General features: G+C 37.8%; 3 protein-coding genes across 6 annotated transcripts in view; 2 read left to right on the top strand and 1 right to left on the bottom strand.

Annotated features, from left to right (window-relative positions):
* Positions 1-1,654, top strand: part of LOC100930999 (homeobox protein CDX-4) — a 16,479-nt gene extending 14,825 nt beyond the window's left edge. The window contains exon 3 of the mRNA XM_003774753.1: positions 1,445-1,654. Within this exon, the coding sequence (XP_003774801.1) occupies positions 1,445-1,654 (210 nt within the window). The remainder of the gene's footprint in view (positions 1-1,444) is intronic.
* Positions 1,655-34,334: 32,680 nt separating this feature from the next.
* CHIC1 (cysteine rich hydrophobic domain 1) lies at positions 34,335-88,763 on the top strand. 4 transcript variants are annotated; one of them, XM_031944737.1, is made up of 7 exons: positions 34,521-34,849; positions 51,776-51,830; positions 61,286-61,441; positions 69,369-69,425; positions 79,457-79,516; positions 87,574-87,656; positions 88,139-88,763. In XM_031944737.1, exons 1-6 carry the CDS (start codon positions 34,587-34,589, stop codon positions 87,628-87,630), a joined length of 648 nt encoding a protein of 215 aa, XP_031800597.1. In that variant the 5' UTR covers positions 34,521-34,586; the 3' UTR covers positions 87,631-87,656; positions 88,139-88,763. The 4 variants fall into 4 exon arrangements, with proteins under 4 accessions (XP_023362677.2, XP_031800597.1, XP_031800598.1 ...); XM_031944738.1 differs by lacking the exon at positions 79,457-79,516; XM_003774752.3 differs by lacking the exons at positions 87,574-87,656; positions 88,139-88,763 and adding an exon at positions 81,128-86,901.
* Positions 88,764-105,577: 16,814 nt separating this feature from the next.
* Positions 105,578-201,410, bottom strand: LOC116420307. The gene is made up of 5 exons (XM_031944743.1): positions 201,385-201,410; positions 196,214-196,511; positions 122,981-123,153; positions 110,107-110,173; positions 105,578-106,079 (listed from the first exon to the last, which is right to left on the bottom strand). Exons 1-5 carry the CDS (start codon positions 201,408-201,410, stop codon positions 106,038-106,040), a joined length of 606 nt encoding a protein of 201 aa, XP_031800603.1. The 3' UTR covers positions 105,578-106,037.
* Positions 201,411-288,358: the final 86,948 nt, after the last annotated feature.

Below are 288,358 nucleotides of genomic sequence, written 5' to 3' on the forward strand. Positions count from 1 at the left end.
CTGGGCAAGTGGCGTGTTTTAAGGCCCCTTCCAGTTGTGATGTTCTCTGTTCTAAAGGTCCTCCCGGCTCTGAGATGCCCTCCCTGGGGCCCTTCTAATTCTAAATCCTAGGTTCTTTGAAATCATGCCAACGATGGATGCTTCTATCACAACTGAGTTTTCAAATTAGTTATACATTCACTCAATATGCAATTATTAAGCCCCTATTCTCCTTAATGCAATACAGTAGAGAGAACATTAGACACACCATCGGGAAGGTCTAAGTTCAAATCTTGCTGGAACACAAGATATTTATTTAATCTCCTTGAGCCTCAGTTTCCTCCAACGTAAGTAAGGGAGTGGACATCCTTTCTAGCTCTTAAATGTATGATCCTATTACGTGCCAGACACTAGGGATAAAAACCTCTAAGTCCATCCTCAATCCTAGGATTATAGAACAGAAGAGTAATTTTTAAGGTCATTCATTCCAGTCCCCTGCCTTTAAGCTGGTGTCCTGAAGGCCCTGTGATCAAACAGAGATCTGCAATGAACACAATCCTATTAGCGCTTACCTGGTTCACTGCTCCAGCCTGCCTTTGGCTATCTGGGCACTCTTTCAAATCCCGGCTTAAAGCCTGCCCGTTTTCTTGCCGTTAAAGTCCCTTCGCTCTAGTCTGCTCGCTAGGGTACATCTTCTAAAAAGCCCATTAGACTGACAACACCTGAAGAGACTGAGCTTCAAAGACTGAAGAATTTACCTGGCGTGAGATAGCTCTAAATAGTGGTGAGGGAACCCAGCTGTCCTTGCCTCCAAGTCCACCACTTGCTAACTACTGGGCCAGAGGTCTTCACCTGGTTTTGATGATTCATTTCTATTCAGAAACTTTTTTTTTTTTTCTCACTGGGGGAGGGAAAAAAAAAAACACCCAGCTGCTGCTTTGGGTGGTTCGTCCTCAGGAGGGGCCAATTCCTGTCTAAGAATGGAGAAAGTTGAGGGCCAAGGGGGGTGGGGGAGAACTTGGGGAATGTTGAGCTCTAATGGGTGAAGAGTGGTGTGAAAACGTTGAAGTCAGGTTCCATAGTTGGCAGGCAGGGGTGTGTTGGGGGCAGGGATGAGACCTAGTTTCCTACTCTCCACTTGGTTTATCACATGGTACCATGTTTGCAAATATACCCAGAGGCCACTTGGGCAATAAGGCCTAGTGCAAGTGGTCTCCAAAACGAGGGCCAAGGTGTGAACCCAAGTAGTGATATGGCCAACTGTCTTTGCAAAGGTAGCCCTGGGGTTTGAGCCCTTCTGGTAACATCTGAGTGACTTTCAGGTAAGATGCATCATCTTGCTAGGTTCTAGTTTCATCTTCTGTAAAATGGGAGGGATTGGGTGCACGTGAATGAAATGGTGCTCGAGATACTCCTGTAGCTGGTTCCTTATCCACTCTAAATCCAGAACCATTGTATGTTGCAGGTGAAAATCTGGTTTCAGAATCGCCGGGCCAAGGAGAGGAAGCTACTGAAGAAGAAAATCTCCGAGTCCCAGGCCGGTGCAAGCAGCACAGCCCACAGTGACTCCAGCTCTGTGAGCCCAGGGGAGCCACCAAAGTTGTACTTCCCCCCTCCTCCACCTATAGGGGAATTCCAGCCAATTGATATTCACCAGATCCTGGTCTCCGAATAAGAGGGGGATCTGGGGCAAGTGGCCTAGCTTCTCAGCCCAGGCCTATCTATATGCCAGAAGTTATGATGTTTGCAGGGGACAGAGTGAGGTTTCATTGTATGATAGTATTCAAAACAAACTGATGGGGTGATGGAAGAAAGCTGCTAGTATTCCCCACCCCCACCCCCACCCCCACCTCCCCATCTCCTGCTCAATTGCATGGTGTCAATTACCAAAGGAGTTAATTACCAGCCGGAAGTCAGAGTCATCCTGAGCCTGTTCCTAACAGACATGTGACAGAACTCTATGACAAGGAGGGGGTGAGGGGGATGGGGAGTGGGGTGGGGAAGCTAGAGAGATGGTGTTCACATGCTTCTCTCATGTTACCCGGTTTTCTCGGGTTATTGTGAAGAGTGGAGAGTTTCTTGAGGAATCCTCAGGGAAACATTAGCGATCGGTACGTTCCCCAGAGTTCGAGTTTCTAAATTTCATTCTGATGCTTAAAGTTCACCCAGGGCTTGTCCAAACTGTCTCAGTGAATTTAGTATCGGAGGCAAGAGAAGGGTGGAGAGGGGTTATCGCCCCACTTACAAATGCAAAAACTGAGGGTGTGTATATTTGTGATATGTGTATATGTTCGTGGGGCGGGGTATGGAGGGAAAGTAATTGCCACAAGATCACACAGAAAATGGCAAAAGAAGAGGGTGGGGCAGAGCTCAGGAATTGTTTTTGGTCTTCAGGTTCTTCATTCTAGGCATCACGGCGGGCTCGCACCCTAGAGAACACCTTGAAAACCCTACTCAAATATTATAGTGAATGTTTCGTTGTTTCAAAGAAGAAAAAAGCAAAAGAAATAACAATAAAGACAATATCTTTGTTCATTTATCCTCGTCCCGTGTCCATTTTCTGGGCACCATTAAACAACCAATCTGCATTGCCATTCATGGCTCGAACCAGCAAAGGAACTCAAGGAGAAAAGGCCATTCTCCATTGGGATCAACCCTGCAGAAAAACAGAGCAGGCGGCACAAGCCGAGGAGACCTTCCTTTGGCCATTGTTCCCAAGAAACCAGAGTCACAGCCCCTCGGGCTGCATCAGCTCCCCGGGCATCAAGCCTCTCCATTTCTAATGGTCCTCACTTTGTTACCACTCCTCTCCTTACTGTTTCTAGGCTGCAGCTGCAAAGCTGGCCTTGTACATGAACCACGAGAATCTTCTGGGCTTGGACCCAGTTTGCTATTGGCATGCAATTGAAGCCCCTTCTTTCTCGTCTGCTCACCATGGCACATTTTTTCCCCTCGATATTATTTGATTTTTCCAAATACGTGTAAAGAAAATTTTCAACATTGATTTTTGTAAGCCTTACGTGCCCCAATTTTTCCCTCCCTCCTTTCCCTCTCCCCTCTCCAAGACAGCAAGTAATCTAACATAAGTTAAATACGTGCACTCCTTTTAAACATATTTCCATATTTGTCATGTTGTGCAAGAAAAATCACACCAAAAGGGGAAAAAACATGAGAAGGAAAAAGTGAACAAATAAACAAAAAAAGGTGAAAATACTATGCTTCGATCCACATTCAGTCTCTGTAGTTCTCTCTCTAGATGCGGATGGTATTTTCCATCCCAAGTCTACCGGATTGCCTTAAATCACTACACTGCTGAGAAAAGCTAAGTCCATCACAGTTGATCATCACACAATGTTGTTACTATGTACAATGTTCTCTTGGTTTTGCTTACCTCACTTAGCATCAGTTCATGTAAGTCCAAGCTTCTGTGAAATCAGTCTGCTCAGCATTGCTTATAGGACAATAATATTACATTACAATTATATATATATATGTGTGTGTGTGCGAGTTATATATATTATATATGTATATATGTATTATATATATACATGTATATATACATATATATAACTCGCACACACATATGTATATAATTGTAATGTAATATTATATACTATATATTATTATATACTATATATATACACATATATATATATATATATATAGTATATCTTATAAAAAGACCATTAGAGTGACATCTGAAGAAACCGAGGTTTAGGGTAATTGAATGATTTATTTAGGGTGAAAGGTAAGAACCCAGATGTTCCTGCCTCCGAATTCATTGTTTGTTATCTACTGGGCCAGTGGTTTCCATATAGTTTTGATCACTCATCTCTTTCATAAACTTTTCCTGGTGAGGGCAGGGGGAAGGTGAAATAGTTGGGGGAAGAGGTACTAGATCCTCTTAGTAGTGAAAAGAAAAAGTTGATTAAGTTGAAAAATAATAATTTCTACATGGCTTTGACTCTTACAAAGCTCTTCCTCCTACTAATCCTAAATCAGTAGCTGAGGCACTGGTATTTCCATTTGACAATTAAACAGGCCCACAGAAAGGAGATTATCAGCCCTTGATCACGCTGCTCCTGTCAGTCAAGACCTGTATGATACGAGCATGATAGTTGAGCTCAAAATCTGGGTTCTTTATTATTTCAGGCTCCTTGGAGGTGGACCATTATAGTATGAAAAAAAGACAGGGATCTAGCTCAAGAGCTGGAAGAAACATTAAAAGAAAACTAACTAGTCCAAATGCTTCAGTTTATTGATAAAGGAGAGTCCCATGATTATTACTTGGCTGGTCAAAGGTCAGCCATGTAAGAGGCAGGATTAGACCCTAGACCCAGACCTTAGGAATTCTGGGATCACTCTAGGGCACTGTCTCCTCAGGGGGAGAAACAGGCCAAAACCCAAAAAATCCTTTGCATTGTAAAGAATTAGAAGGGCCCTGGGAAGTATCATGAAAATTCTTCAATGAGAATCCAAGTCAAGTGGACATCTGATCTTGCTAGGAGAACAAAGTATTGTCTGTTGAATCACTGGTCACACACACCCAATATTCCCATTTCTGCACCCTCTTTTCAGTCTGATACGTATGTACAGTAGTACAGTAGTACAGAGCTTTGTAAGAGTCAAACTATTGAAAAGATAATTTGAGCAAGTTTATCAAATTGAACTGACGCATCAAGAAAAGCTGATGATACTATCCCACACCGATAGTCCCCCACCTCTGCAAAGAGGGTGGACCTCAAAAAAAATTTCCATAAAGAATCATGTTCCCATCCCAGAGTCTATTCCTATTTCTCTCCAAACCACCTGGAGCTGCATTTTGCAACCCTCCCAGCCCTGGAAGATGTCCTTGCAACACACTCAACTGTTCCAACCTGCTAGGACCTCAGGGCCCCTAGACCCTGCGTGGCTGGGAAAATTATTTCTGGGAAGTCACTGGGAATGGGCCTTGGGAGGGGCCCTTGCTTGTGCCCTCCTTTATTTTTCGGGGAAGAAGGGAGGAGAGAAGCCAGAGGGACTTTTTGTCCCCAAAGTGGGAGCAGTTAAACTCTTTCTCCCGTTGCTAAAGCAAAGCAGAGGGTGGAGCAGCCACCTGGTAGATGGGGCTAGTCATATAGGCAGGCCTTCCAAAGCTTCACTTACCTCTCCATTTGTGGTTTGGGGGGGCCAGATTACTGATTTGCTCTGTTGGGATTCTTGGACCTAGAGTTCCCAGAAAGGACCTTAGAAATCAGCTTGTCCATTTTCTTGAGAGGAAAACTGAAGCCCAGAGAAATTAAGAGACACAATTTACGAGGAATGGGATTTGAACTTGGGTCTTCTTGACTTCAAATCTAGAATTCTCATGTACATAAAGCTTGAAGTTTCCAATCCCATTATCTCATTTACTCCTTACAACAACTCTGGGAGATCACCAGGGCAAGCATTGAGGGACCTTAGGGGTGATCTAGTCCAAACTCTCTTATAGAGAAAAAAACTGAGGTGCAGAAAGGATTAACTTCATAAATTTGGGGCTGAAAGAGAACTCGGCACCCATTCCCTTATCTCACTAAAGAGGAAACTGAGGTATGGAGCAATGGAGGCCCTTGTTCCTATCACACAACCAGTAAGCAGTCATGTAGCCAGTCTTTCCCCTGTCCTGTGCTGCCCCCTAGAAGTGACTTGCCCTATGTTACAAGGTCACACAGTAAGTGGGATAGGCAGCTTGAGGAATCAAGCCATAGGGACCTAGATCCATAGATTTAAAAGCTAGAAGAGGCCTGGGAGCTTACTAGTCCAAGGGGCCACAGCTGAGTGAAGACAAAGATGCAGTTTTCCCCATCTAAGTTCACCAGCCTCCAGAAACCTGCTTGTGGACCTCAGGTTCTTTATTTCAGGCATTTAAAAATATTACCCTGAGGAGTTCATAGGCTTCACCAGCCTCCCAAATGGGTCCATAATACAAGAAAGGTTTGGAAACCCTGCTCTAATCAAGCCTCCTCATTTTACAGAGGGGGAAACTGAGGCCCAGAGTGGAGAAGGGACCGATCCAAGGTTACATATCTAGAGCTAGAAGGAACTTCAAAGGCCAGATGGTCCAGCTTTTTATACAAGGGGAAACTGAGGAAAGGAACTTATCTAAGGCGTATAATAGATGGTAGTGCCAAGATTAGAACTTAAGTCTAAATCCCATGATTTAGTTGATCAGACAACTGCGTCATAATTCAGTCTGTATCAGGACAGCTTAATAAAATAACCAACCTAGCCCTGTTTCAAGGGCAGCAGTAGATAGAGCACCAGGCCTGGAGCCAGGAAGACCTGAATTCCCATTTGGCCTGACACTCACCAAAAGTATGACCCTGGACAAGTCATGCCATCCTGTCTGCCTCAATTTCCTCATCTGTGAAATGAGCTAGAGAAGAAAATAGCAAACTGTTTTAAGTATTTCTATTAAGAAAACCTCAAAATGGGGTCACAAAGAATCAGACATTACTGAAATAATTGAACAACAAAGCCTCATTTATACTATTACTTTCACCTATCCTCCTCTCCATCTATACCCCTAAATCTAGTATGCATTCTCTCTTCACCTCCAGTTCTAAGAGTCCTTAGATTCTTTCAAAACTCAGCTCCTGCATGAAGTCTTCCCTGATCTCCCCCATGCTAATACTTCCTCCCAATCGTTTTGCATCAATGTATGTATGTATATGAGTGCATATTTCATATGTATAAATGCAGACATATACTTACAGAGGTCACATTGTGACCCTTGAAAGCGTATAAACTTCTTGAGGACAGGGAGTGTTTCATTTTTGTCTTTTTCTCTCCCATGCTTGGCAGGACCCGAACATTCAACAAATGCTTGTTGACTGTTTCTCCTTAGCCAAGGTCACTCAAGAGGCAGCATAGTATAGTACAGAACACAGAGTACCCTTCTGGCAAGGTTGTTGTGGGGATCAAAGGAGATAATATTACATAAAGCACTTAGCATGGAAGATAGGAGGTGCTTAATAAATGCTTATTCCCTTCCCTTCCCCTCCTCTCCTCTCCCTAGTGTAGTGCAATGGCTGAGGAATAACTGAATGTAATAGAGAGGCCCGGGTTTGAATTCTGGCATAAACAAGCTCCCTGGGCCTCAGTTTTCTCCTCTGCACATTGAGGAAGTTGGATCTGATGGCCTCTGAGGGCCTTCCACATGGAAATCTGTTATCTTCAACAAAGGCCCTGTTGTCAAGGAGCTTTCTTATCACAGAGTTGGAGATTTTGGTTCCCCTCGGCACTGGATACACAGGTCTTGCTCTAGTGCAAATACAAGACATCTGGGTGATCAAGCAGGAGCTCTTAAGGCCACTACCAGCTTGAGAGACCTGGGAGCAAGTCAGTTCAGTGTTCTGGAATCTGGAATCCTCTCTCTGTATAAAACAAAGGAATCAATCTAGGTGATTCCTAAGGTTCTTTCAAGCTCAGACATTCTCTAACTACTTCATCCTCTGGTGTGAAGGTGACTCTCTAAGTCTGTGCCAACAGAGTACAAAATGGGATGGGTCCTGCCAAATTAGAAAGGCTTTGAATGGCTGCCCGGAAGGGGAAAGTGTTGTCTGAGCCAGCTGAGCTCAAGGCCGGGGCCCATAAGTAATCTAGCTTGAGAAGCCTGTTTACCAAGGGACCAAAGGGCAAAGGGAAGAGAGAAAGAGAGGGGGAGGGAGGGAGGAGACAGAGACAGAGACAGAAACACAGAGACAGAGACAGAGAGACAGAGGAATAGAGAGACAGAAACAGAGAGAGACAGAGAAAAGTAGAGAGACGGAGAAATAGACAAAAATAGAGAGACAGAAACAGAGACAGAAAGAGACAGAGAGAGGCAGAGAAATAGAGAGAGACAGAGACCCGACAAAGAGCATGAGAAGATGACCTTGGGCTGTCAGTTGAAGAAAGAAGATGGGGAGCTATTCAGGAAAAACTTTATGAGGGACATGGGATTGCTCAAAGTTGGGCCTTAAGGGAAAAATGGATTTGTAAAGAGGGAGACAAAGAAGTGACTCTTTGCAGACTTGAGGCATGGCCCACATAAGCAGCCCACAAAGAGGTAAGGGATGGCAGGACAATAGCAGGGCACAGCTGAGGGGACCTGTTATGGGCCAGAACTCTGAACTTGAAACAAGGATGCTTACAAGGTACTAAGTGGAATCGAGGAGACAATGGTTATCTAGTTTAGCATGGTGCTTAATAGTTCTCTAAGTTCAGTATGATGGATTTAATCCTATAACAAATAATGGTTTCCTAGTGATAGAATGATTGGTTTATACTCAGTATAGAGCATATAAGCCAGGAGCCTCAGCCAGGATTGATTCAGAGAGCTAGAGATTCAGAGGCAGAGAAGACAAGTGCACAAGAAGCTCTCAGAACCAAGGGGAGAAATTCAATTCAATCTTTGATCTTCCTGGGGGCTGGCCTGGCCTCCTGCACTTCTCCCGCTAAGACCAAGGCCAGACTGAAAGACTTTCCAGAAAGCTGCCCAGCATCAGGCAAAGAGATAATAAAGGATTTGGACTTTAACCCCTGGCTACTCTTCTGGTGATGACTGAACTGAAACGAAAGCTGCTCCCAGAGACCTCCAAGAAAACCGAAACAAGAGAACACTACAGGGACCATTTTGACATGAACATAAAATACAAAAAGAGAAGTGAAGCAAAACAGAGTTGAAAAGATAGAGTGAAGTCAGATCATCGTTCAGTTATTTTTCAGTCATGTCCAACTCTCCATGATCCCAATTGGGGTTTCCTCGGTAGAGACCATGGAGTGGTTTGCTATTTCCTTCTCCCGCTCATTTTATAGGAAACTGAGGGAAACAGGATGAAGTGACTTGCCCAGAGTTACTTATTTAGGAAGTGTCAGAGCCTGGATTTGAACTCGGGAAGAAGAGTCTTCCTCACCCCAATCTTAGTGCTCTATATGCTTTGCTGCCAGGCCAAGGACTTCATACTTTAGCCTGAAGTCAATAGAAAGCTATTGATGATTTCTGAGCAGGAGAGTCTCATGATCAGAGCAGCACCTTAATGAAGTGATTTTTGGGTCTCGGTGTGAAATATGAATTGGAGAGGGGGAAAGAAATTAGGAAACTGTTATGATTCAGGAAAGAGATGATGTATGCCTGGAATTGGACAGCAACTGATAAAAATGTGGATGTGAGTGACTGTGAAAGTCAAATGACTGAGACTTGTCCATTAATTTTATAACAAATAGACCCATGTTTTAAGGTGACGCTGTTCATGAAGCAAAATAAAGTCAAGTAAAAGAAAGCAGATGCTGTGATATGCCACCACCACCAACCTGAGCTGAACAGCTTCAAGTTAAAGATGAAAACGATGGTGGCTTAAAAAAGATGGTGGCCCAAGGGCTTCTTTGCCTGGGTCTGTCATTAAGCCCCTTACTCTTGTTTCACAAGTTTTGTACTGGCCATTGTGAGTCCATGGCAGAAGAAAGGCCTCCAAGCAGCACCAGGTCCTGAGTCTGTGCTCTGTGACACAGTGAAACAAGGCCTGAATCAAGAGTTTCTGAGGTTTCATCATCCAGTTTGTGTAGCTTGTTTATTCAGTCTCAGGAGGAACTAAGCAAGCCCAGTGATACAATCCTTACAGCTCATGGAGCTCAGTTCTTTTCTTTCTTATCTCAGCCACCTCAAGATTCATCCAGATGTGCACATAGACAAAACCCCAATCCTCATCTCTGTCCTGAGAGCTATGATCCCACATCTTCTCTTGGGTGTCTTTTAGGAGGTTCACACTAAACAGGCCTAAAGCCAAGTGCATTCTCTTCCCTACCTTCACCCCCAGCACCCCTTCTTCTGCTAATTCCCTTCTTTCTGTAGAGGGTGCACCATATTGCCATTCATCCAAGCCCCAGCCTGGATGCTTCCCTCTCCCTTGATTGTCAGATCTTGTCAATTTCACCTTCTTAACATTGCTCACATCCCATATTATCCTTTTTTTCTATTCATATCACAGTCCCCTTGGTGCAGGCCCTCATTGCAGAGCCAACTGCAGCAGACTCCTAATTAGACTCTGCAGTCCCCCTGTCCAATTCATCTTCTAAACTATTGCCAAATTTTTATTACTAAATTACTAAAGTGCTGCTCTGTGGTGAAATCACAAATGAAGACATTTTAAAAAAAATGATCAGAACTATGCTAGCATAAACCAAGACGTTGAAAAAAAAGAGATGATTACCTACCAAAATATAAAATATTTAGAACAACAGAATATGAAAGATACCATAAACTCCCCAAGTTTGGAAAATAAAACTGAGAATCTATTGGTGGATTCTATCAAATGTTAAAGAGTAATTAATACTAATGTTATGGATGTTATTCTCAAAAGTTGAGAAAGAAAACACACTTTATCATATAAGATAAAGCTTCTTAAACTGTTGGTTGCGACCCCATATGGGATCCCATAACAATGTGGGAATCATGAAATTATTATTTATTATCAGTAAATGTTTGATTTGTATATCTATTTTATATATACCTATATAAATAGGTATATACCTATGCACCTAGGGTCTTGTCAAAATTTCTCCGGCAAAAAGGATTCACTAGTGGAAAAAGCTTAAGAAGCCCTGAGATAAAAAAGATCCCTCTATACTTACACTTTATGGCATTTTTAGGGTATGTGACTGTATACTTTGTCAATACCTTTTATTAATCGATTGATACAATAATATGATTGTGGGTATTTTTAAAAATAATTTTAACTCTTTATTGCCAGAACCCATGCCAGGGTAATTTTTTACAACATTATCCCTTGCACTCACTTCTGTTCCGATTTTTCCCCTCCCTCCCTCCACCCCCTCCCCCAGATGGCAAGCAGTCCTATACATGTTAAATATGGCACAGTATATCCTAGGTACAATATATGTGTGCAGAACCGAACAGTTCTCTTGTTGCACAGAAAGAATTGGACTCAGAAGGTAAAAATAATCCGGGAAGAAAAACAAAAATGCAAACAGTTTACATTCACTTCCCTGTGTTCTTTCTTTGGGTGTAGCTGCTTCTGTCCATCATTGATCAATTGAAACTGAGTTAGAGCTTCTCTTTGTTGAAGAAATCCACTTCCTTCAGAATACATCGTATCGTATCGTTGTTGAAGTATATAATGATCTCCTAGTTCTGTCATTTCACTAAGCATCAGTTCATGTCAGTCTCTCCCAGGCTCTCTGTATTCATCCTGCTGGTCATTTCTTATGGAACAATAATATTCCATAACATTCACATACCACAATTTACCCAGCCATTCTCCAATTGATGGGCATTCATTCATTTTCCAGTTTCTAGTCACTGCAAACAGGGCTGCCACAAACATTTTGGCACATACAGGTCCCTTTCCCTTCTTTAATATCTCTTTGGGGTATAAGCCCAGTTGTAGCACTGCTGGATCAAAGGGTATGCACAGTTTGATAACTTTTGGGGTATAATTCCAGATTGCTCTCCAGAATGGTTGGATTTGTCCACAACTCCACCAACAATGCATCAGTGTCCCAGTTTTCCTGCATCCCCTTCAACATTCATCATTCTTTTTTCCTGTCATCTTACCCAATCTGACAGGTGTGTAGTGGTATCTCAGAGTTGTCTTAATTTGCATTTCTCTGATCAATAGTGATTTGGAACACTCTTTCATATGAGTGGAAATAGTTTCAATTTCATCATCTGAAAATTGTCTGTTCATATCCTTTGACCATTTATCAATTGGAGAATGGCTTGATTTCTTATAAATTAGAGTCAACTCTCTATATATTTTGGAAATGAGGCCTTTATCAGAACCTTTAACTGTGAAAATGTTTTCCCAGTTTGTTGCTTCCCTTCTAATCTTGTTTTCATTAGTTTTGTTTGTACAAAGGCTTTTTAATTGGATGTAATCAAAATGATCTATTTTATGATCAACAATGATCTCTAGTTCTTCTTTGGTCACAAATTCCTTCCTCCTCCACAAGTCTGAGAGGTAAACTATCCTATGTTCCTCTGATTTATTTATAATCTCATTCTTTATGTCTAAATCATGGACCTATTTTGACTTTCTCTTTGTGTATGGTGTTAAGTGTGGGTCCATGCCTAATTTCTGCCATACTAATTTCCAGTTTTCCCAGCAGTTTTTGTCACATAATGAATTCTTATGCCAAAAGTTGGTATCTTGGGGTTTGTCAAATACTAGATTGCTATAGTTATTGACTATTTTGTCTTGTGAACCTAACCTGTTCCACTGATCAACTAGTCTATTTCTTAGCCAATACCAAATGGTTTTGGTGACTGCTGCTTTATAATATAGTTTTAGATCAAGTACAGCTAGGCCACCTTCATTTGATTTTTTTTCATTAATTCCCTTGAAACTCTCGACCTTTTGTTCTTCCATATGAATTTTGTTGTTATTTTTTCTAGGTCATTAAAATAGTTTCTTGGGAGTCTGATTGGTATAGCACTAAATAAATAGATTAGTTTAGGGAATATTGTCATCTCTTTTATATTCACTCGCCTATCCAAGAGCATGTAATATTTTTCCAATTACTTAAATCTGACTATTTGTGTGGAAAGTGTTTTGTAATTTTGCTCATATAATTCCCGACTTTCCTTTGGTAGATAGATTCCCAAATATTTTATGCTATCGACAGTTATTTTGAATGGAATTTCTTTTTGTATCTCTTGCTATTGGATTTTGTTGGTGATGCATAAAATTGCTGAGGATTTATGTGGATTTCTTTTGTATCCTGCAACTTTGCTAAAGTTGTGGATTATTTCTTTTTTTTTTTATTTAATAGCCTTTTATTTACAGGTTATATGCATGGGTAACTTTACAGCATTAACAATTGCCAAACCTCTGTTCCAATTTTTCACCTCTTACCCCCCACCCCCTCCCCTAGATGGCAGGATGACCAGTAGATGTTAAATATATTAAAATATAAATTAGATACACAATAAGTATACATGACCAAAACGTTATTTTGCTGTACAAAAAGAATCAGACTCTGAAATATTGTACAATTAGCTTGTGAAGGAAATCAAAAATGCAGGTGTGCATAAATATAGGGATTGGGAATTCAATGTAATGGTTTTTAGTCATCTCCCAGAGTTCTTTTTCTGGGCATAGCTGGTTCAGTTCATTACTGTTCCATTGGAAATGATTTGGTTGATCTCGTTGCTGAGGATGGCCTGGTCCATCAGAACTGGTCATCATAGAGTATTGTTGTTGAAGTATATAATGATCTCCTGGTCTTGCTCATTTCACTCAGCATCAGTTCGTGTAAGTCTCTCCAGGCCTTTCTGAAATCATCCTGTTGGTCATTTCTTACAGACCAATAATACTCCATAACATTCATATACCACAATTTATTCAGCCATTCTCCAACTGATGGGCATCCATTCAGTTTCCAGTTTCTAGCCACTACAAAAAGGGCTGCCACAAACATTCGTGCACATACAGGTCCCTTTCCCTTCTTTATAATCTCTTTGGGATATAAGCCCAGTAGTAACGCTGCTGGATCAAAGGGCATACACAGTTTGATAACTTTTTGAGCATAGTTCCAAACTACTCTCCAGAATGGTTGGATTCGTTCACAACTTGTGGATTATTTCTAATAGCTTTTTAGTAGAATATCTGGGGTTCTCTAAGTATACCATCATATCATCTGCAAAAAGTGATAGTTTAGTTTCCTCATTACCTACTCTAATTCCTTTAATCTCTTTCTCAACTCTTATTGCTGAGGCTAGTGTTTCTAATACAATATTGAATAATAATGGTGATAATGGGCAATCTTGTTTCACTCCCACTCCTATGGTGGGAGAAGTTTCACCATAAATTGAATATGTGTAAAATTTTTCTCTTAAAGCCAATTCTGATGGCAGTAAGATACCCACTATATTCATCCCCCTCCATTCTTTCTCTCAGATATAATAGGTTTCCTTTGCCTCTTCGTGAGATGTAGTACCCCCACTTTATCCTTTTTCTGGTACAATGTCCTTTCCACCTCTAGTTTCTAGAACAAGGTATACATGTGTTCTTTATACATCTTTACAGCAGAAATATCGTTCCCAAGATTTCTTTTTACCTTTTTAGGTTTCTCTTGAGTTCTATATTTGTAGAACAAACTTTTTGTTAATCTAACTGGGAAAGGTTACAGTTTCTCCCCATTGCATATGATGCTTATTGATGGTTTTAAATAGATGCTCCTGACTATTTTAAGGAAAAGGCCATTTATTCCTATCCTCTGAAGTATTTTTATTAGGAATGGATGTTGGATTTTATTAGATGCTTTTTCTGCATCTATTGAGATGATCATATGATTTTTGTTAATTTGGTTATTGATATAGTCAATTATGCTAATAGTTTTCCTAATATTGAACCAGCCCTGCATTCCTGGTATAAAACCTACTTGTTCATAGTGTATTATCCTGGGGGTGATTTTCTGTAATCTTTTTGCTAATATTTTATTTAAGATTTTTGCATCAATATTCATTAGGGAGATTGGTCTATAATTTTCTTTCTCTGTTTTTAACCTACTTGGTTTAGGTATCAGTACCATATCTGTGTCATAAAAGGAATTTTGTAGGACTCCTTCCATCCCTATTTTTTCAAATAGTTTATATATATAGCATTGGAGCTAATTGTTCTTTAAATGTTTGGTAGAATTCACATGGAAATCCATCTGGTCATGGGGATTTTTTCTTAGGGAGTTGATTCTATTTCTTTTTTTTTTAAATGGGACTGTTTAACCAATTTACTTCTTCCTCTGTTAATCTGGGCAAGCTATTTTTTTGAAGGTATTCTTCCATTTCATTTAAGTTGTCGAATGTATTGCCATAAAGTTGGGCAAAGTAATTCCTAATTATTGCTCTAATTTCCTCTTCATTCCTGGAAAGTTCTCCCTTTTCATTTTTAAGACTAACAATTTGATTTTCCTCATTCCTTTTTAAAATCAGATTTACTAAGGGTTTGTCTATTTTGTTGGTTTTTTCATAGAACCAACTCTTAGTTTTATTAATTAATTCAATATTTCAAGTTTAGTGTTTGACTGAGGGCTTTTAATTTGTTCCTTTTCTAGCATTTTTAGTTGTAAGCCCAATTCATTGACCTTCTCTTTCTCCATTTTATGCAAGTAGGCTTCTAGAGATATGAAATTTCCCCTTATTACCGCTTTGGCTGCATCCCACACATTTTGGTAGATGTCTCATTATTGTTATTTTCTTGGTTGAAGTTATTAATTATGTCTATGATTTGCTGTTTGACCCAATCATTGTTTAGGATGAAATTATTTAGTTTCCAATTATTTTTTGGTCTATTTTCCCCTGGCTTTTTATTGAATGTAATTTTTATTGCATCGTGGTCTGAAAAGGATGCATTTACTATTTCTGTCTTACTGCATTTGAGTTTGAGGTTTTTATGTCCTAATATGTGGTCAATTTTTGTATAGGTTCCATGAATTGCTGAGAAGAAAGTGTACTCCTTTCTGTCTCCATTCAGTTTTCTCCAAAGATCTATCATATCTAACTTTTCTAATATTCTATTTACCTGTTTGATTTCTTTCTTATTTGTTTTGTGGTTTGATTTATCTAATTCTGAGAGTGCAAGGTTGAGATCTTGCACTATTATAGTTTTGCTGTTTATTTCTTCTTGCAGCTCTCTTAATTCCTCTTTTAAGAATTTAGATGCTACACCACTTGATGCATATGTGTTCAAAATTGATATTGCTTCATTATCTATGCTACCCGTTAGCAAGATATAGTGCCCTTCCTTATCTCTTTTAATTAGATCAATTTTTGCTTTTGCTTGATCTGAGATCAGGATGGCTACCCCTGCTTTTTTGACTTCACCTGAAGCATAGGAGATTTTGCTCCAACCTTTTACCTTTTCTCTGCATGTATCTCCCTGCTTCAGGTGTGTTTCCTGTAAACAACATATTGTAGGATCCATTCTGCTAACTGGTTCCTCTTTATGGGGGAGTTTACCCCATTCACATTTATGGTTAAAATTACCAATTCTGTATTACTTGCCATCTTGTTAACCTGTTTATGCTTTTCTCCCTTCCTTTCCCCTTACCTCCCTCCCCAGTATTAAACTTGTGAGCACCACTTGCTTCTCACAGCCCTCCCTTTTTAGTATCCCTTCCTTAGAGTTCCTCCACCTATCTTACTCCTTTTCCTCACAGTTTCCGTATTCCCTTCTGCTTAGCTTATTCCTTCCCTTTTCACTTTTCCCTTCTCACTTTTCAATGAGGTGGGAGAAGTTTCACCATAAATTGAATATGTCTAAAATTTTTCTCTTAAAGCCAATTCTGATGGCAGTAAGATACCCACTATATTCATCCCCCTCCATTCTTTCTCTCAGATATAATAGGTTTCCTTTGCCTCTTCGTGAGATGTAGTATCCCAACTTTATCCTTTTTCGGGTACAATGTACTTTCCACCTCTAATTTCTAGAACAAGGTATACATGTGTTCTTTATACATCTTTACAGTAGAAATATAGTTCCCAAGATTTCTTTTTACCTTTTTAGGTTTCTCTTGAGTTCTATATTTGTAGATCAAACTTTTTGTTAAGTTCTGGTTTTTTCATCAAAAATAGATGAAATTCACTTATTTCATTGAATATCGATGGACATCTTCTTCCCTGGAAAAAGATGCTCATTTTGGCTGGGTAAGTTATTTTTGACTGCATACCGAGTTCCTTAGCCTTTCAGAATATCATATTCCAGACCCTTTGAGCCTTTACTGTGGATGCTGCTAGATCATGAGTAACCTTTATTGTGGCTCTTCTATATTTGAATTGATTTTTTCCTAGCAGCTTGCAGTATTTTTTCCTTCGTCTGATAGTTCTGGACTTTGGCCACTACATTTCTTGGTGTTTTGATTTTAGGATCCCTTTCAGTAGGTAATCGATGAATTCTTTCAATTTCTATTTTACTCTCTGTTTCTATAACTTCTGGGCAGTTCTCTTTGATAATTTCCTGGAAAATAGTGTCAAGGCTTTTTTTTTTTCATCATATTTTTCAGGGAGTCCAATAATTCTCAGATTGTCTCTCCTAGATCTATTTTCCAGGTCTGTTGTTTTCCCAAGAAGGTATTTGACATTTTTTTTTTTTACCATTGTTTCATTTTTTTTTGGTTTTGCTTGACTGATTCTTGATGTCTCCTTGAGTCATTCAGTTCCATTTGTTCGATTCTGGTTTTCAATGAAGTATTTTCTTCACTCACTTTTTTATATCTTTTTCCAACTGTCCAAGTGAGTTGTTTTTTTCTATGGAATTTTTTTCCATTTCGCCAATTTTATTTTTTAGAGAGCTATTTTCTGTTTCCAGTTCACTATTTCTGTTTTTCAAGGGTTTTATTTCTTTATCCACTCTATCTTTAAGTAAGTGGGATGACTTATCCAGACTCTCTTGCCAAGCTTCCCTTTCCTTTTCCCATTTTTCTTCTAGATCTCTTGTGAGAGCCTTTTTAATTTCTTCTATGAGCGTTTTTTTTTTGCATTGAGGACCAGATGATATCCTCCTTTGGGGATTCATCTGGAGACAGTCTGTTTTTAGTCTCCTCAGGTTTTAAAGCCTGCTCTCTATCCATGTAGAAGCTATCAATGGTTAAGGTCCATTTAAATTTTTTGGTTATTTTGTCAGAGAAGAATCAAAGAAGACAAACTAGCCAAAAAACCCAAATAAACAAACGCAATCTGCTTGTTTTTTGAGCTGGATGGTGTTACTGAGCTTCCTCTACAGACTGCTGGGGGGGGGGGGACAGCAGGGAGGCGCTAGCAGGACAGCAATGGCTGTGCTGCATCTGTGCTCTGAAACTCTGAGAGTGTGCTGAGACACTGTGGGTGAGTGTGATAAGGTCCCAAGAGATGCTGACTTTTCGGGGTTATAGTCTTTACCCCCGGTGTTTTTAGCTTCTCTGCTTATCTACTGGCTTGCTGCCAAGGCAAAGTATCCAATACTGTGGTAAAGCTCTCTCCACAGAAATGGCTGAGATCACACCCCACACCTCTGCGGTCTGCTTAGCTGTGAGCTGCCTGCTCTCAGCCTGCCCCTGATCTAAAACCATCCCCGCCCTTGAGCAAAAAGAGACCTTTTCTGGCGAATTTCAAAGATGTTTTCTCTTGGTAATTATTTGTGGGGTTTTTTTTCAGTCAAGCATTAATTCTGAGGCTTGTCATGAAATAAATTCTGAGAGAAAACGTGGAGCTTAAGTAAATGTGTGCCTCCTCTCCGCCATCTTGGCCAGAAGTCTATTTTTGTTTTTTAATGTGATTATATTACTTCCCAAATGTTGAACCATCCTTGTATCCTTGGCATAAATCCAACTTGGCCATTCTGAGTATTTTTTTTTCTTTTTTGCTGTAGGCTTCTTGCTAAAGCTTACCATTTATTTAACATTTTCCCCATCAATAATCATTAGTGATATTAGCGTGTTATTGCTTCATTTTTCCTTGGTTTGCGTATTAGGAATCTATTTGTGTCAAAGAAGGGATATGAGAGAAGAGACAAATATAAGGATTTCAGGGAAGACTTATATGATCTGATGCCAGGTGAAGTTATCAGAATGGGGAAACAATATTTACAATGACCATAATGAAGTAAAAGAAAACATGTTTGAACAGAGTGGTTCAAGTGATTCTCAGGGGGTGCCTGGTATATCAGACACACAGTCACAGAGTCATAAAGGAAATGGTTTCATTTTGTTTTTATATATAGCTCTATTGTTAACATTTTTTTTTCTTTGCAAAGAGTAAAACACTATACATAGTGTTCAAGTATGTTGCTTTGATCCAGTGGGACTTAGGCTCCATTGTGCCTCTGTCACATGATGAGGGTTCAGTTGAAAAATAATATGTAGAGGGGTAAGCTAGTGGGGAGGGACCCAGCACTGACCTAACTGGGTTGGTTGATTGAGCTTGGAATACTCTGCCACAGGTCAGACACATTTGGGGTGGATTATCTAACTATACATCTTGCCTTTCCTCTGAGCTACTTAAATTCTGTTCATGGGGCGTGGCACCTTCTGTGCTGGGTGGTCCTGTGCTGGTGTTTCCCATGTCATACAATCAATTCTAAAGTTCTTAAGAGAGACTTTAAGAGTGTCCATGTATCACTTTTTCTGACCACCTTGTGAGCACTAAGGGGGTAAATTCACACTAACTCCCCCTTACACAGTTAATGTAGTAACCTAGAGAGAAGCAGAGCTGGAGCATATTAGGTTGCCTACTGTCCGAGAACCATCAAAGCACTTGGAACTTTGGCATTTCTACTCTGGATAGAAGGCTAGAGGCACTAGGGGACTTATCCAACTTCTGGTCCTTCCTATTGAATAGGAAGAATCAGGTTGGTGGCTAGCAGTGCCATTTCATGATGAAACCTGGATATAACAAGGAAGTTTTCCCTTAGAAGAAATGACTATAGAGTTTGAGCCTGAGTGGATGGTAGTGTCATAAGCAGGAAAAAAGGAAGTTAAGTTTCTGATCCCGCCTAGAGTTGCCCAGAGATAAATTGTAGTGGCTGAACTTACTTGCAATCTCTAGTCCCCAAAGATTTCTTGGCAGAGGGCATTGGATCTAACATTTGAAGAAGTCATGCTCTATTTCTATGGAAAGACTATGAATATGAGTGAGTGAGTAAATGAATTAATGGAACATTTAACAAGAGCTTACTATGTGAAAAGTGCAGAAGGTACAAATAAAAACATGATCCAGTCCCTACTCTTGTGGAGTTTACATTCTAATGGGGGAAATAGTACACATAGAAGTTTTTTTAGCTTCAAGTCAATTGGAAAGGTCTCATGGTTTTTGGGGTGAATCAACAACTCCCTTAAAATGACATTTCTACTGACAAAATCATATCAGTTGCTGATATTGAACCCTTCAACAATGTCAAGAATTTTGACGACAAGAACTTTTTATTTTCTGGTTCTTCAGTAACTGTAACTAGAGGCTGCATCTTCCTATGAACTGCTTCCCAGGATGTTGTCTGTTGGTCCTGGGCTGGAAGCTCTGCTGTTCCCAGGACTCTAGGGCTCAGGATCTGGGACTGTTATCAATTATGACATCAGAGGCTCATTATTAAGAATTCCAGCAAACCAGGCCACAGATTCATGTTTAGAGAGCATGGGATCATGCTCTCTATTGCCTGCCTGCTCCAATCTACCTAGAGTCTATACTCAATGTATGTATGCAGGGGAAACTTCTCTTGCCTGGCCCCTTGCTTTATTTTGGCTATAGACAGGATGCCTCCGAGAATAAGAGCTTCTCTCTCCCCAGATCTGAGAGGGGGCATTGATAGCAGAACCATACCTCAAAACAGTTAATATAGCCAGCTTTCAAGGGAGCCATTGTTCATAGGGAAAAGAAGTAAGTGGGGAGGAGTCTGCTGTGCAGCTTTTGATCTTTCTTTTCCTACATGCACATATTCCTAAATGATGCCTTTTCTTCCTTTTCACTTTCCTCCCTTTCTTCCCCACAGCTTGCTGATTGGTGAATTGAATTCAAATCCAGCTTTAGATACTTCCTATATGCATTCCAGTGAAGGGGTCTGAAACTACGGTACAGTTGAGGCAGCACCAGATTGGAAGACAGAAGAGTGAATGTTGCTTTTGCTTCTTGCCCTTTTTGTCATCCAAAGCAAGTCTCCTGCCTGATCTGGGCTGTGGGAGTCAGACACAAGCATTTTCTTGGCACTAGAAATCATCAAGCAAATGTCTTAGTGAAAGTTCATTAGACTTAGCTTAGGTTTGAATGCTGTGTGACCTTGAGCAAATGACTTGCTATCTCTAGAACAGTTTCTTTGAAATAAAGAAGTGGGACCGGAGGATTTTTGAAACTCCTTCCAGCCCTATATCCTGTGATCTTAAATGGTCAAGGTCCCTGTGAGGCCCCAGACTTTCGTGGGATATCCAGGAACCCACCCCTGCCACACAGATAGATGTGTGGGCAATGAATGCCCTGAAATGCTTTAACATCAGTGAGATTGAAGCAGCTGGAACTCTGGGGATGCTTAGGCTGTCCTCCTGAATTCCGCCTTTCCACTCTATGGCCCTCCATGAAAGTCTGCAGTCTGTACAGTGGCTCCTTTCTCCTCTACCAGCACTGGTCTGGAAATTCTTTGCTTGTCTGCGAAAGGAAATACATCATCCACACTAAAATGCCTTAGTATGTCAGTGCTGTAATGGCCAGACAGCATCTTGGCCAGAGGCCATGGACTTTCTAGCACACTGTGGACAACTCAGGGGCAATTATTCTTAATATCAGTGAGCATAATAAGAATGCCAGCAACACCACAATTCTATCATCCCTCCCTCCTTCCCCTCCTCCTGCCCTCTCCTGCCCTCTCCTTCTTTGCCCTCCCCTTCCCTCTTTTTCCCTTTCCCTTTCCTCCCTTTCCTCCCTACAGCTAGCTGATTGGTGAATTGAATTCAAATCCAGCCTTAGACACTTCCTATATGTGTGAGCCCAAACAAGTTCCCTAACCCCTATTTGCCTGTTTTCTCATCTATAAAATAGGGATAATAATAGCACCTTCTTCACAGGGTCATTACGAGGATCAAATGAGATCATATTTATAAAGTGCTTATAGATGTTTAATAAATACTCTTTTTTCCCTTTCTTCCAGTGGACATTTGAGCTGATGTTAGATAGGATGTCTATAGATAAAAATAGGAGGGATGAAGTAGTATTCTAGGGATGGGAAACAGTATAACTGGGTGGAAAGTGGGAAATACGTTCAATTCCGAACTAGGAAACATACACAACTCAATAGTTTCTGTGGACAGTGGATAAAGGATGGGGGCCCCTCAAATGATAGGGAACTCTAATAGTAGATAACTAATCTTGATTATTTCAATTCATAGCAGGATCCTTAGGGATCATGGAACATCTCCTCCTAATTGCTTCATTTTTTTAAACCAAAAAAGAAATTGAGGCTGAAGAGGTTATGAGATTTTCCCACAATTCATGAGGGAATTCAAACCCAGCTTCTCTGACATCTTGGATTGAGAGTTGGAGGACCAGTCTGGCCATTTACTGCCTGTGTGAATTCGAAGCTTTGAAGCTTTCTAGGTTTCCATTTCCTCATCTATAAGTGAGGGATTGGCCCAAATGATTTTTGAGGCTCTAAATCTACAATCTTATGACTTTTTTATTTTTTAATCATACCACACTGAAGAGGTAGCCTAGAATGGGAGATGGAAATCAGGCTAGAACAGGTTGGTAGAAAGATATAAATAGCCTTTAAAACCATCTAACGCCCCTTATTCAAACTAAGCAATTTTCTTTTTTGTAATGTTGGTTTCTTGAGTGGATGTACCTAGTAGGGAAATGGTATGCTTCATACATAACAAGAATGGATGTTTATATGATGTATTAAGTAGTTCTTCACATGCATTATTTTATTTGAGCCCTTAGATGAGGAAATGGAACTCAGGGTCAGAGAATTAGTAAGTATCAGAGGCAGAATATGAATCCAGGTCTTCCTGACTCCCAGTGAAGTACCTTTCCATGGGAGATCATATTGCTTCTCTATGACCAGCCCCTTCCCCAGGTGAAGCTTTGATCGACATTGAGTTGTGAATGTTCTCTCTGATGTGAATGGCAATTTCCAAGTCTATTGGAATCATCTTGAATCACCTCAGCACTTTTTTTTTTTTAAGATTTTGAGTTCTAAAATTTTCTCATTTCCTCTCTTCTCTCCCTCTTCCCCAAGACAGCAAGCCATCTGATATAGATTGTACACATACAATCATTTTTAACATATTTCCATATTAGTACTGTTGTGAAAAAAGAAACCAGATTAAAAAAACTACAAAAAACAAAAAAAGTGGAAATAGTATTCTGGTTATTATTACTATTGTCCCTTTCCCCTTGAAAGGCAACAAACTGGCATTCTGATTTATCAAACCAATCTCTGGTAAGCTTGCTAGTGAGAAGAGAGTAGGGTAGAAAAGGGAACAAGCATTTATTAAGTGCCTACTATGTGACATATATGGTACAAAACAGTTTTTTTTTAATTTAATAGTTTTTATTTTTTCAAATTGTATATAAAGGCAATTTTCAGCATTCATTTTTTCATTTTTTCTCAATAATACTTTATTTTTCCAAATACATGTAAAGATAGTTTTCAGCATTTATTTTTGTAAGCCTTTATGCTCCAAATTTTTCTCCTTCCCTCCCTTTCTTGCCTCCCCTCTTCCCAAGAAAACAAGCAATCAGATATAGGTTAAATATATGCAGTCCATTTCAACATATTTCCATATTTGTCATGTTGTGCAAGAAAAATCAGACCAGCAAAATGGGTACAGGATTTGGGCATAAAGAGTGATATCATAAGCAAATTAGAAGAGCAAGATACCTATCAGATCTTTGGAGAAGGGAAGAATTCTCATGACCAAAGAAAAATTAGAGAATATTATGAAAGTCAAAATGGACAACTTTGATTACGTCGAATTAAAAAGGTTTTACACAAACAAGATTAAAAGGAAAGTGCAAAGCTGGGGAAAATTTTTATAATCAGTATTTCTGATAAAGATTTTATTTTTAAAGAACTGTGTCAAATTTGTAAAATACAAGTCATTCTCCAATTGATAAATGGTCAAAGGATATGAACAATTTTCAAATGATGAAATTAAAGCCATTCATAGTCATATGAAAAACTTTTTTTCTCTCTCTTGCGGTTTTTGCCTTTTGTTCTGATTTTTCTCTCTCAACATGCTTCATAAAGAAATGTGTATTAATGTACATATATAACCAGAAAAAATAAAACAATTTTAAAAAATTTTTATAAGAACAATTAGAGCAGAAGAGACCGAAAAACAAAAAAGGTGAAAATACTATGCTTTGATCCACATTCAGTCTCCGTAGTTCTCTCTTTGGATGCCAATGGCATCTTTCATCCCAGGTCTATTGGAATAGTCTCGCGTCACCTCAGCATTCATTTTTTTAAAAAAATAATTATAACTTTTTATTGACAGAACCCATGTCAGGGTAATTTTTTTTACAACATTATCCCTTGCACTCACTTCTGTTCCGACTTTTCCCCTCCCCCCCTCCACCCCCTCCCCCAGATGGCAAGCAGTCCTATACATGTTAAATAGGTTACAGTCTATCCTAGGTACAATATATGTGTGCAGAACCCCGGGAAGAAAAACAAAAATGCCCAGTTTACATTCATTTCCCAGTGTTCTTTCTTTGGATGTAGCTGCTTCTGTCCATTGAAACTGAGTTAGATCTTCTCTTTGTCAAAAAAAAATCCACTTCCATCAGAATACATCCTTGTGCAGTATTGTTGTTGATGTATATAACATCATGTATTGTTGTTGCATGTATTCTTACAGAATGTCACAGAACATAACATTCATATACCACAATTTACCCAACCATTCTCCAATTGATGGGCATCCATTCATTTTCCAGCTTCTGGCCACTACAAAGAGGGCTGCCACAAACATTTTGGCACACACAGGCCCCTTTCCCTTCTTTAGTATCTCTTTGGGGTAGTAGCACTTCAGCATTCATTTTTTGAAGATTTTGAGTTGTAAATTTTTCTCCTTTTCTCTCTGTCCTCCCCCCTTCCCAAGACAGCAAACAATCTGATAGTTATACATATGTAATCATTTTAAATATATTTCCGTATTAGTCATGTTGTGAAAAAAGAAACAGAATAAGAGAAAAAAACTACCTTCCTCCCCCCCCCCCCAAATGGAAATATATGCTTCAATCTGCATTCAGTCTCTTTGGATGTGGATGGCATTTTCCATCATGAGTCTTTTGGAATTGTCTTGGATCGTTGTATTACTGAGAGGAGCTAAGTCTATCATAGTTAATCATTACACAATGTTGCTGTTTCTGTGTACAATCTTCTCCTGATTCTGCTCACTTCACTCAACATCAGTTCATGTATGTATTTCCAGGTTTTTCTGAAACCCACCTGCTCATCATTTCTTATATGTGCAAAACATTTTACCACAATTATTTCATTTGATATTCACCACAACACTAGAAAAGTCCTTGTTATGTTATCTTATATTGGATTCTGTTATAAGCCCCATTTTGCAGTTGAGAAAACCGAGGCAGACAGAAGTTAAGTGACTTATCCAAGGTTATACAGCCAGGAAGTGTCTGAGGCTGGATTTGAACTCAGATTTTCCTAATTCCAGCCCCAGAGTTAGTGTGAACTGATCAAAATGGAATTTATCAATCTGCAAAGATGAGGACCAGGCCTTTGACCAGAGTAAGGTTACTAAGTTGTAAGTCACTTCCCTACCAATTCCACAGTTCATTCGTAAAATTCCTCTCTTTTTAAATTGTCCTCTGAGGCATTTTTGAGCCTTTTCCCATAGAACTGCATTTCACTCTTATGTGTTTTGAGAGTCCCACGAACTTAGTAGCATCTTGAATTTTGACACTAGTTTGCCTAAGCAGATGACTGCCAAGGAAATGGCAAGTTACTCCAGTATCTTTGCCAAGAAAACCCCAAATGGGGTCCCAAGATTGAACATGACTGAACTACTGAGTAACAGTTCTTTACTCTAAGGGTATGGTAGAAGCAGCTTAGATCAGCTTATAAGAACTCATTGTTAAGTTTTTAGTATGAGCATTTTTATACCTCAGAAATCAGCAAATGTTACTAATCAGGGCTTGATTTATTATTTTTTTGATTGCCTCTAGACTTCAGAAAGTTTCATAATGCAGATTTAATTCCTGATATACATTTTCTGAGAGCCGGTTGTTAAAAATATAGCAGTATACCACTGTCCTACTCTAACAGCAAAGCTATCCCCACATTATCCCCACTCTTATCACATTGCCTCTTAGTAAAATTCTATTAGACTATTTGCTCCATGAGTGCAGGGACTATCTCCTATTATTTAAATTGAATTTCTGCTGGACTGAACAGTGCCATGCCCAATGTTATTACCAACAACAAGTTCTTTTTGCATTCTCATTTTCCTCTCCTTGTGTCCTTGAGAATCTTTACCATGTGCCAGGCACTGTGCTGTGGGCTTTTTTGGGAGGTAATTGGGGTTAAGTGACTTACCCAGGATCTCACAGTTAGGACCGGTTAAGTGTCTGAGGCTGATTTTGAACTCAGGTTCTCCTGATTTAAGGGCCAGTACTCTGATTTACTGTGCCATGTATCTGGCCCAGGTACTAAAGGATTTTTGAAATTGTTAACTTCATTTGATTCTCACAATAACTCTGTGAAGTATGTGGTATTTTAGGGCTCAAATCCAGTACAGAGAGATACGAGGGGGCCTGGCTGGTAAAGATACAGATCACAAGGTGTTGTCCCCTTGGTGCAGTATCTTAAGATCTGAGTTCAAACTCTGCTGAGCTGTGTGACCCTAGGCAAGTCATTGTTCAATCTGTGTTCCTTAGTTTTCTCCTCTCTAAAATGGGGATAACATTTCTTATCTCCCAGCACTGTCATAGAGTCCCAAAGAAATAGTGTTTGAAAAGTATTTTTAAATGCTCTTACAACAATGATTTATTTTTATTCCAGGATGAGAACTGAAACAGTTCCTGACCTCAGGGGGCTTCCAGTATACTCTGATGGGTGACTTTGACTTGCGGTCCCAGTTTTCCATTCTGCTTCTGACATCGCCCATATGCCAGTACCTAAGAACCCAAGGAGACTATGCAGCCACCAAGAACAAAAAGTAGGTGGTATTTAAAAAAAAATTAATAATAGTTTATTTATCAAAATAGAAGCAAAGGTGGTTTTCTTTTTTTTCTTTTTTTATTATAGCTTTTTATTTACAAGATATATGCATGGGCAATTTCTCAGCATTGACATTTGCAAAATCTTTTGTTCCAATTTTTCTCCTCCTTCCTCCCGCCCCCTCCCCCAGATGGCAGGTTGACCAATACATGTTAAATATGTTAAAGTATATGTTAAATACAATACATGTATACATGTCCATACAGGTATGCAAAGATAGTTTTCAACATTCATCTTTGAAAAACTTTGTGTTTCAAATTTTTCTCCCTCACCCCCCACTCCCCAGGACAGCAAGCAAGCCGATCTAAGTTAAACATGTGCAATTCTCCTAAACATAACTCCATATTCATCATGCGGTGCAGGAAAAATCAGATTAAAAGGGGAAAAATGAGAAAAAACAAACAACAACAACAACAAAAAGGTGAAAATACTATACTTTGATCCACAGTCAGTCCCCATAATCCTCTCTTTGGATGTAGATGGCTCTCTCTATCCCAGGACTATTGGAATTGCCCCGACTCACCTCATTGTTGAAAAGAGCCACATCCATCACAGTTGATCATCACATAGTCTTGTTGTTACTCTTGCTTCTGCTCACTCCACTCAAGCATCAGTTCATGTAAGTCTTTCCAGGCTTTTCTGAAATGAACAGTAGGTGGTCGTTTTTGATCACCATTTTAGTTAGACCAGCTTCCTTGATTCACTCACACCATAGATTATTGTGGAGTTGATTTTGTAGTTTTCATCCCTAATGATTAAAAGGGGCTGACATACAATTAAAAGCATACATTTAGAAAGTTTCATTTACATTTCTTTAAATTGAAAAGCTGTATGACCTGAAAAGGCAGTATGGTACAATGCAAAGAATGTCAGGTTCCGACTTGGAGGTTGTTATTCAATTATTCAGTTATATCTGACTCTTTGTGACTGTCCATGGGATTTTCTTGGCAAAGATACTAGAGTGATTTGCCATTTCCTTCTTTAGTGTGTCCCCATTTTATGGTTGAGAAACTGAGGCAAATAGGGGTTAAATGACTTACCCAGGGTCACACAGCCAGTAAGCGTCTGAGGTCATATCTGGATTCAGATTTTTCTGACTCTAGGCTGTATTGCCACCTAACTAACCCTAGGATTGGGAGTTTTATGACCCTCTGTTTGACTTTGGGAAAGTCACATAACCTCTCTGGGCCTCAATTTCCTAGCTGTAAGTTGAGGAGGCTGGTCCAGATGACCTCTAAGGCCTCTTCTAGCTCCAAGTCTATGCTATCATTAGTTCTATGATATATTAAGTTCTTTCTCTTTCTTGGATTCATTTTTTTCTCATTTGCAAGGGGTATAATGGAACAGGTGTTAGATTTGGAGCAAGAGGATCTTGATTTAATCTTCTACTTATATGATATATAAGTTTCTGAGAGGGTTGGATTTGTTGAGCCCCCAAAGTCCCATCAGCTGATGGCTCTGTAGTTCTAAGTCAGGTACTTAGAGGAAGTTCACCCAATTCTAAGATTCTGGCCATTACCTCTTAGGAGGTACGCTGCCAAGTTAGTGGGGCTCTGAGGAAAGCAAGAAGCACAGTGAGAGGGAGGCCAGTGGTATGTCAAGCTAAGATCAGTAGAAGGAATGGGACACAGTTTCAAGGTGAAGATTCTGATAACACTTTTCAAATATAAAAAAGATCTATATTTGAAAGAGGGAGTAGGCTTCTTTTATTTTGTCTCAGAGGGCAGAACTAGAATTATTGGATACTGCAAAGGCAGAATTCAGTGGGATATAAGGAAAGGGGGAGAGGAGATAGAATTTCCTTCCTCATCCCAATGAAATAAGAGGTCCTATCAAATAGAGCTGTTCAAATGTAGAACAGGGTCCACGGTATCTTTCTGCAACAGCTTCACTTTATAAAAATGTATCTCTTTTTTAGGTTCAGCAAGTTCAGCTAGCTATACACAAGGTCATGGCAAAGCATTTTGGTATCTTCTGGGGAAGGACACTGTGTGGGATGTGATGAAGTGAATCTTGCCAGTATATACGAGAAGTATTTAATCTTGTATATTTTTTCTTTTTTTAAAAAAATCTTACTTAATATTTGATTTTTACCAATTACATATAAAAACAATTTTAACACTTTTTCAAATTTTGAGTTCCAAAATTTTCTCTCATCCCATTGAGAAGGCACGTAATTTGACATAGGAAATGCATGTGTAGTTATGCCAAACACATTTCCATAGAAGTCATCCTATGAAAGAAAACACAGACAAAAACTCCAAGAAAAATACAGCAAGTAAAGAAAAAATATTTTTGATCTGTATTTAGGCTCTACCAGTTCTCTCTCTGGTGGTAGATAGAACCTTTTACCATAAGTTCTACCGAATTGTGTTATATTGCTGAGAATAGCTAAGTTATTCACAGAAGATCATAATACATTTTTAAAATCCAGCAGTTTAATTATAGATTCAGTCAAAATGGTTTGTAACTCTGCACATAAAACTTTTAACCAATTGCCTGCTCAACCCTTCTGCCACTTAGAAACTTTTTAAATAGTACTTAATTTTTTCAAATATAGAAAGATAATTTTCAACAGTTACCTTTGCTGTACAATATTCTTCTGCTTCTGCTCATTTCATTTGTCTTGCACAGTTCTTTTGCACTCAGTTTAATTTCATCTGATTTTGATCTAGGAGTATCAAGTACCACAGTTGTCAATCCCTGCAGGTTTTCTTCATGCTGATCAGGGCTTTTAGTGGGCAGGCCTTTTCAATTAGATAGGAGCTGTCCCAGTGGTGTCTTTAGAGACCCTACGTTAAAGGCCTCCCAGTCCTTTCTTTTTGCTCCTGCAGAGTCTCCTGAAGTCAATTCAATGGTCATAGAAAGACAGACCATTCTTTTTTTTCTTCATTTATTCATGTAAATTTTCCCAGGTACTTGTAAAAATTTTTTAACATTTGTTTGAGGCTTCGTTCAGTCTATCTCTGAAGATCACTCCAGGAAGGAGTTTCCTATGGGAAGCTCAACCTGAATTACCTAGCCAGCCTTACCCATTCCTGGTCCTTTGCAGATTGCTGAATTAGACATTAATTGTGAGCCCTACATTGACTTTCAGCTCACCCACAGAGTCTCTTATTGTCTTACTGGTACCATATCCCATCCACCCAACAGGTGAACAATGCCCTTCTGTGCTTAGCTCAATTTTGGGGGGAAATGATTAGGACCCCCCCTTTCCCTCTGCTGGTTGTTTGTGCTCTATGTCTTCCACGGGGATTGTTTAGATACCGGGGTATTTCACTTTGTTGGAGAAGATGAGGCAATGGTTGCCTAATACCAGATGTTTCCATGGTTCAGAAAAACAAGTTACCTTTGGAACCAAACAAGCTATTTTAGTACAATGTATATGCATAGAGACAGGTGTGCAGATTTGCCTGTGCATATAGGGCTCTCCAGCTTCTAAATATGCCTGGTGCCCTTTAGCATCTATGTGATCCTTGTTCCCCTTTCTCAAACAACTTTGGGCTCAGGAAACCCTAAAAGCATCCCTGGGATGCTGGGATAGCAGTGATGGTCTTATCATTCCTAATTTACAGAGATAAATGATGCTTCTGAGGGATAAGCTCACATAGCCTCAAGAAGCTAGGAGGAGGCATCATTCAAACTCGGGTCTCCAGAGGCAGTAGGGGACACTGGAAAAAAGAATAGGATCCGGGTGTTTGAGGGTTCAAATGGCCCTTCTGTTGCTGTCTGTGTGATCTTGGGCCAATCACTTAATTGATGTGAGCCCCAGTTTCTCTGGTACTTAGAATGAGGGTGTGAGAGGAATGATTTTCAAAGTTCTTTACAACTTGAAATCTATGGGCTGCCAACTATAAGCCTAGCCTTAACTCCCCACACCATCCTGTCTCTGCATATGTTATTTGATCTGTATCACCCCATGGTTGCCTATGAGCGCCCTATGCTGGCTAGCATAGATATCAATGTTCCCACTTTAGAGAGGAGGAAACTGAAAGAGTGATTTCCATAATCACCCAGCTGGAAAGAGTCATAAGTGGAATTAAAATCCATTTTCTGAATCACAGGATTTAGAGGTATCAAGTCCAGTCCCTTCCTTTTACAGAGGAGGAAACGAGGTCCACAGGGCAAAGGAAGGGACTTGTCCTATAGATAATGAAAGACAAAAGTCAGTCTCTGGGCCAAGGCCCCTGAAACAGATGTTCTTACCAAGATATTCGCCTACTCCTCCTCTCCTTATTAAGAGGCCAACTGCTGGCCTACTTATTGAAATTGACCTCTGCAGTATCTGTACCCACAGTGTGGACACGTGACAATTTCTCCTCATCTTTCCCTCTCCTCCACCCCAAGCCTTTGGAAAATCCTCTTGGATCTTAATTTTTCCAAGTCACCTCCTTCCCCCAGCCCGTGGTGCCAACCCTGCCTTGATATCCCTGTTCTCTAGGCCTGGGAGAATTTTCAGGATCTCCCTCACAAACTTGGAGCAGGTATGGTGCATGCAGGACACTGGCCCCAGCCCCAAACAAGGACTTTGGAGCAACAGGGGAAGTAAAGAGCAGAGAAAGGATGAGTAAATGTGCAGGAGGCAAGGCTAGAGCTGCCAAATCTGTCTTCTCTTTCCAGTCTGCACTCCTGGCCTTGGCTTGGCACCATTTTCCAGGACATCCACACAGTCTATGTCCTCAGGATACCCCATGATCACTGGGGAGTCGGGACTGGGGACTGAACGACTGCTCCAGACATTCTGGGCAACTGAGCAATCAATCAATCAATCGACCTATTGACAAGCATTTTTTTTTTTTAACTCTGCCGGGCCCTGTACTGGGTCCTAGAGATACAAGGACAAAGAAAGAAACAATCCCTTCCCTCAAGGAGTTCATATTTGAATGGGGGAGATGACAAGGACATATATAAATATACATATGGTGTAACTGTAAGGAGAATAAATACAAATGAATACTAAGTAGGTGAATACAAGGTAGTTGGGAAGGGAAAGCATTAACAAGGACATCCTGGGAATTTATGAGTGCCAGCCACTGTCCCTGGTGTCACTAGCAAAGAATATTAGTTTAAAAATGGGCAGTGTGGTACAGGGGAAAGAACATCGCTTTGGAGTCAATTTGGTTGGAATCCCACTTCTGCTCTATGCGATGTGACCTTGGGGGGAAGAGAAACCTCAGTTTCTCCCTCCTTAAATTGAGGAGGTTTGAGTACATGATTTTTAGGTGTCTGAATCTCTGACCACCCATATACTCTGAGTTCTCTCCCAGCTCTAACCCTATAGGTAGATGATAGACAGATGGATAGATAAGAGGGATGGTAGGCAGTAGATATAGAATAGATGGAAAGATGAAAGACATATAAGGTAGATAAACATGGATGGATAATGATAGATAATATAGACAGATGAATGATATTGTTAGACAGATAGATGATATTGTTATAGACAGATGGATAGATGATACATATAGAGACTAGGTGATTTCTAAGAGCTCTCTTACGTCTGAATCCTCTGATATTTATATGCTGCCTGAGATTTTCTTTTTTTTTTCTTTTTTTTATTTAATAGCCTTTTATTTACAAGTTATATGCATGGGTAACTTTATAGCGTTAACAATTGCCAAACCTCTTGTTCCAATTTTTCACCTCTTACCCCCCACCCCCTCCCCCAGATGGCAGGATGACCAGTTGATGTTAAATACATTAAAATATAAATTAGATACACAATAAGTATAGATGACCAAACTGTTATTTTGCTGTACAAAAAGAATCAGACTCTGAAATATTGTACAATTAGCTTGTGAAGGAAATCAAAAATGCAGCTGCCTGAGATTTTCAAGGCACTTTCCCTACAACAAGCCTGTGTGGAAGGTAGTCTGCATAGATCTCTTTTAGGGAGGTAATAGAAACTGGGAGAAGGCAGTGATTTATTCAATGTCACATAGTGAGGGTTACATCTGGGTCACAAACCCGGGTTTCTTGACTACACTGCTTGGCTTCCTTGGTTCCATCAGAGCCCCAAACCCAGGCCTTTGGTTCTGAGCAGATCTTGGGGAGGAAAATGCTAAGCCATGAACAGAAACAGATCTTGTCAGTTATATGGAGCCACCAATCAGAGTATCCTGGTGTGGTAAATGTTGGATTTAAATCAAGCCACCTAGGTTCAAGACTTGTTTAATAACTCTTTACTTATCTTGGACTAAATTTCTTCCATTGTAAAGTGTTAGACTAGATGATTTCTAAGGTCTATGGATTCTATGACCCAGTGCAATGTAAGCTGTTCATAGGTAGGGATTAGAGCTGGGAATGCTCAGGGATAAGGCCTATATGTAGCTAGCTCCTGATTAGAACAAAAGGCAAATCCCCTGAATTGGTTCCACATTTGACTTTGTGCTATTTGAAGTTATAATTACACGAAACATAGACAATGGTTCCAGTCCAATAGAAATAGGCAGTAGGAATTGAAGTAATGTGATCACATCAGTGCATTCATTAGTTGCACTGAGGTGTGGGTGAATTTGGTTTATGTTTCTCTGTTCCCAGTGCCTCCTCTGCAACGGTTTATTGGAGAGGGAGAACAGTACCATAGAGTCAAAGGGCTTGGGTTCAGATTTCACCAATATTCCCACTAGTAGGATTTTGGAATGTCAGTGATATTCTCTGGGTCTGTTCCCTCATATGTAGAATTTGAGGGCTTATCTCGAATCTTAGGATTCTTAGAGTTACCTTTTAACCCTGAACATATCTATGAAACTATATTCATGGTTCAGACTTCAGCTTTGTCACTTACTCCCCTCTGGAACTTTGGGTTCATTGCCCTCCCGAGCCGATTTCTCCCTGAATCAGAGCATTGATCTGGATGATCTTGAACACTATGATAAGTCAGGACTTAAAGAAAAGTCACATCATTCTGGTTTGAGTCCTGCCTCTCAGAATTACTATTTGTGGGGGCTCTGTTGAAAGTCGTTGGAGTTCTCTGGACCTCAGTTTCCCCATCTGCACAGTGACTCCTCTGAGCTTCTCCCTTTAGCTGCAAAGTGAGAGTTTTGGCTCAGTTGGGTTCTGGAGATCCTCTGATCTGGGCTTCAAGTTTACTGTTACAACCATTGTGCTTTTGGGCAACTTTGCTCCCTTTTTTTGAGCTTCAATTTCCCCATCTGTGAAATGGGAGTCTTGGGGGTAGTGTTGGATTTGATGCCCTCCGGAAAGTGCCTCCCCCATCGTCCTAAGGAGCTGAATCGAATATTAAATCCTTTCTCTTCTCTGGGCCTCCGTTTCTCCGCCTGTGAAATGGAAGTATGGGGAGTGGATTAGATGCCCTCTGAAATTGAATTTTAAATCCCTTCCCCTCTTTGGGTTTCAATTCCTCCGGGGGCGGGGGCGGGGGCGGGACCCTTCTTCCAGCCACCGCGGCAGGTGGTTTGAAGCTCTTCCCCCCAGACGCGCAAGGGAAAAGTTGAGGTGGGGGAGGGGCGGCGGCCGGGCGGGCACGAGCCCTAACCGCTAGCAGGTATCTTTGTCTCTGCCCCTCCCTCTACAGCTCTAAACTCCAGGGCAGCGCAGGCGTACAACGGAACCGCTCCTCTGCGCCCCTTCTCTCCAACCCCCCCCCCCACGTGCTGCCCCCGCCCCCGGCAGAGCGCGCAGGCGCGCTTCTGCCGGCCCTTTGGCCGGGGCCCCAAGGCCGCGTCCCTTCAGTCCGAGCTCTGGGACCTGGTGGTGCGGACGCTCCGCTTCTGTTTTTCCGCTCGGTCCCCGCCCCCCATCCCCCCCCACCTCTCCCGCCCGCTTGTTCTCTGGGTTTCGAACTGCTTCTCTCTTTCTCCCTCATTCCAGAGGGGCGGCTGCTGCTGCTTCTGCGGCGGCGGCGGCGCGAGCCGCGGTCACGTGATGAGCATCCTGCTGCCCAACATGGCGGAGTTCGACACCATCTCCGAACTGGAGGAGGACGACGACGACGCGGCCGCCGTGTCTTCGGGCCTCGACGACGACTTCGACGATGACTTGGATGATGACGAGGACGAGAGGAACGAGGACAGCAACGACCTGGAACTGCAGCAGCCGTTGCCGCCAGGCCGGGTGATAAGCGAGGAGTACCTGCGGCGGTTGGCGCCGGACCCGGTGACTGTGCGCGGCACGGGTCACATCACGGTGTAAGCCGGGAGTGGAGGCTGCGGAGGTCAAGTCTCTGATGGTTCGGGATGCTGCAGTCCTAGGGGGTGGAGAGGACCGAGAAGGGATGGGGGGTAGGGATTGGGTCAGTGAGGTCCAGGATAGTTCCTCAATTGAGGGGAAGCTGACGGGACGGAATACTGCAGTCCGAGGACGGGGCGGGGGTGGCGGCGGGACGGAAAGGACCTAGAAGGGATGGGGGGGGTTGAACCAAGGGGGTCCCGGAACTCTGACAGGGAATCCCCTTCAATTGGGGGAAGCTGACAGGACGAGAGAGGGGACTGTAATCCCCAAAACAGGACCAAGGGGAGTATGACAGTCAAGAGGACCAGCATGCAGGGTGAGGGGCAGCTTGAGTGGACCAGAGGGGTCCAAAAGAGTGATAAACTAACCCTGATAAGAGAGTGAGGTTGGTGTTTGGAGGGGATGGTAAGCTGAGAGGACTAAGAGTTTGAGTAAGTAAACCGGGGGGGGGGGGTGTCTAAAAGAAGGGCCTTTTCCCTATGAAAGGGAACCAGGTTGGGGGCTAGAGCTGAGAAATCGGAAAGATACAGGACTTGAAGTAATTAAAGGTATTAAAGTTGGGGCTAAGGATTGAGGGAGTTTAAACTTGAAAAGGCCTGCGGTTCTAAACAAGGGGGCTGCTTACTCTGTTAGGAAGCCAGGTTGGAGGGATGGAGCTCAGAGAAGTGGGGGACTAAGTTGGAATCTGAAAAAAGGTTGGGGAGCCAAGTTTTTAGGGAGACTCCAAGAATTGATTAGAAGTCAAATTGAAAAGGGAGCAAAGGATTGGGGAGGTCTACAAAAGGAGTTACTTCCTTTGAAAGGAAAGGAAAATTGGGAAGGGGAGCCAAATTTGGGGGTGTGGAGAATTGCGGAGAATCAGGTTTAGGGGAGTTAAGAGAAAAGAGGGTGGTCCCAAAAGGACCTGCTTCTTTTGAAAGGGATCTAGGGTGGGGGTGGAGCTGAGAGAATGGAGGGGAGCCAAGGTGGAGGGGACTGAGGGAATAGGGAATAGAACAGACTCAAACAGGGGATGGGGACTGGGGAAGTCTTAAAAAGAGGGGGAGGGAACTGTTACAAGAGTGAAATTCAAAGAGCTGCAGGGAATTGGGAGCTTGAGAGAACTGGAGTGCAGAGGGAGCTGCAGACAGGGGGACACTGAGGACTGAAGATAGCCAAGTTTGGGGGGGGGCTTAAAGAACAGCAGTCCCTGAAAAAGGACTAAGGGGAATTGGTTTGGGGAGTGAGCTTGAGAGAACTCAGGGCAGCCCCTTTTGGCAGGGTTAAACTCCAGGCCAGTGGCCCCTGGGAAGAGAGATGGGATATGATCAAGCTGAAAGCATTGAGGGGAGCCAGGTGGGAGGAGACTGCAACCCTAAAACATGGTCCAGTCGTGGAGGGAGGTGGGACTGTGTTGGGGTAGCCAAGCAGGCTGGGAGAATATTGGGGGGACATAAGTGAAGGGGAGTGAGAGGTTGAGAACTCAGTGGGAGAGAGTGTAGATGAGGCAGAGTGATGCTTCAAGCCAAGTCCTCTGACTCCTGGAGGCAGAGCTTTGTCCGTTGAACCAAGCACACTGGCCCTTTGGTGGTGCTGCCAATTTCATATAACAGCCTCTAAACTGCAGAATGGATTTGAGAGGGCATCCCTCCTAGGATTGCCAATGGTAGCTGCAAACACTTAGGTGAACCCCTCTAAACCCCGTTATAAAAGAATTTGATGTATAAGTGATGGATCTGTGAAGAAAATGACCCTCTCCCTGCCTCAGCCTTTTCCACTATGATGTTCCTTTCCATTAGAGGTCAGGTGTATATGTTTTATAAGCATTGGTTTCACCTAGATTCCAAGAACACATGTCAATGTAGATAAATGAGTAAATTACCCCTCTGGGAGCAAGGAAAACTTAGCCAAACTTAAACGAGGTAGTTTGTTCTTTGGTAAAACTCTTGAGTCATCCCTGGAAAATTAAACAGTCCACCAAGCAAAGGTTAAAAAAAAATCCTCCCAGCATAGTGGCTGCAGAGGAATTTTTCCAGGGGTCACAAGAGCTTTTGAAAGCTACTTGTTCACTGTTGTGTTTCTGGACTGTAGGTACTTGGAACTTTACATACTGCATCATGTTTTCATGATATATTCACTCTTTTACTACATTTTCAGGAACAAATCAACTTTTTTTCTGTCAAGTTATCATGTCTCCATTTTCTGTGATACCCTCAGAGCTGTTGACTTCACATACTTACCCTTCTCCATTAGCAACTTTTTATGGTCCTGTATTTTGTTCTCTTTCAATGAAAGATTTAAGAACAAAGCTCGTGGAATTGGGTGGGATAGGAGAGAGAGTTTATTGTTTTATTCTTGGGCAAATTGAAAAAGCAATTTGAATTCCCAATTTTTGGGTCCAGGAATGTTGCATAGCAGCAAGTCAGAGGGAACCAGTAAATGTAGAGAATGAGCTTACTGTGTCATTTTATTTTCATTCATTTTTTTTTAACCACTAGTGAAAGAATTTATTCTGAAAACTGATTCTATTTCCTTTGGAATCTACCAATTGCCATCATGTAGACAAATGCCCAGGACTGAGAAAACCCTAGAATCTTAGCTTCAGAGCCAAAAGGGCCTTGAAGGTCATTTAGTTCTGTCATTTTTGAGCTGAGGAAACTGAGGCCCAAAGGGCCATGTAATGACTTGCTCAGGATCCTAGTGGTAGTCAGTGGCAGATCAGGCATTGCCAGCTAGCTCCCCTGGTTCCAAATCTAGAGTGATTTCCACTTTGCCCTGCTGACATTGGCAAAGGCTCACCAGCACTTCTTTTGGTAAATTCAGACAGTAAGGAGTAAGGAGGCAGAGTTTGTTTCCTGGACCTTGTCTTAACCCCATACATGGCTAACCAGTCAACCTTTCCATTTCTCTGTCATTGAAAGGGAATAGAACTAATTTTTTTTCCTCAAATTTGGACTCTTCTTCAGTGATAGGTGCAAGGCTCCTTGTGGCTCTCCAGTCCTGTCATGCTAAAGGGCAGTGGGGGAGGTGATGAGCTGCCTTATAGGATGAAGGCCAAAACCTGAAACTCAAGAGCCTGGGCATTTTGGAGAGTTATTTAGTATCTTGTCTCAGCTGGGCTGGATCTTGGATTGAAAATTTTGATCAGCACATTAAATGATTAGAATGAAATTTCAGTAATTGTGAGGAAATGGGATAGCATTCTTGTGAGCTTTCCTCACGCCTAGTTTTAGGAAATGTTTAATCTCATGTTGATGTCTTCACATAAACTGTTTAAGGATGTGTGTGTGTGTCTGTGTGTGCACGCGTGCACGTGTGCAGGCCATTTAAACATTTCTTTTTGATTGCCAAGATTTGTATCTTTTCCATTGTCTGTATTTTTTTTAAATCCCAAAAAGGACTTTGTTTCTTTTTACAGTTTTAAATTTGAATTAAAATCCCCAAGTAGGACCTTTTTTAGAAAGCTGTGTTGACACCGTAAGAAAAGTTATTTTTTTGAATATTTGATGACAACTAAAGCACTAAAGAGAGGACAGTTCCTGCCCTGTAAGCATGGACTCTCCTTTCTCTATCCCCAGGCCATAGCTAGTATTGTATATCCCTTTCATATTTTTCTTAACTTTTGGGTTTGGGAAGCATTTGTGGATGGCACATTGGTTCTAAGGATGCTGTCACTGATTGCAGCTCCGGCAGCACACTGCATGGTGTTGTGTTATAGGAGGGCAGAATCCAGAATTCAGAATTGAGAAGCTATCAAACACCTCTGTGACCTTGGGCAAGTTAGTTCCTGGGCCTCATGTGGCCCGCTCATCTGTAAAATGGGGTGGGGTGATTGGATTAGGTCTGTGGAGGCCCAAAGAACCATGTTTCAATACAGCTGTTAACTCCCCATGGCTTCCCTTCCCTGGCACTTGAGGAAAGGCTTAGCGGGCCTAAAGCATCTCCAAGGCCCCTTGGTGCTCCAAACCCTATGCTCCAGTTTGGGTTTCCTCCTTTTTTTTTTTTTTTTTTTTTTTAAGAAAGATATGGAAAACAGTCCAAATGTTGGGCAAGAATAAAAACAGAAACATTTAATGACACAATTGTTTTTGAATTAAGAAGCCAGTGACCAGATGAGATAGTCTCTCCATTTGGCATTCCAGTTCCTGAGTGGGATGTTTCTAGAGTGGAGGAACAGAAAAAGCTGCCAACAATGAGAAGCTTCTGGGTCTCATTGACAGAAGTAACACTTGTTTTTGTGCTCCTTTCTTATAGGAGTTGCACCCAAAACATTTTGTTTCCTTGATGCTTATTGCAATTTCTGGTATTTTAAAGCTTAATTTGGATTTTGCTAATTGGGATCATCCACATATAGGTTGTTATTGCTAATCAGAGCTTTTTGTAGCACTTTGAGGTTTAGAAAAGTCTCATAAAAGACCTTCAACTGCCTGGTATAAAGAAAATCCCATGTCTCAGATTTGAAAAGGATCCCAGAACACTCGGATCTGGCCTGGCCCTGGCTTCTGCAGCTTTGTATAAAGCAGAGATTTTGGGCCCAAAGCCTGCCTCTGTTGAGGGAGGAAGGCCATCTCTCTGTACTCCCTTAAGTAATTTAACTTTCTGAGTTTCCTCTACCAGTTGAGAAGGTTGTGCTTAATGCCTTCCGGGGTCTCTGCCAGTTTGAGATGGTGGATTGATCTCCTCAGGCAGTCTTTGCTTAAGAATCTTTAGTGAGAAGGGAGCCTATTCCCTCAGAAGCTTCTCTTTAAACCAACCTTCCCCTCCCCGGCATTTTTCCTAGTTCTGTCTTCTGGAGCCAAGCAGGACAAATCTCTCTTTCTATATGCCAGCTCTTCACATACTTGGGGATAGCTCTCATACTCTTCCCTGTATCTTTTCTTCTGCCTCAACTCCTCCCCAAGTTTCTCATACAGCCTGATCTTGGGGCCTTTTACCATCTACTTTGGCCTCTTTTGGACACCCCAGCTTATCATTTACACTTCTCCCAGGTTTTGTTTTGGCTAGTGAGATGCTCTTCTACCCCTGAAGCAGCCTGGAAGATTGCTTTTGCTATCTTGGTTGCCATATCACATTGTGGACTTACTGGAGCCTGTGGGCCATTGAGGATCCCAGACTGTTTTCAGATGAACTTTTAATTCCTATTCTCCCTAGTAGCAATTGGCGAATAGCAAAATGCTTCATTTTACAAGGAAATATTTGGGTAATATTGCTTGGGTCACATAGCTGAGGTCACCAAGGGTCAGAGATGGGAAGTGACTTGCCCAGGACCACACAGCAAAGCCCTTGGGTGCCTAGGACTTCCCCCCTGGACCCCAGGTGCTCAATGTAGTGCTGAATTCAGTGTATCTGCCTACTTTGTATAAAGGATTTCCTAAGCAAACGAATGGAGTTTTAGAAAATTATTTTGGGGGAAACATCTAACATTTCTTAAGAAGAAACTTGACAGATTTTGACTGACTTTGCCTCCACATAATCCCAAATGGTTGGGCTTTTGCTGTAGTTATGATAACTGCCAGATATCCTTAGAAAGAAAAAGAAATTCAAAGTTTGGAGGAGTTGATACAGACCCGTTTATCATCATTAATCAAGAGTGAATATTTATTGATGATCTTCTATGTGGAAGTCTAGATTAGCCTCCAAACAAGGTGCTTTGCCATGCCTCTCCTAAGCATTCAGTAAAGCCTATGAGCAAACTCAGGTTTTTGTTGAATACTTGCTGTGTGTCAAGGACTGTGCTCAAGTATAAAGCAAACGACTCAGAAATGCTGAAATCTTTTCTTCACCTAACTTCATGAAATCTGCCTTGCCCAAATCTGGTCATTTACTAACATTTATTGAGTATTGCACCATCCCCTCCTACTCAGCATGGCCCGGGCCAGATTCCTCATTGTTCCTGCCCTCTGCCAGCAACCCTTCCAGATGAGTTCATGGTGGCATCATTCTATTAGGTTCCCAGGCACCAAACCTTGGAGCCATTTGCATTATTGCCTCACAATCAGTTCCTATTTGAATTTGGTTCCCAAGTCCATAATCCATTAGAACTGACTCCAATCTAATACCCCACCCTGAGAGATGGTCTCTCCGGCTGTTCACTTTCTGTCCACACTCACTTTTCTCACAGTCCAGCTCCCTGGGATTGTCTGTGTTCCCCCTAATGCGCCCTTGTTATCCTACCTGCCTCTAGTTTCTTCATTAATCTGCTCTCACTAGGGCTGGCAGAATTAACAAAATAACCCTGTGATTGTGTTTAAGAGCTTGTTCTGACTGCCTGTTAACTTGGGCAGAGCAGCTGTGAGCCTGCTTCCCAGCTATCCTGGCCCTTCATGATACCAGCCCTGCTCTGCCATCAGGTCTGATTCCTGGCTTCCCCTTAGCACTTACCTTCTATTTCATTGAGGCCCATCCTACTGTCTTGCCCACATACCATGCTCTTTTCTGCCTCTCTGCTTTTTGCTCATGCTGTTCCTCCTGCCTAGAGTGCCCGTCCTCCTCTCTGCCTATCCATATCCACTTCAAGGCCCAGCTCAAGTACTGCCTCCTCATGAAGCCTAATCTGCCTACTCTGGAGTCAGAAGACCTGGGTTCGAATTGTGGCTCTGCTCCTTACTCCCTGTGTGGCCTTGGGTAAGTTCTTTAGCCTGTCTGGGCCTTGGTTTGCTCCTCTTCAGGATGAGAGTGTTAAGCTAGCTGGCCTCTTTCCACTCTAGCTCTGGTCACCATGCTAGAGCTCAGCAGGGTTCCCGAGCTCCAGGTCTAGGCAGTCAGTGCCACCAATGCTGTGGCCCCTGTGGCTCCCATGGTCCCCAGGCTTGTTCATTGCTTGTTTCCTGATGGCATTCTTGTCTCTCAGCTATTTTGAGGCTTTGATGAGAGCAGGTGACCCTGATGGGCTCCTCTGGGCCCAGTGCCTGATAGTTTGGTTTTCAGATTGCATAGAGAACAAAAAAATCTGTTCTTCTTTGGGAATAGACAATCTAGATCTAGGGTTCTTAACTTCTGGGGTCTTTAACAAAGCCAGGGTTGGGGTGGAGAGGGAGAGTAACTGCATTTCAATAAAGTTGACTTCCTTTATAATCCTCTCTATTTTATTTGATGCATTGAAAAAGCATGGTTCTGAGAAGGGGCTTGGACATGGGCTTTCTCAGACTGCCCAGGGGATCCAGGACACAAAAAAGGTTAAGAACCTCTGCTGTGCAGTTGAAAGACTAAGGTTCAAACTCATGAGTACGAGATAGTGTAAAAGGGAGTGCGATCACACAAAGTGGGGCTTGGGCGGCAAGTGTGGAAGTTGTAGCAGCAGACCTCTTGGAAGGGGGCCACTCAAGCTGGCCTTGCAACCTGGGTCTTCACCCAGTAGATAGACTTCACTTGAGTAGATGCAGGAGTAGGAGTAAGGGAATGGGATAATTCAAGGAAAAAAAAGTTCTTTTCCCCAGTGATTATGAGTATGTTAGGGCACCTTATGAAAACAATCTAAGGTCTACAGCCCTGATTTCTTGTGAACTACTTTAGCTCCGCAGCATTGCTGAACTCCAATTACATTCATAGGCAACACTGTCTGGTGCTGCTGTGAATAAATAGGTCCCGTCCAGGATCTCTCACAGTGCTGAACACATAATTGGCACTCAATTAATACTTATTGGCTGGTCGAGTCACTGTGCCAACTTCTTGTATCACAAGCAGTTTATGCACAGGAAATAACAGTATCAGCACCTCCAGGAATGGAGCTAAGGCCATACCGACACCAGTCTTATTAAGCTGGCAGCTATGTGTGAGGGGATCTTTAAACTCTAGAAGAACCAGACAAAAATGCTCAGTGAGATTCTGGGGAAAGGTACTTTGCTTGCTAGCAGGGAGATCAGGAAGGCTTCCTGGAGGAGGTAGTGTTTGAGCTAAGCTTTAGAGGATAGTTTGGAATTCAGCAGAGGAAAAGTGAGCCTCATGTTCCATGAGTAGTGAACCAAGTCACAGAAGTGGGAGGTGGGAGGACCCCAGAATATGTTTTCAAGGACTGAGAGGAGCATGTGAATGAAACTAGTTTAGCAGTTGGATCGCACCACGTTATGGAGGCTTCGAATGCCAGGCAAGAGCCCTTGAACTTTGGGAAATAGGCAGTTGGCCACTGAGGATTTTTGAGCGTAGCAGAGATGGGAGTCATTGGTGTTCTGCTTCATAATAGAGCTATTGTGAATATGTATCGTATTGATTTCTTCGCAGACTGTGATGTGAGCTCCTTGTCTTGTTGATGTTTGTATCTTTCTCAGAGCCTGGCACACTGCCTTGCTCATAGTAGGTGCTCAATCAATGTTTGTTGAATCAAAATACTCTTAAGTTGCTTTTTTGCATCTCTAATTTTTCATCTTTAAAAAATGGATGTTACCTCAAATGGATAGTATTACATACTATCCATATTGAAAGAGCATAGCATTTCCACAATGAATATAACCTGAGATATAATGATGACTATGTGTATAACATAGCACCTTCCTCAGAGGCTTCTTGATGAATCCAGGCAGGGAGGAGGTCCTGGTTTCTCAGAGGTTCTGCTGATACAGTATGAGCAATAGGAGCTCTCGTGGTGCCGCAAAAGTCCAGAGTACATGTCTGGCAAGAGAAGTATGCTCTATCCTGAGAGAAGTCTAGTGAAACAGCTCCTCTTTGTAGAACCCTTGCCAATTAGGAGAGAATTTTGATTTATCAGAGTGCTGTGGGAGAGGTGATCCTTAGATTAGGAGCAGTGTAGTAAGTGGAAGACATGGGGAAACCCTGAGTCTACTCCCCCTCCCTCCCTTAACCAAAAGTCACAACTGAGCAGGGCCTTTTCCACACACTGAATAAATTGTGTAAAATGGAGCCCTTCCACATAGTGAGTGTTGTGGAATTATCAAATACTCTCATTCCGTGCTTGTGATCACAAAATTTTAATTTGAAGGCAGGGCAAATAAAAGCTAGTCCAGAAACTTCGAGTCTTACCAGTGATAAGCAGCAGGGACAAGTTTCAGGAAGAACTGCTACTGAAAGAAGAAAGTTTCTAGCAACTAGAACGGCCAGAAGTTAGGGAGGGGGGCTGCCTGGAAAGGCAATGAGCTTCCCTCATTGAGCAGTGCTTGAGTAGTGGCATTGATGCCTATTTGTCACAGGTATTGTAATTCTGATTCTTAAGTAAAAGCAGGTTGGACTTTTAAAACGACCCCTTTGACTATGAATCTGTATATGGGATTAAAAGAAAGGTCTTTGAATTAGGTTACTCCCGGCTTTGTAGTCTTTTAGCTCAGTATTTAGTAATGTTTATTTGCAAATTATCTTTTAGCATTACTTTATGCTTTCATAGATTTATGTCATTAATACTCTTTTACAATGAATTGGAATCAGTTCTTGGGGGAAAAGATAAAACAGGAACATGGAAATTTAGTTAAGTGAGGCCATTTAATAGAATAAAGAATGATTACTGAATTGGCCTAAATTTTGCATTTCAGCACTGATCATTACACTGAGCATTACAGCAATATCCCAGCAAGGGATGTTTCTAGAAGGTGGAGATTTTGTAAGGTTCCTGAGAATCGAATTCCTGAGAATGTTGGATCTGCAGGGCCCTGCCATCTACAGTTGGGTGAAACAGTTGCCTATATGTCTATGGGGAAGAGGAAATGGTCTTAAAGAACAGAACCAGAGCAAACTTCACTGATTTCCCCATTATACTATTGGAACACTAGTGTAGACTGGTTCCAAGGAGTTGAGTGTGACATGTGGGACTTCAGTAGAAGTTCTCCACCTGTGGCTGACCTATCTCTATCGGCTATCTAATCTCTAGGTAGAGTAAACATCCTTCATGAGCAAACGGGAATTGGTGACATTTCTTTTATTCCAGTTTTTTTTTTTTTTTTTTAAATAACTTGGGCTTAACTGTTTTCAAAATGACTGGATGAGGGAAAACTGTACTTTCAATTGCTTTATTTCACATACATTTTCTTTCTATTATACATGAGTCTCTTGACGTGGATAATATTTTTGAGAACCACTGGCTTTAGGTTCAAGATGCTCTGAGATTGTTTTGGATAAATAAAATGGAGTAATAACAGATTGTCTTGGTACATATGCCTCGAACTCTCTGGTCTGCCTAGTGATGTTGGGATCCATTGGAGAGATCAGCAGACTTTGCTACCCCTTTTGTGATGAGGCAGTTTTCCCCAGGACTTATGAGCAGGTCTATCTGAGGCTGTTTGTTAAACCTGGCAAAGTGATTCTTTGCTTTGGCCCCGAAGGCCAGTTCTGTTTAACACTGTTTTGGTAGCTACTAATCTTTAATGAAGACCATTAACATAAATATTACAGCCCTGACTGTTAATTCACTAATCATTACTGGATAGTAACTATACTTTTAATTGCTTAAGGATTAGTGACCCTTTTGTGGAATCATAGGACTCTAGTATCTGATTAAGAGTTGAAATGGTTCTCCAGGCAAATTTCTTCTGGTCCTTTAAAGTCCAACTTAAATAGGGTCTTTTCTGGGAAGCCTTTCCTAATCACAACTGTCCATAATGGCTTTGCCCTTTGAGCCTTACTTAACACTTTGTTTTATAATTCTCAATTTCACTTATTATGTAATGTGGATTATAGCTGTGTGATCTTTCCCATTAGAACAGAAATCTGTGAGGTCAGAGTGTTAGCTAACTCTCAGATTTCCTCTTCCTTAAAGTAACACAGGTCTGAGTTATTCTCTTGCTCAGGAGATTTCAGGGATTTTCTCTTGCTTCCGAGATCCAAGACAAACTCATCTCTCTAGTATTTAAATGCCCCTCCTAGTCTGGTTCTTGGCTACCTTTTCAGCCTCAGCACACATCAGTCTCCCTCACCTACCTGAGGGTCCACCAAATTGGCCTTGTTTGCTATTCTCCACACAATGCTTCTGTACCTTTGCATTGCTTTGCTGGGCCTAAAATGCTTTCTAGTCTCCCTTGCTGAGAACCCTCTATTGACTGAGATGCCACTGTATAGCATACCTTTCCCGAGGACATTATCCCCAAAGGACATTTTCCATATTTTATTTAATTGAATTTGTTGATGTTGTTTTCCTGTAAGCACATGCTCCTTAAAACCAGGGTGCTCCATTTATTGTATCTAGGATATACTATAACATATTTAACATGTATAAGACTGTTTGCCATCTAGGGGTGGGGGTGGAGGGAAGGAAGGGAAAAGTCGGAACAGAAGTGAGTGCAAGGGATAATGTTCTAAAAAATTACCCATGCATATGTACTGTCAATAAAAAGTTATAATTAAAAAAAAAACAGGGTGCTCAGACTGGATTGTTCCCTCCCACTGGCCTAAACTTTCCATTTCTGCATTTGGGGTTTCCCCTTCTCATATATGTTGATCTGATCTCATTTACAGGACTTAGATAATGGACTTTTTAATAGCCAGAGAACTGCAAATGAGCCATAGAGTCCCATCTGATGTAGAGAAAGATCAGAGCAGGGAGCAGCTTCACAGCCCTGAGGCTTTAGCAGTTATCAACTTCAGAGATGTCTGACTCCCTTTGACCTGTTTTTATCTCTATCCTGCTTTAGCACTCCATCTCTCCAAAGTCAGTCCTGGCTCTTTCTTCATTCCACCATGCTCTGGCTGCTGCCTTTCCCCATCAGAAACCTTTTCTGTCCCTGCTACATGGCAGTAAAGGCCTCCCAGAACTAACTAAGGAGTTGACCTCTCTCCTCTAAGTCAAATGGAGGGGACTTGGATGGAATGGCCAAGGCTGGGCTTGGTCAGCTCCATGATACTATGAAAATGGATGAGGATTCTGACACAGTTTTGAGAGCACCAAAGACTGAACTTTGGATAACACCCATAATTAGGTCTGGGAGGAGACAAAGAAAAAGAAAAAAAAAAGTAAGAAATCCAAGCAAAAACCCAAAAGCTGTCAAAGAAGGGGTGCTATCATAGAACCTAGTTTTAAGGGGGAGGTTGTCAGTGTGCCTTTGGTAGAAAAGGTCCTTGAAATTGTCAATAAAGGAAGTCACTGGTGATGTGCTTGGGTAGTTTTAGTGAAATGAAAAAAATACAGGGAGGAGAGAAGCAGCAGTTAGTGGCAACTTCTTCGAGAAGTTTGTCAGTAAAAGGCAAGAGAGAATTAAGATGGTAGCACAAAGGGGTGCCAGAAATAAGAGAAAGTTCTTATCAAGAAGGGAAATGAACTATGCTTATTTGAAAACTGGAAGAAAGTGAAACTCCTGGAGAGAATAGAATGAGTGTGGCCAAATCTTAAAGTATTAAGGACTGGGAGATTAAGGTTGTGTGTAACGTGGTCTTTGAAGAGGGAATTTTTCAGGTTCTCTAAGACAATGAAGAAAAAGGAACATCTAGACAAGCCTCCCCAACTTTGGAAGTGAATTTCAGACATGACCCCTCATTGGTGGGAAATCAAAATAAGCAACTTAAGAAATCATTTTGCAAAAGGAACCTACTATGATGATTTACAATATGTATATAATGCTTTAAAACTTAAAATATCAACAAGCATTTGTTTGGCATTCACGGTGTGCTAAGCATTGTGCTAGGTAAGGCCTTCTGCCTTCAGGGAGCTTACATTCTCCTGGAAGATGCATCATGTTTATAGAGAAGTATAGGGAGAAGGGAAAAAGACTGGGCCTGTCATTTCAGTGGCATAGGCTACGCTGTAATTCAAGACTATTTTAAACCATGGAGATTATACTCTTTTAGAGAGCTTGTGAGAGATCTGAGAAGTGGTTTACCTTGGGTCTCACAGTCAGTTAGAGGCAGGACTGGAACTTGTGTTTTCCTGGCTTGAAGATTGCAATGTGCCTTTCCTGTATATTGGAAAGAATATATGCCCTCAAAGTGCTGGGTTTTGGAAGGGGGTGCAGATTATTGTGGAGATTGCATTCCAGTGATGGAATACAGGCTGTGAAAAGGCACTGGTCTGTACAGGGAGCTATAAACAATGTAACGAAGTGGGGAAGTAATGGGTAATCAACCTAAAAAGGCTGGCTGGAGCCACATCATGCCAGGCTTGAAATGCCCAAATATCTCCACTGCAAAGCAATGGCGACATCCTTGTTTGATAATGGTTTGTGAGGTTCTCCTCTAACCTTGTTAACAAAAAATTAATGAGGTTTAGAAATAGATCACAATATATCTTATTAGAAGGAATAAATAGGAAGGAATAATACATAGATGAGTATCTATCTATTATTTAGAAAGATGAACCAAACCTCATTTCCATTGGGAGTTGGTGTTTATAGTCAGTGCAGAGCACTCACTAACCATTCCAGTGATGCTGTTTTTCATTCTTTAGCTGTAAATTATTTGCCTCCAGAGAGAAGATGTTTGTTAATCAAAGTCCAGGCAATGTTGGGTTTTGTAGCCTACTGAATTCTTGAGCATTGTCTGAAAGCAATTTGAGCTCATGAAGACCAAGGAATTTAGTTTCATGTAAAAGGAGGATGAAGGACTAAATAGTCCCCAAGGTTCCTTCTGGGCTCTAAAATGCATGAACCCATTTTACTAAAATCTTACCTTTGGATATGTTTAGTACGCAAGAAGAATTTAAAATATACCATTGCTTCAATTAAATATGTAATGTCAGCCTTCTCAAAATGGAGCTCAGGGCTAATTCTGAGGTCGAGTCACAATAAAAAAGCTTCTTTGTGGAAAAGTAGATTAATTGCAGCCTTCTTGATTAATGCTTTAAAGTATTTGCATCCTAACAACTGAAGGGCCTGCTCTTATTCTGTGAAATAAAGTTTAAAAATACCTCAAAGCAAACCCCAGACCTTGGATTTTTTGACCCCTATACCATGGGCCACAAGGGTCACCTTGGACTAGTCACTTAGCTCTGGGAGCTACTTCCTGTTTCTTTGAAATGGAGAGCATGCTTGGCCTAACTACCTTGAAGGGAGATTGTGCTGAAAGTCCTTTGTAAACCTGAATATACTATAGTGATGTGAGAACTGTGAACCCCCTCAGATACTAGCTGTGTGACTCTAGACAAGTCACTTTACCTCTGCCCGCCTCAAAAGGTGACTGTGATGATCTAATGAGATGTCTGTAAAGCCCTCTGCAAACCTTAAAAGTACTGTGCAAGGGCTAGCTATGATCATTTCGGATTCTCAGTAGTAGTAATGTCTGTCTTACCCTCCAGTAGACACTAAATTTTACAGTCCTTGGGAATATGGGCTGGTTTCTTGACATTGTACAGCGTCCAGAACGATGGAGCTTTTTTCTGTCACACACAAAAAATTAGGTCCTGGGATTTGGAGGTAAATTTTATCGTAATTTTGGTCCTGATTTTTAAATGCAGCTTTTGTTTCGATTTCAAGTACAACTTCAAATTTTGTTCATCGCCTACACAACATTTTCACAGGACTAACAGTTTTATGTTTTTAGTTGTTGTTTTTAGCTAATCAGAATTGTTCATTGAACTTGGCTAAACTGTAGCTACAAATGATTACCAGTTATATTTTGCCTTTACTCCGAGTCTAGCAGCAGCAACCTGCAGGAGGTCCTGGCCTATTCCAGCCCTGTGGTGGTACTTGCCCCCAGTATTGTTCTTAGCTTTGCCATTGTGGACGTTTTTCAGTGGAAGCATTCCTTAGATTTATCAATGATTGTACTGTATTTTCCAAGAAGTAAAGATGTGAACCTAAGAAATGGCTCTTTGGTAGCATGTTCCATCCCATCACTTTATGGGTTTTGACAACCTCATGGGCAGCTTCTTGGACATTTTCTAGGACATTTTCTATTTTGTAGTTTCTCCAAAAGTTCTTTGGTCCCTTTTTGACCTGATTTTTCTGCAACTCTTTCAGCTATTCACAATGTTCAACTTCTGTCACTTTCCTCATTTGAATAAATACAAAATGTTCCTTCTGTGATTTGGAAATCAATTTTTTTTTGCTGTGCTGTGGTGGTGAGAAAGTTTGGCTGGACAGACACCTGTTTGACTGGTTTCACATCTTTTTCTTTGGAGGCTGGAATGCTTTCTTCTCCCTTAGCTGCTGCTCTATTTACAAGAAACAAATATTATGTTTGTTATGCTAATTGACTTCAGTTGTAATTTTTGGAAGACCAATCCCTTAGATCCCAACTAAGCCTTTGTCTCATTGTTTTTAATGCTTATGTTTTGGATTGCATTTGGGAACCCTCTAACAGGGGAGAGAGCCTATTCTTTTAGTGGATGTGTTCAGGTGATGAGTGGGTTGGCTTGAGTCATTAAAGGAAGGCTATTTGGACTTCATCTAGCAAGCCCAAACTACATTCAGGGCCTGTGGTAATGGATACTGTACAATGTCAAGAAACCAGCCCATGTTCCCAAGGACTGTACAATTTAATGTCTACTGGAGGGTAAGGCACACATTACTACTACTGAGAATCCAAAATGATCATACCCTTGCACAGTACTTTTAAGGTTTGCAGAGGGCTTTACAGACATCTCAGTAGATCATCACAGCCACCTTTTGAGGCAGGCAGAGATGAAGTGACTTGTCCAGAGCCACACAGCTAGTATCTGAGGGAGAATTTGCACTCAAGTCTCCCTGATTGCAGGGCTACCTCTCTGCTCTGGCACCTAGAATAGTACAGAAATACATAAGGGAGATAGGTGCAAACAAGGTTCTATGTGAGGCCCAAGAGTGGTGGTGGGGAGCACATTGGTACTCCCTTGGAGGCTGGGGGAATCAGGAAAAGCTTCTTGGAGGAGGTGGTATTTGAATTGTACTTTAAGGGATGGGAAAGGCTTCAGGAGGCACAGAGGCAAGAAGGTTTTGTTGTTGGAAGTAGAATCTCATTTTTTTTTCTTCCTTAGAATTACTAATTTAATGGGGGTTATGTTCTAGCCCATAACAGTGTCCTGATGGCCATTTAAAAAATAGAAGTGACCCATATTTAATCTACTATAAGTAAGATACTACTATACTATCTAAAGCATAAGGTTAATTAAAGGGAGGCAATACTGTTGTTATTTATTCAACAAGTATTTTTCTATTATTCTTTTTTATAATTAATTTTCCCCAATTACATGTAAAAACGATTTTTAACATTTGTTTGTATCAAATATTGATTGGATGTCTCACATGTCCATAAGACCCTGTGGGGGATATTATGGTGGTCACAGGAAATAGAAACGTACACCTATCCTTGAATTTACAATTTAGCACAATGTGTTATTGGTTGTAATCCAGTCATTTGTGCTGTAGAATTTGGTCCAGTTTGGTAGAATATAATGCAGAGTTCTTAACTTCTTCATGATTCTGGATTTTTCATTACTGATCAGAACATGAAGGTGCAGCCTTGGGGTCAGGGAATTCATAAGGTTTTCTTTGGGAAAATTTGACAAGTTTTTGGAGAAGTGGTTGGGATACTTGCCTTTAGAATGGTGTATGTAGGCTGGTGAAAGACACTCCTATATTTGTGGCATAAACTGGGTGGTTCTGTGCTATCTTCCCTTCCATATCCCCAAAATGACTGACTGTCAGTCCGTGAACTGAAGGTGTTGAAGGAAAAGTATTTTATTCTGATGTTTTGAAGTTGTTAGATATATATCACCATTTCTTTCATTCACTCATACAAAGTAGACTTTAGTTAGAATCTGACTTTATTCCTTGTTGTCATGCTAATGTGCTTAATTAGGATTAACATTCCAGGATTTGAGTTCATAATGTATAATTTTAAAAACTTCCCAGATTAATTTTTTGAATTATATATGATCTCAATTCATTTGCAAAATTGTAGTCAATGGATATATTCAGAAAAATAGAAACCAAGGCTTTTGTGTGTGTGTGTGTGTGTGTATGTTTTAAACACAAGACCAGCCTATTAAAGAAACATGATTTTAAAAGTAAAGTTAAACAAGTTGAATAGAATATATCTTTTTTTTTCTCTTTATTTTCAAGGTTTGGCTTGAGCAACAAGTTTGATACTGAATTTCCCTCAGTTCTAACAGGGAAGGTAAGTAACAGTTTGTACTGAATTGTTGTGAACAAAGCATAACCAGGAGAGCAATATACACAATGACTAAAATAATTTAAGTGAAAACAGCATTAAAAGGCAGTTTGAACCTGTAATTGTAATAATCTGTCACAGTTTCAAGGAACAGATGATGAAATTGACCGCCCACCATACTCTGGATGTGGAATGTGGCATTGTTGGACCTTTGGGTTGTACTGAAATGGTTTTCTTTGTTTATTTTCAAGGGAGAGTTCAATTAAGTATGTGAGTATGGGTAGGGGGTGTGTGTGTGTATGTGTGTGTGTGTGTGTGTATAGAGTTGGGGGTGGGAGTGTGGGAGAAGGATGGGAGATTGAGTATTGGGGGGAGTGGATGTGTGTGTATATATATATATATATATATATATATATATATATATATATATATGAGAGAGAATATATGAAAGGAAAAATACTTAAAGGAGAAATGAGTTATGATATAAAATTTAAAAGTATTAACAAAATATTTTAATGTCAAGGACAATCAAACTAAAGTGAAAAGGTAAGATGGCCATTTCAGAAGCATCTTGGCTCACTGCTCATAAACTCAGACTTAAATATATTGAACAAACACACTGACCAGTTATTGGGCCTAAATCTTGTCCCCTTCCCCAGCCATGATTTTTTTTTTATTCATAGACCTTTATCATGTGACCAGATTCCACCACCATCCTGTCCTTTCCCTCACACAGATCTATATTCTGAACTGGTTTGCTTCTTTGTGTAGTAGTGGATATATGCAATAGTTGTGCTGGACCTGTAATGAAAAGAAATGTGTGTTTGAATCCTGCCTTGGATCTGTACCAGCCATGTGACCGTGGGCAAGTCCCTTAATTTAGCTGAGCCTCAGTTTCCTCATCTGTCAAATGGAAGTGATAGAGGCACCTATGTCATTTATAAGGTTGTTGGAAGATTCAAATGACATGATGTCTAGAAAGTGCTTCGCAAACCTTTAGATCACCATCTAAGTATTGGTTATTTTTGCACTTATGGAGTAGAAAGAGCATTGGACTGTTGGGATTCAGAAAAATTACTCTCAAATCCTAGTGCTAATACTGTGAAAGCAAGGAACAATTTATCTGAGCTTCAGTTTTCTCATCTGTTAAATGCTTGTTGAATCCAGTGGGGATCACTAGTCTGCTTCCATGATTGAGAGGAACTCTTGCAGGGTTGCATGTGTGCACAAAGTGCTGTGTAAACCTGAAAGGTGTACAGAAACATTGGCCTTGTACTGTTCTTTCTTTCTCCTGAAAGTGTTTTCTAATAGATTATATTTATACTATACATGAATGTGAATTAAAACATTATTTTAAGAGTGTTGCAATAGTTCCTCAGAGATAATTGTAGCCAGTCTGACATATAGAGAAGGCAAGATTGGAGCCACTGCTTTATGTCATGCTTTTCCCTTTTCATTTTCAGTTCCTTCTGACTTAGTAGTACATGGAGCTTCCAGTGTGCCAGACTGCATTCTGGGGAATGTTTGGAGCCCACAGGAGAGCCACTGATCTATAACCTCAGGGCTGTGTGTGAGTGTGTGCGTGTTTATGTATGTCATTAGGGAAGGGGGGAAAACATACTGAGTCATGGAATCATCAGTATCTCCTTCAGAGTATAAATCAGTATATCATTTTGAGGTGGCTGAAAGTACAAAGACTTTTTGGATTTAGAAGCCTAAAGAGTTTGTCTTTTTTAGTTATATTCTGTTTTATATTTGTACAGGAGTAGTTATAGCTATTTGTAACTGTGATTCTGCTGTTTTAAAGTGTTTGTCATCCTGGCTCATTCATAATAAATTCTTAGCATGGGATCCAGTTTGTCTACTGATAATAGTGGCTTCTTCTTCCTATGATATCATGCTGTACTATCCAGATCCATATCCCTGCCTCATTCCCACTCCTAAACCCAAATTGTTTTTTTCAAAGAAGGTTCAGTCTGAGAGCTTAAATTCATCAAATTCAGAGCTTGCAAGGAGCCTTAGAGGGCATTGAGTCCATCTTCTTCATCTTACAGGTGGGCAAACAAATGCCTTGAGAGACAGTGACCTCTTTATGGGCATATATGTAGGAAGCAAGAGAACAAGAATTTAAACCTCAGCCCCCAACATAGTTTCAACAGTCTGTTTCTTGAGAATCTAGCCAAGTAGACTCAGGAAGAGTGTTTTGAGGTTAATTCATTTATTTTACTCTTTCATTTTTTCACTTAAAACAAAAAAAAACACATTTAGATTAGCAAAGTTTTCTCTTTTGTTATATCTTTGTAGGAATCTTGCATCATTTTGGCATCTGCTTGGGACACACATGATTGGAGGAGAGCCTGGCTTTCAGGTAGCTTTGTTGTGCTGAACGAAGAATTTTCTTAGAGCCAGCAAACAATAAACACCATGGGTACTACATCTTTTAATCAATTGTGTAATGGTAAAGATTGTTTGCTGCATATTATGCTTAGCAGAAACCTGGCTGATTCTTTCCAGTTTCCTCATCAAAGGTGCATTTAAATGTGGAGATTATTCTTATGAAAATTTTATGTGGATTGGAAATAGGTACTTGGGTCAGCAATTAGTAATGTTTTCTTAGTTGCCTTTAAAGAATATGTGAGATGTTTTTCTATGCATTTGGCATCTTTTCTGCCTTCAAATATTTTGAGAATTGATTTCTCCATACCCTCACAGTTGGGTTTTCATTTCATTCATTCAGCAAGCATTTATTAGGCACTTATTGTGGGCCAGACTGGGAATTCAAAAACAAAAAATGAGTCCGGATCTTCAAGGAACTCATATTCTTCTGCAGGGATAACAGATCTTCGCAGATTAACTGAGAAAGAGATACCTTCATCTCTGTCTGTAGCTTTCTCTATTGAGAGAGAGAAATTTCCATGGGAAAAGGCTACATCTGAAACGTTTTGGTATGTTCTTATTGTCATTTTCTTTGATAAAATTATTTATTGTTTCTATAATTTGTCCTTTACCTCACTCATTCTGAAGGATTATATTATTTAGCCTCCATTTAAGTCTGCATCGTTTCTCCAGATTCCCCTTGCTAATTTAATTTTTTTTTTCACTTTGGCTTGTAAAGAATGTCTAAAGTTTTTTCTTCATTTGCTTATGAGTGAGTTGCATCTTAGCACATGGTCAGGTTTTATAAAGGTGCCATGCATAGCTCAGAAATCATTATATTAATTCTTTTGACTCCCATTTAGTAATCTAGCATATTTAATTTTTCAAAACTTATTTAGATCCTTATCTTCTTGTTTATTAGATTTTTCTAGATTTGAAAAGGGACTCATTGAAATCCCCAACAATTATTGTTTTGTTGTCCGTTTCTTCTAATTAAATCGACTTTTCCTAGGAGAATTTAAATGCTATGCCATTTGGTGCATGTATAGTTAGTATTGCAGTTGTTTCATAATCTATGATGCCTTCAAGTGAATTGTAACTTCTTTCCTGTTTATCTCTGTTTATCTTTGACTACATCTGTTTTCATTGTAGTCTTGTCTACTTATGTGAATTCAATAGTGATACTATAGATTCTATACCATCCCCTCATTTTTACTCTTTGTGACTATGTTGTAAATGTATTTCTTTTAAGTAATATGCTTTCACTTTCTGTTTTGTTTTGTGGACTAGGTTGTTGCATTCATATTCATTTGATTCCATTGTTAGGTTTGTTTTACACCCCCCCCCCCCTTATATATTTCATTCCTTTTTCTCTTTGTCCCTCATTCCTTTCTTTATAAGGAAAAAGAAAGTGGGAAAAGAGAGTAAAATCAATACCAGTAATCTGAACTGTCTAATCTCAGTCTTTTCTCTCTTTACTCAGCCTAGACCCAAAATTTTAAACCCAGATTGGTGATGAAGTCCTTTAAAGTTTATAAAGCACTTTATATTTTGTCTCATTGGAGTCTTACAAAATCCTGTAATGTAGGTGCTTTAGGTATTCATTATTCCCATTTTACAGGTGAAAAAATAGAGACTTAAAGAATTGAAGAGATTTGCTCAAGCTCACAATTAAGTGTTAGTGGTGGAATTCAACTCCAAATCTTCTTGATTCTAAGCATAGTGCTCTTTTCACCTTGCCAAGCAGTAGATCACTATTTGTATGCTTTTAGGTGAGACTGGATGGTAGCCACACACAGAAGATAACCTTGCTTTTTCTTCCCTTGAACATCTTCCTGCCATCTAATCCTCCAAGCTGGAATGGAAGCCCATCCCCTTTTTTGTTCTCTGCTCAGGAGATTCTAAGTGGATGGAAGCCTAGCTGTTTGTATCATTTTATACCCTGCAAGATACTTCTGTACCTAACTCTTGGGTTTTCCCTGTCCTCTAAGATAAGGTGGATGCTCATATATTGACTTTTTAGTTTAGTATTTTTTATAATAGCTTTATTTTTAAAAATACATGAAAAATCGTTTTAAACATTCATTCTTTTTTTTTAGAATGCCACTTGTGATTTTATTTATTGTAATGGGCTGAAGCTTGAGTTGATGCACTGAGGTCCCAAGCACGTGAGGCTAAATAGTAATTGGACCATACTCTATTAATATATATGCTTGGAGAAAGAATGGGCCCCACCCATTCTTTGTGCAAGTCCTAATGTGTTGTATAGGAAATGACGATTTTGGTGGGTGGAGGCAGAGGGGCAGAGAGAGAAGCTGAAAGAGACTGCTGGCTGGCGTCTTGTTGCAGCTGCTCACATTGCTAATTCCCCTTCATCTCAAAAAGAATAAAGATTGAAGATTTTCCCTTAACCTGAATTCCTGACTCCGGCTGATTTTAAAATACTAGGTCATCACAATTTATTTTTTATATTTTTAAATTTTATTATAGTTTTTTATTTACAAAACATATGCATGGGTAATTTTTCAACATTGACCCTTGCAAAACTTTCTGTTCCAAATTTTCCCCTCCTTCCCCCACCCCTCCCCTAGATGGCAGGTGGTTCAATACATCAACATTCACTCTTGCAAAACCTTGCATTCCATATTTTTCTCCCTCCCCTCCCTAAACAGCAAGTAATCCAGTATAGGTTAAACAAGTCCAATTCTTCTAAACATATTTTCACATTTATCGTGCTGCACAAGGAAAATCAGATCAAAAAAGAAACAAAAAATGAGAGAAAAAACAAGCAAGCAAACGACAACAACAAAAAGGATGAAAATATTATGTTGTGATTTACATTCAATCCACACAGTCCTCTCTCTGGATGTGGATGGCTCGCTCCATCATAAGTCTATTGGAATTGGCCTGAATTACTTCATTGCTGAAAATAGCCATGTCCATCAGAGTTGATCATCATATAATCTTGTTGCTGTGTACAATGTTCTTTTGGCTCTACTTCACATCAGTTCATGTAAGTCTCTCCAGGCCTCTCTGAAATCATCTTGTTGGTCATTTCTTATAGAACAATATTCCATGACATTCATATACCATCATTTATTCAGCCATTCTCCAACTGATGGGCATCCACTCAATTTCTAGTTCCTAGTCACTACACAAAGGGTTGCCACAAACATTTTTGCACGTGTGGGTCCCATTCTCTCCTTTAAGTCTCTTTGGCATATAAGCCCAGTAGAAACACTGCTGGATTAAAGGGTATGCAGTTTGATAGCCCTTTGGGCAAATTGTTCTCCAGAATGGTTGGATCAGTTCACAACTCCACCAACAATGTATTGGTATCCTAGGTTTCCCACGTCTCCTCCAACATTCATCATTATCTTTTCCTGTCATCTTAGCCAATCTGCGAGATGTGTAGTGGTACTTCAGAGTTGTCTTAGTTTGCATTTCTCTAACCAATAGTGATTTAGAGCATTTTTTTCATATGGCTAGAAATGACTTTAATTTCTTCATCTGAAAATTGCCTGTTTATATCCTTTGGCCATTTATCAATTGGAGAATGGCTTGTATTCTTATCAATTTGTGTCAATTCTCTATGTATTTTAGAAATGGAGGTCTTTATCAGAATTCTTGGATATAAATTTTTTTCCCCCAGTTTTCTGGTTCCCTTCTAATCTTGACTGCAGTGATTTTGTACAAAACCTTTTTAATTTAATGTAATCAAAATTATCCATTGTGCATTTCATAACGTTCCTTAGTTCTTTGGCCATAAATTCCTTTCTTCTCCACAGATCCGAGAGGTAGGCTATCCCTTGTTCTCCTAATTTGCTTATAGTAAGGGTGACCTTCACATTTAAATCATGAACCCATTTCAGTCTTATTTTGGTATAGTGTGTTAGGTTTGGTCAATGCCTAGTTTCTGCCATGCTATTTCCAATTTCCCCAGCAATTTTTATCAAATAGTGAGTTCTTCTCTCAGAAGCTGGAGTTTTGGGATTTATCAAACACTAGATTTTATTTAGTATTTCTTTTCCCCCCAATACTTTAGTTTTATTGAGGTTGAAGGCAATTATTTTTGAGAAATATCTGATTAAGCTACATCACAAAACATTCTGTTGACACTTTTTGACTAAAGTTGAAATAGCTTTTTAGTTTTAAACGATCAAATTTAAGAACTATTTTTCTTGGTAGGGAGGACTAGATTTGTGATTTCATCTCTGTAATGGATTTCCTGTAAAGAAATTTCCCCTACCAATGCAGACTGTTACCTGTTAGCTATTTTGTACAGTTCTAGAGCTCAGGGATGGGGTCGGGTAGTTCTAAGAATTTAAGTTACTAGCCCTAATTCATAGAGTCAGTATATAGTTTAGTATTTCTTAAAGTGAATCTTAGAAAAGTGAAGTGATTGCTCATAGTCACCCAGCTAAGATGAGAATGCAGAGATCTTGACTCCTCCCCTGCCCAGAAACTCTCTTTGTGACACTATCACTTTCCACAGAGAGACAGAGAGACTTTTTTTGGTACTTGAAATATTAAATATCCTCTAAACATTTTCTTCTTCAAATCCATTTTCTCTCTTGAAGACTGTCAATTTATTTTGTCTTACACAAACTGAAAACCCATGATGCTATTTAAGTCTGGGTTCCTAAAACCTGTGCTGATAGAGTCCAGATTTCATGGCATTCTGACAAGGGAGAACGCTAGGAAGCCTGGGGAGTAAACTGTTGGTTGGCTGAGGGCCAGCAAAAGGTTGGAGATTCCCAGCTGCAGAGGCTGGCTACCAGAGGATGGTCCCCTACTGGTGAGGGAGATGGGTTGGGGAGGTTCATGAAGACCAGAGTTGAAGAAATGGCAGGAATATCCATATCACTGAAAGCACGACCATATTTAAGTAAGTATAACTCAAGTAAGTAGAGTGTTTTCTAATCAACATAATAGTACTTAAAAATAAAAATTCTGCCAAGATCCATCTATTTTGATTTTGACTATACTAGCTAATTAGTTCCTAGAAAGTTAAAATCACTGTAATCTGGCTTCAATTTTATATAAAATTATACAATTACAGGTCTCTAACTAGTCTAACACTTGTATAAATTAAATTTTATGTATGTGTGTATAAATAAACAATTGCAGATACTTTGTGTTTCTATCAGAAAATTTGTATTTTCAGGAACTTTTTTTTTTTTTTTTAGGAACCTTATTTTTTAATGGAAATTTAAGCTAAATGTTGTTGAAAATCCATAGGATGTCTCTCTTTTGAAATAATTTTATGTTCCCTGTAAAGCTTCAAGCTTTTTACCTGTTGATTGGGCAGGGTACCAAATTATAGAAAAAAAGCAATTAAGTAAATTGCTGTAAACTGGTGAGAAAAGTGATTATTTTTATACTTAATAGCCTAGATGGCCCCACAACTGCAAATGATGATGCTGGGTTCTGTGGAAATTATGTCTCTTACGTTCTTTTTATTTATTATATTATAAATGTAATCTTGATGCTTAAGGATGGAAATGTGGTTAAGTGGTGTTAGTGTTTGGATGGCTAGTAACTTCCTTTGATACCAAAATTGCTTTTCTTGATTGTATTTTTGTGACTTATCTTGTCCAAAGGTATCATTTCGCCACTTGTTTGTTTCATGGCTACACATGGGCTTTTTGTGCCCCAAACTTAGAAAGCTGGACAAGTTGATGCTTGAAGGGGAATTGTTTCTAAAGTCCAGAATAAGGATTTTACCTTTAGGTGCTTGGCTTTCAGCACAGTACTCCCATAAACCTAAGCTTACATTTTCCACACAAGTCTAATGAAACCTGTTGTACCTACATTTAAATTGTTTCTATTCTTGTCATTGGTGAGACCCCAGAGGTTCTTTGCAAGAAAGGAAAAGGATAAAATGTGATTAGAAAAATGTGAGGTCTAGGAATTTAAAACTATCTTGTGGTTTGGAGGATATAGCTTTTAGAACAAGTTTAACTCACTCATTTTACAGAAGAGGAAACTGAGGCCCCCAGGGGGCAACTAACTAGTCCATTTGTCCAACCTTTAAACCTGGTTCTCTGCATATTGGATTAACTGTCCTTTACCACTCAAAGCAGCTGCTTCTCACATGGCATGTTAACAAAATATTTACGAATTTAATTCTTGGCAAATGCTTAGCACTTAATTGGCATGTCAAAGATTTTTTTGGGAGGAGAGAATGTTTCCTAGAAGCACCTTATTTTTGAACAACACTAATAATAATTCTAGCCAGCATGTATGTAACATGTTTTACAAGGCAGTGTATTCTGCATTAACCTCATTTGATAAGCAAAACAATCTTTGGGGTAGGCAAGGTAACTGATCTACATTTTAGAGAGGAGAGAATTGACAGCTATTTTTTAGGTACTATAAACTTCATTAATCTAATATGTATCAGTGATATTTGCATTCTGGTCTTCAAAGATGTTCCCCTTTTGGTTTGAAAGAGGTAACATGACTCAGGAGGTTGTTGGACTTCATCATCTTCAAGGTTTTTTCCAACTTGGAATATGTGACCCTATGACTCTGGCTTGTTCAGTTATGGAGTGAAGCTTGGAGTTCAGTCTTGTTCTCGGGCTTAATTTTCTATCCTCTTTGTCAAGCTGTATTTAGGTCCCTGAATATTGAGAGACCACCAAAAGCTTGATTTTTTTTCAGTTATTACTCCTGTTACTTTGGCAGTGTCTGGGAAATTGAATTAGAATCAATGAATGATTCTTATTTGTGAGGACAAATTGTTAGAAAACAGGCATATGCCCATTTCCTAGGATCTCAAGGGGGTTGTTTAATATTATTATTTACTATAAATACCACTAATAGCTACTTTTTTCTGCTGGCTTGTTTTTCATTCCTCTATTATTGGAAGAGTTGACTAACATCTGTGGAAATGGCCTTAGATCCTTTTACTTTTTAATATCATCTAAGCATCTTGTCTATAATGATTTGGGAGGTGAAAGAGAGCACTGCACACATTTGTTTTGCATGTGATTAAAATAATAGTGATGAGTCTTGGTGACACACTTTGATTTGGGAGCCTGTCATCTGTAAGTCATTGAAGAGCTCTGCTTTTCCTGCAGGTGGCCCCAGAAGAATTCAAGACCAGTGTTGGCCGTGTGAACAGCTGCTTACAAAAGAACCTCCCAGTCAGCGTCAAGTGGCTGCTTTGTGGCTGCCTGTGTTGCTGCTGCACCCTGGGGTGCAGCCTGTGGCCTGTGGTTTGTCTTAACAAAAGAGTGAGTACAACATATTAAAGCACAGGGGCTACCTTTGGGGTACATTTTGCCCTTCATTCTAAGCCCAAAGGGAATAAGCAAAACAGTCATTCCTTTGACACAACTGTGGTTTCTCTAAAGCACTCAGTCTGAGATTGAAGCTGGATTCTGTGAGTCTCTGAGGGGTGTGTGTGTGTGTGTGTGTGTGTGTGTATTTTCAAATGTAGGATGAAGATTATTCAAAACAAAGTCAATAAAAATTGTCAGGTTTCTCTTATGTGTTGGGCATTGGGGATCCAAAGACAAATGAACTAGTTTCTGCCTTCAGGGAGATTCCAGTCTACTAGGGCATGTCATATGTTCACGGAAACGTAATTATAACGATCCCAAGGAGAAGAGAACACTATCATATGGGAGCCATTGGGCAAGGCCTTCCTTAGGAAGTAGTGCCTGAGTTGATCCTTGAGGTAGAGGCAAGGAGTGAGTGCACTCCAGACATGAAGGGTAATGTGTGTCATGGTGGAAGAATGGAACATGACCTGAGGAGTTGAGAGAATAGGCTGTGAAAGAGGAATAATAGGAAAGTAGTCATTCAAGGTATGTTGGAGTCAGATGGTAGAAGGTTTGAAATGTTAAATTAAAGAGTTTTTAATCCTAATAACAACCAAAGAAGTTTAGACTTCTAAGAGTCCTTAGAGATCAAATACTACTACCCCCATCCCTTTTTCCAGATGAAGAAATTGAGTCCCAGAGGGCAGATGACTTGGCCATAATCATACAGATGGTATATTGTTAAGGGGCAGGTCAATTCTCTGAGAGCCTCCACAGCTATGGATCATAACATCTTAAGGAGTTATAGGGCAGCCTTTGCTGACACAGGTGTTGCTGACTGGGAATGAGATAAATTGGAGGCAGAGGAAAGAGGAGAGAGCTCAGGCAACGCCACAGCCTCTCAGAGAGGTCAGAGAACAGCAACTGCCTCTCTCAGTCTCCTTGTATCATCCCCTCACAAGAGGAGATCCATTCTGCAGGTCTGGGTTGGATCTCCAGCAGCCACTGTCAGGTGGCTTCTGTGTATTCCAACAGTAAATGGCTAGAAATTGTAGTCAGATTCTTTGATTTATTTCTGGTTTGCTGAATTCAGTCCATTCTGATTTCTGAAAATTGGGAAATATGTACCCTTCCCAGGTCTGTGATTCCTCTAGTGCTCTGCATGATGGTTCATAAATCCCTGAAAATGGTTTTAGGGCAGCAAGATGCTGCAGTGGATAGAGTGCTGGGCCCAGAATCAAGAAAAACTCTTTGTGAGTTCTAGTTTGCCCTCAAATACATAGTAGCTGTGTGACCCTGTTTGCCTCAGTTTCCTTATCTGTAAAATAAGCTGGAGAAGGAAATGCCAAATCCCTCCAGTATCTTTGCCAAGAAAGTCCCACACAGATTCAAGAAAAGTCAGACATAACTAAAATGACTGAGCAGCCATGTTATGTCCTCTGGTTCTTTCAGTACTCAAGGCCTCACTCCCTTTGCTGACGTGAATATAAGGCAAATGGTTGTTTCTTCTTTTGTGATGTATCTTGGCCTTCACTTCTTGACTGGTCACTGTTTTCCTGTTCTTTCCAATCCAAGAATCATTCTTGCCAGAGAAAACAGTGTTCACATAAGAATGGAGCAGCTCCTGAATTTTCTTAGTCCTTGCCCTGCTTAGAGGTCACTGTCTTCCATAGACAGTGGGGGATGTCATCAGCATAGGGAGGCAGCTTGGCCCTTTCTCTGCCATTTAAAGTCTTAGAGCATTGCCTAGTGCCCTCTGAGCTCACTTAACCAGTGTGTGTCCAAAGAGGGACTTGTACCGAGACATTCATTGTCTTGAGGCCAGCTAGGCCATGCCTCCTTGTACCATCATGTTGTTCCCTCGTGATTTTCCAGGAGCAGGTAGTGAGAAACATTTGTGTTACTAAACCTTGGAGGCTCACTCATGTTCTGGCTGCTCACTCCAGGAAGAGAGATCTCCTTCTGATGGTCACCAGGCACCTGACTTCATTCTGTTTCCCCTGGTCCTTTGTGGGTGAGCTTTCCTTGAAGGACAAGCAGCTGTTTCCTTCAGACTCTTCCTTCTTTTGCCAATCTCCTGGTGTACTGTACACCTCCTTCCCACCTTATCTGTGTCATACTTCTTACCCTCCAGCCTTTGGTCCCAGGGCATAGTTCCTCTGTGCCTCTTCAGAGGCAGTTTGTTTTCACTTTGTAGCTCTTTAGTTTCTTAAAAGAATATTTCATTGTTCCTGAGATGAGGATGCTCATCAGGCAGGGATCACAATTCCTAAGCTGTGGTGTAAGAACAAAGTACTGATTCTCTGGGGTTTACTATAAGCTTTGACTCTGTGCTTTGTACCAGTAAGTCTAAGTTAAACCTGCTTGGGCCTTCTCTCTTAACATAACATAAATGTCATAATGCTTGAATTTAAGTCCTTAGTGATTTAAAATAGAAAGGATCTACTGCTTCTGCTCATTAACGTGTAAATTTTGTGTGTGTGTTGTCACTAAGATTTTATTAACGACACAACACCCTTTAATATGTGGCTCCTGCTGAAAGTCTCCAATTAGCTTTCTTGACCAGCAGCAAGTCTCAGTGGGCTCTTTGCAAAAATCTCCAATCCAAGGCAGGAGGACTCAGTAGAAAGGACACAGGTTTGGGAGTCTGAGAATCCTGGCTTCCCCATGGCCTGCATGGCTGACATTCTAAGGCCTCTCTGAACCTTAGGGTCCTTATCTGTCCTATGTGGAGCAGGGACTGCATGGTCTCTAATGCAGGGTCTTTCAAGCTCTCAGCCAATTAGCCTGGAATTATTGCCTGAACTCAGAAATTTTAGATTATTTAAAATAATTGTGATGACAGATCTATTTCTAGACCTTATCACATATCGTCTATTCTTAACTCGTCTTCATTGATCATGAGTAAAGGAGAGGGAGGGATAAAAGGAGGAAGGGACCCTCACACACACAGACAGAGTGACATAAAGAAAGAGGGAGGAGGAGGGGAGAGAGATAGAGAAGGGAAAGTGAGTGAAAATGAAGAGAATGAAACAGGGAGAGAGGGGACACAGAGACAAAGGATTCAGATGGAGGAAACTGACCCTTAAAGTATAGACAGGCTGATCTCTCTCTGGTTCTGTCTGCATTTTTAAAGTCCGAAAAGAAAGAAGAAAAACCCAAGTATCAGCTATACAGAAACAAAACATTTAACTGAATGGACAACCTTGGAGTCCCCACCTGAATTTCAGTCTTTGAAATAAGAGAAAATAGTTCTGCCTGGTGTTAAAGGCAGTCATGCCATGGTGTGGCCCTCCAGTCACATCTTAGCATGTTTTCTGGGGAGAGAGAGTCAAAGAGAAGCTAGTGCCATTAACCTTTTGTACTGAGGACAAGCAGCCTAATGCAATGATAGAGAGATATAGCCTAGGGATTCAGTCATCAAGTACTTAGGAAGCACTGACTGTGCTGGCTATGAAGGAAACAATTTTTCTTTCACAAGGAGTTTATGTTCATGTGTGTGTGTCAGTATGTGTATGTATGTATGTGTGTGTATACACATGTATATGCATGTAATTGATATCAGTATCCATATAGCTTAAGTATAAAGTTAATAAGTGCATGTAACTCCACACATATGCAGCTATGAACAGAGGGAGGACGTTGAAAAATTGGAAGATTCCAGAATGACCAGACAGAAGATGGCACCTAAGCAACAAGTAAGGATTAGAGAGAGTACATGGAGAAAGAAGGCCAGACTGGGGGTAGGGCCAGGAGGTTGAGAGGGGGGGAAAATGATCAGGGAGGCCAATTCCTCTTCCATAGGTTTTTTCATTCTCCCTGCTCTTGGCAGCTGCCTGCCTTCTAATGAAGCTGACCATCTGTGCTGGTGGAGGGAATTTCCACATCCAAGTTCTCTTACAAGTTGTAAAGCAACAGCACAGCCAATGTCTGTCATCCCAGTTTCCTTAGACAGCCTTTCTCAGCCAGTTTTCCCCATTCCTGGGGTAGTTCCATGAGATCCCTCTTCATTATTAGTCTCAATATCCCCCAGCTTGGAGCATAATGCCCTGCACATAAAAACTGGCTGTTGGGCACCTGAAGGAATGAATCATCTATCCCTTTGCTGGGCTCAAAACTAGAATTAGCATTTGTATCGCATTTGTATAGCATACCAAGAGCCAGACAGCTTTCTTTTTTTTCTTTTTTTTTTTCTTTTTTATTTAATAGCCTTTTATTTACAGGTTATATGTATGGGTAACTTTACAGCATTAACAATTGCCAAACCTCTTGTTCCAATTTTTCACCTCTTACCCCCCCCCCCTCCCCCAGATGGCAGGATGACCAGTAGATGTTAAATATATTAAAATATAAATTAGATACACAATAAGTATACATGACCAAACTGTTATTTTGCTGTACAAAAAGAATCAGACTCTGAAATATTGTACAATTAGCTTGTGAAGGAAATCAAAAATGCAGGTGGGCATAAATATAGGGATTGGGAATTCAATGTAATGGTTTTAGTCATCTCCCAGAGTTCTTTCTCTGGGTGTAGCTGGTTCAGTTCATTACTGCTCCATTGGAAATGATTTGGTTGATCTCATTGCTGAGGATGGCCAGGTCCATCAGAACTGGTCATCATATAGTATTGTTGTTGAAGGTCCTGCTCATTTCACTCAGCATCAGTTCGTGTAAGTCTCTCCAGGTCTTTCTGAAATCATCCTGTTGGTCATTTCTTACAGAACAATAATATTCCATAATATTCATATACCACAATTTATTCAGCCAATCTCCAACTGATGGGCATCCACCAGTTTCCAGTTTCTAGCCACCACAAAGAGGCCGCCACAAAACATTCGTGCACATACAGGTCCCTTTCCCTTCTTTATGATCTCTTTGGGATATAAGCCCAGTAGTAACACTGCTGGATCAAAGGGTATGCACAGTTTGATAACTTTTTGAGCATAGTTCCAAACTACTCTCCAGAATGGCAGACAGCTTTCACATAACCTCCTCTGGCATGGTCTTGTCATTGAGTCATTTCAATTACGTTCGATTCTTTGTTACTCCATTCGAGGTTTTCTTGGCAGAGATACTGGAATGATTTACTATTTCCTTTTCCAGCTCATTTTACAGAGGAAGAAACTGAGGCATACAGGGTGAAGTAACTTGTGCAGGATCACAGAGGTCCCAAAGGTCAGATTTGAACTCAGAAAATCACTCTTCCTAATTCCAAGTCTATCCCTCTGTTGCTAAGTTTCAGGGTTGTCATTGGTAACCAGGCCTTCTGCCTTTTGGGGTTGTTCCATGTCACCATTAACTATGAATCTCATATGTGTTGATTGCCAGTGAGATTACCTTTGGGAGATTCCAGTACCCATGCACAGTTAGCGCAGATCTGCCTTTGTCACTTGGAACCCTCTCACCGGTTTAGGTTGGAAAAAATGTCCATGGGCAGATTGAATCCTTCCCTGCCCAGTGCCTGGCTGGAGTTAGTGTTCCTTTGACAGAGGAAGTGAGCCAGGGTATTTGGAGCTTCAGAGAAAGGAATTTGGAGGGTTAGGGCCCCACATACTCTGGACATTTGGATGTCAGAACCAGCTCACATATGCCATCAGAAACCTTGGGCACATTAAAGGACAGTGACACGGGTTAGAAGTCACTTCACTGCCCAAATTCTCTTTTTGTTCATTTGTAACTTCGTAAATAAATTAGAAAATTATTTCTTTCAAGATTTCAGGGTCTGTTAACATATTCATTTAACTAGTATTTATTAAGCACCTGGCTTGTGCCAAACACTAGGGGTACAGGGACAAAACTTAGATAGCCCCTCCTCGTTTTCAAAAACTTCCATTCTCCTAGATCATCTAAGTCAGTATAAAGTTGATACCAAGTCATATTGGTGGACAAATGACTCACCACTGAGGACTCAAGAAAGGCCTGAAGGAAATGATGCTGTGGCTGAGCTAGAAAGTGAGGACTTGTGATGGGGCTCTTAAGGAAGGGATGGCACACAGTAGAGACTGGTGTGGCTGGGGCTGAGTACTACTGGAATGCAATCGATAGGAAAAAAATTATTGGCAGTGAAAGTGGAAAGGGCAGTTTGGAGTTTATGCTGGAGACAGCAAGAAGTTTTCAAAGCTTCTTGAGCAGGGGAATGACAGTCAGACATCTGCTTCAGATGTAGCACTTTGGGAGCTAGGTGGAAGGCAGATTAGAGAGGGGAAGGTGTTAGTAGAGGTAGACCAATGAAGAAGATAGTGCAGCAATCCAGATGAGAAGGAAGGAAGGAAGGAAGACCTGAACAGGGATGACTATGATGTGAATGGGTGTAAATAATATTGTGAAAGTCAAATGACTAAGATGATAACTGATTGGCTGAGGTGAGACTATGAGATGAGACGAGGAGTCAAGGACGATTCTTAGATTACACACCTGGGCTGTGTACAATACCTTGGGCTGGAAGAAGGATGGTACCCTAGATAGAGAAGGAAGTCTGTACACATTGAGTTTGAGATGCCTTATAGGACATCCATTTGTAACTCACTGATGATTGGTAATAGGAGACTGGAGTTCAGGTCAGAAACTAAGACCAAATATATAGATTTGGGAACCATCCACAGTAGGCATAATTATTGAACCCTCAGGGACTCTATGAAATCATCAAGACAAGGGATGTAGAGGAAGAAAAGAGAGCCTAGAAGAGAGTCTTGAGGAAGTTAGTGGGCAGGAGGAAGAGGATGATATTACAGCAAAGGAGACTAACCAAGAAGGGATGACCAGTAAAGGAGGAGACTTGAGAAAAGGAACACTGGAAACCACCCCGCTCTGAAAACAAAGAGAGTATTCTCGTGGAAGGGGTAGCCTATAATGTGGAATGCTGCAGAGAGGCCCTGAAGGATGAAGACTAAGAAAAGACCATCGGGTTTAGCAATGAAAATATCCTTGGAGAGAACGGTTGGATGATGAGGTCAGAAGCCAGAATGTAGGCAATTTAAGGGAGTAAAAGAAGAAGTGTGACGTTTGTTCTTGAGGAGAGGCAAACTTGAGGGGATGAGAGGTTCAAGTGAAGGGTTGGGATGACCTGAGTATATCTGTAGGTAGTGGAAGGAAGCCATGAAAATAGGGAATGATGTCAAGGTCTTTGTTAGTACAGAGGGCATTCTTTGTCAAGTACAGGTTGAACTAGATGGCCCCAGAGACTCCTTCCCAACTTGGAGCTTCCATGACACTTTTTAAAATTGTAGTACTTGCCAAATCTCCATTTTCCTATTTAGAAATTAAGTGAATACTCCATCCCTCACAAACCATGCCTTCCATCATTCCTGTCTTTCTCATTATTAGTTTCTCCATGGCTGCGTTTTACCCACTCCTTTCCACACCTATTGTTTGGCATCACAGCCTTGGCCCCATGCTCCCTCTCAGGAAAAAGCCCTTCTGGAGGGAAGCTGTTTAGTGTGGCACATTAGGTACCCATTAGGGATGCAGTCATGTTCACAGATGCACAGATAATCATCTTGGATTTGTTCTTTTGTAAAGACTTGTTTATCAAGTTTGTAACACTTGGTTAAGTTTTTAATGAGTGCCTCCTGAACTAAGTGAGTACATTTGAGTTCTTGATTGACTCATTTGGATACATTTCTTTTTGAGAAGGAAGCACAAAGTTCTTTTCTGTAAATATTATCTTCCTGGAACTTGACCTAGTGGCACCAAATACTTTAGCCTGTGTAAGAGTTATCATTTTTTCTGTTTAGAAATTATAGAAGGAGGAAGGGATGATGGAATGAAAGGAGTAATGGGTTCTTATAGATAGATAGAAAACATTAAGTAATACAACTTTCTAGGTAAGTTAAGATGTCTGTAAACCGTATTCTAACTATTGGCTCTTTTTTCCTCCCTCTCCCTCCTCCCATAGACTAGAAGATCAATTCAGAAGTTATTAGAATGGGAAAACAACAGATTATACCACAAGGTAAGAAATGCTGAATGGGATTTTTAGCCAAAGCATCATGTTCCTATAAACTCTGACTATTTCTACTCTAAGCTTTTGGTAAATAGAAGCATTTTTGCTCACATTTGTTTGTATAGGACTTATAATTTAATTGCACTGGCTTTACCTTATGTTTTGCAAAACCATCACTTCTGTTGATAGTTACTTGTAAATAGCAGTCATTTCTGCTTTGACCAGAAACCCTGAGGGTCTTCCCCTTCCAAATTCATTCATTCATTCATTCATTTAGATTTTTTTTGGACTAGGTGAAAGAGGATATTCTTTGCCTCAATTGTTACCTAGCCTTAACCACTGAATGGTTGTGGCCTCAGTCAACCTGAGACCTGATGAAGACCTTAGTTTGAAAAAGTCCAAGGTCTTCCATTTCATCCAGGGCCATCTCTAGTAGTTCCGATCTATATCTGGTCATTGGACCCAGATGGCTCTGGAGGAGAAAGTGAGGCAGGTGACTTGCACAGCCTTCTCTCACTGAAATCCATCTCACTTGCGTGTCATGGCATCACCTCCTTGATGTTATCATCTTCTTCAAGAACAAAGGACAAACAACTACAATCCACATGCCCCTTTGCATAGTGAAAAATATGGTGTCCTGTGGTTTCCAGAATGTAAACCTGCTCTTACTGTATTGCCAAGCATTCTATTCTGTATAGAATTTCAGAGCTTTAAGTGCAAAGAGCACTTAAGACATAATACTTATTCTCATGAAGCTTAGAGTCTAGTAGAGGAATAAAACCTCAGTATTAAAATGGCCAAGTGCATTAGAGAAGTACAAAAGTAAGTGTTCTGGGACAATTGAGGGTGGTCGTTATCTACATGAGAGAATTAGGGAAGCTTCCTCTCTTCCCCCCAAGTGTCTTACTCTAGATCTGTCCATCCTTCCACTGTCTTCTCTGGGATGCCTGCCTTAATTAATAAATTTGCTTTCATCTTAAACCTTTTTCTTTCTCACTCCTTTTATCTTATGGTACTCACTAATACCTAGCTTTCTTCTGATGATGTGGTATCGCTGGCCACCCTTTACAGTATTTAACATGCCCCTCCCCTTCTCCCTCAGACTCTGTGATGGAACCCATGGTTATGGGTTCTTGCTTCCCTCGCCACTTACCACTGTCTACAAGTACAATTTGGCGTGTTTACCTCTTTTGAAGTTCATGATATTCAAATTTCTTTTCCAGTCCAAGTTCTTGTGACCATTATCTGTCAACCCCTAAGACTTTCGTCTTCCTGCCTCAGTAAGTTTAGTTGCCTGCTCTTTGGTCTTTCACTCTCCTCAAACTCCTACCCTTATACTGAATACTCAGTGTATGGATTATGGTAAACTCGGACATCTTTATTTTCCTGTTCCTCAGTCAGCTCAATTCCCATTGTCTGTTCTTCCTAGCTTCCTCATCTCCACTTAGGAGTGGTATTGCCATCACCCCCAAATATTTTGCTTCTATGTTCATAAACTCAGAAGTTCCCTTCTTTGACCATGATCTCTTGTCATTGCATCTTTTAGCCTCTGTTCTTTGTCCTCACCATGACCTCCCATCACTCTTTCCCTCAGTCTTTCCTGGGTTATCATCCCAGAACTGGTTATATACTCTTCTCTCTTTCCTCTCTTGACTTGGTAAATTCAGTTCCACTTTACAATATCCTCTACACTTGAATTTCTTTCTTCCTTGTCCTGTTGCTGGTCATGTCTTCCCAAACCCCAAAACTGGATTATTCCCAACATCCACCTCCTTCATTTCTATTTATATGCTTGCTAGTAGAGCTGGAGAATATTGCAAATCTATGCTGACTGTGTCCATTACATATTTTTTAAAAAATATTGTGATAATAGTATTTCATGATAATTGGTTTCCTTTGTAATTTAAATACATCATTCTGTAAATAGATCCCTAGATTTCACCAGATAGGATCTGTGACACAAAAATGGTGATGCAGAGCTGGTAAGTGTTTAAGATTGGTTTTGAACTCAGTTTTTCCTGACTCCAGGCCCAGCTTTCTGTTCACATCTAAATTTAGCCCTATTCTCTTCCATGAGCACTGCTACCCCACATAGCCAGTCTGTTTTCAATCTTGTTCCTAAAGTCACAGCTCTTTTTCTTTTCATTCATAAAGCATCACATTGGTGCATGCTCTCATCACCTCATACTAGTTGATTGCAGTAGCCTCACTCTCTTCCTGCCTCAGATTTCTTCCATTCCACTTCATCTTTCCCTCAGCTTTCCTAAAATAGAGGTCTCAAGTTGTTTCCCCCATTAGAATGTCATCAACCTCATCTGGAATATTTCAGTAATCCTCATAATTGCATTCCCTACTTCAGGTTTCTTTCCATTCTGCTTCACTCAGCTGCCAAAGTGATTTTCTATAAAGTCTGGGCTAGCTCCCTGGAGGCCTCAGGATCAGCCAAATTCAGGATAAGTAAAAGTCCTTGGTCTTCAGGGGGAGAAAGGAAAGAAGCAGGCAAACTGCCAGGAGTTTAGCCAAAGATCTCTTCTTGATTCTGGAGTCCAGAATCTCCACCTTTCTTCTTCTCCTCTTGCCGACAAGACTCTGGCTTGTCTCACCCCACCCTCTAATCCTTGCCTACGATTATCTTAAGACCAAACACTGAGTAAGTACCAGTGGTGAGAAGAGCCATTTTTCCAAACATATGCTAATAGGCATTGTCTTATATTGATTGGTAATTAGCCTTAAATGCTTGGTTGTCAGATTCAAGTACACCTTTTCATAGTTTCAGCCCTTTACATCTCCCGCTTTCTTTTGTTTTAGAACACAGGTGTCATGCCATCCCTGACTTCTCAGGGAGGTGAAAATCCCCAAAAGGAGGTCATCATGCCCCCCGCCCCCCACCCCGACTTCTCAGGAAGGGAGATGAAAGCACTAAAAAGGAGATGATCACACCCTCCCTGACTTCTCAGGAAGAAAGATGAAAAACACCAAAGGGAAGTGGGGAGTCAAGCCAGATATTGTTAGTGGGTTTCTGGGCTGAAGGGTCTTACTAGAAACAGATATGCACAAATCCATCAGCATGGGAGATATTATACAAGCACATAGCAATAACGCACAGGCTAGTAGTGATGACTCTCCCCACAGCCAGTGTGGCTCAATGTGGTGTAACAAACATGAATTGTACGTGCAAGTAGTGATATAACAAACAATATGAATCAACATGGTATTGTAAAGGATTTCCAGACGTCTTAGAAGAAGTCTTAATAATTAAATAACAATCACACATACGCCTTCTTCAGCAGCCAAGAGACAGTCCAAAACCAATCTATTGTCCATTACTTAACGTGTCAGGGAATCCAATGATCCCTGGAAGTTTTTGAAGTCCAGCAACAGTCTTATTATGTGTTAGGGAATTCAATGATTCCTGCAGATTTTGATGTCTTGCAACAGTCTCATCATTTCTCTCAGGGAATCCAATGATTCCTGAGGGTTTTCAAGTCTTACAACAATCTTATCATGTCTCAGGGATTCCAATGATTCCTGAAGGTTTTGAAGTCCTGCATCAGCCTCAGTAACAGTTTTTGATGTCCATGAGTCAATTGCCATAACTGCCATGCTCTTTCAGAGGTGGACATAGTCAGCAACAGAACCACCCGATGTTTCTTGGGTCTTCTTCGTTTCAAGGGTCTGCTCTGTCTCTCTCCAATGGACAAGGCGAATACGGCTTGTTGGCACTCATCTGATTCCTTCTCCATCTGTAGAGATACAAGCAAATCCTCTCCCCCAAGCAGTTAGCCTATCTGGTCCCTTCCATTTATCACTTTCTGGATCTCTCCACATCACCTGGCGATTATCTGAAGGTAGTGGAGCTGCTCGCACTGGACACTGCCCTTCCGATGGGTTATAAAACCTGTCAGCCGGAGCCAGTGCATCTTTGTCAAAAATCAAGAAGTTAATTGTTTAAAGAGCTAAGTTTAGAAGTTCTCTAGGGTTACCTGTGGCTCCCCCTTTCTTTTGTTTTTGGAGGAGTGTCTTGATGTCTCTGTTTCTCCTCTCTACTATTGCCTGTCCTTGAAGATTAAAGGGTGTGCCAGTGGTGTGTAAAATTATACTGTGCACAAAAGTGTGCAAAATGTTCAGAAGTATATGCAGGTCCATTATCTGTTTTTATGGCTTATGGCACACCCATAATTGCAAAGGCTTGTATAAGGAATTCAGTGACCACTTGGGCTGTCTCTTTTGCTGCTGGTATTGCAAAAGTGAATCCTGAAAAGGTGTCTACCACAACATGGATAAAAGACAGACGACCAAAACATTTATAATGGGTCACATCCATTTGCCATATTTCATTGGGTCTCAAACCATGAAGGTTCTTTGCTGGAGAGAGCGTAGGAGCATGGAAAGGAAGGTAAGTTGTACAGGCTTTTATTATCCTCCTAGCTTCCTCTTTTGTTATTCCCAAATTGCAAACATAAAGCTCGAGCAGTCTGATGATATTTAGAATGAGATTCTTGGGCTGCCTGAAATAAAGGAGTATTGGCCAACATGGTTAGAAGGCTATCTGTCTTTGAATTACTATCAAAAATAGGCTCTCAGTATGAGGAGTATGAATAGAAATGTAAGAGTATGAGGAGGACAGTAGAGGAAGGTAAGAAAAGGTAAGTCCACTATGAGAGTGGACATGCAAGATATAAATCTTATCTGATGCTTTCTCACTTACTCTTGAAGTTCCTTAAAGAGCTGATATATATTAGAAGCTACAAATTTTATTTGGGCTGTGGCAATTCTTTGTACCACACCTACTGAATAGGCCGAATCAGATATTATATTTATATCTCCTGGATAATAAGCAAGAGGTAGAATGATTGCATACAATTCATTTTGCTGAGTGGACTGAAAAGGAGTTCTGACTACTCTCTTTATAGTTAAGTCACGAGAGTATACAGAGCAAATATTATGTTTGGATGCATCTGTAAAGATAGTTGGTCCTTTAAGAGGAACCTTAGAAATTTTTTCTTCAAGAATCCATCACCAGTTATCTAATAGTCTGGTTATCTTTAATGGAGACCCATGTGTAAAATTTGGGGCCATGGCCAGTAAAATTTGCCACTCTGGGATGGTTTCACAGCATACATTAATTTGTGCATTGGTATAAAAGGTGTATATCTTGTCAGGTCTTATCCCAGATAATTGTACTGCTCGCTTAATGGCCTTTAATAAAATTCTAGCCACAAGCACTGGGTAAGGAGTAAAGCTTTGTTCTGGTTGTGCTGGGAGGTTCACCCACTCTGTCACACTGTCTACTTGATGAAGGACTACTGTGGGTGCCTCTTATGTGGCAAAAACTGATATTTCCAAGGGTTTTTGAGTGACTCTTTCAACCACATTGGATAAAGCCCATTCAACTTCTCTCAAAGCCTCTTGAGCTTCTTTTGTAAGCTGGCGTGGTGAGTTTAAAGCACTGTCTTCTCCTAAAATGTCATATAATAGTTGCAATTGATAGGTAGTCAAGCCTAACACTGGATGCATCCATTGGATATCTCCTGTCAATTTGTGAAAGTCATTTAAGGTGTTCAGCTTCTCTGTTCTTAAGGAAAGTTTTTGTACCATAAGCACCTTAGGGGATACTTCATATCCTAAATATTGAAAAGGAGCATGTCTTTGAATTTTTTCTGGAGCTATATGCAATTTGTAGTTCCTTAGTGTTTCTATGGTCTTTTGTAGAAATGCTTCTAACATTTGTTCCTCAGGTGCACATCCCAGTATGTCATCCATGTAAATGTAATAACATTACTTTTGGAAATTCTTTTCTTACTGGAGTAAGAGCAGCAGCAACATACATTTGATTATAGTAGGGCATTTTCATTCCCTGTGGCAAAACTGTCCATTCATATGTTTTATAAGGCTCAGCTAAGTTAACGCTGGGCACTGAAAAGGCAAATCTTTTCATATCCTCCTTATCTAGAGGGATAGAATAGAAACAGTCCTTAATGTCTATAACCCAAAGAGGCCATTCTCTAGGCAATTGAGTAGGAGATGGAAGTCCAGGCTGAAGAGTTCCCATAGTTTCCATCTGTTCATTTACCTTTCTCAAATCATTCAACATCCTCCATTTTCCAGATTTCTTTCTTACAACAAATACAGGGGAATTCCAAGGACTTAGAGAAGGTTGTAAGTGTCCTTGGTCAAGTTGCTCCTGTACTATATCTAATAAGACCCGAATTTTATCTCTACCTAAGGGCCACTGTTCTACCCACACTGGTGTATCAGTTTTCCATTGGATAGGAACAGGTGAAAGTGTTGGCAGGCCTGCAACAGCAGCCCTGCCTAAAAAAACTGAAGTACTCATTTTAAATCCTAATTGTTGTAAAATGTCTCTTCCCCATAGATTGATGGGAATTTTTTTAACTATAAAAGGAGTAAAAACTCCTATTTCACCCTCAAATATCCATCTCAAAGGGGTAGTACTAACTTCAACTGCTATTGATCCTCCTATGCCAGACACATAGGTGTCTGCCTTAATCTTTGGCCAGAGACTGGGCCAGTTGGCACCTCTGATGACTGTACAATCTGCACCTGTGTCTACTAGTCCTTCTAATGGTATGCCATTTATATAGATAGTGAGCATAGGTCGGTCATTTGTCACAGCTGCTGTCCAGTATGTTCCTGGATTTTTTTGCTTGGATTCAGAATCTGGGCAACTATCACCAGATTGCTTATTAGGAGTCTGTATCAGTAAACCTGATGCTACTACTGCTCCTGGTTGATAAGTCACACATTGTCTACCTGTATGAGTGACTGGGTCACTATTCCCCAGTTTCCCACATCAGTGTATGGATGGACAGTGTTTTGTAGGTGCTCTCAGAAGGTGAAATGGTCAAGCCTACTGTGCCTGGAGGCAAGGGATCCATAGGTTGGAGAGGAACAGATTTCGCCTCTCCAGGGGTATCTCAGTTGTCCCAGCTTCATACAACTCTCTTCTCCCCAATTGTAATCCCTTTCTCCCATCAGATTGCTTCCTGTCTGATTGGTCATGTCTGGGTACTGAACTTCTAAAAACTCTCTGGGTGTAGCATTGGCTGCCATCGTGCCCCAAGTATTTTTTGTTTTGGGCCCTGGGGCTGGGGCCCCCATCCCATTTCCCTGAATCAATCTACATTCTGATGCCCAATGGAAGCCTCTGTTGCATTTTGGACATGTGGTTTTGGGTCTTGTTCTCCCACCCTGTTTTCTCAATCTGTCTCTATGCCAACAGATGCCCTACTTTACCATATTGAAAGCATTGATGAGTCTCTGGAAGTCCCTTGCCAAAAGGGACCCTGTCTTCCCATGTTGGGATCTTGGGAAGTCTGCATCATAGCCTGGCTATAAAAGGTATTTGTGCCCACTGGCATAGCGTCTTATGATCTCCTCTAAAGGAGCATCCTCGTGTAGTCCTAATATAATTCTTTTACAAACCTCATTAGCATTTTCTTTAGCAAGTTGCCTTATCATACTCTCTGTTGCTGCATTTTCACCAATAGTTCAGATGACAGCTGTCTGCAGACGTCCCACGAAATCAGCAAAGGATTCATTTGGCCCTTTTGTATTTTTGCTTCTCCTCTGTCCTGTTTACCTGGGATAAAGCCCCATGCTTTGAGAGCAGCAGAAGCAATTTGCTCATATGCTGCTATGGGTGTTAATCTGTGCTGAAGTGTCTGCATAAGAACCTATACCTGTTAGTTGGTTCATAGGTGATTGGAGGATTAATTGCACTATGACTATTTTGTTTGGCTTGTGTCCTACAGAGCTCATTATATTCAGAAAGCCACAAGTAGTTTTGTCCAGGTTCTAGGCATACCCTTGCTATAGATTTCCAGTCCGTAGGGGTTAAGACTTCATAAGCCAAATCCTGTAATAACATCTTAACATAAAATGATATTTCCCCATAAAGAGTGCAAGCCTTTTTCAGGTCTTTGAGGATTTCTAGATCAAAAGGAGTGTATCTTCTCCTTTCTTGAGCTGAAGAATTAAGCTGTTCAATCACCGGATACATTTCTATTCTCAATTAGCTATATTCTGCCCTTCCTCTTTGGCTTTAAGTAGTGCCTTTTGCAATCTAGTCATAGGAGGGGGTAATTGGGGGGGGGTGAAGGGGATGTGGGGGGGAGGTGCTGGTGGTATCACTGCCCCTCCCACTACTCCTCCTCCCTCCATCCTGGAAGGTGAAGTTGATGGGGGTAGGGGTGGTCAAGGACCTGCTCGGGTGTAGGTGGAGTTGAAGCTGGGCTGTGAGAGAGAATCACCATGCCCCTTAAGTTCACTTAACTCCTCTTGCCCTCTGGTGATATTTCCATTATTCTCTCCCTTTTTTTCCTCTTTCTCCTCACACTTCATCATATGGCTGTTCTTAAAACTTTTCTTTTTTCTATAACTGGTGGGGATTCTTTAAGGCCAGTTGTATTAAGTTGTATATATAGAATGTTTCCTTAGAAATTGAATCAGGACCATTATCATTGTAATATTCACATAGTTGATCTCCTACTAGTTTCTAATTATCTGCCTCTATTTCTTCTTCCTTGAAGAACCAAGGGGACATGCATTCTAATGTATCCAAGAGTCCATCAATCTGCTCCCAAGTTACAATCAAACCCTTTCTCTTTATTAGACTGAGTATGCATCCTATAGATCTCCCTCGGGTTGGGGGTGGGGTTGGGGAAAAATCTTTTCCTATTATCTGCCCCATTTCAGCTAGAAAATGAGAGTTACTAGTTTAGCTCATAAAGTAAATTCCCTATTTGTCTATTAAAATACTCCCGGTCACCGGGATTTCTTCAGTGAAATTAAGGGTCCTTAGTCTATGTTGGGTCCCAAAATGTTAAGTCCGGACTAGTTCCCTGGAGGCCTCAGGATCAGCCAGATTCAGGATAAGTAAAAGTCCTTGGTCTTCAGGGGGAGAAGGGAAAGAAGCAGGCAAACTGCCAGTTTAGCCAAAGATCTCTTCTCGATTCTGGAGTCCAGAATCTCCACCTTTCTTCTTCTCGTCCTGCTGCCAAGTGATTCTGGCTTGTCTCACCCCACCCTCTGATCCTTGCCTACGATTATCTTAAGACCCCAGTGGTGAGAAGAGCCATTTTTCCAAACATATGCTAATAGTCATTGTCTCCTATTGAATAAGTAATTAGCCTTAAGTGCTTGGTTGTCTGATTCAAGTGTACCTTTTCATAGTTTCAGCCTTTTATAATTTTCTTAAAATGTAGATTTCATCATGTGAACCCTTCCCCCATAGATTCTAAAGGCTCTCTCTTACCTCCATTTGACACTCAAAACCCTTCACAATCTAGCCCCTTGCTACCTTGCCAGATTTCTTATCCTTTACTCTCCTCTATTTACTGTACAGCCCAGCTACATTGGCCTTCTTGCTGTCCTCAAACATGGTATTCTATCTCTTCTGTTTGTGTCTTTATTCTGGCTGCCCTCACACTCAGAATGGTCTCCTCCTGACTTCTGATTCTCTGAGCCCAACTTTGCAGTCAACATTTCCCACTCTTCCTCACTATTAGTTTCTTCCCTTTTATCTTGTATGCACATGATTGTTTTCATGCAGTCTCCTCCATTGGACCAAGAGCTCTTTGAGGCCAGGGTCTGTGGCTTTTTGTGTTTTTTAAACCTAAGTGCTTGACCCAGTGCCTGGAACATAGTAAACGCTTAACAGTGCTCCTTTTGCCTAGAAGGGAGGTCATTTGAGTTGCATTGGAATGGATGGGGAGGAATTCAATGGTTTGTGGATGTTTTGGTTAACAAGAGAATAGCTGCACGGACAGGAGAGTACATTTGTGGGATGGCCAGTAGCTCATTGTAGCATGAGTGAAGAGTATGAGGAGGACAATAGAGCAAGGTAAGAAAAGAAAGGTAGAAGTCCATATCATGGAGGACTCTGTAAGCTGGGTAGAGAGGAGTTTTCACTTTACTTAGGAAGGACTAAGAGGCTCCTGAAGATTGTTGAGCAGAGAGGTGGCCAAATCTCTGTAAAAGGAAACTGATACCACCTTTAACCAACTTTATCTTTACAGCTTGGTCTGCACTGGAAGTTGAGTAAAAGGAAATGTGAAAGTAATAATATGGTGGAATATGTAAGTATGTATGAAAATATGCCTCTTCCCATTGTTTGGAGGGTGTCCATTCTAAAATGTTCAGTTCAGCAGAGATTATTGTTTTACTTTGACTTTGGTCTGCTTACTGTAAACATTATAGATTATGGATAATATAATTATCCTGAAAGCTACAACCAGTTGTTCTCTCTACTGGTCCAAACAATAGCACACCAGTTTAATCCTCCTGTGAAACATTCATTAGCCATAGCAACAAAGTCAATGTGATGGCAACAGCTGCTGTTGCATGACACAGAATTTGGGAATGGCATCTTGTGAAAACATGCCATTTCATGGTAAAAAATACCAATCAGACTTGGAGGCTTTGTGGAGGGGGCCCTGTCTTCTGGCCATCTAGCTTTGATTAAAAGGAAAACAGATTGGAAATTGTGGTTTTGACTTGAAGATGGTCTTAAGTGTTCTTAATTCATAAAGCACTGATCCATCTTCACATATGGTCAGCCTGAGAAGCTCCAGTGTCAGTTATATAGCGATGGAATAACCATTTCACTATCTTTTGACTACTATATTTCTTATGTCTAGAACAGCAAATTGCTTTCTTTCTTTCATCAGTGGATATCTTAATAAAAATTTGTTTTTTATGAGAACTTTTCAGTTGAATTATGAAAAGGTGTGGTGAAGAACCAAAGGATCACTAGCCACGAAGTCTGAAGTCCCTGGGTTTTGATGCTCGTCATGCAATTGCTAGCTAATGTTACCTTGAACATTTTACATGTGTGGGCCCCACCAGTTCCCTCTTCTGTAAAATTTGGATGTTGGGTTAGAAGGAATTCTGAACCTTTTTTTTTTTTTGTGGACCCCTTCTCAGAATCCAGGTTTTACATGCATAAAATAAAATACGTGGAATTACAAAGCAAATTGATTCTTTGGACTGCAATATTCACAATATTAGGGGAAAAAGCTCAATTACCTCAGATTAAAAATCCCTGTGCTACCTGGTCTCTGAAGTTCCTTCCAGCTCTTAAGAATTCTGTAATCTCTCCCTCTCCCTCTTTTTCCCATGATTCACCGTAGGATGATTTCACCTGGGATCGTGGTATAAACAACTCTCTAGTCCAGTATTTTGTGCTTTGTTATTGCCTTGTCACACTTCCTGTTCAGATCTGGGATCAGTCCATTTGAATCTTTATTTAAGAAAAGACCCATATTCAACAAACCAGTTTTCCCTGTAGAAGGAAGGTTTTTTTCCCTTGTTGGAATAGAGCTCCCTCCCTCGTTTTTAGTATTGACAGAATTACCAAGTGTTAGTGTTGTGAGGGGCCTGAGAAACCATCTAGTCCACCCAACCCCCTCATTTTACAGGTGAGAAAACTGTGATCAGGAGAGACAGGAGGAGGAGAGGGATGATTTGATTCTGCATCCTTGCCCACTGGGCCACATTTAACTTAATTGGTGATCATTGATTTTACTATTCAGAGTCAAACTCATTTAGGAGACTTTCAAATAGACTTGGGTTTGCGTTGTATTTATAACTGAGTCCAGAGTATGCTCCCACAACAAGTGAGGAGAGATGTCAATGTTTACATGGAAATCATTTTGTCACTCTGTTCTTTTTTTTTGGTTGTTTTGCAGGTTATCCTAATAGAATTCCTACCAAAGTATCCCATATTCCGACCTGACTAAAGCATCATAATCTGATCATTTTCACATTATCTGTCATTTTCTACCCTTAGTGCCTTGTTAGACGATTTTGGAAAGGAGATGGTCTATTTTGTTGTGTTCAGAATGTTATAATGCTAGCTAGAATAGTCTCCTTACTCAGTTATTTTTGTTGGTTTAAAAAGAAAGCAATTTGCACATTTTCCCCCTTGTTAAATGAGATTTGTGTTTTGCACTCAGAGTTTTTTAACATGAACAATAGTTTTCACTTAAACATCTAACATTAGTGCTGATTTAAAACAAACAGAGCTTATTTTGAGCATGCTACCTTTTAATTTATATACCCCTTGTCTCTTTCTCGGTATGTTTCATTTATCAAGGACATTCTTTCAAAGCTCTATGTTCCTGTAAACCTTTACATCTGTAAAGCTTTTGGAGCTTTTGGAAACTAGAACTCATTTTACTCGACCCTGCTTGCAAAGGGCATGCAATCAATAGCACTGGTTTGGTCCTGCACTTTGCAAAATATCACCTATGTTAGTGAGCTGGCTATTTAAACCCTAACTTAGGACTTGTAAATATTGCCTCTTTGCTTAATCTTAAACTGTGATATGCCATGGTTTCCAGAATGTCAAACTGCTTTTACTGCATTGCCAATGAGTCTTGCATAGATTTGTAAGTTATGAATGACATTTGTAAGCATCCTCTTGATTGTACAACCTCTACATGCCAGCTTATGGACAAGTGATAACAAATTGTCTTGGGATTGTTCAGGTGGCGTTCTAAATTGTCAGTTGTAATAAGTAGACTTAAAATGCATAACTGTACTGATGGTCTGCACTGTTTCTGAAAAAAAATTGGGAAAGATTGGGCTACATAGTTACACACATATACACAGATACATACACTTGCGCGCGCGCTGCTACACACAGAACATACATGTGTCCCTGTACCATCCAGGACATTTTGCAGCCCCTTCTAGCTTGCTTTCCTTTCTTTCCACACAAATTTCCCATCTCCAGATGACATCAGTAATGTCCCTGCCTCTCCAGGTCCTGCCCTCTACATGAGGTGCCTCATAACAGTATCTGGGGGAGTTGGGTAGGCACCATTGGGAACCATTGACCACTCCACTCTGGACTTTGGGTGCTAGATTAGACAGCAGCTGAATCAGAACTGATTGAGGATCCCAAATCTTGTATAAGGGTATTTTTTTTCAAACTTACCCAAACTAGAAATGAGAAAATTATTTTTGGCATATATTTAGCTCAAGCTTTTTGTAGCTTCTACATTTATCATGTAAGAGTACTCAGTTGGGCTGTACTTGTGCCATGGTTAAATGTAAGAGGAAGGAACCCTTTTCCCCAATTCCCCTGAAGTTTAAAAATTAAGTATTGGGAGGCTCAGATCAGGTTAATAGGCATGCTAGGGAAACACACAGTGAGAAAGCATGACCATCTAGGATGAGCAGCATTATTTGATTCCTGGTATTCATAATAGTGGCCAGAAGAGCCCTTTAAAGACCATAAAAGGCCAAGATTTTTGCATCCACCTGATGTTATATTATAAATGTTTCATTCAGGTATCCTCCTGCCTTTACTTTCAGCTTCATTCTCTTCCCCTCCTTCCAAAAAAAGCAAAAAGCAAACAAAAAAATTAATATATTTATGTGTGCCTGCTAATAATTACATGTTTGCCTAAAATCAGATTCATTCACCTCCCATGTTTCAGTTCCCTATGGAAGTTAGGAAAACTCCCATCATCCAAATGATGCTTTTTTAGACCGTGACATTTGAATCCCAAAAATCAGTTTCCAGTCTAATGTTTGGTTCTCATTAATATATTAATAGCTTTTGAGTGTTAACCTCACAAATCTCATTTTCCTTGAGGAATTGAAATTTTGGCAGTCGCTTCGGCTACCATTATTATTACCCATTCATCTCTCCCCCCCCCCCCCAGGTTTTTTCTGAAGGATGACAGCAAGTTTGGAATTGTTTTCATGAAACACATATGTATAGATAACCAGGAACAAAAGTTCCCCAGGGTGAGGGAAGACCACTGCATAGAAGGGTGAATGTGGGATACAGAGTCTTGTACTAGCACTTAAAGAGTTCATTGTACAAAACGACTTTGATACTTTATAAAAGTATTTCTAATGCTGCTGTCCATTGTATTACAATTGACTCATGAGCTTATCTCATTTTCTTAAGTTATCCACACATTAGCCACCCAGTTTTCTTTATCTCACTTGTGTGTTTGCCTATATTTTTAAATGGGTTTTCTTCAGACAGTTAGGTATAGTTGAGCATTTGGGAGATTTTCTTTTCTTTTCAATGACATTGTCATGACGGCTTATAGATTGATAATGTCACGGAGTGCTGTGGCTGCTCGTTGCTTCTCCAGAGTGAATGAGAACTCAGCTCTCATTGATTCTCCCCGGATCTGTTCTTTGTGTTTGTCACATGTTTTGTAAAAGGTGGGGCTGAATTGAGGATTGCATATATTTGTCCTTTCCCAGGTTCATCTGTCCTACCTTTTCTTCTTGCCTTCCTGTCACATTTCCCTTTTTTCCAAGCCCCTCTCTCCTTTCTCCTTTGGACACCTTTTCCCCATTTTGAAATAGTCAAGGCTGTTTCCCTATTCTATGAGATTCTTATCTTTATGGACACTTGATGGACGGTGGATAGCCTTGTCCCTCTCTTCCCCTCCTCTCCAGCCCTGGGTGGCCAGTTTGGTACACTAGGTTATGTTTCAGTTTGGATATTCATTCCATGGTTATAATTCTCCTGGCCCGGTGGTCTTGCCTTCTTCTCCCATTCTCTTCTCCCTGTTAGATTATGATTGCAATCATAAGGGTTCATTAGTGGAGTATTACAAATTGGAAAACTTTCCCTGTCTACCTTGAATAAAGATGTTAGGCTAAGTTGGGGGCAGAGGGAGAAGCAAAACAAATTGTTTGATAAGACTATATACAAATAGACTAAAAATATCACCCTTTTCAAATAACTATAAACCATCTGACTAGGTTATTGTTTTCTTGTTTTAGGTTTGTTCTTTGAGAGGTTTTTTTGAGGGGAAAATTCAATCATGTGGTGAATACTAGTATCAGAAAATATTGGCAGTTCACTAATACTTTACCCTCCACTCAAGGAAGTTTCATTTCCATGTTGCCCCATAAATCAGTTTTCGTGCTAATTTTTAAGCATGGAAAAATAACATTTCCATATTCTTTTGGAAGAAAGAGAAGACTTGGAAAATTGAGCCTTGTACAAGTGACTCCTGACAGATCACTTTTGGATACATCACCTCACTTCAAGCAATAACTCCCACTGTTGTGATCAGCACCTTTGCCATTTCTACTGAGCCATGTTTGAAAATTTTTTTAAGCTCAGAGTGGGATTTTTTTCCCTTAATGAAAAAGGCTGTAACATTTGTAAGTGTATGAAAATAGTTTTTATTTTTTTCCAGTTCTTAACAGTTTTATTTTGTTTATAAGTAAAAAAGCCACTTAAAAAAATAGCCCTACTTGAGCTTAAAATTATAAAACGCTGTTTACTGCATTAACCTGCTTGGGTGGGGTCAGGGAGGCAGAACTTCACCTCAGCTGGTTAATTGGAGCACTTTGACCTGTGGGACTATTTTAAAATTCATTTAAGTTTCAGATGCAAAACTCCCCTGAAGGCAGGCCTCAGATGGCCTTTTGGCCTTTATCAATGACTGTGCGCAGCTTGGCTGGATTGTCAGGCTTCATCTCTACAGAGAAGGGAGCAACTGTTGGCATCTGTGCTCTGCTAATGAAAGGGAAGGTAATTTTTATGTTTTTCTCCCTAGTTTTCTGCTCCTGACTGAGCATGCATTTCCTATTTTGTTGGTTCCAGTTCCCCAGATCGTGGGAAATTCTGGAGTGGAACATTTTATGCTGAATTCTTACCCTAGAGGAAAAACAGTAAGAACCACCACCTCAGTCCTCCCTAATTCTGCTACTTATAGCTTTAGTTCTCAATGCCTCACACTTAGTAGATACTGAGTAGATAGATATTTGATGATGACTTGAGTATATAGTGGCTGCTGCATATTTAGTTACCGAGGAGACTGACTCCTTACTTCCCTCCCCCTTAACCTGGGCCTCTCCTTAGTGATAAGCACTAATAGAACTTCTAGAGGGGCCTCATCACCAGGGAGGGGCTAAGACCCTGGGGAACCCAGACTTTTTTGAATCTGTGGGATCTGAATGCACAGCTGCTAACTACTGTCCAGGCAAGAATATCAACTATGAGGACAGAGGCAGATGGTGGTGGGAGGGAAGCCCCACTTGGACATTTTATAGGGTAAGAATTTCACATCTGAACACCTGGCTTACTTTTTTAAAGAGCCACATCCTGTAGATCTATGGGAAGGATGCTCTGAAGACATGGAAAGTCAAATGATTAAATATCCAAATGCAAGTCGTTTCTAGCGGAAGTCAGGACTCTGCTGAGTTATGTTGGACTAGTGACTTCATTCCTTTGTACCTCATGTCCTTGTAGGATAACAAATCCAGACCTACCTCACAGGGGAATTGAGGCTCATTTCATACCTTAGTGTTCTCGGTGAGTGCTGGCATTCTGAACATCACTGGTGTGTGTATTTCAGAAGGGATCCCCTTAGATCTAGTCTTGGTTTATTAGCTGAACCACACAACATGAACACCACATCTTGGCTGAGAGCAGCTCCAAGCTATTGCTTTCTACCTGTTATACAACCCTCGTGGATTGGGAGTTTGCCCTGCAGATTATACTTCATAAACTCTTTACACATTTATATTATCCTTTCCCTTCTTATTAGACTTGGTTTGGTGACAGAACCACCCTTCGATTTTAAACACATGGCATTCTCTTACCCTTTCTGCAGGCTGTAAGTGTTGACTCAGATGACAAACTCTTGGTCTGTTGTTTTTTTTTCCACACTGGGGATGTATTGTAGCTTTAGATTAGCATTTGCTTCTGCTTGAGACAGAAATATTTAAACTACTTCATTTTGTATATGTACAAAGTATTGTAGATGTTGAGAATATTACACTGTTATACTCCAGCATGGGACTTTGAATTCCCAAATATTTTAAACTAAGGTCAGTTCAGCTTGGGAATTTAATATAAACAACTTAAAGCAATAATGTCTCAAGTAGTATTTGTGTTCTCATCCTTTTTGATTTTTTAAAAATTATTTTAAACTTGATTTTATTTCGTCTCCTAAATAATAGTGTTTTAAAATAGATGAAGCTTTTAAACTAATTATCAATATTTTAAATGAAATGTAATCTCCAAACTCACTTGGCACCCCTAGTTATTTACCAAACAGAGGCATCAGAGGATTCCAAGGTGTTTTCTGGAACGATGACGAACAGCAAGGCCAAAAAGCCAGAGAGGAGCCATTTCACAAGACACTTTGTTGAACTGCCTATCCTTTCTCTTTTGTGGCAGAGGATACTCGTTCGAACAGTTTTACCAGCAGAGAATGATAATCATTTCTATACAAACCAAGAATTCTCCTGGATCTTCGAATGTTATATAACCTGTCAAATTATATTTTTCCTTCCTGTAGAATGTAGTAATCTTCTCCTCCCCAGAAGAACTCTTCTTATATAACTGTGCCAAAACTGAAGAAACCTGCTTTTATGAAATTTTCAGTGCTGCTTTTGTCTTTGTTCATTTGTCAGATGTAAAATTGATTATCTCAGGATTGCAAAATTAAAGTCAAGTGCAAACCAACGATAGTCATTTTAAGTCCTGTTTTGTTGGGGCGTCTTTCCTTCCCTTTGGTACTAATCCTTACAAAGTAGAGACACGAGGCTCTCTTCTCCAGCTTTAATTTGGCATGTCATCAATTCCCTATGAGTCTGATGGATTCATGCCTGCTATTTACTCTTAGATACTTTGGGTTGTGGATATGCTTTATAAGAAGTCATCCAAGAAAGGTGATGATTTCAGATGACTTTGCTCTTGACCCAGAATATTGCTTCTTCACTGTGGAGTTGAAAGACAAGTAACCAGGTGCAACTTGACATAGTTGAACATAAAACTCCAATGCTTTGTTCCAAGGGGGGGAGGTTTGCCCTTTTAGAGAACCTAGTACTCTATGGTGGGTTTATGAAGAGTAAGGATTGACATCATCAACTTGACTTACTTCTCAAACTGATTAAATATATAAAAACAATATCAGGCAAATAAATCATCATCTGGATTTTTTTAATCCATTAATAATAAGAAAGGCACAGCAAAGTGGATGAAGACTCTGTAGTTAGTGTTTCCCACCAATTATTTCATATGAAGGATTCTCTTCCCAGTATTCTGTGTTCTAAAGTCCCTTCTAGCATTGACATTCCATGTCCCTAAGACCCTTTCCAGGTTCCATGGCTTCCATCTCTAGCATTTTATTTACAGATGACTAGAACATCATGCAAGAAGACTAGAACTCTAAGAAGAGAAGAAGGAAGTTGAAGAGGGGCCCTCCAAAAGTGTCCAAGGTAAAGGAATCACCACTTCTATTGACAATGAAACCTTAGTCTACTGGCCTAAGATGTACACAATGGGGCTAATGTAACCCACAGCTTGCTTAATGCTAAGCCATTAATGGGCTTTATTTCTTCGAGTGCTGTGGATGGAGAGCTTGTGAAATAGAGCATTTAATCACATTTATATTTTGGGGGAAATACGCCTACTATCTGCACACTTTGCACAATGTATTGTGCACATTTTCTTCTAAACTGAGCCCTACATTTAGATCTAGTAAACACTTCATAATGTGCAGGCTGTCTGAATTCCATCTCTGTCCTCTCCTACTAGGTGTCTCTGTCACAGTTATTTCAATCAGCATTTTAGCTGTGTGTTGAGAGAGGAAAGGGGCGATTTGTTTTTCGATTAAACCCCCGCTGAGCCAGCCCTGAAAGCTAACTGTTAATATTGCTTTAGGGCTCTAAGAATCACAAGGGCTTTTGATCTATTCCAGACACTGAGTCACAACTGGGGCGGGGAAGGATGAAGAATGCATTTGAGTACAAGATATTAGAATGCTTCACCAATGGCTGATTTGGCTCCTCAGAGCAGTGGCTTCCTGTGAGTTGTTACAGCACCAAAAAGGAAGAACAGAGTGGAGATCTGAACATGAAAAATAGCTGGTGCAATCATGTGAGCTCCTGGGATCTGACTAATCAGCATGCTCCTCAAAGACCACTCTATTTTCCCCCTCCCTAGACCAGGCATTTCAGTTTTAGATAATGTATACTCAGAGACTTAAAACAGAGACAAGTTTCAGAATGAACTTGACCCATGTTTGGGCAATGTTTTGTTCTAGTTAGATCACTCCTGATTTATAAGGGCATGGTTGATTTTTTTCAACAAACATTTTAGGATTTAGAGCTGGAAGGTACTTTAAAAGTCACCTAAACTAACATCCTCAATTTACAGATGAGGAAACAGAGTTAGAGTGTGATCTTGGGTCACAACAAATACCTTGGCTACACACATTAATTAAAGTGTTAAAGTGCTTTCTGTGTCCTAGGCCTACAACAGAATTTTTTCCTATTCAGCCACTTGTGCCCTAACTTCATGTGATTGAAAAATGGGAGAACGACACAGTTCCTGCCTCCCATCTCCACTGCCCATCCTTTAACACCAATGCCACCTCTCTCTTTCCTAGTTCCTTGCCTATAGTTTCTGTGATCCTTTCCAGCTGAATGCACGGTACTTTCTGCTACCTGTTGATGAAGTTAGCAGACTGTATTGAATTGTGGTTGTTTTTCTAAGCTCCTTAAAAGCAGAGATCATGTATTATGATTAGAAGCAAAGAATATTCATGTTAGAATTCAAGATAGAAGAACCTCTAGCTACTAAGTGATGGATCTGGAGGGATTTGAATTGAGGTCTCTGGATTGTAAATGGATTGTTTTCTTATCACTCAGTAGAAATTACTCTTTCCAAAATAACTGGTCATCTTCTAATTACCAAAGCCAACAGCCTTTTTCTCAATTGTCATCCTTCTTGACCTCTTGACCTCCCTGTGGCATTTGGTACTGTTGACTGGTCCCTCCTGGACACACACTGCCAGTTTTTAGTTTCCCTTGCTAGATCATCTCCCATACTGTAGCGCCCCCCCCCAACTTCCTTCCTAGACGCTTTTTTTCTCCCTTTACTCTCTTCATAACTTAATTAACTCCCATAGATTCAGTTACCATTTCTGTGTAAACAACTTGCAGATTTGGCCTACTCTTTCTCACAAGTTCCATTCTTACATCACCAATTGTCTTTTGGTTGTTGGGTTTGATTTTTTTGTTGTTGTTTTTGCTGCTTTTTTGGTGAGGCAATTAAGGTTAAGTGACTTGTCCAGGGTCACACAGTTAGGCAGTGTTAAATGTCTGAGGCTGGGTTTGAACTTAGATGTTCCTGAATTCAAGGCCAGTTATTTATCCACTATACTATCTAGCTGCCAATTGCCTTTTAGATATTTCAAACCGGATCTCCCAAATCAGCTCCAAATTCAGTATGTCCTAAATAAAACTATTTTCCCCCTCAAACTCTTTCTAGTCACCCAGGTTTAAAAGCTTGTTGTAGAGTCAGCCTTGATTCCAAATTGACCTTCCCCCTCCCATATCTAATTATTTTTCAAATTTTGTTGGCTTTTAACTCCATCATATCTCTACTCTCTGACCCTTTTCTTTCCATGATAGCCAGAACTCTAATTCTAAACCTTACCACCTTTTGCCTGGACTATTGCCACATTTTCATCAGTTTCCTTGTCCCCAATTTCTTTTCTATGTCGTCCATCTTCCAAACAGTTGCCAAAGTGATATTCCTAAAGCAAAGGTGTGGTTAAGCAGCTTTGATGGCTCCCAGTTTCTTCTGATCAAATACCAGCTCCTTAGACATATAAAGACAACCTGACTGCAGCCTACCTTTCAAGGCTTATTACAGAATTCTATTCTCTAGCCAAATTGATCTGCTTGCTGTTTGTCACATACAATATTCCATCTCTCATCTCTAACTTCACAGTCTGTCTTTTAGATGTGGAGAGTGTTTTTTCACTACCTTTCACTTGGATTATTGCAATAGCCTTCTGGTTGGCTTCCTTGCCCCACATCTGTCCCCATTCCAATCCATTCTCCCTCTCGCCATTTAATTGATTTTCCTAAAGCATAGTTTTGAACTTGTCACCCTTTTCCCCATTCTATGAACTTCAACGTTTCCTTTTTACCTCCAAAATCCAATATGAAATCCTGTTTCGCATTCATTGGCCTTCAGAATCTCACCCTTTCTTCCTTTTCCACTTTTTTTTTTATACTTTCCGTATACTCTGTGGTCTGGTGTCAGTAGTCTCCTGACTGTTCCTCAGAATTTGCCATTTCCTGATTTTCTGGGCATTTTCTCTAGCTGCTTCGCATGTCCCTTTGCCTCCTGACTTCCTTGACTTTCTTTATGCCCTATCTAAAATCCCAGGTTTTATAGGAAATCGAATCCAGTCCCTCTTCATTCTAGTGTCCTGTCTTGTGTCTGCTACTGTAATCCCATTTGGGGTTTCTCTGGCAGAGATACTGAATCATTCATCATTTCCTTTTCCAGCTTGTTTTATAGATGAGAAAACTAAGCCAAGTTAAGTGATTTACTCAGAAGTGTCTTCCTGACTCCAGGCCTGATGCTTTATTCACTGTAGTACGACCTAACTGCCTCTTCTCCTTATTATCTCTGATTTATCCTGTCTATATTTTGATGGATCTAGTGGGATTTGAATCATCTCCCCTATTATATTATGAGCTCCCTATAAGAACAAAGACTTTGGCTTTTCTTTGTAACCCCAACACTTAGCATGGTGCCTGGAACATGTGCATTAATGTGATTCTTTCCACTTCTTAGAATCTCCAATTTCCTTCAAAACTTAGCTCCAGCCCTTTCTCTTACATGAGACCTTTCTTGCTTCCTCCAGGTATCATTGCATTGTCGATTTTGAGCTGGAAAAAATTCTGGAGGTCATCTTCTCCAACCCCTTCAAGATTACACAAGTAGTAAAGCATCAGAGGTAGAATTTGAACCTATGTTCTCCAACTTCAATAGAGTGTAAAGTCCTTGAGGGTAGGGATTTGTGTTTTTTGTCTGTTCCCAGCATGAGTACCTTATACATAGTAGGTGCTTAATATACTGAGCCACCATCCTTCCTTCTTTCTTGCATTGCTCAGGGACTCATCTTTTAAAGGGTTTAGGAGTCAGGGGGGATACAACTCAGTCTCAGAAGGCAGAAGTTAGATGCCAGTGCCACAAACTAAATTCAAAGAAACCTGTCTATCCAGTGACCATTTGGTCAGGGAACCCTTCAAGTTGTCCTTCCCTGTTCAGAATAGGATCTGAAGCTACATTCTGCAGAGCCTAGCTCTTGGCTACATTGTTCCACATGAAACACTGGGTCTTCTGCCCATTTTTCAGGAGGTGGAGCCAAGCTGATGCTGCAGGAAATAGAGGCATCCCTGGACAGCAGTGCTCATCATATAAAGGGAGAAATATAGAAACTGCTCTCTGGATTTCATTTGGTAGTAAAAGGTCCTCCCCCCCCCCATGTGACCTTGAGTGAGTCTCTTCTCCCTGAGAGTTATACTTTGGCCTTGAACGCTTTCTATGATTCTGTGAGCAACATCAAAGGATTTTTAGGCTTACAGGTAGAATAAACCTTGCTCGTCTATTCCAGTCCCCCCTTAAACCCAGAAAAGCACAAGGTTACACAAGTACTATAAGATTCAGACTCAAGTCTTCCAATTATGAATCCAGTGCTCTTTCCAATAAGTCACTTTGGACTGGAGGTCCAAAGGAGATGCCCAAGCAAATGGTTCAGTGAGCTCTCTGTTCTGGTAACTGAATAACCAAACCAAAAAATGGTCCTTGCCTACAGGAAGCTTACAGTCTACTGAGGGATGCAGCCTTTGAACAGAAAAGGAAATGCAAGATTATTTGGGGAAAAGAACTGTAGGAATTAGAAGGTTCAGAAAAGGCCTCCTCTAGGAGGCATCTGAGCTTAGCTTCAGCTTTCTAAGATGTGAAGAAGGAGCACATCTTATATTCCTGGTTTGTGGGACAGTATGGGCATAGACACAGCATGAAATGTAGCTGAAATGGGGAGTGTTCTACTGAGTGGGAACCGACTTACACAGGAACCTTTAGATTCTCATCTGAGAAGTCTGCATTTTCTCCAAGGACAATAGAGAGCTACCAAGGATTCAGGAACAGAGGGCTAGCATGGACAGTCACCCACCTTTAAAAAAGGTACCTTCATAGTGAAGTGGAAAATGGCTTGGAGAAGGGACATGTTTGACACAGGGAAACTAAGTTATTTCAACAATCTAGGCAAGAGGCAATGAAGGCCTGAAGAAGGGTGATTGGATATAAGGGAACATATTGTACTGGAAAAGGGAGAAACAGGAGGATTTGGAAATAGATTGGATATGTGGGTTGAGAGAGAGGGGAGCCAAGGATGACACTGAGGTTAGGAGCTTGGTAGACCGGGAAGACTATAATGGAGAGTTCAAAAGAAGGGAAGGATAAAGGAGTTCTGTTTGGTTCACACAAACCTCTAACCAGTTGTCACAAAAGGTGCATGTTGTCGACTGGGTGGTGCAGTGGATAGAGCACCAGGTCCGAAGTCATAAAAACTTATCTTCTTGAGTTCTAATCTGACTTCAGATACTAGCCTGGGCAAGTCACTTCACCCTTTTTGTCTTAATTTCCTCATTTGTAAAAGGAACTGGAGAAGGAAATGGCAAACCACTCTAGTATCTTTGCCAAGAAAATTACAAAATGGGGGTTTTCATGAAAAGCCACATATGATTGAAATGACTGAACAACTACACCATCTTTATTTTGAATTTTGGATGTTGATTGTTTCAATTTAAGTCTAAGACTTTACATTGATCTCTGAAAACCCATGTTCAGCCATTCTGGAGTTTTTTCTTCTTTCATCCAGTATCTGACAAAGAAGTGACTCTTCTTGTCAAGTCCAAATCCTTTTTATAGACCTGGGATGGGAATGCCATTTGCATTCAGAGAGAGAAGTATGGAGACTGAATGTGGATTGAAGCAGAGTATTTTCACCTTCATTTGACGTTTTTTTTTCCTTTCTCATGTTTTTTTCCCTTTTGGTCTCATTTTTCTTCCACAACATGACAAATAAGGAAATATTGCACATATTTAACCTATATCAGATTGCTTGCTGTCTTGGGGTGGGAGGAGGTAAGGGACAAAGAGAAAAAAATTTGGAGCACAAAGTTTTACAAGAATGAATGTTGAAAACTACATGTGTATTCAGAAAAATAAAATACTATTGAGAAAAAAAAAAAAAGACCAAACCCTCTACTTGTGCCACTGAGTCCATCCCATCTTAGCTCCTTCAGGAACTTGTTTCTTCAAGTTCCTCCCCTGCCACATCCTCATCTCTTTCTCTCATCTCTCCCTAAATCTCTTTGCTTTTGAAAAAAGTTCCAGGAAGATTATAATTGTATAAAAGAATTCTGTGTTACCTTCTTTAAAAGAAATGTATCCAAATGAGTCAATAATGAACCCAGTTGCATTCACTTAATTCTTGAGGCCAAGATTTGACAAGTTTTTACAAAAGAACAAATCCAGGATCGTTATTTGTGCATCTGTGAACATGACTGCATCCCTAATGGGTACTTAGTGTGCCACACTAAACAGCTTCCCTCCAGAAGGGCTTTTTCCTGAGAGGGAGCATGGGGCCAAGGCTGTGATGCCAAACAATAGCTGTGGAAAGGAGTGGGTAAAACACAACCATGGGGAAATTAATAGTGAGAAAGACAGGAATGATGGAAGGCATAGTTTGTTGAGGGATAAGGGAATTCACCTAATTTCCACATAGCAAAATAGAGAGATTTTGGCAAGAGTGCTAGAAAAATAACTATCACGGAAGCTCAGAGTTGGAAAGGGGCCTCAAGTTCCAGCTAGTTCAACCTGTATCTGCCAAAGTATCCCCTCTGCACTAAATATGCCTCAAAAGCTCTTGAGAGTCTATGATTAAAAAAGATTTTAAAAATAATGGATATTGCAACTTCCCCAAAAAAACCTGAAAAAAAAACAACAATAACAAAAACAAATAACAAGAGATAGTGAAAGATAGAAGGACCCAGTGTGCTATGGTCCATGGTGATCACAAAGACTTGGCCACAATTGAACAACCAGACAACAACTTCTTTCCTTTCTGAACCTTAAATATATTTTGAGTATGCAAAACATAAGTTGCAAGATAGCTGGGGTTTTTTACAAAAATAATAATCATAGCTAGCATTTCTATTGCACATTAATATTTGCAAAGTGCTTTAACTTATATTCTCTCATATTATCTTCATAACAATCCCTGGAAGTAGGTGCTAGTATTATTCCCATTTTACAGATAAGGAAACTTAGATCGAGGTTAAATGATGTAAGTCACACAGTACAGAATTGAATTAAGGTCTTTCTGCCCCCAGACCCAGCACTAGACACTGTGCTACCTAGATTTTGTCTTCCAGCAACATCTGGATGCTTTATCTGCTTCTTGGCCAGATTCTCTTTGAATTGTTAGGGTGTATGATGCAGTCAGTACTTTTTGCACACATAGCATTTATAATGAATTTCTTCATGTAGAGGAAGCATAATGTAGTGGAAAGATTACTGACTTTAGAGTCATCAAAATCTAGGTTTAACTCCCTTATTAGTAGTAAACCTTGGCAAATGACTTCCTTTCCTTGGGCCTCGGTAAAATGAAAGGGGTTGGACTTCATGGTCCCTGAGGTCCCTTCTAGTTCTAAATCTAAGATGCTATATGTGACTTTGGGCCTCAGTTTCTTCTTCTGTAAAATAATGGCCTTTGGAGTCCTTTACAGCTCTATGATCCTATCTTCTTCTTTTAAAACCAACAGAAATATTTACCATCATATCATTGTGCCTTATATGCAAAAGAGATGTAATTAAACAAGATCATTATGAGGTGCTGTGACTGAACCTTCTTCACAGCACCATCAAGGCTCCTTGAGATTTCTGAGGTGAGTGGGGCAGACTGTAGTCATGGAAGGGAGTGAGAACACAAAGGCTGAACACATAATTTTGTTCTTATTGGCGACATACTTTGATTACATTATATCTCTCCATCTCTTGGCATTATATTCCAGAAAGTCAAGTATTTTTATGTGTATTGAATGTCTTTGGAAGTATAATGAAGCCCTGTGGATCTCTTCTCAGAGTCATATTTATAAATATGTAAAATATAATACCTGGGTTTACAAAGGAAACCAATTGAAATTGTTATCCAAGTATTTAAAAAAGCAAGTCCATGGACCCCCATGTTAACAATTTCCAGTGGGCTAAGTTTCTCATGTCATGCAGTCAACTCAGAAACCAATAGTCGCTGCCTTTCTGCCTTCCTTATTAGGGGTTTGCCTAGAGGGGAATTTTGTGTATTTATTTTAACGAATTATTATGATCCAATAGCTGAATGAACTGGAAAGCCAGGGAGTATGGTGGGGAAAAGAATAAATGGGAGCTAGCAGAAAGAGTGCTTGAATTAGAGGGAGGCGACCTGTTTTTTTGAGTCCAATTTCTGCCACTGGATGGTTTGGGGACATTGATTAAACTACTTCTCTCTCGATATCAGTTTCTTTGTCTGCAAAGTAGAGACAGGGCTGTTGTGAGGCAAGAGATGAGAGGAATGGATCTTGGGACAAAGGTAAGACAAATACACATTTGAAGGCCATATTACACATGTGGCATAATGGTTTAGGCCATCGAAATTGGACTTGAAACTTGGGTTTGAATCTTGAATCTGATATTTTAAGGTGGAGGTGTCAAATAAATGACCCAGTAGTACATGATAACATTATTAGGTGGTTTTCTTAAATCATTTATGTGAGATAATTTTCCCCATTCTTCCTTTCCCTTCCCCCTATTCCTAGTACATACCTCTTTCTTACCCTTCCATTCTTTTCAGATCATAATAGATTCACAACCATGTCTTCTAAATAGATTCTCTCTAACTGCCCTAGTGTTGACAGTTCTTAGGACTTAAAAGTATCATCAGCCCATATAGAAATAGAAATTCTTTGGTACTGTCTAGTCCCTTATGATTTCTCATGTTCACCTTTTTATGATTTTTTTTTCTTTTCTTTTTAAGACTTAAGCCTTGTGTCAAATTTTCTATTCATCTCTAGTCTTTTCACCAGAATTCTTTTTTTATCAAATCAATCAATGCCTTATCTATCTTATTGTTTTTCCTCATAAAACCAGCTCTTAAGTTTATTTATTAGCTCATTTTTACCTTTAATCTTAATCTCACCTTTGATTTTCAATTTTGTGTTCAATTGGGCATTTTTACTTTGTTCTTTTTTGGGTTTTTTAGTTGTAGCCCTAATTCATCGTTCTGCTCTTTTTTCATTTTGTTAGTGTAAGAATTTAGAGAAATAAAATTTCCCCTAAGTACTGTTTTAGCTGTATCCCATAAATTTTGGGATGTTGTCTCGTTGTCATTCTCTTTAATAAAATTATCGATTGTTTCTATGATTTGTTTTTTGGCCCACTTATACCTTGGGATTGGATTATTTGGCTTCCAATAAATTTTTAATCCGTCTTTCCACTGATCTTTTTGGATATAATTTTATTGCACCATGATCTGAAAATATTACATTTCATATTTGTGCCTTTTATATTTGATTTTGAGGTTTTCATGCTTTATTATATGGTTTACTTTTGTGAAAGTATCATGTGCTGTTGAGAAAAATAGATATATTCCTTTTTGTTCCCATTCAGTTTTCTCCCAAGGCCTATTATATTTAACTTTTCTTACATTCTGTTTACCTCTTTAGTTTCTTTCTTCTTTATTTTTTGGTTGGATTTATCAAGTTCTGAGAGGGGGCTATTGAGGTTCCCCACAAGTATACTTTTGCTGTCTATTTCTTCATGTAATTCATTTAACTTCTTCATTGAGAATTTGGATGCTATACCACTTGATACATATACGTTTAGTATTGCTTCATTAGTTTCCTTCCTTATTTCATTTAATCAGGTCTGTTTTTGCTTTTGCTTTATTTGAGATCAGGATTGCTAGCCCTGCTTTTTTTTTTTTTTTTTAACTTCAACTGAAATGTAATAGAATCTGCTCCAGTCCCTTACCTTTATTTATCTTGTCTTTCTGTTTCAAGTGTGTTTCTTGTAAACAATATATTGTAGGATTCAGGTTTTTTTGATCCTCCCTGTTTTCCACCTTTGTTTTATGGGAGAGTTCCTCCCAATCACATTCACAGTTGTGATTATTGCCTGTGTTTCTCTTTATCCAGTTCTTCCTCCTGTTTGTCCTTTTACCCTTTTCCTCCTCACCAGTGTTTTCCTTCTGTCTACTACAGCTATACCTTATCTTCCCTGCCTTCTATCAGTCCCTATCCTCCCCTACCCTCCCCTTTACTTAATCTCATCTCTTCCTATTTCCATGTAGGGTAAAATAGATTTCTATATTCAATTGATTGTGTATATTATTTCCTCTTTGAGACACTATGGATGAAAGTAAACTTCAAGTGATGCTCATGGCCTATCCTCTCTTCATCCACTGTAATAGTTCTTTTGTGCCTCTTCATGTGAAATGGTTAACCCCATTCCACCTCTGCTTCCTTCTATACCCAGTGTACTCCCCTTTCTCATCACTTAGTTTTTTATTCCTTCAAATTCATCTTATGCCCAATATCTTCTATCTATGTATATTCCTTATAGCTGTACTATTAATGATACAATTATTAAAAATTACAAGTATTATTTTCCTGTATGTGGATGTAAATAGTTGAGTTCTATTGAATCTCTTATGTTGACTCTTTTTTGTAATTCTTTTGTATCACTTTCATTTCTTTTCCCAATCTTTCTCCTACCTCTTTTATGTGATTTTAAGCTCCTTTTTGACTTTAATGAGTTGTTTCTGAGCTTAAGACTGCTTCCTGTTTTTCTTTGAGCTTTTGCCCATAGGTGTTTTGACATTGTTATCCTCTTCTGAAATTGTGTCTTGGTCTTCCCAGTCACCATATTAGCTTTCTGTGGTCAGATTTTTTTTTAATTGTTTTTTGCCCCCTCTCCCCACCTCTTTCTCTTTCCCTCTCTCTCCTTCCCTCCCTTCATCCTCCCCTCCCTCTCCTTTCTCTTCCATGGGTGGAAGAAATACTGTCTTAGACTTCTTATGCCCTGGTTGTTTGCCTGATGCTACACTAATATTACCTTGAGGCCCATGGGGGACACTCATGTCTTATGCTGGCTGAAAGAGTGGGGTGAGGGATGACTGGCGCTATTGGAGGCTGTAGAGCTCTGGCAACTTAAGTGGTGCTGAGCTGGTGTCCTAGTGGTGGTGTCTAGAATGTGCTAAGCTAACAGATAAGGTGTTTCTTTGTTTCCCCAGCTACTGAGGCACATGGAAGTCTGTCTGCCAGAGGATGCTTAATTTCCAAGGGCTGTGCCAGAGCATGTAGTGATTTCCTGGAGCTGAAGTCTGTAGACTCCTCTGTTTTTGCCAAGGCACATGAGGGTCCTGGTATGGTGTTTGCCTGCTCTGCCACCTTATGGCTTATGATCTCCTGCTGATTTGCTGAGGTGAGATTTGCTACTGGCTCTCTGAGGAGTTTCCTGTGTTGGACCACCCTACCTTTACCTGAGTGAGAGGTACCTGTCATGTGGATCTTTCGAGTTTCCTGGATAAAGAATTCTTTCATCTTGTCTCCTTAACTGGCAAGTTTTGCCACTGCAGGATCTGTATTGGGGTGCTATTTTATACTTATCTGGAGGTGAACATAGGAGGGTTACAGCGATTCACTGCTTACTCCTCCATCTTGGCTCCCAGAAGTAGAATTATAGCTGCTAAATCTTGTGTGATCTTGATTATGGCTCGTGGTCTTTGACTTTTTTTGTTTGTTTGTTTCTGTCTGCATTTGCTATTTTCATCCTTGACCTGGGAGTTCTGGATATTTGCTATTCTATTCCTGGAGTTTTCATTTTGGATTTCTTTCAGGAGGTTTTGGGTAGATTATTTCAGTCTCTATTTACTCTCTGCTTCTAAAGTATCTGGGCATTTTTTGGTATAATCTCTTGAAATATGATGTCTAGGCTCTTTTTTTGTTCATAGGTTTTAGGAAGTTCAATAATTCTTACATTTTTTTAAATCCTCAATCTATTTTCCAGGTCATTTTCTTTCTGATTGGAGATTTCATATTTTCATCTATTTTTTTTTCATTCTTTTGGTTTTAATTTACTAGTTGTCAATGTCTCATGGAATCATTAGATTCCACTTGGCCAATTCTGATTTTTAAGAAGTTATTTTTATCAGTGAAGTTTTCTGCTTCTTTTACCATTTGACCTGTTCTACTTTTTAATGAGTTTTTCTTCAGTATTTTTGTGCCCTTTTTACATTGTACATAGCTCTAATTTCTTTCCCAAATTTTTCCTTTAATATTCTTATTTGATTTTTAAATTAATCCTTTTGTTTTTTAAAAATCTCTTTCTTTAGCTCTTGTAAGAATTTTTGCTAGACTTGTGTACAAGATGCATTTTTCTTTGATGCTTGTAGATAATTTCAAATCATTGTTCTAAGTTTATGTCTTGAAGTTCCTCGTAATCATAGTAGATTTTTATGACAGGTTCTTTCCTTGTTTGCTCATTTTTTTCCAGCCTACTTCTTGACTTTACTTTTTGTCTGGGCTTTGCTCACCTCTGGTGTGGAATGACTGATCTAAGCATCTGTTTGTCTTTCTCCTACTTTCACAACTTGGTCTGGGGGCCTGTAAGTTTTCAGTTCTTTAAAATTGTTGTAATACAAGGGGAGAGATCTGGTCACTGCCCTCCTGGTCTGTGCTCTGTATTTTATACAGGTAGAACCCTTGCTCCCCCAGGACTTCAAATTCTCCTCTCCCTTTTGGAACCCTGAATAGGGTAATGGGAGACAGTTGCTGGATGGCACCTGTTCCTTTTCTCATTGCTGGTACAGGAGTCCTTTGAGATCAAGTGTAGTTTCCTTACCCTCCCTGGGCACTGGGCTTCACTTCATCATTGCTACTACTACCATAGCCTAATGCTTGTTCTATTGTGCATGCATTCTTGGCCATCGCCCATCCTACTGTCTGCAAATCTCTCTTTCTATCTTCCTAAGCTTCCATGGGCTGGAAATATGACTCATTGTGACTTTTTCTTGGCTTTGTCAATCAGAATTAGGTTTGGCTTGTTTTCTAGGTCATTGTGGGAAAGTTCTTACTCTGCCATCTTGATTCCACCATCTTGACTCCACCATAGTTTTCTAAGTCAATATGTGGTATACAGGAATACAGGTATACATTTATTATATACAGATTAGTAGCCCCCCTTTCTATCTGAGTGTGATACCACTGCTTTAAGGATTTTAGGATCAGAACCAGGAGGAACCTTTAAGTCAACCCCTTCTTTTTTTGAGTGAGGAAACTGAGTCCTAGAGAAGGGAAGTGACTTGCCTAAGATTTCAAAGTTAGAGAATAGCAGAAGTAGGATTTGAACCCAGGTGGTGCTCTTGTCACTGCATATCATCTGAACTGTGAAGTTACTCTACATTGAAGAGCCTTAGTTTAGTCATCTATTAAATGAGGTTGGTGATGCTGTAGGGCAGATACATTTTGTTGGCTCAGATACTGGCTTCTGCCTCTGATGTCCCTCTTCTACTCTCACATCTTGCTCTGGGTGCTTGTAAGGGTTTCATGTTTGGTAATTTTCAAGGGGAGGGCAGAGAAAGGGAGGGATCAAGCTCAGAGAGGGTTGGTGAGGTGTTCAGTGCTCCCAAGATCAGTCATTGAGTTTTGCTTGAAAGAGTGTTGGCTTCAGAATCTGAGGCTCTAAGCTGAAGTTCCAGCTTTGCTTCAAGCCTCATAGCTTGTTCTGTTTCTTTTTTCTAAAATGGGACTATTTAAGCAATTTACTTCCTCCTCTGTTAATCTGTGCAGCCTATATTTTTTGAAGGTATTCATCCATTTCACTTAAGTAGTCAAATTTATTGGCATAAAATTGGGCAAAATAACTCCTAATTATTGCTCATATTTCCTCTTCATTAGTGGCAAGTTCTCCCTTTTCATTTTTAAGACTAACAATTTGATTTTCCTCTTTCCTTTTTTTAATCAGATTTACTAAGGGTTTGCCTATTTTGTTGGTTTTTTCATAGAACTAACTCTTAGTTCTATTAATTCAATAGTTTCTTTTTATTTTCAATTTTATTGATCTCTCCTTTTATTTTTAGAATTTCAAGTTTAGTGTTTGACTGGGGCTTTTTAATTTATTCCATTTCTAGCATTTTTAGTTGCAAGCCCAACTCATTGACCTTCTTTTTCTTTATTTTATGCAAGTAGGCCTCTAGAGATATGAAAATTCCCCTTATTACCGCTTTGGCTGAATCCCACACATTTTGGTATGACATCTCATTATTGTCATTTTCTTGGTTGAAGTTATTAATTATGTCTATGATTTGCTGTTTTACCCAATCATTGTTTAGGATGAAATTATTTAGTTTCCAATTATTTTCTGATCTATTTTCTCCTGGCTTTTTATTGAATGCAATTTTCATTGCATTGTGGTCTGAAAAGGATGCATTTACTATTTCTGCCTTACTGCATTTGAGTTTGAGGTTTTTATGTCCTAATATATGGTCAATTTTTGTATAGGTTCCATGAACTTCTGAGAAGAAAGTGTACTCCCTTTCTATCTCCATTCAGTTTTTTCCAAAGATCTATCATATCTAACTTTTCTAGTATTCTATTTACCTCTTTGACTTCTTTCTTATTAATTTTGTGGTTTGATTTATCTAGTTCTGAGAGTGCAAGGTTGAGATCTCCCACTATTATAGTTTTGCTGTCTATTTCTTCTTGCAGCTCTCTTAATTTCTCTTTTAAGAATTTAGATGCTACACCACTTGATGCATATGTGTTCAATATTGATATTGCTTCATTATCTATGCTACCCTTTAGCAAGATATAGTGCCCTTCCTTATCTCTTTTAATTAGATCAATTTTTGCTTTTGCTTGATCTGAGATCAGGATGGCTACCCCTGCTTTTTTTTACTTCACCTGAAGCATAGTAGACTCTGCTCCAGCCTTTTACCTTTATTCTGTATATATCACCCTGCTTCAGGTGTGTTTCCTGTAAACAACATGTTGTAGGATTCTGGCTGCTATCTGCCTCTGCTGAATGGGGAAGTTTACCTCATTCACATTTATGGTTAAAACTACTAATTCTATATTTCCTGCCATCTTATTATCCCCAAATTATGTTTTTCTCTTTTCTTTCCTGTGAAGGTTTTCTTGGAGGCAGCCTTAGTCTCAGTTGAAATAAATAATTACTCTAAAATTGCAGCCAGCTGGTAAAAATGCAAACGTTTATTTCTCCTTCCAAAATAGCCCGGTTAGTTGAGGCCTAACTCTCTGCTTGAGATCTTGCAGCTTTGTCCTTGGCTTCTGCCTCTGCTTTCTTCAGCCTCCAGCTCAACTCCGACTCATGGCTTCTCAATCTCCAACTGAGGCAAGTACCCTCTGTATCTCCCAGAGTGCTCTATTTATGCTACTTCTCCGAGAGTGGAATTGTGGGATATCTCCCAGCATGTTCTCTGAAATATCCCAAACATGTGAACTCCATTGAGTTCTTAGATACTTATGAGCTCTCTAAAGGTGTGAACACAAGCATTGTTTCCATCAGTTGTACTTAGCACCTAGTTCAAGTTCTGGCCCAAAATAACTCTTTCTAAGATTAAATCAACTCCAATGGCTCAACACTTTGTAAAGATCCCAACACTTTCCTGTGGTGTTCTCTTCTTTTATATAATATATAATGGTTCTCTGGGAGCAGGTTTCTTGGGGAGGTTTTCCGGAGGCAGCCTTAGTTTTAGTTACAAGTAAATAATCACCCAAATGCAGCCAGGTGCTAACAGTTCAGATCTTTTATTGTGTCCAATATAGTCCAGTTAGTCTTCTTAGAGGCCTCTCTCTCTCCTTGGTTCTAAGAGTTTTTGCAGCATTGTCCTTTGCTTCTGCCTCTGCTTTCTTCATCCTCCAGCCAGCACCTCCTTGCCTGGGGCTGGGCAGCTTTCTGGAAAGTCTTTCAGACCAGCGTGGGTCTCAGTGGGAGAAGTGCAAGAGCCCAGCCACCATGGCTGTGTGAGATGAAGTGAATCTGGTTGCTCCTCCGAGAGTGGGCTTCTGCTGAAGTGACCGATGTTCCCTTCTTCAATCTAATTCAGCTGAACTCCCCGAGAGAGCCTCTGTTTGTTTCTTATATATGACCTCTTCTGAGAGAGTGGGATTATGGGTTTCTCCCAGAGTGCTTTCTGGCCCTGAGAGCTTCAAGGGAGGTGTGAATTCGGATATCTCATACTAAACCCTGAAATCTCCCAAACGTGTGAACTCCAATGAGTACTTAAATACTTCTTGCTTATATGAACTCTCTAAAGGTGTGAACACAAGCATTGTTTCTATCAGTTGTACTTAGTACCTTGTTTCAAGTTCTGGCCCATAACATCTCGTAGGATCAGATCAATCATACCGAACCATGCTAAATTAGATAATTATTGTCTCTATCAACTCTAATGGCTTAACACTTTGTAAAGATTCCAACAGAAAGTGTCATGATATTCACTGAATATCTTATTCTATTATTATTCTTACCCTTTTTCTATTCTTACTCCTTTCTAGATTCTTTTCTGGATCCTTCCTCCTGCATCCTCCCTCCTTTTTAGATTCTTTTCTGTATTTTCAATCCAGAAAAGACTTTTTTCTAAATTAATTTTTTTCCCTCATTCTTTTCTAGATTTTTTGCTGGATGCTCAATTATATTTCTAGAATCTTCTCTGGTATTCTTTTATGGATACTCTCTCTAGAAAAAAACTTTCTTTTTCCTGGGCTTCAATCTTTTCTAGATCTTTTGCTGGATTCTCTTCTTGAGTTTAATCAGGGTGATCTATCTAAAACACAAAAGTATGTTTTCTGGGGTGATCTAGAACACAAAGACACGGAATCTGGGCTGATCAAGAAGAGAAAACCACATAACCAGGGTAATCTAGAACAGAAAGACATGTAATCCAGGATAATCTAGAACACAGAGGCATGCTTGTGGGTGATCTAGAACAAAATGACATGCATTCCTGGGTGATCTAGACCACAAAGACATGTTTTCTGACTGAGCCAAAACAGAAAGCTATGTAACCCGGGGGTGATCTAGAATAGAAAGACATGCAATCTGGGGTGATCTGGAATACAAAGACACATAATCCAGGGTGATCTAGAAGAGAAAGCAGCATAACCTGTATGATCTAGAACACAAATATATGTTTCCTGTGTGATCTAGAAAAGAAAGATGCATGGTCTGAGTCTCTCTAGAACACAAAGATATGGCTTCTGAGTGATCAAGAACCTAACGACAATATATTCTTGGCTGATCTAGAACACAAAGACATTCTAACGACTGATCTAGAACAGAATGTCATGTAATCTGGGGTGGTCTAGAACACAAAGCCATGTTTTTTTTTCTGCCTGATCTAGAACAGCAAGAGACACATTCCTGGGTGATCTAAACCACAGAGACATGTAAATCCAAAGATGTCTAGAACAGAAGATACGTTTTTCTGGTTGATCTAGAACACAAGGCACATAATCCAGGCCGATCCAGAATAGAAAGTCATGTGATCAGGTGGTCTAGAACAGAAAGTTATGTGTCTAGGGTTATGTAGAACACAGAGGCATGTTTTCTGTGTGGTCTAGAACAGAAAGATATGCACTCCTTGGTGATCTTGAACACAGACAGGTTTTTTGAGTGATCTAGAACACAACATGTTTTATGACTGATCTAGAACAGAAAGATATGTAATCCAGGGCAATCTAGAACACAACAATGTGAATTTTTTTCTGGCTGATCTAGAACAGAAAGCCACTTAATCTGGGTTGATCTAGTACAGAAAGATACATAATGCGAGGTGATCTGGAACAGAAAGATATGCAGTCCTTGGTGATCTAGAACACAAAGACATGCTTTCTGACTGATCTAGAACAGAAAGACACATTTTTCTGACTGACTAAAATGGAAAGACAGGTAATCCGGGATTATCTAGAATAGAAAGACATGTTTTCAGACTGATCGAGAACAGAAATGTTTTCTGACTGATCTAGAACATAAAGATATGTTCTAAATGTTCTAGAATAGAAAGATATGTAATACTGGTTGGTCTAGAATATACTTGTGCTCAAGAAAACTTTAAATCTGGAATTCTTGCCAAAAATGGGAACCATTCATGAAATAGATCAAAGTGAATTGGTCTTTCTAGACTCTGCTCCAAAAATTCTTTTCTCACTGTACTGAGTGCCTTATTTCAGGTCGAAGAAAAATAGCATGGACAAAGCCAGCAATATTAGGACCAGTCTAAACTTAAAAAAAAAAGCAAGAGCAAGAAGTTATATTAAGTTTGGCCTGTTTAATGAAGATTTCTTAGAAAATACATTGAATCCAGTCAAAACCTACTTTACTTGATGATTTTTGTTCAAGCTTGAAAGTGTTGATTTGTGCTCAATGAGCAAAAGATTTCTTAGAAAATGCATTGAATCCTGTCTAAATCTACTCTGCTTACTGATTATTCTTCAAAGTTGCACAAACAGGGAAATTTGCAATGTTATGGTTTTTAATGTGAAAAATGAAACTTGTGCCTTTTCAATCTAAAACAAAACTTTTCAAAGTTTTAGAAATATACTTGGAAACCCTGAAAAGAGAATAACTTTGAGTCTTTGGAAATGAAGATATTGAGAAAGCCATTTGGAATGGTGCTTTCTGTACTTACCAACACAAAGACCAAGTCCATCAAAGATCAAGATGATGCATCATTGCAGAATATGTGCATTCAGGGCAAAAGTGTATTCCAGCTAGAATAACAGAAGGATAAAGTTTCCCTGGATCTATTGTAGTGTACATCAAAAAGATGATTTGAGTCAAGGAAAATATTAAGAAAACGATGCCTTATGAGGAAAATTGGTCCAAATTGGCTATTTTCTGACTATTCATTCAAATTCACTTTCTAGATGTAATGGAAAGATGTTAGCTGATTTATGCTCAATGAGACATTGAAGAATTTGGGATTCTTACAGAAGTGGGAATCATTCCTGAAACAGCTCAAGTGAATTGGACTTTCTCAACTCTGTTCCAGAAAGTCTTCTTGTCATTAAGAATGCACTGCCTGGGGTGCCTTATTTCAGGCCAAAGAAAAATATCTTGGAATGAGCCAGGAATATTGGAACCAGGCTACTACTCATTTTCCACTTCTTTGATATCACAAGTGATAAAAAAAAAAAAAAAGTGAAAAAAATAGTGATACTGCTGGGTCAAAAGGTATGCAGTTTTATAGCTCTTTGGGTATAGAAATATATTATTTTACCAAATCAATATATGAAATAATACAGGTAAATATATATATATATATATATATATATATGTATTTTAACAAATCAATATATGAAACTCTTTTCTGGGATAGTCATTACCACAAATAAGAAACCCCAATTCAAAGCCAATTCACTCAAGAGAATAATCATAATGTTAAAAAAAAAAATTAGTATCCTTCACAAAGTAAAATGCATCTGAACAGAGACATACATGAGAAATAGGATCCAAGATCCTTTTGCAATTATGCAATTGGGGTAAGGGAGTTGCCTTTTCCCCTGCTTCCCAAATAAACACTTCAGATAGTAGCAGCATGAATTGGTGTACCACATTAGTTAAGGTAGGGCAGAGCCAAACTCTGAAAACAACTCTCTCAGCATCAGACCTCTTCATGTAAGCATGAATCATAAGTTGTTTCAAATCAGCTTTCTCTCCTGTATTTGAATTACCTAATGCTTAGTTAGGCCTCAACAGAAATTTCTACAAAATTCTGTAATATGAATTTTTAAGAGAGTTTTTATGTTCCATGTCAACATTTTTGGTTTCTTGATTTTTGATAAGTCTACAAATATTAAATGTAACTACTAAAAATTAAACAATAAACAACATAATCTAATAATACTATATAGAATGAATAACCTATTACCTATGTTCAAGAGGATGAATCCCTGGAACAGAGATTCCCAAATTCTGTCCCACAGAACCCAGAGTAGGCCACAAAGTTCATAGAATCACAGGCTCATACTTATTATGTATCTAAGTTATATTTTAATATATTTAACATCTACTGGTCATCCTGCCATTTAGGGGAGGGGGTGGGGGGGTAAGAGGTGAAAAATTGGAACAAGAGGTTTGGCAATTGTTAATGCTGTAAAGTTACCCATGTATATATCCTGTAAATAAAAGGCTATTAAATTAAAAAAAAAAAAAAAAAAGAAATATAACTGAAAAAAAAAAAAAAAAAAAAAAAAGAATCACAGGCTCATGAATTTAGAGTTCAAAAGTTCTCAGAGCCTATGTAGCCCAACCTCTTTATCTTACAGATGGGGAACCCGAGGTGTCCAGGAGGGTCATATACCTTGTTCAAGATCATAAAAGAAACAAAAATCACAAATGGGTTGTACTTATCTAATGGCATCAGAAATTTCGTATTTACATGATGCATATTCTAGGTCAATAATTATTGTGCTGAGCAAAATATAATGCGGGCCATGGAGACATTTTCTCCAGGGAAAGGTAACCATTTGTTAATAGTGGTAGGTGTATTAGTTAATACAGTGGTTTTAACTGCCCTCCTCGATTAGATCAGTCACCCCAATGGAATCAAGAAGACCATTTTATTGAGCCCCCCAAAGAGTGGAGATACAAGTAATTGGGAAACTTTATGATTAGTTGAAGCTGTGGAAAGTAGAATGGCTTGATGACCATGGCTAAATGTACAACCCAAGAAGCCTGTAAAGGGTTAAAGGGGACTGAGGGACGGGTTGATTCTTTGAAGCCTCCACAGCTGTGAATCACAACATACTTGAGATTGATGCAGATGTTGCTTGTTAATTGAGAATGAAATAAATCCAGGGGAAGAAGGAAGAGGAAAGAAGTCAAAGAATTCATCTGCCTCTGCTCCTTGTATCATCATCCTCTCACGTGGCATGATCTATTCTGCTGGTTAGAATGAGATCCCCAGCAGCCATTAGCAGGTGGCTCTTTAACAATTCAGGAATGTTAATTGGTTTAGGGGCCTCAATTACCTTAGGTAATCTTGGCTAAAACATTGGAACCACCCACATCAGGATTTCCCAATAGCTATTCCCTAGGACACAGAGACCAAACCACCCTTATTTTTGATCAGGAGAGAAGAGTACCCCAGTGCAGTCCCTTGGGGAGCAGCTCAGCTTAAACTAGTTTCTGTTTACAGGTAAATAAAATGGGCATCTATCCCAGGTTAAAACTGATAAGCAAAGAAATGCACTGGAATGTTCACATTATATTCAACTAATCCTTTAGTTCAGACTGGGATAGAAGGCATTTTTTGAGCTAAACTGAAAAATGGCATTTGACAAAAGGTTCAATAGGATCAATTTTCAATCATTGGATGATACAGCATAATTCTTATTCTCCTCATTACAAATTTGCAACTACCATCCTGAGTTCATCCATTTTATTTTTAGAATGATAAAAAAAAAGTTTGTCCTTCCAAATGTTAATATGGTACACCACACTAAAGGAAAAAAATCCTAACTGTATTGGAAAGCTAAAAACTGTTAATCTAAAAACAAAGGTTAAAGCCCTGAGTTCAAAAGGCTTGGAAACTTGATCCTGGGCAAATCTTCAACTGCCTTGAAAATCTAAATCAATAATTTATAAATCATAAAACAAATAAATTATTGTTGATTTGATTTGGCTATTTAACAGTTTAAAAAACCAATGACCTCGGAATCATTTGAAGGAAATTAGAAATAGACGAGGTGAAATGTTGTGCATGACTCTATGACCACATTGGAGTTTCTTGGCAAAGATAGTAGGTCTGCTATTTCCTTCTGCAGGCTATTTTTGTGAAGACTGAGTTAGCACCCTGGATACCTTAGAATCGATTGGAGTCAGGATAAGCAAAAGTCCTTGAATCTTTATTCTTTGTTGAAGGGAGAGGAAAAGAATGGACACAGGAATCTCCTCTCTTTTTTCTACTGCCTGGAGTCACACTTGCTTGTCCGCCTCCACCTTCTAATCCCTTCTCCAAATCTCTCCATACACCAACAGATGGAGCCAGCACAGAGTAGTGGGCAGGGCCTTTCTCCAAGCATATGCTAATAGAGTATTATTCAATAAGTAATTAACCTTAAGTGCTCAGTTATCCAAGTTCATCTGCTCAGAGATCCAGCCCTTTACATATTTTAAAGAGGAAGCAACTGAGGCATACAGTGGTAACTTGGAATCACTTTTTTATATTGATGAAAGTTGGTAGATAAAGTCATCCTAGGAAACTTTCTAGCATCCAGCTAAAAAAAGAGAAAAAAGGGGAAAACATCTACAGAATTATATTTTATGGATCAGGTAATTGTGCTGTCTTATTTGGAATGTCTTTTCTGATATTCCTTGCCAGCCAACACTTTGCTTTGTCTTCAAATGACCTTATGTCTGGTTTTTTTAATGTAACAGATGGGCATATATGTCTTCTTTAAAAGAATCTAAGCTCCTTGAATGTTTTCTTGGCCTGTAGCACAATGCATCATATACAGTGGACTTGACTCTTGATAATACATTTTGGTTGAATAATTGGTCAGCCAAAAACAAACTTTCACTAATGGCAAACTTGCCCAAGTAATGTTTAATCTTAGAAGAATAAAAAGAAAATTTCACTATCTCTACATTATAAGCACACCTATCTAATCCTAACTAAAGAAAAATCCTGTTTATTCTGTTTATTAAGATAAATCATCCTTATATCTTTGGATGAAATAGTCATTGTCTGTTAAGACCCCTCTACTCACCAACAGGGTCTCACTGGATTCTTACCATCCCAAGGCTTCGGACATCTCCGGTGCAGCACCTCTCCTGGCTACGTTTCTTCCTCACAGAACACCTGTCACACAGATAGTTTCATTCAGCAAGCATTTATTATAAGCACTAAATAGCTCTACCTTAATGGCGCCATTACACAGTCTTTTATATGTCCCCCTCGCCTCATATCCCACCCGGATTTCCCTGTCCTTTGTCCTGTTATGCCACTGGTCAGTCAACAAGAAGATCATCAGTTTCTAGGTAAACATGTACTTTGGTTAGCCCTGTACTTTCCGCTCCCTTTGTCTCTTGTGCACATCCTGTTCACGTGTCCATGTTATATGTCATGTATACCTTATCTTTGCCAAGTATGTAACAATTGTCTACTTACCTATTAAATAGCAACAGCACACATTTCAGGTTCATCTTAATTTTTCCAGTATAAACTGTTTGAAGAAAAACTAATAAATTTTGAAAATTGGAGTTGGGTCTATTTTGTTTACTTTGTTAAAATGATGAGAATAATAGTAAGGAAAAAGGGAGGAACTTACAAGCACTTTCATGTAAACAAAACAACAGCACCACCACCAACAAAACCCTTGCTAAGCCCAGGAGGTGAAAGTAATATAGAATAAGTAATTAATATTTAACAAATATTAAAGTACTTTTGCCTATATTGAGACTGAATGCATTGTGATGATACAAGTGTTGTCAATTTAGGTTATATTGATCCTTTATAATTCTTCTGATATAATTCTATATTTTTTAGTGATAGTCAAATAACATGCAGGTAGACTTGTAGTTGCAGTGAATAAGCACTGATTTGATAGTCTTGGGTCACTGGGTCCTGTGCCGTGTGTGTGTGTGTGTGTGTGTGTGTGTGTACTGAAACTATTTGGTATAGATTTAGAAAAAGAAAGAAAAAGTATTGCCCTGGGATCTAGAAGATTCAGGTGACATCAAACATTACTATTAGAGACCTTGTTTAATATATCATTAATGGACATTTCTGTAGCCAAACTTTATTCAGTATTAGGCTTTGTTAGGATTGTGGGTAGATTTCGGAATGCAATGTATGTTAGAGCGAAGAATGTGGAGATAATGAAAAATTGGCAACAGTAAAAGATATCAAATATTTGGCCATGATTTAATCCTTTCTGTAAAAATCAATAAGCACATTTGTTTCATTAATTTGCAAATTTCCTTTCATCTTTAATGAATATGTATACCAAATAATTGTTTTAAAATCAATTTCTCTCTGACTTATTATCAGTAAATCTTTGATTTGTCTTTTAAATACCCAGACTCACATGAAAATTTCTCACTCTAAAAGAGTTTAAGAAGCCCTGTGTTAGAAGACTTCTATTTGAAACTTCTCATTAGATAAATGAACTGAGGTTCATAGAAGGAATATGACTTGCCAAAGCTTAGAGAGATAGCATATAGCAAAGCTGATGTCAGGTTTTCTGACTAAATCAAATGTTATTTCTTCTAGGCAGTAATGATTAAAATACTATCATAATCTGTGTTTAGCATATTTGCAGAGTCCATTGGTTTGCTAATATGAAATCACCCAAATTGAGGATACCAGGAAGCTGCTTACAGCAGAATTATTAGACCGTATGTACAAGTAGACATCCTGTGATGGTTCATCCTGTTGTTTTTCCAGTGGCTATATTAGCCTGTATTGTCCTTGAATTCAAATGTCCTAAGTTAGCACTGGTTGACTGTTTACACATGTGTGAGATGGTGATGTGAGTTCTTCTAAAATCTGAGACCATTCAATAAGGGCAGAGTGACCTAGAACCTTTTATCCCTTTGAGGCCATATGACTCTTTGAAAGTGACCTCTTTCTTCTGTCTTAGCTATTTTGTGAGCAGGGAATAGAGTCTCAAATATGAACTTGGAGTAGACCCTGGATAGGACATGAAATTAAGCAGGACGTATTGTCATTTAACAAACGAGCTAAACTGTACAACTAATCCTGTATTTCCCTCACTGAATTAGAGGGTATAGGGACCATTATGCCTGTGAGGTGTACAGTAATCGGTACCACTATGCTTTCTGACTTTTCACTTTCTTCTGGCTTCTAAACTCATCATTCAATTAAAATTGCCCTCTTCCAAGTTCCAGTAATCTTTTAATTGCCAAGTCTAATTTTTTTTTTTTTTGTAAAGTTGTGTTTCACTTGAATCCAACTCTTGATGGCTTTATGGGGTTTTCTTGGCAAGGATACTGGAATTGTTTGCCATTCTCTTCTTCAGCTCATTTTATAGATGAGAAACTGAGGTAAACAAGTTAACTGACTTGTCTAGAGTTGCACAACTACTAAGTGTCAAAGCCAGATTTGAGCTCAGGAAGATGAGTCTTCCTGACTTCAGGCCACTGTAACCACTGGACCACCTATCCGCCAAGTCTAACAGCTTTTTCTAAATCTTCATGCTTTTTGATCTTACTGTAACCTTTTAAACTACCATTCACCCTCTATTTCTTTATACTCTCTTCTCTCTATTGTTTCTAGGTTTACACAACATTGTTCTCTCCTGGCATCCCTACATTTCTGACCACTTTTCAGTCTCCTTTGTTAGAACTTCATCCAAGTGACCCTCATGATTCTATCCTGCTACCTCTAATCTTCTCTGTGTTATTTTGCTTGATGATTTCATTATTTCCCGAGGATTCTATTGTCTTCTTTGTATGGATAGTTCCCGGATCTATTTATTTCCCCCTTATCTCTCTCTCTTGACCTCTAGTCCTGCATGCTCTACCTATTGAACATCTTGAATTGATGGTACATAGACTACAGTATATTTAGTATTTCCAAAATTGATCCCATTGTTTTTATTCCTAACCTCTACCCTCAGAATTCTTCTATTACTGCCAGGGTTACCACCATCTTCCCAGTCACCTATGCTTTCAGTATAGGGGTTGGAGGAAGGGTACATCTTCTTCAGTGGAGTTGAAGCCAGACAGAGCTCAGTGGAGTGAGGCAAAAATCTAGTTTCCTCCTATAAGGGAAGGCACTGGCAAGAATTTGGCATGCCACCCTGAGGAGCTTGAGTCTATTAAGGCTTGAGTTAGTAGTATTGTGATGAAATTAGAGGTGATAAGCTTAACCTAGGGGGGGACATCTTGTTCCTTGGAGTTGAAAACAGACAGGACAGCAGACTACGTCTGTGACAAAGTTTTTAAAATTATATCATTTGATCCTCATGAGCATCCTGGGAGAAACTATTATTGTTCTCATTTTACATATGTGAAAACTGAGGCAAAAGAGGTTTAATGATTTGTCCAGGGCCACACAGCTAACAAGTATCTGAGAGTAAATTTGAATTCAGGTACTTGGTACCACCTGGCTGCCTCAGAAACACTTTGTAAATGTTAATTTCTTTGATCTCTGTCAGGAAGCAGCTTTCCCCAACGGTAGGCAACACTATCCCTGGCCCTTTGTTGGGCTAATCTTCTTTAAAACAACTTCCTGATCACCTAAGAGCCCAAAAAGTCACCGCCACATGGAGTACATCTAGGCTTTTCAGGCTAGAGGTTTTATAGGCTTTGGGGAAGTATGTGAGACAATTCTATTCACCATGACCTGAGGATCTGTTCATCAGCTGTGTTATCTCAGAGTCCTGGGAAGACATAACTATCAGAGGTGAAAATAAGTACCATTGTGGAGGAATGCAAGCTTCTATTCAGCTGTTCAAAGACTTACATGTATCCTGTATTGCCCCAAAATAACAAATGAAGAGAATTAGGGTAGTAGAGCTGCCACCAACATTCACTTTCAGACTAGGTGAAAGAGGAGACTCTTTGCCTCAACTGCTATCAAGCCTTAATCACTGAACTGGGGCAGCCTCAGTCAAACTGAGACCTGTTGAAGACTTTAGCTTAAAAAGGCCAGGGTCTCCCATTTCATCTGGGTCCCTCTCCAATCATCTGGATCTATGTCTGGCCATTGGACCCCAGATGGCTCTAGAGGAGAAAGTGCCCAGCCTCCCTCACTTCAATCCATCCCACTTGCATGTCATGGCAGCACCTTCCTGATGTTATGAGCCTCTTTGATAACAAAGGACAAACAACAAAAACAGCAGGAAACTTTAACCATAATGCTCTCCCTCTGAGATTTCCTCCACTTTATTCTGTATATATCTTGTTTGCAGTTATTTCTGTACACATTGCTGTTATCAAGTCATTTCGGTTGTGGCCAACTCTGTGTGATTCCATTTGGCATTTCCTTGGCAAAGATACTGGAGTGGCTTGCCATTTCCTTCTCCAGCTCATTTTACATATGAGGAAACTGAAGTAGACAGGGTTAATTGACTTGACCAGGATTACACAGCTAGTAAGTATCTAAGCCTGGATTTGAACTAACAGCCCAGCACTCTATTCACTGTGCTTCCTATCTGCCCTATTTATACATTGTCTCCCTCATTACCCTGCCAGATCCTTAAAAGTGGGACCTCCCCCAGATTCTTACTTTGTCTATCCAGCACTTAGCAGTTTCTGGCTTGCACTAAGCACTTAATAAAGGCTTATTGACTTAACTTGCTAACTGACAAATCATTAAGATAAAACTTTGAAGTAAACATTCTTTTGTAAAAATTATCTGTTCTTGAGCAGTTCTACAGTTAAAATGAGAAAAAAATTCGGTGAAGATCTGAGACATGGTAGGTAAAATAGATGCTCCTGTGACCTTGAGAAGTAATATCGCCAACCTGGTCCCTAAAAAGTGAGTCCAGAACTAGCCAAATAAGAATATAAAAAAGGATCAAAAAGTTGCTTAAAATATGCAGTTTATAATTTCCATATCAGAACTTTGTAGAAGCTAATCCATGTTTGAGCCCTAGAAGCTTTTGTACTCTTAAGTCTTTCCTAACCAATTAGGATAAGTCCTTGAAGAAAAGTATCAGGGATAGCTAGATGGCACAGTGTATAGGGAACTGGCCCTGGGTTCAAATCTGGCCTCAGATACTTAATACTTCCTAGCTAGAAGTGTTTCCTTCTGGGTATATGCTATCTCTTTCCTACATCTGTTTTATATGATTTACCATTAGATATTTTAAAAGGTAAATTCCCAATATAAAGAACTCTAAGATTATGTAAATTCTAATTGAGTAATGAGCTATGACTTTTTTTAATTGACTCATGAATGTTTTAATTCTATGCTTTTAATAAATTGGTATTCGTGTTTTGAGAGAAGGTCCTATAGGTGTGATATGCCAAACTGCACTTATACCAAAGTTAAAATATACCAAATTCTTAAGAGTCCTGGTATATATGCCAAAGAAGCCTTTGCTAAAAAGGAATCTCACTAATAATTCCAATGTACTTTCTCATATTCAACCTCTCCCACTTGCCTACAACAGATTTGTTCCCACTTCCCTTCCTGTGGGAAAGGGTAAACCCTTTCTTTTCCTGTTTAAATCCCTTCCTTTATTCAAGCTTCAATTAAGTTGCCATGCCAACCATGAAGGAAACTACTCTCAATATGCCATGTGAAATTTATCTCCCATTTTCTCAATATGTCAAAACAATTTGCCAGGTTCTTCCCTTTCCTTTTCATATTTCTCCCTTCTACTGCTATCCTCTGTATTTGTCCCATGTCCCAAATATGAGATTGTATACTTCTTGACAGCAAGTTATGTCTCACCTTTGCTTTCATATTTAACATCTTGGAAGGATTGGTACATAATAAATTTTTTTTACACTAAAATTTAGACACTTAAATAACCCCCAAACTCCTAGATCATTGGTTTTTTTTCCACATTTGAGCCACCAATATTATTTGTTTATTTGCTTTTGCCTAATGCCTCATTTATTTTTATTTTTTATAAAATCTTTTTATTTTCAAAACATATGCACAGATAATTTTTCTTTTTTTAAAAATAATTATAACTTTTTATTGACAGAGGATAATTTTTCAGCACTGACCCTTGCATAGCCTTGTTTTTCAGATTTTCCTCTCCTTTTCCCACCTCCTTTCCTAGATGACAAGCAATCCAATATATGTTATACATGTTAAAATATATATTAAGTCCAATATGTGTAAACATATTTATACAATTCTCTTGCTGCACAAGAAAAACCATATCAACAAAGAAAGAAAAATGAGTGAGAAAAGAAAATGCAAGCAAACAACAACAAAAAGAGTGAGAATGTTATGTTGTGATCCATATTCAGTTCCCACCGTTCTCTCTCTGGGTGTAGATAGTTCTTTTCATTGCAAGATTATTGAAGATGGCATCAATCATCTCACTGTTGGAAGGACTTATATTCATTAGAATTGATTCCCAAATAATATTAATGTTTCTGTGTACAATGATCTCCTGGTTCTGTTCAATTCACTTAGCATCAGTTCTTGTAAGTCTCTCTAAAATAATCCTCCTGATTGTTTCTTATAGAAGACTAACGTTCCATAACATTCATATACCGTAACTTATTCAGCCATTCTCCAGTTGATGGGCATCCACTCAGTTTCCAGTTTCTTGCCACTACAAAAAAAGCTGCCACAAACGTTTTTGCACATATGGATTCCTTTCCCTCCTTTAAGATCTCTTTGGGATGTATGTTTAGTATGATATACTGCAAGGATATACAGGCAAGGATCTAGAAAGGATTGAGGTTTTACAAGAGAATCTAGAAAAGTGTTTTTCTAGAGAGCAGGTACATAAAATTTACTAGAAAAGAATCTAGAATAGTAATTGAGGATCCAGAAAGGAATCTAGAAAAGAATGAGGATAAAAAAAACTAGAAAAAGTGTTATCTGCATTGAGGATCCAGAAAAGAATTTTAAAAGGAAGGGAGGATCCAGGAGGAAGGATCCAGAAAAGAATCTAGAAAAGGATAAGAATAGAAAAAGAGTGTGAATAACAATAAATTATGATATTCCATGAATATTATAACACTTTAATCCTGGAACAAAAATCAACAAGCAGAGTAGATTTAGGAAGGACTCTATCCCTTTCTAACTGTTGCTTTCCATTGCCTGTTTCAATAATGTTTTTTTTTAAACTCATTAAACCCCTTAGTTCTAGAGCCCTCCAAGAAAACATATCTTTGTGTTCTAGATAGATCATCCAGATTAGACTTTAAAATAGTACTCAAGAAAATATCTAGAAAAGATTGTGGCTCCAGAAAAAAACCTCAAAAATTTTTTTCTAGAGAGAGGACCCATGAAAGAATACCAGAAAAGAATCTAGAAAAATTATTGAGGATCCAGCAAGGAATCTAGAAAAGAATGTTTACAAAAGAATCTAGAAAAAGTGTTATCTGGATTGAGGATCCAGAAAAGAATCTAGAAAAGGTTAAGAATAATACTAGAATAGGACATTAAATGCATATCATAAAGTTTTAACCTGGAAAAAATCAACAGGCAGCGTAGATTTAGAAAGTATTCAATGCCTTTCCAACTGTTGCTGTCCATGGCCTGTTTCAATAATCTTTTTTTAGTCTTCAAACGGTCTTTGTTCTAGATCAAAAAAGAAAACATGTCTTGTGTTATACATAGATCAACCAGAGTAGGCTCTAGAATAGAATCCAGGCAAGGATCTAGAAAAGATTGAGGCTTTAGAAGAGAATCTAGAAAAGTGTTTTTCTAGAGAGCGGGTACGTAAAATTTACCAGAAAAGAATCTACTAAAATAATTGAGGATCCAGAAAGTAATCTAGAAAAGAATGAGGATAAAAAAATCTAGAAAAAGTCTTATCTGTATTGAGGATCCAGAAAAGAATCTAAAAAGGAAGGGAGGATCCAGGAGGAAGGATCCAGTAAAGAATCTAGAAAAGGGTAAGAATAGAGAAAGAGTACAAATAACAATAAATTATGATATCCCATAAATATTATAACACTTTAATCCTGCAACAAAAATCAACAAGGAGAGTAGAGTTAGGAAGGACTCTATGCCTTTCTAACAGTTGCTTTCCATGGCCTGTTTCAATAATGGTTTTTTATTTTTTACTCATTTAACCCCTTAGTTCTAGAGCCCTCCAGAAAACATATCTTTGTGTTCTAGATAGATCATCTAGATTAGGCTTTTAAAAAAGTACTCAAGAAAAAATCTAGAAAAGATTGTGGCGCCAGCAAAAAGTCTAGAAATATTTTTTCTAGAGAGAGGACCATAAAAGAATACCAGAAAAGAATCTAGAAAAATTGTTGAGGATCCAGCATGGAATCTAGAAAAGAATGAAGATAAAAAAGAATCTAGGAAAAGTGTTATCTGGATTGAGGGTCCAGAAAATAATCTAGAAAAGGGTAAGAATACTACTAGAATAGGATATTAAAATCACTTCATAAGTTTTTAACCTGGAAAAAATCAACAGGCAGAGTAGATTTAGAAACTATTCAATGCCTTTCCAACTGTTGCTTTCCATGGTCTGTTTCAATAATCTTTTTTTAGTCTTCAAACATCTTGGTTCTAGATCAAATGAGAAAACATGTCTTGTGTTGTAGACAGATCACCCAGATTAGGCTCTAGAATAGAATCTAGACAAGGATCTAGAAAAGATTGAGGCTTTATACGAGAATCTAGAAAAGTGTTTTCTAGAGAGTGGGTACATAAAAATCTACCAGAAAGGAATCTAGAAAAAAATTGAGGATCCAGAAAGGAATCTAGAAAAGAATGAGGATTAAAAAAAAATTTAGAAGAAGTGTTATCTGGATTGAGGATCCAGAAAAAAATCTAAAAAGCAAGGGAGGATCCAGGAAGAAGGATCCAGAAAAGAATTTAGAAAAGGGTAAGAATAGAAAAAGGGTACAAATAACAATAAAATAAGATATTTGATGAATATTATAACACTTTAAACCTGGAACATAAATCAACACGCAGAGTATGTTTAGAAGGGACTCAATGCCTTTCTAACTGTTGCTTTCAATGGCCTGTTTCAATAATGTTTTTTTTTTTCTTTTACTCCTTCTTGATCTTTCCAGAAAACATATCTTTGTGTCCTAGATAGCTCGTCCAGATTAGGCTTTAAAATACTACCCAAGAAAAAATCTAGAAAAGATTGTGGCTCCAGAAAAAAATCTAGAAAAAGTCTTTGTAGAGAGAGGACCCATAAAAGAATATCAGAAAAGAATCTAGAAAAATTATTGAGGATCCAGGAAGGAATCTAGAAAAGAATGAGGATTAAAAAAAATCTTGAAAAAGTGTTATCTAGATTGAGGATCCAGAAAAGAATCTAAAAATCAAGGGAAGATCCAGGAGGAAGGAAAAAGGGTAAGAATAGAAAAATGGTACGAATAACAATAAAATAAGATATTCAACGAATATTATAACACTTTAATCCTGGAACAAAAATCAACAAGCAGAGTAGATTTAGGAAGGACTCAATGCTTTTCCATACAACAGTTGTTGCTTTCCATAGCCTGCTTCAATAATTTTTTTTTTTACTCTTTAAACACCTTAGTTCTAGAATCCCTTTAGAAAACATATCTTTGTGTTCTAGATAGATCATCCAGATTAGGCTTTTAAAAAGTACTCTAGAAAAGATTGTGGCTCCAGAAAAAAATCTAGAAAATTTTTTTCTAGAGAGAGGACCCATGAAAGAATACCTGAAAAGAATCTAGAAAAATTATTGAGGATCCAGCAAGGAATCTAGAAAAGAATGAAGATTAAAAAAAATCTAGAAAAAGTGTTATCTGGATTGAGGGTCCAGAAAATAATCTAGAAAAGGGTAAGAATAATATTACAATATGATATTAAATGCATATCCTAATGTTTTTAACCTGGAAAAAATCAACAGGCAGAGTAGATTTAGAAACTATTCGATGCCTTTCCAACTGTTGCTTTCCATGGCATGTTTCAATAATCTTTTTTTAGTCTTCAAATATCTTTGTTCTAGATCAAATGAGAAAACATGTCTTGTGTTATAGATAGATCACCCAGATTAGGCTCTAGAATAGAATCCAATAAAAGCTCTAGAAAAGATTGAGGCTTTAGAAGAGAATCTAGAAAAGTGTTTTTCTAGAGAGTCGATACATAAAATCTACCAGAAAGAATCTAGAAAAATAATTGAGCATCCAGAAAGGAATCTAGAAAAGAATGAGGATAAAAAAAACCAGAAAAAGTTTTATCTGGATTGAGGATGCAGAAAAGAATCTAAAAAGGAAGTGAGGATCCATGAGGAAGGATCCAGAAAAGAATCTGGAAAAGTATAAGAATAGAAAAAGGGTACCAATTACAATAAAATAAGATATTCTATGAATATTATAACACTTTAATCCTGGAACAAAAATCAACAAGCAGAGTAGATTTAGAATGGACTCAATGCCTTTCCAACTGTTGCTTTCCATGGCCTGTTTCAATAATGTTTTTTTTTTTACTCTTTAAAAACCTGAGTTTTAGATCACTCCAAAAATCATATCTTTGTGCTCTAGATCATCCAGATTAGGCTTTAAAATAGTACCCAAGAAAAAAATCTAGAAAAGATTGAGGCTCCAGAAAAAAATCTAGAAAAAGTTTTTCTAGAGAGAGGACCTATAAAAGAATACCAGAAAAGAATCTAGAAAAACTATTGAGGATCCAACAAGGAATCTAGAAAAGAATGAAGATAAAAAAGAATCTAGAAAAAGTGTTATCTGGCTTGAGGGTCCAGAAAATAATCTAGAAAAGGGTAAGAATAATATTAAAATAGGATATTAAATACATATCATAACGTTTTTAACCTGTAAAAAAATCAACAGGCAGAGTAGATTTAGAAACTATTCAATGCCTTTCCAGCTGTTGCTTTCCATGGCCATTTCAATAATCTTTTTTTAGTCTTCAAACGTCTTGGTTCTAGATCAAATGAGAAAACATGTCTTGTGGTATAGCTATATTACCCAGATTAGGCTCTAGGATAGAATCCAGGCAAGGATCTAGAAAAGATTGAGGCTTTAGAAGAGAATATAGAATAGTGTTTTTCTAGAGTGCGAGTACATAAAATCTACCAGAAAAGAATCTAGAAAAATAATTGTGGATCCAGAAAAGAATGTAGAAAATAATGAGGATCAAAAATAATCTAGAAAATGTGTTATCTGTGTGGATCCAGAAAAGTATCTAAAAAAGAAGGGAGGATCCAGCAGGAAGGATCTAGAAAAGAATCTAGAAGGGGGTAAGAATAAAAAAAGGGTAAAAATAATAATAGAATAAAATATTTAATGACTATCATAACACTTTCTAACTGGAATAAAAATCAAGGAGCAGAAAAGATTTAGAAAGGATTCAATGCCTTCCTAACTGTTGCATTCCATAACCAGTTTCAATAATCTTTTTTTTAGTCTTTGAACACCTTAATTCTACATCACCCCGGAACACATATCTTCGTGTTCTAGATAGATCACCCAGATTAGTCTCTAGAATAGAATCCAGGAAAGGATCTAGTAAAAATTGAGTCCCTAGAAAAGAATCTAGAAAAAAGTTTTTCTAGAGAGAGTATCAATAAAAGAATACCAGCAAAGAATCTAGCAAAATAATTGAGGATCCAGCAAGGAAGCTAGAAAAGAATGAGAGTTAAAAAAGAATTTTTTAAAAAGTGTTCTCTGGATTGAGGATCCAGAAAAGAATCTAAAAAGGGGGGAGGATCCAGGAGGAAGTATCCAGAAAAGAATCTAGAAAAGGGTAAGAATAATAATAGAATAAGATATTCAGTGAATATCATAACACTTTCAACTTGGAACAAAAATCAACAAGCAGAGTAGATTTAGAAAGGATTCAATGCCTTTCTAACTGTTGCTTTCCATGGCCTGTTTCAATAATATTTCTTTTAGTCTTTGAACACCTTTGTTCTAAATCACCCCAGAAAAAATATTTTTATGTTTTAGATAGATCACCCTGATTAAACTCAAGAATAGAATCCAGGAAAGAATCTAGAAAAGATTGAAGCCAAGAAAATAATATAGACAAGAGTTTTTCTAGAAAGAGTGTGCATAAAAAATATCAGAAAAGAATCTAGCAAAAATAATTGAGGATCCTGCAAGGAATCTAGAAAAGAAGGAGGAACAACAACAACAACAACAACAACAACAAAAAAGAATTTAGAAAAAAGTGCTGTCTGGATTGAGAATCTAGAAAAGAATCTAAAAAGGGTAAGAATAGTAAAAGTCTAAGAATAATAATAGAATAAAATAGTCAATGAATATGTATTTATATGTATTTTGTAGTTACCAAAAAAAAAAAAGGCACTAAGTGGCCAACTTACTCAGAATAGTTTGTAAATCACATTTTCCCCTCACATGAGGCTGTAAGCAAACAAGGTAAAAGCATATGAAATCTGTGTTACAGATACTTTTTTTTATCCACAAGGAAAACTACATTAAAATTTTTTTCATTTGATGTACCTGAAATCTTTATGGATTAGATGTAAAATATATCTTTCTATTTTAAAGGAATTTATGAAGTGCATTTTAAATTTCCTTATAAAAGATTTGTTTCATGCATGTTTGAAAATTTAAGAGGTAGTATAATAGAAATTCTATTAATAAAAGTGCTACAAAGTATTCTAACTTTTTCCATGTTCAGCAAGCTTTCTAGAAAATAGTTTTCTATGTTCAATAATTGAAATCTCCATTTAGCAGATACATGTTAATGCAAAGTATTGACATATATACAAATACAATTATTTAATTAAAATGGTTTTACATGAACAAGAAGTAAGGACATTTCTACAATTGCATATTGTATAGTAGAGGAAATTCTTACTGGCTTCAAGAAAATTTTTCCTGTCCAGGAAATTTGAAATAATACCCTAATAATAATGCTAACCATGCCTCCAATGTTCTTTTACCTTACTGCTTGATGTGTATGTGTGTATATATATCTTTTAGGAAAATACACTTTGACTTTCTTCAAAGGAAAAATCAAAGTCACTTATAATACATCAAGAGGTTGACCACTTAAGTTCCATTCACTCACCTGATTTTCTTATGTCCTCTTGGTCGTTCTGATTGGACAGACATGTGACTTGTGCTGCTGAAACGAGATGCACTGCTAGTTCTTGATACAACTGATGCATCACTTACATCACTGTCTGAAGATTTAGTGGAAATGTTGTCCGCTCCTCGATGATGATCTCTCCCCGAGCGATACTGTTAACACAGATCATCAAACACACAAGAAGTTATGAGCACAAACACAAAGCAATCTCTTCTTTTTTTTCTTTCAGGATTCAAATTTTTCACAGGAACACACTGTTTAGAAAAAACTCACGGTACTGTTTCTAACACAAAAGTGAAAAACAATTACCCCAAAACAACAGTTCAATTTATACAAAATTATTTGTTTATACAGATGACATTAAAACATTTTTAGAATATTTTAATGTTAGTCATTAAGGCTTTTATATTAGATGAGTTGTATTGGGGGAGGGGAGGAGAAAACAGAAGGAAAAATGTGAGTGGAGAGAGGAAAACAGTGAAAGAAATATAAAGATTTTGTTTAGGGTTAGGGTTAGGGATTTTGATTTTCAAATGAAAACTAATCATTATAAAATGTCTAATTGTATTTACAAAAGCTAAAGTACTATTGATTTCTTTGACAATTTGCTTTCCACTATCATGTTTCTGTGAAAACAGTATGATGCCTAGAAGCCAAATTATCACATCACCATCTTAAAACTCTCGAGACATCTCTAAACCATATCAAAGAATTTCAGATAATTTTAAGCTTACTAGAAGAGCTCAATATAATTTATAATGAAATTGCAATGATCAAATTGATATTTGTTTACAGTAGTAAAGCTGCTGTTTTCTAAAGTAGTCAGAAAATAGTTTTTTGATTAATTTAATATTCTAGTGAATAGATGGGGAAATAAGCTTACATATATATATATATATATATATATATATATATATATATATATATATCAGCTACTAAACAGCACACTCTGTTAATCACTTTACAAATATTATCTCATTTAATCTTTACAACAACCCTTTGAGAGGTTATTATACTCATTTTACAGATGAGGAAATTGAAGCAAACAGAGGTTAAATGACTTGCCCAGGAGTCAAACTGAAGAGTTTGTATTTAATTGTGGAGACAACCGAGACAAACTAGAATTTATTGAATAGGGGACCCATATGGTAAGATCTGTGTTTAAGGAAAATTATAAGGAAACACTTAGTAAAACTTCTGAATTTAAATGTAATTTAGATTATATTTTGCATGCAATATGAAATAAGTCAAATGAAGTTTGAAGCTATCTGTTGAGAGGACCAACTGAAGCAAAGGGTGTAAACAGAAAATATCAAATATAATAGATTATTTATAGTATCCATACAATAAATTATTTTTTAAAAAGTTAATTGACTGAGACATAAATGGAAAAATAATTATATAAATGGAGCAGAGCAAAATGTGGTCAGAGAAAAGGATAAGGTCTCAGTTTGTGGTTGCTTTAATATTATAAATATGTAATATTATTCTTCTAGGAAACAACAGAACTAATTTCAGAATACATATTGGGTCATTTTCTCAGTTAGCCAGACACAGTGCCAAATAAAAGATGCATCAAATGCTTACAGTGTTTAACATTCAATATACTAGTGTTTCTGGAAAGTGGCTCTAATGAGTGTTAATTAAATTAGTTCTGATTTTTCCCCCAGACATTTATTAAGCCTTTGCTATATGCCAGATATCATGATAGGCACTAGAGATATAAAGGCCAAAAACAATTTTTGTCCACAAGGATCTTATATCAGAATGAGGAAGACAATGTCTCAATAAATAGATCTGTTTAAATAAATAGATACATGTGAATTATATGTAGAGGAGTTGGAAAGAAATCTTAAAGACAAAGAGTAGAAGGAGTGAGGAGGATCAGAAAAAGCTTTCTGAAAAAAGATGGTGTTGGAACTGAGCCTTAAAGGGAGCCAGGGAATTTAAGAAGAACAGGTTAGGAAGGAGAAGGAGCATTATAAGCATGGTGCACAACTAGAGCAAAGGCAATGGAGATGGAGAGCAACTGTGCGTAAACTAATATAACTGGCTTGTAGAGTACACAAAAAGAAATTTTAAAAAAGACAATTGGAAAGATATTATTTTATATATTCAAGATAATATTTAAGACACAGTTGAATTCAATGCAACCTATAAAAATAGACCTAGTCATAGACAATATCTTAAACTTTATTTTCTGAAATTGTTAAATTGATATACTGATATTAATTTTTATTATCTAATTAAATACAAACTATAAAATACTATACAGTATTTTATGGAATAACTATGGAATAAGCATGTTCCTAAATCTGTGTTTAAAGCAAGCATAAATATTGAATTATATTTTGCCATTGAATTCCTTTGTATGTCTTGGAAATACATTTTTAAGGAAACATTTTCTTCATAGTTATAAGCAAATTAATATTGGAGTATTATAAGTAGCTTCTTACTCTTACTTCTATAATGCTAAAATGACATTATGAACAATAGATTTGCCCAATTATTTGATCTTCATCTTCAACGAAGCATGTGGAAATCAAAGCTTTTTGAACTAAAAAAAGAACTAGCTATAATCAGTAACAACCCAATGTAATTAGTGCAAAACTGGCTCATGCTCTATTCTTGCTATTCTTCTACATGGTGATCTTACATTGCTCAATCACTTCTATTAATTTTCCTATTTCTTTACTGCTATTCTGGATTTCTTTACCCTCCTGTAAAAATATCATTCAGTCAGTCAACAAATATTCATTAATGGTCTCTTGTGTAACAGGTACTAAGCGCTGACTCACAGCTTGATAAGAAAGCTAGCATACAGATGATTATATACACATAAGATACATTCAGGATTAATTGGAGATAATTAACAAAGAGAAGGCATAAGAATCAGGAAAGATTTCTGGTAAAAATGAGATCTTAGCAGGGACTTGAAGGAAGCTAAGAGACAGAGATGTGGAAAGAGAATGTTCCAAGTCTGAGGGACAGCCAGTTAAAAAGCAAAGATTTAGGAGATGGTGTATTTTGTTCTCAGAACAGCAAGGTCAGTGTCACTGGATAGCAGAATAAGTGGTGGGATGAAGGCATAAGAAGATCGGAAAATGTAAGAAGAGGCCAGGATATGAAAGGCTTTATTTAAAAGCCAAAAAAGAAAGATTTTATATTTGTGTATATTATATAGGAAGTCACTGAATTTTACAGATTAGAAAGTGATCTTACCAGACTTGTGCTTTAGGACTACGTATGTGATAGTTGAGTGGAAAATGGAAAGAAGTAGAGAGGTACTGGTGGTAGAAAAAGCAACCAGAAGGCAGCAGTTTAGGTGTTTAAGATGATGAGAGTCTGCCTTCATCAAGGGTCATGGCTGTATTAGATGATAGAAAGGGACATATATGAGAAATGTTATGAAAGGGCTCTTTCCTATATTTCTGCCAAGCCTCAACTTTAGGTCAACTCCTGACACCTTTACTTCTATTCACTATGCTGAATGTTTCTGGAGCTAAACATTAGCAATTAAATGGTTAGGGGGTTCAGTGAATGCAATGGATAGAACACTGGGCCAGAAGTCAGACATTTACTGATGTTGTTTTGCAAGTCTTCTTTCTAGCTGTATGATCTTGGGCAAGTCACTTAACCCAATTGCTTCAGCAAAAAACAAACAAAGAACAACAAAAACCCTCAATATATCCATATACCGTCCTCCTCTGCTCATACTTAGAGAATGAAGTGGACGTTTTTGTTTTTTGCCAATCTAATTCTTTCTGTGTTGTTACTAATCTTATTTAAGCTCATTTCATTAATAAACCATTCTTCCTCTTCTCATCCATTTCCCATTATCACCTTCAATCTTCTTTTTAAAAGTTGTATTGGTATGATTTCTTTTTACATTACAAATATTTATAATTACCTTCTGTGAAAGCTCTATTGTAAAAAGTCAAATTGATCATAATTAACAATATAGTGACCTCACTTGCATATGCATGCAATATTTTACATCTCTAGCATAAACACCCCCAAATCTTTTAATTTTAATTTTATCTTTATTGGTTTTAGCTTTTTATTTTCAAAAATATATATGCAGAGATAATTTTCAATATTCACCTTTGCAAAATCTTGTGTTCTAAATTCTTTCTCCCTCTCTTCTCCCCACCCCCTCCCTTAGTCATCAAGCAATCCAATATATGTTAAACATGTACAATTCTCCTATACATAATTCCACAATTATTATTCTGCACAAGAAAAATCAGATCAAAAAGAAAATAAATGAGAAAGAAAACAGAAAGCAAGCAAACAACAAAAAATGTAAAAATACTATGTTGTGATCCACATTCAGTCCCCACAGTCCTCTCTCTGGATGCAGATGGTTTTCTCTATATTGAAATTGGCCTGAAATCACCACAAAAAAAGCCATTTCCATCAGAATTGATCATTGCAAAATCTTGGTATTGTTGCGTATAATATTCTCTTGGTTCTACTCACTTCACTTTGCATCAATTCATGTAAATCTCTCTAGGTCTCTCTGAAATCATCCTGCTGGTAATTTCTTATTAAACAATAATATTCCATAACATTCATATACCTTAACTTATTCAGCCATTCTCCAAGTGATAGGGATCCATTCAATTTCCAGTTTCTTGTCACTAGAAAAAGGGCTGCTACAAACATTTTTGCACATGTGGGCCCTTTTCCCCTTTTTTATGATCTCTTTGGAATACAGGCCCAGTAGAGACACTGCTGGATCAAAGAATATGCACAGTTTGATAGTCCTTTGCGCATAGTTCCATATTGCTCTCCAGAATGATTGGATAAATTTATAACTCCACCAACAATGTATTAGTGTGCCAGTTTTCCCACACCCATTCCAACATTTATCCTTATCTTTTCCTATCATCTTAAGCAAGCTGAGAGGTGTGTGGTGGTACCTCAGAATTGTTTTAATTTGCATTTCTCTGAACAATAGTGATTTAGAGCATTTTTTTCATATAACCAGAAATCCAAACCTCTCTTTTAAAAATTGTTTTACTCAATTAGCAAAAATATATTTTTTCACTTCCTGCTCCCCAGTCCTTAAAAAAGAAGGAAAAAAATCTCATAGTCAAAAAGCTTTATAAATTGTAAACTATTTATATACATGCGTGTGTGTTTTTTTCTCTCCCTCCCACTCCTTTAAGAAAGAAAACAAACTCACAAATCAAGCAAGATTCTCAATAGTGATTAAACAAATTACACGTGCATATGTATATATATTTCTTATTTTGCACAATAACCTATCATTTCTTTGTCAAGAGGGATGATCACTTTATTGAATAGTGTTCTAAAAGCTCTCAAAGTTATATGTCTTTACTGTGACATTAATGTATAAATTGTTCTGGTTCTGCTTATTTAATTCGGCATCAGTTTATAAAAGTCTTCAAAACTGTTCATTCTTATAATATTGATATGATAGTATAAATTGTTCTTTTGGTCCTGTTTACTTCATTCAGTATGGATTCGTATGTTTTTCCATGCCTCTTTGAAATAAAATATCTTCATTTCTTACAGTATTCCATTATATGTACCTATTCCTCAACTGGTGGTCATAACTTTACTGCCACTATTTTTTTTTTTTTTTGCCAAAAAGAGTTATAATTTTTTACATATAGTAACCTTTCCTCTTTGCATATAGCCATAGCAGTGGTACTGCTCAGTAACTCTTTTTTTGTAAAATTCCGAATTGTTTTTTGGAATGCATCTATGCATTTATTGAGCCTATCAACAGTGTGTATCAATGTGCCTGTTATCCCACGGTCTCTCCAACATAAATCATTTTACGTTTTTGTCATCTTTGCCAATGTGATAGATGTAATATGGAATCTCAAGTTTGCTTTGAATAGCATTTCTCTCAGTAGTTATTTGGAGCATTTTTTCCTCTAGAGAATGTTAGTTTTTTTTTCCTTGAGAATTGCTTGTTCATGACAATTTTCAGATGAAGAAATTAAAGCCATTTCTAATCATATAAAAATGCTCAGAATCACTATTGATTAAAGAAATGCAAATTACCACAACTCTGAGGTACTACTTCATACCCTTCAGACTGGCCAAGAGGATAGGAAAAGATAATGAATAAATGTTGGAGTAGATGTGGGAAAACTGGAACGCTAATGCATTGTTGGTGGAGTTGTGAAATGACCCAACCATTCTGGAAAGCAGTTTGGAACTATGCCCCCAAAACTATCAAACTGTACATATTCTTAGATTTGGCAGTCTGTACCGGATCTCTATCCCAAAGAGATCATCAAAGAGGGAAAAGGAGCCATGTGGGCTAAAATATTTGTAGCAGCCCTTTTTGTAGTGTCAAGGAACTGGAAATTGAGTCAGATTTCCCATCAGTTGGGGAATGGCTGAATAAGCTATGGTATATTAATGTAATGGAATATTATTATTGTTCTATAAGAAATGAGGAACAAGCTGATTTCAGAAAAGTCTGGAAACACATACATGAACTGAAGTAAACAGAATGAAGAGAATACTGTACAGAGCTAACAATATTATGTGATGATCATTTGTGATAGTTGGCTCGTTTCAACAATATGGTCATTCAAGGCAATCCCTCTAGACTTGTGATGGAAAGTGCCATCTATATCCAGAGAGACATGGAGACTGTATGTTGATCAAAGCAGAGTATTTTTACCACTTGTTGCTGTTTATTTGCTTGGCTTTTTTCTTTCTTGTATTTTTCCCCTTTGATCTGATTTTTCTTGCACAACATGACAAATATGGAAATATGCTTAGAAGAATTTCATATCTACATCAGATTGTTTGCTGTCTTGGGGAGGTGGGAGGTGGGAGAGGGAAGGACAAAAATCTGGAATGCAAAGTTTTGCAAAGATGAATGTTGAAAACTATCTTTGCTTATATCTGGAAAAATAAAATAGAATTGGAAAAAATAAAATATTTTAAATAATGTAGGGGATTGCTTATTCACATGTACTTTGATCAATTCGGAATATTTCTTTTTTTATAAATTTGAATTCATTCTCTAACTGGAGAATGAGATCTTTATCAGAAAAACTTAAAGATATTTCCCACTTAACTGTGTCCCTTTTAAGCTTAGCTTTATTGGATTTCTGTGTAAAAACTTTTAAATTCTCTATAATACAAATTATTTTTATTTTCTATTAGCCCCTTAATCCCATGGCTCATTCCTACCTATCTGTTTTTAAATCTGCCCTATCTTTAAAAAAAACCCCAAAACAAAACCTTTTTTATGGATGTTTTCATGCCCCCTCTAGTTAGCATCCTGTATTATCCCCCTTCCAGAGCATAAGCCAAATGCTATGCCATGACTGTGTATTCCCTGCTTCTACTTCTTTACAATTTAGTTCACTCTAATTCATCCTAAATTAAGCTATAAAAGCGATCTTTCTTAAATCTCTGGTCTAACAATATCACTACCCTATATATTAAACTCTAATGCTTTCCCTTTACCTCCACCATAAAATATGAAATTCTCTGACTTTTAAAAGACCTGCCCCCTTCCTACCTTCTAAGTCTCTTAGTCTCTTTACATTGTACTTTCTTCTGAGTATTCTGATTCAAAGACATAAGACTTTCTCCTTCATGTATCATAATTTACTTTTCTGCTGTGTGCCTTTTCAATGGCTGTCAACCATTTTGGAAAGTTCTGTCTCTTCATCTCCACCTTTCCTGCTTTGCTTCAAGAGTCAGCTCAAATCTCACCTTTCTACCAACTAACTATTAGTATCTTCCAACAAAAATTACCTCTCATTTTGTCTCCATTTTTCTAGTATGTACATAGTTGTTTCTTTTTGTATCCCCGAAGAGAATGTAAGCTCCTCAAGGGCAGGAACCATGTTTTCCTCCCTTTCTTTTTATTCCCAGCATTTGGCACAGTGCCTGACATGTATTAGCAGCCAAATAAGTACTTATTGACTAAAATACATTTCTAAAATGGAACTCATTACATTTACCTTCAAATCAATCCTCCTCATTTCTTCTATGTGCAAAATGTCTGCCACATTTTAGGCACTTAATAGATGTTTGCTTCTGTGTTGATGAAAGCACCATTCTTTAACCATCTATGTTTACACCTTCAACTCTTTCCTCTCCTTCAATCTTATTAGTTAATCAATTACTTTTTCTGCTTCCATATCATTTCTTCTATCCACTAAGGCAGTCTTAACCTAGCTCAGGGCCATATTACCTCTTACTTGTACTATTTTATTAATTTAACTGTTCTCCCTTCTCCTATGTTTCCCTCTTCCATTTCATCCAACAAAAAGCTTACAAATTGTATTTCTAAAATACAGATGTGACCATGTGATCATCCTACTAAAAATTGTCAATGGTTCCCTTTTGTTTTCAGGGTAAAATACAAATCCCTACACTAAAGTACCCCACAGTCAGGCTCCCAACTATCTTTTGAATTGTAGTTCTCAACCAGATAGTTATATGTTGTACCTTACATTCCAGCTCCTACACCCACACCAGCTCTACAAAGAAGCTCTCCATTTCTACATGCATGTTTCTTCACTTCTACCTCATTGAATTTCTAGATTTTTTTAAAAGTACAGATTAGGTGCCCCTCCTGTACAATTTTTAGGCTCATTCTCCAAGTTGTTAGGCTTCTTTTCTCTAGAAATTAGTTTCTATAACTTTGCATGTATTTTGTATTTGCCCATTTTTAGACATCTTCCTTAAAAACAAGCGATGTTTTGTTTTGTTCATAGTACCTAGTATATAGTAGGAACAATATATGTTTGTTGAATTAAATTTACTCATCAGTCTCATATTCTGGTCTCTCGATCTACCATGCTACTGAAACTGTTCTACAAAAGTTATCATTGGCCTTTTTATTTCCTGAGCTATTGACTTGCCCCCATCATCTTGCAAACTATTGAAGCATTTGATAGATGAGATTATCGGCTTCTCATGACAGAAAAATTGCTCATATGATGAAAGAAAATTGTTAATATCAAATGAAACATTAAAAATGTCTTAATGATCTTAGTGCTGTCAGAACTTCAATAATTTCTTTACCTTCCTACTCTTAAGTTATTTACTCTCAATTGCTCTTCTATACCTTAGGATTTCACTTTGTAAAGGAACCTAGCTTAAGGTGGATCTAAGTTCCTAATGTTCTTGCCTCCTTACTAATGGAATTCATGACATGAAGGGAAAAGAGCAGAATGAAGTAGTTTTCTTTGCTTATATTGCCAAGAGTAACTGGGTGTCGTGGTCAGGTTTTACTACCTCATATTATATCTCTTCTCCCTTTTTTCCTGAAAGTTTAAGAACCTGATACTATAAGTCCACTGTGGAAACATTCCTCAAGGTGGTAAGGGTTAAGGTTAGTAAGGGTTACTCTATTATCTCAATTAAAGATGATTTATTCCTCCATTTATGACTGATTTTTCCAGGACTTGACCCTAAATATGTTGTGCTCTCTTATATTCATTGCTATTACTCTACTAGTTTCTGCTCTTATCTGACAGTTCCTCTTTCACTGATTTGTCACTGTCTGCCCACTCTATAAATCTTAGCTCTTTTCTCTGGTGTCTCTACTCTTTTTCTTGTATGAATTCCATGAATTCGGTTAACATCATTCAATATTACTCCCTGATCTATATATACAGATCTAATGTATTTCTTGAATTCCTCTTCTGTATCATCATCTATACATTTTGTTACTACCATAAACTCAGCATGTTCAAAATTAAACTTAACTAAAACCATCTTTTACTGTCTTTCCTACTAACTTTGCATTTTTATGTATCTGGAACTACTATCTTCTTAATTATGCAAGCTTAAACATTCAATCATTAGTGATTTTTCCTTTCCTCTCATACTTCATATCCAATTCACTGACAAGTTATGCTGATCTTACATTTCTCACATCCTTGTCTATCTCTTCATTCACACTTTAGTATGAATTTAGCCAGTTTAGTTCAGGCACTTACCACCTTTCATTTAAACTCTTATAATACCCTCAAATTTGGTCTCTTAGTCTTATTTTCTCCTCTCTTCAATCCATTTTTCACATAATTTTGCTAAAATAATCTTTCCTAAAACATAGGCTAAATTGTACATATCATTTGCTCAAAAACTTTTTTGTGAATCCTTATTGCCCCTAAAATAAAATACAGATTCCTGCACCTGGCATATAAAGGTTTACAATCTAGCTTCAATCTACCTTTTTGGTCAGTCACATGACTTCCCTTTGTGCATTCTAGAGCCAATCTATGCTGCTAGAGTTTCCTTATTTTCATAGAACTGGAATGCATTTCTTTCTCAACTTTGCCTTTTAGAATCTTTATTTTACTTCAAGCTTTTGCTCAGATGTTATATGTGAAGGTTAATGCCCCTTCAAATATTCTCTCTCCTCACATTTTCTAGAGCATTGTGGCTCCTTCTCTTTTTTTTTTTTCTCATAAGAAATTACTTTGTATTATATTTATCTGTGGATAACTCTTGTTCACACACAGAGTTATGTGCAAATTCCTTGAAGGTAAGGACCTTTTCACTTTTTATCCTTGTTTCTCTCAACCTTGCATACCACAGGTACTTAATAAATGTTTACTGAATTTCCAGCCACATAACCATGGTTGGTAGTGCTATAAAATATTGTCCTCAACATCCAGACAGAAGATTGATCCAGGTTGGAAAATGGCAAAGGATAGGAAAATATTTGTTCTCCCTTCATTATCCAGAAGAGTATTTATGTAATTCTATCTTAGGAAAAGAAAGGAAAATTAAGTTCATCCATTCATAATAATAATTATAACTTTCAGTTATATAATGTATAAAATTCTATTTTCATAATAACTTTGAAAATAGATAAAAACATTTTATACATGAGGAATTTGAGGTTTAGAAATTTTATATAACTTGTTAGTTACCCAACTGAAGGGACAGAATTTGACTTCAAATCTATATTTTGATTCAAAATTCAATGATCTTTCCTATTGTACTTCAGTAATTTTTAGCTCAATCATTTTAATGCTAAAGAAGAAAATTTACTTTTAGAATATTCTCTTTTTGCATCATACGGTTATCTGAGCTAATATTTTATTTTTTTTGTTATAGCTTTTTATTGACAAAATATATGCATGGGTAATTTTTGAACACTGACCCTTACAAAAACTTCTGTTCCAACTTTTCCCCTCTTTCCTTCCACACCTTCCCCTAGATGGTCGGTAGTCTCATACATGTTAAACATGTTAAAGTAGATGTTAAATACAATATATGTATACATATTTATACAGTTATCTTGCTGTACAAGAAAAATCGGATTTAGAAAAAAGATAAAAATAACCTGGGAAGAAAAACAAAAATGCAAGCAAACAATAACAGAAAGAGTGTAAATGCTAGGTTGTGGTCCACACTCATTTCCTAGTGTTCTTTCACTGGGTATATGAGCTAATATTTTAAATATAGTTTTAAGCTATGGTTTTCTCAGTAGCAATATGTGGTTGTGAGAATTATACTAAAAAGGAAAGCTAAGCACTGAAAAAATCAATGATTTTCAATTTTGTGCTGGAGCAGACTTTTGGGAGTCTCTTGAACATCAAGAAGATAAAATAAGTAAATACCTAAAGAAATTAATTCAGTGTATTCACTGAAGCTTAAATACTTTGGCCACATAATGAGAAAACAGATCTCAGTGGAAAAGAACCTAATAATGGGAAAGATTGAAAGGAAAAGGAAAAGAAGGATGAGAAGGATAGATAATGCCATGAAAACAATGAATATGAAATTGCACAGACTTCAAGAGATAGTAGAAAAATTGAAGGGCTCAGCATGCTGTTGCAGTTCATGGGATAACAAAGGGTCAGACAGGACTAAATGACTGAACAACAAAAATGTGATTAGTGCTAAATTACGTATCTACCACTTGAAATTCAAGTCTAGCTAAGATTGGAGAAGATCATTTTCAAACTGGAGAGTGCTAATTTTTGCAGCCACAAATAAGGAAGACTATCTACTAGACATTAAGCAGGGGAATGTTTTTACTTCAATTAAAATATAGCTCCTATGTTGAAAGTTCAATAGCTCCCAAAATAAACATTTTCAGTTTTTGGATAGCTCTTAATTATGAGGACACTGATATTTACATTGAATTCATGTTTACTTCCTTTGGACTTGATTATCTCATCCTTCTACTCAATCAATTCCAGTGGCTTCCAGGATTAAATCCTGTTTGGTATTCTAAATCTTTCTCCTCCTTTCCAGTCATCTCTTTCCTTACATACAATCACGTATTCTGAATTTCAGTGAAACTTGTCTTCTTACAATTCCTCAAAGAAAATATTAGCACTCCTTTCTGGGCATTTTCATTAGCTGTCCTCAATATCTGGAATGTTCTACATCCTTATCTCTGGCTACTGGCTTCTCTGGCTTCATTCAAATCCCATCTATAATCCCACATGCTACACAAAGCTTTTCTTAATCCCTTCCCCCTACTCCTCTTATTTCTACTGTTTTCCCTCTCTTGGTGAATCACAGTGTATTCTCTGTATAGCTTTTTAGTACATATTGGTTTTCAGTCATTTCAGGTATGTCCAGCTCTTCATGATTGGCAAGGATACTGGAATGGTTTGCCCTTTCCTTCTCCACCTCATTTTACAGATGAGGCAAACAGGGCTAACTTGTCCATAATCACACATACGCTAAGAAGTATGTAAAGTTAGATTTGAACTGAGGAAAATGAGTCTTCCTGACTCATTTGTCCAACACTGTGTCACCTAGCTACTCTAGGTTATGGATTGTTGTTTGCAAGTTGTGTCCTTCCCTAATCTATGGACTTTGGGGGAACAAGGATTGACTTTTTTTTTTAAAAATAACTTTTTATTGACAGAACCCATGCCAGGGTAATTTTTTACAACATTATCCCTTGCACTCACTTCTGTTCCAATTTTTCCCCTCCCTCCCTCTACCCTCTCCCCTAGATGGCAAGCAGTCCTATACATGTTAAATATGGCACAGTATATCTTAGATACAATAAATGTGTGCAGAACCGAACAGTTCTCTTGTTGCTCAGGGAGAATTGGATTCAGAAGGTATAAATAACCCAGGAAGAAAAACAAAAATGCAAACAGTTTACATTCATTTCCCAGTGTTCTTTCTTTGGGTGTAGCTGCTTCTGTCCATCCTTGATCAATTGAAACTGAGTTAGATCTTCTCTTTGTTGAAGAAATTCACTTCCATCAGAATACATCCTCATACAGTATCGTTGTTGAAGTATATAATGATCTCCTGGTTCTGCTTATTTCACTCAGCATCAGTTCATGCAAGTCTCTCCAATCCTCTCTGTATTCATCCTGCTGGTCATTTTTTTTTAATTTAATAGCCTTTTATTTACAGGTTATATGTATGGGTAACTTTACAGCATTGACAATTGCCAAACCTCTTGTTCCAATTTTTCCCCTCCTTCTCCCTACCCCCTCCCCCAGATGGCAGGATGACCAGTAGATGTTAAATATATTAAAATATAAATTAGATACACAATAAGTCTCATGACAAAACCGTTATTTTGCTGTACAAAAAGAATCAGACTCTGAAATATTGTACAATTAGCCTGTGAAGGAAATCCAAAATGCAGGTGGGCAAAAATATAGGGATTGGGAATTCAATGTAATGGTTTTTAGTCATCTCCCAGAGTTCTTTCTCTGGGCGTAGCTGGTTCAGTTCATTACTGCTCCATTGGAAATGATTTGGTTGATCTCATTGCTGAGGATGGCCAGGTCCATCAGAACTGGTCATCATATAGTATTGTTGTTGAAGTATATAATGATCTCTTGGCCCTGCTTGTTTCACTCAGCATCAGTTCATGTAAGTCTCTCCAGGCCTTTCTGAAATCATCCTGTTGGTCATTTCTAACAGAAAAATAATATTCCATAATATTCATATACCACAATTTATTCAGCCATTTTCCAATTGATGGGCATCCACTCAGTTTCCACTGCTGATCATTTCTTACAGAACAATAATATGCCATAACATTTATATACCACAATTTACTCAACCATTCTCCAATTGATGGGCATCCATTCATTTTCCAGCTTCTAGCCACTACAAACAGGGCTACCACAAACATTTTGGCACATACAGGTCCCTTTCCCTTCTTTAGTAGTAGAAACACTGCTGGATCAAAGGGTATGCACAATTTGATAACTTTTTGAGCATAGTTCCAAATTGCTCACAAGGATTGACTTTTGCCTTTCTTTATATCCTCCACACTTGGCACAATGACTGGCTCCCAGTATTTGCTTAATTAATTTGCAATCTCAGATCCTAAATTCACACACACACACACACACACACACACACACACACACCCTTCCCATTTTGTTAACCTTTTAATTCCCATGATGTTTAACACCCTTTCCACACTAGCTCTTTCATACTCAGTGTAGAGAGCTGAAACTCCAAAAAGGTATGCTTGAATCAGACAATGGAGCACTTAAGGCTAATTACCTATTCAATGTGAGACAATGACTGTATTAGCATATGTTTGGATAAATAGCTCTTCCCACTGTTGGTGCTTTCTGAATATCATAGGCAAGGATTGGAGGGTGGAAGGACAGAGGATAGAGTCACTTGTCAGCAGGATGAGGAGGAGAGAAGTTGGTGACTCCGGACTCCCAAATCCAGCATTCTGCTTGGCTGCTTCTTTCACTCCTCCCCCTAAAGACCAAGGACTTTGATTTATCCTGACTCTGGCTGACCCTGAAGCCCTCCAGAGAGCTAGCCCATACTCTACATGCAGGAATAATCATATTTTCAGATAGTCAGGTCTCACCTTTTCCAAAAAGAATTCAGTGCTATGGTCTGAAATAACCTTATCCTTCCATCTTTCCCAATCTTTTTTCTTCCTTCTAGGGCCACCTGCTACACATATTTTTCACTGCCATCTCTATTCATTCCAATCCTTCCCCTCTTCCTAATACACTATCCTTTACTAGTTCTGACCCCCGAAAATGTGTCTATTCTAATGGAGCTTTTCTTTTCCACTATTATTTCATCAAGTCCAGTGGTTTCAACAATCATATTTATACAGATGATTCCCAAATCTAAGTAGCCATCCCTCATCTTTCTTCTGAATTTCATTTTTGCAATACCAAATACCCATAATATTACTTGCATGGGAGTGCCCCATGGATCTCAAACTTAACATATCTAAAATAGAATTCGTCTTTTTTTTTTCTTAAACCCAACCCCTTCCTAACTTTTTTATATCTGTAAAAGGTACCATTGTTTTTTCATATATACAAGTTTGCAACTTGATTATTTCCACCTTTTTCTCTTTCTCACCATCCATATCTAAACAAATGCCATGATTTATTCATTCTAATTTCACTTCTTCATTATGTACTATATTATATTGTCCTACCATTTTTTGGTCCTCTTTACCACTTTTGCTGGTTGATTCTATCAAGCCAAAGGTATTTTATTCTATGTAGTCAACTGAGTTATTGGGTGGATAATTGAGAACCATTGTGTTTTAAAAAATGATGTTTTGGGTTGGTCTAATTTTGGGTTTTTGTATGGAGAAATAGTAAATACTTGATAGTTACATATGCTGAAGGGTAGTGTCTGGTAATTTATCCTTTGCGACGGGTAGTTTTTTTGGCAATTGGCATTAAATGATTTGCTCAGCGTGACACAGGTAGAAAGTGTTAAGTGTCTGAGAGTACTTTGAACTCATCCTCTCATTGGTTAGTGGTAATAATTTTTGCTAATAGCTCAGAAATCACTTTGACAATGCAACAATCATATAATTAGGTATGGCTATATTACATTGTATAGGAATTATTAGTTCTGATTAGAATGAGAGCAGGAGAAATACCAGCAGATTTGGCAGACGGTTACATGTAACTGATGCTGGAACATGACACAATTTGAACCGTTTTACAATTATTCTTCAACAATGATACTTGTATGAGGATGTATTCTTGTGAATTGTGATTTTTTTGTACAAAGTTGAAGTATTCTTAATCAGTTTCAATTGATCAAGGAAAGAAATTTAAGCTTACTAACCCAGAAATGAACTTCTTGGGATAATGAATGTGAACTAGTAATATCATTTTGTAATAAATACAAATTAGGGGATATTTTACCTTTGAATCCAATTCTTCCTATGAACAAGATACTGTTTCCCTGACACAATATTATATCTAGATATATGTCTCATGATATAAAATGTATTAGGACTACTTGCCATTCTAGGGAGTAAGTGGAGGAGAGAGGAAAATCGAACAAGAATATTGAAGGTAATGATTTTAAAAACCAAGGCATGCTCTGTCAATAAAAAGTTACAATTATTTTAAACATGTGAATTAGAAGGAGAGACCTGATTCAGGGAGAAAATAATATAGTCTTTGTATATGTAGGGAATGAAAGCATCTTAACAGTGGTATCAATACAAGTAGAAAGCAGCATAATCCAAAAAAATGATTCATCAGGCTGCATATCCATTATAACTGAAATATGTATGCATTATTTATTAATATAATTAAAATCAGAAGAACTATTTTACTAGATATGGAAACTTGAAAATATCATTGCTGATGTGACCATGGCATGTTTTTGACACCTTTGTGTATATATATCTAAAGATTAAGTTGAAAATATACATAAAGATACAACTGAAGGTTATTATTTTGAATTTTGACTTGTTAGGTAAAACCTAAAAATTTTCAAAGGTCCCTCAAGCATGGGTCCTGAACTTTACTTCTTGTAGATGATGAATAGTGAATTGAATTTTGTGAGGAGGAAGAATTTATATTTTGGATGCTGCATTACTTATTTTCCAAATATTATCTTTGATAAGCATACATAACATTAGCATACTATCAGAAGAAATAAAATACATTAACATTATCATACTAGAAGACAAAAGGAAATTGAAGCAAAATGGAAATATTTGTTTGGAGAAGCAACTGGTTTTTTTTCCCTGCATACCAAAAGGCAACAAGAAACATTATTTCATGAAACCTTTTTTCATATCCTACTGAAGGTTCATGCTAAACGTAAGCAAAATAAAACACCATGAAAATAACTTCAGCTAATATATCAATATCTATAACAGGCATGAAGGGCTATATAAATCCTATTCTTCACAAAATCACTAAGTCACTATATGCCTTTTTACTTGATTTCTTCATTGTGGCAGTGGGCAAAGGAAAGGATGATGAAAAGCATGTTGGAAAATATGATTCAGATAGAAAAAATGAAAGCTTCTAAAAACATATAAACTACCTTGAATTCTCATATTTTTATATAAATACTGTATTAAAGAAGAGAATTGATATGGGCTAAACATAGTAAGTCTGAAAAACATCACACAAATTAAAGTGACTATATCTTAACAAAAAGGAAATTAATATAATTGAAATTTTGACTTGATGTAAGGAAAAACTATCTAACATTTCGAGTTAACCAATGGAATGGTCTAGATAGAGATAATCAGTTCCTCCTGAGTAGAGATCTTTAACTACAGACCTTTGTTGTGGAGGGAATATTTTTTGAGGTGTGTGTTGGACTAGATGGCTGCTAGAGTACCTTCCAACTTTGAAAGCATATTATTCTTTGATTAAGGACTAAATGAAACACATCACAATCTACTGTCTGCATACAGTCAGATCATTAACTATTTAGTGCAAAAGTTAAAAAAGTCAACATCAAAACAGATGGATAATTATAAAAAGATAAAAATGCCTACTATGGTACAAATGTTACTGATAAAAAAAACTCAATCACAAAACACAATTAATAAAATGGTCTAATGATATCAGAAACTGCCTTATCTAGCAACCCATCAGATAAGAAAACAAAGCCACTGGCAAAACACTACAGAGGAGGATGCTCCTGGAGGATCATGAGATAGGTTGTCTCATAAAACAGTGAAAATACATTGAAGGCAAAACAGTTTACAGAAATGGTGGTATGAAGAGCTACATCACTCTAAAAGCTTTCATAAAATGAAGCTAGCAGGAGGACAACAAAAAGACAGGTAAGAGGGGTAGCTAGTTGATGCAGAGGATAGAGCACCAGCCTTGAAGTCAGAAGGACCTGAGTTCAAATTTGATCTCAGACACTTAACACTTCCTAGTTGTATGATGCTCTACAAGTCACTTAACCCCAATTGCCTCAGGAAAAAAAGACACATAAGAATTCAGATTTTTGGCATTTGTATAATGTTCCATTATAAGAACTACCCTACTTGATTTTAAATCTTCAGTCATCAATATGATCTATTAGGAAATAGAAATGGCACATAAGTAAACAAAATAAGGAAAATCACTTGAATAAAGTCACATATATTCCAAAGTAATCTGTATTTGAAACATCGATATTTTAAAAGCATGAAGAGATTATCATATACAATATATCAGAGAGGTAAATATACTAGAAGAAGGAGAAAACAAAAACAGACTAGACTAATAAGCTCAAAAATGTTATCAAGAGAAAATTCACGTCCATCAACTTGGATTTACTTCCCAAGATTTAAAAACTTTTTTTTAAAAGAATGATTTATATACATATTCAAGGTGTACTTAATGAACATTGTGAGAAAGGAACAATAAACTCTTCACAAACTATCTTCTTTGGAATTATACAATTAATCTAAGAGTTCAGAGTGTACAAGATAATGCTGTGTTCCTTTATTTTATCCCTTTCCAAAAAGCATTTGTTTTAATAGATGAACAAAAAATTAGAGATTATCATATTAAGAACATCCAAAACATCCATCCACCATAGCTTCTTCATCCTGCTATCAACTCTGGCTTTCATTTTCCCAAATCCTACTACATCATGCCTACAGTCCAAGTGCAAATACAGAAAAGTCTCTTGAATGTCTCCTGTACTGACCCCCATAGCAAGCAGAAATGTATTTGAATGGCTAAGATTCCTTCCATTTATCATTGATTTTACTTCCTCTTTCCAACATTTCTCCTTGTCATTGGGGTAGGTCATTTTCAATCTGGAGAACTACTAAAAAAATGGACTAATGGGGAGCATGTCTTCCCATTCACATCTTGTGACCTAATGACTCCTCCTAACAAAAAACTCCTTCTTTAATTCCTCATTGGAATAACTCCCTAAGATTTCTGAAATTACTAATGGAATTTTCTGGAATCAGACATATTGGTTTATAATCTTAAGCCTTGTTAAATAGGATTTTAACATATTATAATAAGAATAGGGAGAAGACTTGCAATTTCAATATTTCTGGGGAACTCCCTGGTTAAGGAAATTTTTTGTATTTAAGTTGGTACCTTCTCTGCAGCTTACACTTTTAGAGAATTGTCTGTTGGATACTATGATGCTAAGTGACTTTTTCAGGTTACACATTCAGTATATGCAGAGATGAGACTTAAACTGAAGTCTCCTATTTTCAAGGTTGATTCTCAATTCATTATAACACAAAAGTACAGTATGTTTAAATCTCAAACAAGCTATATACAAGACAAATAGGAAATAATCAAAAGATAAAAGGAATTAGAATTAAGAGTTTGTCCCAGTAAGAGTCTAAGGCAGGATATGATTATAGGTTACTTTAACTTCAAATCTAGCTCTTTGTCTACTCTACTGATGTCAGACTTGAAGCCCATGTATCCAAATATTGAGGTTTTTCTAAGTCACTATATGGCTTGGAAGGACCTATTTCTAGTTCAGTTTTGCACCACTGTATATACCATGTGCTCTTGATGAATTCAAGTTATCAGAACTATATCCTTTGCTGCTGAAGGAAATGTCAGATGGGAGGTACTTGTGCAAGAGTCAGAAAGGGCATGATGGAGGAGTACAGATAAGCACAGCTGAATAGAAAATGAAGAGAATGCTAATTTGGGTTACCTCTTTAAATGAGGGTTCTGGGTATAGAGTTCTCCCCCTTATAATCAGAGGGAGGCAAAGAGGGACCCCTGGTGCAGAGGATACTGAGGAGGTGTGAATACTAGAACTGAAGTGGTCTTGCAGATGAACATTTTTTTTGAGACTTAATGGAAAAGTCTATGAGTTTAGCTGGGTAGGAAATTATCACTCGAATGTGAATGCTACCTTTCAAAAAGACTGCTTTGAACTAAGAGAAATTACCCAAAGGAAATTATTCCTGTGAATTCAGAGTAGGGTGAGTTGGAAATGAGTCTCTACAGGAGTATTTAAAATTATGTTACAGACATGATTGAGGTTTCATTTTTACTAATCCACCTCCTCCTGATCATTTCTTTTATTCCCTATGAAGTCAAATCCATTCCAATTTTAATTTTATGTGTAAAGCATAAATATTTACATATATAAGTAGATATAAAGTCAGAGATATGTATCTATACATACATACATGTATTCCTATACATGTATGTGTGTATATATATATATATATATATATATATATACACACATTTTTATCTATTTAATTTATGTGTATTTCTTTCACTAGGTCACATTGCATGTTTTCTCATCCTGTGGGATTAATGTTTATAGTTTATAGACCTCTCAGAGGATTTATATGGCATATTAAGGCCTTTCTTCTAGGTCTTTTAAAAAAAATTGGGGATATCAGTGTAGAACTTGACTATCTGTTTGTTATTTATACTACATAACCTTCCCACCTTATCTTAATATTTATTTAATGATTATTCCCTGCCAGTAAGTCAACAGTGGAAATAGGCTACTTGTGCCTTTAGAGCATCTTTTCAATGATGTTTTGGTAGCCAAAAATTTTGATTTTTTGAATTTGTAATAACAAAAATATTACATGAGATTTTATGTGTAAGGTAGCCTTTCTTTGTATTCCTGATACTTAACAGTGTCTGGCACAAGGAGGGTATTTGACAAATTCTTGCTGACTGATTCGTTGACAACCTCTTTGAATCTCAATTTCATTATATGTAAAATGAGGAGAGTTAGAATGGATGATTTCTAAAATTTCTTCCAGATATAAATCTTTAATCCTGTGATTCCCACAAGGTCTGCTTCTCTCCATAGTTTGGCTTCGGGCAGTATTGTTTTAACAAGCTTTCTTTTAGCTATCACCTCCCTCCCTCCCACCACCCACACCCAATCAGTTGCCAAGTCTTATTTCTATTGCTGTTCAGTCATTTAATCATGTCCGACTGTACATGACCCCACGGACTTTTGCCCATGAAGTCTTTTTCACAAAGATAATTGAATGGTTTACCATTCTCTTCTTCAGTGGGGCCCCACTTTACAGATGAAGAAATTGAAGCAAATATGGTTTAAGTGGCTTGCCCAAGATCACAAAGCTAGTAAGTGTCTGAGGCTAGATTTGTACTGAGATCTTCCTGACTCCATGTTGGGTGCTCTAACTACTACATCACCTTGCTGCCCTTTCTATCATTGGTCTTATCTCAGCCCCTTTACTTTACCCTGTAGTTTAATCTCTCATGACCTCACAACTGGTTTATTGTAGCATCTTATTGGTGAGTCTCTTCCCAGTTTAGGCCATTCTCCCCATAGCCATCAAACTGACCTTCCTGAAGCGCAGATCTGATCATATTATCTCCTTATTGAGTAAATTCCTAATATCTCCTTATAGCTTCTAGGATCTAATAAAAAATCTGTGACTTTTTAACACCTTGATACTCTGACCCCATCTTATCTTTCCATTTATTTCTTTCCATTTATCCTGCAATCCAGTCATACTAGCTGCTTTTTTTTTGTTCCTCAAACATGAAATTCTATTTCCTATCCAAGTGTATTATTCAATGATTGCCTGTCCATGCCTGAAACTGTCTCTCTCTTGATCTGTGCCTATTAGCTTTCTTAGTTTTCTTCAAGTCTTAGCTAAATCTTACCTTCTATAAGAAATTTCTCCCAGTTCCCCTTTATCTTAGAACATACACTCTGAGATTATCTCCAGTTTACCCTCTTTATATCCTTTTTGTCCATAAATATTTACATATTGTCTCTCTCCTCTAAGTGTGATCTCCTGCAGACCAGGGACAAGTTTTTTTGTTTGTTTGTTTTTGTTTTTTTGTTTTGTTTGTTTTTGTTTTTGTTTTTTGCCAGTACAGCAACACATCTGGAACATAACAGGTATTTTTAAAATATCAGTTAAGTGACAGACTGACCAAAGAGATAAGTACACTAGGAACAGATATTTAACATTGTACTTAATATTTTCCCAGGGAAGCTTTGCCTTGATTTTAGGACTAGAGAAGAAGGTAGATATGATTCATAACACCTCCCCTTTCCCACCTCTGAACTTAATAGAGTAAGATGAGATATTGCAAAATTTATGAGTCAAGAAGAAGCAGAGAAAAAACAGCGGAGGCTCAGTGATCCAAGAAGCAAGAAAAGAGTCACAGCCATGATATCTGAAGCACCAGACTCCAAATCAAAGCCAACAGGAAAAATAATGTACATGGCTAAGTTGTTGAAATCTCTCCAGACAGAAGACTTACGGTGGTTGTCTCTGAGGGAAAAATAGAAGATAGCATATAGCAGGGCAGTCAAAGAAACACCTCCACTTTGATAACCATTTCCTCTCAGACCCTAATGCAGAGTACTCAGGCAGCTGAACCCAAGAATCTTGGGAACAACAATGCTTCCAGCCTCATGTCCTCAGCCAAAATTCTATAAAGTAATCCCATAGGACAGTGGTTCTCAAAGTATGGTCTAGAGAATCCTGGGGAATCTCTGAAACCCTTTTAGAGGGTCTACAAATTCAAAAATAGTTTTTATTTCCAATATGGCAAATGCCTATAAATATAATCCAGATAAACAAAAACTCTTTGGAGAGAGCCTCAATAATTTTAAATAGGATAAAGATACTGAAAACAAAAGTTTGAGAACCACTGTCATAGGAGATACAATTAAACAAATGTTCCTGCACATGGTGCAGCCAGAGCTGATGAAGAGAAAGACAGACATACATATGGACAGCAGTGTTTCATAAAAGTTCCTTTATACCTTTGTATGTAAACATTTAGTTTTTCAAGATGGTAATTGTGATAAATCTGTTAAATTAAATTGCTTCTTTTATTATTATTTGAATGCAACATTAAGAGGGATGATTAGGAGAAAGTAGGAGGGAAAGAGATTTAAACAGATATTTTTTCCAAAGTGCACTCTGTCTTTTAGACATGTTTAGATAATATAATTATTGATGAATTTTTACAACTTCCTGAAGCAGTAAGAATTTTTAAAAAAAATTTGTTGTGTTTTTTCCCCAAAACAATAGATACTATTATTATTCCTATCAGAAAAAGGAATTGAGAAAGATTGAGGTTAATAAACACCCTCAGGGTCACAGAATTAGTAAGCATCTGAGTCTTGAGTTGAGCTCAGATCCTTTTGACTCTAGGTATAACACTACATCTGTTTCACCACTGTAGGTGGTAGGTGGTAGACCACCTTTTTAAGAGGTCTTGGGTAGCTAGGTGGGTGTTAGCAGAGTTTACAATAATCCTGAGACAAGCAGGGAAGGGAATTGATTGGGATCACCTCAACCTCAAGTGCGACTTTTGTTCCAAATATGCCTTTTCTTCAAGTGGACTTTTGATTAATGTTCCACCCCACATTGACTTATCCAGTCAGAAAGCCAAGTTATGATATCAAACCCCTAAGGTTATATTTCTCCTATAACAAAATCTGCTCCTACTGTAGATGTTTGCTAACTTCTGTATGAATTAGCCTGCCAGTCAATGGCCCCAACCACCTCATGGTGTCTTCCCTTTAATGGTGTCTACCTCCTGGTTAATTTTGAGGTCCACTAAAGAATTTGTCTTTCCCCTTGTTAACTGCTAAAAACCCATTTTCTTGCTAACTCCTCTTGAAATTTAGAACTTCTTAGCAATGTCATAAAATCTTTGCCCCTTGATTTGGAAATCTATGCCTATAGATTTTTTTGGACTGACTTGCAACACCAACCTGTAACCTGAATATACTTTTGGGTCTCACCCTATACCCCACCATACTGGTGACATGGTATAAGAAAAGTCTGATTGCATCCTGTAACCTCAATATTATCAGATGCTTTAATATACAGTACTAAGGTGTACTTTTTATTACACATTCTTGCTTCCATCTTTTTTATATGTTCTTTTAAATCTTAATTAAGAATTCCTCTAAGCATCTATACTGGCAAATATATATATATATATATATATATATATATATATATATATATATATATATATATATATGTTTATTTATATATCTCCCCTGATGCTCTCTTTTTGATTGTTTCTTCTTGGATTTTTTGTTTCCTTTTTGATGTTTTTTGCTTTTCTGATATAATTATTTTTTTTAATATACCAACCATGCCGATGGTGAGTCTTTTCTTAAAGCATAGATTTTTTAAAAATTTAACACAACCAAGCAAAACTTTCACCATATCTGACAGCAAATATAACTTTCCACATACATAGCTCCCTGTCTCAACAAAAGTAAAAAAGGTATATTTTTTTCCTCTTCTTTCTGGGGTTGAGCTTGGTCTCTATGAATTCATAGAAGTTATTTTCATTTTTTTTTCCCATTTATGGTCTTGCTGTTATTAAATGTGCTATTTTTTGTTTTTTATTTACTATATATGTCATATCTTAATATATTTTTGATTCCTCATATTCATTTTTACATATAGTACAATAATAACATTTAGATTATGGAACATAATGTTTTCCAGTCTCTAATGGATGCATACTTGATCTATTTCTAGGGTTTTGCATAAAAATGCTGCTGTGAATATTTAGATATATGCGGGATATTTTGTCTTTGATTTCTTAGGAATATAAGTGCCATAGCTTCCCTGCTGTCTTTGGAATTTTCGAGAGCACCCCCTCTCTTTTGATTGGCTTCCTCTGTAGATCCATGGATCTACAGTCCTGTTCTACAAGACTCTCTGAAATTGCCTGTCCAAAAATTTGGGGGGATATGCCCAAAGAGTCAGATTGCTATTCCTCATCTGATGCAATCTATTACTAAGACTTGAGGTTCAAACAATCCTTACTTGTATGCTCAGGTAGAAGCCATTTTCGAAGTGATTTAAAAGAAGTCTTGAGGATTTTAAAAAAAAAAACAAATAAAAGCCACCACCAGCAAGAAGGCTAAAAAAGAGTTGTCAAGATGGTTAAAAAGAAACCAACTAGTTTTCTTAGGTTTCAGGAGCTTCCCACTTCATTTAGCATAGTGCTTGACACACAGTAGTCACTATATAAAAGCTTAATCTCTCCTCATCCGAGAACCTAAAATTATTTTTATAGTATCCTTTCACAAAGAGTCCACAGCTGAATCTGAGATCAGTTTATCTGAAGGCAAAATCAATCCTAAATGCCCTAGATTGATATCATAACCTCTTTGCTTCCAAAGTTTAGACTGTTGGTATGGGAGTGGAAGGGAAGGGAGTGGTTAGTTTACATATTCTCAGTTCTATCAGTATTACACCCCACAAAACCAAGGAAATTAGGGTTAGCACATTAGAAAGAATTAATTCTGATATGTACTGCCTGTGTGACCTTGGGTATTTAACCTCCATGGTCTAAAGCTTCCTCACTTATAAAAAGAGAGGAATGGACTAGAGGGCTTCTGAGGTGCTTTTCAGGTCTTCAAAATTATAGCCTTTATTCAAGTCTTGTGTTCTAATTATATTATGAAGGGTGACCTATTTAACTTGACCCTTGACTCTACATATAATATATATATATATATGTGTGTGTGTGTATAAAAATATGCACATATATAATATAGTTAAAGTGCAATGAAATGAAATGGAGACAAATCATTCTTAGAATGTTTTGTGGCAAAATGGGGAAAGTAGATCATTGAATTTTAAGATTTAAAATAAGATTGTAGATTATTATATAGACCTTGAAAATCAAGATTCTGAACTTTAACACTTTCTAGAGAAAAAAAATCATGTTCTAAGGACAGTTCTCTAGATATCTAATTTAATTGTTGCAACCTATTCTATTATTTTTTGTGTTGGATACCTAAAGCAATATTTCAATTATTCTACTGATGAAAGTCCTGTTCTCTAGTTTATATTTTTCTATTAATGGAAGATTTTTATTAATTATTGTGATTTTGTATTAGAAAGCATTTAAAAAATCCAAATCACTATCAACTTACATATTGGAGAAAATTATTTTGCGGAAATAACTAAATGTAGAATTTTTACAATGCGTCATTGTTAATAGGACACTTTTAAAGATGAAAGGAAATCAAAGCAAGGAAAGTAGAAAAGGGTTAAAAGACTATCAAATACAACTTTAAAAATGAAATTCAATCAGAAAAAAGTCAAGTATTAAGCTTAGAATCCATAAATATACCCCATCTTGTTATAGGCCAGAACTTGAAAGAAGGTGCTGAGTCAGTGGAATTGATAGAGACAATGATTATTTAGCATGGTATTTAACAGTTCTCTAGTTCAGTACATGTACTTAGTACTTACTACAGTTCTACAAGATTCACACCTTTAAGAGAGCATATATAAGCTAGGAGCCTCAACCAGGATTCAGTGGGGGAGATTCAGAAGCCAGAGAAGGCAGGCAGGAGCAGAAGCTCTTGGAACCAAGGAGAGGGATAGGCCTCCAGAAAAACTAGCCAAGCCTCAAGTGAAGGAGACAAGGCTTTGTAGGAGACAATAAAGGATTTGGACTTTTAATACCTGGCTGCATTTGGGGTGATTACTGAACTGAAACTAAGGCCTCCAGAGACCCCAAGGAAACCTCAACAAGAGAAGATTATATTTCAGAGAAGAATATTACACCATCTGATGTAGTTACATTTGATAACAGAAAAGTTATCTTTCTATTTTTCTATTGCTATCAATAATAATAATTAACACATTACATATATATTATATCTTACATTTCCTGACTATATTTGTAACCATGATTGATAGGATTTGTATTATTCTATTAAGGTAAATAATGTGATACTTTAGAGATGTTTTCAAAATAATGTATGAGAAAATTAAAGATTTACTTAGATCAACTCTCAATTCTTAATGGGAAAATTTAGTGAACATCAAAGTAATAAGTAAGTTATCAATTATATGAATTCTTTAAAATAGACTGATTTGGATTTTACACATGTTTAAGAAGAAAGAATTGTTTCACAAATACTTGATGCTTCAAGAAGATATTAGATATGGAAGAAATAGACAGAAAAATATAACTATTCCTTACCATTCAAAAATCCATGAATGCAGCACTATATAGCAGAAAGAACATAAGGCTTGGAGTCAGGGGAATTGGGTGTGCTTATTGACTGAGCTCCTAACTACAGCAAATATTGGAGAAACAATTTAATTTTTCTAAAGCTTTTTTTTTTCTTCTGTAAAATTTGGCTAGTATTTTTTACAATACCTACTCTAGGGTGGTGGGGAGGGGAGGGTGTGATAATGGTTCTCAAGAAAGAGCCAATAGGTAAGATTTATATCGTTTTTGCCTTTCTTATGATAGATAGAGAGATGGATCAGGAAGACCTAGTAAGTTGAAGAGCTACTTGAGAAACAGACTAGATGTGGGACCCTGAGCAAGTCAGACTTCTCAGTGCCCTGGGCAACTTTCTTAAGACTTTAAATTTGGAAGGCCTTCTTGAGCTACCTTGAAAGAGCAAATTTCTTTGTCAAGACTTCCTTAAACTAATAAAATTATAGATCTAGATCACCCTTCTCTTCTTTAATGTCCTAAAAAACACTCTACCTCACAAGGTAGTTGTAAGATTTAAATTAAATGATATATGTACAAGTGCTTTGTAACTTACAGGTGAGGAATTAAGTCTTCATGCCATTTCCCCATTTTTTTACTCTATTTCCTAGAGTACTACCTCTTTCTAATTCCCTATTATATGATGTCTTCCCCCATTAGAAGATATGCTCTTAAAGGGCTTTTAAATAGATAGTTATTTATTTCCTTCGAGAATATCACATTATTTGGTATGTAGAAAGTACTTAAAATCTTCAGTCTGTCCATCACTCAATCTTTGTTTCTTCCTTTTTTCTCTTTTCTTTCTTCCTTTTTTTCTCTTTTCTTTTTTTCTTTCTTTCACACTTTCTATCTATCATCTATAATTGAAAAGTAATGTGCAAATATGATCTTTTCTTATTACTGTAATATTAGGGCAATATTAAAGAACAAACTAAAATACTATAAAAGCTAATGATTTAAACTTAACCTTATAATTATTTTTCTTATTAATTCTGAAAGAGGAAGTTACCATAAATAGAAGAGAAGAGTTGGGTTTAGGTCAATTGAATCTGAGACATTTGTTCATTTCTGTAGAGAGCAAATAATACAACTCTAGAAAACGGCTATTGGAAGCTATGATGGTCAATACTACCAAAATTACACTACATAATACTTTACAAAATTTTTGTGACCTCCCCTGTTGGTTTGCTTCTTTCAGCCCAGAGCCATAGGAATTTCTTCTATGCACTTTTCCAAACTTCATAAATGAGTTATTTAATTAAGTTCTTCTTTATTTTACTTCTTGCAGGATATGTAAGAAAGTTGTGCTTTAGTGTGAAACATTGCTAGTTGCTATCTAAAATGATCTATTCTATCCTGAAAATTCCTACGTAAGGCTTTAATAGAAATAGAGCATAAAATACCATACTAAATCAGACATTCCAGTCCATCTGTTTCTTGTCTCTGGTGGAAATACTAAAATATTCTTTGTAGGACAACATAAATATTCCCATTGGCATGAACTTAAATAGGTTATGATATAATTATCCTTTATAAATTTATGAAAATTCTTTAACATATTTTCAGTCAGTACCACATCTTGGGTTAATTAAATTACTCTTTAAATACACTTACAGAACTATTTTAATAATAATAATAGTAACAATGATAATAACTATATTTATATAGAGCTTACTATGTGCTAAGTACTGTGTTAAACTCTTTCTAATTGTCTAATTTAATCTTTACAACAATTCTCTGAGGTAGGTATTACTATTATCCTTATTTTATAGATAGGGTCACATAGTTGGTAAGTGTACAAGGTTGTATTTGAACTCAGATCTTCCTGACACCAGGTCTGGCAGTCTATCTGCCTATGCCACCTACTAAAAAGTTATAATAGTAGTTGACTATTATTCTAGATTATAAAGTCTTCTATTGAATTTTAAACTTCTTGAGGGCAGAGACTCTATTTTATTTCATCTTTGTATTTCTGAAGCATTAATCAATATTTTGAATGAATACTTAAAGGCAATTTGTTGAATTGAACCGGAAAGTAGTACTTTCTGTTTCTCTTAAATTCAGATTTTCTGAACTTCAAGAATGGTACACAATTTCTGTCATAACAAGATTTGCTAAACATTTCTTTGGAACAATATGTTCCATTTGTAAGATGCAGAAAAAAGATTGAAGCTAGCAGAAGTAGTAAATATCCTCATAGTAGCCAATGTTGGACCTCTATGTCTCCGTAAAGGTTGTATTTGTAGATGTTGCAATTCCCTAAAAACTGACATCGTGCAAAATGTGCAGGCATCCTCAATCATAAAATACCTGATGTACTCAAAATAATGATACAATTTTTTCTTTAAAGTTTCTCTTGAGAACTTGTTTCAATTAAACTGAGAATAATCAATAGAGACTATCAACTGGCAAAATAATGGGAAGAAAGCAAACACAAAGGAATACAAAAGCAGAAGAGACAGTGAAAGTGGGACACCAGGAATATCTCAAAGAATCCCTAATGCCCCATTATTAAAAAATCTCTTCCACAAGTCAGACTGACTTTGTCCTTTTGCTGATGACTGCTTGTAGACAAGGTCTATGAATAGGGTGTATTCTTTATGATCTAATTGATTTTATGCACGAGACTGGTTTTTGTTATTGTTGTTTGGCTTTGCTTAGATTTCTAAACTCTCTTAGGGCTTGTGTTTCACTTTCGTAGTATTGAAGACACCTGCCTTTGGGTAAGTACAAATCCTAATGTATGTTAATTTGCTTTCTTTACTATATTTATGAATACCTTTAGGAGAATTATAATATCTTTCCTTGCAGAAATGTGTATGTTGATGCTCATGCTATTCAGTGCTTGAAAGGCAGAATATCTGCATTTCAGGGGAAAGATTAATGAAAGACAAAACCATGATCACCAAATTTTTTTTCCTTCCCAAGACTATTCTTCACTTCAAAAATCTGTCTCTTTAAGGATTTTAGAATAAAAGATGGCAATGGCATTCGAAAATGAAACAGAATGGAGAAGTATATTGTAACAGAAAGATAACTTGTTTTTGGAGTTAAATGAATCAAGTTTGAATTCTAGTTCTGCCACTATTTAGCTGTTGGGTAAGTAATTTTCTGTACCTTAATATCCTTTTAAAAAAATAGTTAGACCAAATGTTCTCTTAGGTCCATCATGGCTTTAAATTCTATGTTCCTTATATACATGTCTATGAATATGTGAAGCATCTGTGATGTCATAAACACAGGATACTCTTGTCTTGGAAATGATCTTCACCAAAGTAGAACACTAATCATTTATGGTACAGGAAGCTTAAAACACCTAGACACTTAAGCTATGCCACAGTTAAATGGCTGCTAAGCATCAGAGTTGGAAATTCAACATATGCATACAAACATATAGGGCTAGAATAATAGAAGAGTATATATAAAATGTGCTATATATTATAAATATTTAGCTATATATCATATTTATATATATATATATGTGCAAAATTATAACCACATGCATATATTTATGTTTTTATAATACTTTATAAGACTTATAATTTTATTCTTTCCAATTAAAAAACCACAATAAGACTCAAAAACATATTAACAGGGGATCAATTTTCTAATGATAAGCCTTTCTAAATTTTGTATATCTGGTCTTCCAAGGATAAATATGGAGTTTTGCCAGGGACATATTTTTTAGGGTTGGAGTCTCTAAAAAGACTTCAGGAGACATCTATTCTAATTTTCTAATTTCACAGAAAGAGGAAACTGGGGCCCAAAGAAGTTAAGTGATGTGCCCAAGATAATATAGGCAGGAAGCATTAGAGGCAGGATTTGAATTCTACTGTCTTCTGCGTCAATGTTCTTTCCCTACTTGAAGTCTTTGTATGACCTGTCAAAATTTCTACTTAAGTGTTACACCATTGAAATAACTTGACATTATCTCTAATCCATGATTAAAATATTCAAGTAAGATTTTAATATAAAACAACATTATATGCTTTTATAAGCCTTACTGTCTCATATTTATAGTCTATAGGTCAAATAAATTTTATCCTAAATCATAAAGCATAACAGCTAAAATGTTCATAATTATTAGTAAAATTTAAAATAAAAATACCTAGCATTGATGTAGCATTTTAAGTTTTCCAAAGCATTTGCAATATATAGTCTTATTTGATCCTTTTATAGACCTGTCATTATTCCCATTTTACAAAAGAGAACAATAAGCCTGAAAGGCATTAAATATGGATCATTTAGACAATTTAAACACAAGTTTTGCTGATTGCAAGTCACTGAATATGATTTAGAAACACTGTTCTCTCATGAAATACTAAATGGAAAGGATCAGCAAAATTCCTCCTATTATTAGGGCTGATATACCTAATAGTGCTATCATGCTTTTATTGCATGAATTTTTTTTGTTAAAGGGTTTTATTTTCAAAGCATATGCATGTATCATTTTCGACATTCATCCTTGCAAAACCTTGTCTTCTAAAATTCCCCCCCCCCCTTCCTCCCACCCCATCCCCTAGATGGGGAGTAATTCAACATATGTTAAACATGTGCAATTTTCATGAATATATTTAACAATCTAATGTATCATACAGATAAGGGGCAGCAAGGTATAATTCAATCTGTTTCAAATGGCCTGGGAGCTACATTTGTAAATAAAAAGTTTTATTGTATAAAAACCATTCTTAGTTCACAAATCATACAAAAATAAATAGCTGGCTGTATTTGATTTTCAGATAGTCATTTGCCTACCCACAAAGTAATATATAGACTTATTGCCTCAGAGCCAGGAAAAATGAGTTCAAATCATCCTCAAAAGTATACTAGCTAGGAGTGACTCCTGGGCAAGGCCTTTAACTTGCATGTTAGGTAGATCTTTAAGATTGGAAATTATAAGTGGAATTTGGTCTCACTAGGTAAAATTGGATGTATCCTATGCCGACAAAATCAAAGATCTAATGCACCCTATAAAATTATGAAGATAATGCAATTATTATAAAAGTATTTTCAAAATAAAAGTGCCACAAAATGTCACTATTTTATTAATATGTAATATCTTGCATTGCAATCTACTGTTGCTGTAAATCCTCTCAATTGCTTTCAGTGCATGATCTATTATATGAGGAAGATTTTTTCTTTCTTTGATTATTTAACTCAAAATTAAATAAAAATCAATGTGAAATTATAATGTTTTAAAAATTCTTCATATAGGAAAATCATAGAAAGATAATGCAAAATGAATTCTGAGCATATTAACTGCATAAAAATCAAGGATTTCCAAAAGATTTGATGATTCAGTATATATTGAAATCATGCACTGCTATAGATTATATTTCTATACCAAGATATACTTTTTCTAAATAAGGTAAAATGCAATTAATGCTTCTAAATCCCTAAATGCTGAAAAACAATATGTTATGTGTGACAGAACTTTGAAACATCATTAATTCCGTTTGAAGTCAACATAATGTTCTGAATAAGCTGTCTTGAACTATGTAAAAGACTTAATTCCACACTAGAAATTGATTATTTTTTACTATTAAAAAGAAAAATGCCCTGCCTTCAAATGGTAATTTTATTCCAGTCTGGAATCTGATCCTGCTACCTGTTTATACTTACTAATTTTCATTTGCCGGTTTCTCTTTTCTATATCCATAGAACCGAGAGTAAAAGAAAACCCACACAATTAACATTCATTATTGTTTGTACCTAAAATCACAAGTTTTTTAAAAGGATAAAAATCAGACTGACATTATTTTTACTCAAGGTGCAGTTTTCCAATTCGAAATTTTAGTCACATTCTGTTTCTACAATAATATACATCCTCATTTTATATAATAAGCACATGAAAATTATGTATGTAAAAATATATTTAATAGCCTAATTTCTATAATATTCAAATGAACATACATTTCAGTGCAAAGGGAGAGCCAAAGAAAAGATCATTATGAAAGAATTATTTTTCTAGTACATATATATATATCCAGGAGAATGCTGTGTATACGAACACATTTATTTTATGATGATTAAAAAACATCCTGTAATATTTTACTGTGAAGATTTGGAGGCATTGTTAGATCTAAATAGTATTGCCAAATAAAGTAATATTTGAAGAATATAGATCCAGATTATAAAGTTAAAAATCATACATAGAAATATATTTTTAAAATAAGCCTAGGAATTATCATCTTGCCCCTGAGTATCAAAAGAATACACTGCTATGGGGCACTTCAGATTATCACTTTCTAATGAGCCATGCTTTAAAAAGGAGAGAGTAGCGTTTGCTCAGTACTCCTGGGAATACATTGTGCCAGTCAAAGCCAAAAATAAATAATTAAATAATCATCAGAAAAATAAACACAGAAAAAAAGAAAAAGAGAATGGCAGGAGGCAAAAATATAGTTGTAGCCTTATTATGAAATGTAAGTTGATGCCAACAGAACTGGCACTACTGCAAAATATATAAGCCATAGATATTCAAAGTGAGAATAATGCTTCTGATGGAAACAAAAGCTACTGTCTCTGTCCTTTTCTCTGTAGCAATAGGATTTTAAAATATGGAAAAAAGTATCTTGGATTTTTTAGCTTTTCTAAACTGAAAAACATATCCTGCTTTTGTAAGGACCATCATATAAGTTTTAATATGAGAAAAAAAAAGAGAAAACACTTGGTCCTATGAAAATACACAGTTAACAATATGTAAATACAGAAGCACATGTACACACACACACACACACACACATACACACACACATCACATCATACCTCACTAGGGATGATAACTTTGAAACTGCAGTTAAAGTATCAAAATCATAGAAGCAGACAGATATTCTGTCATTCACTAATAAAACAAGAGGAGAAAAAAGAGGAAATATGCCTACATAACAAGAAAAAAACTGCAGTCTTCATTCACAAAGATATTTACAAGTGGATTTTTAAACTTTTATTGTCTGACTTTACTAATAGAGAGTAACTGTAAATAGAAAATTAGAAAACTCTTTTTGTAATGTCAAAAGAAAAAAGAGAAAAACTCATACAAGGACTAAGATAATCTTGAAGATGTGTTTAAGTGCTTATATTAAAATGTAATTAAAGATCCTAGCAAATTTAAATCAACCCCAAGTGCATATAATATAACTGGTAAGTTTTTTGACATTGAGTGGAACAAAAATGGAAACCATCTTAACAGTTTCACTTAAAAAAAAAAAAAAACCAAATATTTCCAGTAGTTTTGTCTAATATGTGAAATTTCCACATATAGTAACATAAATGCATAATATAAAACTGTTGTATTCAAGGATTTGTCTTAAATGACATCCTGGTAGAAAAAAAACAGAATGGACAAGGTAGGGGGAAGAAGCTGTGTTACATAATGTGATGCTGTGTGCAGCAGAGAGAGTACTTGATTTGGGATAAGGAAGGCTGGGGTTCAAACAGTACCTCAGACTCTTACAAGGTGTATGATACTTAAGCAAGTTACCTAACTTCTTTGGGCCTCAGCTTCTTCAACTTTAAAATTAGGGGTTTGGATTTGATGAGATCCTTTAAGGTCCTTTCCAGTTTTGAATCTTTGATCCTATGTGGAAAAAACCCTGAACTATTATTAAATACAAATTTTCTTATTTAATATTAATATTCTAACAATATGAATAATAATATTAGATATAATCTAATTAATACTTAATTCAATTTAATATTAAATTGAAATTTATAGAGTGAAAATACACACTCTTAAGATATACTAACAAGTCAATATTTTGTATATAGTAACAGTTTACTAAATATTATTTAGTATTTACTATATACAAAATAGTATGTTTCCTAAAAATGAGCTTAAGTCCTTTATATATATCAAGATTATTCCTTGAAAGTAAGTAAGTAAGAAGTTACATTTAATTATTTCAGGATGTTAGCAATTTTGGAGACAGTTAGAGAGTTCATTAGATTGAATGTGTGGCCTAGAATAAGGAAGACCCGAGTTCAAATTTGGATTCATACATTTATTACCTGTGTGACTCTGGGCAAGCACTTAAACTATTTTGCCTCAGTTCCTCATGTGCAAAATGAGACAGGGAAGGAAATAGCTAACCACAGTATATTTGCCAAGAAAAATCCAAATAATGTCACAAAGAAGTGAACACAATAGAAATAACTGACCAGTAACAAGTTAGCAATCTAGAAGACTGAATAAGCTTAAAATAACTTCCCAAAGAACATAACATACTTCAAGGAATCAGAGTAGATAACTGGGAAATCTGATTTATTGCATCTTTTGCATTTGGGGAGCTATGAAAGGGGAAGGAATAATTGCTCATATTTTAAAAAAGCAAAAGCTGAAGTGCATTCAGGGAAAATATTTTTTAAAAATTATTTTTGGTCCAAACAATGTTTTTTATGTATAAAAACCTAGAATAGAAACCTCCTTTAAATAAGGCGAATCAGCAGTTATTTGTGTCTTATTGTTATGGATATCTGGGGCACTGAAGAGCTATCACTTGTTCCTAAATCACAAAGTTTGCATCTGTCAGAGGTGAGACCTGGAGCCAATTATCCTGATTCCAAGGCTGAGCCTTAGTTTACTATACCATAGTAGCTCTCAATTCAAGGGAGGAGATGTGTACACCAAAATACAAATATGATTCTAGTCCTTTTAAATAACAATTTCGCCTCACTATAACTGGTTCTATAAATACAAATGTATGAACAGAGAAACAAATGAATCTCTTATTCCATTAATATCATGACAACTACACCATCTATATTTCCCTTACCACTCATTTTTAAGATTTTAAAGGAAGAGATATAGAGTCCATAGTCACTATGAGGTCGCATTTTCTATAAAAATATAAGCCTGACTTTTGCTTCAAATAAGATGGCACCTATTCCTATTGCCCACAATTTTTACAGACTGTTACTTAGGATAGAACAACTTTAACTCTCACTGGAGGAAAATGCTATTAGTAATTTGATCCTTATAATGACTGAACTAGATAAGTTGTTATTCAAAATTAAAATTCTGTAATTCAAAGATGAAAACTTCTCAACATTTGACAACTATTTATTATGTGCTTAGCATATGCCAAACCTCTGATATAATCAGTAGGGAAATCAGTTTAGAAATTTGTCAAACTCATTAGTATAAGCAAAGAAGTTTATTCATCATTTTGAAAATGATGAATATTTATCTTAAGACAATTTATTTAAAAAATGTTTTCATGGAATGAAGGTCTAAATGTGCATGATCTAGGCCTATTTTTCTAAGTAATAATCAAATATCATTTAAAGAATATCCAAATTTATTTCACTGATACTTTAGAGCTGATTTAAATTGTACTGGAAATGCATGTGCATATACACATACATACATATATATATATATATATGTATGTATCTATGTATGTATGTTAATCATTAACTACCATATGTATTCCAAAAAATTTAGGATTTTATTTAATTGATGAAAAGTATTTCTTCATACCTACTTTTGCCATTAACTACTCCACTAGCATTAAGATCTATGAGATTTATTTCTTAGATACAATTTTAAATTTTTAAATAACATATGTTGAGAAAATGAACTCTAAACTATGACTATTTTGGGGTTCAGGAACTATTTAAATTGTGTCAAACTCTTTCATAAAATAGTAAACACCTAACACAATCTCAGCTACAACAGGTTTACTTTCTTTACATAAGAGTTTTAGTATTTTGTGGATGTGATTTTGAATATTTTTCTGAAATTATTCAAGAACAACAAAGCTAGAAAATGGCAATATTTAGATGTTGCTGTCAATAGAAAGTTAATAATAAATTTAAATAGTAACTGCAAATTAATATCCACCTATATAGTTAGGAATGATCAGATTAACTGTAATAAAACAGTCATTGCCTAGTTAGCCCTATTTATGTACTCACTGCAGACATCATAAGTATATAGACCTAATGATTTCTGCAGTGTTCTTGAAAAAGTGAAAGAACTAGGTGTGCTTTTCAAAAGCACACACAAACACACACACACAATGCTCTTGGGTTGCCAGAGCAGCTTCATACCACACACTTCCTGGCAGAAGAGACACAGGTTTGGCAGTGATGTGTGATTCATCAGGAAGACTTCAATGAACAAAACATGTTGATTGTCAAAGCAGGATAGTTGATTCAGTAATCCTTCTTGTGATCATGCCCCAATCTGGAAATCTTGAGGAGAAAATCCTTAAGTCCCAAATGCATGCTCAGAGAAACTAAAAGAAAGACTGAAAAGGATCTAAGCTAGATTCAAGAACAAGTATTTGTAGCTATGGACCTAAGAAAATCTATCATGTGAGCTGTCAATCTCATTATATGAGAGATACCTAGGTCAATTCAATCAGGTCTATTTTCTTAATGAACTATAAATTAAAGACCTAAGTAAACATTTAATTTGAATTGATTAAACAAGAAACTGTATTTTCCTAGGCAATTTATCATGGTCATTAAGCTATTCAAAGCAAGAGAATTCTTTATGTTATAGAAGTATTGCATATCATGCAGATATAACTTCTTATTGAATGGAGCCTAAGTTTCATTAAGCAACTATTAATTTCATCAAAATGATTATCTGAAATCAAAATAACAATCTCAAGGATTTTTAACTGCAAGAAGGAGGTGAATAAACTAATACTTTAAAAAAAATATTTCTACAATGAAAATATATCAGTTAATTTAATCTTTAAAAGTTTTAAAAGTTTTTTTTCCCCATTTTACTGGTAAAGAGAAAATGGCTTACAGCAATATATTTATTAATTCTGAAATCCTGAAAGACTATTCTTTAAGAACTCTATTTAATTTTCTTCTTAATAAATTAACCACAAATTTGGTGTCATTTAGCCTAAAAGTATTCATAAGGTCATGCTTAAACAAATAAATGTACAAATGGTATGAACAAATTGGAAAACTAGATATTTAAGTTATCTAGACATAGGTGCAAGATATTTGATTAAGCCAAATGGTGTAATCTAAAGGTCTTTATGTGACAACAAAAGCCACAAAGAACACATAAAATTATCTTAAAGAAATACATTTATCATATACTTTAGGTAATCAAAATGAAAAAAAGAATTCTTTGGTATTACTCTACCTCAATCCCAATTCTCTGATTCTTCATTTTAAAAACTTCTTATTAGATAAAAATAAGCAAAGTACAAACAAAAATGTGAAGGAAAGAATAAATAAAATTATAATGAAGATAAGAAAATTTTATAGTAGGCCAATTACAATGAGTAGAAATCTGAACTATTTATCTAGCCACATTTAATAACTATAAACTCCTGAAAACCTGACAAAGTTTATATTTTTACTTCCAGACATGTTGGCATAACTTACATTATAATAACCTACTGATTTTTCTACTTATTGTTTTTGCTTCTTTTTATTTATATAACCATCTCTCATATATGCTTTATTTATTCAAAAAAGTAGTACAGTACATAAAAAAACCCTCTAATGTTCAGATTTCTACTCATTGTAATTGGCCTACTATAAAATTTTCTTATCTTCATTATAATTTTATTTATTCTTTCCTTCACATTTTTGTTTGTATTTAACTTATACTTTAACATATTTAACATGTATTGGTCAACCTGCCATCTGGGGGAAGGGGTGGGAGGAAGGAGAGGAAAAGTTGGAACAAGGTCTCACAATTGTCAATGCTGAAAAATTACCCATGCATATATCTTGTAAATAAAAAGCTATAATAAAAAAAATTGTGGTGTTTAAACTTTTTTTAACTACTATTTTCTTCAAGAAAATATTTTAGAAAATTAAGATGGAAAAGAAGTACATGAATTCAAAATAAACATTATTTTAAAATATCAATAGCATCAATGCATCTGTATTAACACACTAAATCAATTTAGAAATATATTCTGCTTAAAATATCTAATTACTCTTTGAAGGGATAAAATAATTTAGAAAAAAAGGAAAAGGACACAATTCACAGAATCTCATAGTTGGAAGGGGTCATTTAATCTAACCTGTATTTAATTAAAATTACCTTTTATGACATCTAACATTTGTAGCAAGTTATCACCTAGTCTAGCCTCTAGATGACTTCACTATCTACTTCTAGGGAAGATGAACTTATTACTTAAGGCTTATTTTTATTTCATTAAATATTTCTCAATTACATGCAAAACAATTTTTTAATCCTCTTTTTAGGGGAAATTTTGAGTTCTAAGGTTTCTCTTTCCATGCTTCTTTATCCCATTTGAAAAGGCAAATGATTTTATATCAATTATACATATGAATGGAATGGCAAAGCACACCAATATTTTTGCCAAAAAAAAAAATTAAACAAAACCGAACCCGTGGAAAATAAATAGTTACATGCTATGTTCCACAGAGTTGCAAAGAGTCAGACATGACTCAATGAATGAACAATACACACTTGAAATCATGCAAAATGTATTCCAAATTAGCCATGTTGTGAAAGAAAACACAAACAAAATAAAACAATAAAAATAAAGTGAAAAAACTATACTTCACTCTGAATTTAAAGTTCATAATTTCTCTCTCTGGAGATGGATAACATCTTTTATCATGGGTCTGTTGGAATTGTCTTAGATTACTGTATTGATGAGAAGACCTGTCTTTTAGAAGTTCATTATTCTTACAATATTGTTGTTACTGTCGACAATGATCTCTTATATCTGCTCATTTTAAAATGCATGAGTTCATCTAAGTCTTCACATGAAAAAATTCTTTAAATCACTATTGAATAGAGAAATTAAAAACAAATCAACTCTGAGATACTCAGACTATCAGATTGGCTGGTATGACAGATAAGGAAAATGACAAATGTTGGAGGAGATATGGAAAAATTGGGATTAACCAACCGTTTTGGTTGACAATTTGGAACTATATCCAAAGGGCTGTGAAATCATGCATATCACTACTACTAGAGATCAAAGAAAAAGCAAAAGAACCTATTTGTATAAAAATATTTATAGCAGCATTTTTTGAGTGGTGGAAAAAATGAAAATCAAGGGGATCAACTGGGGAATGGCTGAACAAATTTTGGTATATGATTATTATGGAATACTATTGTGCTATAAAAAATGTGAGCAGGATAGTTTCAGAAAAACCTGGGAAGACCTGTATGAATTGATGCAAAGTAAAGTGATTTGAACCAGGAGATCACTACAGACAGTAACATCAATATTGTAAGGATGATGAATTGTGAAAGACTTAAAGTACAATCAATACAATGATCCATGACAATTTCAAAGGACTCATGATGAAAAAATGTTATCCACCTTTAGAGAAAGAATTAATGAACTCTGAATGCAAACGGAAGAACATGTTTTTTACTATTTTTATTTTCTATTACTTTAGATGTATAAATGAGTACATATTGCGTACCTTCTCAAGGGGAGGGACTTTTGGTAAAGAGAGAATTTGGAAACGAAAATTTTAAAAGAATGAGTTTTTTGGGGTGTGTGTTTTTTAAAAGAATATAACTGACTAAGAGAAAGGGGTTATTCATTTTGATAAACAGTCAACTTCTGGTTTTCTTTTGCTTCTCAAATCCCATTAAAAACAAGTCTTACTACAATGAGAATGTCTCCATGGACTGGGCATCAAGGCCTGCATTTCATGGCTTGTGTGAATGGTCTTACAGGAACTTTCCTAACCCATAATTAACAACATTTGTTCATCTAACAATTACTTTTGGGTAAATGAAAGCCAGTTGGTTGGCATAAAATTTAGATATTCCTGTGTTCTCCTGTGTATGCCACTCTAAAAGGAGAACTTAAATATAACTCAGAGAGCCAATTTCAAAATTTAAAGGCTCATATTTGTTTCTTCTTATTGTTGTTGTATTTGTCAGTTTTGCTTTCCCAATGTTAGAAATGTAGAGAATCAAGGTTATAATATGTCAAGATGTAAAAATTACTTCCTCTTTGTCTTACTGTCCATTAGAGGTTTCATATTAATACCTTAACCTAGTATAAAAAACTAATTATTTTATATAAGTATAAAATACTAAGTATTTTATGTAAGTATAAAACACTAAGTAGAAATTCTGGCTCCCCAAAAGCAGACATTTATAAAACAGTAAAAAATGTGTTCCTCCTTGTACTCATCTGCTTTCTTATATCCTAAGTAGATATTTATTTGTGATACTTTCTTGTCACTTAATCCATCACCCTGGGTCTCAGTTTCTTCATCTATAAAATAAGCACCACAATATTATAGTATTGACTCATATCATATATAAAATTTCCTTACAGAGTTTATTTTGATGATCACATAAAAGAATGTAGGTAAGGTGTATTGAAAACCTTAATGCATCCTCTAAATGGCAAATATTTGTTATGTCAAATATTAACTTTTTCAGAACTGAAAAGTACTGAGTACTTTTTATTATTATTATTATTTTTTTGCTGAGGCAATTGGAGTTAAGTGACTCGCCCAGGGTCACACAGCTAGGAACTATTAAATGTCTAAGGCCAAATTTGAACTCAGTTCCACCTGACTTCGGGGCTGGTGCTCTGGCCACTGTGCCCCCTAGCTGCCCCATACCTGAGTACTTTTAAGTTGAATATTTTTTTGTTTCATAACAGAAACCCTTGAAATATTAGGGAAAGTTCCCTTTTCAGTCAGTAAGATTTATTCATGAAAATAACTATTGAGAAATTCCCACTATATATTCCTATTTGGTAGCAAAGACATGTAGATCAAAATCATGTCAAGAAAAATGATAATAGAATGAAAGTATTTATCATGATATTATTGTTCTTTCCAAAATATCTCATTTCATAAATAATTGGAAAATGGAAAGTGCTAGATAGGGACATTCTGTAACAAGATCACAGGAATTTGCATTGTGAGAATTTCATAAAATCTTATCATTTGTATCTGGAATATGCATTAGAAATCAACTAACACAATTCTTTCATCTTTCCAAAAAATAAACTGAGGCCCAGAAAGGTTATGAATTATCCAAAGTCAGATAGGTGGTAATTGGCAGAATGAGCATTCAGACAAACTTTCTGAGACACCAAATAGAGTTCCCTTCATACGATATCATATTAGTCTCTTGCTAAGTCCCACCTGTGTATTCTATTTTATCTTTTGTTTACCCTTAAGTAAAAATAAAAATGCTATGCTATTTCATGTCTTTTGATAAGTTTATCTATGAGTCAATCATTTGCTAGTAATACCTTGTACCACAGGGTCAAAGAGGGAAAAATAAGGTGTGATATATTTTATATGTGTATATGCCTCTACAAAACATACACATTTTCTCTCTCTCTGTAATATATATATATATATGTAAACATGTATATATAGTGTGTTATTTGATTTAAAATTGAGATAATCTGGCCCACAGTTAAGCAAATCATCTCATACTACATAAACATTGCAAACAGCATTTTAAAATAATAACAGAATATATGCCATTCCTTCCTCTCCATCTTTAACTAGCCTGTTCTAAAATGTTAATGACTTTGAGCCTCATAAGTTTCATGATACATAAATCTGTCTTCCCAAATTTCACTGTGATATTGCAATACTGCACACTGCTGAACAACTAATTCCAACCCTCTTTCCTTGTCAAACCAATTAACCAAAGCATTGATGTTCCCAGATACTTTATAAGTGAGAGTCTGCTTTGGCAAGTCAGAGACTTTTGGTTCTCTTTTGGAGAAAGGACTTCAAACTTCAAAGGCTACTTTCAAAATATTCCTTCACATTTTGGGAAAACCAACCTCCCAATACCTTATCTCGTAGGCTCGCATTGATTAGATGGAGACCTTTCAAGGATTACCTTAACACGCAAGGAATCAGTCCCTCTCTGATGTGTTTGTGAAATTTATTATAAAAATGGCTGCATGACTGACATTTGAGTTGGAAGGTAGAAAATAAGCAAAAAAGAGAGAGAGAGATTAAAAATCCGTATCTTAAGTTGAGTCTCAGGCTTAAAGCCATTTTACTAAAAAAAAAAATCAAGTTTACCAGATTGAAATGTAATTCTTTTATCCCCTAATGTAGGGCATAGAAGACTGAGTAGCCTTACATACCCCCCCTGCCTGTCCTTATTAATCTATTTGTTTCACTTATATAGTGCTAGAATAGTATTTTGGGGAAAAGTACCCTTGCAACATCCCATACTCTTAAACACATTTTAGAATTACATAAGCAAGTATTTTTAAAGATGTTAAAGAAACTATTTCTTTTGTCTTTTGCCAAAGACAAAACTATCTACATTGTTTCTACAAAGCTAAACATTCTTTAGATTGGTGAAATAGACTGATAGATTGACACTAGATCAGTCAAGTAAGCATTCATTATTTGACTTATTTGATTTCTTGCCACAGAAAAATCACAAAAAATTTCAGGTATATGAGACAAACAAAAAGGTTCCTAAACTTATTAAATTTTCTAATCAGGATAATTTCAGTTTACAAGCACTCTTTGTACTGCATTTTTCAAACTTTATATCTATAAAAGCATGGAAGATCATCTTACAATAAAATACAACCCCTTTCCAGGATCAAGTGCAAGGACTTTACTTTGAAAATGTGATTTTGTGTTTGTATCTCTAGTGCCTTGGAATTATTTAATATCTGCCTTTGAGTCTCATCATTTAACCCATTTTGGATTCCTTTAACATAGTGGATTGTCATCCTAGGCACATCTCTACCTCAAAAACAAAAACAAAAACTTTTTTTTTACATCATGAGAGGCTTATGAGTTTATCAATTTTGAGTTGAAAGGAATTTCTACTTCTCATCTAACCCTTTTACTTTACTTAATCCCAGTGAGAGGAAATCATTTGCTGAAAGCCACACTGATAGTCACTAGCAGAGCTAATACCAAGGTTTATGGTTTAGTCAGGTATCTTGATGTAAGCATCCTGACTTCAGATATCTTGAAGTGGGCTTTCTGTATGAGAACTGTTTGTAGCTTCATTAACTTACTAACCACTAGAATCTCATAGCTTCAAGGCCTTTCCTTTCCCAGAGAAGATGGAAGTCAGTCCATGTTTTTGCATAGGAACTAATTAAAATGGCTCTTGAGGTGGTCCTAACTTTTTCCAAGATATGATGTAAGTGGTAAAGTTATGATTGAAAGACAAAACAAAAAATTTTATTTTATTCATTATAAATACTGCAGTAAAACAGGACTGTTTTAAGTTAAGAGTATATTCCTGAAAATAGCATTCATAATTTATAATGTTGTTGTCATCCATGTCTTTTCAATCACATCTGATTCTTCATGAGTCCATTTGAGATTTTCTTGGCAAAGATACTTGAAATGGTTTGCTGTTTTCTTCTCTGACTCATTTAAGAGATGAAGAACTGCGGCAAACAGAGTTAAGTGACTTGTCTAGGGTCACAAACCTAGTAGGGATTGAAGGCCAGATTTGAACTCACAAAAAGGAGTCTTTCTGACTCCAGGCTTAATACTTTATCCATTGCACTAACTGCTTTACCTCCCTAAGGACACATTTTTATTATAGAGTTAAGATGCTAAATAAAAGGGGAAATGGGTCTTCCCTGTGTCAATTTGGAGGCTTAGTTATAGGCAATGAAGAAAATTCCCATTGCATAATGTAATGGCTCTCAAAGAGTGTGTTGAAGTACAGTGGTGAATAACAAGTTTCTCCACAAAATTTTGGATGTGAAATTATTATAGAAAAAAGGAAACTTGTACACAATTTTATTTAATATGCATTTTACTTATTTAGGACAGGTAGCATAAGTAATCACAAAACAAACAAAACTTGTCTGTTATACTTCCACACTACCCCTAAAATGGGTAACACTTTGAATTCAAGAGAAATCAATAAAATTAGCTGCTCTTATTGAAAGGAAACTGCATGTATGGATCTCCAGTTTCTCCCATGGTGTTAACATTCTACATGTTCAGCATACTGTCATTCTTCACAGCAAAGACTATTATCTTATGAGCAAAAAGTATTGGAGAACCACTGACATCACATGTAAATGAGATCTGAAAATACTTATGTTTTATATGTTTTTATATGAATATATTGTGGAACCACACACACAATAGCCCAACTCAATAAATGTTTTAGGATCTTTTTAAGTGAAGTGATAACAGACAAATAGGCTGATGGTTATGAGATGATATTGTAAAATTATTTAATTTTGTTTGTATTAGAATCATTTTTGCCTGAATAGCTAATATTAAAACTCCCCGTGTTACTTCCTCCACAGTAATGTTGGATTTAGGTAGGGACACATGTTATACAGTAGATTTCTATGTAACCATCATGTTATTTCCACAATCATCAAAAATGGTTAAGAATCGTTGATTTATAGGCTCAAGATAGAAACTATCTTTCCCTTCTATAATATCTAACTCACAAATCCATAAACATTAGACATGAAGCTAAATAACCCCAGTTTCTTTTCTCCAACTCTTTATTTTTTCCTCAATAACAAACTATGTGGAGTATTTTTAGAAGTATATCAATTACTTACAACATATTAATTCAAATTCAGTTTTTTTTTTCAAAAAACTTTTTTCTAGTTGGTAAAGAGGGGATCATGGGATGAAAAGAAGCACCAAATTTCATGGGGTTCCATGATACTTTTTAAAACCTCATAATTTAGCAACTGTGACACAGGCCATCTCTAGTCATGAACTGTGGTGTTCTCTTCTTTTATATAATATATGATGGTTCTCTGGGAGCAGGTTTCTTGGGGAGGTTTTCTGGAGGCAGTCTTAGTTTCCGTTCCAAGTAATAATCAATGCAAATGCAGCCAGCTGATAAAATCCAAATGTTTATTTTCTCCTTCCAAGTCTTTCTTTCCTTGGGCCCGGAAAGCTTTCTTAGAGGCCTCTCTCCCTCCTTGGTTCCAAGAGCTCTTGCAGCTTGTCTGCCAGCTTCAGCTTCTAGCTCAACTCTGGCAATCATCCGAACTGAACTGACTTCACTGACTCAGCTCCTTTTTATGCTCTCTCAAAGGTTGACTCCTCCTCCATCCGAATCACCCTGGCAATCATCCGAACTGAACTGACTTCACTGACTCAGCTCCTTTTTATGCTCTCTCAAAGGTTGACTCCTCCTCCAAGAGTGGGATTATGGGAGGTGTGAATTCACAAAGTTACAAAGCTAACTTTGTGTTATCTCCCATACTTGTGAATACTTGTGAATCTTCCAAACTTGTGAACTAATGTGTGTGAGCTAATGTGTGAACTCTCAAAGGTACAAACCCAAGCACACAAGCATTGCTTCTATCAATTCCATTGAGTTATCACCTTGATCAGATCAATCATACTGAATCATGCTAAATTAGATAATTATTGTCTCTATCAATTCTAATGACTTAACACTCTGTAAGGATTCCAACATCTCCCGCTTTCTTTTGATTTAGAACATAAGGTGGTCATGACATCCCTGACTTCTCAAGGAGGTGAGAACCCCCAAAAGAAGGTGATCACGCCTTCCCTGATTGCTCAAAAAAGAAGTGAAAACACCAGAAAAAGAAGGTGGTCACGCCCTCCCTGACATCTCAGGAAGGGAGATGAGAACACCAAAGAAAATAGGAAATCAAATCAGATTAGCGGGTTTCTAAAGGGGCTCACTTGAAACAGGTACACATAAATCCATCAATATGGGAGGTATTACACATAATTACATAAATTACATAGATACATAGCAATATAACACAGGCTAGTAGTAATGTAACAAATAACATGAATCAACATGAGAATTTATACATGTCCATAAGTCCTAGAAATAGTCCAAAAGGAATCCATTCTCCATTAGTTCATGTACCAGGAATCCAATAATTCCTGCAAGCTTTGAAGTACTGCAATAGTCTCATCAACAATTTTTCATCTCAAAGAATCCAATGATTGCTGCTGGTTTTCAAGAACTGAAAGAGTCTCATCTTGTGTTAGGATTCCCTAACACATTTTAAAGTTCTTTTAACAGTCTCATTGTCAGCCATGCTCTTTCAGTGTCAGATGTTTCTTAAATCTTCTCCTTTGTTTTGAAGTTTTTCTGCTTTTCTGTTTCTCTCTGATGGACCAGGTGAATTTGGCTCATTGGCATCCATCTGATTCCTTCTCCATCTGTAGAAATACAAGCAAACCCTCTCTCCCAGGCAATTAACCTATCTAATTCCCTTCTATTCACCACTTTTGGGATTTCTCTTTATCAAGTGGCAATTACATTGGAGCTGCTTGCACTGGACACTGCCTAAAAATAATTGTTGATGTTGTATTATGTCATATATATCCCCACATGTACCCTCTCCTGATTTTGAGTTAACTATCAATTTTGATTCTTCTGGGACCCTATTGTCCTATGATTCATAGTTATATAGCTTCATTGGGAGACTACCGATTCTGTAGAATTGGGCTTCTCTCCCTCCACAAGTAGCAGCATGAAAATTTAAAAAGCCACCTATCATTAAAAACTAAATATCATCACTTATTAAATATTTTAATATATATAGATGCTTATATAAGGTTATTTTTTTAGTGTACATTGAAATGTTTGTTGATTAAGTTTGATGCTTAAGTTCACCAAAAAAAAGAAACTTATTTTAAACAGATGACTAAGTTAATTTGGTTTGGAATCAAAGTAGGCAATGAGGAAATCAAACTCTCACTCTTTGCAGATGATATGATGGTATACTTAGAGAACCCCAGAAATTCTACTAAAAAGCTGTTAGAAATTATTCATAACTTTAGCAAAGTTGCAGGTTATAAAATAAATCCCCATAAATCCTCATCATTTTTATACATCACCAACAAAATCCAACAGCAAGAGATACAAAGAGAAATTCCATTCAAAATAACTATTGACAGCATAAAATATTTGGATCTATCTACCAAAGGAAAGTCAGGAATTATATGAGCAAAATTACAAAAAACTTTCCACACAAATAAAGTCAGAATTAAATAATTGGAAAAATATTAAGTGCTCTTGGATAGGCCGAGCGAATATAATAAAGATGCCAATACTCCCTAAACTAATCTATTTATTTAGTACTATACCAATCAGACTTCCAAGAAAATATTTTAATGATCTAGAAAAAATAATAACAAAATTCATATGGAATAATGAAAGGTCGAAAATCTCAAGGGAATTAATGGAAAAAAAATCAAATGAAGGTGGCCTGGCTGTACCTGATCTAAAACTATATTATAAAGCAGCAGTCACCAAAACCATTTGGTATTGGCTAAGAGATTAGTTGATCAGTGGAATAGGTTAGGTTCACAAGACAAAATAGTCAACTATAGCAATCTAGTGTTTGACAAACCCAAAGATTCTAACTTTTGGGATAAGAATTCATTATTTGACAAAAACTGCTGGCATAACTGGAAATTAGTATGGCAGAAATTAGGCATGGACCCACACTTAACACCGTATACCGAGATAAGATCAAAATGGGTCCATGATTTAGGCATAAAGAACAAGATCATAAATAAATTAGAGGAACATAGGAGAGTCTATCTCTCAGACCTGTGGAGGAGGAAGGAATTTGTGACCAAAGAAGAACTAGAGACCATTATCAACCACAAAATAGAAAATTTTGATTACATCAAATTAAAAAGCCTTTGTACAAACAAAACTAATGCAAACAAGATTAGAAGGGAAGCAACAAACTGGGAAAACATCTTCATAGTTAAAGGTTCTGATAAAGGCCTCATTTCTAAAATATATAGAGAATTGACTCTAATTTATAAGAAATCAAGCCATTCTCCAATTGATAAATGGTCAGAGGATATGAACAGACAATTTTCAGATGAAATTGAAACTATTTCCACTCATATGAAAGGGGGTTCCAAATCACTATTAAGACAACTCTGAGATACCATTACACACCTGTCAGATTGGCTAAGATGACAGGAAAAAATAATGCTGAATGTTGGAGGGGATGTGGGAAAACTCGGACACTGATGCATTGTTGGTGGAGTTATGAACGAATCCAATCATTCTGGAGAGCAATCTGGAATTATGCCCAAAAAGTTATCAAACTGTGAATACCCTTTGATCCAGCAGTGTTTCTACTGGGCTTATACCCCAAAGAGATACTAAAGAAGGGAAAGGGACCTGTATGTGCACGAATGTGCAGCCCTGTTTGTAGTGGCCAGAAGCTGAAAAATGAATGGTTGCCCATCAATTGGAGAATGGTTGGGTAAATTGTGATATATGAATGTTATGGAATATTATTGTTCTGTAAGAAATGACCAGCAGGATGAGTACAGAGACCTGGAGAGACTGACATGAACTGATGCTGAGTGAAATGAGCAGAACCAGGAGATCATTATATACCTCAACAACGATACTGTATGAAGATGTAATCTGATGGAAGTGGATTTCTTTGACAAAGAGGCCTAACGCAGTTTCAACTGATCAATGATGGACAGAAGCAGCTACACCCAAAGAAAGAGCACTGGGAAATGAATGTAAACTGCTTGCATTTTTGTTTTTCTTCCCGGGTTATTTTTACCTTCTGACCAATTCTTCCTGTGCAACAAGAGAACTGTTCAGTTCTGCACACATAGATTGTATCTAGGATATACTGCGACATATTCAACATATAGAGGACTGCTTGCCATCTAGGGGAGAGGGTGGAGGGAGGGAGGGGAAAAATCGGAACAGAAGTGAGTTCAAGGGATGATGTTGTAAAAAATTGCCCTGGCATGGGTTCTGTCAATAAAAAGTTATTATAATAAAAAAAATAGAAAGTGACATTTTATTTTTGTAAGGAAACTAGTTCTCAAAACTCAAAGACCCTTTGGCCTGAAGGAAGCTCTGCTAGGGAGCACCACAGTGCACAGAGCACCAGGCCTGGAGTCTGGAGGCTTCAGAGTTCGGGTCTGGCCTCGGGCACTTTGGAGCTGAAGATTTTGGCCAAGTACTTCATCTGCTTGCCTCAGTTTCCTCACCTGTAGAATGAGCTATAGGAGGAAATCCTGTGGTGCCTTTGCCAAGAAAAGCCCAGTGGGAAAATGACTGAAACATAACAAATGCCAACCCAGCACCAGAGGCCGCCAGGGCGTGTTGGCTAGAGCTCCATCACTGGAGGATGGAGACCCTCTTCTGGTCTGACACTAACCAGCCATGGGACCTAGGAAGGGCCTTTCCTTCCCTGGGTCTCCATTTCATCTTCTGTAAAATAGGGATAATCATCATCATAATTAATCATCATGGGGTGGGGTAGGAAAGCCCTTAGCAAAGCTCAGCACTGAGTAAGAGGAGCTTCTTTTTCTTCTCTACCGAACCATAAATTGCATGTCTGCAGGGAGCAACTTCTCTCAATTTCTCCTCTACCCCAGTCTTCCTTTTACATAGGAGGCACTTTCAGAAAGCAGTTCCTCACCAAATGGCAAACTGTACTGTTAAGTCTCTCGTGAAATTTTAGAAAACGCTCTTGCTCCCTCATCCGCCCCAGGAACTTCTTTAATATTCCTGCTGCCCCTTAGCTAGCACTCACCTATTCTCCTGAGATGGGAGAGGGCTGTGGCATCAGGATAAACAGCACCAATCCCCACCTGCCTTTATGAAGAGCAGTGCAAGGAATAATCTGCCTGGGTAAGCACAATGGGGCCGGACTTTGCCCTTTTGGGCCAAAACCTCTCAGTGGGCCTCGATGTCACAAAACCTGGCTGCTCTAGCACAGTTCAGGAACTCCAGAAACACCCCACAGGAAATCCAGAGCATTCTAGCTGATCCTGTTAGTGGGACTCTCTCTAATGCAAGATCCTGAAAGTACTGGCATTTTGGCTCCTAAGACTGTGACTGAGACAAGGAGTGTCTAACTCAGGATCACCCAGTTATGTTAAGGACCACATACATAGTGGAGGTGAAGGGAGGAAGCAACATACCCAGATGTCCAGGCCAGGCTGCGTGCTCCATCTGTCACACACATGTAGCCCTTTCTATCAGAGTATGAAGGGACACTTTAAGCTGACGCAGATACCCCCCCCCACCCCTCCCCATAATGGAGCACTCAGCAAAATAACCAGGGTGCAGCTGGCCATAATGGTACTTAATACCAGAAATGCCTCCTGGCTGGGGCCCGAGCATCAAGCAGGAGCTTCTCCAGTGCCTTCCCCAGGCAAGATCCCAGGGTCCAACTTGAGCCAGCCTCTTCTTGCTGGACAATAGCCTCACAAACTCACTCTTCTCTTTCAGTCTGCTCTTTGACATCTTGAAAATCACTTCCTAAAGACTTTTAAAACTGGGTCCATTTCAGTCACTCTACCAGATTCCATCTTCTGTACCATTTCTACTCCCTCACATAGCCCAGTGGGTACTTGGGTGCGAAGTATCTGAATGTGCTCTATCCAACATATCAGATAAGAACAAAGAGTTATGGAAACATTAACAAATTCATTCTCATTTTCTGTTTACTTGACAGCCAAGCACTCCTTGGGGTGATATGGACATTTGGGTCTCACACCAAACTTCTGTAGACTTTGCTTCTATTGTCTTTTTAAATGAAGCTCCTAATTCTTCTGCCATCAATAGTCATTCTAGGACTCTTAAGATAAAGCAAGCTTCATTTTATTTTTTAATTGATGTTATTTGACACCCAGCACTTTCAATTCTCTTTTTAAAGAAAACATTCAAGTAGTGCAACAAAAAAATGTGGTGTTCTTTTTCCAAAACACAGTCAGGTGATAAAAGAGTTCAGATCTTTTATTGTGTCCTTCAGTATAGCCCGGTTAACTCAGGCCTATCTCTCTGCTGGGTTCCAAGAGATCTTGCAGCTTTGTCCTTGGCTTCTGCCTCCAGCCAGCACCAAGGTAGAAGATGCAATGAAATCTCTCTTGCCTCAGAGATAGATGGCTTGTAGGCTTCCTGTTCCCAAGTAACTCTCTCAAGAAAACTCTCTCAAGCTCTAAGAGCTTCCTGTATGTGTGTGTATGTATGTATGTATATATATATATATATATATATATATCCCAAAGGTTAACTTCTCCTTCTGGAGAGAGAGGGATTCTGGGTTATCTCCCAGAGTGCTCTCTGGCCCTAAGGGAGATGTGAATTCGGATATCTCATACTAAGCCATACTAAGCCCTGAAATCTCCCAAACCTGTATACTCCATTGAGTACTTAGATACTTATGAGCGCTCTAAAGGTGTGAACACAAGCATTGTTTCCATCAGTTGTACTTAGTACCTTGTTTCAAGTTCTGGCCCAAAATATCTCCTTCTAAGATTAAATCAATCATATTGAACCATGCTAAATTAGATAATTATTGTCTCTATCAGCTCTAATGGCTTAACACTTTGTAAAGATTCCAACAAAAAAGGAAGAGAGGAAAGAGAGAGAGAAGATAAGAGAGAGATGGAGAGATAAAAACAGAGAGAAAAGGAGAGAGATAGAGAAAGAGAAAGACAGGGAGAGTGAACACCAAGAAAATGAGATATATGATAACAACAATGTAAATGAATAGATTCCTAAAAGGAAGTAGAATGAGGCTTGTGAGGGTCTTGGAGACAATATAAGGAAAGATTTTCTGCTTCCTATGTGGGAAAGAGTGCAGAAGGCTTGGTGGACAAAATATGACATGCTCTCAGACATCGAACAGATGTTTTGTTTAATATTTTCTTGCCACAAGGGAGGATTCAATTTCAGGGGAAGAGAGGTTGGATAGCATGACTGTGATACAGTGATAAAAGGCATCCATTTTTTAAATAAGGAAAGCATGAAAGAAATATAGGTGTGAGGCTTCTGAATAGTTCGAAAGTTTTTGTTTCATAAACCTGACTCCTATTTCATTACAGCCTTTTTATCATCCTCCGTTCTATTTTACCTTTCCATGGAAGCTATCAAAGCACATCTGGACTTCACACTATCTTTTATTTAAAAACATTTAATTCTGCATGTGGAAAGAAATTCTATGAACAAGTTGAATGTAGGGAGAGAATGGAAACCTTAGTGCACAGATGAAAACATATAACAGAAGCGCGAGTTCTAACAAAGAACAAGGCTTTTCTCAGCCAGAAGAGAAGTACTAAAAAAATGATTCCAGCAACAAATGAAACAAACCTGAGAAAAACTCAGGCCTCAAGCCCTCAAGCTTGAGCTCTTCCTCCAAAACCAGAGAAAGCACACTCTGCCCTCAAGAGGAGAGAGAGCAGAACCAAATACCAAATACAAGAAAAATTGAGAGGGAGAAGACATGAAGGAAAAGAGTGGAAGCAGAGAAGGAGCTTTTGCTAAGGATGGAACAATAATCCTTGAGATTACCCTCGGCTGTTTCCCCCAAAATGTCCATCCACAGGGCAGACTTGGGGCCTGAGTCTGGGAAGGGAGGCTGCGGTCATGGTGGGAGGGGCTACTTGATCCTCAGGAGCCAGAAAAGCGATCTCTTCCTTATTATATCATGAGAGGAGCAACCAGAAGCCCACTTCAGGAGGATGGCAGGTGGCTCTGGGCGCTTCAAGAAGAGTTGATCCCAATCTCTGGGAGTCAGGCCCCAAGGGAAGCCCTGTCTGAGTAAGGAACATCAAGCCTTCAGCCCGAGAGCAATAGGAAAGGAACGTCAGAGAATTCCTCTTAGCCAAGTACATGGATATAATGAATGTAGAAAACCATTAGATAGAATATAAGCAAAGCACTAAAGAGCTGCTCTGTTTTACCTTCTGAATCCAATTCTTCCTGTGCCACAAGAGAACTGTTTGGTTCTGCACACATAGATTGTATCTAAGATATACTGCGACATATTCAACATATAGAGGACTGCTTGCCATCTGGGGGAGGGGGTGGAGGGAGGGAGGGGAAAAATCGGAACAGAAGTGAGTGCAAGGGATAATGTTGTAAAAAATTACCCTGGCATGGGTTCTGGCAATAAAAATTATAATTATTTAAAAAAAGATTAAACTTAAGAAGGCAAGAATGTTACATTCACTCAAAATGCCCACTTCAGAGATGAGACAGGGACAGGATGACTGTTTTTGATGGGGGCTGTTATATGGCAGCTAAAAAATGAAGGTGCTCTTTGGTGCACTGAGGCGTCGCTTCTAGGAGGGAGGTAAGTCCTGCTCCAGTCTGTGATTCTGGTGACTCCAGTCCAGGCCTGGCACAGACAGGCTGAAAGCATCATGAAGGTGACCAAGGGCTCTGCGAATATGCCCCACGACATTCTGGGTGGGGGGGAGGGGACACAAGGCATTTCTCCTCATGCATCTGAAGGATGGTCATATGGAAGATAACATTTGTTAGGAGTCTTACAAGATGCTAAGTAAGTGGATTGAGGAGACAGTGGTTAAATCTAGTTTGGCATTGATTTAATCCTACAACACATAATGGTTTCCGACGACATAACGATTGGTGTATACACAGTGTGGAACACATAAGGAGGAGCTGTCAGGGCCAGAAAGGATAAACGCACTAGAAGCTCTCGGAGGTTAAGACAGATTCATTCCATCTTCCACCTTTGTTGTGGCTGGAGGCTGAAGCACAAACCTTTGGATAATCTGGAAGATTCAAAAGCCAGGATTCAGTTGAGGAGATTCAGAAGCCAGAGGAGGTAGTCAGGCAGAACAAAGGAAGACAGAGAAGTGGTGGCAGGCTGTCCTGTGGAGAACGCTGAACTGAAACAAAGCTGCCTCCAGAGACCCAAAGAGAATCTCAACAGAAAAAAATTACATTTTAGAGAAGAATATTTCAAACATTATCCTTTTAGACTTTTTCTGCCAGGCCCCAGAAGGGAAAAAATTGTAAAGAGACACATTTCAGATCCCTATAAGAAACAGCATTCCTAATATTGACAGCAAACAAAAGTGTATTAGACTGCCCCAGGAGACACTCGAGCACAGGGCAGGCGTCCCTTTGTTGGCCATTTCCCAGCTGCCTGTCCTCCTCTGAACTTCTCCACCAAGGCCTTCCTCCTTCAAGATCCCAGCAGCCTTCTAATGCACACCTCTCGGAATTCCCTGTCTTCCCCACTCTGAAAGGCAAAGACTTTTCTTCCCAATACCTCCATTTAAGAAGGGCACCCAGCCAACAGACAAATGGGAAAGTTTGACTGTGAATGAGTGAATAAAAAAAGGAAAATTTATTAAGCGCTTACCATGTGCCAAGCACTAAGCTATAGATATAGAGATAAACATCTCACATTCTAATTTGGGGAGATGTCTCATGTAGCTGCATTCAGCTGCAGAGCAGATAGAAATATCTAGGGGCATCAGGCCTTTATGAAATAGGACTAATTGGCACAGTGAGATATGGAGAAAACTGGTGAGGTGAAATGAGAAGCAGAAAGTGATTCAAAGACTTAAATTGATTCAGTGAGCAAAGACTGAAGCCTGAACGGCAGGCTTAAGGGGACTGGGGATAGAGGAAATAGCATGGGAAGAAGAAAGAGTGTCACATATTAACTATCAGGACAAATGCGCCACTTGGGCAAGATACTTTTAGAAAGAGATGTCAAAGAAGACAGGACCTGCTATGATTCTTACAAGGTGCTAAGTCACTGGAATTGATAGGATTCTGGGAGATTCACAAGTCAAGATTCAGTTGGGAGATTTACAAGTCCAGGAGATTCACAAGTCAGAAGGACAAGCCCACTAGAGGAGGCAAGACAGATTCATTCCAACTTCCATCTTTGTGCTGGCTGGAGGCTTTGGAGTTGGAGAAAGCGAGAGGCTGAAGCTGGCAGAGCTCTTGGAACCAAGGAGAGAGATAGGCCTCTAAGAAAACGAACCGGGCTATTTTGGAAGAGACAATAAAGGATCTGGACTTTAACTCCTGGCTGCCTTTGAGGTGATTATTACTCTGAACCAAAAGGAAGGCTGCTCCCAGAAGCTCCCCAAGAAATCTGCTCCCAGAGAACGATTATATTTTAGAGAAGAGAATATTACAAGGGCCAAGTTTACTGAGGAAAGAAAAGAGCAGCTTCTGAGGTAAATAGGAATAAATATGCAGAGCTGACCCAGGCCAGATCTTAGGGTTATAAAGGAAAAAACTCAAGTACAACTTTTGTACAAAACTTTCTTCTAGAAGCCACAAAAATAAATTATTTTAGTAACGTTGGGTTGGAAGGCATTAGATCTTTATCTGCACCTTTTCTTCCTTTTTGCCTTTGCCTCATCCCCATGGGGATGCAGGGGAGATGTTGCCCAAAACATACTGGTAAAGAACACGGAGCAATTGTGAGATGTGTCTCAAATCCCAGCATTTAAAAATGTCCGTATTCCCTATATGATAACTATCCTCCCTTCTAGGTGTCAGCAGAGGACTATGGTAGAGCAGTGGATAGAGCACCAGGCCTGGAGTCAGGACGACTCATCTCCCTGAATTCAAATCTGGCCTCAGACACTCCCTGCCAGTGTGACTGTGGGCAAGGCACTTCATTCACCCTATTTGCTTCAATTCCTCCTCTGCAAAATGAATTGCAGAAGGAAAAAGCCAACCCTTCCAGTATCTCTGCCAAGAAAACCTCAATAGGGTCATGAAGAGTTGGACGTGACTGAAAAACTGCTAAGCAATAGCTCAAAGGAACTTTGGAGATCACAAAATTCAATTCTCTCATTTTTACAAATGAAGAAGCCCTTAGATCATGTAACTCTTCAGGGGTGGGACCCAAACCAGGAAGCAGGTCTCCAGAACTCTGATCCCAAACATTTTCCCCATGCTGCCTCTCTAAGGGAAAGAGGGAAACTATTATCAAATTACTAGGAAAAATTAAAATATGAGAGCAAAGTGCTAAGGACACTGAAATAAGTACAATATTTTCAGTTAATTTTTTAAATGCTATGTTGCCAATAAGTATTATCCAATGATTACATTGGAAGAAAGCTCCATTGTGACCATTAATGAACTGAATTGGTCAGAACAATCAATGACTCTTTTCCTTCAATTTATCCAGTATCATAAATATGCTAGTGATATAGCAGGGCAGCTCTGTCACAGCACAGTTTCCTCCTTTGCTTTAAGTTTTTACAGAAAGCCCTATTTTCTTTTAAAAGATGAAGGTTAGCATTTTTGTTGCATGCAAAAAACTCTATTGTCATATGAAAGTTGCAAGTTTAAATATGCTCTAGTGAAGAAAAAGCATGTTATAATACTGATTTCCAGCTCATTGTACCCAGAGTTTCTGCAATAACAACCCTAGCATGGTGGAGCATATCCACAATGCCATGCCAGGAGAGCCGCCTTGAGAAGAACTTCATGAGCTTCTCTTAATTGTTAATAAAACCCTGAAAGGAAATGTGGCATTGTGGGAGGAACAAAATCCCTCTTTCCATCAGAATCTAAGCCTTGACAAAAATCTCCTCAGAGCACACACTTTTTCCCGTTCCTTCCCAGACTCTGGGTTTCTTTGCTTAGGGTAATGGATCCCTTATTTCAATTGTGCAGGACTCATCAGAACTCCACATGGGATATTCTCGTTTGTCATTTCCTTCTCCAGTGCATTGAGGCAAACACAACCTAAGTGACTTATCCAGGATCACCCAATTAGTGAACATCTGCAGCTGGATCTGGATATGGGAGCTCCAGACTCCAGCCCCGCATTTTATCCACTGAGCCTCTCACCACATTACTTATTTCCTAGCTCTGAAAAAAAAATCTCATCCAAATTAAAATTTCTCCATCCCCCAGTATGATCTGAAATATTGTATTCTCTGATGGTCCTTCCTCAACTATCTGTGAGCATATGTCTGAGCAGTCACTGTCATTACAAACATAATACAAAAGTGGAGTAAGTTTCACATTCTGTTTTCCCAAAACTACTTTCTGTTAGAAATGTAGGATCATTAGCCCACTGAAGGATAGGGATAAAAAATAAGGCAACCAGTGCTGCCTTTTTTCACCACCAAACTTGCAGAAGTAAAAGGAAATGATTTTATGATTCCTATTCTATTAAGACAACATTTTTATATTTTAAATAACTGAAGTGAAAGATTAAACCTTTTGAAGTTCATCATCAAAATAAAAATGTCAAAGGATAACTTTTCAACTTCTTTATTAATTGTTTTGTTCCAAGTTTTCAAATCACTAACTTCAATTCGGAAGTTAAATTTAAGTTACTTCCTTATTTCTTCATTTTGACAAGGAATCCAAGGCTCTATTGCAGGGGCTGAGATGATACCTAAGCTCAGCACCATAGAGAGATAGATGATGTCAGCTTTCTTACCAACTGGGACCTGGTACCATTAGGCTACACCAAAGACAGATCAGAAGAACAAAATAGGTGAAAAGGAATGACATATGAAAGGATGCTGAGCTCTCTGGAGAGAGAGGCCACAAAGGACAGGTGACGGGATTTCCCTCCACATTTGAGGCTGGTGTTTTCTTTGAAAAACGCCAGCCCAAACCCCTTCATTTTCTATTAGAAGCCATTCCCCCAGACTAATAGATAGAAATGTTTTTCAATATGCAGATTTTTGGATAAAGAAAATATTTCAAATATTTCCTTCCCTCTGATTAGTGAAGATGAAGGGAGATGTCAGAGATCTCCACCTAGATGGTCTGTTTAAGGAGGCAGTCCCGGGCACATAGCCCAGTATTACTCACCTGGCCACCAAACATCATCATGTCTCTGAGCCACCTCCTGTTCCTCTCTTCCATACTCCCCTCTGTATAATTTCAGTTGCTTTTTATGTGTTGGCTCCCCTACCAAGTGGAAGATCCTTCAAGGGGAGGAATTGGCTTTTGTTTTGCTTTGTATCAACACTTAGCACTGTTCAGATGTGCTTAACAAATTTATATTCACTTTTTCAAAATGGATAATTCAAGCTCCATGATTACTACCTTAGAGACTACAAGTTACAAATTTTGAAAAAATTTGTAAACCAAGCTACTTAATAAAATCTCTCTTTTAGGAAACCAAAATGGGGGTGGGGGGTTAAAAAGAAAACAGAAAAAAAGAATGACTTTAAAAAGTTTATTGGGAGATACAGACAAATGGGATGATTTTTTTTTTTTTGCTTAAGAACAATCTTTCATTTACTCTATCAGTATTATATTACTAAGACTTTGATTATACTAAAAATACAACTTTAATATTCTTTCTTTATTCCAGAACTCAAGCTCCTCTGACTTGTGAGATAACATTATGTTCAGTCTCTTTACCAGTCAATTTTGTTCTGAAGAACTTCGACATGACCAACACTCTGACATGACCAACATTTCAAAAATAAGTCCATCTTTGAAGAAAAAGAATGCAATATCTTTTCCAGTTCCTTTGGTATTCGCATACATGTGTATACTCTTTCTCTTCTTTCTGTATACTTTGCCTCATTATGTTTGAGGAAGTACCCTACCCTCTGGTTAGGTCAGCACTGAGGAACCTCAACAATGAAAGCTCTATAGAAAAATAAAGTGACAAAACAGAAACACCAGTCAACAAGCTCTTATAGAAAGTAACCTACGATTTCTGTAGGGGAGACGTGTCGTACACAGGAGAAGCAATAGAGAACCAGATAAGGCACTCAGCACTTAGCAGCACAGTATTATCATGCACACGGTTGAATGTGCTGGACATATGCTGAATGAACTGCTAGACTCAATTCAACAGACATTTATGAAGGCACCTATTATGTGCAAGACACAATGTGCTAGGCATTGGGTGAACACAGCATGTAAACAGATTAAGTACAAACAAGTTAATCTGAGGAGAGAGGGAGAACCAAGAACTTGGAGCCCAGAGATTTCCTCAGGAGTTAGCATCTTAATTGTGCCTTGAAAGAAGTTAAGGCCTTTAAGAAGCAGAGGGGAGGTGAATGTATTTCAGGGATAGGGAGTGGCCTATCCAAAGGCAAGTAGAAAATAGCACGTCCAGTTCTGGAAACAGCAAGCAGGCAGACCTCGGAGAGAATGCAGAATGTGTGAATGGGAGTAATGGAAATAATTTTGGAAAAGTAGACTAGTGTCAAATTGTGAAGGGTTTTAAATGTTAAGGTGAAGCATTTGCAATTTATCCCGAGGCAAGAGAGAATCCAGAAACATTACAAGCAAAAGAATAACATGAGAATACTTAAACTTTAGAAAGATTACTTTGGCAAACATGTCAATGATAGGTTGGAAGAGGGAGGGACTAAAAGCAGACAAACCAATTAGTTACTGAAGTTGTCCCAACAAGAAGGGTTGAGAGCCCAAATTAGGATGTTGATGATAAAAGCAGTGAGAAGAGGGAAGTTCTAGACAATGCTCAGATGAAGAAATTGAAACTATTTCTAGTCATATGAAAAGATGCTCCAAGTCATTATTAATCAGAGAAATGCAAACAACTCTAAGTAACCACTACACACCTGTCAGATTGGCTAAGATGACAGGAAAAAATAATGAGTGTTGGAGGGGATGCGGGAAAACTGGGACATTGATGCATTGTTGGTGGAGTTGTGAACAAATCCAACCATTCTGGAGAGTAGTTTGGAACTATGCTCAAAAAGTTATCAAACTGTGCATATCCTTTGATCCAGCAGTGTGACTACTGGGCTTATATCCCAAAGAGATCATAAAGAAGGGAAAGGGACCTGTATGTGCACGAATGTTTGTGGCAGCCCTGTTTGTAGTGGCTAAAAACTGGAAACTGAATGGATGTCCATCAGTTGGAGAATGGCTGAGTAAATTGTGGTATATGAATATTATGGAATATTATTGTTCTGTAAGAAATGACCAACAGGATGATTTCAGAAAGGCCTGGAGAGACTTACACGAACTGATGCTGAGTGAAATGAACAGGGCCAGATCATTATATACTTCAACAACAGTACTCTATGATGACCAGTTCTGATGGACCTGGCCATCCTCAGCAACGAGATCAACCAAATCATTTCCAGTGGAGCAGTAATGAACTGAACCAGCTACGCCTAGCGAAAGGACTCTGGGAGATGACTAAAAACCATTACATTGAATTCCCAATCCCTCTATTTATGCCCACCTGCATTTTTGATTTCCTTCACAAGCTAATTGTACAACATTTCAGAGTCTGATTCTTTTTGTACAGCAAAATAACGGTTTGGTCAGGTATACTTATTGTGTATCTAATTTATATTTTAATATATTTAACATCTACTGGTTGTTCTGCCATCTGGGGGAGGGGGGAGGGGTGGGAAGTGAAAAATTGGAACAAGAGGTTTGGCAATTGTTAATGCTGTAAAGTTGCCCATGCATATAACCTGTAAATAAAAGGCTATTAAATAAATAAATAAAGAGAAGAGGGAAGTTCTGAGCAGATATGGGAAATGAAAAGTCACAGATAATTTGAGAGCTGGGAACATGGGTAAATGGCCCCAACCAAAATGGTGACATCTGGAGAAGGAGTATATTTCAGGAGCAAGCTAATGGCTAATAAAGTCATATTTCAACCATATAGACTCTGATATGCCAAAGGAAGGTCCTGGTTTAAAAAAAAAGTTAACCAAGATAATGGGTAGCAATGGTTTAGGGGTCAGGAGAGAGATTAGGGCTGGATATACAGATTTGGTGTCATCTAGAATGAGATGGTGATTGAAGCCATGAAAGGTGATCAAGAGGATCCAAGGACAGATGTTAGAATTCTTACAAGGTACTAAGTCAGTGGAATTGATAGAGACAATGGTTGTTCAGCAGGATGCTTAACAATTCTCTAAATGTACTTAGTACTTATTAAAAGTTCCACAAGATTCACACCTTTAAGAGAACATATATAAGCTAGGAGCCTCAACCAGGATGCACTTTGGCAAGCCCACAAGCCCACTCTTGGAGGCGGAGTCATATTCATTCCATATTCCACCTTTGCGCTGGCTGGAGACTCAGAGGGAGCTAGAGGCAGAAGCTGGCAGAGGCAAAGGACTAGCAGCAGGAACCAAGGAGAGAGATAGGCCTTGAAGAAAGCTAACCGGGCCCAAGGAAGGAGAAGAGACTTAAAAGGAAACAATAAAGGATTTGGACTTTAACTCCTGGCTGCATTTAAGGTGATTATTACTCTGAGCTGAAACTAAGGCTGCCTCCAAAAACTCCCCAAGAAACCTGCTCCCAGAGAATATTATATTTTAGAGAAGAACATTAGAGACAAAAGCATGAGAGAAAACTCTGGTTTGGGTTAGGACATTAATATATGGCAGGAGATTATTCTATAGACAATTGCCATGGACTAGGGAAGTTAAAAAAGGTTTTGTGGAAAGAAGGAAATTGGCTTAACCTTGAAGGTACTTTAGAACTTTGATGACAGAAACACAGAGGGGGAAAGAAGACATATCAAAAATATTTAAAATAGTAAGAAACCATGCCAAATGTAAAGAGAGAGAATTGCCCGTAAGTCTTTTCTAATCCAGGTCCTGAGCAATTCTCAGTGAGTGTTTTACAGATTTCTTCCTTCCTGGGTGATCCACAAAGCTGGTGACAAGATTCTTCACCTACAACTTGCGTATCTTAAGGCACCACTTGGTCTTTTGATTCTTCCTTTGCCTTAAGAATCAGGACCCAATGTTTATGGCAAGCTCCTTGTGCTCCCCCCTCCCTTTGCATTACTATTCTACTTCCCTTCTTGTTTTCTCTGTTTCTCCTAAGAAAATTAACTCATGTTAGCAAAAGCATTTTGGAATTGAAAGTGTCCTTCAACATCCTCCAATCAACAGCACAGACATGAGAAAACAAGACCCCAAAGCAGGGCAGCGCCTTGTTCAACATCACGTAATCAAGGCACAAAACTGTGCCCACAAAACCCATCTCACCCACACCATCTTCAAGGCTTTTACTTTATTTATTTATTTGTTTTGGCTGAGGCAATTAGGGTTAAGTGACTTGCCCAGGATCACACAGCTAGGAAGTGTTAAGTGACGGAGACCACATTTGAACTCAGGTCCTTGAGATTTCAGGGTGATGCTCTATCCACTGCACCACCTAGCTACCCTCAAGGCACAGAGAGAGGGTGATTAAGAAAATGTTCCTCCACTCCCTCTGCCCTCTAGGTTTTCAAGACTTTCCTGGTTTTCCTCCTACCTATGGGACTCCTTCTTCTCAGTCTCCTTTGCTGGGTCCTCCTGCAGATCACGCGCTCCAACCCCAGGTTATAATTGTTCTTACTGCCTTAAAATTCTACCTTTGCTGCCAAATTGTTATTTCTAAACTATACACAGGTCTGACTATTCCATATTCCTGCTCAATACAATCTAGTGGTTCCCTATTATGTCTAAAATCAAATATTAAATGTAATTAGCTTACTTTAAAGCCCTTCACAATGCTCAAAAAGTTATCAAACTGTGCATACCCTTTGATCCAGCAGTGTTACTACTGGGCTTATATCCCAAAGAGATCATAAAGAAGGGAAAGGGACCTGTATGTGCACGAATGTTTGTGGCAGCCCTTTTTGTAGTGGCTAGAAACTGGAAACTGAGTGGATGCCCATCAGTTAGAGAATGGCTGAATAAATTGTGGTATATGAATATTATGGAATATTATTGTTCTATAAGAAAGGACCAACAGGATGATTTCAGAAAGGCCTGGAGAGACTTACACGAATTGATGCTGAGTGAAATGAGCAGGACCAGGAGATCATTATATACTTCAACAACAATACTATATGATGACCAGTTCTGATGGACCAGGCCATCCTCAGCAACGAGATCAACCAAATCATTTCTAATGGAGCAGTAATGAACTGAACTAGCTATACCCAGAAAAAGAACTCTGGGAGATGACTAAAAACCATTACATTGAATTCCCAATCCCTATATTTATGCACACCTGCATTTTTGATTTCCTTCACAAGCTAATTGTACAATATTTCAGAGTCTGATTCTTTTTGTACAGCAAAATAACGTTTTGGTCATGTATACTTATTGTATCTAATTTATATTTTAATATATTTAACATCTACTGGTCATCCTGCCATCTGGAGGAGGGGGTGGGGGGTAAGAGGTGAAAAATTGGAACGAGAGGTTTGGCAATTGTTAATGCTGTAAAGTTACCCATGCATATAACCTGTAAATAAAAGGTTATTAAATAAAAAAAAAATAATAAAGCCCTTCACAGCTGGACCACAATCTACCTTTTCAGCCTTATCATACTTGAACCCCATTCAGATACTCTTAAACGCTGTTAGGCTGTGCTTCAGCCATGATACACCAGCTCTCATCCATCTTTGTACCTATGTCTAAAATATACTCACCACTCACACCTAACTCTAAGAATCCCAAGTTTTCTGTGCATTTGAAGATCATTTTCAAAGGAGACCTAGTCCATTCCTCTCTCCTTTCCCCACCTTGGGCCAATATCTCCACTTGAAATTCTCTTGTGTGCATTTTGTATTGACTTAAATGTGAACATGTATATGTGGCGTTTCCTATAAAATTTAGAAGCTGCTTGTGGATAGAGACTCTTTAATTTTTATCTTTGTATGCCAAATGTCTGGCACATATTAAGTACTTAGTAAATGCTCAATTGATTCCCTCTTAAGAATCCATGTTTAATTACTATAAACCTTCTTATACATATATCTAAACTTTGTGAAGTGATTCTGTTCTATAATTTTGGACAGAATAACCCAGCTAGTCATTTTTATAGCTCAATTTTCTTTACAAGAAAGAATAATTTAGCATTTACATGCTTTCTGTTATTGTGCACTTGCATTTTTGTTTTTCTTCCCAGGTTATTTTTACCTTCTTTCTAAATCTGATTTTTCTTGTGTAACAAGACAACTGTATAAATACGTATACATATACTGTATTTAACCTATATTTTAACATATTTACCATGTATTGGACTACTTGGTGGGTAGTGGGGTAGAGGGAAGGAGGGAAAAAGTTGGAACAGAAGTTTTTGCAGGGGTCGGTGTTGAAAAATTGCCCATGCATATTTTTGTCAAAAAAAAAGCTATAATAAAAAAGAAAAGAAAGAATAATTTATTTAAATGATTTTTCTTGTCAGTTGAATTCTTTCTTTTTCATTATTAAGACAGTTTTAGAGAGTAGCTTTTTATTATTTTTTCACTTTAAGTTAATAGATGATTGATATATTCCTCACCAAGAACTAAAGATATTACCAATTATGCTGCCTTTTTTTTCATTTTTAATTACTAAAGAAACAAATATTTGTTTCCATATTTTATATATACAAGGCCTTCCTAAGTTTGACAATTTTGCCCAAGATACAGTCACTGACTATAAAAGCTAACATAGTTCTTTCAAACATTGAATTATTTTACGTTTTATCAACTTGATGGGAAAATGCAGAATGTGTATCCTGGGGATAATAAGACCAGCTTGGAAGGGAGCAGTAAAAGATAAGCTTAGAAAAATAAAATAGCATCAGACTATAGCAGTTCTTGAGTTCCAGGAAAGGGAGGTTCAATTTTCCTCAGTAAGCTAAAAGAAAAAAGTCACTTAAGACTTTTTTTAGTAGAGGAATAAACTATGACAAGATCTCGGCATAATGAAGAGGAGTCTGCCAGCGGGCTAACAAATGAGTGAGGAAACAAAACAGATGGGCAAAGCTGCAAGAAGGTGCCCTGGGATGGTTTATACTAGGGATGGCAGCAGGAAGGGCTAGAGGTGAAATACTTGGGAGAACAAAATGTTGATGGCCACATGACCTACTGGCTCTACTTTGTGATTTTCAGAAAAAAAATCATCCCATTAGCATTCTCTGCATAGTAAGAACTGTTGCACATCGGCATAAATTTTGGGAATCTACTTAAGTGGCATGTATTTGGCTTTCTTCTCACTTCTATAAAGAACATGGGGCATGGAGACCTCTCACTTGGATGGTCTCTGCACAATGTCTTTTGGTTACAACAATGCCTTTTGGTTTACAACAATTTTGCTTCATCTTGGTATATTAGTCTGACTGCTGTCAGGTAAACTTTTGGGCTCTCTTTTTGAGAATTTTAGGCTTCCAGGTGTATCTCAAGGAAGGCATGTCACTGGTAATACTGAAGGGGGACAGAGGGAAGGACAGAAACATAGATACAATGAAAGGCGGGAGCTTGCAGAAAAATATTCTTAAAAATCAAATATTCTCAGATGTTTGAGACTTTAAATGTTTTATCATGTCAAAGACATATGAATAATATTTCCCATGTGCAATTCACTTTAAATTTACTTGTTGACTAAGAATTTAAAATGCAGATTAGCTTGTCAGTAGAGTGTAAAACCATTTCATTTGTCTACATTAGACTTACGGTCATTTCAGGCTATGAGATACAAAGATATGTATATGTTAGCTGGTGTTATAAATGAACTTACAAATGATCTACCAAGTAATCCAAGCATTTTAACTTCACAGATCCTTATAAACCATCTAATGATTAGTCCTCAAACTATGGCCCTCCGGCCAGGTGCAGCAGCTGAGGATGTTTATCTCCCTCCCCCAGGGCTAGGAAGTTTTTTTATTTAAAGGCCCACAAAACAAAGTTTTTGTTTTTACTCTAGTCCGGCCCTCCAAAGGTCTGAAGGACAGTGAACTGGCCCCCTAGTTAAAAAGTGTGAGGACCCCTGATCTAATCAAATCTCCCTTTTTCACAGATTATAAAGGGGATGTGCTGAAAGGAGAAAGACTAGGGAGATGTTACAAGTGGTAAGTATCAGAGGTTAGATCTTGGTTTCAGAATCCAGATCAGCCTTCAGTGCTCCAGGAGCTCAGGTCACATAGATCTATGTGTAGATATCTATGTAGTATGGAGGTAGTATATACATATATATGCATGGCCTGACTTATGATATTATTAGTTTGGGGAACATTCATGAAGAAAAGTTCCTTTGCCAATGCAGAGAGCTTTAGAGATGCAGCAGTCTTGGAGAAAAGTCAATAGGCCCATGGTCACAGGGCCAGTATGTATCAAGGAATCCGTTCCCGAAGCCTGGAGTTCCTGACATGGAGTTGGGCGCTCTGGCCCTTATATTATAGTGCCTCTTCAAAATTCACAAATATACACATTTCACATATAGGAATCTGAGGCTCCAAAAGAGTATGCCAGGCTTGAGAGCATCTGAGAAAGGCAGGGTTCCCTGACCCCAGACCTAAGAGTGCTCTAATCTATTCCTCAGCAAGGAATGCTTCTTCTACCCTCCTCTCAGTTTCTCTTCTTTTACAAGAATATTAATTTTTACCACCAGAGCAAAAATTGTAAGAATGAACAGTTGCTAGAAATATATTTCCATAAAGAATCATAGCTGGCATTTAGATAGTACTGTTAAGTTTGTGAAGCCTTTCACATCCATGCTCTTATAAGTCTCTCCACAATAAGTACTACAACTACTATTCCTATTTTACAGTTGAGGAAACTGAGTCAGTAAGTTTATATATTTCAAGTTTACGATGATACAGCGAGGCTATATCAGAGGCAAGACCGAAAGCCAGGTTTGAATGGACTAAGTTGAAGACTAGTACTCTCTTTATCTTTTGCTTATATAATTTAATATACAACAGGATGTAAGAGTAATCAGAATCCACAAAAAATCTCAAATTCTCTGGTTAGTGATTAGTTCCAATCATTCCTAACTAAATATTTTGGAGGAATTGCTAACAAGTAGCAATGAACTTGTCTTTTTTTCAGCTCACTGCTCATCTCCTTCCCCACTCTCCCAAGGATAATCAAATTAAGTGGTCAATAAGGGGAGATGACTGACAAATCACTTAAAAATATAAATCTAGAATACTGTTATGATATGAATAGTCATTAAAATTTTTATTCAATCCAAATGCCCACAGCACTTCCAGCAGAAAAACCAAACCTTACAATAGACTCCTTCCTTACGAATTAATTCTTATGTATTCATCCTTAAAACTTCTCCCGTAGATACTGTTCTATTTATAGACAATCATTATTTATTTCCCACTATATTTCCGTTCTGAACCTCAAAAGTGGGACAGAAATATTAAGCAGGCAATGTAAGGATTTTTTAAGTCAAGTCAGTAACTGAAGATGACAATGTAAATTGCCTAAATCTCTTAAAGATTAAATGCCTACTACATGTAGGGAGATAAGAGCAAATGGGATGCAAATATTAAGTCAGGGGCTATATTATTATTATGGTATGTTTACTGCTTTCTAATGTTCACTGTCCTCTGTTCTAGCAAAGAGAAATGAAAAGATTGGTACTTACTGATAGAAGAGTGGGAAAGAGAAAATCCCAAGAACTAAAGACAGATAGATAGTTCTAGTAATCTGTTGATCGAGTCTTCTGAGTTGCCCCTATGGATCATCAGTCTGCCTTTGGCACTGTGTCCTTAAGTTCCTGGTCACTTAAGGAAAGAAATAAAACTAATAGGCTTTTGATATGATCAAGAAGCACCATTTGTAAGATAATAAAAGCAAGGAGCAGAGATAACTAGCATGATATTCATTTCCAAAGACACTTGGTAATGGTCACAAGTACCTCTGGGAAAGATGGACAGAAGATTAAAAAAAAAAAAGAATAGCTTTTGTATTTAGAAAAAATCTTAAAAAGTAAGATTGTCTCTTCAGTCATATTAAAAAAAAAGTTTAGTAATTACTGCCCTATATCCTCCTTTTTTCTTCCACAGCCTCATCCACTGGAATGAAATGCTATTGTGTAGATGAACAAAGGTATAATCTAAAAATAGAAAACAAAAAATTTTACAGGTTGAAATAACATAATCTTTTGTTTAACACCCTTTCTTTGACTATCACTACTAGTCCCAGTCATACACACACACACACACACACACACACACACACACGCACACACTTATACTCTTGATATCTTAAGACGCAAACATTCTCTGTTCCTCCCCAAAGGGTATCTACTCTGATAATTTCCTGTTACCTGTACTTTAAATATAAAACCAAATGTTACAACTTCATAGTTCAATAGGTGAAGAATGGTAATGAAATCGAATATGGTGTGTATGTGCTTAAGGCCACTGTAGAAACCAAAGCATCTTGATTTGGGGAGGCAAAGATGAAACTATGGAGTAATGTGGGGTACCTGAAATAGTATTCCACTAAAAAATAGTATTATATTATATGTAGTGTTCTAAAGACTTACATTATTTGTCTTGACAAGTGGTACGGGAACAATGGGCACTTTTGAAATGTCAAATTTCCTAAAATTAATGTTTAATTTTAAAGCAATTAAAGATTGGCAACATCTCAATCTGAGTGCTTTTAATCACTTTTTAATTTAATTGTAATCACATTTTAATTTAAAAATAAAAACTACCTAATGCTGTCGTAATCACTGGAGATGCCACAAACCACACTGACAACATGACAAATGCCTCGATGAAAAGCATGGTTGAGCTGAAATAGGAACGAATGGGCCTGAAGTAGTAGCAACCAGTAGCCAGTAAGAGGAACTAAGGTTCGTCCGCAGATGATGGGCTTGCTCTGAAGGATCGTGTATCTTCAGATGGCGGGTTGCTGATCTCTCGTGAGGTGAAGATAAAGGTATTCCTAAGGTCTGCTAGAGGAAATAGCTTTGTTGATCACTCTTCATGGATGTAATGTCTATTTATGCCAACATGTTATGTCTTATGTTATCTATACATATTATGTATTATGTACTATATGAGATATGTTAGGTAAAGATACGCATGTATTAAATTAATTAATTATAAATATCTATTTAGTAATATTTACTTAATATGTATATTATTATATGATAGAGGGCTATAAATGTATGCTCTATATACATAAATATTTACTTATACGTGACATGTAAATTACATGCTTATATGGTAGGGGAATATATATGAATGTTCTATATATAAGTACGTCTTGTAGCATAAATATTATGTAAGAAGTTTTTCGTGGAAAAAAAATTTAATACCGAGAGTATACAAATTTAGTTAAATAATTGTAAAAGTTTTGTGGTGAGTTGCAGGAAGCAGTTTAAGGAGAATATCAGCTTTGGGTGTTGATGGTGAGGTGTAAGGCCTTCTTCCTGATGTGTCCTAGGAAGGAGTATACCTTCATCGCTGACTTACGAGGCCAGTATTTTGGTTAAATCACTTCCACTCTTCATTTAGGTTTTAGTACTAGTTCTCAAATAAGCCTGCGAGAGGCATAAGAACAACAATCAGTAGGAAGCAGAGGCTAGTTGGCCGATGACAACAAATGGTTGTTCTACAGGTTGGCCTCCAATTCAGGTGAGTTCAAGTAGGTTGGCGGTTAGGATGCAGAAGAGTGTTTGGGAGACTGGTTGGAATATTAGGCTTAGTTGGTGGTCTGAATCGGGGTTAATGCCTGAAGGGTTGTTAGAGCCTGTTTTGTGGAGGAATAGGAGATGGATGATAACTTAGTGCTATGATTAATGGGAGGATGAAGTGGAATGCGAAGAATTGGATAAGTTCAAGCAAATAAAAGAGTTATCCAAAAGGAACATTGAATACCTTTCTCTTACTAAATTCCTGTCAATTCAGAGTAAATATTCCTTTCAAGAAGGAACGACAACAAAATAAAAACCTAATAGAGTTTGGAGGCAAAAATGAACAATTTAAAAATTCAACTTCCTGCTATGGATTTCTCTAGACTTAACGTATTTATTATTATAGACTATATACCATCTATTACACTTCAGGTTCTTAAATGATTAAAGTCACAGAAATTCAAATTTCAGTGCAAAATCATGGTTAATTTTATAAATTAATATAGAACAATTTTCAATAAGAGAAAAAAGAACTTGTGTGCATACAGATGAACTGATGTGCAAGAATAAAAAAATAGTACAGCCAGTCCGTAGTCATTGAAATAGCACTTACAATTTCAGTTCTCTCAGCGGTCATATGCAATAACAGTATTATTACCACAACATCTATCCTGCTTTTTTTGAGGATAGTAGAAAGAGAACTTGGGTTCGAGTCCAGTCTCCGACACATATTAGGTATGGCACAAGTCACTTAAGCCCTCTCTACTACACATCATGTGAGGAAAGTGCTGATGTATATTGGTATAGACTGATGAAATCACATCCAAGTCCAGTCTGTCTCTGGAGGCAACAATTCAATCAGTTTCAGAATATACAACTTGCAACCACTGGTCAAAGATTCTAGAAACTTGGCACTGCTTCTGATTCTGTCACTTCCCAGCAGAACAACTTCCCATAAGTCACTTAAACCTGTTGAAGATGTAAAAGAATTTTTACTGAGAGCCATTATAACTAACACTCCTTCCACAATATAAAAATTTGTGATTCTGAAATCCCATAACTGAAAAAAAAATTGCTTTAAGGGAGGAAGCCAAGTTTAATTTAAAAGGGGGAAAAAATCAACACTGGACTGGAATTCAAAAGACCTTGATTGAAATTCTCCCTGCTACTCACTAGATGGACGAACGGACAACAACTTAACTGTAAGCCTCCGGTTTAGCTAGCTGCTATTGTGAGGGATGTAGAAGACCCTTACCCAAAATGACTACTCAGAGATCACTCAGGAGAAGGCAAAAAAGTTGTTTATTAAAAACCTCCAAGCTGTCCCATCCCGAGATAAGAAAGAGAAAGCTCAAGGTAGGAGGGCTAGAGAAGTGGTAAAGAAACATAGCTTTTATACAAGAGATTATATCACAAGTAAGAGAGCATTGGGAAGGGGAGGGGGAGGCATCTAATTGGTTGTTGCTATTGGGAGAGATTGGAATGGAAGGTTTCTAGGAAATCTCCCCATTTCTAGGAAACAGAAAATCAGGCCTGCAGGCTTAACCAAGCCTAAGACTAAATGTCGATAAATGTCAAATGCCGATAAATGTCATCAGCTCAGGTTAAGTAAATATGTTTCTAGCTGCCCAACGCTCAAGTCAATATGGGCCTGCACATAATATACAGGTCAGAGGGGAGACGCAGAAATAATAACATACAGAAAAAGAAGTCATACCTTCCTCTAAGTTCTTCACCTTATCTCTCTCTATTCCATCCACTACCATGAAGGCAAAATGAGGTAACATATGTAAAACCCTTCATAAAAATAGCAAAAATATCCATACAAACAATAGATTATTATGAAACTACACGAAAATAACAATAGGAAAACAAATAGTACATGTCCATTTCCTTAGACTTCCCCACTGCCCCCTTCCACCCCACAAACTGAAGTTACGATTTAGTCAAAAATCGGAGAAAGACTAAATTAATTCTACCTGAACATGTCTTAGAACATGGAGGAAAACTGGGCTCTACTGCATTTCCCCCAAGTCTCGGCAAACACCTGTCTGCCCCTCTTATGTCCCCTTCCCGATTTCCCCTCCCCCCCGAACATCAACAGGCCAAATTCGAACATAGAGGATTTCACTGCCAATCTCCCCAATTGGCCCCGATGGGGCCACGGTTCGTGGACGGTCTGCCCGGGTCTTTGGGATGACCTAGAACAGAAAGTCATGAGCTGGGGCTGACCCCCTCCAACTTAGCCAGGCCAATGGCAGGATAAGCATGGCACCTCTCGATTCTACACAACTTCAGCTCCTCTTAACGCTCAAACCAGCCGGCCCGGCGCCCCGACTTCACGACTGCTCACGATTTTAGACTCGTCTGGAGGAGCCCCGAGGAGGCGACCCTGCGTTTGCAGCCCCTCGGGCGCCGCGGGGAGCTCGGCCGGGCTCAGGCACTAGTAACAAAGTAGAGAAGGCTCCGGCTGATGAGGACAATACAGGCTCGCCCAGGAGAGCATCTGCATTAAAATGTTCCTTTCAGATGCTCACCTTTTTGGATGCAAACCCAGCCCAAGTACGTTCCTTTCGATGCAAAAACCCAAATTGTTTTGTTTCTGTATAAAAGCCCTGAGAAAATGTCTCTTTGCAATTCTTTGACATCGCCCACTAAGAGAACATCTTGGTGTCTCTCTAATAAAGTGCCTTTTCTTATCACAGCCTTCTGTGTAGCGTTTCTCGCTGCCAACCCGCCCTAACTTGGTGTTTTGGAGAACTAGGAGACCTACCCATATTCCCGCCACGATCCATACCTCATCAGGGCCACATTGTAGCCGCCTCTCAGCCAAATTATAGCGGCTTCAGTGCAGCCCAGCCGGGGCTCCCGGGGCAGGAACCGCCGTGACCGCTGGCCTGCCTCACAGCCTCGGGCTGGCCGAGACTTTGCCCCACTCCCGGCCCAGCAGTAGGCGGCGGCGGCGGCGGCGCGGGGCTCGTCCTCTGGGGAAGCCGCCCCTCACCTCAGTGGCTCCGACGCTTCTCCCGGTGCCGGGCACTCTCACAGAAGCCCAGGGTTTCGGTGAGTTGCGGGACCCGGGGCCCGAGGAGAAGCGCTGGCTGCCGCCGTCGGGGCCCGGGCCGCCTCCAGCCGACGACTGCTCCGCCTCGCCGCGGTTGTCCCGGGCCTTGCAGTCCTTGCCGTCCCTGGCTGCGGCGCCGGCGGCCGCGCAGCCCACACCCGCCAGGTTCGCAGCCAGAGCACAACAAACTGTCCCCGGCTCCTCCTCCGATTCCTCCCCCTGCCTCTCTCTCCTCCTCCTCCGATTCCTCCCCCCCCCCCCCCCCCCCCCCCCCCCCCCCCCCCCCCCCCCCCCCCCCCCTTTGATTCCTCCCCCCCCCCCCAGTCTCCTCCTCCTCCGATTCCTCCCCACTCTCCTCCTCCTCCGATTCCTCCCCCTGTCTCTCCTCCTCCTCCGCAGCCCTCTCCTCCCCCTGCCTGAAGTGGGCGGAGCTTCAAAAAATTTTTCTCAGTATTTTGTGTTTCCCGACATTGATTTTTTTTAACACTTTGTGTTTCACATATTTTCCCCTTCCCTCCCTAAGACTGAGACAGGTTAAACATGCACAATCCTCTTAAACGTACTTCCACGTACATATTGTGAAAGAAAACTCAGAACAAAAGGGAGAAACCACAAGAAAACGCAAACAAAACAGGCGAAAATAGCACGGGTGCAGCAGACTCTCCATCACAAGACCATTGAAACTGGCCTGAATCATCTCATTGTTGACAGAGCCACGTCTATAGCAGTTGATCATCCCATAATCTTGTCGCCTTGTACAATGTTGTCTTGGTTCTGCTCACTTCACTCAGCATCACTTCATGTAGGTCTCTCTAGGCCTCTAGAACAATAGTATTCTGTAACATTCGTATACCATCACTTATTCAGCCATTCTCCAATTGATGGGCATCCACTCAGTTTCCAGTTTCTTGGCACAACAAAAAGGGCTGCCACAAACATGTTTGCACATGTGGGTGCTTTTCCCTCCTTTATGATCTCTTTGCGAGATAAGCCCAGTAGTAACACTACTGGGTCAAAGGGTATGCACAGTTTGATAGCCCTTTGGCATAGTTCCAGATTGTTCTCCAGAATGGTTGGACCAGCTCACAACTCCCCCAACAATACATTAGTGTGTGGGTAGTTTAAACCTGCCTCAGACACTCCCTACCTGTATGATTTAACCTTTAACTCTTAGGTCACCTAACCTCTGTTTGCCCCAGCTTTTTTGAGTGCAAAGTGGAGATAATAGCACTGGCCTCCCTGGGTTGGCTAAAAGAGATAACTGTAAAGTACTTAGTATAGTGCTTGGCATATGAGAAGCATGTAAATTTTAGCTCTTATTCTGTAGCATAGGATTTAAATTTTTTCCATCTGTGACCCCTTTTTGCCTGAGAAAGTTTTACATCCTGGAATAGGAATACAAATCAAATGTTCATTGATAATAATTTCTCTACCCCTATGTATGGAAAAGGCGAACAACTTACAGATCAAGCACATATTGATCAGAGACTGTTAGCTAAATTAACTGAAGCCTTAAAGGCCTCGGTTTTTGGCTTCTCCAGAAGCATGTGATTTCAGATAAGGCCTGCACCACATTCCATTGTCCAAAGAAGGAAGCGATACATTCTACTACATTCCACTGACCAGATAGGGGAATAGAGCTTATGTGACCAATCACACCATATCGAGGGTGGGATTTGGGGGGGTTCTTTGTCTGAAATGTATAAAAACTGGGAACATTTTCAAGGGAGTGGCTCTCTGTCCTGCTGTGGGCTTGGGCTCACAGGCCAGGATGGGGGTCTGCTTCTCGAGATTCTTATAAATAATTCTGCTTTCTATGAGTGATCTCTGAGTAGTCAATTGGGGTAGGTCTTTTTGTCCCAAACACCTACATTCAGTTTCAAATGGGATCTGGACTCTCAGGTTTTTTTGGGGTTTTTTTTTTGTTTGTTTGTTTGTTTTTAAAAGCTTTTTATTTACAAGTTATATGCATGGGTAATTTTACAGCACTGACAATTGCCAAACCTTTTGTTCCACTTTTTCCCCTCCTTCCCCCCACCCCTCCCCTAGATGGCAGGATGACCATTACATTTAAATATATTAAAGTATAAATTAAATACACAATAAGCATACATGACCAAACCGTTATTTTGCTGTACAAAAAGAATCAGACTCTGAAATATTGTACAATTGGCCTGTGAAGGAAATCAAAGATGCAGGCGGACAAAAATAGAGGGATTGGGAATTCAATGTAATGGTTTTTAGTCATCTCCCAGAGTTCTTTCACTGGGCGTAGCTGGTTCAGTTCATTCCTGCTCCATTGAAAATGATTTGGTTGATCTCGTTGCTGAGGATGGCCAGGTCCATCAGAACTGGTCATCATATAGTATTGTTGTTGAAGTCGATAATGATCTCCTGGTCCTGCTCATTTCACTCAGCATCAGTTCGTGTAAGTCTCTCCAGGCCTTTCTGAAATCATCCTGTTGGTCATTTCTTACTGAACAATAATATTCCATAATATTCATATACCACAATTTATTCGGCCATTCTCCAATTGATGGGCATCTCCTCAGTTTCCGGTTTCTAGCCACTACAAACAGGGCCACCACAAACATTTTTTCACATGTGGGTCCCTGTCCCTTCTTTATGATCTCTTTGGAATATAAGCCCAGTAGTAGCACTGCTGGATCAAAGGGTATGCGCAGTTTGATAACTTTTTGAGCATAGTCCCAAATTGCTCTCCAGAATGGTTGGGTGTATTTACAATTCCTCCAACAATGTATTGATTGGACTCTCAGTTTTAAGAAGCTAGGCCATAGCACTGTCTTTTAAAAATGGCAAAACCCAACCCACAACCACAGAAAACCCAAATCTTACGCTGGATCACTGGGTACCTACCTTTCATTTAGCTATGATCTATATTTCTAATATATATTACAAAGTCAACTTTTTAAGGTCAGGAACAGGAATTGAATCACAATAGTACTGCTGGCATTAAAAGCCATTTATTTCATGAGTAAATAGGCCTAAATAAGAGAAAGAACTTGATTGGAGATATGGTGACAAAGCTGGGTTGGGCCTGGGTTGGGTCTGGCATTTTCTCCTTCCTGGCCAAAGCACTTTACTCTGTCTCATGTTTGGTTTGTTGATGGATTATTGAAATGTCCTCATCCACGGACAGTCATGGTAAAGTGCATAAGCTGGCAGGAAGTCTTCTCACCCTAGGTCACCGATGCTATCTAATTTTTGGAGTCGTAGGTGGACACAACTTCACCTTATTAGAATTATCCAACAAATTCATCTATCCAAAACTACATCTAAGGATAGGGTAGGGTTTGAAAATGTGTAGTTTAAGTCACAGTCTTTGGGAATTCGTCAATAAATTGTGTTTTAGCCAACACATAAAGAATTACAAGGATACAAACATATGAAGGATGGTCAGAAGTTGTAGAAATTAATCATTCTGTACCTCATAAGTAACACTGAAGAATGTTAGAGATAGTCTTCAAAGGACATAAATTAAAAAGGTACAATATTTTGGAAACCATTTATAATAGGGGTAATAGGGGTAATAATATTGTCTGCCTATGTAGCATAATACAAAAAGAGACTAAGTAATGCCCACTGTAGGAGAGCAGGTATGCAATAGTTTAGAGCAATTTTTGTCTGAAGTTGTTTAAAAGGGAGGGGGGAAGGTTATTTTAAAGTCCTTGCCTATAAAGAAAATTTCAGAATTTTAGTCCCAACAAATTCTACATGTTGTGCTCCATTTTTGTACTTAGAATAGGAAGAATTTTTTTTTTGAGACTACAGAGTATCTTCAGTAACAAATTTCTTGAATATTATTAGAATTAAGTAGTTTATTTAGAGCTTATAGGGAAACATTAAGACAGGTTGGAGTCATATCTAATGAAATCAGTTTTAAAGGGATAAATAAATGTAAGACTCACACTTGAACATATAAAATGAATAACTAACAAAAGTTTTTAAAAGCATAATGTGGAAACATATGTAACAATTCTGAAGCATCTTGAGGTTTCAGTGGACAGCAAGTTCAAGTGAGTCAGCAGAGTAAAATGGCAGCCAAAACTAATGTGACCTTGGAGCTTCACTTCCAGGACTAGAAAGGTGGTAATTGCACTGTATTCTGTCCTTGTAGTATCTCTCTAATATTTTTAGCTCTGTGTGCTATAGTTTAGTAAGAATATCGATAAGCCAGTGTCCAGATGAGGCCAAATCAGCATTAATCAAAACATGAAGTATTGAGATTAAGATTAAGAGTCTAAGCTAGGGAATATAGAGAAATACATAAAACAGTTCCTGCTATTTAGGGTATCACAATTTAAGGGGGGAAGACAACACAAAAAGAAGCTTGGATGGGACCAGTGAGTGGTAGTGGAGGGAGGTCTAGGATATGAAGGTCTGATCTTAAGAGGGGGAAGTTTCTGAAATTCGGCCACTTCTCAGAAGTAGTGACTCGCCCAAGATCATACATCTGGATTGTTCCACCCAATGGAACATGAATTGGACAGCTGGTCTTCCACCTTTAAATCCACCATTTTTTCACATCATGCCATGTTTTAAAGGCTTTAAAAACAGATCATTTTTAGTGATGATACAGAGAGATGTGATATATTAACCAATTAAAGTTTCTTCCTCCCCAGCATATGCCAAACCATAAAAATTCCTTGAAAAGATAAAACAACAGAAGTACCTATTTTAATACATTGGGCAACAAAGAATCAGAAACTGGTGAATTCACTGTTACATAAATCTGAAAACAAATTACCTGGAGAAGAACTTCCTTTTTCACAAGAATTACTTAGAAAATTGGTAAGCTATCTGGTGAAAATTAGGTTTACAGCAACTTATACCATAAAATATAATCAATGACAGATGGACTTGTGACCTGGGTATCATACCATATACCATCATACCATAAAAAAGAAAAGAAAAAATGAGAAGAGCTCCAGATAAAATATCTTTTATGGACATGGCTGGGCGATAATTTAGCAAAACAAATAACAAGTAATTACAAAAATAAATTTGATGATATAGTAAGTGCTTAATAAAGGCTGTGTTCATTTATTCAAGATAACTTCCCCCAGAATCTCTTTGCTCTACAGACTCACCATCTTGCACTCCCACTATCTGTCATGCTGCTACACATGTAACCTTTCCTGACACATTCTCCTTCTTACTCTGGGAATAGAAATAAACTTTGCTATTCCATGAAAGGAAATATCTGTCAGTCACTTGTTCAAACCTTCCTTGGTCATCTCTGTGACTTCTAGACTAAAATACCTCTCCATCTGTGTGTTCTTTCTTATTCAAATGTAAGCTTCCAGAGGACAGAGGCTGTTGAACTTTTTGTATATATGTCTCCAACAATTAACCAGATTTCTGGCCTGTTAAACTTTTTCATTTATGCGTAATCGTGATTGCATAAAATAGAACGGCTCCATACAAACAAAAGTATTGCAATTGAGATAAGAATAAAGCAACTAGGTGACACAGTGGATAGAAGAGCAGACTTGAAGTCAAGAAGACTCATCTTTCTGAGTTTAAATCTGGCCTCAGACACCTTCTAGCTGTGTGACCCTGGGGCAGTCTCTTGACACTGTTTTCCTCAGTTTCCTCATCTGTAAAATGAACTGGAAAAAAAAATGGCCAACCACTTCAGTATCTTTACCAAGAAAATCTAAGTGAGGTCATGAAGAGTTGGATATGAGTGGGAAAAAACCCCACTGAACAGAATAGAAATGGAATTGGTCATTTGGGAAGTTATCTTGTCATATTTCTAAAGAGGGTCTGGTATCCAAGATGTCCAGGCAACTGACATGCATAAAACCAAAATCTGTTTCCCCAAATGTATAAGCAGACAATGTATGTAAATGAATAGTTCTCAAAAGAATTGCTAAGAATAAACAATTATCTGAAATGTTAGAAAGAGAAATGTGAATCAAAACAACCTGAGATTGCACATATTACTCATCAAATTGACAAAATTAGCAAAAGATGGAAATCCATATTGTAGAATGTCTGGAAAGACAGGAACGCTGAATTGGTTCAATCATTCTGGAATGCTATTTTGAATTAGACAAAGAAAGTGAATAAAATGCCCATACGCTTCAATTCAGAAATGTTACTGTTAAGCATATATGCCAAGGAGGATGATGTTAAAAAGACTTATCTATACCAAAATACAAAAATAGGAAAGGTAGATGCCCATAGTTTGGGGAATGACAAAAACAGATTTTTATATTTGAATGTAATGGAATACATTTGTAAGAAATTGTGACTACAGAGAAGTATGGGAAGACATAAACTGATGCCAAGTTAAATAAGCAGAACCTTTAAAATGACATATCCAATGAGTATATATAAATAGAAAGAACAACAAAACAATTGAAAATGAATATTGTAAAACTAATGACTCAACTTATCCCCAAGAAGAGATATAAGGTATCTCACTACCTTTATTTTTTTTTTTTACTAAGGTATGGGCATGTGGATTGTTACATATATGATTGTTTATTTTTCTATATGTTGGTTGTAAAGAACATCATCTTGTTGTTTGTTATAAGATGTGACTTTCTGGGAAGAAAGGGTGTAAGTGATATAAGCACACACTATGAACTAAATTTGTTTCTTAAAATAAGACAAAGAGGAGCCATTATAGCTTAAAAATAAATGTTTGATAACTCTGATTAATATCAGGAGACATAAACAATAGAGACAGCGCACCAAAGATATTTGTTTCTTTTGTAAAGAATGTGTGGAACAGAGTCCAGGGGAAAAAAGACTCCCTGTAATTAATCTTAATTACAGGATCTCAATTTTAATTTACAGTGATCTTAATAGGATCACAGCCCTAGAGCTGGAAGAGGCTTTAAAGGTCAGCCCCCTCATGTTTTCATGTGAGGAATCAGGGTCAGGGAAATTTAAGTTATTTGCCCAAAGTCAAACCAAGCATCAGGATTTGAAGGATATGAACAGGATTTGACAGGATTTGAAGCCACATCTTTTCGTTAGAGCGAGTGTTATTTTCCACCATATCATACTGCCTCCTTTAGATACTCCTATTTGGTCTCATTCTGATTGCATCAAGCCATACTTTTGAAGACTTCTAAATGAAATTATTCAATTACTCAAATTGCTCAAATCCAAATTACTCAAAATAGTTTTACCTAATTCACATGAGAAATTAAATAAATGTAGAATATTTGTTACCCATACTTTGTGAGAGGAGATTAGAGATGTGCTGAGATCTCTTTCATCTTTAGATATTTGATCTTAATATTTTCTCACTACAAATAAAATCAAAGTCTCAGTTAAATGAAAATATGGCTCACAACTTCTTGGAGAAGAAAAAAACAGGAGTTGGCAGAGGTAGTTATATTATGCAGCCAAAAGAAATCAGAAACATATACTTTCTGGCATATCTGGCCATCAGAGCTTGCAGGGCCTATGAACATAAAAAGATCACCATAAAGCTGATTGATTCTTATGTGCCAACATCTGTTGAAGAGAGTAAAATGGTTTAGAACAATCCCATGAAGAAGGTGAAAAGATCTTCCGAACTAAATGGACATTGGTCTTGATACTCAATAACTGGAATGCAAATAGGGGCATGAGAGAGAGCAGCAAAAAAAAAAAAAAAAAAAAAAAAAAAGATGATTAAAGCTTAAAAATTCACAAGCCTAAGAGACTTGGCAACGTCACACCTCCATGTTATAAAGATTTTCTTTAAGAAGAAAGCTGGAAGACTGCGCATTGATGAGAATCAGATATCACAAATAATGAAATTAAGGTATTTATATATATATATATATATTTTATGTTTTCTGAATCCAGCTGGGTAATGTTTTCAAAATTAAAATAGCAGTATTCTTACTTCAGGCTTAAAAATATAATTTACATTTTAGAATTAAAATATAAGTTAAAATGTCATAATTACTAACTAAAAGAACATTATTTTAAAAAGTGTTGTGATAGTTTTAAGTTTTCCAAAGTTATATTATAGGTCTTAACATTTTTTATTGTGAATTTAACCAACATCAAACCAGCAAGCATTTCTTAAGAGCCTACTATGTGCCAAGCATTGTACTAAGCCCTAGGGATATCAAAAAACAAAAAACAAAAACAAAAACAAAAAAAACAAAAACAAAAATAGTCTCTGCCTTCAGAGATCCCACAATCAAATGAAATCATCACCAGAGTTATTATTTCAATATACCAGAAACAAGGATTAGCTAACAGACTGAATTTCTGTTACATACTGCTCTGTTTTAGTCCTGCTTATTAAAAAAAAAAGTCTACAGCAACTAAGTGGCTGAAGTTGTTAGAACACTTGGAATCCAGATCAGGAAGATCCCAAATTATTTGAATACCTTTCTGAATATTGTTAGGATTTTTACAAGGTGCTAAGTCGCTGGAATTGATAGGCACTCTGGGAGATTTACAATTCAGGATTCAGTCGGGAGATTTACAAGTCCAGGAGATTCACAAGTCACAGTTCCCACAATCCCACTCTCAGAGGAGTCAACTTTTGAGTTCACACCTTTAAGAGATCATATATAAGGAACTCCCACAAGCCAACTAGAGACCTTTGAGGAGATTGAGAAGCCAGGATTCAGTTGGGCAGGACAAAGGATTCAGAGAGAGCTGGAGGCTGAAGCTGGCAGAGGCAAAGGACTAGAAACAAGAGCTGTTGGGACCAAGGAGAGAGATAGGCCTCTAAGAAAACTAACTGGGCTATTTTGGAAGAGACCATAAAGGACTGGACTTTAACTCCTGGCTGCATTTGAGGTGATTATTACTCAGAACTGAAAGGAAGGCTGCCTCCAGAAGCCCCGCAAGAAATCTGTTCCCAGAGAATGATTATATTTTAGAGAAGAGAACATTACATTTTGGCACCCAAACAAGGACAGACACGATCCTGATTTCAGTGGAAAAGCCTCTGATCCTGATCCAGTGGAAAAGTCTCCTGGACCCAGAAATTAGGGTGAGTACAATAAGGAAACTTTGTTAAAGAACTAAAGTAATATTTCAGCTAAAATGGGACAGATGTTTAGAAAACAGCCTTCTCTTTCTCTTCAAGGAAAATGTGTAGAGAGCTTTGTCAGGGTTATGAAAAGCCAAGGTTCGATTATAATTTGGGAGCAGATCACTGAACTTTGAGAAACTGTACAATACGTATCTCCTTGGTTCTCTATGGAAAAAGAATTGGATCTAGAGGAGTGGAAATTAGTAGGAGAGCAACTTTGTCAATCCTATAATGATAATGGACCTGACTCAATTTCCAAAGACACACTTAATACGTATAATTTAATACAACTGGCTTTAACAAATTATATAAGTGTTAGAATAAGGAAAAAGAAGAAAGAGCAGGAGGGGGAGGTGCCAACTAAACTAAATGAAAAGGATGAAGAATCAGATAAGAATTCACAGCAGGAGAAGTTAGATCATTCCCAATCCTCTGACCTCCCTCCCTCAATTAACCCTTCAGGGGTGAAGGGAGAAGGAGGAGGGGGAGAGGCAGTAATGCAATCAGCTCCTCCTATGAAGCAGCCTGTGACAAGATTAGAAAAGGCATTGATTAAGGCAAAAAATGAAGGACAGGATGTATCTGATTTTATAAGAGCATATCCTGTGACTGAAGAGATTGACTCTTCAGGTCAAAAAAGGAGAAAATATACTCCTTTTGATCTGGAAAAAATTAAGGATTTGAAAAAAGGTTGCACTCTTTATGAGGCTACATCGTCTTATGTTAAAATGTTACTAGATAGTTTGGCTTATAAAATCCTATCCCCTAGTGATTGGAAATCCATAGCAAGGATATGTTTAGAACCTGGACAAAACTTGTTGCGCCTTTCAGAGTATCATGAATTATGTAGGATTCAAGCCAGACGCAATAGGCAAACAGGAGTTAGTGTATAAATCACTTTTGACCAACTAGCTGATGAAGGTCAGTATGGAGAGAATTCAGAACAGATTAATTACCCCACAACAGCTTATGAGCAGATCGCAACAGCTGCTATAAAAGCTTGGGGTACTATATTTAGTCATATTGTTAAAGAAGATAGACGTACAGAAAAAAAAAACCCACGAAAATATAGAAAGTGAATAATATTTATGCTGAGAAATTTAAGATATTCACAGTTGATTATCACACAGTATTGTTGTTATTGTATGCAATGTTGTCCGAGTTCTGTTTACTTCACTTTATATCAGTTCATGTAAATTTTCCCAAGTTTTTCCATGCCACAACTTGTTCAATCATTCTATAATTGATGGAGTGCAGATTTTTCAGAACACAAATTCAATTCACTTTTAAATAGCACTCACTGCTAGGAAAATGTTTTGTTTTTTTTAATCTTAAGTCTGTGTCTCTGCAACTTCACATGGCTCCACTAAATTCCTATAAAATATTTTAAAAAGTCATAAGGTGTGAGAGTTGGGAGGGTCATTCTAGATAACTTCAATCATTTTATTTTACAAATAAGCAAACAGATTCAGAGTGGTCAGCTCGAGGTTACAGAACTACTCAGTGGCAGAAATTCAGTCAGAATCTAAATCTCTTATTTCTTCAGAATTGCTGATTGGCTGTTATTTCATCAAGCTAGCTAGTATTTTATTATAGAAGCTGATGTATACTGTTTTCATTGTTTTTTTTTTTAATTAACTTTTAATTTTGGGTGAGAAAAATGGTTTTGTTAGTTTTTAATTTTGATTTGTTAGCAGAAGTGGTTGTGTACAATATGATGTAAAAAAAGAAGCAATCATTTTTGTGGCTGGTATGAGATTTAGAACTGGAAGGGAATTCAGATCTCATTTGATCTAGCTCCTTTCTTCTAGTTTATTATTTTTTTTAACAAATGTAAAAATGGCATTTGTTCTTACTTCATGCTCATGTCTGAAATACCATATCTTGGAGCAAATAATTTTCCCTCTTCAAGGCCTCATATGGAAATTGTATGGAACTGGACTTATACTGAGGTCCTTACCAGACCTAACTGATTCAGTGCTTTGATTAAACATTGCTATGAAATTCAAGATTATGTAGCCTAAACAGAAAACCAAACTTCCTCCACAAGATGGCACTGTGAACCAATATAGATGTTCATCTCTTATTCACTAATGAAATGTTCTGGGTTTTTTTTTTTTTTTTTTTTTTCCTTTCACTGACTTCCCATATTTTTTATCCTTTGCTAATGTACTGCAGCTTGCTTCTCTGCATCATTGATGTATTAAAGAGTACTGGTGTTTGGAAATCGTATCACTCACTTTCATGGTTTCATAGCTTGCTTTCTACCAAATCCTCAGCAGACTCTGGAAAACCTTCCTTTGAATCCCTAATTTGTTTTTTTCAAAAATCCCAACAACCAAGCAGACCAGACTATATGGCTGTTGTTATTTACAGCTGGGATTTATTGGTCCAGAGAGAGCTAGAGCAGAGAGAGGTTTGGGAAAGGAGGAGGAGACTGAGCAAGAGATATGGGAAGGTATCTCTAAATTTGGCCAAAAAAAAAAAAAAGCCAAGTCTATATGATCTGGTTCTGGTGAGCATGTGCGGTAAATGAAGCAGTCAGGTAATTTGCACAGGACTAGAGCTGCTTCCATTTAAAGGAGCCTCATTGTCTTTGTGTGAGGATAAATGTGAATTCTAACTCACAAACCTAATTTTACAAGAGAATAGAGTCCCTCCTTGCTGCTACTACAGAGAAACTAGAATAAGAAAAACAAAAATTTGTTTGAACTAAAGAAAATTCAGATGTATACTTCTGTGCTTAAGATTCCCAGGGTTAGAAATTCTTTAAGGTCAGAGAAGTAGTTTTGTTTGTTTTTGATTTATTAGCAGAAGTGGTTGTGTACAATGTAATGTAGAAAAAGAAGCCAGCCTTTTTGTGGCTGGCATGAGATTTAGAACTGGAAGGGAATTCGGATCTCATTTGATCCGGCATCTTTCTTTTAGTTTATTTTAAATAAATAGAATAATGCCATTTGTTTTTACATCATGGTCATTTCTAGAAATAGCCTGTTACACAATTTAAAATGGAATCCATTCTTGTAACAACTAAGCAAAAATGCCTGCATATAAACAATGAAGATATTTTGTTCTAGATATTTTTTTTCTTGACATCAGGGGGTAAGTATGTTTGATTATATCTCATTTGCTTTTCAATCACTCTAACTTCAGCTTATTCAGAGAGCTTTTCACATACATCATGCTAGTGGTGAATATTGTTCTTTTGGTTCTGTTCATGTGTACTGCATCGATTCATTAAAATTTTCCCACTTCATGTGTCTTAGTTTATTTAGTTATTGTTCAATTGTCAGGCACCCACTAGGAACAAAGTGGGAACTTTGTTCCTAGTTCTTTGTTGCTCAGAAACTTTTTCAGCTCTTTATTTTACAAATGAAGAAATAGAGCGCTCAGAGAGTTGGAGTGACCTTCCTAATATCACATAGAAGGTAAGCAGCAAGACTGATTCAAACCCAAGACCTCTCACGCCCAATCTGCATGTGTGTGTGTGTGTGTGTGTGTGTGTGTGTGTGTAATATATATATATATATATAACTTTTTTCTGATAATAGAAACAACAATATCTGTTCTGGCTACTTCACAGGTTATAAGACCTGATGCCTTCTACCTAGGTAATTATAGGCAAATCACTTAGCCTCCCTGTACCTCAGTTTCCTCATCTACAAAGAGAGAATTGGGTTAGATGGGTGAGGTCCCTTCTGTGTTTTATATCTGAGCCTATGACTAAATGAACTCATGGATATTAAAGTACTCAGGAAACCACTGTAAAGAAATGGAAGAGAGAGAACTCTGCTTCCAAAGTAGGTGGAGAGTCAGCCTGTTCTGTATGCTGCCAGTGACATGGAAAAAAAAGGAGGGAAATCTGAGTTAACAGTAGGCTCTTGGTTCAAACACACTTTCCACTTTAATGGGGCTCTAAAAAGGGGGGGGGGGATAGACTACCAGATCAGGCTTTTTTATTCTCTATAAGACTAAGAATTCCCCTTCTCCCATCCCACATTTGATGAGAAGGATTTCCATGAAACATCTTGAAATAGGCCTTTTTTGCTGTTGACCCATTTCAGAATTCAATCAGAGCCCTCATGCTTTCAAGAATGTATTCCAGTCAATGTGGTCCTACTGTGCAGTACATATTGAAATTTCCCTTTGTAAAAGGCATAAATAGATATATTGTGTAATTTAACCTGATGTTCTGACAACTCTCCTTACATTCAGACCCAACATAAAGGTCATCGCTGAAAGGGAGAGCGACATGAGAAGCAGAGAGTTTGGGACAAAAATGTCACAGCCGTGTCTCTCTCTCTCCCGTTCCTCCAACTGCAAAATTCTTAAATCATGAAATAGCATGAAATTTGACCTAGCAAAACAGTCCTTTGCACAATCCATTTCTTCTAAAAACAAGTTTTCTACAGTTATTTCTCCTTAACCTCCATCCCAACCCCTACCAATCCTTGTAACAAAGGAAAAACATTTAACCAGCAGACCCAGTGAATGGTGCGATGCTGTATACTACATTCCACATCCGCAGGTCCCTATCCCTTTATTGTTGTGTTTTTGATTCCCCTGGACAGATGCCATGCCATATGTCCCATAGGCCAATGGCATTGTGGGTAAAACTTGCCACTATTTGGGTTGCTTAACTGCACTGAGGCATTTGTGGTTTTATCAACCATTTGGGGACACTTTGGCCTCAGCTGGTAGTCTCCCTCCCAATTAAGAAGAATGAAGGAAACACTCAGAGCTGAGGTAGTGGTCTCTCTCTGATGTTCCAGCATTGCCAGAGCATCCAGACTTATCTATTGTGTCTTTAGACTTCTGTCTTGTGTTTGTCTTAATAACCAGAACTTTTAGGGGGCTTTAAAGTTTGCAGGTAATCTGATTTGAACCTCAGAACAGTTCTGTGACATAGCTACTACAAGTATTATTATCTGTATTTTAAGTGCTTTGTCCTATGTAACAAAGCCAGGACATTTCAGATGTGAGATTTGAACCCAGGATTTCTGACTTTAGATTTAGCATTATACCAAGGTTTTGAATCAGAGAAGGAGAGGAGAATAAACCAAGCACTTAAAAAAGGCATTCTTAAATCCCTTACTACTGACTTGATCGATTGTCCATTTGTACTCAGCAAGGAGTTGATGTATATAACAGCTCATTAACTATCCCTCCTAACATGGATGAATAACTCTTTTGACAAGGGACATCGGTAGAAAGGAAAGGAAGTGCTTTCCATTCCCCTTGCATTTTTATGTGTTCTTTAACTATTTCTAGGGCTTAATTGGTTCAAAATCCTTGACTACATATCAATTCCCCTTCCAACCATTACCTTTTTCTGTGTACTGTTCTCTTGATACGTCTTCTATTTTTCAGTTTTCCTTTCTGTTAAATGGGGACGATGACACTTCTATGACTTGTTTATGATTGGGAAAGTAGTTTGTAAAACAAAACGTGTTGTTTAAATGTGAGCTATTATTAATGTTCTTTCATCACTCTACCTCTCATCCAGGGCCATTGTCTTTATCTCTCTCTTACCCCACCCACAACTGTTCTATCTAGCTGACAGCTTCTTATCACCGCCTTTTACCTGCTCTTCAATCCATTTTCTGAACTATAATTTATATTTTCCTTCTTGCTCTCACCAACAATGTAACTTACTTCTCCCAAATCAATGAATCTAGACTAGAACTTATAGCAGTGATAATTAAGGGACATTTTTTTTTTTACACTTGAATTAAAAACAATGTTGAGTGTGTGTGTGTGTGTGTGTGTGTGTGTGTGTGATTGGGATGCAGGCAGTGGTGGTTCAGATAACTCACTGAAATCATTGAAAATTCAATTTCTTTAGGAGAAGAGGAGGTCTATCCCCCAAAAGTTCTAGCACCATGGCTTTGGGAAAAGGTGGGTACACTATCCTTAGGAGTGGTGAACTGGTCTTGAGTGAGAACTGGGCTGTGCAAATGAGCAGGGGCCCACAGTGATGGATTGGACTGTTGTGGGGAAGGAAGTCACAGTGATTCTGCCATAGATGGTAGCAGCAGCTAGCATTTGTATTGTGCTGGACAGCTTGAGAAGCACAAATCTAATCTCATCTTCATGCCAGAGGAAGGTACTGTTGGCATTTTATAGGGCAAGACCCCCTAGGCGGATAGAGATGAAATGGCTCCCTCAGTCCCACAGCTGGTAAGTCAGGCTAGACTTGAATTCAAGTCTTCCTAAAGCCAAGTACAGCACCCCCTCCCCAGGCTCACCAGCTCTACTAGTTCCTGCCTATATTCAAAGGTGACTTTAGATCTCTAGTCATCTCTGGGGGCCTGGATTATAGGCAAGTAGCCTGCTTGCTGATGTCTCTGATGAACAATTAGAGATAAGCTAATGAAAGTTGATAATGAGTTCCTATTTTACTTCTCCCAAGGTTGTTTTTTTAAATGTATTTTTAAAAAGTGTTCCTGGAATTCTTATGCTTTAATCAAAGGACTGCTTCTCTAATGGTGGAAATTTTAGGCTTCATGGTAGTCTGCAGTGGGAGTTCATCATCTCAGAGGATCCTGGAGTTGAAGATGAAGAGATCGTGTTGTTGAATTCCTGTCTGACCCATGCATTGTAATATTCTTCTCTAAAATGTAATGTTCTCTGGGAGCAGGTTTCTTGGGAGGCTTCTGGAGGCAACCTTCGTTTCAGTTTAGTATAATCACCCCAAATGCAGCCAGGAGTTAAAGTCCAAATCCTTTATTGTCTCCTTCAAAGTCTTGTCACCTTCACTTGGGGCTTGGCTAGTTTTCTGGAGGCCTTCCGGACCTTGGTTTCAGTGTTCTCCACAGGACAGCCTGCCACCACTTCTCGGTCTTCCTTTGTTCTGCCTGACTACCTCCTCTGGCTTCTGAATCTCCTCAGCTGAATCCTGGCTTTTGAATCTCCCAGACTATCCAAAGGTTTGTGCTTCAGCCTCCAGCCACAACAAAGGTGGAAGATGGAATGAATCATTATATACTTCAACAACGATAATGTATGAGGATGTATTCTGACGGAAGTGGATTTCTTTGACAAAGAGAAGATCTAACTCAGTTTCAATTGATCAATGATGGACAGAAGCAGCTACACCTAGAGAAGGAACACTGGGAAATGAATGTAAACTGTTTGCATTTTTGTTTTTCTTCCCGGGTTATTTCTACCTTCTGAATCCAATTCTCCCTGTACAAAAGAGAATTGTTCGATTCTGCACACATATATTGTATCTAGGATATACTGCGACCTATTTAACATATATAGGACTGCTTGCCATCTGGGGGAGGGGTGGAGGGAGAGAGGGGAAAAATCGGAACAGAAGTGAGTGCAAGGGATAATGTTGCAAAATTACCCTGGCATGGGTTCTGTCAATAAAAAAGTTATTATAATAAAAAATAAAAAATAAACTATCTTTATATATATTAGAAAAAATAAAATACTACCTACAAATTAAAAAAAAGATGTTCTGGTAAAGATAAGAAATAAGTAGCACCATCAAATACGACCATCAAATTGATTCATTTCTAGTTTGTACCACCTGCTTCCTGAAGGTTTGGAGGTGGCTTAAAAATGAAAACACAGTAGAGGATAATATGAAACATCTTTGAGACCAAATGAATAGAAGAAAGGGCATGTGCTATCAAGGATGACTCATTGTTGGCACTTAATAGATATTTGCTAAGTTGATTTGATATACTTAAGCAATAAATTTGATGGCATGTTCTTAGCAGGTAAGACCAAAGGAAAAACTTGTTGGGTTGTGGATTTTTTTCATTTGCTTACAGGAGAATGTCTATACATTTTTCTGCGGTGGCAAGCTGCTTCTTTATGTAAGTTGTATCATGGATTTTTTGTAAAGATGGATCAAGTGCAAAAGAAAAGCACTATACCAAATAATAATAATAATAGTTAGCATTTGGGTAACTCTTATTATATGTCATTAACTGTACTAATTGCCTTATGATTTTTAATCTCATTTTTGCTCATCTCTGGGATATAGGTGCTAATATTATACCTATTTTATAGATGAAGGAATCAAGGCACACCAAGGTTAAGAACCACACAGTTAGTAAATGTTTGAGGCTAAATTTGAATTCAGGTCTTCCTGATTCCAGGCCTGGCCTCCATCAACTCTACTCCCCAGCTCTCCCATTAATGTCCTAATTAAGACATTATCAACAATATAAATTATTACTTATTTAGACAATTAAATGACTCAGCTATGTTATATTTACATCATACCTTTAACTTCTCAAAGTAAATATATGTACTCTATTGGTTCCACAACAAATCTGTAAGGCAAACAGGGCATGTTTGATGAATTCTACTGGACAAAGGACAAACCTGAGGCTCACTTAGGCTAACTGATTTACCTAACATCACAAAGCAAGCTCATGACTATTTTTTAATGGAGTCAGAAAATGGAGTCTTTGAGAATCTAGATTTTTGCTTGGGTAAACCCATTAGCTGGCTGTTCTAGAGAATCTATAATAGAAATCTATAGCCATTGTCAGCATCTCATGTTCTTATTTTTTAAAAATAAAAATGCTCCTTACCACTTAGTTACAAATGTTTATAAAAACTATACTTATGTCTTATCTCTTTGATGAATCTGACCTATACTTGATTATCTAAGAAAACGTCCGTATAGGAGCCCTCTGAAGGAACAAGAAAGAGTAGAGGAGATGAAGAGAAAAAACAGCTGATGATAACAAGCTCAGTAGGGAGTAGAAAAGGAAAAAAATGATTGTTAATAAAAAATGAATTTTCATCTAAAATGACAAAATGAAAGTGTAAGCAATTGTATAAAATGGTAGGATTTGCTTCCATTTATGAGTATAATGGAAAAATAATACAAATGTCATTGGGGTTAAGATTGGCTTAAATTGAAAAGAAATTCAGCAGAACTGAGCTCCAGTTTAAAGCATTTATTGAAGAACTGCAAATATGAGGGAGATGTCATAATTTTGGCCGTCATTTTTCAGTGAACTACAGTGGTCTTTGTGTTCATGATACTTCTCTTGTCTCCAGACTCTTCTGGGAAGATACTGTGATGAAGATACCAATATTCTTTGTTAGCCACTTCCTATATGAAGCAATTTGGGGAGAATGTTGGGTCACTCCTACAGAGATTCTGGATATTATTGAGGGCGAGCAGCCATGTTAGTGACAAGAGCATTGGAGAAGATGTCAGGAAATCTAGGTTCAAAAAGGACCCTGCCATTTGTGCTAGTACCTTACTCTGACTATTTCTTCGTCTGTCAAATGAAAGGACTACTACAAACCCCTGGGGTCCCTTTTATTCCTAAACTGATGACCCCATCCCAGGACTCTGAAGTCACAGAGAGCTGATCCCAAGAATCAACTTCTCTCTCTCTGGTCTTGACTCTTGTGACCAGAGTCTTTCTAAAGAGAATAGTTCTCTGTGGAACAGGGGCATGTAGAAGGAACTGAGTGAGCACTGTCAGAAGGGAGAGAAGCCCATGAGGAAAACTGCAATTATGGATTCAAGCTGCACAAGGACATAAGAAAGCAATGTGGTACTTCGGGGTATTTTGAGGAAGGAAATGAGGAGTACAAAGTCACCAACTTTAGATGTCAGAAGGCCAGACATCAAGCCATTTCCACCTGAACCAAAGGATCAGGGAGGATTCCTTACTAGCTAACTAGTCTAACCAACCTGGAAGTGGATTAGGAGAATGATAGTGGATTTCCTAGAGCACCTTACAGTTTAAAAAGCACATTTTACCTGTTATCTCATGTGTTCTTCACCACAGTCTTGAGGGCTAGTTAGAGCAAGCATCAACATTTCCACTTTACAAAGGAAGAAATTAAGGAACAAACTGAGAAAGTGACTTTTCCACACCTTAAACCAAGATTCAGAGACAAGTACCCAAATTCAACATCCAGCACTAAAGATAAGGGTAGAGTTTATATAATATTAAAAGCTGTGCAAGACTGGATTCTCCTCTATCTATCTCTAATTTATTTAGGTGATAATAGTTTGTGCTCTGAGGCCATTCACATTGTAGAAAGGATCTGGAGGAGGGGGTGAGCTCTAAGCGTTTGCACCCAATGTCATAGTCTAAAAAACAAGGATGGGCCCACTTTGTCCCTGGTGGTAGCAGTTGATAAAATTAAAACATAGAGCCAGAAGGAATGTAGGATTTTTCTCCCATCTCCATGCTTTTATTCTAATCATCTACCACATCTGGAAGAAACTATCTCCCTCTTTCCACTTTCTGGAATCCCTCTCTTCCTTTAAGATGCTACTTGGTTCAAGTACCATCTTCATCCTCTTCTTCATCTTCTCATCATCCCCAACAATTATGAGTGTTCTTACTCTTCAAATATATATATGGTTTTATGTCCTCATACATAGTTAATTTTTGTGTATATATATATATATGTATAACTGTGTACATGTGTATAATTGTGTATATATATTTGTGAATGTATATAGATATAGAGATAGAAAGACAGAGAGCAGGTATAATGTAAATATGTATATATAAGCTTCTATTTGCATTATTAGTGTTATGATTTTTAAGATTTATAAGTATTATCTTCACATGTAGAGATAAAAACAGTTTGGTTCTATTGAATCTCTTCTATTTTCTTTTCCCTTTTTACCTCTATATGGTTCCCTTGGGTCTTAATGTTGGAGATCGTAGTTTTAGTTTAATTCTGGTCTTCTCCTTTGAAATCCTTCTATTTCATTGAATGACCATTTGCCCCCTTTATGTATTATACTTCATTTCACTGGGTCGATTCTTGGTTGTAGTTCTAGATCCTTTGCCTTTTGGAATGTCATGTTCTATGACTTCTGCTCTCTTAAAGTTACAACTGCCAAGTCCTGTGTATTCCCGATTGTGGCTACCCAATATTTAAACTGTTTCTTTCTGATCACTTGCAGTATTTCTTCCTTTACCTGATACTTCTAAAGTTTGGCTATAATATTCCTTGGAGTTTTTATTTTAGGATCTCTTTCCTGAGATGATTGGAACATTCTTTCAAAGCCTATTTTTCATTATGGTTCAGGGCAATTTTCCTTGATAATTTCCTGAAAGATGTTGTCCAGGTCCTCCTTTTGATTATGTATTTCAGGTAGCCCAAAGATTCTGACATTGTTTTTCCTGGATCGATTTTCCCAATTAGTTGCTTTTCCCATGAGATATTTTACATTTCCTTCTTATTTTTCATTCTTTTGAATTTGTTTAATTGATTTTTAATGTCTCTTAGAAATATTAGCTTCCACTCACCAAATTTTAACTTTTAAGGAGTTGTTTCCCTCAATTAACTTTTGTACTTTCTTGTCTATTTTTAAAAAAGAGTTGTTTTCATTAGTGGATTTTTGTATCTCCTTTTCCATTTGGCCAATTCTACTTTTTAAGCAATTGTTTCCTTTTTCCAAGATGTTGATTCTTTTTTCCCATAATTTTCTTGCATCACTCTCATTTCTTTTTCCAATTTTTCTTCTACCTCTCTTATAAGATCTTTAAACTCCTTAAAGTACGAGCGCTGCTCCCATAGTGGAAGGAATACTATCTCAGGCTTCTTCTGCCAGGGGCTGCAGACTCTGGACATTTTCCTGGTGCTATGCTAATGTGGCTCTGAGGCCCCTGGGGTGCCTTGCTAAGGGGATGAGGTAGGGGTGGCTGGTGCTTCTGGAGACCCAAGAGTTCTGGTAACTTACCTGGTGCTGAGTCTGGTTCCTGGTGCTGGTATTTAGCATGTTCCTGCATTTCCCCAGGGATACATCATGGCAAGGGTAGCTGCTGTCTCATTCTCTAGGTCCCTGCTGGTGATTCTCAGAGCTGGAGTCTGTCCCTGTCTTGGCTCTGCTGAAGCACTCTAGGGTCCTGGTGTGGGCATTTGCCTCTGGGGCTCAGGATCTACTGCTGGTTTGCTGTGGGGGTGGGCTTCCTGCAGGATTGCTAGGACACTTTTACCCAAGTGAGATGGACCTTTCCTCCCAAACTTCCAAGCTTCTTGAACTCAGATTGTTTCACCTCGACCTTTTGGTAGTCCTGCTTTTCCAGGATTGGTGTCTATTTTATGTTTGTTTGGAGTTAATGTGGGGAGAGTTGTGGCTCCCAGCAGTGTGAGAAACTCTGAGTCTTTATTAGCTGCTGAACACTTGCTCCTCCATGTTGGCCAGGGGCAGTGGGGTAGAGGAAAAGAGAGCCCTTGGTTTTAGTAGGGAGACCTGAGTTTGTAGCCAGCTCTAGTAGTATGTCTAAGTCATGAAAGACAGTTCAAATAGAAATTTCCTGGAAGAAATGAAGATAGAAAGGAATGTATTACCCATCTCACAGTGAAGTTCTGTGGAAAATGCTACCAGAAGTATTCTAGAAATCAAAGGTGTCATTACTGGGAAAGGCTCTGTACTGGGAGACAGAGGACCTGGACTACAGGCCTGGCTTGATCTGTACTTACTAATACGACACTGAGTAAATTATTTTTGTTCCTCAGCTTGCTCATCTGCAAAATGAGGGCACCGAGGCTTTAAGTCTTCTTCAAAAGACAATATGTCATTGTTTCTTCAGAAGTTGAGAAATCTTTTATGGGGTTGTTTGTTTTTTTGTTATTGAATAAAACATTAACTGACCTTAGAACATATGCAACAATCTTATACTTGGCTACAAGTTTCATTTTTATATCTTACAAACTTTTCATCTGAGTTGTTCCTTGTACTAGTATCTTACATGCTTTTATGATCCAAAGATGCTACTCATATCCCTCAAACAGACGTGCATTTTGATATCTACCTTTTTCTACAGTAAGGAACGATTTACACTCATCTACCCAAAAAATTCTTTGTTGTTCCCCTTGTGACCAATCACATGTATTTGCCAAACAGCTGGTCAGCGCAAATAATGACATTCAAAAAAACAGATTTAAAATTAGTTGGAAACTAATCTAGCTCTAAAGAGTGAGTGGGTCAAAGAACAAATCATAGAAACAATCAGCAATTTCATTAAAGAGAATGACAACAATGAGATAACATACCATAATTTATGGGAAGCAGAAATTCTTACAGCAACAAAATAGAAAAAGAATAGATCAATGCAAAAGCAAAAACAAAGACATTAAAACAACCAAAAAAAAAAACCAAATTAAAAATCCCCAGTTGAACACCAAATTAGAAATCCTGAAAATCAAAGGTGAGATGAATAAGATTGAATGTTAAAAAAACAATAACTATTGAGCTAATAAATAAATTTAGGAGCTGGTTTTATGAAAAGAAAAAACCCAATAAGATAGATGAGTTATTTTGATTTAAAAAAAAAAAAAGAAGAAAGACCCAGAAAGATTCATTTACTTGTACAAGACTATATCAGAACTTAGAGGAAGCACTGGAATAGAATCCAGTTTACCTTCAGAATTTCAGAGTTGTCAGGGACTTCACTGGTTGTCCATGCTAACACATTTATAAAAAATACTCCTACAAATATAACCAAGGGGTCATCCAAGCTTTTCTGGAAGACCTGTGGTCTAGTAAAATGATACTAATAAGAGCTAGCCTTTTCATAATATTTTAAGGTTGGCAAAGTGCTTCACATAATCCATGTTATTATCCTCATAACAACCGTGGGAACTAAATGGCACCACTATCTCCATTTTAGAGAAGAGAAACTGATGGAGAGGGGAGTTAAGTGCTTTACGCAGGTTCACACAACTACTAAGTGTCTGAGGCTGGATTTGAACTCTGGTCTTCCTGATTCCTCTTGCAGCACTCTATCCATCTCGTTGCCTATAGAAATAATACTTGTTCTGTAGTCAGAGGATTCAAATCTTCCCCCCAAAACCTGTGTGATCTTAGAGAAATCATTCTCCAGAGGCTTCATTGTTCTTATCTTTAAAAGGAGGAGGTTGTTCTAGACACCCTTTGGGTTCCCTCTCAGCTCTCGAACTGCTATTTTCGCCTTACTCCTGCACTTTATGTCTGAGGATCAGAGGCAAAGGAGTCCTATTCTGTCCACTCAGTGCTTTTCTTTTACTATGCTTTGACTTAGAATTCAGAATTCTCTTTCCTCTTACTGGCACTTTTACATTTGTTGTGGGTTTTAATTACAAAATCCTTTAAGTGAAACTGATATTCATAAAAGATTTGGAGTGAGAAAGAATTTGAATTGAATGCTCTGCTCTCCATGAACTCAATACACCCCCACTGGCTTCTCTTGACCTTCTTTCTTTGAATACCTTGAATCTCCTGGAAACTGTGATTGCCAACAATATGTGGGGTGAAAAATAAGCAACTTTATAATCACGGTCCCACCAAGCTTTTACTTTATATTTAAAGAGATTTTTCTTTTTAGCTACGTAGTTTCAATCTGACCAATCCCTTGATAGAGCAAACATTTCCTGAAGTCCTATTTCCTTATCAAGAATTTCAGAGCAGGCAAACCCAGTCATAATGAATGGTGCCTGTTAGAATGAACCGTCACTCAAGAGCATAAATTATTTTAATGGGCCCATCACTTGAAACTAAACTTTCACCATCTATTCTACCCTTTAACTGCAAATGCAACAAAACAAAACAACACAACATTCCCAGTGGCATCATAAAAAGTTAGATATAAGTGATTTAAATGCATATTTTGGTTCTGTACCTGTGCAATGTACATCTAGAAATTGGCTCATTTTGGATTTTTTTTCATAGCACACTCAGAATTGAGATTTGGAATTCCTATACACACAAAAAATTGACTGTTGAGCTGTATAGAAAATCTTCTGCTGTATAATGTTGCAAGACCCCCCCCCCCCGGGAAACAAGCAGAATATTATGTATAAAAGAAATGCAAAAATAATATCAGAAATTAAATCTATTGAGCTGGTTTTCTGCCTCAGAGCTGGCTAGATTGCTGTGTAGTTTGTCAGGCTCATGTGTCCTTTTCAGTATGAAAAACTCCAGTATGACACATAACAGTCTTTCATACTAACAAAATTATGGGTCTGCAATCATACATTTATGTTGACTGAATCCTATTTTCTCCTTTACTATAGTATATAACTTCTTTCCAACTTTTGACCATATCAGCCAATTATTTTTCAAAATATTAACAAGGAAGATTGTGCACTGCCTTTTGGATCAGTTTTCCCTGAAGCATGTTTTAACTCGGATTTTTCTCATGGACGTGAAAGAAAGAAAACAACATTCATTTTCTTTATGCCTGGACATTTTCGTATTCACATATTATGGAAATGATTTTTGTATGGAAAGAATAAATATATGTCATCTTGGAGAGACGGTACAAATGGAACATTGAAACTGGGTTCAGAACTGAATAGAAAGAGGAGAGAGAACTGGTCTGTATTCAGGAAATCCTATTAGTGATCCCAAGCCACAACTTATAACAAAGGTTAACCTTTTTGTAATGTCAGTAATCTTCCATTGGTACTACATATCTTCAACTCATGGTATACCACAGTTTCCAAGACTTAAAAGTTGAATGAATTAAATGATGATGAAAGGATTCATGATGACTGGGATTTTAGCATTTGGAAATAAAGAGTGCTCTAACTCATCTATCAGGACCAGTGAGTTGGGAATATGAGTGGAAGCCAAATCTGATTTTAGCCACTTACTAGCTGTTTGAAATTGGACAATAAATTAGCTCTCTCAGCTCCAGTTTCCTCGTCTAAAAAAGGTATAATATTGACACAAGGAGTTATTGTCAGAATAAAATGAGATTTTTGTGAAGTGCTTTGAAAACCTTAAATGCTATGGTCTTCCTCCTTCTCTTCATCTTTCTCATTTCAGTGTTAACCCAGAAAAGAGAGGTCTCTGATGGAGACTCCCAGATAATCTGTTTTTGACCCAGTCATTTTTTGGCAATGAAATGTTTATACAGTGGTACACTTGCAAAATTTCAAGACGATAATACTAGACTAGAACACTGTCCAAATATACCAAGTTGAAATTTAATAGGGATAATTGTAAAGCCTAACACCTTGGTGTAAAAAAAAAGCATCAATCACATTAAATACTAATGTATTTAGTATGAAGAGGTGATGGACAGACAACAGTTAATGTGAGAGGTGTAATAGTCAAAAAAGCTAAACTAGTAGTACAAAGGTACATTAATAACACCATGTCATTCAATCAATTATTGATTTATCACAATTTTATTTTAATAATTTATTTCTAATCATTTGTTAAGTCAAATATATGGGGGAGGGAGATAATACGTAGAGATATAGGTACATAGAGAACATAGGTAAGAGTAGATAGTCTCTTTCTACTGAGGCCTCATTAGGCCATAATAAATACGTATCTTAGAAGACTCCCTATTGTCTCCAAAATAAAGTACAAACTCTTTTGTTCGGTATTTAAGGCCCTTCGCCTGTGTGTTCAGCTTTATCTTCTGTTGCTAATCTCCATGTATTTTTTGATCCAGCTAAACTGGTTTACTCTGTCTTTGAAACTCTTTTTTTCCTCCCTCCTCCATAGTTTTGTTCAGGAAACTCCCTACTTCTGAAACTCCTCATCTTCACCTGCTAAATACCTACCTATTATTTAGGTACAACTCAAATACCTTCACTAATTCAATTAGTCAAGACTTTCGTTATTCTCCAAAGACTTTATCCATGACTGTTGTATATAATTTTTATTTTTAACATATCATGTCCAAAGATACTAATCTGTCAATTACATCAGGACAAGGACCAACTAGACTGTCAGCTACATGAAGACAAGGACCATAGGATCATAGATCTAATTCTGGAAGGGACCTGAGAAGCTATTAGTCCATCTCTTATTTTCTAAGTTCAATATATTCATCTTAGTGATTAGCACAGTGTTAGCTCCATGAGGAGATCTTAATAAATGTTTGAGGAAGAAAGAAAGGAAAAAAAAAGGAATTGTTAGACATAATCAAAATCTAGTGTTTTCTACCAGTTACCTCTCAAATTTAAGGTGAAATATTTCAAAGTGATAAATACAAATTTAGGTGTATACTACTTTAATAGTCACAAAAAATTTACATTACAAAATGAAGCTCAAAACACACTATATTAGGAAATCTATTCAACCAGACAATATAAGAAAAACAAAGATAAATATATTGCATACAATGTAAATACATTAAATTCTTTTGTTCTCTCCTCATTTGAGTAGTCTTGCCATGCTACACTTCTTGTCTAGGGTCCTTTTCTGTACATTAATTAAATGATACACTTAAATATGGTAGATGTCATTTCCCCCCCCATTTTTTCCCACTCCCTCACTTCTAGAATCTTAATGCAAAGTATTTTAATGTCATATTTTTTGGTGGTAAATTGGATTTGGGGAGATCATAAATAATGTTAATATATCATAAAATATTTCTGCCACTTTGTTACTATTTCCATTTGTCTTTTATGTATAGATTGTAGTCAACAATTCAAGACTGATACTCCAAACACTTCTAATTCTTGTTGATTTCTAATTTTGGGGCAAGAACCATACATATATGCATACATATCTACATATACATATATAATCTGGATATATATATATATATATATATATATATATACACATACACATAGAGAGATATACAGAGCCAGAGGAAGATGATTTAGTACTTAAAATATTACTTTGATTAAAGTTTTAAAACAATATGTTATTGGGATGATAATGTAATATGCAAAAAATGACAGCAGGTTGAACAAATAGAAAACTACTTTGATGAATTTTACTGTACAAATACAGTGTATATAAAGATGGGATTTGTTGGTGTTTTTCTCTTCTTTAAAATATAATAGTTCTCTCTGGGAGAGACGGTTTCTCGGGGAGGTTTTCTGGAGACAGCCTTAGTTTCAGTTGAAAGTAAATAATCACCCAAAATCACAGCCAGCTGATAAAAGTTCAGATCCTTTATTGTGTCCTTCAATATAGCCCAGTTAGCTCAGAGCTCTGCTTGGTTCTAAGAGCTCTTGCAGCTTTGTCCTTGGCTTCTGCCTCTGCTTTCTTCAGCCTCCAGCCAGCACCAAGGTGGAAGATGCAATGAATCTCTCTTGCCTCGAAGAGAGGACTTGTGGGCTTCCTCCCAGAGTGCTCCTCTCCGACCCCAGTCAATGTTCCGGAGAAATTCTCTCGAGTGGCTCACTGGAGGTGTATTTATGCTGAGTGTAAAAGGCTGACTCCGCCTTCTGGAGGCATGGATTAAGGGAGGTATGAATTCAGATATCTTTTTCTAAACCCTGAAATCTCCCAAACATTTGAACTCCAATGAGTACTTAAATATTTCTTGCTTCTATGAGCTCTCTAAAGGTGTGAACACAAGCATCATTTCTATCACTTGTACTTAGTACCTTGTTTCAAGTTCTGGCCCAAAATATCTCCTTCTAAGATCAAATCATATTGCTAAATTAGATAATGCTAAATTAGATAATTATTGTCTTTATCAACTCTAATGACTTAACAATTTGTAAAGATTCCAACAGGGATTCAGATTTAAATGAATTTATAACTTCACTCCTGACCCCAAATCAATTGTATTTCCAATCATGGAAAATTACCTCTTATTTTAAAGTGTCACTATAATGCAGGACTTGTTTATAATATCTAGAAGATGGTGGTTTTTAGGAGAAATTATTTAGCTTTTTAAATATATCTTGGCTAAGTCTGCCAGTAGCAGGTGCATTAAATCAGTCTTTTCCACAAAGTAAAATACAATCATTTGGTGCCCAATGATTTCTAATGGGCTGGCATGAAATTGTACCCTATTTCCCCTTTCTTTTTTACTATGAGATCTTTTCAAGTTCTCCCTTGGTTAACCACTTCTGTTTGAATAACATGAATTTGAGACTCTTGATTCTATCTGGGATTACAGATTTGTGCAAGCCCATTCCACGCTGGGTGAAATTTTCTCCTGGTTAAACATATTGGTTCTTGCATATTTATACAAATTGTTAGTAAAACATGAGAAACAGCAATCCTGTCAACTCAGATTTCAAGTAAAATGTCCTGTCACTTAATTCTAATAAAATATTCACTTAGAATATACAAACAGAAGGCATACATTTCATTCATATCAACTTCCTGTGATACCTACTTGTTGGCACTTTCTATGGGCTGTGAACTTGGGGGGAAGGGATAGTAAGAGAGAAGAAACTCAGTTCAGTTCCAGTCATTTGTTTTATACATATTCCAAATATAATTTTAGACTATTCTCTCTTACCGTGATTCAACTTTAGATTTCCCCCATTCCTCCCTCATTTCAAAATGATTCAAGTTGTCAGTCAACTGCATGTACCTTTTTAATCCAATAATAGTTTTCTATATAGGGTATATCCCCCAAGGAGATGATCTACAAACTTAGTTATAGACCCATTTTGTGTTGTAACAAAAAACCAGAAACAAAATAAACCTCCATAAATTGAAGAATGATTGAGCAAATTGGGTCAGTCAGTCAATAAGAGTTTATTAATCATGTTATCAAGTGCCAGGAGTTGTGCCAAGTACTGGGAATAGAAAGAAAGGCAAAAGACATTTTCTGTTCTCAAGAACCACACAGTCTAATGGGGTGAACACATGAAAGCTACTATGTAGAAACCGGATATATAAGATAAATTGAAAATAATAAAGAAATAATAAAAGAAAATAATAAAGGAATAAAGAGTCCTAGAAGTTAAGAGGCTCAAAAGAGACTTCTTGTAGAAAATGAGACTTTAGCTGGCACTTGAAGTAAGCAAGGAGGCAGAAAAAAAGTATTTTAAATGTGGGAAGAAGTCAGCGGAAAATGTCTGGAGTGGGGAGATGGAGTAACTTGAAAAACAGCAAAGAGGTCATTGTTATTGGATCAAAGGATACATGGACGGCAGCATAATGAGGTGTAAGAAGCCTGGAAAGGTTGAATGGGGACAGATTGTGAAAGTTTTTGAATGGCAAGCAGAGGATTTTACCTTTGATCCTGGAGGTATTAGGGAGTTTATCAGATGGTGTGTTTTGTGTGTATATGTGTGAGTGTGTGTGTGATGTATTCAGATTTGTATTTTAGGAAGATTAATTTGACAGCTGAGTGGAAAATGGACTGGAGTAGGGACAGACAAAGCAGGAAAAGGAAACCGCAGGTGATGGCAACAGGTAAGAAGGACCTGCACCACGGTAATGGAAGCATCATAGTTTGAGAAAAGGGGATCCATTTGAAATGTACTATAAGGCAAAATCAACAAGCTTTGGTAACAGATTGGCTATAAGGGGTGAGAGTGAAGAGTCAACTATGACATCTATGTTGAAAGTCTGGGTGACAGGAAGAATGGTGTTTCCCTTGACAGTATTAAAGAAGTTTGAATAGGTGCAGGGGTTGGGGAGATGATGAATTCAGTTTTGGATATTTTGAATTCGAATTTAATAAGCAAGTTTGAGGATGTGAGTCTGGAGATAAGGAGAGATTAAGATTGGGTGTGTAAATCTGATGATTGTTGGCATAGAGATGATAACTGAGCCATGAGAAATAATGAAAAAATATAATGGAATACTAATGTACTATAAGAAATTACAATATATGATGGATTTGGACAATACGGGAATACTTATCTGAACTGAAAGAGAACAGAACCAGGAGAACAGTTTATGCAAAGACTACATTAATAATGTGAAGAAAAACAACTTTTAAGACTCAAGAACTCCAATGAAAGCAATGATGAATTCCAAAAGCTGATTGGGAAACGCCCCTCTGCCTCTTGGTGGAGAGTTGATGGACTATAGATACAGAATGGAATATGTATTCTCAAAGATTACCCATGTATTTATTTATTTTGTTGGACTAAACACGTTTATTACAAAGGAGGGAATTACCTATTTCTATTCAGAGAGGAAGGTAAGAAGCCTTTATTAAGTTTTTACTATGTGTTAGACACTCAGACTGGCATTGGGGATACATGTATAAAGAAGGAAACGTTTCTTACCCTCACTGAGCTTCTATTATGAGGAGACAAGTAAATACGCATACGCTAAATATAAAGTTAATAATAAATACTTATCATTAAATATAAGGTAGCTCTGGGAAGTGGTCTTTAGCAATTGTGGGGATCTGTAAAGTCTTCAGGCAGAAAGTAATGCTGAAGCCACATCTTAAAGAAGGCTATGTGAGCTTACAGATGGGGATGAAGTGTTTTCCAGGGACGGGAAATAGGTCATTACAAATTATGGAGCCTCATAAATAAAGAGCAAAGGAAAACTTAGTTTGGCTGGAGTGCAGAGTGCTCAATGAAGCTGAAAAGATTGTGTAGGGCTTTAAAAACTAAGCAGCATTGCTCGTATTTTATTCTAAAAGCAATCACTGGAATTGATTGAGCAGGATGGTCATAGGATAAGGAAAACTCCTTAACTAAATTGTGCTTAAGGAGAACTCCTTTTTTCACTGTTCATAGGAAGGACTGAAGTAGGGAGAGACTTTAGACTCAAAAGTGGCAGGCTGCCATAATATCCAGGCAAGAAGTTATAAAAGCCTAAATTTGTGGCTAAATTAGTAACCAAGGGTTCAAACGAAGGATTTGTTTTTTTGTTTTTTTGTTTTTATTTAATAGCCTTTTATTTACAGGTTATATGCATGGGTAACTTTACAGCATTAACAATTGCTAAACTTCTTGTTCCAATTTTTCACCTCTTACCCCCCCACCCCCTCCCCCAGATGGCAGGATGACCAGTAGATGTTAAATACATTAAAATGTAAATTAGATACACAATAAGTATACATGACCAAAACGTTATTTTGCTGTACAAAAAGAATCAGACTCTGAAATATTGTACAATTAGCTTGTGAAGGAAATCAAAAATGCAGGTGGGCATAAATATAGGGATTGGGAATTCAATGTAATGGTTTTTAGTCATCTCCCAGAGTTCTTTTTCTGGGTATAGCTAGTTCAGTTCATTACTGCTCCATTAGAAATGATTTGGTTGATCTCGTTGCTGAGGATGGCCTGGTCCATCAGAACTGGTCATCATATAATATTGTTGTTGAAGTATATAATGATCTCCTGGTCCTGCTCATTTCACTCAGCATCAGTTCGTGTAAGTCTCTCCAGGCCTTTCTGAAATCCTCCTGTTGGTCCTTTCTTACAGAACAGTAATATTCCATAATATTCATATACCACAATTTACTCAGCCATTCTCCAACTGATGGGCATCCACTCAGTTTCCAGTTTCTAGCCACTACAAAAAGGGCTGCCACAAACATTCGTGCACATACAGGTCCCTTTCCTTTCTTTATAATCTCTTTGGGATATAAGCCCAATAGTAACACTGCTGGATCAAAGGGTATGCACAGTTTGATAACTTTTTGAGCATAGTTCCAAACTACTCTCCAAAATGGTTGGATTCGTTCACAACTCCACCAACAATGTATCAATCAAACGAAGGATTTGAAGGTAGAAACAGTAAGATTTGGACACTGATTGAATATGTGATTGTAAACCTGAGAGATTCAGAACCTTGGTCTAAGTGTCTTGGGGGTGTGGGGTAAATAAAGGATTGACCCTTAAGGGGGGGTACTTTAATGCAGGGAATGGTATGGACACAAACATACCTACAAAATACAAACTTAGGGTGAAAGACACCAGCCCCAGGGAGGGGTCAGAAAAGGTCTCTTGAAGAAGGTGCTTTGGGGGGCTGTCCTGAAGGAAGCGATTCTGAGAGGGAAGGGTGAGCATGCAGCCTTCCAGACAGGCGTGGAAGTGGGAGATGGAACTTCTGTTCCCTTTGGTTCCTGGTCTGTCATCATTTTTTGTTAGGGACCTATATGGCTGGACTATTATGTGAAGGCAGAGCATCATGGACATTGCCTGGGAGAGTAGGTCAGGGCCAGGGTGTGAGAGCTTTAAATGTCAGAGATTGGAGTTGACATTTAACCCCACGGGTCATACAGTCTCAAGGCCCTTCCTTGAAGTTTTCCAAAAGAGATTATCCAAGTCCATTATGAACCATTGTCTTTTCTTTGCATCCCCCATGTCTGTCTTGCTTCTTAGAGCTAGATCTGGACAACAGATCTCTCAGTGCTCCAGCACCAAGTGGGAAGTGCTAATTTGTTACCCTCTTCCCAGGGAATAATGGAGAACTAGCGCTAAGCAGCTGGTGGCAGATAGAGTGGGTGGCTTGACCTTTTCCATCCAAGATGACAGTGGGAAAGAACTCCCCCTCACTAGCTCTCCAGAGTATCCACACCTTTCCCTTAACTCCCAGCCCTGGCTTTGCATGTGCGCGCGCGTGTGCGCGCGCGCGCGCACACACACACACACACACACACACACACACAGTCTTGAGGCTTTGGTAGAACCAGAAATCACAAAGGCTGGAAACTAGCAGAGAGAAATTGGATCACAAGATTCCCTTTAGAAGAGACTGAAAGCTGCCCCCATTGCAGCCATGTTTGTGCATAAATTCTACGTCTCAGGAGTCTACCTTTTCATCTGGGGATCCCCCTGATCCGGGGTCCGCTCAGTGATGCTCTCTGGCAGTTAGAAGCTCTAATGATATGAGCCTTGTAAATAGGGGGCAAGAAGCCCAAACACCAGGTACAGGCTGATGCAAGCATTCTAGTTCAGGTTTTAAGACTATTCAAGTTCAAAACTGCACAAAGACTGTTTAGACACTCTGTGTGTCCCAGCACCTGAATTTTAGTCATCTCCTGATCCAGGCTCCTACCTGCAACAAATACCTTTGTGACAAAGGCTTAGTGAGTTTCTCTTTAAACGTCTCCAGAGATGGAGAACTAATTATGCCTCCAAACACCTGAAGCACGCCTTTGTCAGAGGTACGTGTGGTTCCTGGAACATATGAACCATTTTGGTGAAAATCCACGTAATTTCTTAATGACATAGGTAACTAGGGACATTTCTTGACGTCTTACCTTTTGTAGGTTAGAGACGTAGAAAAAGCTCTCATAGAATTTAGTCCAATCCTCTTTTTGTGTGGATAAGGAATCTCAACCCAGAGGGGAGTGATGCAGCCAAAGCTGACCTGGCTCACTTTCTGCTTCCCAACCCCCCCCCCCTCGGCACCCCCCCACCCCACATACCTACCTGCCCTCTTTGGGGATGAGTTTTACTTATTTGCTCAAGTTCTAAGTAGATTTAGACCTAACAGTCCTAGGATACATTTCAAGAATTTGAGCCTCGAAGAAAAGAAAACGAAAGAAGAAATTGGTCTAGCGAAGGAAAGGGAATGGAGAGTGATGCCTCGTGGGCACCTTTCTCTCACACCTGGGCCTCTTAGAATAATCCAGGTTGAAGGTACCAAAAAGCGCCAAAGCTCTCCAAACAATACCTCCCAATTCTCCACTTGCTTTTTGACTTTTTCCCCACTCAAAGGCCAAGATTAGTCCAAAGCAAAGGCATTTATTTGATGAATTTTCTTACTCCCTCTGCTTCAAGTTGTAAGCACACCCTTCCACAAATACTTAGTAAACAATCCCAATCAATGGGTAAGCACAAAGAGGTTGTGTAAGAAGGGCGCACACACATAAGGAACAGCTGTGGCTCGTGCACATGTGTGGAGGGACTGCAGGACCACATGTGTGTTCTAATGATATAATCACAGAGCTGCCATTGGGCTTTGCTCTATGCTGGATTTAATAGCACCGGTGGACACATTGCTTTCTGGTTGCTGCTGGTCTCCCAGTCACTGCTAGACACATAGCCTTCTTTGGCCAAGGTGTTATTGGTCTCTGGCGATCCCCTGGTCATTTCTGGGCATGGGAGTGTGCATTGCTCTGTGGGTCTCAGTTTCTGCTGGGCATTATTGTGAGGGGTGTAGAAGACCCTTACCCAAAATGACTAACTCAAAGATCACTCAGAAGAAAGCAGAAAAGTTGTTTCTTAAAACCTCTGGAGGATGAGCTGTCCCATCGCGAGATAAGAAAGAGAAAACTTGCGGGAGGAGGGCTAAAGAAGTAGTAAAGATACACAGCTTTTATTCAAGAGATGACATCACAAGTAAGAGAGCACTGAGAAGGGGAGGGGGAGGCATCTAATTGGTTGTTGCTATTCTGAGAGATTGGAATGGAAGGTTTCTGTTTCCCCAAAATCTCCTGATTTCTAGGAAACAGAAAATCAGGCCTTCAGGCTTAATCAAGCAGACAGTGGTCCAGCTAATAGACTAAATATCGATAAATGTCATATACTGATAAATGTCGCTCAGGTTAAGTAAATCTGTTTCTAGCTGGCCAAGGCTCAAGTAGATATAGGCCTGCACATATTATACAGGTCATAGAGGAAACACAGAAATAATGAAAATAAAGTACAGAAAAAGAATTCATGCATTCTTGTAAGTTCTTCAGTTTATCTCTCTATTCCACACATTATTACTGCTTCTAGCTTCTGAAATTTATACTTTCCATCATCTTTAATGCAGTTTCCATTCCAGACAGCTAGGGTGGTGATCTCTAAATTTTTCAGGCACATACATCTATCAGTAAATTTTTTAAAGCAGATGTTCTCAATAAAAGCATTTACTTATTCCAAATTAAATAATATATTACTGTATAAAGTTATTCATTTTATAAGACATTTATCTAAATCTTAGCACAAGATAAAGATGAAATAACAGTATTATTACATTACACTATAACAACAACAGTATTGTTAACAATAACATTAAAATAATAAAAATGACATTTTAGTGAGAATAATCTATTTGAAAATATTTTTTAAATCTTGATTTAACACTTTGTAATATAGTGATTTCAAGGTCTGGTTGTGGTCTGGTTCAAAGGTCAGCTCATTTTGATACTTGGTGTCATAGTTGCAAAAGATACCTCTCCAAAATATTTTGATCAAAATGGAAGAAGTGCATTGTTGATTACTTTTACTAAATCATTTTTATTAACGTTTCAATCCCATCCACCAAATACAAAAGTTTTTGATGCAATTCAGTTAGGGTATTTCCATATTTCCTGATGTCAATCACTTGTTCATGCAAACGAATTGGAAATTTGCATTTTTACATTTTATAACAAATGGGTTCAACGTCAACTGAGACTTTTCATTTGGAAAAGCTTTCAAACAGATTAGAAAATTATATTTCTAAGTTTATGAGATGTGAAGAGTGTTATAGATGACACGTGTGTAAGATTTTAAACAATTCCTATCCGGAGGAAAGGTGGAGCAGGTCCACGTGGAATTGCTTGGGAATGGATTGTGTCTGCTCAGCTGCCCCAGATTGGGATTGGGTTATAATTGTCCCTCAGGAGATCCAGGGGAGGCCAGTAATTGGATGGGGTTTAGTGTGAGCAGGGGCAGATTAAACTCTCATGAGTAAAGAAGGTGATGTAATTGTGTTGGAGAAAAACCCAGGATTGACTCTCATGAAATGCAGCCCGTCTTCCAGTTCTCTGATTATCACAGGCCTGTTGGAATTTAGGCTACAATCCCTTGGGTTCCTGCTACGGCCGCCAAAGAGCTGTAGGCCCGTGACAGAAACCATTGACTTGGATATCATGATTATAACATCTCCCTTTAAAGAGAGGCTCCCCTCCTTCCAAAGTTCCCTGCCAATTCCTCTGAGCAGCCCAGGAATTCTGTTCTCACTATATTGCAGAAACTGAGAGGTTAATTGGCATAAGGTGAAGCTCTTGACTGCTTTTCCCACGGTGCCAAAGAAACAAAGGAAGTGGATCCACAAGTGCAGGTTAGGAGAAGAGTTTTTAGGGATGGGATCATAGAGTTTGCTGTTTATATTACTTTCCTAGTGTTTAGCATAAATAGTTAAAATTATTCTAGCATAAATCATAAATCATCCTTTTCTCCCCACTTTTTTCTTTGGCCGTCCTGCCAAATTACATACATGTGAACTCTTAGAAAAGTGGGAGTTCATGAGTAGTAAAATTAGGAAGTTATTTCCACCAATCATAGTTGTGATGATGCTGATAATTCTCATTTGTGAAATGTTTTAAGATATTCCTATGCACTTTCTTCACAATAACCCTATAAAGGAAGTCAGCTGATGCAGCCTGTTCTGGAGAGGAAGTCGGGATCCAGATTCATTTCATTTCATTTCCTGAGTGACTTCGATAGTCATGACACTGTGCTAGTGGCTGGGGGGTCAGATGGGATGGGGAAAGGGATGTATCCATCACAGGCCCTCTTCCCGCACTCTTGAGGAATTTATAATCTTATTGGGAGTGGGGGCGGGTGTGTGTGTGTGTGTGTGTGTGTGTGTGTGTGTGTGTGACAACTATAGTGTAGCAAAGAATGTTCTATGTGTTGCCCAAACGATACAGGTTGCTTTCCAAGACTTTGTATTATTGGTATCATTTACAAATAGGTTAAGTGATAGGTCCCAGAGAGAAAATGATAATAAGTAGCGAAGCAGTGAATATTCAGATACTGAATAGGATGTTCTTTCTACTTCTACTACTGTTTGGATTTTCATTTGAGTCACATCTATATATGATGAGGAAGTGAAACCTACATCTACAGAACATGAACATTTTTGGTCAAGTTGTATTCATTCATTTAAAGTTCACTTATTAAAAGCTGTCACAAAGCTCTCTTCTTGGATCTCTTTCTGGGAGTCTGGATTTGTGATTTCATCAGTATAGGGAACTCCTGGTGTGAAAACTCTCTCCATCAAAGCTGATTGTCACTTCTTTCATGTCTTACAGTTACCTGGAGGCGCTGATAACTAGCTCAGGTGATCCTGCAGTTAGCATGTAGACAGTTTAGACTCAAAGGGTTGGAGTTAACCCCCAACCACACTTAAGTCTTGTGTGACTTTGGTCAAATTTGGTCAAATAGTTTACATTTCTTAGCTTTGTACCATGTTTCAGATTCGGAACCGGTATGCTTTAAGACATGCTGCTTCAGACCAAATAGATCCTATACTCGTAGAGACTTGGCTGTGATCAATGTGACAAGCATTTATTAAACACCTACTTTGTACACCTCATGACATCCCCAACCGAAAATTTTAAAATTTCCTTCCAGGAGTTTAAATTCTATTTGGATGGTATTATTGATGCCCTTCTCCCCAGTTATTGATAAGTTATATGCTTTGAATTGCTTAGTCAGTGACATGGATGAGTTTGAATTGAGACTTGCTTTAGATGTTCCAGTCTATTCTGTAATGATTTTTGCCCAGGATTAGAGTTTGATTATGGATCATGGAAGTATTAGCCACAGATTAAATTTTTGAAGGACTTCAAAATTTACAAAGTACTTTCTCCCTCTGAGCAATCCTGGGAGGAAAATAGTTGTCAGTATTCTTGACTCCATGAAGAAACTGAGATTAGAGAGGAAGTGACTTTTTCTGTCACAATACAGTTATTGGGATGTGAATCCAGAACTCTTGAATGCCAAATCTATGCTTTTCCCATTACAGTCAATCAGTCAAGTATTCATTTGAATACAAGCTCTAAAGAAGTTTGCATTTTAAAAAAGAGCCTCAATTCTGATGAAGTTACAGCATGGTGCCTCTAGTAGGACAAAGTGTGCTGTTTTCTTTGGAGCTTGGAGCCCCAACTGTTATGGACCAGAACTTGAAACAAGGAGCTAAATCGGTGGAATTGATAGAGACAATGGTTATTTAGCACGGTGCTTAACAGTTTTCTAGTTCAGTACATGTACTTAGTACTTACTATGGTTCTACAAGATTCACAGCGTTGATAAGAGAGCATATATAAGCTAGGAGCCTCAGCCAGGGCTGAGTTGGGGAGATTCAGAAGCCAGAGAAGGCAGGCAGGAGCTCAAGCTCTTGCAACCAAGACCAGACTGAAAGGCTCTCCAGAAAGCTGCCCAGCCCCAGGAAGGAGATAATAAAGGATTTGGACCATAAGAAAGCTAACTGGGCCGCAGGAAAAGAGACAATACTTAGAAAGACAATAAAGGATTTGAACTTCAACCCCTGGCTACTCATATGGTGATTACTGAAATGAAACGAAGGCTGCTTCCAGAGACCTCAAGAAAACCTCAGCAGGAAAGATTACATTTTAGAGAGAATATTACATTTAGGCACCAGAACATGGGACCAAGAACCTTCATCTGTGACCCAGAAATTAGGGAGAGTACCAAAATAGACAAGGAAACTTTGTTAAAGGGCTAAAGTAGTACTTCAGCAAAAATGGGGCAGATGTTTAGAAAACAGCCTTTTTTTTCCAATTCAAGGAAAATATGTAGAGAGCATTGTCAGACTTATGAAAAGCCAAGGTTTGATTGTAATTTGGGAGCAGATCACTGAACATTTGGAAACTGTACAGTACACATCTCCTTGGTTCTCTAAGGAAAAAGAATTGGATCTAGATGAGTAGAAATTAGTAGGAGAGCAACTATGTCAATCGTACAATGAAAATGAACCTGACTCAATTTCCAAAGAAACACTTTATACATATAATTTAATACAACTGGCTTTAGGAAATTATTGAAGTTATAGAATAAGGAAAAAAACAGAGCAGGAGGGGGGATCCAAATAAACTAGGTGAAAAGGATGAAGAATTAGACAATAATGGAGTTAAGTACAATTCTGAGTGTGGTGCTTCACAGTAGAAGCCATTAGGACATTCCCCATCCCCTGACCTACTTCCTTCAATTAACCCTTCATGGGTGGAGGGAGGAGGAGAGGGAGAGGCAGTAGCACAATCAACACCACCTATGAAGCAGCCTCTGAGAAGATTACAAAAGGCACTGGTTAAGGCAAAAAATGAAGGACAAGATGTATTTGATTTAATACATGCATACCCTGTGATTGACAAGCTTGACTCTTCAGGTCAACAAAGGAGAAGATACACTCCTTTTGATCTGGAAAAAATTAAGGATTCGAAAAAGGGTTGTACTCTATATGGGGATACATCGTCTTATGTTAAGATGTTACTAGAGAATTTGGCTCATGAAATCCTAATCCCTAGGGATTGGAAATACATAGCAAGGATATGTTTAGAACCTGGACAAAACTTGTTGTGGCTTTCAGAGTATAGTGAATTACGCAGGATACAAGCCCAATGCAATAAGCAAATTGGAGTTAACATACAAATCACCTTTGACCAACTAGCAGGTGAAGGCCAGTATGCAGAGAATTCAGCACAGATTAGTTACCCCATAGCAGTATATAAGCAAATTGCTATTGCTTGCAATCAAAGCTTGAGATTCCCTCCCATGGAAAGATCGAGGGGAAGCTTTCACAAAAATAGAGCAAGGTCCCAATCAACCCTTTGAGAATTTTGTGGGACGTCTGCAAACAGCTGTCACAAGAATGATTGGAGAAAATGCAGCTACAGGAATTATGATAAGACAATTGACTAAGGAAAATGCTAATGAGGTTTGCAGAAGAATTATATGGGGACTACACAAAGATGCTCCTTTAGAGGAGATCATAAGACACTGTGCCACAGTGGGCACAAATGCTTATTATACCCAGACTATGATGAACAAGGGAAGATAGGGTCCCTCTTGGCAAGGGACTTCTAGAGAAACTCATAGATGCTTTCAGTGTGGAAAAATTGGAATCTGAAAGCCCAATGTAGGTATAGAGATAGATGAGAAGACAGGGTAAGAGAAGACCTAAAATCCTATGTCCAAAATGCAACCAAGGTTATCACTGGGCCTCAGAATGTAGATTGACCCAGGGAAATGAGAAGCAGGGCCCAGTTCCAAGATATCAAAAAAAAAAGACAGATGGGGCATGATGGCAGCTGAGTTTACACCCAGAGAAGTTGAGGACTCTGATGTCATCAATCAGTTGAAAAGCAATCACATGGCAGAAAGGGATTACATGATCTATCAGCCAAAAAGCAATCAGATGGGAGAAAGGAATTACAACTGGAGAGAATATAGGCTTTTCTAATCCAACGGAAGGGCAGTCCAGTGCGAGCAGCTCCAGTGTAATAATGATGTGCTGAGATTTAGATGAGGTGATGAGGAGAGATTTAGAAAGTGGTAAAATAGAAGGAACTAGATAGGTTAACTGCTTGGGAGAAAAGGTTTGCTTGTATCTTTACAGGTGGAGAAGGAATCAGATGGGTGCCAATGAGCACCTGGAGAGAGACAGAAAAAGAGAAAAACCTCAAAACAAAGGAAAAGTCCTAAGAAACATCTGACACTGAAAAAGCATGGCTGATAATTGCCAGGTGATGAGGAGAGATTTAGAAAGTGGTAAAATAGAAGGGACTGGATAGGTTAACTGCTTGGGGAAGAGGGTTTGCTTGTATTTGTACAGATGGAGAAGGAATCAGATGGGTGCCAACAAGCTATATTCACCCTGTCCATTGGAGAGAGACAGAAAAAAGAGAAAAACCGCAAAACAAAGGAGAAGACTTAAAAAAACATCTGACACTGAAAAAGCATGGTTAATAATGAGACTGTTGCAGGACTTGAAAACCAGCAGTAATCATTGGATTCCTTGAGATGAAAAATTGTTGATGAGACTTTTGCAGGACTTCAAAACTTGCAGGAATTATTAGATTCTTGGCATATGAACTAATGGACAATAGATTCCTTTTGGATTATTTCTAAGACGTATGGACATGTATAATTCCTAATGTTGATTCATGTTATTTGTTACATCACTACTAGTCTGTGTTATGCTACTATGTGCTTATGTAATTTATGTAATTATGTGTAATACCTCCCATATTAATGGATTTATGTGTACCTGTTTAAGGGTTTCACTCTTAGAAACCTGCTAATCTGATTTGATTTCCCATTTCCTTTGGTGTTTTCATCTCCCTTCCTGAGACGTCAGGGAAGGCATGATCATCTCCTTTTATGGTGTTTTCACCCCTTTTTTGAGCATTCTGGGAAGGCACGATCATCTCTTTTTTGGGTTCTTACCTCCTTGAGAAGTCAGGGAGGTCATGACCACCTATGTTCTAAAAACAAAAGAAAGCAGGAGATGTTATGGGCCAGAACTTGAAACAAGGTGCTAAGTCAGTGGAACTGATAGAAACAATGGTTATTTGCATGGTGCTTAACGGTTCTCTAGTTCAGTACATGTACTTAGTACTTACTATAGTTCTACAAGATTCACACCTTTGATAAGAGAGCATATATAAGCTAGGAGCCTCAGCCAGGATTCAGTTGGGAAGATTTAGAAGCCAGAGAAGGCAGGTGGGAGCTCAAGCTCTTAGAACCAAGTTCCAGACCAGAAGGCCTCCAGAAAACTAGCTGAGCTCCAACTTAAGGAGAGAAGACTTTGAAGGAGATAATAAAGATTTGGACTTCAACACCTGGCTGCACTTGTGATTATTACTGAACTGAAACAAAGGCTGCTTCCAGAGACCCCAAGAAAACCTCAACAGAGAAGATTACATTTTAGAGAGAATATTACACCCAGCCACCCAGTTTCATTAAGATCACTTTCTAGGGAATATAACTAGCTCTGTAGATGAATATTTGATCATTTGATAAGCCTCAGAACCAGTTGTGGAGGAGAACTAAAAATAAATTTACAAACTATCTACAGACTGAAAATGAGTGACTTTGTGCTTTGAAGCAAGTGACCATTTCAAACTGTAAAAATCAGGATTTGTGTGTGTGTGTGTGTGTGTGTGTGTGTGTGTGATCATGATGTTCTCAAGATCACCCATGTGTCACTCCATAGGCCATGCTGTTATCTAAGCCTGTGTACATTCTGTGCCTTTTATCAGAGTCAATACCATGGAACCCTTACAGGGTGTTGTTGGCTTGTCAATTGTCCTATTTTAAAATTTTGGTTTCTGCACCACCAATATGGGAGAGAGAGAGAGAGAGAGAGAGAGAGAGAGAGAGAGAGAGAGAGAGAGAGAAGGTGAGCAACTAGAGGCAGATGATCCAAGTCCAAGTATACTTGCAATGACAGCAGAGTGTTAGGCAATGACACTTTGATCACTTCTCACTGGCTCATTTGTTTGCTTTGAGAAGGAAGTCCCTCAAATTCAGTGTGTCCGGGATTGGGTTTGACTTTTTCACCCAAATGTTTTCCTTGGAGTTCATTTTCCATTGATAACATCACCATTCACTCTCTTACAATGGAGACATTCTTATGTTGTTATTTTTGATTCTTTCCTTTCTCTCAGTTCCATACACTGACTCCTATAGAGTCTATTTCTGAAATATCTGAATTATTCCCAAGGCCACTACCTTAGTATATAGGTCATTATTATAAGCCACCTAACAAACCATTTTGCTTCTCTTCTTTTTCATCTTTACCCACCCCCCTTCATTCTTCTGGATTAATCATGCTACTTGTTCATAGTTTTGTGTGCTCAAAATCATTCAGTGGCTCCCTACTGCCTGCAAAATAACATTCAAATTTTAATGTGGAACTCTTAGAGAATTATCTCAAGTTCCAACCACTCATTCTTCAACAAAATTGAACAACTCCCCTTTCCACCCTAAACATGGAATCTGGGTTTAGTGATTTTGTATATTTGTTCATATTATTCTCTCAGCCCAGAATGTTTCCCTTTATTTTAGCCCTTGGAAATCAGTCACTTTTATAAGCCTGCTCAAATTCTATATCCTCCCTGAAACTTTCCCCATGCCCCTCATCTGGAAATGATCGTTCATCAGACCTTGTATGACACTTTCTGTATACACTGTATTTATCATGTATTCTATTTTTTAATGTATGTGTTACTTCTCCCTACTACTAAATTGTAAACTCTTTGGGGTAGGGATTTCATTTATTTTCATCTCTCAAAATTTTCCATTTGTATTTTGATTCTATCACATCAGTACTTGGTGAACTTCTATATTAAGAAGTGACAATGACTTTAAGAACAAAACTAATGAAAGACCTGATAAATACAGTGACACAGGCAAAGAAAGCTCAGCCCCTTATCATCCCGATTCCACACAAGAGTGAGATGGGAACAGCAGGGAAGCAGCCAAAGGTGACTGATGAATTTACATGGTTGGTGCAGCTCTTTGGTACCAAAAAGAATTTATGAAGGAGGTCTTGAGCAGTTGTGGGGAATCAGTAAAGTCTTTATGCAGAAGAGGCCTGCCACATCTTGGAGAAGACTATGGGAGCTACAGATAAGGAGGAATTGTATTCTAAGGAGATAGCCAGTACAAATGATGGAACAAATAAGCTGGTATCAGAATTAAGTAACAAGGGGGCATCAGGGAGCATCACATGTGAGAAATTGTATACTCCTTTCAGTCTCTCAAATGGCTACTGCTACATTTGGTCACTTTTATACTGTCAATTTAATAGTTTTATTTTTAAATGGATTTTATCTACTGTTTGATCCACCATTTGCTTTTGTCAGTATTATTTTTTGGAATTTTTTTTTCCAAACTTCAGGTTGCCTTCTCTTTTGTGACAAAAAAATAATAATAAATTAAATATTCAACACTGACCACATCTGTCTCCCTCCTTCCATATATATATAATATGTATATATATTATATATATATACATACATACATACACACACACACATACACACACACGCACACACATATATACATTCAGTATTCTGCTACCATTGTTCCCCCCTTTTCTGTTAAAAGAAGGGAGATACATTTCAGCATCCAGTACCTTTTAGTTTTTTTTTTTTCCCTGAGGCAATAGGGGTTAAATGACTTCCCCAGGGTCACACAGCTAGAAAATGTTAAGTATCTGAGATCAGATTTGAACTCAGGTGCTCTATCCACTGTACCACCTAGCTGCCTCACCTTCATTAGTTTTTTTTTTAATTAATCAATATACCTTTCTTTTAGCATTCTTTTTGTTTACATCATCACAGTCTTGCGTATTGCTAGTCTATCTCTTTTCCATCAATAATCAGTCAATGACTGAATTAGCTTTTTTTTTGAGAAGTATTTTCTATGAGGAGCTCAAAGATCAATCTGTGTTGATTCAGCACACCTTTATTAAGCATGTACTATGTCCAAGGCATTGGACAACTGGATAAATCAGGGAAAGTTCATTGAGGAGGTGGTACCTGGGCTGAGTTTTGAAGGAACACAAGTGTTCTGACAAATAAGGGTGAGAAAGTCAGCCATTCTTCTAAGCAAGGCTGATAGATTATGTGAATTCAAAGGTGCACAAGAGAGAAAATGTCAAGTTTAGGGACCAGCTGATAGGCCAGTTTGTCTGGAAGGAAGAGAATATGATGTGGAGTAATGGGAAATAAGACTAGAATGGTTGATTGAAGCCAGATGCTAGAGTGCCTTTAATGTCAAGCTACCGAGTTTCTATTTCTCATGCTTCCTTAGTGGATTTTTCTCTAACCACTGATACTTTGTCTGAATTACTCTTCAGTGAACAGCATCCTCCATATTCTCTCCTTCCCAGAAACTGACTAGCCAGATAGCAATGTATATAACCTTTTCTTCATCCCTGTTTGCCCCTGTGCTCTCTTACTCCCTTCCATACCAACCCTTCCTTCCTTGAAATGTCTTACCCCTCATCTGCCTGCCTTTTCCCATTGTTTCAGTCAATCAGCCGATAAACATTTATTAAGAATCAGCTATGGACCTGGCACTCTAAGTGCTGAGATGCAAAACACAAACAAAAAACAAAGAAAAAACAACCCTATTCTCAAGGACCTCACAGTCTAATGGGAAGAAAACATGCAAACAACACTGTGTAAACTATAAACTTAGAGATAGTTGTGTTATCTGGAGGGCCTGCTTCAAAATAAAAATAAAAAATTCATTTTATCTTGAATCAATTTCTTTCTCATTCCTATCATCTTATGGTATTAACTCAGACTTGGCTCCCTCCTGATGACACTGTTTATTTCCTTTCTAGTATGGGGTTCACTTTCTCTTTCTTACTTGACTCATTGGTCAAAGTGGAGAAGTCAGAATATTCCTTGATCACTATTGCTACCTTCAGATTTTTCTTCTACCCTTAGTGCTTAACCGCCCCACATCAAAGATTAAACAATGTAATTTTCATTCCTCTACTGATCCTGTTGACCATTATCTATTGACCCAAAAGATATTTGTCTTCCTTCCTCAAATATCCTAATTTGCAAGGTGTTCAATCCCATCCATCCCCAATACTATAAAGTAATTCCATTTCATCTCAGTTACACACACTTGAATCATCACCCTCTAGTTTTCCACTTCCATGTTAACTAACTTAAAAATCACTTTATCTTATCATTTTTTAATAAACCTGGTTTTCCCTGTACATTATGACTCCAAACCCTGAACCTCATCTCTAATTTCTCTATGCTTCACTCCTCTTCTATTACCTCTGCATAGACTATACTCAATTTCCTTTCCTTTTCGGCCCTTTAATAAATCAATTTAATTCTATACTATCCTCTGCTTTTGCTTCCTTTTATCATTGATGGTCATGACCAGCTAAAATCCAACCTTGGATTATTTCTTTGCTCTTATTCACATGCTATTGACCAGAGTTTTAAAAAAATTAGGAAATTATATGAACTGTATCTACTACAAATTTATATTATCTAACCTCACTGCAACAGGGCAAGCTTTCTATTTCTCCTTAAAAGATTCATCATCCCATTCCCCACAGTGACTATGGCAAACTTTCTCATCTCTCTTCAAGCCTCTCATGGTACTCTGTATTCCATCCTTTTAGCTGGTGGTCTCATTCTGCACAGAAAAAAGCCATTTAGTGATCAATTCTCCTTCTTACCTTATTCCCATTTTGCACTCCCCTGACATCATTTCTCACTATCACCTCTTCCACACCAATATCAGAAAAAGAGTTGGCCTTTCTCCTTGCCAAATACAGACCCTCCAGATGTAGCCTTATCTTGTTTCATGAAGACTTTCCCTGATGTTGCCCTTACTATTATTCCTCTGCTCTCTCATGCTCCCATCTTCTGACTCCTTCCTTGATTCTCACAAACAAGCCCAAATTAAAAAAAATCTTCCTGGATCCTGTCGTCTCTGCCACTTTCTGTCCTTCTCTTCTTGACTATACATGTAAGTGCTCTTGGTATTCCCTATCTCCACTTCTTTTCTTCTGCTTCTCTTCTAAGCTCACCACACTCTACCTTCTGCCTTCATCTTTTGATTGAATCTATTTTCTTCAAAGTTCTGAGTGATCCCTGAATTGTTAGATATAACATTGGGTTTCCCCACAAGCCTACTTTCTTGACCTCTCTGTAGCATTTGACACTACTGTCCTGGAGGCTCTCCTATGAGACCCTTTCTCCTCTCTGGATTTGAAGATATTTCTCTTTCCTGGTCCTTCTTGTACCTCATTATTTTTTCTGCATCTCCTTTGCAATATCTACCCACATCATTCCTACCAATCATTGTTCTTGTTAGCTGTTCGTATGCCTCTGTCCTGAGCCCACATTTGTTTAACTCTATATCACCTCCCTTGGGAATCTCATTAGGTCCTGGGGGTTCATTTATCACCTTTGTACAAATGATTTCAGGATTCATTTTTTATAATCTAGCCCTGCTTTCTCTTCTGAGCTATAGTCTTGCATCACCAACTGCTTTTTGGATATCTCCATATCCTGTAGGGATCTCAAAGTTGACATACTCTAAAAATGAATTTATCATTATCTTTTCCTCACTTCTGATGAAATTTCCTGTGATTGTGGGCACTACTCTCCTCCAAGTCTCCTGAGCTTCCAAATTCTGTCACTTTAGATTTCTCATGTTTATTCATTTCCTATAACTAGTTACCAATCTTGTCATTTTTACCTTCAATGCATTTCTCATATGTGAAGTAAAAGTAGAATTGATGGGAGTTGAAAGCAAATTATAAATGGAGGATGAGGGAGAATAGAGTCAAGGATGACTAAGATTATGAACCTGTATGATTAGGGTTTTATAATCTGTCTCTGCTCCTTGGTTTTGTCTGCAGTATGAGGACAATCGGGTTGTTGCCTGTCCCAGGCTTTGGTTTGTGCTTACCTCACATGGATCCTGCTTCAGATCTTGCCTTTTTTTCTCTAGGCTGGGTAAACATCTTCTTAGCCTCCCTAGCCACAGTGAATATGCTAATCAACCACATATTTGCCGTTATGGGCAAGATTGTAGCATATAAGTAAACTGTAAGATATTACCAATGATGATTTTCATGTGCAAAATGATTTGCCAACCACACTGAGGACAGCAATGACCAGAAAAAGAGGTTGACTGATCCTCTAACGAATAAAATGTAATTATGGAATTATTTTGAGAGACCCTAAATGCCCTTGATAGATCATAGAGGGCCAGCATACATGCAATAACTGCTCTTGAAATATTAAATGACCCAGAGAAAGGCATAAATAAGAAGCACGCAGGAAGAGAAGGAATAGGTGTCTTGAGCAGCCTTGAGGATGGAGCCCTCACACCTGTGAAATTAGACATATCACATTATCAAACTAGTTCCCTCAGTGTCTGGCACAGTACATGATTTATCATATATATATATATATATATATATATATATATATATATATATATGACAGATGCTGCAAATTTGATGCTTTTTATAGAATAGATCTTAATAAAGACTTTTTAGGTGAGTCAATGAAAGAATTAATTAGGTATAAGCATAGAAAATTTATTTTGAAATGATCAGGGGAAGGAAGGTCATGCTTGCTTGCAACTAGAGCTGAGATTGTTTTACATCCGAGGGCAAGTAGGAACAACATATACTTTTGGCCGGAGTTAATTTTACACAAAATCGTGAAATGTGTTGTTGGAATCTTTTACAAACTGTTAAGCCATTGGAGTTGATTTAATCTTAGAGTTCTTTTGGGCCAGAACTTGAAACAAGGTACTAAGTGGAACTGATTGAACAATGCTTGTGTTCACACCTTTAGAGAGCTCATAAGTATCTAAGTACTCAATGGAGTTCACACGTTTGGGAGAGTTCAGGGTTAGGGTTTTGCACTCTGGGAGATAACCCAGAATCCCTCTCCCTCCAGAAGGCGGAGTTAACCTTTGGGAGATCACATATATAGGGAGCTTTTGAAGCTTGAACTTACTTCTTCTTGTGGGACTGACTGGAGGTACTTACTTGAGTTAGTTACTTGAGGAGTTACTAGAAACTCTGGGAGCTCGAGAGAGTTTTACTTGGAGTCGGAGAGAGCTCTTGGAACCCACAAGCCCTATCTTCGAGGCAAGAGATTCATCGTATCTTCTACCTTGGTGCTGGCTGGAGGCTGAAGAAAGCAGAGACAGAAGCCAAGGACAAAGCTGCAAGATCTCTTGGAGCCAGACAGAGGGATAGGCCTCAACTAACCAGGCTAATTTGGAAGGAGAAATAAACGTTTGCATTTTTACCAGCTGGCTGCGATTTTGGAGTCATTATTTATTTCAACTGAGACTAAGGCTGCCTCCAGATAACCACCACAATGTGTCTTCTTCCCTCTCCTGTCACAGATGCTTGTGTGGGAATACTTTGAGATGCTTAATGCTGCATCTCTGCCCATCTTTTTTACTGTGCCAGAGGCTTCTTAGGGAGACCATGATTTTTCCAGATGTCTAGTGTCTTATGGCAATGTTTGTTACTGCCCCATTCGTAGTGAGACATCAGCATTCTAGTAAAGGCAAAGTCTGAAAAGCTGTCCCTGCAGAGCAAATGGATTCTTGCCTCGCTGATAATGCTCCTTGTTTTGAGATTCCAGCTCTTCACCCCAAAGAGCATTTGACAGTCAGGATGCAGCAGGTCTACTGGCATTCTGTGGAAATTAACCCCTCTCTCCCTTGTCACTCGAGAGCAGGGCTTCTTTCTCCAGGATCCACTAACTTGTTAAAAAATAATTGAAGAATTATATTTCTATATAATTGGTTTCCTTTGCAATCTTACATGTTTTACTTTATGCATTTAAAAACATTATCCTGATAAGGGTCCAGAGGCTTTACCAGATTGCCAAAGGGACTCCATGACACACAAAAAGCTTTAAAATCCTGGCTTCTGGAGATAGAGGGAATGCACAGGCAGAGAAATTAGATATTGAAGACTATGGGTACTTGGGTAATAACAATAGCCTATTTATACATGGTGGCTGCTCTGTCACTTGCATGAGCTCTGATAACCGCTTCATCTGAACTGTTAATAAGTTCTGTGAGCATTTTTGATCAACTCCTTTGTCATTCTCGGAAAGCCTATATCCGTTTTCATAATACTTTAAATGTATAAAATAAAATATATACCTCATGTCATATTCAAAGAGGAATATTGAAAAAAACAATCACTCATTTTTAAAAAATCAAGCAATCTCCATATGATTTTGGATGTATGAGAGGCAGCTTTTTATCCAAGAAACTTTAAGGTTGTGTTTTACTTTACTAAATCAAATGCCATCTTTGGTAATCAATAAATCATAAAACAATAGTATCATAGTTTTTCTACTTCTCAATCAATTAGATACCTGATATAAAGAGATTTCTATAAAGAATCATCATTGAATCACCAACTGCTGGTTCCCTTTTTCTTATTTTCATCAAAGTTCCTCTTGCTATATGTATATACCATTTTTATAAATTTTATAGAGATGTGAAATAGGTGCCCAGATCAGTAATAAACAGTATCTTCTTGGTTTCATTTTGCGATATTAATACATTCTGTGCTATTTTTCTTTCCTTTGATTATTCCACCCTTTGAGGGAGCTTACAAGTTAGTGTCGAAGTGCCTTTAAAAATTGTCATCTTCAGAATGGATTTTTTCATTATTTATGTAGTTGGATCTAGCTACATTTCTTAACTTTATTCTTGAGTTTCATTTCCATTTCCTCCTATAGAATAACAGAACATGAAGTACTGTATTAGAACTCCAATTAGGTAGTCCCTCTGTCATTTGTGAAAATAGATTGTTTTGGAAATGCTAACATCTGTTTCAAATCGACTTGTCTTCCTAGTTTCATCTCTACTCAAAGGGTTGATCTGGGTTTGTTTGGGTCTTATGCCATGGTTTGTTCAGATGCATTTTTCTTCCTATTTTTTCCTCTGATTTAGTACTAGGAAGATATTCTGGGTGCTTTTGATTCTCTTCCTCAATGCTTGCTAATAAATTCATACTCTAATTTTATATAACTTATTGTTAGTTTCCATGTCTTTCCAATGAACAAGATCAAGTGTTCATTGGCAGAGACAACTTCTGGAATTTTCTTTTTGGTGTGTTTATTTTGTATTGGTTCAACATCTCTAAAAATGATAATAGTCAGAGTCAATGTCTTTCATTCGTGATCCATTTTTTAGAACCAACATTTTGTGTATATTAGTTGGATTGAAGCTGTTATAATTTCTTATAGTGACTAGCTTTTCAGCTGTATCTTTTTAAGTTTAATAACCTTTGTTCTAACCAATAGATGACCTGTCTACATAGAAAGTAGATTTTGCTTTTACTTCTACTTTTATAATTAATATCTTCTTGCTATTAAAATATAATCCGTTTCAATCTGAGGGGCAATTTTGTTGATTATTTACTTTGTCCGATGTCTTGCAATGTTCTTTTGAAGAATGTATGCACAATAGGTGTGGCTTTTCTGAATAACCTACAAGCTCTTCATTTTTTTCATTCCTCAATCACAAATCATATTTTCCAACGTTTTTAAAACTATTATGCCCTGTGTCCACTTTCACATGAGTGAAATCACTTTTGAGTATCATCACTGAGTATCAAGGTATCTTTTGATTAATTTTAAAGAGTATTATTTATTCATATAATTTCTTTTCTTCATCCTCTGCAACAAACATGAATAAATTACAGACCTTTTCATATTGTTCAAAATGCTGAAGCTCATCATGAGGACTAAAAGATGGATGAACGATTTGCTCAAGTAATGCTTTGTCTTCTTTTCCTAAGCTACCACTTCCCCAGTTCCTTGATTTTTTCCCTTCTGAGAAGAGCCATGTAGAACTACCCTAAAATCTCAACATGGTTGGGATTTTGTTCCCTGTTTCTTTTTTTTTTTTATCAGAATAAAGTTTTTTATTTATTTATTTATTTATATTATTTTTATTTTAATAGCCTTTTATTTACAGGTTATATGTATGGGTAACTTTACAGCATTGACAATTGCCAAACCTCTTATCCCAATTTTTCCCCTCCTTCCCCCACCCCCTCCCCCAGATGGCAGGATGACCAGTAGATGTTAAATATATTACAATATAAATTAGATACACAATAAGTATACATGACCAAACCGTTATTTTGCTGTACCAAAAGAATCGGACTCTGAAATAGTGTACAATCAGCCTGTGAAGGAAATCCAAAATATAAGTGGGCAAAAATAGAGGGATTGGGAATTCTATGTAATGGTTCTTAGTCATCTCCCAGAGTTCTTTCGCTGGGCATAGCTGGTTCAGTTCATTACTGCTCCATTGGAACTGATTTGTTCCATGTTACTTTAATCCTCTTGCTGTTTATGGTCCCAAAATTACACATTTAGACTAAGATAAAGGTTTCTAGAGGATCCTAAAATTGTATAATTCATAGAAAACTCTGCCTTCTTTTCCAACACTCTATCACAGTCACTGTGGAAGTGGAAAGAGGCTGCACAAGACTGAGAGTCAAAGTATATATTTTTATCTATATCCTGGGTTGTCATGGCTAAAGAATCTGTCATCTAGGAACCAAACTGTGCATGGTGAGTTCTTTATACTTAGCAAGGCTGGTCCTCAGAAAGCAGTTGCAGTCTTTTATTGAAACCCTACTGAAAAAGTTTTTTTCAACCCTGTAGAGCTTGTACTTCATTGGAAGAAACCTTTCAGACCCAGAAGTCACCTATGTAATACAAAAGGCAGTGAACTAAAATTGGCAAAAACAAAACAAAACAAAACAAAAACAAAAACCCACCTTTACATAATAATCACAACAGCTAATATTTATAAAATCACTTTTACATGCATTATCTCATTTAACCCAAATATCCTGTGAAATTAATACTGTTGTTGTGAACACTCTCATTTTGTAAATGAGAAAACTGAGACTCCAAAAATTAATACACTTTGCTCATGGCTGCATTGCCAATAAGGATCAGAAGCAAGAACCAAATCCAAGTTTCTTTTGACTCATCAAGTTCATCATGTGATCCATTAATACAAACTGAGCTATCTAAGTCTACAAAGTTTTTCCCTTACCCTACTTCAAAAGTCAGTTGTAAGATTCAAGTGAAATGAAAGGAAATACTTAAAAGGCTTTATGAGCCTTAAAGTATTATATAACAGTAACAACCAGTATACCTTTTCCTCCTCCTCCTCCTCTTCCCCTTCCTTCTCCTCCTCCTCCTCTTCCTCCCACTATAACTATATCTATCATTATACTTACTCTATACCTACCATACTATATATTACTGCTACTATACCTACCACTGTACTTGCTACTATACCTACCATACCTACCACTATATTTACTGCTACTGTTACTGGTGTTATTGCTCCTGTCATTATCTTTTGCCTCTTAAGGGAAATTGACTCCAGCTTCTCTGTTCCTTGCAGAGCAAAAGAACATAGTGAAAGTTTATTTAGACCAAGGATTCTAAAGCTTTTGTGTGTGTGTCATGGACCTCTTTAGTAGCCTGGTAAAACCTTTGGAACCCCTCCTCAGAATAACATTTTTATTTTTTATTTTTTAAATTGTACTTTATTTTTCCAAATACATTCAAAGTGTTTTCAACATTCATCTTTGAAAAACCCTTGTGTTGCAAGTTTTTGTCCATTTTCTCCCTTCTCTGCCCTCCCTGAGACAGCAGGCAATCCGATATAGGTTAAACATGTACAATTCAGAATTACATTTTAGAATACACAAAATATCTAGGATTTGTACAGGAAAATAATTATACTGAAATATAGTTTCAAAATACTAAAAAAACACCATCACCATGTAGACCCCAGGTTAAGAATCACTATGCTTGAGTGCTTTTGCTTTTTCTTGACAGGAGCTAGTAATGATAGTAGATGATGTAGTTATGAGGAGTGGTTAAATAGGAGTATTGACACTGGATTAAGTCTTGACTTCTGTGCATGAGTGTGATTAAGACATAATCTTTAAAAATAAGTGAAAGATAGTAGAAAGACAATTGGGGGAGGGGATTGTGAAACTTTCTGGGTTCTCTAAAACAATTGACATTTACTTTATCTGGAGAAAAAGAAACTATATACCACTAGCCAATCTAGAGAACAGGGATTTAAGAGGGCATCATTAAATCCAATAAATGGAGCTGTTTTCCCACCATTCCAAGGAGGCTGATGACTACTGCTCTCTCTACCCTCCTGGCCTTGGCTGACCTTGGGCCCTTGGTATGTAACAAGAGGCACAAATCAACCAACCCTATGACATCATTCAAAAAGAGCACAGTTGAAAGGTCATGTTAATAGATGTTCTCCATTATGAGTAGAGTTGGATGAACTCGTTATGCTTAATGAGAATGAATTTATGACATTATTGATATAATTGTACCCATAAAATAGATTTAAACCATAGAGTGATCCCATTGCACAAAGTTCTGGAATCACTTAATTCTAAGAGAAATTACTTTTGGATAATTGGCACCTTCTGTCATTGTGGTGACACTTGTGTTGTTGTTGAATAATAATCAATTCTTGATTATACACCTTATTGTGGAATAGCAATATTATGGGTAATCCAAAACAATAGTGCTCAAAACCACATATATTTGATTTTGGAATAAATTTATTTTTTCTATCAGCATTTTTTTAAGTGCACAATATTGTTAGGCACCATGAGGGATGCAATAGAAAGGAAGGACAAGAAGATCTTTTGTAGAATCTTCAATCAAACTGCAAAATGTAGTTGGGGAGCCAAGATTGTTACATTCATGGAAAAAGCTAGATCAGAACCTTCACCTAGGGCAATGCATGTGAAAATAAGAGTAGTTACATAATGGGCATTGTAGAAAGTAACTTGGAGTCTGAATCTTACTATTTTTGAGTTAAAAAATACCTTAGAGCTTAGATAGTCAAACCTTTGAATTTTGGAAATGAGGAAATGGAGTCCCCAGGACTTAAACTGATTTGTTTACTGGCTGTGAGAGAAATTATTTGAATTCTAGCATTGATTTTGTAACCTTAGTAAGTTGTTTTAATTCAAGTCAACAAAGGATTTACTCCATACACAAGAGGAATAATTGCCATGCTTCTATGGCCTAGAACCCAAAAGACCAATAATGCTCTGGAATCTGGAAATTCTTCTAGGTTCCTGGGAAAAGAAGTGAGGAAAATAGAAGAAAGACACTATTAACTGATCAGTCATTACCTGGCCTTCAAACAATTAATGAAGCATCTAGGGTTTCATTTTGTTCAAGTAATTTTACCTGTTTTCCAATGAATTCATCGTCTTTCCCTATATAAAATAAAAAGTGCATTTATAATATGACTGAAATTTTTGGCAGTGCTTAAATCTTCCATCTCCCCACATACTCCCTTCATTTCCCCCAAGTACATAGCAAATACCTAACTAAGCATCTCAGCCAAATAGGAAAAATGGAGACCTAAAAAGTAAAAATGACATGGCTTATGCTGTGATCTCTTCTATGACAAAGACTGATGAAGTACAGTCAAAGCAAAGCTGGTGCTAAATGCATGGCATTCCTTCCATCTTAGCAAAGACTTGGATGATTTGAATGAAAATATTTTGGGATATAATTTTGTGTTTTCGAATTAACCATTAAAGTAACAATCAAATACCAACTAGAAAATTCACACAAACATTTGACTTACCAGCACTATTTCAAGTAGAGTGAATGCCAAACTGAAGGTCAAGACAGTTATCTGTGTGACTTTGGACAAGTCTAAATTTTTTCTCTGAAATCTCAGATCCTTCATCTATAAAATTGGGGTATATCTGCATTACTTAACATGAGATGATTGTTGTTTATTGTAATAATAATAATAGCTAACGTATGTGGAACCTATTCTGTGCTAGGCATTATGCTCAGCACTTGACAAACTCACTCAATCCTATTCACATCCCTTGGAGAGGGGTAATATTACCATTTTAATTTTGAGATGAGGAATTTCAGGTGTCCAAGGACACACAGAGTAAGTGTCTGAGATCAAATCTGAACTCAGGATTTCCTAACTTCAGTCCCAGTGCTCTCTATACTATTCCATCTAGTTGCTTGAAGATTAAATAAGGCAATGTATATGACAACTATTATAATATTATTTTTCTAACATAGTACAATGAATGATATCTTTAATAAGGGAACCATCGTTATAATCATGATCATAGCTAGTCTATATGTATACACATAACCACATCATTTTAATTTTTTTTTTTGTGGAGGCAATTGAGGCTAAGTAACTTGCCTAGGATCACACAGCTAGGAAGTGTTAAGTGTCTGAGGCCACATTTGAACTCAGGTCCTCCTGACTTCAGGGTCATGTGCTGGTGCTCTATCCACCGTACCACCTAGCTGCCCCACACTGCACCATCTAGCTGTCCCTCATTTTCAATTTCATAAGGCCTTTTGCATGTGATAACTTATTTTATCCTCACAATAATCCTGGGAGATGCTATTGCTATCCCCATTTTACAGATTGGAAAACTGAAGCTATGGCCACTCAGTTATAAGTTTATAAGGCTGAAATCAAACGCAGGACTTCCTAAATCTAGGTCCAGTGCCCCATCCATTATATTCTTTAAGTTCTAACTTAAATAGAAAAGGCAAATTTTGCCTGAGTTCAGGTAAAGAAAGGGGATAGATTTGGATCAAAGAATCCATCAATTTAAAAATGGCAAGGATCTGAGACCATCTAGTTCAACATTTGACAAATAAATAAACTGAGACCCAGTGAGGCTGCCCAGTTATGCAGAAGTAGGTCTTAGAGATGATCTTTGAAGCCAGGTCTCTGATCCCAGAATCTTTGCATTTTTTAAAAAACTGCACCATACTTCTGTTATAGTTAGAGAAATTGTTCTCTTTTCAGCCTCCATTTAATTAATGTTAAGGCTGTTTCTCCCACTTAGAGCATAGCCTTGTCTAAGACACATGTTTGAGTCTATGGGAGTCCTTTTTTTCTTTCCATCTTGAACTTTGTGAGCCATGTTTGGGTTGGGTTTGAAATCCTATATTCCAGCATGTGCACAGAAAGGAGCTAGCTCTGTTGAAATGGCTGTTAAAGGCGATATTTTGGCTTGCAATTTGTAAACAATTCAAGCATCAGTTAGATGAAGGGAGGCAGTTCAAGTTAAGACTGGAAATATAAAATGGCATCAGAGTGTGGAGGGCCTTAAAGCATATGTAACAAAGTTTGAACTTATTAGAAAATAAGGAACCGCTAAACTGTTTTGAGCAGGAGAATGACATAACCAAATCTATATACAAAGACGATAAGCCACAGTAAGAAATGACCTGTCTTTAGTCTCGCACTGAAAAATCCTTCTCACACTGGAAAATCCTTCTACTTTGGCCCTTTTTTTTCTGATGAGAAGCATGATCTCATGGAGATGGCTTCCCACTGGACAGCCAGAACCTGATCCCAGAACTCTTGAACTCTCAACTTATGGGGTTTCTGCCAAGTCTAGAAGAGCATATTCTTTAGGAGAGCTGGCTCCCAGACAATGACCATGAGAAATGTACTTAACCCTAAAGTAATTGTGATAATTTTGAGGCTGGAGGTGCTACCTTATCCTTCTATGTCCATCAGGGCCAAGAACTGGGCTGGCCTAGAATTCACCAGCGGAATAAGCTAGAAGAAGGAAAACCCAGTGTGAATCTTGGCTCTGTCTATGTGACTTTGCTCAGGGCTCTTTACCTCTCAGACTCTCTGTTTTCTAACTTGTAAAATGAAAGGGTTGGATTAGATTCGAGTTTTTTAACCTGGGGTCTATGAACTTAGTTGGAAAAAAAATTGATGACTATTTCAGTGTAATTAGTTTCCTTTGTAATGTCATGTTTTTTCTTTTATGATTTAGAAACATTATTCTGAGAAGTGGTCTGTAGGCGCTACCAGGCTGCTCATGGGGTCTATAACATGCAGAAAGGTTAAGAATCTCTGGAGGAGATGATCTTTATAGATCCTTTCCCACTCTCAAATATTTTAATTCTTTAAATACTTGTGATTGACTGATACTTAAGTAGGAATAAAATACAGTTCAGGTCACTCAATCCTCTTCTTTGCATACTTCACTATTATGTTCTTCCTTATCCTTCCTAACATTGTATCTAATTTCTCCTTGATTACCAGCAGTGAAGTTGCCTCAATCACTTCCCTGAGGAGTCTATTTAATTTCCTAATTACTTTCTCTGCTTAGAATATTCCCATCATGGGGGGGGGGGGGCAGAGCCAAGATGGCGGAGAAGGCATACGCAACTTTCTAAGCTCTTCTCTTACCCTCTTTATCAATATTATATCGAGCCTCAAAAATAGTCTTGACTGCTACAATTCATAAAGATAAGACGTATAACAACTCACCAGCTGAAGAAAATCTGCAGTCTCGCATAAAAAGTTGGTTCGAGGGCCAGGGGAGATCAGCACAGACAGGGAGAAAGTGGGATTCGAGGAGAGCCTCAAACCGAAAGTAAGCACAGATCTCAGCACAAGTGCACGCCCAACCCCGCAGTACGAGGCTTTCCTTGGAAGCAGTTGTGATCCTGCACGCAGAGCTAGCCAGAGTTAGCCTCTAATTTGCACAGTAAGTGAGGCTCAGCTTGGAGCCCATAGAAGCTTAGGCAAGCCGATATTCGGGCAGAGAACATTGGGAGCAGAGTTCTGGGCAGAATTCCAGAGCTAAGAATCAGAGTTTACGGTCAACTGCTAATACCCCAGCCCAAAGAGGCTCTAGCCTGGGGCAGTGACACTTCACCCTTAGTCTCTAGCAAGAGCATCCTCACTCCACACAGCCCAATTGAGCACTTCGATACTCAGCCAGTGCGAATCCACTTCCTGTTGGGGAAGAGAAGACTCTCCTCCAGAGCACTCCCATACTTCAGGCCAGAAATCAGTTTACATCTCTCCTGCTCTGCAGAGGAGGCTAGTAACCCCTAGAAACATACCCTAAAGGCTTTAAAACATGAATATAAAAGATGAAAAAGAACGATCGACTAGCTTCTATCAGAAAAAGAGCAAGGTCAGTAAACCTGAAGAGACCTCAAACAGCAAAAACATCAGACTGTCCTCAACTTTACATAGAATACTCTCATAGAAGAGAACCATTAAAAGTCTCAAAGAAGTTTAAAGATAAATGGAAAGGAAGAAGAAGCACCCAGAAGAGGCAACAACTTCACCAAATACAATTGGAAAAAGTTAAAAATTCCCAAGAGATGCAAATTGGTGAGATGAAAAATGAACAAATCTCAGGAAGAGTAAGCATTGCAATTAGGAAAAACATAAAGCATTCACTAGAAAGCTAGGATCCATGAATTGGAAAAGACAAAGAACACACAAGAAAGTGGGATCTGCTGAATTGGAAAAAGAAAAAAGCTTCACTAAAAAAATGTGCAAATGGAGAAAAAATTCACAGAACCAAAACAATACATTTAAAAACTCAATTGGACATATCAGAAGAAGTAAAACAGCAATGAAAGAAAATAATTCCTTTAAAAATAGAACTGAACAAATAAAACTAATGCACTTCATTGAGACAGCAAGAATCAGTCAAGCAAAAACAAAAATGACAAACTGGAAAAAACTGATTATCTACACAAAACGACAGACTTAGAAAATCAGATCTAGGAGAATAATCCAGAGATTATGGACTTTCCAAAACTATATGAAAAAAGCTGATACTATTTTACAAAGAAATCATCAAGAGAATTGCCCAGATTAATAGAATCAAGAAGGTAAACATAGGCATTGAAACAATTCATCGAACACCTTAAGAAAAACCCTAAAATAAAAAACCCAAAGAATATTGGCCACAATTTCAGAACTATCAGATTAAAGGAACAAAGAATTTTACAAGCAGACCAAAAACCCAATTTAAATACCGAGTGCCACAATAAGGATCACCCAAGATCTGGCACCTCCACATTAAAGGACCGAAGAGCCTGAATCTGATATTCGAGCAACAGAACTTGGCATGCAGCCAAAATAAACTACCCAGCTAAGCTAGCATTTTAACTTCCAAGGAAGAGATGGACATTTAGAAAACAAATGAATTCCATTTTTTCTAAAAAAACCAAGAACTAAACACCAAAATTTGATCTCAACCATAGAACTCAAGAGGTGCAGAAAAGTAAAAATAACTCTTAAACTTTATCTATTGTGATATACAAAAAAGAAACCATGTATAATTTGATGTACTGATCCACTACAGCCATAAAAAAGAGAAGTAGATATAGGAATGGGATGATGGCAGAATAGATGGAAGGAGGAATAAAGAAACCACATCCCACGAAGAGGCAAAGAAAACTTATCATATCTGAGGAATTTAGAGAGGGAGAACATTGTAGAATCTTACTCTCATCAGAGTTAGCTCAGAAAAAAATAATGCAACATTTATTTTAGAAAAATTCTCTCTCACACTCATTAAAAACGGGAAGGAAAGGAAAAGAAAAATAATAAGAAGAAGGAAAAAAGATTCAAGGGGAGGAGATTCTAAGAGGTAACATCAGTGATACAAAAGTGATACATATTCAAAAAAGGGAAGAGAGTTGGGAGGCAAAAAAAAGTAAAAGCATAATCTGGGGTTAATAGGATGTGCAGGAAATACAGATTTAGTAATTCTAACCATAAATATGAATAGGATGAAACTCCCCATAGAAGAGGAGCAGAAATAAGCAGACTGGATCAAAATCAAGAACCCTACATATATTTGTTTACAAAAACACATTTAAAGTAGAATACCTAGACATAAAGGTAAAAGGCTGGAGAAAAATCTATTATGTTTCAGGTGAAAGTCAAAAAAGCAGGGGTAGCCATCACTTATCTCAAGATCAAGTAAAAGCAAAAATTGATCTAATAAAAGAGATAAAAGAACTATCCTCTAAAAATACATAAACAACAGAAACAAATCAATAATAAACAATCATACCAAGTAGGTATGCATCCAACTTCCTAAAGAGAGTTAAGAGAGTTGCAAGAAAATAACAAAAATGCCTAATAGTAGAGATACTCAACCTTACACTCTCCAAATTAAACAAATCAAACCACAAAACAATAAGAAAGAAATTAAAAGAAGTAAATAGAATATTAGAAAATTAGATATGTAGATCTTGAGAAAAAATGGAATGAATAAAAGGAAGTATACTTTCTTCTCAGCAGTTCATGAAACCTATTCAAAAATGACCATATATTGGACATAAAGACCTCAAAATTAAAATCAAGAAAGCTGAAAATAGTAAATGCTTTCTTTTCAGAATCATATGCATACAAAACTACATTCAACAAAAAGTTAAAATAGACCAAACAAGTAATTGGAAACTAAACAATCTCTCTTAAAGAATGCAATTAGGTGAAAGCAAGCAAATTATATACAATTAATAATTTCACTCAAATAATACAATGCAAGACGTCATACCAAAATTTGTAGAGACTGAACAGCCAACTAATAAGAAATTTTACTATCCTTAAAAGCTTACGAAAAACAGAAAAGAAAAAATTAATGAATTGAGGTTACAACTAAAAAACTAAAAAACCAAATTAAAAACCCCCTATCTAAACTTGAAATTCTAAATAAGGAGAATTAATAATACTGAAATTAAAAAACTAATAACTAATTATAAAAACTAAGTTGGTTTTTACTGAAAAAACTAATCAAAAAGTGATAAAACACGCAAATCAATTAGAAAAAGGAGAAAAATGAAATATATTTAACAAATGAAAAGAGAAACTTATCCACCAATAAAGTGAAATAAAAAATAAGAGTACTTTTAGCTCAAACTTTCAACAAATATAAACACAAGTAAATGGATACTACCTCCAAAAATATAGACTTCCCATACAGACTAACAGAGAAAAGAATGCACTTGAACAAGTCCCATTCAAGAAAAAAAACATAAACAAGCAATTAGCAACAACTCCCTAAAAAAAAATCCCCAGGACCACATGGATTTACATGTGAATTTTACCAAACATTTAAAGAACAATTGACTCCCAATCTATATAAATTATGATAAAATAGGGAATGAAGAGTCCCTACCAAATTCCTTCTATGACACAGACATGGTACTGATACCTAAACCAGGTAGGTTGAAAACAGAAAGAAGTTTATAGACCAATCTCCCTAATGAATAAATGACTAAAATCTTAAATAAGATATTAGCAAAAAGACTACAGAAAATCATCTCCAGGATAATGCACTATGATCAAGTAGGATTTATACCAGGAATGCAGGGCTGGTTCAATATTAGGAAAACTATCAATATAATTGGCCATGTTAATAACCAAATTAACAAAAGCCATATGATCATCTCAATAGATGCAGAAAAAGCATTTAACAAAATCCAACATCCATTCCTATTAAAACACTTAGAGTATAAAGGAATAAATGGACTTTCCATCAAAATAATCAGTAGCAACTATTTAAAAACCATCAGTAAGCATCATATGTATGAGGACAAACTGCAACCATTCCCAATAAGATCTGAGTGAAACAAGGTTGCCCACTATCACCCATTACTATTCAATATTGATTAGAAACCTACCTTTGGCAATAAGAGCTGAGAAAGAGATTAAAGGAATAAGAATAGCAAGAGAAACCAAATTATCACTCTTTAGCTGATGAATGAATGTACTTAAGAGAACCCCAGAGATTCTACTAAAAAGTTATTAGAAATAAATCCACAACTTTAGCAAAGTTGCTGGAATTATAAAATAAACCCAATAAGTCATCAGCATTCTTCCATATCACTAACAAAATCCAACAGTCAGAGTTACAAGAGAAATTCCATTTAAAAGTAACTACTGATAATATAAAATATTTAGAATCCTATCTGCCAAGGAAAATCAGAAACTTTATGAAGCAAAATTACAGACCATTTTCACTCAAATTAAGTCTGATCTAACCAATTGGAAAATATTAAATGTTCTTGGATAGGGCAACAAATATAATAAAGATGACAATATTACCTAAACTAATCTATTTAGCCTATACCAATCAGACTCCCCAAAAAAACTTTTTCATGACTTAGAAAAAAAAATAACAACAAAATTCATATGGAAAAACAAAAGGTCAAAAATTTCAAAGGAATTAATAAAAAAATCAAATGAAGGTGAGCTTAGCTGTACCAGTCTAAAACTATATTATAGAGCAGCAGTTACAAAACCATTTGAGTCATATGCTAAGAATAGATTAGTTGATCAGTGGAATAGAGTTAGGTTCAAAGGATAAAATAGTCACATAAATATAGCAACCTAGTCATTTACAAACCCAAAGACCCAGCTTCAGGATAAGAACTTACTGTTTGATAAAAGAATTGCTGGGAAAAGTGGAAACAATATGGCAGAAACTAGGCATTGATCCACACTAACACTGTACACCAAGATAAAGTCAAAATGGATTCATGACCTAGGAAGAACGAAATTATTAATAAATTAGAGAACACAGGATAAGTTTACCTCTCAAGACCTGTAGAAGGGAAAGGACTTTATGACCAAAGAAGAACTAGAGATCATTACTGATCACAAAATAGAAAATTCCGACTTATCAAACTGAAAAGTTTTTGTACAAACAAAACTAATGCAGACAAGATTAGAAGGAAGCAATAAACTGGGAAAATATTTTACAAGTCAAAGGTTCATATAAAGGCCTCATTTCCAAAATATATAAAATTAACTCTAATTTATAAAAATCAAGCCATTCTCCAATTGAAAAATGGTTAAAGGATATGAACAGACAATTCTCAGATGAAGAAATTGAGAACTATTTCTATCATATGAAAAGATGCTCCAAGTCATTATTAATCAGAGAAATGCAAATTAAGACAACTCTAAATACCACTACACACCTGTCAGATTGGCTAAGATGACAGGAAAAAATAATGATGATTGTTGGAGGGATGTGGAAAACTGGGACATTGATGCATTGTTGGTTGGAGTTGATGAACAAATCCAACCATTCTGGAGAAGTAGTTTGGAACTATGCTCAAAAAGTTATCAAACTAGTGCATACCTCCTTGATCCACAGCATTACTACTGGGCTTATATCCCAAAGAGATTATAAAGAAGGAAAGGGACCTGATGTCACGAATGTTTGTGGCAGCCCTTTTGTAGTGGCTAAAAACTGGAAACTGAAGGGATGTCCATCAGTTGGAGAATGGATGAATAAATTGTGGCATATGAATATTATGGAATATTACTGTTCTGTAAGAAATGACCAACAGGATGATTTCAGAAAGGCCTGGAGAGACTTACACGAACTGATGCTGAGTGAAATGAGCAGGACCAGGAGATCATTATATACTTCAACAACAATACTCTATGATGACCAGTTCTGATGGACCAGGCCATCCTCAAGCAACGAGATCAATCCAAATCATTTCCAGTGGAGCATAATGAACTGAACCAGCTACGCCCAGAAAAAGAACTCTGGAGATGACTAAAAACCATTACATTGAATTCCCAATCCCTATATTTATGCCCACCTGCATTTTTGATTTCCTTCACAAGCTAATTGTACAATATTTCAGAGTCTGATTCTTTTTGTACAGCAAAATGACATTTTGTCATGTATACTTATTAGTATCTAATTTATATTTTAATATATTTAACATCTACTGGTCATCCTGCCATCTAGGGAGGGTGGGGAGTAAGAAGGTAAAAGTTGGAACAAGAGGTTTGGCAATTGTTAATGCTGTAAAGTTACCCATGCATATATCCTGTAAATAAAAGGCTATTAAATAAAAAAAATCAATACTATATGATGACCAGTTCTGATGGACCTGGCCATCCTCAGCAAGGAGATCAACCAAATCATTTCCAATGGAGCAGTAATGAACTGAGCCAGCTACGCCCAGAGAAAGAACTCTGGGTGATGACTAAAAACCATTACATTGAACTCCCAATCCCTATATTTATGCCCACCTGCATTTTTGATTTCCTTCACAAGCTAATTGTACAATATTTCAAAGTCTGATTCTTTTTGTACAGCAAAATGACGTTTTGGTCATGTATACTTATTGTGTATCTAATTTATATTTTAATATATTTAACATCTACTGGTCATCCTGCCATCTGGGGGAGAGGGTGGGGGGTAAGAGGTGAAAAATTGGAACAAGAGGTTTGGCAATTGTCAATGTTGTAAAGTTACCCATGCATATAACCTGTAAATAAAAGGCTATTAAATAAAAAAAAAAAAGAACATTCCCATCATACTGTATCTAACCGAGATTTTCTTCTGTAGCATCAGGCCATTGCTCCTTAGCCTAACATCTTCTAAAACTATGAATAATTCCCTTGATTAATTTATATTGTCACCTTGGTGCTGTTTATGTATTAAAATTATGTCCCCTGAGTCTTATTGCTGCTACACTATATAAAAGTTGACTCTCTCCATCTTTTCTCTCATGTCTCATCTTTCAGTCCTTATATCTCTGTGACATTTTGGGGGCTTAACTTCTGGTATTTTTTCTTCCTTAAAGTATAGAAATTGGATATTTTATGAATATTCACATGGATTTTATGGATATTCACATAAAGGTACTTCAAGAGACACTATTATGTCTTCATTTTATAAAAATTCCTAGGAAATTTTTTTTAAAGATGAGCATCTCTTTTTTCCTAGGGTTTAGGGGCACGGTTACCCATGTAAGTCATATTTATATTTTTAAAGGGCTTTCTGAGATACGATGTGCTTTTAAATTTATTATCTTGTAATACTTTGGATTTAAAGTTCTACAGCTGCTCATCTCTGTCAAGCTCTTTCGATGTCTCCTGAGCAGCCTGGCCATACCCCCGACATCTTGCCTGCTAAACTCAGGAATTCTACTGTCTGTCCATTCCATGGTCTCTACCTCCTACTCTCCCTCCTACTCCTACCCCCAACACAACTTCAGATCTGTAGAACCTTCCCTCTTTTGTCAGATCACTATAGTTATACTGGTTCTGCTTGCCTTCCTATCCTTTCTTGGAACAGGGTTCAACGGTTTCATTAGTCTCTTAACCATTCCACAAGTCTCCTCATTTCCTTGACTTTCTGTCATTTCTACCATGCTTGCCCTCAATCCTGGATAATCTCCATCATCACATTTTTCCATTCCAATTATAAGGCTATGTCATAATGAAATAGTATTGATTTCATCCATTATAAATTTATGTTGCATAATTTCATTGGGGCCCTAAATGCTTTTTAGTAATCTGTTGTTCAAGCCTTATTGATTTAATAATACAGAATAACCAAATTTTGAACTAGAAGAGATATTAGAAATTATTTAGTCTAATATTTTTATAGATAAAGAAACAGTATCAGAGAGATTAGGTGATAAGCACTACATTAGACAGCTAGAGTCTCTATCCCATTCCCATAGCAACTTCCATACTTTTTTCCCCCCATTTCCTTAGTTACCACACACTAAATCACTCTTATAACTGAAGAGCAGATGACCTTTCAACATAAATTATTGGATCAATTAAGGCTAATCTTCCTGAGCTCCCCAAATCTTCTCTAAATTTTGACTTCTCTTGGTTTGGGAAGAAAGGATGGATGAAAACATTCTCTTCTGTATTTCTATCATCCCTACCATCTACCTTCTATTATTATTATTATTGTTATTATTATAGCTTTTTATTCACAAAACATATGCATGGATAACTTTTCAACATTGACCCTTGTAAAACCTTCTGTTCCAACTTTTCTCTCCTTCCCCCCACCCCCTCCCCAGATGGCAGGCAGTCCAATACATGTTAAATATGTTAAAGTATATGTTAAATTCAATATATGTATACATACTTATACAGTTATCTTGCTACACAAGAAAAATCAGATATAGAAAGAAAGAAAAAACACCTGAGAAAGAAAAAAAATGCAAGCAAACAATAACAGAGAGTGAGAATGCTATGTTGTGGTCCACAATCATTTCCCATTGTTTTCTCTCTGGGTCTAGATGGCTCTCTTCATTAGTGAACAATTGGAAGTGGTTTGAATCATCTCATTGTTGAAGAGGGCCACGTCTATCAGAAATGATCATCATATAGTCTTGTTGTGGAAGAGTATAGTGATCTCCTGCTTCTACTAATTTCACTTTGCATCAGTTCATGTAAGTCTCTCCAGGCCTTTCTGAAATCATCCTGCTGGTCATTTCTTACAAAACAATAATATTTCATAACATTCACATACCACAATTTATTCAGCCATTCTCCAACTGATGGGCATCCACTCAGTTTCCAGTTTCTTGCCACTACAAGAAGGTCTTCCGCAAATATTTTTGCACATGTGGATCCCTTTCCCTCCTTTAAGATCTCTTTGGGATATAAGCTCAGTAGTAACACTGCTGGATCAAAGGGTATGCACTGTCTGATAATTTTTTGAGCCTAGTTCCAAATAGCTCTTCAGAATGGTTGGATTCATTCCCAATTCCACCAACAATGTAGTAGGTTCCCAATTTTCCCACATCCCCTCCAACATTTGTAATTATCTTTCCCTGTCATCCTAGCCAATCTGACAGGTGTGTAATGGTATCTCAGAGTTGTCTTAATTTGCATTTCTCTGATCAATAGTGATTTGGAGCGCCTTGTCACATGACTAGAAATAGTTTCAATTTCTTTATTTGAAAATTGTCTGTTCCTTTGACCATTTATCAATTGGAGAATGGTTTGATTTCTTATAAATCAGAGTTAATTCTCTATATATTTTGGAAATGAGGCCTTTATCAGAACCTCTGAATGTGAAAATGTTTCCCAGTTTATTGCTTCCCTTCTAATCTTGTCTGCATTAGTTTTGTTTGTCCAAAAACCTTTTAACTTAATATAATCAAAATTGTTTAATTTGTGATTGATAATGATCTCTAGTTCTTCTTTGGTCACAAATTCCTTCCTCCTCCACAGGTCTGAGAGGTAAACTATCCTATGTTCCTCCAATTTATTTATAATCTCATTCTTTATGTCTAGATCATGAACCCATTTTAACCTTATTTTGGTATACGGTGTTAAGTGTGGGTCAATGACTAGTTTCTGCCATACTAGTTTCCAATTTTCCCAGCAGATTTGTCAAACAGCGAATTCTTATCCCAAAAGCTAGGGTCTTTGGGTTTGTCACACATTAGATTGGTGTACACATTGATTATTTTGTCCTGTGAACATAAGGTATTCCACTGATCACCTGCTCTATTTCTTAGCCAAGACCAAATGGTTTTGATGACTGTTGCTTTATAATATAGTTTTATATCTGGTACAGCTAGGCCACCTTCATTTGATTTTTTTCCCATTAGTTCCCTTGAAATTCTTGACCTTTTGTTCTTCCAGATGAATTTCGTTGTTAGTTTTCCTAGGTCAGTAAAATAGTTTGTTGGGCGTTTGATTGGTATAGCACTAAATAAATAGATTAGGTAGCATTGTCATCTTTATTATATTCACTCAACTTATACAAGAGCACTTAATATTTCTGCAATTGATTAGGTCTGACTTTATTTGTGTGGAAAATATTTTGTAGTTTTGCTCATATAGTTCCTGATTTTCCCTTGGCAGATAGATTCCTAAATATTTTATACTATCAGCAGTTATTTTAAATGGAATTTCTCTTTGTATCTCTTGCTGGTGAATCTTGTTTGATTTATGTGGATTTATTTTTTATTCTGCAATTTTGCTAAAGTTATTGTTTCTAATAGTTGTAAAGTATTGTTTCTAATAGTTTTTTAGTAGCTTCTCTGGGGTTCTCTAAGTATACCATCATATCATCAGCAAAGAGTGATAATTTGGTTTCCTCATTACCTACTCTAATTCCTTTAATCTTTTTTTCATCTCTTATTGCCGAAGCTAGCATTTCTAATACAATATTGAATAGTAATGGTGATAGTGGGCAGCCTTGTTTCAGTACTGATCTTATAATGGTTCCAGTTTATCCCCAGTACATATGATGCTTACTGATGGTTTTAAGTAGAGGCTACCGACTATTTTAAGGAAAAGTCCATTTATTCCTATACTCTCAAGTGTTTTTAATAGGAATGGATGTTGGATTTTATCAAGTGCTTTTTCTGCATCTATTGAGATGATCATATGGTTTTTTTAATTTGGTTATTGATATAGTCAATTATGCTAATAGTTTTCCTAATATTAAACCAGCTCTGTATTCCATATAAATCCTACTTGGTCATAGTCTATTATCCTGGGGATGATTTTCTGTAATCTTTTTGCTAATATTTTATTTAAGATTTTAGCATCAATGAATATTGATTCATTAGGGAGATTGATCTATAATTTTCTTTCTCTGTTTTCAGCCTACCTGGTTTAGGTATCAGTACCATGTCTGTGTCGTAAAAGGAGTTTGGTAGGACTCCTTCAATCCCTATTTTTTCAAATAGTTTATATAGCATTGGAGTTAATTGTTCTTTAAATCTTTGGTAGAATTCACATGTAAATCCATCTGGGCCTGGGGATTTTTTCTTAGGGAGTTGATTAATATCTTGTTCTATTTCTTTTTCTAATATGGGACTATTTAAGCAGTTTGTTTCCTCCTCTGTTAATCTGGGCAGCCTATATTTTTGTAGTTATTCTTCCATTTCACTTATGATATCAAATTTATTGGCATCAAGTTGGGCAAAATAAATGCGCTGTAATTTCCTCTTCATTAGTGGACAGTTCTCCCTTTTCATTTTTGAGACTAACAATTTGATTTTCTTTTTTCCAATCAAATTTACCAAAGTTTTATCTATTTTGTTGGGTTTTTTAAAAGAACCAACTCTTAGTTTTATTTATTAATTTAATACTTTTTTATTTTCAATTTTATTAGTCTCTCTTTTTATTTTTAGAATTTCAAGTTTAGTGTTTGATTGGAGGTTTTTAATTTGTCCTTTTTCTAGCTTTTTTACTTGCTAGTCCAATTCATTGATCTTATCTTTCTCTATTTTATGCAAGTAGGCCTCTAGAGATATAAAATTCCCCCTTATTATTGCTTTGGCTGCATCCCACAAATTTTGGTATTTGTCTTATTGTCATTCTCTTGAGTGAAATGATTAATTGTGTCTATGATTTGCTGTTTCACTCATTCATTCTTTGGGATAAGATTATTTAGTTTCCAATTACTTTTTGGTCTTTTTTTCCCCTGGCTTTTTGTGGAATGTAGTTTTTATTGCATTGTGATCTGAAAATGATGCATTTACTATTTCTGCCTTTCTGCATTTGATTTTGAGGAATTTTTGTCCTAATATATGATCATTTTTTGTACACGTTCCATGAATTGCTGAGAAGAAAGTGTACTTCTTTCTGTCTCCATTTAATTTTCTCCAAAGATCTATCATATCTAACATTTTTAGTATTCTATTTACCTTTTTAACTTGTTTCTTTTTTATTTTGTGGTTTGACTTATCTAATTCTGAGAGTGCAAGGTTGAGATGTTGTAGCATGCCAGAACTCTAAAAGTGTATACTTGAATCTGAGATGGTGGATCTCTAAGCACATACTTGATGTAATGTAAGGATGTGGTCAATCTAATTGGCATATACTTAGGTGCTAGGGAACCTAACAACAGAATGCTAGGGAATAGAATAACTAGAGTCTGCATTAATCTTGAGACCCTTCATTGTGTACCTTGCACACAATGCTCCATTTGCATAGGCAATAAGTCTGTGCAAAAACAAGTCTTATGCAAACTTGACCCTTGTGGTCTTTGGCTGGTTGGATCTCACTCTTGGGAATGGATGTTGAAGCCTCAGGTGTGAGTCCTGCCTGACTGGCTAAAGGTCCAGGGTACACATCCTGTAGACACATCAGGACAGGCATCGAGCACGCACCAAATTGAGATTTCCCCCACTATCTCAGGAGTTGGGCTCCTGAATACACAAGCTAAACACATACTTGTTTTTGGGGCATGTTGGCAAGGGAGATGAAAGGGGTATAAGTACAGGACAGAAGAGGAAGAGAAAGATAGGAGAGACAAGATGATGTAACCAAGCAATAAAGCTTCTCTAACTACATTAGTGGTGTCAGACTACTCTGTCATATCTGGAGACGTCCGAAGGTCATAGAGGCAACGATAATTGTGGGTAAGTACTCAGACACCACCTGGTGTCAACAGGTCTGCACTAACTGAGGACCCCAACACTTAGGGTAATGTGGTGATGTGATGTTCTACAACTGCACATGCCCAATGTGGTGTGGTGATGTAATCATGCTAAGGTATTTAAGGGGAGTCCCAGGGACAGAGGGCTCTCTCTCAGCCACAAGCTCTTAGCAGCAGCTTTCGGCCACAGAAGATTTCAGGCTCCAGGCTCCAGACTCCAGACACTAGACTCCATCTTGGATCAGCCATGTGGTGGCTCTCCTGTATTTTTCACTTCTCCACCCTAAGATCAAGGACTTTGACTGATCCCGAGATCCTCTAGAGACCTAGCCTGGACATTATAAGATCTCCCACTATTATATCTCCCACTGTCTATTTCTTCTTGCAGTTCTCTTAACTTCTTTAGGAATTTAGATGCTATAGCACTTGATGCATATATGTTTAGTATTAATATTGCTTCATTATCTATGATACTCTTTAGCAAGCTATAGTTTCCTTCCTTATCTCTTTTAATCAGATCAATTTTGACTTTTGCTTGATCTGAGATAAGGATGGTGTTACCCCTGCTTTTTTTTTTTTTTTTTTACTTCACCTGAAGCATAATAGATTCTGCTCCAGCCTTTTACCTTTACTCTGTATGTATCTCCCTGTTTTAAATGTGTTTCCTGTAAACAATATATTGTAGGATTCGGACTTTTGATCCAGTCTGCTATCTGCCTCAGCTTTATGGGAGAGTTCATCCCATTCACATTTATGATTATGATGGTCAAGTTTACATAAGACTTGTCTTTGCACAAACTTGTTGCCTATGCAAATGGAGCATTGTGTGCAAGGTACATGATGAAGGGTCTCAAGATTAATGCAGACTCTAGTTATTCTATTCCCTAGCATTCTGTATTTCCTGCCATCTTATTATCTCCAGATTATACTTTTCTCTTTCCTTTCTCCCTTACCCCCTTTCCCAGTATTAAACTTACAAGCACCACTTGCCTCATGCAGCTCTCCCTCTTTAGAATCGCTCCCACTCCCTTTGAGTCCCTTCCCCTTTCTTATACCTTTCCCTTATGACTCTTTTCCTTTTCCCATTTCCTCTCCCACTTTTCAATGAGGTGAGAGAAGTTTCTCTGTAAACCAAATATGTCTAATATTTTCTCTTTGAGCCAAATCTGATGAGGGTAAGATTCACACAATGTGAATCCCTCCCTAAATTCCCTCAGATATGATAGGTTTCCTTTGCCTCTTCATGAGGTGTAATTTTCCTCTTTTTACCTCCATTTTTCCCTTTTTCTGATACAATCCCCTTTCCACTTTTAATTTCTTTTTTATATTTATAACAGTAAAATCAAATTATACATGCGCTCTTTATGTATACCCATAACAGAAATACAGTTCCCAAGAGTTCTTTTTACCTTTTTATGCTTCTCGTGAGTCCTATGTTAGGAGGTCAAATTTTTTCTTTAGCTCTGCATTTTTTTATTAGAAATAAATGGAATTCACCATTTTCATTGAATGTCCATTTTCTTCCCTGGAAGAAAATGCTCAGTTTACCTGGATAGTTTATTCTTGGCTGCATTCCGAGTTCTTTTTGCCTTTTAGAATATCAGATTCCAGACCTGTTGATCCTTTAATGTAGAAGAAGCTAGATCCCGAGTGATCCTTATTGTGGCTACTTGGTATTTGAATTGCTTTTTTCTGGCTGATTGTAATAGTTTTCCTTGGTCTGATAGTTCTGAAATTTAGCCACAATATTCCTTGAAGTTTTTATTTTAGAGTCTCAGAGGGTGTTTGATGAATTCTTTCAATGGTGATGTAATATTTCTACAATTGATGTAATTGTAATAGGGTATTTAAACTGAGGACAAAGTTAGCCATAGAAATTCTATTTTTGACTATCCTTGTGGTGGCTCTCCTGCCTCCTAGTGCAGAGAGACTGACAGACAGCTGGAAGAAACTGAGAACAGTCAGTCAGACTGTGTCAGACTGCTGGAAGAGACTGTGGAACAGACTGATTCAGACTGGGAGACTGAAGGAGACAATAAAGACTTTGGACTTTATCCCTGAGTATTCTCGTGGTGATTATTCTGCTGAGACCAAGGCTGGTCCCAAGGCCCTCCAGAAAGCTAGACCAGACATTACAGGGGAGAAAGGGAAAGACAAGCCATGAGCTGAAATGGGAGTGGGAAAGGTTTGTTTCAGACTGAGGAAAAATACTGTGCCTTTGATCTCCATGTTATTTGGGGCTTTTAAAAATAGTCTTGAAGAGGGAGCCCCAAAACTGAAAATCCTTAAAGGAGAAAACCTTCTTTGACTCTGTCTCAGTGAGGGTTCTCCACCCCAAGCACAGTTTCATCTTTGTTATCTGGGTGGGGCTGGCTCAGTCCTGAAACCCATTGAATTCAATTCAAATTCTAACCCCTGCTGAAACCCAGCAAGGAGCCAACCTGGGACTCCACCCACGAGCCCCCTTCAGCTTGTAGCCAAAACCCCCTATTTTAAAAGAGCCGAACTAAAACCCTCTCTTTGCAGAGGTTCCAAATATGCCAGCTAGGCCATGCTAGGCATCCCAAGGACTCTTTCTGCCCACTGGAACACTGTTTCCAGTGCCCTCCTTTCTTTATCCTCACCTTTTTCCTTAACTAGACTTTAACCTTATTTCCAATCCCTGTAGTGTTCTCTTTTCTAAAGTATAATCATTCTCTGGGTGCGGGTTTCTTGGGGAGCTTCTGGAGGCAGCCTTACTTTCAGTTCCAAGTAATAATCACCTCAAATGCAGCCAGGAGTTAAAGACCAGTCCTTTATTTTCCCTTCCAAAATAGTCTGGTTCATTTTCTTTTCTTTTTTTTTTTTTATTATAACTTTTTATTGACAGAACCCATGCCTGGGTAATTTTTTTTTTATAACATTATCCCTTGCACTCACTTCTATTCTGATTTTTCCCCTCTCTTCCTCTACCCCCTCCCCTAGATGGCAAGCAGTCCTATACATGCTAAATATGGCACAGTATATCCTAGATACAGTATATGTGTGCAGAACCGAACAGTTCTCTTGTTGCACAGGAAAAATTGGATTCAGAAGGTAAAAATAACCTGGGAAGAAAAACAAAAATGCAAACAATTTACACTCATTTCCCAGTGTTCTTTCTTTGGGTGTAGCTGCTTCTGTCCATCATTGATCAATTGAAACTGAGTTAGATCTCTTTGTCAAAGAAATCCACTTTCATCAGAATCTGGTTCGTTTTCTTAGAGGCCTATCTCTCTCCTTGGTTCCAAGAGCTCCTGTTGCTAATCCTTTGCCTCTTCCAGCTTCAGCCTCTCTTCTTCCGAATCCTTCATTCTGCCCAACTGACTCCTGGCTTCTCAATCTCCCAAAAGTCTCCTGGCTGAGGCTCCAAGAGCTTCTAGTGAGCTTGTCCTTTTATATGCTCTTTTAGAGGGTTTCAGCAGGGGTTAGAATTTGAATTGAATTCAATGGGTTTCAGGACTGAGCCAGCCCCACCCAGATAAAATAGATGAAACCGTGCTTGGGGTGGAGTCCTCTCACTGAGGCAGAGTCGAAGAAGGTTTTCTCCTTTAAGGATTTTCAGTTTTGGGGCTCCCTCTTCAAGACTATTTTTAAAAAGTCCCAAATAACATGGAGATCAAAGGCACAGTATTTTTCCTCAGTCTGAAACAAACCTTTCCCACTCCCATTTCAGCTCAACCTTGAACTCAAAGGTTGATTCCTCCTCTGAGAGAGTGGGATTGTGGGAACTGTGACTTGTGAATCTCCTGGACTTATGAATCTCCTGGACTTGTGAATCTTGTAGAACTGCAATGAGTAATAAACACATTAGTGAACCAGAGAACTGCTAAACACGATGCTAAAAGTAGACAACCAACTTCTTACCTTGTAGGAATCCTAACAAATCCCCATAATAAACCTCTTTTATCAATCTAGTTTTTCGGGTCTGTAAATTCCTTTACAAGGGACTCTAACTTACATGAACTGATGCTGAGTGAAGTGAGCAGGGCCAGGAGATCATTATATACTTCAACAACAATACTATATGATGACCAATTCTGATGGTCGTGGCCATCTTCAGCAACGAGATCAACCAAATCATTTCCAATGGAGCAGTAATGAACTGAACCAGCCATGCCCAGAGAAAGAACTCTGGGTGATGACTAAAAACCATTACATTGAATTCCCAATCCCTATGTTTTTGCCCACCTGCATTTTGGATTTCCTTCACAGGCTAATTGTACAATATTTCAGAATCCGATTCTTTTTGTACAGCAAAATAACGGTTTAGTCATGTATACTTATTCTGTATCTAATTTATATTTTAATATATTTAACATCTACTGGTCATCCTGCCATCTGGGGGAGGGGGTGGGGAGTAAGAGGGGAAAAATTGGAACAAGAGGTTTGGCAATTGTCAATGTTGTAAAGTTATCCATACATATAACCTGTAAATAAAAGGCTATTAAAAAAAAAGGGGGGGGGACTCTTGTGCCACCAGAAGGGAATCCTAGAACTCCCTACTCTTGCACTGCCACTAGACCTCATTTAGACCTTATTTAACTCCCTGACTACCAGAAACCCTAATTTCATATGGGTACCCCAAATCTAAACCTTATCAGTCTAATTTCATAGTACTAGTACAAACAGGATTTTCCCTGCTCAGGCCATGGAGGGAAATCTAACAGTTTCAGATGAGTGAAATCAGTCCAGGAATATAAAATTAATACAGTATTAGATGATTGCTAATTTTAGCCACCTGGATGACTATCCAAAACAGGACCCTTGCTGGGAATGGCTGTCCCATGGTTGGATTATGTGTTACATTTTCCCCTTCTCTTAATTTGCTCCCATATTAGGTGAGATAGACCATATTAGGTCATCTCCTGCCTTCTATGGAATCTAAAGGAATATCTCTGACCCATTTCTATGTGTGTCTCCATCCAGGACATCCCATTCAGCCCAGCTTGAAGGGTTGTACTAACTATACTAAAGGACACCAAGCAGATGAGATTGTCTTCCAATGACTGGGAGATCCCATACAAATCTTAATTGTTTGAGAGGACAGTGGAGTTAGATCAAGCACATAGAAATAGAAAATACAGTTTAGTCCAGGGCTTCTTAAAATTTTTCCACTCACAACCCCTTTTCTTCTGAGAAATTTTTATGCAACCTGAGTTATATAGGTATATAAAAAAGGTATAAAAATCAAACATTTCCTGATTAGACATCATAATTTCATGACCCCCAAGTCAGTTTGTTACCCCACTTAGGGTTGTAACCCACAATTTAAGAAGCTTTGGTTTAGTAAATATGGATCTTGTGTTAAAGTAATTCTCTTTCAACCAAATATTTGTTCATCTCTTACAGGTGAGTGAATTCAAACTAATTAATCAATAATAATAATCTCAGCCTTAAACCAAAACTAATCTTATTCTCATTGGCCAAGCTTAGGTTTGAGGCCAAGCCCCAGATGGTCATTGTTTGGATCTTGGTTGACTCATTTTGAATGTGAATAGCAGTCATTTCTGCTTTGGCCAGAAATCCTCAGGGTCTTCCCCTCTCAGATTTATTCATCCATTTATTTGCCTCAATTGCAACCTAGCTTAATCTATGAAATAATGTGGTCTCTGTAAAAATGAGGTCTGTTGAAGACCTTTTCTTAAAAAGGCCAAGGTCTCCCTTTGCATGCAGGGTCATCTCCAGTCGTCTTGTTCTATATCTGGCCACATGGCACTAGAGGGGAAAGTGACAGGTGACCCTGCACAGACTTCCCTCACTCAAATCTAATTCACTTGCATGTTATGGCACCACCTCCCTGATGTCATAGTCCTCTTCCAGAAGGAAGGACAGATAATAACAGTAATCTCATACCCTATTGGCTATAGCTTGGGGAAAACGGTTTCATTTTCTAACTACTTGATTTGTCATCATTAAAAATCAAAAATATAACCCCTGGCTTCAGCTGGCACCTGTAGAAATTGTAGATCTAGTTTTCCCCTGGAGCCAAATTGAGTATATAGGGGATGGCACTTTAAGGTTTTTAAAGTTTTCCTCATAAACATATTGATATAAACTGAGATCTTTTGGGGGGGTAGGGTGATTTGGGGTCTCAAACTCTCCTCTAGGAGGGGCACACCCTCCTGTCCATAAAGGAAACTCCCAAAATAAGTAATCTCATTCAATTTTGAATTGAATTGAAAATCAGTCTCTCAGATTCATGCCAAAGATCAAAACAACCCCAATATATTTAGAGCTGTATGCGCAGACATTTTGCAGAAGTCCTAACAGGGCCTTGCCCACTAAGAAAGCTTTCTTCTTAGTGTAAATAAATCCCTTCTTTGCCACAAACCTCGTGCCTGAATTTATTGGAGTTTGAGAATTCTTTCACAACCAGCCAAGAGGATCCCATTGCTGTTAGGGGATCTCTTGCCCTAAATTTTTGCATCCCATCAAAATGAGCAACATAGATGGGGAAAGTAATATTGTTCCTGTTTTACAAATGAGGAAATTGCCCAAGGCGATGCAGCCAGAAAATCTCAAGAAATGGCATTCAACCATAGGTCTCCTGATTCCTAGTCTATTATTTTGTCTACATAAGCACATTACAAAAATAGAATAAAGTACATCAGTACATCATCAGAAGATCATGTTAAAAAAAAACAAGAAACATGAGAGGTTTTTTTGAGAAGTAGTCTTCAATGGTACAGAAGGCTCTTTACCATAAAGCAGAGATTCTTAATCTTTTGATATGTCACAATAATGGTGGGTTGTTTTACTTTTCTTCAAATTTCTAATCAAAGAAAAGGTCAAGGGAATAGCAAAAATAGAGCTTCTCATGGATGTTCTGAAATCTACCCATTGACCCCTTTGACCTTGGGTTAATAAGCCTTATGATGGAGAGTCTCACACCTTAATAGAATGGTAAAGCAACTTTTTGTCTGGAGGGGTGGTGACTGGCCTTCAAAATGGCAACTGAACACATTCCATTGAGTTCCAATCCGTCATTCTTGATGTCATAGAGAAGGTACTAAGGCTAAAAATTGAGGGCAAAGAAAGATGATTGCACGTGTGTGTACTTCTGGGTAACTGACTAAAATTACAAACAGTTCACTTCCAGTGGCTGTTTTCCTGTAAGGTAACCAGTTCCTTCTGCTCTTGAGAATTCCAACATGGATCTTAAAAACAGAGGAAGAGGAGCTGTCTCAAAAGGTTAACAAATGAAAAATTATTGCTGTAATGGACAAAGGAATTATGGTTAAGAGACTGGAGAAGCAAATAAAATGGAGAAAGTATAAATGATGATGATCTCTCAAGTGTTTGCCTGGGGAGCTGAGTGGGTGAATAGGAAAAAAAAACCTTCTTTGTTCTTGGCTAAAATCCTGAGCAGAAATAACCAGGATTGTGTTGGAATCTGAGCCTATTCCCTAAAGCTTGGCTAGGGAGCAAGGAAGGCCCCAGTCCTAGTGCGGTTTCCCTAAGAATATCTTCATATCATGATGTGATCATGATAAATTGGATTGGACTGATTTGGATTCTGTGGTATAGTGCAAGGTATACTGGGTTTATACTCAGAGGACCTGGGATCAAACCCAGGTTCATTCTATAATACCAGAGAAACTGAGGCAAGTAGAGATTGGTTTTTTAAAATCTTTAATGTGGAGAGTTCAAGCTAGCTGACTGAAGGGAAATATGCTTCCAGAGCATTTGGTACAGATAAACTGAGGCAGAGAGCTAATATTGGGTTTTAGCTAACTAGGGTTTGCAAACAGAATACATAACCTGAGTATACAATTTTATTGTATACAATAGCGTATACAATTTTCCCTAATCTTATAGGGAAAACAAAGGCAGATAAGGGGAACAAGGACACTTGGAGGATGGACAAGCCTTAATTCCAGGAAAGGAACATAAATTAATCCTGACACGATAGGGGTCAAGGTAAGAAAATCAAGGACAGGAGACTGCAAGGCATGGAGCAATACTCAAAAGGAGGGGGAATTATCCTAACAAGTATCGAGATAATGCACCTGGATGTTTAGGATATATAATAGTATATAAAGGAGGTCAGAGCGTCAAGAATTTTTCTGGACTCTTTACTAAATTCAGTTTTTCCAGTTCTGATGACAAGAATGGGAGTAGCAAGCTATGGCTTATTTTACAGGGCTCAACAATTCATGACCTATGTGATGTGGAGCAAATTGCTTAATCTGGCTCCTGTTGACGGCTGGCTCTCATTGTCAAATGGCCAGGCCAGATTCCCAGCCAGGAAGGAGAGTGAAAAAATTGTGTTGTAACAGAGTTAAAGATGACAGCCTAAAAATGAAATTAACAGCTTCCCACAGTCTTTACTTCTCTCCCTTTCCTCTCCATATTTGTATAAAATTTCAAAGAGGGCTCAAATGCAATTAGAAAATTGGGCCTGGTTCTCTCTAAATACAAAGAATAGAAATACACAGGGCATCTTCAAACCTCCCTTTAAACCATGGGTTCTTAACCTGAGATCTGTGGAAGGAGATCATGAAAAGATTTCAGTAAATTTATAAACTGGGATAGGGAAAAAATGACATTTTGATTTATCAAGCCTCTGACTGAAATTGAGCATTTACTTCAATAATGAATATAGACAAGAAACCATAGTAGTAATAGCAATATTTGTGACCACTGGAAATCGCTAATATTTTCATATGAATTATACTAGTTGTAGATATCATAATCTATCACTTAACACTCATTAATATTTTAAAATTCCTGAAGATATTCCAACAGAGGAATTTGATGCAAAATATTCAGTGATATAAGCAGTCAGTCTTAAAGTAGGGCGATCCACTCACAGTCTATACATAGATTTGAAGGGGGGCTTGGTTAGTACTCTGTGGTAGATTTCATGCTATAGATTCCTCTTCTCTATACCTGCATCTCCATTACGGGGGTTCCTGTCCAAACCTCTGCTTTTCATCTAGACCACAGGATTGTCTTGGCTCTACAAAAATTCTATGGCTAGATTTGAGGTGGTCCATACTGGAGGCCTAGTTCAGAGGCCATGCTATTACATATTGCTCTGTGATTAGATTTCTTGCCCCAGATGCCTCTTCCTTTTGCCAGGAGCTTCCTGTGAGGGATTCTAGATCATCTTCTGTGATTGCTCTAGTCTCAAGACCTTCTCAAGTACAGAGACAGTCTGTAAGTGGTTTCCAGAGGTTCTGTAGGAGAGGCACCATTTGGTTTCTGTACCGTGACTGATTGCATCATAGTTGGGTTTTTGACATAAGGTTATTTTTCTCTTTACCTGAGTTTACTATGTAGGAAATTCAGAACCACCTTTTCAATTCCTTGAACAGTAAGGGACAGTGTTGAGTCCATAGAAAAGCCATAGAACACATACAGGGGACCTATACTATTACACTATGTTAGCATGCTTGTTGTAATCAATTTACTCCATTTGTCACGTGCCAATTCCTCTTCTTCTTACTAGAGACTTACTTTTGTGCAATTCTGGGCTAGCTGCACTTGTTCTTCTTGATGAAGGGAATGTCAAAGGTCCAAAGACTGGCCTAGCATGGATTATTAGGGATCTGGACTAGAATCCAAGTTAGGAACCCATTCTTTAAATCATTGTCACATGAAGGGGTTTTGTTCTTGTGAATTTCTTTTCCCCTCTCCCTGAACACTGATTTTAGGGAATATGGATATCTATTGCTAAGAATGACTGTCAAATAGTTGGTGGATATGGTGGATATATATATATATATATATATATATATATATATTAGTCCTTGCCCCGGGGCATATGAACAGAAATTCTGGTACATAGCATATTTTCTAGCAGATCAAAAGAAATCTGAATGTGGGGAGAAATCCACAAGGCCACTGGCCCTGATGCCCTTTACTGCTATTAGTATCTTCCAAATTGAACTTTCTACTGTCCATTCCCCTTTTCCTTCCCATGAGCTTTCTCTGGAAACATTAAGTCTTAGTTCTTCTCCACCATGTCCATTTCATTTTTCTTTTCCTGGAGCTTTCTATGGGGGGATGTTTTCCCTCTGATTCTATTTCCCTCTTCTACCACTGGACATTCCAAGGCAGCAGAATTTATTAAGGTCATCGATTTTAGGAAAGCTGGACCATAGGCCAAAGCAGGCTCCCCTGCTGTGCAGGACTGTCCCTGGCTTGCGTTTTAATTTACACTTTCCTAATTTTTTTTATTTGGGATCACATGATACGAGATTCTGGTCCACATCCTGCCTTCTATAGAATCTACAGGAATATGTCTAATCCATAGGTGTAAGAGGGGGAAGGCTGGAGTATTTATGAAAATAAAACCTAGTTAATGTACCTTACTTTGAGCAAGAGCTTCTGAGTTGGCTTCATCCTTGTCCATTGCACTTTGCTTTCTCTGGAGCTTTCTGTGGAGACATTTTTCTTTCAGTCCATTTTCCATTCCCAGGCAGTACAAGGTCCCCAGATTGTTTGATCCCAGGTGTCATTAAAGCTTGACTCCAGTCCACTAATGGCCACCCTTTGTGAATGACTGTTTGGTGTTTGTATTAAGTGTTAAGAAATTCCTCTTCAAGGGATGTGGGAAAACAGGAACACTGATACATTGTTGATGGAATTGTGAATACAGCCAACCATTCTGGAGAGCAATTTGGAACTATGCCCAAAAAGTTATCAAACTGTTCATACCCTTTGATCCAGCAGTGTTACCACTGGGCTTATATCCCCAAAGAGATCATAAAGAAGGGAAAGGGACCTGTATGTGCACGAATGTTTGTGGCAGCCCTCTTTGTAGTGGCTAGAAACTGGAAACTGAGTGGATGCCCATCAATTGGAGAATGTCTGGGTAAATTGTGGTATATGAATATTATGGAATATTATTGTTCTGTAAGAAATGACCAACAGGATGATTTCAGAAAGGCCTGGAGAGACTTACACGAACTGATGCTGAGTGAAACGAGAGGGCCAGGAGATCATTATATACTTCAACAACAATACTATATGATGACCAATTCTGATGGACCTGCCATCCTCAGCAATGAGATGAACCAAATCAGTTCCAATGGAGCAGGAATGAACTGAACCAGCTACACCCAGCGAAAGAACTCTGGGAGATGACTAAAAACCATTACATTGAATTCCCAATCCCTCTATTTTTGTCTACCTGCATCTTTGATTTCCTTCACAGGCTAATTGTACAATATTTCAGAGTCTGATTCTTTTTGTACAGCAAAATAACGGTTTGGTCATGTATACTTATTGTATATCTAATTTATATTTTAATATTTTAACATCTACTGGTCATCCTGCCATCTGGGGGAGAGGGTGGGGGGAAGGAGGGGAAAAATTGGAACAAGAGGTTTGGCAATTGTCAATGTTGTAAAGTTACCCATGCATATAACCTGTAAATAAGAGGCTATTAAAAAAAAGAAAAAGAAAAAAAAGAAATTCCTCTTCAGTTCCAAATCAGTTCCAATTGATCAGTAATGAATAGAACCAGCTACATACAGCAAAAGAACACTGGAAAATGAGTGTGGACCACAACAGAGCATTTACACTCTTTCTGTTATTGTTTGCTTGCATTTTTATTTTTCTTCCTAGGTTATTTTTACCTTCTTTCTAAATCTGATCTTTCTTGTGCAACAAGATAACGTATAAATATGGATACATATATTGTATTTAACATATACTTTAACATATTTAACATGTATGGGACTACCTGCCCTCTAGGGGAGGGGGTGGAGGGAAGGAGGAGAAAAGTTGGAACAGAAGTTTTTGCAAGGATCAATGTTGAAAAATTATCCATCTATGTTTTGTCAATAAAAAGCTATAATAAAAAGAGAAAAAAGAAAGATTCCTCTTCTTTTATCTGGGCCTACAAGAAAAGGAATTATGGTCCATGACCTGCTTTATTTAGAATCTATAACAATATCGTTGATCTATACCTGTATGGGGAGAATAGGGAGGCATTTCATAGAGTACAACTTGATGCTCCTCCCTTTGATCCAGGGGTTGGGACTTCAATTCAACTTCTCCATTCTGCTTTTTGTTTTTGACAAGGTTCATTTGGTTCCAGTTGTCCTGTTCCAACACAGGACTTTTTATGGTCTGCTAATAGTTTGAGTTGGCTGTTATCTGACCCAGATGGTCATTCAAAACAGAACCCCTGCTGGGAATGGCATTTCCAGTATTCCATTATGTGTTTCATTTCCCTTTCTTTATAGGTGTGCCCACATTGTGAGAGATTCTGGTCCATCTCCTTCCTTCTACAGAATCTAAAGGCATGTCTCTGATCTAAATCTATGTGGATCTCCATCCAGGACATCCCTTTCAGGTAAGCTTGATATCCCTTGGTTTCACCTTGAGCTTCTCAGTTGGGTTTCTTGTTTTCCATTGCACTGTTCTCTATCTGGGGCTTTATGCTGGGGAATGTTGGGCCTAGTTATTAGTGTGGCATTGCCTGCTGGACTCTCCAAGGCCTGCAGAAGCCTTGAACATGTCAGGAATATGAACTCCAGGCCAATGCAGGACCTCCTGCTGGCAACTACTGTCCCATGGGCGATGAAAGTGTTCCCTTCTCTTTCCATAGGCCATAGTCAGAGATTCAGGTGCATATCCTGCTTGCTGGCATTTCCAAAGCAATCTGCATGGTCAATATGAAATTGGGAGGTTCGTGCAAGACCACTAGAGCTCATCCTTATGCACCTTGCTGCAATCAAAGTCTTCCAAATCAGATTTCCTGTTGGCCATTCCGTTCTTCTTTACCTGGAGATTTTTCATGGTCCATTTAGGCCTAGTTCATCCTCCCCTTTTAGGGGAGGCTACTTTTTAATGAGTGGAGAGTGTTTGTGTATCTGCTTCCTCTAAACCAGATCAAAGGTCTGTGTGGTCCCTTGCTGTGAATGCTAATTCCAGGACTGTGTTAAATGTTAGAGATTTCTCTTCTCTGTCCTTGGAATCCCATGATGGAGGTTTTGGTTTATGTCCTGCTTCCTAGGCAATAAATAACAAAATATTTCATTTAATTCTTTGTGGCTAGACCTGTGTCCATGTTGCTGAGCCCACCTTGATGTTCAGGTCTTTGATCAAGAGCTGTTGAGTTGGTTTCTCCTTGTCCATTACCCATTTTTTTCCACTGGAGCATTCTAAGAGTTAGGGTTAGAGTTAGGGTTAGGGTTATCAGTCTGACTTCTTTCAGTTCTTTTTCTGTTTCTGGACCATGCAAGGTCTCCAGACTGTTTAAGCCCTGTTTTCAGGAAGGCTTCCCTCCAGTCCAGTGCTAACCCCCCCACCCCCACTGTGAATGACTGCCCAGTGGTGGCATTAAGTTTGAAGAAATTCCCCTTCTCTTAACCTCTGTGAAAAGGGATTCTGGTCCATAATCTTTATCCAGAGTCGATAGCAATATCTTTGATCTGTTTCTTTATGGCGAGTATTAGAAGGTATCATATGGAGGCCAGTTTGATGCTCTTTGCTTTCATTCACCATTAGTGAATTGACTTTCACCTTGTCCATTATCCTATTTTTTTTAACATGGAGCAATATGTTGATGCCATTTGGTTCTAGTTCTTTCTCCCTCTTTCACTCCATGTCATCCATGGTCTGCTGACTGTGTTTGGATTGTCACCCACCCAGATGATCATCCAAAGCAGTACCCCCTGGTGGGAAATCCTGTTCGATGGTTGGTGAATGTGTTCCATGTTTCCTTTCTCTTTACCTCAAGAAATAGAGTCAGAGATTTGGGTGCATATTCTTCTTCCTAGCATTTAAAGGGAATCTTTATATCCAATATGAAGGCAGGAAGATTTGCAGAAGGCTGCTGGCACACGTTGTGATGTGGCTTACTGCAATCAATATCTTCAAAATGGGATTTCTGGTTGTCCATTCCACTTCCTTACCTAGAGCTTCCTCATGGTACATACAGGCCTAGTACTTCCTCCCCTTTTAGGCCAGTGTAATTTTTAATGTCGGAAGAACGTTTGCACATCTGGTTCCGAGAATCCAGAACACTAAGATGTGGAAAAGTGATCTGAACTATGAAGCCATGGAAGCTGGGCCATTTGGACCATGAGGCCATGGAAGCCAGGCCAACTAGAACACCAGGCCATGAAAGCTGGGTCAACTAGAACAACTAACCATGGAAGCCGGGCCATCCAGAACATTTAACCACAGAAACCTGGGCCAAGTAGAACACCTAGTCGTGGAACCCAGGGCATCTAGAACACCAGACCACAGAAATCAGGCTAACTAGAACACCAGGTCACAAGAGTTGAGTCAACTAGAACACATAACCACTGAAGTGGGCCCATCTAGAACACCATACTACAAAAGACTGGCCAACTAGATATTTGGTCATGGAACCTGGGCCATTTAAAACACCAGGTCACAGAAGCCAGGCCAACTAGAATACCTTGCCACAAGAGCTGGGCCAACTAGAACAGCAAGATGTAGAAGATGGGTGATCTAGAATACCAAAGACTTGGAATAACAGGCAATCTGGAGCACCAAGACATGGTACAGTGAATGATCTAGAACATTTAAGAAGTGGGAATAGGTGATCTAAAACACCAAAACTAGGGAAACAATATGGTCTAGAACACTAAGATATTGAAAAGTGATCTGGACCATAAAACCATGGAAGCTGGGCCATTTAGACCATGAGGACATGGAAGCTGAGCCATCTAGAATGCCAGGTCACAGTAGTCAAGGCCACGGAAGCCATGCCACACAGGACACCAGGACAGGGACAACAGGCCACCTAAAACACCAAGATGGGGATAGTGGGTGATCTAGAACACCAAGACATGAGGACAGTTTGGGGGGGGGGTAAGTGGTTGATCTAAAACACCACAGGGGATAATGGGTGATCTAGAATACTAAGATGTGGGGAAGTGTTCTAGATCATGAGACCACAGAAGTTGTGCCACCTAGGACACTAGGATGGGGACAACGGGCCACTTAAGACACCAAGATGGGCATAACAGACCACCTAGGACACCAAGATATAGGACAATGGGCAATCTGAAACACCAAGACAGGGGACAATGGATACTTAGCTTGTTTTTGTGGCTTGGCATCTAAATTACCCCGTGTTCCATTTCATGGCTTTCTAAATAGCCCAGTAGTTTGCTTGGTTTCTGTGGTGTAGATTTCTATATAGCCCAGGTTCCAGATCTTGGTGGGCTAGTTAGCCTGATTTCCATGGCATGGCTTTCTAAATAGTCCACTTTTATGGCTTGGTGTGCTAATTAGCAGAAATTTTTGTGGTGTGGCTTTCTAGATAGTCTGGGATGTCATTCCTTGGTGTGCTAGTTAGCTTGGGTTCTGTATCTTGGTGTGCTAGTTAGCCCTTTTTCTGTTGTGTAACTTTCTAGATAACCTGTGTTCCAGGCCACGGTAGGCTAGTTAGCCCAGTGGCTTTCTAGATACCTTGGTTTCTGTGGCATGGCTTTCTATTTAGCTCAGTTTTTGTGTCTTAGTGTGCTATTTAGCTTGTTTTCTGTGGTGTGGCCTTCTAGAGAGCCTGGATTCCAAAGCTTGGTGTGCTCTTTAGCCCAGTTTCTGTATTGTGGCTTGCTAGATAGCCTAGTTTTGTGGTATAATGTGCTAGTTAGCTTGTTTCCTGTGGCATGGCTTCCTAGATAGTTCATTTTCTGTGGCTTGGAATCCTAGTTTGTTTGTGTTCTGTGGCATAACTTTCTGGTTAGCCCAGGTTCCATGGCAACCTGGGCTTTTTAGATAGCCCAGTTTTTTGTGGCTTGGTTTGCTAGTTAGCTGTTTTTCTCTGGTGTGGCTTTCTAGATAGCCTGAATTTCATGCCTTGGTGTGCTAGTTAGCCTGGGTTCTGTGGCTTGTTGTGCTTATTGGCAAAGATTTTTGTGGCATGATGTGCTAGATAGCCTGGGTTCCAGGGCTTGGTTTGCTAGTTGGTTTGGTTTTTGTGGCTTGGCATCCAAGTTACTCAGGGGCTTGTGGCATGGCTTTTATAGGTAGCCCAATTTCCATGGCATGTCTTTCTAGATAGCCTGGATTCTAGGGTTTGGTGTGGTAGTTAGCATCGTTTCCATGGTGTGTAGCTCAGTTTTTGTGGCTTAATGTGCTAGTTAGCTGGCTTTCTGTGGCTTGACTTTCTTGATAGCCCAGCTTTCATAACTTGACATCCTAGTTAGCTTGGGTTGTATGGTGTAGCTGTTCATTGTGTTCTTCTGCTTCCTCTTCTTTTCCTTCTTTCCTTCTCTTCTTCCTGTTCTTCTTCTAGTTGTTCTTCTTGTTCTTGACCTTGTTCTTGTTCTACTTGTTCGTTTTTCTTGTCCTTCTGGTTCTAGTTTTCTTCTTCTTAATCTTCTTGTTCTGGTTCTTCTTAAACTTCTTTATCTTGTTCTTGTTCTAATTGTCTTACTTTTGTTTTATTGTTATGGAACTTGTTCTTTTGTTGTTGTTGTTCTTCTCCTTGTTGTCCTTTTTGTTCTTGATTTCTTGTTCTTGATCTTTTTTCCCTTGTGCTTCTTGGTGTTTTACTTTTTGTTTGTTTTCTTCCTTTTCTTCTACTTTGTGTTCTTCTTTCTTTTCTCCTCCTTCTCCTTTTCCTCCTTCTTCCGCTTCTTCCTCTTCTTCTTCAACTTCTTGTACTTCTTTTTCTTGTGCTTGTTCTTCTTCTACATATTCTTTTTCTGTTTCATCTTCACCTTTTTCTTCTTCATCATTTTCCTGTTCTTATTCTTGTATTTATTGTTCTTGTTCATTGTGTTCTTTTTCTTCCTCTTCTTTTCCCTCTTCTCCTTTTCTTCTTTTCTTTTGCTTCCCTTCTTTCTCTTCTTTTTAAAATTCTCATCTTCTTGTCCTCGGTGTCCTTGTTGGTTATGTTTTTCTTCTTGTTCTGATGTTATTTTCAAAATTATTCTTGTTCTAGCTCTTGATCTTTTTCTTATCCTTCTAGTTTTTCATTTTCTTCTTGTTGTTCTTGATAAATTCCTGAAGTGATTCTTATACTTATACAAGAACAAGAGTTCTTGACCCTGTTTTTCTTTTTCTTCTTCTTCCTGTTCTTCTTATTCTTTTTTCTTGTTCTTGTTTTTGTTCTTTATATTCTTTTTTTGTTCTTGTTGTTCTTATTCTTTTTCTTGTTTCTGTTTTTATTCTTTTTCTTCTCTTTCCCCTTCCCCTTTCCCCTTTCTCCTCCTCCTCCTCTGTTTCTTCTTCTTCTTCTTCTTTCTTCCCCTTTCAGTTCAGTTTCCATTTCTCCCTTTCTTCTGCTTCTTCTCCTTTTTCTTCTTCTTTTTTGTTCTTCTCATCTTTTTGTACTTCTTGTTTTTGTTGTTCATGTTTTTCTTCTTGTTTTTGAAATTATTCTTTATCTAGTTCTTGATCTTATTCTTATTATTCTAGTTTGTCATTTTCTTCTTGTTGTTTTTGAATAATTCCTGATATTATGCTTTTTCTTGCTCTTGCTTATTGACCCTGTTCTTCTTTTTATTCTTCTTCCCATTGTTCTTATTCTTTTTTTTTTTTTTTGCTCTTCTGTTACATATTTTTTTTTGTTCTTGGTTTTCTTCTTGTTGTTGTTCCTGTTATACTTCTTATTGTTTTTCTCTACTTTTTCCTTATTGTTCCTCCCCCTTCTCCTCCTCCTTATCTTTTCCTTTCTTTTCCTTTTTTTTTTTTTTCTCCTGTTTCTTTTTTTTTTTCTTCTTCCCTTCTTGTTGTTATTTTTACTTTTTTTTTCTTCTTTTCCTTTTATTTCTTTTCCCTTTCTCTTTTTCTTCTTTTTTCCTTTTTCTTTTTTCTTGTTCTTTTTCTTTTCTCTTGAACTTGTTCTTGATTGGCTTGTTCTTCTCATTTTCTTCTTCTTGAATTTTTTTCTTGTTCATCTTCTTTTTTCTTCTTGTTTTCTTGTTCTTTTTTCCTTTTCCTGGACTTGTTCTGATTTCCTTGTTTTTCAAAATTTTTTCTTTTATTTTTTCTTGTTTTTTTTTTTCTTTTCTGTTCTTTTTTTTCTCCTTTTTTTTTTTTTTTTTTTTTTTTATTTTTGTTTTGTGGAAAAAAGAAAGAAATGCAAAAAAAAACGTGGGCGGAAAAAAGAAAAAAAAAAATTTGGGGCTAAAAAAGGGAATTGGGGGGAAGAAAAAAGGAAAAGAAGAAACAAAAGAAGGGAAAAACAGGGAAGAAAAGGAAAAGAAAAGGAAGGAAAAGGGAAGGAAAAAAAAGGAAGGGAAAAAGGGAAGAAGGAAAAAACGGGAGAAGGAAAAAATAGGAGGGAAGGAGGAGGGAAAAAAAGGAAAAGGAAGGAAAAGGAGGAAGAAAAGGGGAAAGAATAAAAGAAGGGAGGGGGAAGAAGGAAGGAGAGGAAGGAAGAGGGACAGGAGAGGAAGAAGGAGAAGGAAGAGAAACAGAAGAGGAAGGAGGAGAAGGAGAAGAAACAGGAGAGGAAGGAGAGGAAAGAGGAGGAACAGGAGAGGAAGGAGGGGAAGGAAAAGAAACAGGAGAGGAAGGAGGAGGAGGAGGAGGAGGAGAGGAAGGAAGAAGAAGAGAAGAGGAAGGAGAAGCAACAGGAGAGGAAGGAGGAGGAGGGACAGAAGGAAGGAAAAAAAGGAAGGGGAGAAGGAGAAGAAGAAAGAAAGAAGGGAAAAAGAAAGAAAGGAAGAGAAGGAAAAAGGAAAAGGAAGAGGGGAAGAAAAGGGACAAAAGGAAGGAGGGAAGAAGGGAAAAAAAGGGAAAGGAAGGAGAAGGAGAGGGAGGTGAAGGAGAAGTAGAGGAAGGAGAAGAAAAAAGAAGAGAAACGAGAAGAAGAAACAGAAACAGGAGAAGAAAAAACAGAACAGGGAGGAGGAGAAGAAACAGAAACAGGAAGGAGGAGAAAAAGGAGAAACAGAAGAAAAGAAAAGAAAAGAGGAAGGAGGAGAAAAAGGAGAAACAGAAGAAAAAGGGGGGAAAGAAACAGAAAGAGGAAGGAGGAGAAAAGGGAGAAACAGAAGAGGAAGGAGGAGAAGAAACAGGAAAAAAGAGAAGAAACAGAGGAAGAAGAAGAAAAGGAAGGGGAAACAGAAGAAAAACGGGAAGGAGGGAAAGGAAAACGGAAAAAAGAAAGAAAAGAAAGAGGAAAAGGAGGAAAAGGGAGAAAAGAAGGGAAGGAGGAAGAAACAGGAAAAAGGGGAAAAACAGGAAGAAGAAGAAGGAAAAGGAAAGAAGGAAAAGAAAAAGAAAAAAGAGGAAGAGGAAGAAACAGGAAAAAGAAGGAAAAAAAAAGAAAGAAGGAAAAGAAGGGGAAAAAAAGAAGAAAGAAACAGAAGAAGAAAAGAAAAAGAAGAAAGAAACCGAATAAAAGAAAAAGAAAGAAAGAAGAAAAAGAAGAAAAAAGAAAGAAAAAGAAGAAAGAAACAGAAGAAAGAAAAAGAAGAAAAAAGAGGAAGGAGAAGAAAGAAAAAGGGAGGAGAGAGAGGGAGAAGGAGGAGAGGAGGAGGGAAAGGGAAGGCGGAGGAGAGGGAAAGGGAGGGGGGAGGAAAAGGAGGAGGAAAGGGAAAGGAGGAGGAGGGAGGGGGGAGGAAGGGGAGGAGCGGAGAAGGGAAAGGAGGACGGAGGAAAAGGGAAAAGGGAGGGAAAAGGGAGGGAAAAGGAGGGAAAGGAGGAAGGAAAGGGAAAGGGAAGGGAAGGGAAAGAAAGGGAAAGGGGAAACGGAAAGGAAGGAAAGGAAAGGAAACGGAAGGGGAGGGAGGGAGAGGAAAGAAAGGGGAAAGAAGGGGAAGGGAAGGAGGGGAACGGAGGAAGGGAGGGAGACAAAGGGGGAAGGAAAAAGGAGGGAGAAGGGAGGGAAAAAGGGAAGGAGGAGAGGAGGAAGGAAGGGAGGGAACGGAGGAAGGAGGAGACGGAAGGAGGGAAAGGGAGGAAAAGGAGAGGGAGGAGGAAGGGAGGAGGAGGAAAGGAGGAGGAAAGGGAGCGGAAAAAACAGGAAAAGGAAAAGAGGAAACGGAAGGAGGAAAAGGGAGACGGAGGAAGGAAGGGAAGGAAGGAGGAGGGAAAGGGGAGGGAGGGAAAGAGGAAAGGGAGGGAGGAAGGAGGAAGAAGGAGACGGAGAGGGAGGGAGGGGAGGAAGGGAAGGGGAAGGAAAAGGGGAGGGCAGGAGGAAGGGAAAAGAGGAAGGGCGGAAAGGAAAGGAAGGGAAAAGGGAGAAGGAGGAAAAGGGAAGAGGAAGGAGGAAGGGGGAGGAAGAAAAGAAAAGGAGAAAAGAAAAGAAGAAAGCAAGAAAAAGAGAAAAAAGAAAAAAAGAAGAAAGAAAAGAAGAAGAAGAAAGAAACAGAATAATAATAAGAAACAGAAGAAGAAAAATCAGAAGAAGGAGAACAAATAGACAAAGAATCAGAAGAACGTAAATGAAACAGAAGAGAAAGAATAAGAAAAAGAAGTAGAAAGAAACAGAAGAACAAAGAAACAGAAAATGAAGAAGACGAAAGAAACAGAAGAAGAAGGAGGAGAGGAGGGGAGGAGGGAGGAGGAGGAGGAGGGAGGAGGAGGAGAAGGAGGGAGGAGGAGGGGAGGGGAGGAGGAGGGAGGGGGAGGAGGGGAGGAGGAGGAGGAGAAGGAGAAGGAGGAGGAGGAGGAGGAGGAGGAGGAGGAGGAGGAGGAGGAGGGAAAGGGAGAAGGAGAAGGAGAAGGAGAAGGAGACGACGACAATGGGAGACACATCGACAAACAGGAGGGAAAGTCAAATAGATTAGGAAACAGAAACCTAAAGTCGGACATACGGACAAGTAGAGGGATGGAAAGACAGAAGGGTCATCCACACAGAAGAGGACACAGAAACAGATGGGGAAACACAGAGAGACAGACATAGGGATTGACAGGATGAGGATGAAGAGATGAAGAATAGTAAGAAGGAGAAAGAGGTGGAGTCTGCAGAGGAATAAGAAGAGAAGCATGAGATGAAGAGAAGGAGAAAGAAGAAAGAAGAAAATAAAGAAGGAAGAGGAGGACAAGGGCAAAGGCAAGGAGGAGGATGAGCACGAAGAGGAGAAAAGTTGAAGGTCAAAATAGAATCAGAAAATAGAAATTTTCTCCTTTTTTTTTTTTTCAGTGTATTTTTTCCTCATTTTCCCAGATTTGTTGATTTCTTCATTCCAGTTTTTGTCTTTTTTTCCTCCAATGTTTCATGTCTTTCCTCTGTAGCTTTCATTACTTTCCCCCATTTTTCTTCTCTCTTTTTAAAAAATTTTTGAACTCTTCCAAGAGAGCTTTTCGAAATAGAGACCAGTTCATATTCCCCTTCAAAACTTTACCTAAATGCATTTTTTATTATTCTTTCCTCTTTTGGGTTCTCTGGCCAGAGATTTTTTTTTGCTTTCCCCCCCTCATTTTTAAAGGCCGAGGTCTGTTCCTAGAGGACAGGCAGATTGCCCTCAGCTTCCTCTGTAGGGGACAGTGGCTTCTCACTGACTATATTGTTGCTGGTGGTGCTGTAGGTTTCCCCACTGTGCTGGATAAGCCTGGCTAAGTCTTGTTTGTTATCCTGGAATTTAGGGGTTCATAATTTGCCTTCTGTAGTTGCAATAGTGTTCTCACAGGTGGTCTGCTTATCCATTGGCCCTTTGAACCAGGGATAGAGAAGCCAGCGCTACTGTATTTTGGCTAAGTATCTCCCACTAGATTCCCTGCCCCAGTCTCCCTGTACCACACTGGGCCTCCTTGCACTGTCCCTGTGCTTGGTCAGATTCCACCCCCTGCCCAGTTGAGAGAGATCTTTCTTAAAGTCCTTCCAAGATATTTTATGTTGGAAAATTATTACACTTCTGTCATTCCAAAATTCTTCAGAGACTTGATTTTGTGTTGATTCTAAGGGAAACTAAGGAGAGCTCAGGCAACGTCCTCCTGTCTTTTCTCCAGCATATTGCCTGAGCTCGCCCCAGCTTCCCTCAGCTACTCTCTACCTTCTTGACTCTGCCAAATATACAATTTAAAAAAAAAAAAGAAGAACTGCATCCCATAAGTTTTTGGTATGTTGTCTCATTGTTATTGTTCTTTTTGATTAAATTATTATTTCTATGATTTGTTGTTTGACTCACTCATTCTTTAGGATTATTCTTTTCTCATTCATTTTTAATCCATCTTTCCATGGCTCGCTCTTATCTGTATTTTTTTGCATTATGATATGAAAAGAATGCTTTTAATC

The sequence above is a fragment of the Sarcophilus harrisii genome, chromosome X, assembly GCF_902635505.1.
Source record: "Sarcophilus harrisii chromosome X, mSarHar1.11, whole genome shotgun sequence".
NCBI classification, from domain to species: Eukaryota; Metazoa; Chordata; class Mammalia; order Dasyuromorphia; family Dasyuridae; genus Sarcophilus; species Sarcophilus harrisii.

Coding starts and splice junctions, on each gene's coding strand:
- CHIC1 (XM_023506909.2), top strand. CDS start 34,587: ATGAGCATCCTGCTGCCCAACATGGCGGAGTTCGACACCATCTCCGAA. Junction 34,850..51,775: donor GGCACGGGTCACATCACGGT/GTAAGCCGGGAG, acceptor TTTATTTTCAAG/GTTTGGCTTGAGCAACAAGT. Junction 69,426..79,456: donor ACAACAGATTATACCACAAG/GTAAGAAATGCT, acceptor TTATCTTTACAG/CTTGGTCTGCACTGGAAGTT.
- LOC116420307 (XM_031944743.1), bottom strand. CDS start 201,410: ATGACAGATAGTGGGAGTGCAAGATG. Junction 196,512..201,384: donor GATAGTGGGAGTGCAAGATG/GTGAGTCTGTAG, acceptor GAGGAATCGGAG/GAGGAGGAGAGAGAGGCAGG. Junction 106,080..110,106: donor ATGTCCGAAGCCTTGGGATG/GTAAGAATCCAG, acceptor CTGTTATTCTAG/CTGGAATACACTTTTGCCCT.